The sequence below is a fragment of the Musca autumnalis genome, unplaced genomic scaffold, assembly GCF_047663935.1.
Source record: "Musca autumnalis isolate F117 unplaced genomic scaffold, ASM4766393v1 scaffold_3, whole genome shotgun sequence".
NCBI classification, from domain to species: Eukaryota; Metazoa; Arthropoda; class Insecta; order Diptera; family Muscidae; genus Musca; species Musca autumnalis.
The window spans coordinates 48,256,183-48,475,937 of record NW_027411866.1 but is presented as its reverse complement, the minus strand read 5'-3'; the positions used below and the strand labels follow the sequence as shown (position 1 = coordinate 48,475,937).

At 36.7% G+C, this 219,755-nt stretch overlaps 6 protein-coding genes and 1 long non-coding RNA gene across 40 annotated transcripts; 2 read left to right on the top strand and 5 right to left on the bottom strand.

Annotated features, from left to right (window-relative positions):
• Positions 1-6,589: 6,589 nt before the first annotated feature.
• On the bottom strand, positions 6,590-11,678 carry LOC141397967 (uncharacterized). 4 transcript variants are annotated; one of them, XR_012411577.1, is made up of 3 exons: positions 9,052-11,678; positions 6,683-8,976; positions 6,590-6,624 (listed from the first exon to the last, which is right to left on the bottom strand). XR_012411577.1 is itself a non-coding variant. In XM_073975008.1 (3 exons), the coding sequence occupies exons 1-3, from the start codon at positions 10,664-10,666 to the stop codon at positions 7,219-7,221; spliced, it is 3,198 nt and encodes a 1,065-aa protein (XP_073831109.1). In that variant the 5' UTR covers positions 10,667-11,678; the 3' UTR covers positions 6,590-7,218. The 4 variants fall into 4 exon arrangements, 3 of the variants coding, with proteins under 3 accessions (XP_073831109.1, XP_073831107.1, XP_073831106.1); XM_073975008.1 differs by having other exon boundaries at positions 6,590-7,293; positions 7,469-8,976; XM_073975006.1 differs by having other exon boundaries at positions 6,590-8,976; positions 9,052-11,408; positions 11,467-11,678.
• Positions 11,679-12,334: 656 nt separating this feature from the next.
• Positions 12,335-16,131, bottom strand: LOC141398166 (decapping and exoribonuclease protein Rai1-like). Its single transcript, XM_073975399.1, has 5 exons — positions 14,433-16,131; positions 14,141-14,362; positions 12,812-13,491; positions 12,509-12,740; positions 12,335-12,442 (listed from the first exon to the last, which is right to left on the bottom strand). Exons 2-5 carry the CDS (start codon positions 14,150-14,152, stop codon positions 12,335-12,337), a joined length of 1,032 nt encoding a protein of 343 aa, XP_073831500.1. The 5' UTR covers positions 14,153-14,362; positions 14,433-16,131.
• Positions 16,132-36,029: 19,898 nt separating this feature from the next.
• LOC141396456 (decapping and exoribonuclease protein Rai1-like) lies at positions 36,030-39,702 on the bottom strand. 2 transcript variants are annotated; one of them, XM_073971929.1, is made up of 4 exons: positions 39,610-39,702; positions 36,788-37,470; positions 36,485-36,716; positions 36,030-36,418 (listed from the first exon to the last, which is right to left on the bottom strand). In XM_073971929.1, the coding sequence occupies exons 2-4, from the start codon at positions 37,465-37,467 to the stop codon at positions 36,188-36,190; spliced, it is 1,143 nt and encodes a 380-aa protein (XP_073828030.1). In that variant the 5' UTR covers positions 37,468-37,470; positions 39,610-39,702; the 3' UTR covers positions 36,030-36,187. The 2 variants fall into 2 exon arrangements, with proteins under 2 accessions (XP_073828030.1, XP_073828029.1); XM_073971928.1 differs by having other exon boundaries at positions 38,617-39,613.
• Positions 39,703-64,026: 24,324 nt separating this feature from the next.
• Positions 64,027-107,313, top strand: PhKgamma (phosphorylase kinase gamma). 4 transcript variants are annotated; one of them, XM_073974973.1, is made up of 9 exons: positions 64,027-65,427; positions 89,959-90,137; positions 90,205-90,489; positions 90,555-90,645; positions 90,812-90,948; positions 92,199-92,296; positions 92,955-93,038; positions 106,273-106,431; positions 106,517-107,313. In XM_073974973.1, exons 1-9 carry the CDS (start codon positions 65,336-65,338, stop codon positions 106,649-106,651), a joined length of 1,260 nt encoding a protein of 419 aa, XP_073831074.1. In that variant the 5' UTR covers positions 64,027-65,335; the 3' UTR covers positions 106,652-107,313. The 4 variants fall into 4 exon arrangements, 3 of the variants coding, with proteins under 3 accessions (XP_073831074.1, XP_073831072.1, XP_073831075.1); XM_073974971.1 differs by lacking the exon at positions 92,955-93,038 and adding an exon at positions 93,793-94,338 and having other exon boundaries at positions 64,117-65,427; XR_012411573.1 differs by having other exon boundaries at positions 64,119-65,427; positions 92,955-94,338.
• Positions 69,120-73,399, bottom strand: LOC141397954 (uncharacterized). Its single transcript, XR_012411574.1, has 3 exons — positions 72,354-73,399; positions 69,979-70,203; positions 69,120-69,922 (listed from the first exon to the last, which is right to left on the bottom strand). It is a non-coding gene; the product is annotated as an uncharacterized lncRNA (long non-coding RNA).
• Positions 107,314-114,599: 7,286 nt separating the features above from the next.
• Vlet (COMM domain containing 10 protein valette) lies at positions 114,600-116,024 on the top strand. Its single transcript, XM_073974970.1, has 2 exons — positions 114,600-114,729; positions 115,244-116,024. Exons 1-2 carry the CDS (start codon positions 114,698-114,700, stop codon positions 115,881-115,883), a joined length of 672 nt encoding a protein of 223 aa, XP_073831071.1. The 5' UTR covers positions 114,600-114,697; the 3' UTR covers positions 115,884-116,024.
• Positions 116,025-116,476: 452 nt separating this feature from the next.
• spdi (sperm antigen with calponin homology and coiled-coil domains split discs) lies at positions 116,477-199,912 on the bottom strand. Of its 27 annotated transcripts, none has more exons than XM_073974960.1 (11): positions 199,852-199,912; positions 198,422-198,591; positions 129,093-129,786; positions 128,879-129,022; positions 123,510-123,686; positions 122,141-123,425; positions 121,777-121,925; positions 117,801-117,935; positions 117,512-117,728; positions 117,166-117,440; positions 116,477-117,093 (listed from the first exon to the last, which is right to left on the bottom strand). In XM_073974960.1, the coding sequence occupies exons 3-11, from the start codon at positions 129,318-129,320 to the stop codon at positions 117,004-117,006; spliced, it is 2,700 nt and encodes an 899-aa protein (XP_073831061.1). In that variant the 5' UTR covers positions 129,321-129,786; positions 198,422-198,591; positions 199,852-199,912; the 3' UTR covers positions 116,477-117,003. The 27 variants fall into 27 exon arrangements, with proteins under 27 accessions (XP_073831061.1, XP_073831060.1, XP_073831066.1 ...); XM_073974959.1 differs by having other exon boundaries at positions 198,422-198,586; XM_073974965.1 differs by having other exon boundaries at positions 198,422-198,607; positions 199,852-199,910.
• Positions 199,913-219,755: the final 19,843 nt, after the last annotated feature.

Here is a 219,755-nt window from a genome sequence, read left to right as displayed (position 1 = left end):
CATAAACAAACCCCCAACTTTTATGTATTATAAAAAACCAAAATTTAAATTCACCTAACCCCACTCAATTTGGCATATAATTTTATATTTTACTTTTCGTTTTATTTGCTAAAAGCTTTTATAATTGTAAGGTATGTCGCGTCTATCCTCGAAAATCTCTTTATTTACAAAACATTTCTTAATATTTTAGACATTGTCAACAATTTTTTACACTTAATTTTTCGTTTATTAAATTTATATACCTGTAATATTTATATCTTATATACATACCAAACATACATATATACAATGTCTTCGTCGTATGTAAGTAACTATCATCCTTTTAATATACATACATAAAAAATACACATACTTGCTAAATAACCTTTATATATTATTGACATATTTAAGATTTCTTTCTTACATATATAATTATTAAAAATCTAAGAAAAACAATTCAAAATTCTTATAGTTACTTAAATGAAAAAACAATGAGAACAAATTATATATTAAATATATGCGCTTTTTTATACATATAACAAAAAACTCAATGTGTTTTTTTATTTTTTTATGTGTAAATATTCATTTTAATCCGGCGGCAGCGGGTAAAAAGCAAAGCAAGTAAAGCTTCTCTGCAAGTGGTGTCTTAGAACACGCCGTTCGGACTCGGCGATCCCATATCATTGGGCTAATATGAATCAGGGTGCACTCAATGGTATGGGAGAAGTCTCCCTGGTCCCGCCTGGGATGTTTGTAGACAATGCACTGACTGTATCGTCTCCTTATAAAACCGGAAGTTTATAAATCACCCGAAGGCCAAGATTAGTGCGCTATGCGTATAAGAGCCCTCACAGCCGTGGAGCTACCACCATAATTTACGACGAGTGATGTTGTAAACGTCATCCGAATCGCGAAATCATCTAAAACGTTGGGTTCACACGCAATCTTAATATTAATTCTCAAATGGATTGTATCAGATGCCTGGAAAGTTGGCAGTGCTGTTTCGCTACGAAAGCCAGGCAAGGATACCAGCAGAGTTAAATAGTACAGACACATCTCCCTCTTGTCGCCAGTAGCAAAGATTCTAGAGGCACCACTCCTGCCCAAGATGATAAGCAGTTTTCCAATAGCCGAACACCAGCAGGGATTTCGGAAGATGCACATCACCACAACAGCATTCGAGGACATAGAAAAGACTTCTCTCCTGCCGTGTTAGTTAGTTGCCAGCACGTTTGTTGCTTTGCAAACGTAACTGCTGCAAAGCTATGTATGTTTTTCAAAAGTTCACAGTTACGCATGTATCACACATGCTTCATTTTTATATGTGATGCATTCGCAGTTGCATTTTCGAGGAACAACGAGTTAGTTCGCAACTGAAATATTTTGACGAAATCTAAAAATTGCAATGTGCTGGTACATTTTGGAAGTCAGCCTATATGTGTGGACGCCAGTTTGTGGAATTTGAAAATAAAACGTCTATAACCGTAAATTGAAAAAGGGAGTTCCTCAAGGCGGCGTGATAACTCCGGTGATGTTTAACCTCTACCTTTCGTAAATTCCACAACCTCCAGACGACATAGAATCATAGTGTTGGTACGATCATGGCATCGAATCCTATCGTCAATGTCATATGTAATAGGTTAAAATGTCTACTTAGCCGACTTAGGACAGTTCTTCCATCTAAGAAATATGAAAGTATCTGCCGCTAAATCCACTGCCACACTGTTCATCACCGTGCTCTAAAGGAGCCGCAGTAATGTCCAAAAAGCCCCTATAGATTTCATTGTGAAAAAAGTTATTCATGGTTAAGGTAATTTGTGAGGTTTTAGGCTTTTATACCCTCTACCCTCCGACTGTGGTAATCACTCTAGCATTCAGATTGTTTATATTTTCTTCTTTGCATTTAAATATAAAAAAGATAATAAATTTAATATAATATTAATATATCGTCTGCTCCGTCGGAAAAGGTCGTAAGTCCCTCTCAATAAATTTTTCAGGAGGAAGAAAAAACATTGCAGCGCTTTCTGTATTAAAGATTTTATTATGGTGGTAAAGGCAGTATTTTTCGTTTATTTATTCCGCCTCAATACCTGTACTTTGATAAAATTCCATCGCGTTTGGGAGATAATTGGATGTCTTTGGACTTACGACCTTTTCCTTGTACAGTTTTGTATTTTTATAGGGACTTACGACCTTTTCCTACAATTTACGGAAGTTTTTAAAATAAAATATTTATACTTTACAAAACAATGTGGAAAGGGTATTATAAGTTTGTTTTGTCCAATATCCGTGTAACATCGCGAAGTATTCGTCGTAGACCCCCCCCCCCCTTGCCATTTTTTCATATCTTGACGAGATAAAGCGATCTAGCTATGTGTGTCTGTCCATCCATTAACAATTGTAATAAAACTCCAGGCCTCAATTTTGGACCGATCGTCACGAAATTTTGTGGAGAGATCGGGTTCCGACCAGAAGTAACCCCATTAGATGTTGGTTATGATCGTATGATGTGAAATGGACCAAACCTACAATTTTTACTCGACTTTGTAGCTGTCCTGTAGATCGCAGTAATATTCCGATCTGCGCGAGATTTTAAGAATGATATGAATTTAAGACAAAGAAGAAGCTTGCAATTTAACATGGTGAAGAGATAATTATTAGAGGGTTATATATAATAAAACTTAGTTAAAACTTACGAACGATTCCGTTTCCCCAATCCTGGGTGCATATTTTAGCAATAAGACCCGACCACTCCCACTTTCTTAAATATGTTACAAATCTATGGAAATACCAGATGTTGTGCATATCGAAGCTTTGGTCTTATTGGAAAGCAAGTGTTTAGATTAGAAGGCAACATATCGATAGCTATAGTTTCATCAGGTATATAAGATACATTTTAAGAAGGTGGACACAGTCGGCATGCCTCAAGTCATCAGTTATTTGGTGGTATGTTAAAATTGCATATCGGCACCAACATTTCTGAAGATTTGTATACCATCCACCATAATATGGAGGGTATAATTAAATTTGTCATTCAGTTTGTAACATATCGATATATTCAGCGGAGACCCTATAAATTATATATTCCTGATCAGAGTAAAATTCTAAGTCAGTATAACCATGAGCGTCTGTCCGTCTTTTGAAATTAAAATAAAGCTCGAAATTTTTAAGATAGATCTTCGTGATTTGGTATAGAAGTTTCTATTACTTCTAGGATGTTTGGTATTGAAAAGGGTGTATATCGGTCCACGTTTTGATATAGCCCCCATAGAACGGTACCTCCTGATGTTCGGTATTTTCAAGGTTTTATACTCTATACTCTAGAATGTTGCCTGTATAAGTCCACGCCTTCATATAGTCCCCATAGAACGGTACCTGCCGATTTCCGGTATTTTAAAGGTGTGGCCACAATATTCCACCGAAATGCCTAAAATTTGGTATTTATTCTTCGTTTGGGGTATAAAACTTTCTGGTGGAGGGTATAACATGTTCGGCCTGGCCGAATTTTACGACGTTCTTACATGTTATTGATAGTCACTTGAATATTGCATATTTTTTTTTTTAATTTTTTCAATATATGAGGTATTTGAACACTTACAGCATCCCAATATGTGTCATTGAAAAGGCCAGACGTTGATCTTTCATAATCAGTTCGCTTATAGGGGAAAATAGATTTCAAATGTATATTTTCGTTGCAATATAGAAATTATCACATTTTTGTTCAAAAGTTTGGTCCACAGGCTCCGCCAAATATCACCCGATTATCATCCAAAAGTGTAGGCTAGTTCTTTACATTGTACCCCAACCATGGATGATATTAAACATTATATCTGATCTACATTAGCTGTTGTATTCTTTTAAAGTATACATTTTCCTGTGGACTTACGACCTTTTCGTACTCAAATTTGTACGTTTTGTGGACTTACGACCTTTTCCGACAAGGGCAAAAGAAATAGAAAAACGCCACATACTACCAGTTTCTTTGTATCATACGACGTGTTTTGACTTGTACTCAATGAACGGAAAGAAACAAAACGATTCCCGTACCAATCACACAACGCCACAAACTTTTCAGCTTCTCTGAATCGTTTCATTCTCACAACCAAAACAAAAACACAAACTTTTCAACGTAAAAAGATGGAAACCGTACGATTGGTGAAATGTAACTTCGGCTATGCTTTGCCAAGTTGTTTCATTCACCACCGAAACGACAAGTATTTTTGGGAAACGTTTGCCGTGCGTTATGGTTAATGACACACTCAGACACACACATGTGATTGCTTAACAACCCTATAAGTTAGCATCAGCATACCACAGTGAATTTTATCAACCACCAAACGTTTTTGATTTATTCACATGTGTTAAGTACTATTTAGATTTCTATCTGTTGTTGTGGAGTTGAGTACTTTTCGCTTTTCGTTTTGTTCGTACTCGCGAATGTAAACAAAACGAAACTAAACAGCGAGCTCGGCCAACGAGGGTTTGTTTCGTTTTGTATTGTTCCTATGGAAAATACGAAACGAAACGATTGGAAATTTTATTTAAAGTATTTTTACGTACTCTGCTTGTACTATCATTCTGTAACAAAAACGCGATTTCCGAAAAAAGTGGACTTACGACCTTTTCCGACGGAGCAGACGATATGCTTTTATGTTTGTTTGGAGTAGTTCATGCTTAAAAAAACGTTTAATTAGAAATTTTTAATTATTTTTTAATCATATATTTATTTAGTTTAAAGGATTAATTTCAGAGTAAGTTGTAGTTTAAGCTAACTTTGCTTTTGTAACATAAATGGCCTTATAGATTGGTCACCGGTTTGAAATAAATAAAAAATTGAGATGGGACGCTACAATTTTCACAGAAGCGTTATTTTGTTCGAAACTTAGAAGATGGGCTATATCGGCTCACTTTTTGGAATAGCCCCGATATAACGGTAAGTGGTAAAACAACTTCGAGATATAAAATTGCACACATATATACACGTTTTCGAATAGCCCATATTTAACGACGACCGATTTCTGATATTTTGAAGTTTTTATTGACGTTTTCGGCACAAATTAGATGTAATTTAGCATTTAGAGTTCGAAGTGTTCAAAAAATGTCTGCACAAAAAATTGCTGGCATACGTCGTCGACGTTTTGGAATAGCATCCATATAACGGTACCGCACGTTTTCAGGTATTTGGTTTTCATCGATTTTAGCGGCCCAAATTGCCAAATTGGATGTAATTTGGCATTTAGGGTTCCCAGTGGTCGGAAAAAGTTTCCGTCACAAGTTATGGACATAGGTCCACGTTTTGGAATAGCCCCCATATAACGATACCGCCCGATTTCAGATAATTTGTGAATTTGGATATGATTTGGAATTTACGGTTCCTAGTGGTCAAACGACTTCTCCACCAAAAATTGCAGACATAGGACCACGTTTTGGAATAGCCCCCATATAACGGTACCGCCAGATTTCAAGTTTCTATCAAAAAGGCGAAAGAGAATGCCGTACTTTTTCTCCCGATTAATTATCGATGCAGCCACCTTTAATTGAGCGGACTTGGTATTTAATAGTCACCAAGTGAAATAGCTGTGGTACCAATAACCCCCCGTTTTTGTAACTAATTTTTGTTCGTTCGTGTATATTCGCAATAATTTAGGCATCCATAGCTCAACGCAAGTAAATCGATCTACAAAATTTGACAATTCGTGTGAAAATAATAAAAAATTTTACAAAAACAGTGGTTTAGTCTCAATATACATATGAATCATTCGAATGTATTTACCTTGCGTATTAAAAACTATTATAAGTTTCGTTTTGTTATTAGTTTGATATTTTGGAAGACCTAAAATCAATCGTTACCTTATGCTGGGTCCCGGGTCACTGCAATATCGAAGGCAATGAGATAGCGGATGAGCTGGCACGTAGCGGATCGGAGTCAACCGAAATTGAAATCGACAACTCTATCAAGCCACCCTTGTGTCATTTCATGCGGCAGCTAGAACAAGTTTACCGGGACAAGGCTGGTCAGATTTGGAACAATGAACCCGGTCGCAAGGTATCAAAGGCAATCTGGCCCAACCTATCTCAGCGAAGAACTATATCCCTTCTCTCCATGAAGAAATCCGATCTGAAATTAATGGTTGGAACAATCACAGGACACTGCAGGATAAGATCTCTGACCTGCAGATGGGATAGAGACGACACTACCGACTACTGCAGATTATGCGAAGATGAAGAAGAGACGGAGACGTTCTGCCAAGTCGAGCCGACGAAACTGCTTCTTTTGGCCAAAAGTTTAAAATGGCTTCAACGAGAACCAACCAATGCGCCTTAGCGTGGCAAACTCTCCTCTCTCGCTCTTGTATCTAAAACATCCTTTCAATGACTTCTCTACCATTAATACTCTTTTACTCCATTACCTTGTTTAACTCTTTCTTTGATATTGTCGTGTCTCATCCGGCATCAAATTAAAAGAATGTCATCAAGTAAAATAATGTCGGCTTTGACACTAAAAGGCTCCCTTTTTGCTATAGGCTGACAACCCGAACAAACCATCTAACATCAAACGGCAGTAATACAAACAAAGGCGACGACCAAGTAAAAACAAATCCAATGTTGCTTAAGTTTGATATTAAAATGTGTGGTGTTTATTCGCTATAGAAATAAATTAAGTTTATAAAATTAAAATGACAAGTTGTTAAAATGATCTTACATGTTTTAGTTGTCCAGCAAAAAAGGACAGAATCAACGCCTGAAGGGCCTTTTATAGATTTGAAAAATGTTGCTAACAATTACATTTACATTTTACATTTACATAGACAATAAAAACAAACTGCAATAAAAGTTATTGTTCAGTGCATAAAATATTGTTCACTGGACGTTTTCGAAAATCAGGATGCGTTGCCAATTTTAAGGTGACCATCACCGACATCCCCGCCCCCGTGAACTGACCCAGAGGGGGAGGCTTCACCAGAATCTTCATCAACATCCAAAACGGCAAGTTTGGAAATAGTCCTTTTATAACAGCCAGAGCTAGTATTGCTTCGCGCTGTAACCACATAAATATACTGATGAGCCACTGCACCACATGTCCTGTTATCATATCGAAGTCGTAGTCACTCATGGTTTCTTTCATATTATCTTCCAAGGGCCATTGTGATTCCTGACGAAATTCTGGGCTATTTTTCCACCATCCGTCTACATCATATTTTGCTGAAAATGCGGCTGCTGTTGTCTCATCTGCGGGCTTTAAAATATTCGGCCACCATTTCCAATAACTCCCGTCGCTGCTATCGAGCATCCATCGTACAACCGTGTATGAATCTGTCCAAAAATAAATTATATTAAGATTTTTCACATGATTAAAGGCGATTAAATCATTCATATGAACACTCATAACTGCCATCTGCGGTTCCAGCTTGATTATGGTGCGACAACTAGCAGAAGCACAAGCAGATTTTTCCATTACAATCGAAAATTTAATTCCAACATCACTTACCACACACCAATACGCTACCGTTGCCATTGCCTCTTCGATCGCATATGCGAATATATGTAAATCAACTTTTCTGTTTGAAAAATCCTTAAGATAACGTCTTGAAATACGAAATCCCTCCAACATATTTAATTCAGTTAACCATATCTTCCAGTTATTATATAAATCGCTAGGCAACTCCTCGTCCGACTCTATACCCGACTTCCATACTCTTCGTATCAACATTTTAGAAGCAACCACAAATTTGCAGATAAATCCGAATGTGCCATAAATAAACATTTTCAAAGAGAGCATATTAGCGAAGTCTAAAATGAATTTATCACGAAAGGAGAAAACATCTGGATTTGGCAACCAGTGTATGCCCAAAATCCCTTCAACAACATTTTGGTTCAAAAACTCACCGCTATCGTTGACTCCGCTGGCCGATTCTCCACAAGTTTGAATTACCCTCTTGGAATTTGACATAATATTTCTCAATTCAAAACCTCCAACACTATGAATTCTTATCACATCTTCTATCACCTTTGCGGCTTCTTCTTCATTTTGGAAATAGTCGTCTACGTAATGAGTATTAAAATTTGGTTCATCGGCACGAGTTGAATTTTTCACAAACACATTGGCATTCACAATTGTAACATTAGAATGTGGCAGGTGAAACAACGGGTCTGGATTAGATAGCAATTCGTGCACATTTACTTTTCTGGCATAGCTCATCAAAATAGGGCAACATGTTCTTTCACAATGTGCACTGCAATGTTCCCTATCTCGAACCATTTTATTTTCCACAATATACAAATTTTTCAGGACCATATCATAGGAATCTGGGAATTGAGGCACGTTTTGTTTCCACAAAAGACATTCATAGCGTCCATCAATTTTTCTTGATTGGCTCCTCAATAATTTCACCGCACATTCATCATCATTTGGCAATTTCTTTTTTGTATTCACCTTTGCATCAAGGATTTTCACGTCACAATTATTTTGCATCATACTCATTTGTCGTAGGTTATCTTCTGGACTTTCTGTTGAAGTGGCACACATTCTGACATGAAGGGCACGATTTTTGGTTGAGGCTTTTCCTCCAGGCGTTGGGCCATAAACAACAACACCCAATCTTGTAGTGGTTACAATCGGTCCAGCGGCAGACAACGAGCGGGGCACATCCAGTGGAACTGTCAAAAAACAATGGTGTAAACTGATAATTAATTTTGGTTGCACATTTTTATAATTTACAAATTTTATTTTCGAAACATCGACATTGTTATTTGTTACCAATTTTTTAATATCACACGATTGAATGGGCAAGGACATATTTGAAGTGGTATAAACATTTTTCATGACATATTGTCTGTCGCCTCTTCCAATACCACTTATTGTCACATCCACTACTTCAGAGCTCTCCACTACCGAATGATTATTAAGCCACTGTAGGGATAACTGTGCCGTGTTTCCTCGTAATTTCAGATCACTTGCAATTCCACTGTCTAGCATTGTAACATTCGCACCATCATCTATAAATGCATACGTGGAAATTGTTTTATCTTTTCCGTACAACTTTACGGGCAATATTTGGAAAAGTATGCTACCGGCACTACTCACGGCATGGCAATTTCTTTGTTGTGGCTGCACTCTTCCACTATCGTTTTCATTTTCTTCATCGGCATCCACGTCATAATGCAGTAAAACATTATGGAACTTATTGCAATTATTTTTACCGCAACACACTCTATTTCGACACTGGTTCAATTGGTGGCCTTTTCTAAGGCAGCAAAAACACAATTTTAATTCTTTAATTTTGTTCCACTTTTCGTCCGTCTGCATATCTGCGAATTGTTTACATTCTGTTATTGACGTGCAGACCCCGTCGCACACACTACAATTATTGACGGCGACACATGCAATTTGGCGGCTTGGCTTTGTGGGTTGCTGGCGATTAGTGGACACGTATGGTGCGTATGGGAGGGTATCGTGGACGATGTTAGCAACGCGTCGTAATGTTTGCAACCATGCACTGAAATGTAAAATAGAAGGCGATTCATTTAATGAAAGGCATTTTTCACCCCATTCCATTTGTCGGTTTATTGGTAATTTCGCTACAAGTTCACTCAGTAAAGATGGGTTATGTAAATGATGTTCTCCTTCAGCGTTTTTCAAAAATGTTGCCATATTTGAAGTTTTGGTGGCGAAATTTATTAAGGCATTCAAATCGTCTTTAGCCAATGGGGGAATTTTACGGACTTTCATAATCTGGCTTTTGATGAGTTGCTCTGGTCTTCCGAACATCTCTTTCAGGTTAAGCATTATGGCTTCAACGTTGGCAGAGCTCCCCAATAATGGTTCAACCGTCTCTCTTGCATTACCTCTTAAAGCGTCTCTTAACCTCATAATATTGTGCAGGTCGCTGTACATAAACTCATTTGTGGTGCTGTAAAAAGACTCGGAAAAAGTTGGCCATTCTTCTGGCAACCCTGAAAATATTGGAAGAGGATAAATTTTCTTTTGAGGCATATTGTTGTAATTAGTATTTGCAGTATTAATGGAATTATTTGGTTGTCCCTGTGCTGGCATGTATTGTACGGACATTCCTTGCGTTACGTGCGTCGGTTCTGGTTGGCGTATAATTGACTGTGGCATGTCAGGCAACGGCGGCGGTATTTCCAGTGTTGGCGGCGTTGTGATGTGTTGTGTTGGCTGTGATATTGGTTGTTGTGACGTTAATGGCGGCTCCAAAGGCTGATCAAATATTTGTTGTTGTGATGTTTGTGGCTGAGGGTTTTGGACGGACGTTTTTGGTTGCTGCGATGCAAAAGTTTTTACCATTTCTTCCTTCAATTGTAGCATCTGATTTTGAAGCAATGTTTGCATTTGCAATTGTTGTTGCATTTGCTGCTGCATTTGTAGCTGAATTTGTTTTTGCATTTTCAGCATTTCTTTCCTCATCTCGGCTGTGTCCATTGTGGCTGATTTTTCTGTCTGTTTTTGTTTCGCTGTTTCGGCGGCAGCAGACGTTGTTGGCTTTGCTGTAGACGGCTGACTTGCTGGTGTGCTTACGTCTGTTTGTAAGCGGGCACCACTTGTAGTGTTTGTTGGTGTATTAGGCGGTGAATGTTGGAGACTCATCTCAGTTATGTATGCGTCGAATCGGACTGGGGGTTTTCCTTGCGTCGATCGTTTACTTCTCTGTTGCTTCTCTTGTGACATCAAATGGACATAAGCGAATGTAAACAAATAACATAAACGGCTTAACAACAAACTGATGGGGATTCCTCAAACGATTGTTGTTGTATTTATTGAATATCACATATACGGCTTGACACACACAATTTCACAGATTGTAACTGCAGCTTCTTCGGCTTGTAGTAGATACGAATAGGCACATCAAAAGAAAAGATATTTCATCTAAATTGACTCATTAAACAATTTATTAACACAAATCGGCTTGACAAATGACGAATGTTTGATATCAATGGCTCATCAAACGTCGAATAATATAATTTCTGGGGCTGATGATGCAAATTGGCTCACAAAACAGTTGGTTGACACAAATCGGCTTGACAAAATGACGATTAACAATGTTTGATATCAATGGCTCATCAAACATCGAATAATATAATTTCTGGGGCTGATGATGCAAATTGGCTCACAAAACAGTTGGTTGACACAAATCGGCTTGACAAAATGACGATTAACAATGTTTGATATCAATGGCTCATCAAACATCGAATAAAAATATGTCGTGTCTCATCCGGCATCAAATTAAAAGAATGTCATCAAGTAAAATAATGTCGGCTTTGACACTAAAAGGCTCCCTTTTTGCTATAGGCTGACAACCCGAACAAACCATCTAACATCAAACGGCAGTAATACAAACAAAGGCGACGACCAAGTAAAAACAAATCCAATGTTGCTTAAGTTTGATATTAAAATGTGTGGTGTTTATTCGCTATAGAAATAAATTAAGTTTATAAAATTAAAATGACAAGTTGTTAAAATGATCTTACATGTTTTAGTTGTCCAGCAAAAAAGGACAGAATCAACGCCTGAAGGGCCTTTTATAGATTTGAAAAATGTTGCTAACAATTACATTTACATTTTACATTTACATAGACAATAAAAACAAACTGCAATAAAAGTTATTGTTCAGTGCATAAAATATTGTTCACTGGACGTTTTCGAAAATCAGGATGCGTTGCCAATTTTAAGGTGACCATCACCGACAGATATCTATTCTTCTTTTCCATGTAATATACATTACTTCTCTTTCAAACCCCCTACAGGATGAACACAATAGACCATAAGGTCTCGGGGTGAAGTGGCTGTCCAATATGCCAGCTACGCGTCCTTTAACCTAACCTTGATATTTTGAACAGATTTATTGCTTTCTACATATCGTAAAACTGTATGGGTTCATTAAATTTAAAATATGTATGCTTTTAGGGCCAAACCTATAGCTCTGCGTGTTGCGTGTGAGTACAAAATACAAAAACAAAATACATGTATTTCAAATTTAAATACATGTATTTTGTTTTTGTATTTTTGATATTCCAAATCATTTTAAAATCCAATCAACACCAAAAGACACATTGACAATTAATTGTTAAATATTAAATTTTTATTATTTCTGTATATAATGTAAAATGAAATGTTTTCAAGCCAATAATTTGATCAATCTCATCTAATTAGGTATTTATGTACACTGTACATATCTATATATGTATATGTATTTGTATTTACATTAAAGTTGCAAACCATCGTTACATTGGATTATTTTTATTGAGACGTGAAATAGATTCTACAAACCAGTCGGTTAGAAAGGAATGCTCAGTTTTTCCCGGCAGACAAATGTAATTTATTTGTCCAGTTCTAGCGCTAAACATAAACTGTATATGGGCAGTTAAGATTTGCCGTTATATTTTTTAAGCGACCCAAAAACTGAGAGAGAAAATTTGCACAAACCGAGGGTGACCAATGATTTTGCTAAGTAAAGAAATAAAAAATACTATATTACCAATCATTTATGATAACTAACATCACAAAACATACCGCTCCATTTTTTGGCAATGAACGTGTTTCCACATGTTCCAAACTCCTTACAAAACCCTTATCATTGCGTATTCCTACATAAATATCTTCGACGCCAACCAAAAATGATTGACACCACCAGTTTCGTGTTTTGAATTTAAGGTAGGATGTACGTTGACGTTCATTCGAATGATTTTGCCGAGTTTTAAGCTCAACAAATTTTAAATTTTCAAGCACTGGCATATTATAGTTCCTGAAATGAAGGAAATTTTAGAAAAGTATAACACCTATACACACACATATGTATATCGTTTCAATACTTACAGTTTAACCGGCTGTTCACTGACAATGCCATCCATTTCGGCACCATACAACAAATTCATACCAGCTAAACGTGTATGGAACACAAGTGAAAACTCTTCGGACTCGTTAACAGGCGAGCTTGTATCCGGTTCTCGAAAAGGCGTTTCGGACAAGCAATACTGTTCAAATTTGAAACCCCAAGAGCAACAATTCTTTTGAAATTGACTTTCTTGAGATCGTTCATAACGCTTTTGTTCCGTCTCACGTTCTAGCAAATAGATAGTATTCCTAAACCATGTAACTTGAATACACCAATCGCTTTTATGTTCATAGGGTGTACACATCAAAAGTCTCAGTAGACCACGATATGATACAAATTCTGTAGCTGGTGAATTTACAAATATCCTTTGCTGGTGATCATATAAAAATTTTAACAGGTGATCGAGTAGTTCATTTCTAGCCGATTCAGGTTTATGTATAACTCTATTAAGACCAGCATTCAAGTCCAGAGGAAAGGCATTGGCAGCAGGCGGTTTGTAGTATTTCAATTGGGTATCGCTGGGTTCGAACGTACGATCGCCATCAATACTAAAAAATCCTATAGGTTGTGGTTTCTTTATATCTAGAAATGCTATTTCATTTTCTGGTGGTCTAATCCATGATAAGCCGGCATCTTTTCCTGTATTATATACGTTCATTTTCTGCAAAAATGATTACAAGATTTGAAATGTCATAACATGTGGACAAATTAAAAAAATAAGAGAAAAACTCATTTGAATATTTTTTTTTTTGTGTAATGAGTCTCCTGAAAAAATTACATTATTATCAACACACAAAGGCCTATTACCAAAGGGATCCTAGTCGAACCCATAAACTGGATTTAAGTTTAGTAACATTAGGTCTTAGGTCTAAGATGTGAGGACCTAATCTCTTCTACAGTTTATACAATCCCAGCAAAATAAAATGAAAGGTGCAATGTAGGGTGGGTGCAGTCTACACAGAGTTATGAAAAATGCACTCCGTTCGATACACTTTATTTGTAGTTGCTTTAAAGATAGATCCCTACATAAAAAATCAGTTGGTTCATCTCTACAAGCAGCGACACATTTCAAAAGACAAACAAGAGTGTAAAGGCCTGGGTACATAAGCCGCTCGGCTTTTTGCTTAATTCATTTCTGGTAAAGGAATAAAGAAATGTCAGAACCACATTTCAATTAGGTCGAACTTGGTCTTTGGGGCCATGAATGTGCAGAAAGATGGGTACACCTCAGCGGCAACAACTGATATGGAACTCAGAAAGAAACTAAATTTGGAAGTTTTTGTGAGATAATGATTCTGTATGACGCAGACCATGGATTTCATTGTTGGTGTGGAAGTCGTCAGATGGGAACGTAAGTGCGGTAGCTTTTTCTTCTCAGTATTTGGTGCACTATAAGATTCTGAAAACTGATCGGATAGAGATTCTTGTATTCTTAAAATTGTTAATATACTAGTAAATATTCTGAAGATAGAGTTTTTTAAATTGCACAGTTTTGACCAGGCCAGTCGACGTGATTTTCGCAGGACTTGTTTCTGGAAATCAAATAAATGTTCATTAATACATAATACATGAACAACATCGCTGTTTCACATTTGTACTTACAACATTCTTGCTCCTCCTCCACCATTATATTCTTCATTATTTCATTTGAAAACTCATTGGGATCACTTACAGTTTTAGATTCTTCTGTAGGAACACAGGCTATATTGTTGTTTTTTTTTTCTGCCTTTGCTCTCCCTGGATTTTTTTCCTCTGCCTTCTTATCCTTGCGACGTTTTTTTTTGTTCATGTATGATGGAATTTTTTTTTTTAATTTGAAGTTCAACGTTTCCGGTGGTATCGAATACTTTTCAGCCATTCTTAATGTCGGTATCCCGAAGTAAGTAACCGAATCCCTCACCGCATTTCGCATATCCTCCTCTGCGTAGGGTCTTGGGATTTTGAACCGCCGTAGATTCACAAACATCTCCACCTCCTCTTCCAGCTTTCTCTTCACATTATTTACTTCGGTATTAGAGCTGTGAACAATAGAAGGCTCTGTAATGTGCTCTTCTATTTTCCTTAACAATTCCTCCCTTGGAACATTGAATCTGGCAACCACTTCATCGATGGGTACGTGAAACGCAACACATGCATTTAGAGCTCGCTACATTTGGGTTTTATCGCATGTAATTAGCCTATCAATTAGCATATTTTTGACGCTGCTACCAGCTCCAAGAGGGCTGTGGGTTGCATCGTCAAAAGGGCTGTAAGTAAGTAAGTAACCGAATCCCTCACCGCATTTCGCATATCCTCCTCTGTGTAGGGTCTTGGGATTTTGAACCGCCGTAGATTCACAAACATCTCCACCTCCTCTTCCAGCTTTCTCTTCACATTATTTACTTCGGTATTAGAGCTGTGAACAATAGAAGTCTCTGTATTGTGCTCTTCTATTTTCCTTAACAATTCCTCCCTTGGAACATTGAATCTGGCAACCACTTCATCGATGGGTACGTGAAACGCAACACATGCATTTAGAGCTCGCTCTATTTGGGTTTTATCGCATGTAATTAACCTATCAATTAGCATATTTTTGACGCTGCTACCAGCTCCAAGAGGGCTGTGGGTTGCATCGTCAAAAGGGCTGGTTGCCAGATGAAGAGGGCTATGTTGGATAGGAGGGCTGGTTGCCAGATGAAGATGGCTATGCTGTATAGGAGGGCTGGTTGCCAGATGAAGAGGGCTATGCTGGATAGGAGGGCTGGTTGCCAGATGAAGAAGGCTATGTTGGATAGGAGGGCTGGTTGCCAGATGAAGAGGGCTATGCTGGATAGGAGGGCTGGTTGCCAGATTAAGAGGGCTATGCTGGACTGGAGGGCTGGTTGCCAGATGAAGAAGGCTATGTTGGATAGGAGGGCTGGTTGCCAGATTAAGAGGGCTATGTTGGATAGGAGGGCTGGTTGCCAGATGAAGAAGGCTATGTTGGATAGGAGGGCTGGTTGCCAGATGAAGAGGGCTATGCTGCTGGAAATATATAGTGCAATTTTGAATATTGAACGTGTTGCCATCGCCATCACGAAGCACGTGTTGAAAGGTTTTGCTGAAATTGTTCGTCAATTTTATAAAATCAGACTGAATGGTATGTTGGAAAAGTATTCAAAATGTTGGTGTTTCAAAACCAACACAACACAATAACAAAATATGTAATTGTAGAGCATACAATTACATACATAGCTCATACATATATTTACATCAGAATGGGGCAGAGAAATTTTTGGGATCTCCCTTGTGCTCTCAATGAGCGTAAATTTGTTGTTGCTCACAACGTGTTAGCATCTACACAGGCTGTGAGTGATACCAATTTACGCTCACTTAGAGCACATGGGCTCTCTTCTGAGTCACAATGCCTGATTTACATCAGCCAACAATGGTGCACAAGAAGAGAAAGCTATTTTGGGTTTTTGTATGGGAAAGAGAGTTGTAGTTAATTTTTTCGTAAAGACGTGACGCGGGCATGGCTGAGCCAAGATCATCCATATACGTTAACGTGACTACAACAACAACACACGTTCTCTTTTTTCTCATCTGCCGTGGTTTAGCATAGAAAAGACACTCCCAGAGAGACAAATGAAAAAAATGTATGAGCTTGTTATGTTGCGAAATAAAGAATATTAAGCATTTGATCTCCAACAAGCAAAGCGTTCATAAGTATTCAGTAATGGCGTATCAACGAGTAAATTATCGTTTAACAATGGGAAACAATGGAAATCCACAAGAGCCCCCATTTACCCCCGCCCAAAGTAAGGTCCTGGCACTGGAGGTTTTGGCATCTAGGAGCGGTAACACTATGAGACAAAAAGAGCAACATTTAAATTACAAAACACCCCTAGTCGAAGTAGTTGAACGAGACGTATACCCACAATGCCAAGTGAGATTGCTGCAGTCAACAATTGCAGCAGGGGCGGAGTTCTTCCGTCAAAAGTCCCGAGCGGAAAAAGAGCGCGTCCTTGCATTTGACGCACTTAAGGTAAGAGATGACAATGTGCATGACATGTACGTATTTTTATTGTCAGCATTGCACGACAACTGGCAAATTGTAGCCGGCACTTTGGCCAGAGCCACTTACAGAACCGAAGACATATTCGAACGGAGCCTCGCTTGATACTTGGGCACCTCAGCGAGTAGTTAGCGCCCTAGTCATGGTAGTGGAGGGCTATGCCATGGTTGTCCTCAGTTCCCCCATAAACTCATTTTCTTATGGATAATCATGAATGTGCAGAAAGATGGGTACACCTCAGCGGCAACAACTGATATGGAACTCAGAAAGAAACTAAATTTGGAAGTTTTTGTGAGATAATGATTCTGTATGACGCAGACCATGGATTTCATTGTTGGTGTGGAAGTCGTCAGATGGGAACGTAAGTGCGGTAGCTTTTTCTTCTCAGTATTTGGTGCACTATAAGAATCTGATGACTGATCGGATAGAGATTCTTGTATTCTTAAAATTGTTAATATACTAGTAAATATTCTGAAGATAGAGTTTTTTAAATTGCACAGTTTTGACCAGGCCAGTCGACGTGATTTTCGCAGAACTTGTTTCTGGAAATCAAATAAATGTTCATTAATACATAATACATGAACAACATCGCTGTTTCACATTTGTACTTACAACATTCTTGCTCCTCCTCCACCATTATATTTGTTGTATTTGTTGAAAAATGATCGAGTGGAATAATGCACGCTTTGATTATGTAATATCCATTACTTTATTTAATCCAATTATTTTAATATAAAAACGATGTTGATCTTACGAGTGTTGGTGATAAAAGAGAACGATATTATACATATGTATGTAAATGTCATAAAGAAAGAACAATGATAATGAGAATGATAAATGTCAAACTAATGGCGTTGCCATATGTACAATTATTAGTTACAACAATTCTCCCTAACTTAACTAAAACTTATTTTTAATGTCGAACATAATCGCTAAAATACTGTGGAGCTCTACGCTGTCTTCTTGATGTACGCCGACTTGGTGTTTCTGTTACTTCTGGTTCTTGATTAGCATTTGGTAACTCCTCAGTTTGTTCGTTGTTGCTGTTTCCAGTGGGTGGTGTTGAATAAGATGTAGTGGGTGAATCGTTGTCTAAGATCGGAGAATCATATGTTGCACTTGATGGTATGGACGACTGTAAGCCCGGCTGCTGGAACAGTGGTATATACATTTCATGTTCATTGTTTGAATTCGAATTAGAATGTGAAGTTTCCTCTATCTCTGGAATTGTTGCTCTGCTTGCACGTAGTTGGTTTATGTGGCGTTTGAATATGAATCCATTATCGAGCTTTACAATATAATGAAGATTACCTAATTTCTTGATTACGACTCCGAATTTCCATGTTGATTTATTGGCTGTGTAGTAACGAGCTTGAACTCTGTCTCCCTCACTTAATTGTCTTGCCGGTTTTATGTTTGATTTTGTTTTTGATAATTTCGATGGTTTCAATGCATCCAATTGAATCCTTATTTGTCTTCCTAAATACATTTCTGAAGGAGTTTTTCCATTTCGAAGGGGGGTTGCCCGATATCTAAATAAAATTTCTCGAATTTTTATTGAAATTGATGAAGGATCAGCAGACATTGATGTTAATCGTTGCTTTAACGTTTGTATGTTCCTTTCTGCTAAACCGTTTGTAGCTGGATGGCCAGGGGCAATAAATTTTTGGAAAATTCCGTGGTTTGTACAAAATTTTGTGAATTCTTCACTTTTGAAAATAGTAGCGTTGTCAGAAACGACTACATCTGGAAAACCATTCCTTGAAAATATATTTTGTAGAATATTAATTGTTGATGAAGATGTTGGTGCTGAAGATAATACTCCAACCTCAGCCCATTTTGATTTTGAGTCTATGACGACTAAAAAGTAATATCCATAATACGGTCCCGCATAATCCATATGAATACGCTGCCAATTATGTTCTGGTTCTTCCCATGGGTGTAAAACCACCTTTGGGGGACTCTTTTTAACAGCTGCACACGCAGAACACTTTTGTTCGATATCTTTATCGATTGACGACCAATACACATACCTTCCCAGCAAACACAATGTCGGACGTCCGACACGTCTGCTCAAAGTCGGACGTTTTTTCCGACACGTCTGACCGAATTCGGTCCGAACTCTGTCCGATTAGTCTGACGAACTTTTTCCCTCTCTCTCTCTCTGAAGGGATTTTTCTTATTTTTTCTCTTGTGCTGCTTTGGCTATATTCATTGTAAATAAGCAGAGAGAAAAGAATTGTACATGTTGCGCTCGCACATGTTGGGCAAATTGTGTGTATTTCTTGATGTGCCGATGAAGTGCGAACGAAAAAATGAGTGCTCGGGTTTTAATTTCTGTGACGGAGAACAAATTTGGTTTATTTTTGTTATGCGTGTTGATGCATGATAGTGTTTAAAGATCATTCATAGTGAACCGTTGTATACACATTTGTTTATTTTTATAAAGTTAATGAAAGTAAATATTTTTTCGTCAAACTTCAACGCTATTTCGTGGAAAGTCATATGTTTTATAAATATTGCCAAAGTTAAGTTTCTTTATACTTTCATGTATATCAACTTTTGTATGTGAAGACATGTATTTTTTCATATATTAATAAAATGGTTTTACATATTTCACAGATCCTGTTGATAAATTTGTTGTTCCCACTGCTGGTGGGGACGTACGGATTTAAGAAAACCACTGGGTTTCGAATATCAATTCCGTTATACCCCGTTTATATATAACCGGATTTAACAAACCGACTGGGTTTTAAATGTCAATTCCAATGCTTATATTTCAAACAAATCCTCATAAAGAAGTTTAACCCTGCAAAAAGCTCTAATATAAACAGCTTGTTAGGTCAAATAAGTCCTCATAGAGAAGGTTAACCTTGCAAAAATCTATAATATAAACAGGCTATAAGATGATATTAAAACCCTTCATATGTTTATAGTAGGTGAACAAACATTTAAATTTAAGGATTTTAAGTTTTCATGAATTATCTGTGTACATTTTACACTTTTAAATAATAAAAACAAATTCTGTGCGAACGGCGGTAAATAAATCAGAAATTCATACAATAGTTCATCAGACTTCGGACCGTATTCGGTCCGAAAGTCGTCCAAAACTTCCGAATTTCATAAGATTTTTCTTCCGAATTCGGACCGGTATCTGTCCGAACGTCGGTTAATAAATCAGAAATTCATACGACAGTTCATCAGAATTCGGACCGAATTCGGTCCGAAAGTCTGCAAAAACTTCCGATTTTCATCCGAATTTCGGTCAGAGAACACGTCAACCACGCCATATGACTTTCGGTCAGAGTTCGGACCGAATTCGCATCCGAACTCGGATGTTTTTTCCGACTTTCGGATCGAATTCGGTCCGAATTCGGATGTTTATTCCGATTTTGGTTTGCTGGGTTCTTGCTAATTGTTTCATCTTTGTGATGCCAATGTGTGTGTAATGGAGTTCCTCTAAAACGGATGATTGTAGAGTGGTTGGAACGACTACTCTCGATCCTCGAAATAAAATGTTGCAATCAATTGTATATTCAGAATCAATTATATTCGAATTCCGTAGTTCACTAATTAAATTTGAAAGTTTTTGATCCTTCTTTGTTTCTTCACGAATTGTATTGAAATTTAACTTTAAAGAATTGATTTGTCGTACGGTTGATACGCATATTGAATGTACTTCATAATCGATATAATTTGCGATTTGTTTACCTGTTTCCCCTGGCGCTCTGGATAGACAATCGGCATTTATGTTTTCTTCACTCCTCTTTGTTACTACTTCGTAGTTATATCCAGTAAGAAACGCTGCGTACCTTTGAAGTCTCGATGACGTCATTTGAGGTAACTTTGAATTTTGATGAAATATTCTTGACAATGGTTGATTATCCGTAACAAGTTTGAATAGTCTTCCGTAAACGTACTCATGGAAGTATTGTACTGCATACACAATCGCTAGAGCCTCCCTATCTAATTGAGAGTAATTTTTCTCCGCCGCCGTCAAAGACCTTGAAGCAAAAGCAATAGGTTTCTCTTCGCCGTTGATGATGTGAGACAGCACTCCAGCTATCCCGGTCGGACTAGCATCACACGCGAGTTGCAGTGGTAGATCTGGATTGTATGGTGTTAACACACGGTCACTTGCAATCTCCTTTTTTAATTTCTCAAACGATTCATTACATTTGTTTGACCATTTAAAAATTGAATTTTTATGTAAAAGCTGTCGTAACGGCGCTGTAATCGTAGACGTATTTGGTATGAATCTAGCGTAATACGTTACCATTCCAAGAAATCGTCGAACATCATCTACGCACTCTGGTTTTGACATTTTTAAAACAGCTTGCGCTTTTAATAAAGACTTCTGCACCTTATTGTGACGTATGACGTGACCCAAAAACTCGATTTGTTCTTTAAAAAATGTACACTTTGAAATGTTTAAATGCAGATCGTACTTCCGCAACTGAGTTAAACATGCTCTTAAATTGGATTTGCACTCTTCCAACGTTGAACCATGGACAACAATGTCATCAAAATAAGATTCTGTTTTTGGGACTCCACGTAATATTTGATCAATGATTCTATTAAATTCTGCTGGTGCGGTTTTGATACCGAATGATAGACGGTTCATTTTGTACGTACCCTTATGTGTTGAAATCGTCTGTATCTCACTGGACATTTCGTCGACAGGCACGTGTAAGTATGCCTTGTATAAATCTAGACGACAAAAGAATTTAGAGTCTCTAAGACTGTTGAAAATTTGATCTATTTTCCGAATTGGGTAATGCGCGTTTACTAGCCTTTGATTTACGCCCACTTTATAGTCCACGCATAGCCGTACACCGCCATCTGCTTTTGGAATTACGACTAATGGTGATCCCCAGTCACTATTGGACACTTTTGTAATTATTTTTGCTTTTTCCAGCTCATCCAGTTCTTTATTTACGAGCTCTGTTAATGCATATGGTATTTGACGTTCTTTAGTGTATACTGGAGTAGCGTTTTCACGTAATTGTAGCGTAACTTTGTAATTGGGTATACATCCAATGCTTTGTTTAAACACACTTGAAAATTCGTTAACAAATTCCTGCACTTCTGTTGTGTGCTTCACAGAATTAATCACCTGGGGTATAATATCACCATAATCTACTTCATTTAGGCTGATACCTAACCGTCGTATCCACGTTCTTCCTACTAAAGCGGAACACTCATCTGGAACGATATAAATCTCATCGGTTATTGTTTTGTTTTTGTACCTAATATTCACCCGAACTTTCCCATCCGGCATGAATTTGTCCTGTGTATAGGATCGAAATACTATGTTCGTAGAAGTTATTTTGTTGTTCAGGTTTAATTTTGCAAATTGACTTCTGGGTAAAAATGAATAACCAGAACCTGAATCAACTTCGAATCGCACCAATTTACCTTCTATGAAAATATTAGCATAATACCTTTGCGCATCTGTATGGTCATTTTGATAAACATCCACAATTCTGAAAATTCCATATCCTGAATCCACTCGTTGCACTTGATTTGTGGAGGTTGAATACCTGTTGTTAGACTTACATTTTTGTCCGGCATTAGGACTATCCGCCAAAAGAGAAGCAATGCAGACTTTAGCTACATGCCCTTGCTTGTTGCATAATCTACATTTAAGATTTTTGTTTGAACGGCACTCTCTCGCAAAGTGATTGTTTTTGCCACATCGTAAACACAAACCTGAAATTCCTAATTGCTCGTAGTTAACTCTTGCTTTTTGTGCTGAGCGTCGACTATTAAATTTCTGTGGCTTGTTTCTGCCAATTACTTTGTTGATATCCACGGTGCTGTTAAGCTGCGACAATTCTCTTGCATCAACCCTCGCCGCTTCCAATGCTAATGCTTTTGAAACAATGTTTTCAAATTCGGCTGCACTTGATTGCAGAAGTTGCTCCCGAATACTGTTGTCGTGGATGCCTCGTATAAACTGTGCCCTTAGGAAAACATCAGCAATAGACTTCCTGCATTCGCACGGTGATAAAAATTCACACGACTCAATACCTGCGCGTAGTGATGCCACAAAATCAGCTATTGATTGTCCTTCAGTCTGGTACTTCGATAAGAACCTGTGTTGAGCTACCAATACGTTCCTCTTTGGTGCTAGGTGATCTCCCAAAATTTTTAATAATTCATCGTACTCCAATTTTGTTGCAACCTTTGGTGCCGCTAACGCTGTCACCATATTAAAATATTTTGAACCAATTGAGTTAAGGAGTAACATTGCACAGTACGCCTTATTCTCGTGCACGCCTTTCATGGTCACGTAATTGGAAAACCTTTCGATGTAATTTTGGTAAGTTTCCTTTGATGCGTCGAACATTTCAAAATTTGGCACTAACGCTGTATTGATACTGCTGTTGGGACTGGAGCCGGTGCTACTGCTTTGTTGAATTTGCATAGAATTATTCCCATTTGTTAAATTTGCCAATTGCGCAATCAACGCCTCCTGCGTCTTTAAAAAGGCTTGAAATTGTGTTGAATCCATGATTTCGGTAAATAATTAATTTTGCACTTATTAATTATTTGCTCGATTTGCACTCAATGTATTTATTTTTACTCTCGTCGCCAAACTGTTGTATTTGTTGAAAAATGATCGAGTGGAATAATGCACGCTTTGATTATGTAATATCCATTACTTTATTTAATCCAATTATTTTAATATAAAAACGATGTTGATCTTACGAGTGTTGGTGATAAAAGAGAACGATATTATACATATGTATGTAAATGTCATAAAGAAAGAACAATGATAATGAGAATGATAAATGTCAAACTAATGGCGTTGCCATATGTACAATTATTAGTTACCACAATATTCTTCATTATTTCATTTGAAAACTCATTGGGATCACTTACAGTCATGGTAGAACAAATACAAGGTAAAGTTAATACTACAACAAATACAACTCGAACAACAACCACAAAGGAATTTATTTTTGTTTGTAAACCTTAGTGTCAACGTAAATGTAAACAAAACAAGGAAATGTCTATAAATTATTGGAATTTAAAAAACTAATAATTTTTCACATTTGATTGAATATTTTGGAAAACATGAATGAAAACTCGTTAGATTTTCAATTTGAATGTTTCCATATCATTCCACTAAATGCATAATTTCTCGCAGAAAGTAGAATACTTGCAAAAATGTTTCGGGTCGCTGGTAATTCATTGAAAAAAGAGAAGATGTTTCAATCATTTGCTTTTGAAAACAAAAAAGCACATGTTTATTAGGGCTTTATTCTTTTCAAGTTTAAGAACATACCACACATATTAACAAATATTGTACCGCCTCTATAAGCGGTGTTTTAGTGTGCGGCATGTCGTTCGGACCTGGAGGAGGTTACATGTCAATGATATGAAGCCGTCTTTATGGGAAATAGTTTTTTTTCTGATGAATAAATTTGTTCTTCAAAAATATATATCCCTAATATACATCGAACATAGAAATAAATACATAAAATGTCGAATGGAATTTGACACTAACACTACAACCCAGTTCAGTCAGCTGGGTATTGCTGCTACCTTTTCTTGTTCTACCATGACTTACAGTTTTAGATTCTTCTGTAGGAACACAGGCTATATTGTTGTTTTTTTGGCTGCCTTTGCTCTCCCTGGATTTTTTTCCTCTGCCTTCTTATCCTTGCGACGTTTTTTTTTTTTGTTCATGTATGATGGAATTTTTTTTTTTAATTTGAAGTTCAACGTTTCCGGTGGTATCGAATACTTTTCAGCGATTCTTAATGTCGGTATCCCGAAGTAAGTAACCGAATCCCTCACCGCATTTCGCATATCCTCCTCTGCGTAGGGTCTTGGGATTTTGAACCGCCGTAGATTCACAAACATCTCCACCTCCTCTTCCAGCTTTCTCTTCACATTATTTACTTCGGTATTAGAGCTGTGAACAATAGAAGGCTCTGTATTGTGCTCTTCTATTTTCCTTAACAATTCCTCCCTTGGAACATTGAATCTGGCAACCACTTCATCGATGGGTACGTGAAACGCAACACATGCATTTAGAGCTCGCTACATTTGGGTTTTATCGCATGTAATTAGCCTATCAATTAGCATATTTTTGACGCTGCTACCAGCTCCAAGAGGGCTGTGGGTTGCATCGTCAAAAGGGCTGGTTGCCAGATGAAGAGGGCTATGTTGGATAGGAGGGCTGGTTGCCAGATGAAGAGGGCTATGCTGTATAGGAGGGCTGGTTGCCAGATGAAGAGGGCTATGCTGGATAGGAGGGCTGGTTGCCAGATGAAGAAGGCTATGTTGGATAGGAGGGCTGGTTGCCAGATGAAGAGGGCTATGCTGGATAGGAGGGCTGGTTGCCAGATTAAGAGGGCTATGCTGGACTGGAGGGCTGGTTGCCAGATGAAGAAGGCTATGTTGGATAGGAGGGCTGGTTGCCAGATGAAGAGGGCTATGTTGGATAGGAGGGCTGGTTGCCAGATTAAGAGGGCTATGCTGGATAGGAGGGCTGGTTGCCAGATGAAGAAGGCTATGTTGGATAGGAGGGCTGGTTGCCAGATGAAGAGGGCTATGCTGCTGGAAATATATGGTGCAATTTTGAATATTGAACGTGTTGCCATCGCCATCACGAAGCACGTGTTGAAAGGTTTTGCTGAAATTGTTCGTCAATTTTATAAAATCAGACTGAATGGTATGTTGGAAAAGTATTCAAAATGTTGGTGTTTCAAAACCAACACAACACAATAACAAAATATGTAATTGTAGAGCATACAATTACAAACAATTACATACATAGCTCATACATATATTTACATCAGAATGGGGCAGAGAAATTTTTGGGATCTCCCTTGTGCTCTCAATGAGCGTAAATTTGTTGTTGCTCACAACGTGTTAGCATCTACACAGGCTGTGAGTGATACCAATTTACGCTCACTTAGAGCACATGGGCTCTCTTCTGAGTCACAATGCCTGATTTACATCAGCCAACAATGGTGCACAAGAAGAGAAAGCTATTTTGGGTTTTTGTATGGGAAAGAGAGTTGTAGTTAATTTTTTCGTAAAGACGTGACGCGGGCATGGCTGAGCCAAGATCATCCATATACGTTAACGTGACTACAACAACAACACACGTTCTCTTTTTTCTCATCTGCCGTGGTTTAGCAAAGAAAAGACACTCCCAGAGAGACAAATGAAAAAAATTTTTGAGCACCAAACCATACATACATTTACATACATTATGAGCTTGTTATGTTGCGAAATAAAGAATATTAAGCATTTGATCTCCAACAAGCAAAGCGTTCATAAGTATTCAGTAATGGCGTATCAACGAGTAAATTATCGTTTAACAATGGGAAACAATGGAATCCACAAGAGCCCCCATTTACCCCCGCCCAAAGTAAGGTCCTGGCACTGGAGGTTTTGGCATCTAGGAGCGGGTACACTATGAGACAAAAAGAGCAACATTTAAATTACAAAACACCCCTAGTCGAAGTAGTTGAACGAGACGTATACCCACAATGCCAAATGGGATTGCTGCAGTCAACAATTGCAGCAGAGGCGGAGTTCTTCCGTCAAAAGTCCCGAGCGGAAAAAGAGTGCGTCCTTGCATTTGACGCACTTAAGGTAAGAGATGACAATGTGCATGACATGTACGTATTTTTATTGTCAGCATTGCACGACAACTGGCAAATTGTAGCCGGCACTTTGGCCAGAGCCACTTACAGAACCGAAGACATATTCGAACGGAGCCTCGCTTGATACTTGGGCACCTCAGCGAGTAGTTAGCGCCCTAGTCATGGTAGTGGAGGGCTATGCCATGGTTGTCCTCAGTTCCCCCATAAACTCATTTTCCTATGGATAATCAATTAAATAAATAAAAAAACCAATTCCGATTCACCCTCATCATCGACCATTGCTATGTACCCGGACAATGTTGCACCTAGTGCGAATTCCCAATCCCTGGGCGGGGACGTCAAGAGAACGACACTGGACAGTGTTAGCGACGCCATTAATAAGCAGAGCAGGGAATTGCTCGAGCTCCTGAGATGGATATTACAATTATCCCATCTCAATCATCCACCGCTACTCCCTCTTGTGCCCTGGAGAGATCCAACCTTACGGTCTTGGATCCTGCTCCCTCAGGGGCTGAAGTGTTCCGACAAACCTCCCCTAAACAGACAGGATGCCTTGGTGAAGGATGATGTGGAGGAGGAAACGACGACGGCCTCTTCCATGTCTATTTTCTACTGTCAGAGGTTTATTGGCAAAGACCCCTCCGAGGTTACCCAGTCGGAATTTAGAGAAATTGGCCTGAAGATCCGATTTGTGAGGCGCTTCGAGCGAAAATACCCTCATATTAAAATGATTTTCTTGCCAATTGACAAAATTCGTCTTTGACGACCGCGGTAGGATCGAACAGGTTGGCTCCACTGGCCCGAAGACGACGGAAAGTAAGGGAAACACTGGTGTGATCCCTTCCGTTTCGAAGTTGGCGCAGGGAAAGTTGCAGTCACAAGATAGACAGCCGCCAAAGGTACCACCTATGTCGACTGTCTCGTCGGTAGCTGCCATCGAACGTGCCGGGGTAAAGAAAGGTACAGATATAGTAGGGGCGACTGTGCAGAGGACTGGGCAACAGACCACTGTAAAGCCATCGTCACCTACTGGACCTCACTCTTCTGATGTCAAGGGCAGTGCTAGCACTGTGAAGGGCCATGGGGTGGTGGCGGGAGATGGACCATCGACCTCTAAACAGAGCGGATAATCAAGGACATCTGCGCAGGAATGCGTTAAGAGGGTCAGGTCTTCTGAGGATCCGCATCCTGTTACCAAGAGGGTGGTGGACCGTCGACCGATTAACCAAATGGACCCGCACTCACAGGGGACCGGTCATAGGAAGACAGTAGGGGCTCAACCGGGGAAGGCCAGTAAAGGTCTGATACCCCCACGGTCTTCAAATGACAGGACACCGAAGCCAGCGAGCCTAGAAGAGGGTGATCGCCCCGGAGAATCTCCGAGTGGCGGTCATCGATAAGGCTGATCTAGATGGGAGGATCAGCGACACGCACTGGATCGCAGTGGAACGCCTTCTTTGGAAGGCCATCACCTCCGATTAGGTAGACGCCAGGAAGACTGGCTTCGGCAGGGCGGTTGTCCAAAGGGGAATCAGAATCCTCTATTGTCAGGATGAGGAGTCGAGAGACTTCCTCATTCAGTTAATAGAGGGTGCTGGTCACCTCTGGGACGGCTGCGGGCTGGCTGCTGTCCCTGTTGATGATATACCCAGGAGGATCGTAGCCACAACGTGGGTGCCTCCTCCTGACTCTGATGCAGGGGAAGTAGTCAAGATGCTGAGGAAGCAGAACAGGGGCCTTTCTGTTGATGGCTGGAGGCTTCTCAAGCATTTTAAGGAGAGAGAGACGGCATGGTGATGCAATTCACCATTGATAGTGAGAGTGCGGATGTCCCGGAAAGTGCTCTCAGCTACCCGAGGATCTGAGAGAATGGGCAGCTCTCTGAAGCGACGATTGGTAAATTCTCTGAACCCTTTCCAGTCATCTTTTCAGGAAAACACGGCGTTCAGAGGTTGTGAAATCGGGTGGTCTATCTACGGAGACGACGATAGGAAGGTGGTCTCCGCCAAGTGAAATGACGGGTTGCCAGGATACGTCATTTATCAGAGCAGTGGCAATCCCCTCTTATCCAGGCATGTTGTATTTCCGGGCGGTTGAACAAGAACTTGTGGTGTTAGATGCTGCGTTGATGAAGAGTAGGACGACGAAGTTAAAGACACACTGGGCGATGTTTTGGCGCTGCAAGCTGCAACATACCTATCGCTGTGTGTTTGCAAATACAGCAACGCGACTAATTATGAGGTCGGTTAATTAATTTAGGCAGAGCTTTTATTTTCTTTATGTTAATGTTTGGTCTGTCCTTCTTTAGCAAGTTTTGAATTTTACAACTGTTTGAGTAAAAAGGGAACATCCAGTAAAATTTTGCAAAAACTGTTACAAATTAACTTATAATAATTGAACGCTTTCCGAATAAATTCAATATTTAAACTCGCTATACATTCACAGAACATTTAACAAATTGCTTTTCATTGTTAACATCTCATTTTGCAGTACCCACATGCAAGACCTTCAAGAGGTTACACAGGAAGTACACTATGAAAATTATCGTTCCGATCGTTTGGCCAAGGGCATTAAAAACAAAGAAAATGGCATAATTAAACCTGAACGTGATTCCATGGTGCCCACACAAATTGTTTTAACTGATAAAGACCGGATACTACAAGAAAAGGAAGCTGAACTCAGGCGTATGCAGGAAATGTTGGCCCAAATGCAAGCCAAGATGCAAGCTCAACAATAAGTCTTTGGGTAGTATTATTAGTCCACTAACTAAATCAAGTGGAGAAAAAAAAACAAATACACTGAAATATAGACAAACAGATCCACTCACACACAAACACATTTCATCTGTTAGGCATAGACATTTTTTATAATTTAACACAAAAAATAATGGTGCCGAATTTCAAATGATTTTTTCTTCTTCTATTTTTTAACGTGTATGTATTTATGTATGTAGAATATCTCAATTTTTTTGTGTACTAATTTTAAAATGTGGTTTGTGTGAATGTTACACAAAACATAAGAAAAATTATTTGAAATTCCAAAACGTTACAAATCTCTCCCTAATTATTATTAAAACAAAATAAACATTATTTATATAAGTATTACTGAAAACAAATATCAAAACTACAATATACATTGAACACTTTAAAGTGTGAAACTAGTAAAACTACATAACTTTCAATTGAAATCGGGGAGAGTTGCATACCAAAAGAATTGGTGTTACACAAATGCAGCAGATGGTGAGAGAGACCAAGTGGCAAATATGTTCGCAATTTATAGCAATTGTCCTTAACGGACAAAGATTTTATATTTATATCCAAGCAACAATAGACCTGTGAGGAGTTTATATATAAAAATTGTATAAAAATTCTGATTAAGGCTAAGTGTGTTAAGGTCGAGTAAATTTGAGATTCGTTTTCCTTACTCTCTGCTGTATAAAATGTTCTCAATTTCAATTGAAAGTTACATAGCTGTTGTGTTTTATTACAGATTTTCCATTTTATTGACAAACACCGACTCCAGTTCAGGCCTTCCGACAAACAAATACATACCACACTCTCATACACATCTACACAAATGACAAACATTTATAGTGCATATTTTTAGGCGTAACTAGGTGACGCATATAAAGAATCACCTAACCCTACAAAACAAAACAAATCGAACTTCTTGTTTGTTAAACAATTGTTAAACTAGACTAAACACAAAAAACACACAACAACACTTATTGAAACGTAGAGAAAACACATGATGATGATTTGTTTTGAATCATTTCTCATTCTCACCTCAATATCTTCTGTAACGTCCTAAACCTAATTCCTATCAAAGTTAAACAAATTAAAATATGCTCAACCTACAATCAAAGTAATAAAAAATTAAAGGAAAATATAAACAATTTTATGTGTTTTACAAATAGATTAAGTCTTGAATTGACAACAAAAGTAATTCTTTGGGCTTTACCTTATTATATAAGTATTACCATTATTATTTCAATAGTTTTCAGTAGCAATAGCATAATTTTATAAGAATTTTTTTGAATGCAATGCGAAATACAAGATGAATTTTCAAAACTCATTTCAAAGAATTAAAGAACATCTTAGTCGGAGAAGTAGAAAGTGTATTGTCTCTTTCTCTCCTGAAACTGAATAATCTTCCAACAAAATTTTCAGTGTTTGCCACAAGAGCAACTTAAAATTTTCCACAAAATTCTTGATTTTCAATTCTAATGCATCATAAACAAAACCCCAACTTTTATGTATTATAAAAAACCAAAATTTAAATTCACCTAACCCCACTCAATTTGGCATATAATTTTATATTTTACTTTTCGTTTTATTTGCTAAAAGCTTTTATAATTGTAAGGTATGTCGCGTCTATCCTCGAAAATCTCTTTATTTACAAAACATTTCTTAATATTTTAGACATTGTCAACAATTTTTTACACTTAATTTTTCGTTTATTAAATTTATATACCTGTAATATTTATATCTTATATACATACCAAACATACATATATACAATGTCTTCGTCGTATGTAAGTAACTATCATCCTTTTAATATACATACATAAAAAATACACATACTTGCTAAATAACCTTTATATATTATTGACATATTTAAGATTTCTTTCTTACATATATAATTATTAAAAATCTAAGAAAAACAATTCAAAATTCTTATAGTTACTTAAATGAAAAAACAATGAGAACAAATTATATATTAAATATATGCGCTTTTTTATACATATAACAAAAAACTCAATGTGTTTTTTTATTTTTTTATGTGTAAATATTCATTTTAATCCGGCGGCAGCGGGTAAAAAGCAAAGCAAGTAAAGCTTCTCTGCAAGTGGTGTCTTAGGACACGCCGTTCGGACTCGGCGATAAACTGTAGGTTCCATATCATTGGGCTAATATGAATCAGGGTGCACTCAATGGTATGAGAGAAGTATCCCTTGTCCCGCCTGGGATGTTTGTGGACAATGCACTGACTGTATCGTCTCCATATAAAACCGGAAGTTTAAAAATCACCCGAAGGCCAAGATTAGTGCGCTACGCGTATAAGAGCCCCCCTCAGCCGTGGAGATACCACCATAATTTACGATGAGTGATGTTGTAGACGTCATCCGAATCGCGAAATCATCCAAAGCGTTGGGTCCACACGGAATCTTAATATTAATGCTCAACTGGATGAAACCGGTGTTGAGTATTTAACAAGTGTCCTTAATCTATCGTTAACCACCCATATTGTAGCAGAAGCCTGGATACCAGCAGAGTTAAATAGTACAGACACATCTCCCTCTTGTCGCCAGTGGCAAAGATTCTAGAGGCACCACTCCTGCCCAAGATGATAAGAAGTTTTCCAATATCCGAACACTAGCATGGATTCCGGAAGATGCTTATCACCACAACAGCAGCATTCGACGACATAGAAAAGACTTCTGTCCTGCTGCAAAGCTATGTATGTTTTTCAAAAGTTCACAGTTACGCATGTTTACGCAGTAAAAAGGCAAACACGCATCATTTTTATATCTGATGCATTCGCAGTTGCATTTTCGAGGAACAACGAATTAGTTCACAACTGAAATATTTTGACGAAATCTAAAAATTGCAATGTGCTGGTACATTTCGGAAGTCTGCCTATATGTGTGGACGCCAGCAGTTTGTGGAATTTGGAAATAAAAAGTCTATATCCGTAAATTGAAAAAGGGAGTTCCTCAAGGCGGCGTGATAACTCCGGTGATGTTTAACCTCTACCTTTCTTAAATTCCACAACCTCCAGACGACATAGGACCGTAGTGTTGGTACGATCATGGCATCGAATCCTATCGTCAATGACATATGTAATAGGTTAAAATGTCTACTCAGCCGACTTAGGACAGTTCTTCCATCTAATGTGTACTTTACACGATATGTTTTTTACATATGGGTTGTCACTTCGCATATACATTTTGTATTTAAAAAGTGACAACCCATATGTTAAAAAGAAATATGAAAGTATTTGCCGCTAAATCCACTGCCACACTGTTCATCACCGTGTTCTAAAGGAGCCGCAGTAATGTCCAAAAAGCCCCTATAGATTTCATTGTGAAAAAAGTTATTCATGGTCAAGGTAATTTTTGAGGTTTTAGGTTTTTATAGCCTCTACCATAGTATGGAGGGTATATTATTTTTGTTTTCCCGTCCGTCCGTCCCTCCGACTGTGGTAATCACTATAGCATTCAGATTGTTTATATTTTCTTCTTAGCATTTAAATATAAAAAGATAATAAATTTAATATAAAATATGCTTTTATGTTTCGTTGGAGTAGTTCATGCTTAAAAAACGTTTAATTAGAAATTTTTAATTATTTTTTAATCATATATTTATTTAGTTTAAAGGATTAATTTCAGAGTAAGTTGTAGTTTAAGCTAACTTTGCTTTTGTAATGGCCTTATAGATTGGCCACCGGTTTGAAATAAATAAAAAATTGAGATGGGACGCTACAATTTTCACAGAAGCGTTATTTTGTTCGAAACTTAGAAGATGGGCTATATCTACGGTGACCAACCGTACTCTATTATAGAGGACAGTACTCTATTTTAGGTGTCCGTACTCTATTTTTTCAACGTACTCTATTTGTCCTCTATTTTCATCATATCGAGCCCTTCCCGCGAAAAAGGTGTAAGCGACAAAAAGCTAATTTTACAGGAGACGGTTTTTATTGAATAACTTTTGATATAACCAAAATTGTTTATTCAAATTTGGTATAGATCTGTTATTAAATCCTATTTACTGAAAAAATAAAAAAATTGTGGAATATCTTCAATATAACGGTAGTTTGTGTCGCTTACATCTTTTTCGCTGTCACGCAATCAGGCTTTTACTTTGAGAAGTGGCGGTTACATCAAAAAAAATTATTTGAAACAAATCATTTTTAGAGTAATTCTTATCTACAATTTAAAAACAAAGCACACTAATTTTATAGCAAGTATTTATTCGAAGAATTATAAGATTAAAACGTATTTCTAGTAATATAGTTGAATAACGACATGGTATGTAAATGTGCAATTTGATGTAAGCGACAATTCGCTGTCACAACCAAATGTACACAAAAAGCAAAAATGGCGCTTACATCAAAATTGTTTTTGCTCTAATTTCGTAACGGTACATGGCTGAGTTCTAAAAATTTGGGAGATGGTGTGTGGGAATATTCTTCATAGATTTCCGTAAAAAAACGAAAATCGAAAAAATGTCGCTTACATCATTTTCGCGGGAAGGGCTCGATATGTACTCTATGTCCTCTATTTTTGATTTGTTTTACAAATACATGTGAATACAAAGGTAATACAATGAAATCTGAGAAACCTAGGCAGAAATTTAACCAAATATTGTCGCTGTTGAAATGAAATCAGCCTTTTCATACGCATCGTATAAGGCTTATTCAGCGATCGTATTTTTTTGAAATTTCTTGCACCAATCCATCGATAAAAATCCTTTTTTCGGCCAGGTTTTCATGCAGTGTCACAGACATAACCATCGTGTCACCTGGTCTGACAAATGATGTCGTTTCTCTTGGAAGTACAAAGTTTAAATATATTGATTGTAAAATATATTGATTGTTTGATAGAGGGCGGGAAGGATAGAGATCCTCTAAAATCAATTTCATAAAAACACAATTTACTTTAAGGCAAACCTTTTACGTGTCTACCAACGTTTCGGAGTCTGAAGTGTACAGAATTTTGCTCGGGAATATGAAACTCTAATTCGATTGTCATTGAATTTTAAGTTTGATTTAGAGTATTAATTGGACCAAAAAAGTTCTTGAAATTCATTTCTGATAAATGTAGAAAAAAATTGTTGCCCGAGGTTGGAGCCAAGTTATTTTTTCGACTCAGTCTCCGACTACAGCATAATTTCTAGACTCCAACTGAGACTACGTAACGCTATTGACTACTGACTATAGGATGTTGCTTCATCGCGTCGTCATCGCGTAGAAAATTGTGAAAAATGGTTGGGCGAAAATGTTCACAAGTAAATTCCATATTTTTTATGGAAATTAATTCTTTAAGTCCTGTAAAAAACGCATAACGTGGTATGTCAAACCGTATTGAGTACGCTTATGCTAGAAAATATTAAGCTTTTCAATGGAAATGGTAAATGACGCCTGGCATTGTTGTCTAGCCCCGAAACATATGTAGTAGCCTTAGTATGTGTACTCTATTTTCATCCAAAAATATTGGTCACCGTAGCTATATCGGCTCACTTTTTGGAATAGCCCCGATATAACGGTAAGTGGTAAAACAACTTCGAGATATAAAATTGCACACATATATACACGTTTTGGAATAGCCCCCATTTAACGACGACCGATTTCTGATATTTTGAAGTTTTTATTGACGTTTTCGGCACAAATTAGATGTAATTTGGCATTTAGAGTTCGAAGTGTTCAAAAAATGTCTGCACAAAAAATTGCTGGCATACGTCGTCGACGTTTTGGAATAGCATCCATATAACGGTACCGCACGTTTTCAGGTATTTGGTTTTCATCGATTTTAGCGGCCCAAATTGCCAAATTGGATGTAATTTGGCATTTAGGGTTCCCAGTGGTTATGGTTATGGACATGGGTCCACGTTTTGGAATAGCCCCCATATAAAGACGTTTTCGGTATTCCGGACATTTTTGGTGAATTTGGATGTGATTTGGAATTTACGGTTCCTAGTGGTCGAACGACTTCTCCACCAAAAATTGCACACATAGGACCACGTTTTGGAATAGCCCCATATAACAGTACCGCCCGATTTCAAGTACTTTAAAGTTTTTATCAAAAAGGCGAAAGCGAATGCCGTACTTTTCTCCCGATTAATTATCGATGCAGCCACTTTTAATTGAGCGGACTTGGTATTTAATAGTCACCAAGTGAAATAGCTGTGGTACCAATAAGCCCCCGTTTTTTGTAACTAATTTTTGTTCGTTCGTCTATATTCGCAATAATTTAGGCATCCATAGCTCAACGCAAGTAACCCCCTGTTTTTGTAACTATTTTTTGTTCGTTCGTCTATATTCGTAATAATTTAGGCATCCATAGCTCAGTCCCTAGATGGCATACGGACCTAATTTTTCCTAGACGCGTTCCATATATAGTTAAGAATTCCTCTTTTAAAAATCAGAGCTCTACATTTGCCCTGACGCGAGTAAATCGATCTACAAAATTTGACAATTCGTGTGAGAAGAATAAAAACTTTTACAAAAATAGGGGGTAAATCGATCTACAAAATTTGACAATTTGTGTGAAAATAATAAAAAAAATTACAAAAACAGTGGTTTAGTCTCAATATACATATGAATCATTCGAATGTATTTACCTTGCGTACTAAAAACTATGTTATAAGTTTCGTTTTGTTATTAGTTTGATATTTTGAACAAATTTATTGCTTTTTAAATATCGTAAAACTGTATGGGTTCATTAAATTTAAAATATGTATGCTTTTAGATATTCCAAATCCATTTTGACTTTTAAAATCCAATCAACACCAAAAGACACATTGACAATTAATTGTTAAATATTAAATTTTTATTATTTCCGTATATAAAGTAAAATGAAATGTTTTCAAGTCAATAATTTGATCAATCTCATCTAATTAGGTATTTATGTACACTGTACATATCTATATATGTATTTGTATTTACATTAAAGTTGCAAACCATCATTACATTGGATTATTTTTATTGAGACGTGAAATAGATTCTACAAACCAGTCGGGTAGAAAGGAATGCTCAGTTTTACCCGGCAGACAAATGTAATTTATTTGTCCAGTTCTAGCGCTAAAGTAAAACTCATAAACTGTATATGGGCAGTTAAGATTTGCCGTTATATTTTTTAAGCGGCCCAAAAACTGAGAGAGAAAATTTGCACAAACCGAGGGTGACCAATGATTTTGCTAAGTAAAGAAATAATAAATAGTGTATTACGAATCATTTATGATAACTAACATCAAATAACATACCGCTCCATTTTTTGGCAATGAACGTGTTTCCACATGTTCCAAACTCCTTACAAAACCCTTATCATTTCGTATTCCCACATAAATATCTTCGACGCCAACCAAAAATGATTGACACCACCAGTTTCGTGTTTTGAATTTAAGGTAGGATGTACGTTGACGTTCATTCGAATGATTTTGCCGAGTTTTAAGCTCAACAAATTTTAAATTTTCAAGCACTGGCATATTATAGTTCCTGAAATGAAGGAAATTTTAGAAAAGTATAACACCTATACACACACATATGTATATCGTTTCAATACTTACAGTTGAACCGGCTGTTCACTGACAATGCCATCCATTTCGGCACCATACAACAAATTCATACCAGCTAAACGTGTATGGAACACAAGTGAAAACTCTTCGGACTCGTTGACAGGCGAGCTTGTATCCGGTTCTCGAAATGGCGTTTCGGACAAGCAATACTGTTCAAATTTGAAACCCCAAGAGCAACAATTCTTTTGAAATTGACTTTCTTGAGATCGTTCATAACGCTTTTGTTCCGTCTCACGTTCTAGCAAATAGATAGTATTCCTAAACCGTGTAACTTGAATACACCAATCGCTTTTATGTTCATAGGGTGTACACATCAAAAGTCTCAGTAGACCACGATATGACACAAATTCTGGAGCTGGTGAATTTACAAATATCCTTTGCTGGTGATCATATAAAAATTTTAACAGGTGATCGAGTAGTTCATTTCTAGCCGATTCAGGTTTATGTATAACTCTATTAAGACCAGCATTCAAGTCCAGAGGGAAGGCATTGGCAGCAGGCGGTTTGTAGTATTTCAATTGGGTATCGCTGGGTTCGAACGTACGATCGCCATCAATACTAAAAAATCCTATAGGTTGTGGTTTCTTTATATCTGGAAATGCTATTTCATTTTCTGGTGGTCTAATCCATGATAAGCCGGCATCTTTTCCTGTATTATTATATACGTTCATTTTCTGCAAAAATGATTACAAGATTTGAAATGTCATAACATGTGGACAAATTAAAAAAATAAGAGAAAAACTCATTTAAATAATTTTTTTTTTTTTTTTTGTGTAATGAGTCTCCTGAAAACTTTACATTATTATCAACACACAAAGGCCTACTACCAAAGGGATCCTAGTCTCGAACCCATAAACTGGATTTAAGTTTAGTAACATTAGGTCTTAGGTCTAAGATGTGAGGACCTAATCTCTTCTACAGTTTATACAATCCAAGCAAAATAAAATGAAAGGTGCAATGTAGGGTGCAGTCTACACAGAGTCATGAAAAATGCACTCCGTTCGATACACTTTATTTGTAGTTGCTTTAAAGATAGATCCCTACATAAAAAATCAGTTGGTTCATCTCTATAAGCAGCGACCCATTTCAAAAGACAAACAAGAGTGTAAAGGCCTGGGTACATAAGCCGCTCGGCTTTCTTGCTTAATTCATTTCTGGTAAAAGACCAAAGGCCAAGTTTGACCTAATTGAAATGTATTTCTTTATTCCTTTACCAGAAATGAATTAAGTAAGAAAGCCGAGCGGCTTATGTGTCGAGGCCTTAAGCATTTCAAAGAATTTGTTATAAAATAAAGAAATAACAACTTAAGTTGCGAACATTTTTGCGGTAATTCACGAGACGGAAATTTTTAATGGAGTGGAGTTGGAGTCCATGTCGAAAGCTGAACTAGTGATGGGAAGGCAACATAAAAAATTTAGGAATATGAAAGAAAATCAGATGCGCTTGGATTAAAAGAAAACTCAATCAAACGTGATTGAATTGAGTGGAAACTTTTTTTTAATTTGTGTTTTTTATATCATAAAGTTCTTTGTGTTCTTGTTTTACATAAATAATAAATGCATTTTATTTATTCTGGGATATTTCACAATGGCTTGCATTTTTATTGCATCTTTGGATTCAAAATGGAGTGTTTTCTAGCTGCGTGCTAGGAAGCAAAATGGAAAGCCTTTTTCTATGCGCTCTCTTTTAAAATTCATTGAGGAATATATAGAAAAACATACTGTACACTTGTACTTTACACTTGGATGGAAACTGTTTGCTGGAGGAACTCATACAACCCCACACCATAAAAGACCCATCCTGAGTCCCTACGCCATACCTTACTTGGTCCATCCGACCCAGACAGGTTCAATTTACTTTCATCTGCAACAATTACAGACTGCTCAAAATCCTCTTTATCCTGTTCCTGAACGAACTCTATTCGAATTTGGCGGTTTTTAGCATTTACGAATGGCTCTTTCAGCTCTTCCAGTGCAACTCTGCCATGAAGACCATGACCATGCTTACGCAAAATTCTCCTAATGGTTTCTGGGTTGCATTTTTTGTTAAGATATTTCTCCGCGTTCTCGGCAAGTTTAGGTGCACTAAGCTTCGGGTTTTCGGCCACCTGTCGAAGGAACCACTTTTCGTCTCTTTCTGTGAAAATTTTTTTCTCGCTCTTTTTTGACTTGTTGCAGATCCTATTTTCGGTTTTATGCCTCAATATGATTTTTTGAACTGCAGATCGTGTAATATTGAGTGTTTCTGCTATTTTCCGTTGAGACTTTCCCAATTCTGCATGACTAATAACTAATTTTCTTTCGGCAATCGTTGTATGGCGTCCCATGGCTTTAATTCGAAAACAATTGATCTCTCAACTGGCAAACTTGTGAATGGGTACATCGACTATTGTAATAATTTGCTTGTAATTTCAACACAAGGAAAAAGCTGTAAACACATCTAACGTTTCAGTAAAGTTGGCGTCATTTCTGATAAAAGAATAAAAAAGCAAGGGCAACATAGATCGAATTTTCCTTTAGTTTTTTGTTTTATCAGAAATGATGCCCTTATTCTTGTGTTGAAATTACAAGCACAATATTACAATATATTCATCCGAATTCAAACTTTTTGCTGGGATGGTACGCATATTGGGTTAGGGGCTTCTTGGTGGGCCAACATCTCGAAAGTATCGACTTCCGCAACAAAAAACATTACTACGAAAAGAGCACATGAGATGCTGGACTTGTTTCCAAACTGGGCTAGACTGACACTTGCTCTGAATTCAGAGAAGTTCTCTGAATATTTTCTGGACATGCTTTCAAAATCCACTTACCACAAGCAAATCCTGTTGAATCCCGTCCAATGTTTAGAATATAGGACCAAAAAGAATTCAAAAATTTTTAGAGATCTATAGTGTGAAATGTAAACTATGAAGTGATATGGCAACATGTCCAATTCGTTGATCAAATTTTTAGAGTTGTTAAATCTAGTGAACTAGTTCAGTACCATAGTTCGTTTGCGTATGATTCATTTTATTAAAACAAAGAGATAATATAACTCATTCGCAGTTCGTTCATGGAAACAACCGGTGTCCACTGAACTATATTTTGAACTAGGTCGTTCAAACGAACTAGATTTTAACAACTCTACAAATTTTACGTTTTCACTAATACTTGGTTTACATTTACCAAATCCACTCGATTTCAACTGCCAATTCCATTGCTTAAACGTCAAATGAAATCCAAATATTTTCAGATGAGATTACATTTGACGTATGTACAAAGTAATTGACAGTCGAAATCCACTCGATTTCGTAAATGTACTATGTATGTACTATAAAAGTAACATGATGCAATTAATAAAATGAAACAGAAACTACAACAATAATACACAGATTACACTTAACCCGGTGATTACATATGTAAGTAGGTTAGGTTAGGTTCAGGATGTGCAGCTGCCATGTTGACAGCTACTCCACTCGGAGACCTTGAGGTCCATTGTGATCATCCAAACTATTAAATTATGTGTGTTGTAGAGGTGGAAGATGTTGTATTGATGTGTGATGTGTGTTGTGTGGTTTGGGCTATTTGATTGTAGATGCTGGATATGGCTGTGTGTGTTGATGTTGGTTGAGTTGTAGGTGGTGATGATATGTAACTGATGTGAAAATAAAGGTGGTGTTGAGGGCAAGTGATGGGGTGCCTGTTGTGGATAGAGCTATGTGATGCTGTGTGACTGTGGGTGATGATATAAGTCTGTTGATGTGCTGTGCTCATAGATGGTGGTGATGTGTAGCTGCTGGTTATATGGTGATTTTGTGCATTCAGGTGATGACAAGGAGATGTGTTAGGTATTGGTGATGTGGATGACAAGTGATGAGGTGCCTGTTGTGGATAGAGCTGTGGATGATGATGTGTGTCTGTTGGTGTGATGTGCTGTGTGGGAGGAAAGTGATTAGGTTGGAAAGGTTGGACAGGAAGGGAAGCGGAAGAGAGAGAGAAGAGTAAGAATAATTAGAATGATTAGTGACTGTATTGGAGAAGTCAGGTTATTTAAAGAGGGAAGATGGTTTAGTAGCTAACTACGATTTAGTTACTAACGGTTTTAGGTCTGTGTTGGCCTGCCCCAGAGCATCTTAAGGCTCTTGCAGTAAACCACCAACACTGTGGGGTCAATAGAGGCGAAGTAGGAAAGAGATTCAATCACATGTTCACCAAATAGTCTATGTCTTTTGACCATCAGTCTAGGACATCTGCATAGAAGGTGCTCGATTGTCTCCGTTTCCTCCTCATCCTCACATAACCTACAGTACTCAATGTTGTTGCCATCCCACTTGCAAGTCATGGATCTTATTCCGCAGTGACCGGTTATTACCCCCACAGCGGTTCTGATTTCTGATTTGCACAGCGAGAGGAGGGACGAAGTTCTACGCCATGAGATAACCGGCCAGATTGACTTAGATACCTTACAACCAGGCACATCCTGCCAAACTTTAACGGTTTCCTCTGCGTAGAGCTTACTGAGTTTGTCGAGGAAGAAGCAGAGAGGTGGCTTGACACTATCCTCTACCGTGAGGTCCGAGGATTGGGATCCTCTTCTAGCCAGTTCATCAACTATCTCGTTTCCCTCAACATTGCAATGCCCTGGAACCCAACAAAACCTAACAACTATGTTACATGTTTTTAAGAGAGACCTGCATCTTTGAACAATCCTGGATTTAATACTGTATGACCCTAACGCTTTTAGGGCAGCCTGACTGTCCACGTAAACAGTGACTGCCTTATCTATAAGGTCCGTCATTCCCACTATTAATTCCAAGGCTTTCAAAACCGCAAAAACTTCTGCCTGAAAAACACTACAGTTGTCATTAAGCTTATATGAGTTCCTGATGTCTAATTCTTCACAGAACACACCAGATCCCGTGCCTTCCTCCATCTTCGATCCATCGGTGAAGATCGACAGGCTATCTGGAAGTGGTCTGCCTCGTGTCCACTCACTCCTGTCGGGGATTAGTACGTCAGCTGTGTCAAAGTCCAGGCTTGATGAGATGTAGTCAGTCTCATCTCCCCTGGCTCTTAGTCCAATCTGGCTACAAGTCCGCTGTAGAACACTAGCATGTCCAAGATGTGAACCACGCCACAGATTTAGCTCTTTAAGCCTCAAGGCAGATCGTGAAGCTCGATACTGTACAAGTATGTCCAAAGGTTGGACGTTCAGTATGGCATTCAATGCGGCCTGAGGGGTGCTTCTTGCTGCTCCAGTAATGAGTACTGACGCAGCTCTTTGCACAGTAGCTAGTTTGGACAGATTGGAATTATTACCTAGGGCATGCCACCAAACGAGACAACCATAGGTCAGAATGGGACTGACCACTGTCCTATACAGCCAGTGTATTACATATGGTCTGAGGCCCCAGCTCTTGCCTATGGAGTTCTTGCAGGAATAAAGCGCGATTAAACCCCTCTTGGTGCGCTCCTCCGTGTTCCTATTCCATCTTAGCCGATGGTCCAGGATCACTCCCAGGTATTTCGCCTCCGTAGAGAGGTCCAATCGCACTCCATCCAGCGTTGGCGGCACAAATTCGGCAATATTTCTTTTTCTGGTGAATAGTACCAGCTCAGTCTTCGCAGGGTTCACCCCAAGACCATTGTGGTGAGCCCAGCGAGAGAGCTTAACCAGCGCACCCTGCATCAGTTCCGACAGCGTCGACAAGAATTTTCCACTGATTAGAAGGACAACGTCGTCAGCGTATGCTACAGCTTTTGTCCCTAGTCTCTCAAACTCCTTGAGTATCCCATTCACCACTAGAAGCCACAGCAATGGAGATAAGACTCCACCTTGTGGGGTGCCCCTAGTGACTGACTTCCTTACGGAACTCTCTCCAATACTGGAATTGATCAGTCTGCTTTCCAGCATTCTGTCAATCCAGTTGATTAAGATAGAGGGGACACTCAGAAGCTCTAGAGAAGAATGAATGGATTCAAGCTTCACATTATTGAACGCTCCCTCTATGTCTAGAAAAGCGGCCAATGTGTGATCCAAGTTATCCATGTTCTTCTCTATATAACTCACTACCTCATGTAGCGCTGTTTCCGTCGATTTCCCTTTCATATAAGCATGCTGGGAGCTGCTTATAAGGTCACAATTTATGTACGATCTGATCTCCAAGTCGAGCAGCCTTTCTAAGGTTTTTAATAGAAAGGAGGAAAGACTTATCGGTCTGTAGTCCTTCGGCAACGCGTGGCTTGGCTTCCCAGCCTTGGGGATATAAGTCACTGTTACCTCTTTCCACAGTGCCGGTACGTGCGACAGCAATAAGCAAGCCCTAAAAATAACCTTCAGTATGGTGATCAATACCGGTGGTGCGTTCTGAAGCATCGCCGGAATGACGCCATCTGGACCAGGAGATTTGTAGGGTTGAAAAGTGCTGATCGCCCAAGAGATCCTTGAGTCACTTATCAACCTATTGACGAAGAACCTCTCATCGGGTGTATAGGTTCTGTTCGTTTCCGAGCTCGGATACGAAACAGCGTCCTTGCATCCCGGGAAATGAGTCTCTGCCAATAGATCAAGAGTCTCTAGAGCAGAGTTCGTCCACGTGCCATCATTTCGTTTGATGCTCCCAATAGGTTTGGGGTCCTTTGAGATTACCTTACGAAATCTTGCCGCCTCGTTTACTCCCTCTATCGATTCACTAAAGTTAATCCAGGAGTTTCTCTTAGCTTTCCTGACCTCACTTTTGTACTTATTGAAACTGTTCTTATACAGATCCCAATCCGTACTAAGTTTGGTCCTGTTCGCTTTGTTGTACGCTCTCCTGCTAACCTTCCTAAGGTTAGCTAGATCTTTGTTCCACCAGGCGGGCTGTGTTCTCCTACCTGGGTAAGTTAATGGGCATGTCTTTTCATAGCAATCCCTGAGGACATTTGTGAGATCCTCAACCCGTCTGTCCACTTCCCTCTCTGTGTGAGGTTCAGATATTTCACACAGTCTTGAAGAGGCCATGGAGTTGAACTTCTCCCAATTAGTTCTCCTGGGATTCCTATGAGGTTGTTGCCGTTTACTTCCACTCGGGACTCGAAAGTGTATCGTCCTATGGTCCGAAAAGGAACATTCCTCCGATACTCTCCAGTCCGTTATGGAAGTATCCTCCATATTTGTAAGAGTGAGGTCTATTACCTCCTCCCTTACCCTATTCTGGAAGGTGGCCGTATTTCCCCTATTACACACTCGTAGATTATTAGTTAAAATAAAATCGAATATGGACTCACCTCTCGAATTAGTGTCACTGCTGCCCCAGTGGAAGTGATGGGCATTTGCATCGCAGCCCATTATGAGATTACAAGTGCCCGAGATCTCATCCACTAGCTTACGCACCAATCGACTAGGTGGGTCAGGTACCTCGTACGGCATGTAGACCGAGGCTAGCACCAAGGCCCTTCCGGAGCCTACTTCCAGCCTCACTACCGCCGTGTCGCCATCACTGTAATTATAGAGATGAATGGGATTTAAACATTTCTTCACTATAATACAAGATCTTACCTTCTCCCCATTCGACGAATAGAACAGGGAGTACCGCCCATCGTTTAGTCCAGAAACCCTATTTTTGTGGAGATAGGGTTCCTGGACCAAAGCGATGTCAATCACCGAATTTGTAAGGGAGAGTAGGAGTTCTGCAGCCGCCGCCTTGCAGTGATGCAGATTAATCTGCACCACGTGAAGGCCCTGCTGCCCGAACTCCTTACTGGGGCTGCGAGAAGCGGAACCGAAGCCAACCCAACCCGAAGTCCAGCTCTCCCTTACTATTCTTGATGAACTCCGCGCTTGAACTGTCCATGGTGAACTTCATCACCGTGCCTTCGCCTTCTGGGTAGGACCTCACCAGTTTCCAGCTATCAGTCTGGATGGGCCTGTTTTGCTTCCGGATCAGCTTCAACACCTGTGCCAGGTGTAAGTAACTTGCGGACAGTTGTGTATACATATTATGGTCGAAACATAAATTTTTTCGAACTGAAACTTGCGGAAAAAATTGAAGTTACTTTCAAAGCACTAAAGGCCTGCGTACATAAGCTGCTCTGCCTGATTGCCTTGCTTTCCTGCTTAATTTTTGACATAATAAAAATAAAAGAACAAAGAAGGCCGAGGAAATTTCGAACTGGGTTGCCCTTTTCTTTTATATTTTTTTTATCAGAAGTAACTAGGCGTTTACACACAGACAGTACTGGCAAGACAATAGCAAAGTTACAAACAATTTTAACCAATACATTCATACTTTGCTCTATACATATTTAAAAATTTATAAATGTATTTGTGAAAAAGGTTTGTATTTTTGCTATTGTCTTGCCAATACTGGCATTTGTAAACGCAGGGTTAGCCAGGTAAGCAGGCAAGGCAGCTTATGTACTCACCCCTTTAAGGTCGAAATTTGTTTGGCCCTCTTTATTCTTTTATTTTTATTCCCAGCAAAAAGTTTGCATCCGCGGATGCAGTTAAATCACTAGAACAATTGCCGCTGGAGTACATCTTTTCCTATGAATTCACCTATAAATTTTACAAGAGAGGGCGCAGCTAGGATGCACACCATTTTGCTTCCACGGCACACAGCTAGGATGCACTCCATTTTCGATCCAAATCACAGCCATTGATGTAGTGTTTTGGATTGAATTTAAATGCAGTCTAAAGATGCTATAAAATGCAAGCCATTGCAAATATCCCAAAATAAATAAAATACATTGCTTATTCGTGTAAATAAGAATATTAATACCAAGTTTACACTAGCGCTCCAAAATCCACTGGATTTCACGAAATCCTGAAATACACCCCGGTGTTTACACTCATTTTTTGTTGATTTCAAACATATCACAATGATCAAGGTAGATGCATATGCTCAGCTGATCGAACATGAATTTTCACAAGTTGTAAATTGAATTAATCATCAAAATCATCAAAAATCAACAACTTTATTTGGAAAATTATCGTAAAATTATCTATATATTGTATTAATTCTAACAAATGAAAAATAAAAAAATGATTTTATCGTTGATACATCATAATAATAAATTTTGATAGATAAAAGTTGTGCTCAGAACCAATAAATGGGATTATTCGTGTTCATTATGTTTCCAAATACATTATTCTTGTTCTTATGCAGTAGTTTTCCGGTTTAGTGCTAAAAATGCGTTCCCGTACTCCGAAATCTAGCAAGACTTGCACTTCTCTTTAAACAAAAATAGCGCCGAATAACACCTTCTTCTCCTATTTTCTGCTATACAATTTTGGCCTAGTAGAAACTAGCAGCAAGTATTTTCATTGGCATCTAATATTATAGCTGATACGTTGATTTTGACATTTATGCAGGAGTTTCTGCAATTTCCGTAATTTTTCCGTTCCCGAATTTTTTAAGAAATTTGTATTAGGAAGCAATTTTTGACAATTCGCTCTTTTTTTCTAACATTACCATTAAAAAAGTACGGGAACACAATGAAAAATAGCATTGTAAAGGCCTGGGTACATAAGCTGCCTTGCCTGCTTACCTTGCTTAATTCTGATAAAAGAATAAAAAAGAAAAGGGCAAGCCAGTTCGAAATTTCCTCGGCCCTCTTTATTCTTTTATTTTTATTATGTCAAAAATGAAGCAGGAAAGCAAGGCAATCAGGCAGAGCAGCTTATGTACGCAGGCCTTAACAATGTAATATAATATTTTTTCACATTGTTTACAAATTTTGATACTAAAATATTTTTGTTGTAGCAATTGACCATCTACCTTGTTTATTGTGATACGTGAAAAGTGTTGCAACTTTTGGTACTTTTTTAGACAAAAACAGGGTTGTATATCATGTGAACTGTGATTTCGATGTTGATTTCGCTGAAATCACGAAAAGAGATGATTTCATTTTTGTATGCGAAATCATGATAAATTTTGCTTGATTCCGCGCGAAATCACGAAACGCATTCGAAATCACGAAAAAATGCCGAATGTAAACCAAACATAACTTTATTACACTAATACAAATTATAAAAACTCTCCATTAAATTTGATCATAACTGAGTTTATTTCCTCTGCTCTGCTTTTTGTGACACCGCAACTGATATTGCTTCATCATCCAAATGGTTTTTCATTTTTCCTCCAACTCCAGTTCAGATTTCCAAAAAAAAACTAACTCGACTTCAAAAATAATTTGCGTCTCGTGAATTACAGCAATGTTCGTATCTTTAGTTTGTATTTCTTTATTTTTTTAAACAAATTCTTATAATTTTTGACACTCTTTCTTGTGCTCAGAAAAAAAGACTGCGACTGTAGGGATCAAAAAATTGGCTTGCTTGGCTAGGGATCTATGCGAGTGCTTCTAAAATGTATCGAGGGGAGTGCATTTTTTCATAACTCCGTGTGGACTGCATCGAAAGATGTATTGAAATCATAACTCTGCATTGCACTAATTCCAAACGTTTTTGCTGGGTTATGTCAGAAATGAACCAGGAGAGTAATAGCCCGTTTCCACGGTACGTCGTTCGTTCTCTATCCATTGTTCGACCCATAACTACGAATAAATTACTTATTTCCCCACACAAAATTCTATGAACGAACGACGATTTTTCTACGTTGTTCGATTAGAAATACTCTCTGAACGAGGAAGAAGTACACTAAGACCTCGCTTTGCGTCGTTTCAGTTTGCGTTGTTTTCGAAGTTGCGTCGTTGCCTAGTTAATACCAATTTTTACTCTGCGTCCTTCGATTTTTGATGTTGCGTTGTTTTAAATTTGAGTGTCTAATTTTCTATACCCTCCACCAAAATTTGGAGGGTATATAACATTTGTTTTTTCGATTGTAACGCATTGAAATAACAATTTGTGACCCTATAAAATAGGTATATAAATATATTCTTGGTCAGCGTAAAATTCTAAGTTGATTTAACCATGTCCATCCGTTTTGTGTAATCACGCTATCTTCGAATGATTTGAGATAGAGGAATGTAGTTTTGCCCACATACATATGTATTTGGTCTGAACTTACATCAAATTCAAAGATGAGCTACATCGGTTCACGTCTTAGTAAAGCCCCCATATAACGCATTGTAGAACAAGAAAAGGTAGCAGCAATACCCAGCTGACTGAACTGGGTTGTAGTGTTAGTGTCAAATTTCATATGACATTTTATAAATTTATTTCTATTTCGATGTACATTAGGGACATATATTTTCATTCGGAAAAACCATTTCCCAGAAAGACTTCTTCATTTCAATGATATGTAACCTCTCCAAGTTCGAACGATAAGCCGCGCAGTAAATCACCGCTTGTAGAGGCGATACAACGTTTGTTAATATGTGAGGTATTTTGTTAAAATTTAAAAAAATAAAGCTCTAATAAACATGTGCTTATTTGATTTCTAAAACAAAACATTGAAACAACTTCTCCTTTTTCTATGAATTTCCAGCGACCCCAAACTTTTCTGCAAGAATTCTACTTTCTGCGAGAATTTATGCATTTAGTGGAATGATGTGGAACCATAAAAATTGAAAATGTAACGAATTTTCATTCATGTTTTCCAAAATATTCAACTAAATGTGAAAAATTATTAGTTTTTTAAATTCCAATAATTTATAGATATTTCCTTGTTTTGTTTACAAATACAACTGGCAGTAACGTTACAAACAAAAACAAATTCCTTTGTGGTTGTTGTTCGAGTTGTATTTGTTGTAGTATTAACTTTACCTTATATTTGTTCTACCATGCATATAACGGTACCCCCAATGTCAGTTGTTTTTACCTTTTTAGCGACATTTTCAGAGCGAATTAGCTTAATTTGCAATTTAGTGTTCCCAGTAGAGCTGGCAAACCATCGATATTCCCAACATTAGATATTTTCGATATAATAGTTTTAAATATCGATTACTATCGATATTATCGGTAAGCTGTCAACACCATTAATTTGGAGATGAAAATGGCGGAAATGTCAATGCTTTTCTTGACATTTTGCACAAATAGTTCACAGAAATGCAAAGGAGAATAACAAATTGCTTTTATCTTACAAAAATATTAAAAAAATACATTTTACCTTTCCGAAAAATATGTACGTGTGAGGGTGACGTAGGGTGACGTAGGGGATGGAAGATACCAAGGAACGGTCCTGACCGGTTTTAACATGGCAAAGCCCAGGATTTATCTTGGTCCCTCTTTCATCCCAAGTGGACACTGACCTCCCCGTGGTGTCACCTGGGGAACTGCCTTTAACACCCGTTAAAGGTAGTGAGCTAACATGTGCCGCGCGTTCACCCATAAGAACGTTAAAAACTTGGGTTTGGGCGTCGGGTTAGTAACCCTCCCCTAGAAAAAACAGCCTACTATGAAAAAACGAAAGAAAAAAGTTTTAAATATCGATTACTATCGATATTATCGGTAAGCTGTCAACACCATTAATTTGGAGATGAAAATGGCGGAAATGTCAATGCTTTTCTTGACATTTTGCACAAATAGTTCACAGAAATGCAAAGGAGAATAACAAATTGCTTTTATCTTACAAAAATATTAAAAAAATACATTTTACCTTTCCGAAAAATATGTACGTGTGACTACGGGCTTATTTTCTCACACACACAAAACCGAAAAGCAGCGAAATTTCTATTTATTTTAATGAGTTTTGGGTTGGGGATTTTTGTTCCGATAATATCGATAGGCAAAACTATCTATCGATATTTAATTTTTAAAAAACAATCGATTTTATCGATAGTGCCATCGATTTTTTGCCAGCTCTAGTTCCCAGTGATGTAGAAACTTGACATTGGTCCACGTTTTGTTATAGCCCTCACAAAGCGATACCGCTCGAGCATTTTGACTGTTTTAGCTACATTTTCTGGCCGAATTAGACCAAAATAGCTATCATTTGACGTTTAGGGGTTCATAGTGTTTAAGTAATTTCTCCACCTAAATTTGTGGGCATAAGAAAAAATCGTGTTGTTCTAGCCTGGAACCTATCTCCGAACTTAACATGGTTTTCCATAGAAAATCTTAATTCGCTTTGCGTCGTTTCACTTTGAGTCGTGTTTTTTTTTTTTTTGGAACGTATCTACGACGCAAAGCGAGGTCTTGGTGTATGTCCCATCCCTAACAAATGAGAGAATTTATCGAAAAAATTAATTATGACATGTCTAAATTCCAAATTGAAAAATTTGTTGAAAACACAAAAATTTTTAGAAAAAAGGAAAATGATGAATGAAAGCTAATGAATTAAACATTTCATATAGATGCAGAAGGAAGATAGTTGTGTTTCCTTCTTAATTCCACACATATTTCATGTCCATTAGTTCAAAATCGCGTAAAAAATCAGAAACAAATAACTGAAAGTCTGTATACACAAACATCGTTTTGACACGTCTCTCTCTCTCTCTTTAATTTTGAAAATAGAAACATATAAAAATATATTGAAAATACAAAATTATTCAGAATTTATGGAAAAAGTGAATGAAATGTGTTAGTTAAATATAGAAGATACATTTGAAGGAAAGTCTATTGCTTTTCCTATTAATTCATTAAGGAAATTTTGTTTACGTTTCTGTTAATTACGAATGGTGTTGTGGAAACGGGTTAATTCGTGTACGTCGTTCGACAGGCGAACAACGTAATTGAAACGCTCGTGTGAACATGACATAAGGCAATCAGGCAAGGCAGCTTATGTACGCAGCCCTTTAAGCCGAATACGCAGTATAGGTTTAAGAAATCGGTGTCGTATATTGATGATTGCACGATCGTGTTCGTCTTATAGTACATTGGAGTTTTTTGCCGGGTTAACCCACTTTAGTCCATGTTTAGACATACGGGAAAGTAAATTCAGTTTTTAGGCAATAGGGGGTAGGAAAGAGTATTGAGGAGCTATTTCCTCTCCGCTCTCTCCCAAAAACTCAATTTACTTTCCCGAGAAATTTGTGTGTCTAAACACAGACTTATGAGGATTTATCTGACATTAGAGTTTTTTGCCGGGTTATACCCCGGTTACACTTAACCGGATTAACCCAGTGGGTTTGGATTTCAAATGTCAATTCCGTAGCGCAAACGTCAAATAAATCCTCATGAAGTGGGTTAACCCGGCAAAAAACTCTAATGTAACCGTACTATAAGACGAACACGATCGTGTAATCATCAATCAAATTTGCTCCTTCTTTATTCTTTTATTTTTATTATGTCAGAAATGAAGCAGGAAAGCAAGGCAATCCGGCAAAGCAGCTTATTTGACGTTTGCGCTATGGAATTGACATTTGAAATCCAAACCCACCGTGTTAATCCGGTTAAGTGTAACCGGGGTATTAGTATACACAGGTAATAAAATGAAACAGTTTATACCTGGTCAATAAAAAGAACAGAAATCTATCTCAAAATTTCCCATTTACTCATTTGGCTAAATGTGGTAGCAGAATAATATTCAATACGCCATGCCTCATATCACGTAGACCATGATGAAATTATAAGGTGGCATAAAACGCCAGCGTCGTGGTTTCAATCTGCCAATTTTTGGTTGTTGGGAATAAATTGTATGACAACGCAAACAAACATTATGACATCTTGTGCTACTTACGTGGTAAATATATCTTGACGTAGACTAAATGTAAATTACGTCAGAACAATACAGTTAAGGCCAAAACGCATTCGCTTACCTTTTCTGCTTTCAAAATTTTTTGAGTTATGGCCTGTAATCCGGACAGTGAACGCATATTTAAATGGCCCATTATTTCTTGGCCTCGACACATATGTGGCTGGCTTTCTGGCTGAAGTCATTTCTGGCAAAAAACTAAAGACCAAGTTCGGCGTAATTTCAAATGTGGGTCTGACATTTCTTTATCCCTTTCCCAAAAATGACTTCAGCCAGAAAGCTTACGTGTCAAAGCCTTTATACCACGATGTTTTAGGACTTCATATATTTCTAGGATTTTTTAAAACGAAATTATATAAAGTACGTATGCCCTCATGGTGAAATAAATTTCATGAAATGATACGCCCTTAATGCCTGCGTACATAAGCTGCTCGTCCTGATTGCCTTGCTTTCCTGCTTCATTTTTGGCATAATAAAAATAAAAGAATAAAGAAGGCCGAGTAAATTTCGAACTGGGTTGCCCTTTTCTTTCCCAGCAAAATTTGAAGAAAGGGGTTCCATGCGATGACGTGATTTCATGGCATCTTTTGCATTGGTTCAAACGAAGTCGTGAGTGATCCGATCTTGTCATTAGCATTTGAACCAATGCAAAGGAAGTCGTGAAAGATCCGATCTTTTCATCAGCATTTGAACCCATGCCAAGGATGTCGTGAAAGAGCCGATCTTTTCATCAGCATTTGAATCCATTCCATCGATCCAATAGATATGAGTTTCGTGTTTTTATTTATGCACATTTATAAGATTAATTATTTACAAAAGGCTTGATGTTGTCGGAGACTCGAAACCACAACCAACGTTGTTCAAACTCTCGTCGTAATGATGTCATCGCAAAGGGTTGGTGAAAATGACATGACAAAGCATTAGCGTAAATGACATGCTTTGGATCCAAAAATGAACAGCATCTTTTGGGGTCCACGCTCATATAAAATTCATCGATGAAGATGCTAAAACATGACATGCCAGATCACTTGCACCCATGATTGAATGGCACCTTTGGCATCGAACATTTTGCAAGCAAGGTAAGCTGGCAAGACAGCTTATGTACTCACCCCTTTAGTTCCGGACCACTCGAGAATCTCTTCTTCTTTTCCGATGGATTTCATTTGACGTTTGAGCAATGGAATCGACAGTTGTAATCGAGTGGATTTCGTAAATGTAAACCTAGCCTAAGACTTCTTCTAGTTTTTAGGTCTTCCTTTTTTCCTGTTACCTTGAGGATTCCAATCTAGGGCTTGGCGGCATAGTTCATCGTTATTTTTCGCAACGTGTACCCTATCCATTTGCATTTTCTTCTTTTTATGATTGTTGTTATTGGATCGGTATTGCACATTTGGTAGAGATCGAAATTGCTTATAACACTTAGCCACCATATTTTCATTATGTATCGAAGACATCGGTTCGTAAATGACTGTAGCTTTGAGTTTAATGCTGCTGTTGTCAGCCAAGTTTCGCATCCGTAGAGTAGTACGGATAAAACGTTCGATTTGAAAATATTTATTTTTGTATTTGTCGATATTATTGTAGAGTTTCAGATGGATCGCAGTTGGTTGAAAGCTCCGTTTGCTTTCAAGATAATGCTTCCAAGATAAACGAATTTCTCTACGAATTCGATCGGTTCGTCGCCAATAAAGAAAGGATCTGAGTTAGTGGTTTTTGTCTTTATTGCTTTGGTTTTATTTATATTGATCTTAAAGGCCTGAGTACATAAGTTGCTTTGCCTGGTTGCCTTGCTTTCCTCCTTCATTTTTGACATAATAAAAAATATAGGAGGCCGAGCAAACTTCGAACTGGGTTGCCCTTTTCTTTTTTATTCTTTTATCAGAAGCAAGCAAGGCAACCAGACGAGGCAGCTTATGTACGTAGGCCTTAAAGGCCTGCGTACATAAGCTGCTTTGCCTGATTGCCTTGCTTTGCTGCTTCAATAAAAAATAAAAGAACAAAGAAGGCCGACCCAATTTCCAACTGATGGCAACCCAGTTCGAAATTTCGTCTTTATTCTATTATTTTTATTACGTCAGAAATGAAGCAGGTAAGCAAGGCAATCAGGCAAAGCAGCTTATGTACGCAGGCCTTAAGTCCTGCACTAGCTGACTGAGTTATTAAGTCATTAATCTTCGACTGCATGTCGCAATGCTTTGTGGACAAAAGACATATATCGTCTGCGTTATTCAAGTCATCTAGATTTTCCGTTAGTGTCCATTGAATTCCTCGATTTTTGTTTTTGATTGTGTCAGTGAGGACCTTGTCAATGACCAGCAGAAAAAGAATATGCCAAAGTAGGCAGCCTTGTTACACCCGACATAGGAGTGAACGGTTCTGAGAGGCGTCCATTGTGTAGAACTCTGCACTTATAGCACGGTTACACTACAGCTTTTTGCCGGGTTAACCCACTTCATGAGGATTTATTGCTTAATCTGGTCAAATCTGACCAGATTTGCCATACAAAAATTAAATTCTCTCACGACTGGGTTTATTTAAAATCCGGCACAAATCCCCTAGTGTTGTGTTGTTCCGGAACGAACTAGTTCCAAGGAACTATTGCGGACACGGAACTATTGGAACTATATCCGTCACTTGGATTTATATAGTTCCTTTAGTTCATATAGTACTAGTCGAGCAATAATTCTTTTCATTTGCGTAGTTCATTTTTTTCCTTTAATTCCACACTCACTTCAATCTTTCTCGTTCGGTTTGTTTATCATTCAGATGTGGCCACATTGTGAAATAAACGTAAATAACATCGTCATTACATCGCTGCAAATTTTTATTTGTATGTCTATTCATCCACCATAAGATGAAAACAATAAGAAGGGAAAAGATTCGTTCAACTACTTCACTCTTAGATTTATTTGGCACTTAAGAAAATAAAAAGAACAACTGAAGAGAAAGATTCATTGAACTATATCGGTCTCGGTACTATTTGAAACGAAGGAAACAGAAAGAACGATGAAAGAGAAAGATTCATTGAACTATATCGCTCTTGGAACTATTTGGAACTATGGAACTATATTAAGGAACTAGTTCCTTTTGAGAAAAGGAACTAGAAAGATCGATCCGCTCCAGGAACTAGATTACCCAACTCTAAAATCCACCAAAAATACAGTGTTGTATTCGGTATTAGTGCAAAAAATACCAACTCTACTCAAAAAGTACCAAAAGTTGCAACTGTTTTTGCAACAGAGTTATGCCAAGTTTACACTTACGCTCCAAAATCCACTGGATTTCACTAAATCCTGAAATACACCCCGGTGTTTATACTTATTTTTTTGTTGATTTCAAACATATCACAATTATCAAGGTAGATGCATATGAGCAGCTGATCGAACATGAATTTTCAAAACAACTTGTTGTAAATAGAATTAGTCATCAAAAAAATACGACAATATAGAACTTTACTGCTTTATTTCGAAAATTATCGTAAAATTATCTATATATCGTATTAATTGAGTATTATGCTTGGTTTACATTTACGAAATCCACTCGATTTCAACTGTCAAATCCATAGGTTAAACGTTAAATGAAATCCAATGGATTTCAGATGAGATTTCATTTGACGTTTGAGCTATGGAATTGACAGTTGAAATCTAGTGGATTTCGTAAATGTAAACTTAGCAATAAACTAACAAATGGAAAAATAAAAAATGATTTTATGGTTGGGACATCATAATAATAAATTTTTATAGATAAAAGTTGTGTTCAGAACCTGCAAAATATTACTACTACAAATGCGTTCCCGTACTCCGAAATCAAGCAAGACTTGCACTTCTCTTTAAACGAAAATAGCGCTGAATAACAAACACCTAGCAGCAAACAAACAAACACCTAGAAACTAGCAGCATGTTTATTAGCAACTGAATATGAAAGCTGATACGTTGATTTTGACATTTCTGGAGTTATTGCAATTTCCGTCATATTTCCTTTTCTGCATTTTTAAGAAATTTGTATGGAAAGCAATTTTTGACAATTTGCTCTTTTTTCTAACATTACCGTCAAAAAAGTACTGGGACACAATGGAGAATATCATTGTAACAAAGTAACTTAATATTTTTTCACATTGTTTACACATTTTGATAATAAAATTGTTTGTTGCAGCAATTGACCATCTACATTGTTTATTGTGATACGTGAAAAGTGTTGCAACTATTGGTACTTTTTTAAGCAAAGACAGGGTTGTATATCATGAGTACTGTGATTTCGATGTTGATTTCGCTGAAATCACGAAATGAGATGATTTCATTTTTGTATGCGAAATCATGATAAATTTTGCTTGATTCCGCGCGAAATCACGAAACGCCTTCGAAACCAAGCATTAGTCGTGTTTTACACGTTTACGATTGATCGCATGAGATTTTATGGAGCTAATAAATCTAAAGTTATTTGAAAATCATAAAATTATTTATTTTTTTACATTAGACACTTTTTTTAACAAAAAGTACGCTTGATACCATGATAAAAAATGTTTCTCTGTGTGTAAAATATACCAATATGAGCAAAGAGGGGACGATATCTCATACGAGAAATTGTAAAAGTGTAAAACACGACTTTATTAGTTATTTTGTATGTATACGTAAACAAACATCAGCTGACAGTTTATATCCTCGAAAAGCTAAGTGTAATACCCCGGTTACACTATTGAAGGTTAACCCACTGGGTTTAATAGATCCAGTGAGTTAATCTTTGCTGGTTACACTTAGCTTTTCGTGTTTTACACTTTTAAAATTTTTCGTATGAGATATCGTCCCCTCTTTGCTCATATTGGTATATTTTACACACAGGGATACATTTTTGTATCATGGTATCAAGCGTACTTTTTGTTAAAAAAGTGTCTAATGTAAAAAAATAAATAATTTTATGATTTTCAAATAACTTTAGATTTATTAACTCCATAAAATCTCATGCGACCAATCGTAAACGTGTAAAACACGACAAACTCTGTTGCAAAAACAGTTGCAACTTTTGGTACTTTTTGAGTAGAGTTGGATTTTTTTGCACAAATACCGAATACAACACTGTATTTTTGGTGGATTTGTGCCGGATTTAAAATAAACCCAGTCGTGAGATGATTTAGTTTTTGTATGGCAAATCTGGTCAGATTTGACCAGATTAAGCAATAAATCCTCAGGAAGTGGGTTAACCCGGCAAAAAGCTGTAGTGTAACCGTGTTATAACCAGCAAAGATTAACCCACTGGATCTATTAAACCCAGTGGGTTAACCTTCAATAGTGTAACCGGGGTATTAAAGTCTTCGTATTGCGATTTTATGAGATTAATCAATTTCTTATGGATGGCATAATACTCCATATTTTTTGGCGGTAAACGCTGTCGAAAGCAGTATTGTAGTCGACGAAGTTTAGATATACATATGTGGGTTTGCCATTCTTTTGTTTGCTCCATTATTATTCGGAGTGTATTTATATGATCAATGCACGGTTTGTTTGCCCGAAATCCTGCCTGATGCTTACGGAACTTAGATTCGATTGTTGCACTTATCCTATTCAGGAGAATTTGTGTTAGAATCTTTGATGGTATTGATAACTCTGTAGTTCTTACACTGAGAAAGATCTCCCTTTTTTGGAATTTTAATTATTATTCCCTCTAACCAGTCTTCTGACAGTTTTTCTTCTTCCCATATTTTATTTATGAGTGGATGGAATATTTTAGCCATAATGTCCTTTTTTTGGAATTTTAATTATTATTCCCTCTAACCAGTCTTCTGGCAATTTTTCTTCTTCCCATATTTTATTTATGAGTGGATGGAATATTTTAGCCATAATGTCGGGGCAGCATTTTAATATTTCGGGAGGTAAGCGATCTAGCCTGGTGATTTATTATTTTTTAGTTTCCTAATAGCATTTTCAATTTCAGATACATCAGGGGCTGGATTCTTCTTGTATGAAAATTTGAAATGAAAAATATTTTCTTTATAAAATTTTTCATTTGACATTTATTTCCTTTATAAAAGTTTTCATTTCAAATTTTCATAGAACAAGAATTAAGCCCCTGGACAATTGGTGTTTATATCGAGAGGTGGTACAGTCATTTCTGTTGGTTCGAGAATAGGAGAGATATATGGATAGTTGTTTAGAGTTTGCATGAAGTGGTCTCGCCATCTTATTATTTGATCATCAGTATTTGAAAGGAGAGTTCCTTCTTTAGATTTTATTGGCCGGTCTGAGGTAAGATTCTTTCCAATAAGTTTCATTGTAAGTCCCGGTCCACACCAGCGAGAATTTCATGAAATTAGGCGTTGTCCTTAGGTCGAATTCAACACTACAGCAATTTCATGATTTAACCCTACTATGGAACTCGATCTAGAAACGCCTAATATCATGAAACTTTTTAATGAAATTCACGCTAGTGTGGACCGGGACTATGTTTGTAAACAGTTTTGGTATCATTTTAATTTGCTGCGTCATTAGCTAACGTCGCAAGCTCGTCTATGTACATACGTTTGTCCTTTCTACAAGCTTTCCTCACTTCTTTGTTCTTTATTTTTCCAGTTCTATGCGCCGAGTAGGGCATGGATCCATGTAGAGGTAGTTATCCATTCTCTTTTTTCTTTAGGATATTGTCCTATTTTTTCCTCACATATGCACAAAAGATTTTCTTTTATCTGTTTCCAGATTTCTTCGATTCCATCCGACTCATAGTATTGATGATTCGCAAATTTAATTATTTCATTATCTACCACTTGTTGATGATGAGACACTGAGAGTTTTGCAACGTCGATTTTTTTTATGGACATGTTTGGTGGGTTTTTTTGCAGGCATTTACTTTCATTTGTAGTACGGCTAGTACAAGGTGATGATCGGAGCCAATATCTGCACTACGTTTAACTCGAACATCGCAGAGATTGCGCTTCCATACTCATAAAGAAATGATCTATTTGGTTTTCTGTTTTGCCATCGGGAGAGACCCATGTGGTTTTGTGGCATCGTTTGTGTTTATATAGGGTTCCTAACAAAAGTTCGCCATTTTCGTTTCTCTGGCCGATTTAGTAACTTCCTATAACATGCTCGAAGCCCGTATTGTCCTTTCCCACTTTAGCGTTTAGGTCTCCCATGCAAATCAGTATATCCTTTTTGGGTCCAATTCGCTATAGAGAATAATTTCACTGAAATTTTGACATGAAATTAAAAGAAAATGCAAAGTAAAACGGTCTGTTTACATCGTACGAATATTGCAACGAAGCAAAATTGACGAACACATGAAATAATGTGTTTTTTTCCAAAAAACGAAAAATTTCATGTCAAAATTACAGTAAAATTACTCAAGTGTGTCCCGGGACTTAGATCAACTTCCGTGCTAGAGTAATTTTGTGAAATTGCTGTATTGGTGAACTCGATTGGATTGCTGTATATCAGAGACATGTTAAGAGAAAAAGCAGAAAATAAATATAACAAAAGAAGAACATGATGAACAAAACATTCAAAAGTAAATAATTTGAAATCATAATTGTATTCCATACCAATTCCCAGTCCTTTGCTTTATGCATGGTTCATACTGAAGGTAATTCGCTCTCTATTCGTTGTTTGGGCCCAATTATGTATTAATTACATAATTTTCCATACAAAATTCTGAGAGTGAAGAACGATTTATGCACATTGTTCAATTTAAATTACTCTCCGGACGACGATAAAATATTGGTCTGTTCCTTTACTTTTAAAAATGGTAACAGTGGCAGAAAATGGTAAAAGTGGTAAACTGCTATCATATAAATTGTATGCTATTAAAAGTAAGGGAACACTTTACAGGTTAAAAATGGTAAGAAATGGTAACCTCAGACACGTAAAGGAACAGAGCATATGTCCCATCTCTACAACAGCATTTTTAGAAAAACTCCAAAACCTGAATGAAAAGTAAACGGTGGAACGATTTGTAGACATTCAAATCTTAGTAAATTTTGTGTTCTCTTTCGTTGCAGTTACATATCTTGTCTAGTCCCGGGCCACACTAAGTCGAAGGTCACAGTAGAGAGTTTCATTGAAACAATTTCATGAAAACAAGGATTCCTAGGTCGAGTTTCACAGTAGAGTGATATCATAAAAGCTGTGTTCCAGAACTAAAAAGTTTTTACAATTTTTACGACTTTTACAAATTTTACTCGAAAAAGCGTTCCCGTACACAAAAAAAGTTGTAAAATGTTCACTTCTGTTTAAACAAAAATGGCGCTGAATGACGCTCTCTTTAAAAACTTTTTACACGACAAATTTGGGCGAGTAAAAAAATAGTAACATGGTTGCCGGCGTCTGATTGGCTGATACGCCGACTTTGACATTTGTTCATTTTTTTTTTGACGTATTTTCCATTTTTCCGTTCCCGAACTATTTCAGAAAACTTGTGTGTAAGAATAAATTTTTTGAAGTTCTCTCTTTTACGAGTTTTACCATTAAAAAGTACGGGAACGAAGCTAAAGTTGCTGTAGTGGGGAGCTCGATCTATAAATACCTAAAAGTTTCAATAAAACCACTCTAGTGTGACCTTCGACTAAGAGTAATTTCACTGAAATTTTGACATGAAAGTAAAAGAAAATGTAAAATAAAGCTCTGTTCCAGAACTAAAAAGTTTTTACAATTTTTACCACTTTTACACATTTTGCGTTCCCGTACACAAAATTTATATGAAAATCGTTTACGACTTTTACAACTTTTACGACTTTTACCACTTTATAAAGTACGGGAATAGGCCATAAAACGGTCTGTTTGTTTCATACGAATACTGCAACAAAGCAAAATTGCAGAACACATGAAACCGTGTACACTAGTTTCTTGAAATTATGTATTTTTCCGAAAAAATGCAAAGTTTCGTATCAAAATTTCACTGAAATTTCTCTAGTGTGGTCCGGGACCTATAGTTCAAAATTCGCGTACAAATCTAAAAACTAAAATCAAATACCCGCCTGAAAGTCTATATACCAAGAAGTTATTTTGGCAGGTCTCTCTCTCTAGTTAATTTTGAAAAAAGAAAATTTGAAAAATTTGTTGAAAACATCACAATTTTAAGAAGGATTGGAAAAAATGAATAAAAAGAATAGAATTAAACTTGCCTGTGTGACATAGGCGTCCAGACAACTGCAAGAACAGTTGTAGAATTATGAATGAAAATCGTCGATTTCTTTTTGTTTTCCTTTCACATATTTTGTTATTCTTCATGTTCTTTTGTTTCAACACATTTCAAGCATTATCTGAATTATGGTTACAAAAAATGTGAAAAATATGTTAACCCGGCTGTCTTTGAAAAAAATGATGGACAGTGGGAGGCAGCCGACAAATGTATGTATGTGTTAGTAAATCAGAGTTGTATTTGCAGACAGACTGTCTTGTGTAAACGCCTAGTTATAAACGTTGTCCTTGTCCCACTAGAGTGGTTTTAGTGATACAATTTCATGATATCAAGGTTTCATAGGTCGAGTTGAAATAAATAATTTCATGAAATTAGTCGTTCTTAGATCGAGTTCCATACTAAAGTAATTTTATGAAATATCTGTAGTAGGGAACTCGATCTAAAACTCCATAATATCATGAAATTATTTCATTGAAAATACTCTAGTGTGGACCAGGACATACTAGAGTAATATAATGAAGTTGCTTTAGTGGGGAACTCGATCAAAGAATACCTAAAGGTTTGGGTACACAAGCTACCTAGCCTGCTTGCTTCTGATAAAATAACAGCTTTGTTCCTTTACTTTTTTAATGGTAAAAGTGGTAAAAGAGAAAACTGTCAAAATTGCTCTCTCATGAACAATTTTACCAGAAAAGTAAAGGAACGGAAAAATGGTAGATCTGCTAGCAACATGTGTGTTCGTTTACTCAAAATTTGTACAAATTGTTACTGGATGTTGTTCGTTTACTCTACAGTACAATGCAAAAGACCTCAGTCGATTACAAGAAGTTACTGAACTTGTACAAATTTGTACAAATTGTTGAGTAAACGAACACACCTAATGTCAAAAAGAAACATAAAAAATCAATTTTCGTCTTTTATTTCACAGTTTTTAATTTAGTTTTGTCAGCGTTCGACTTTTTCTTCTGTTTTTCGTCAAATTTTTTCTTTATTGTGAAATAATCGTCAAACAAAAGTCGAAAAATCAGTTCTACCATTTTTTACCTGCAGAAATTTGTCCGGTAGCCTGTGGTAGAAGAGAAAGGCATATGTGCTCTCTCTCACTCTCTTAAAAACTTCTGCCAGTTTTACCACTTTTTGGTGTTAAGGAACGCTTTGCAGGTTAAAAATGCAAATGGTAAAAATGGTAACCTCAGGCAAGTAAGGGGTAGTTTACACTATATGTAAATGTCATATGACACGAAATAAAAACATTCCATATCTACCCACGCAGGCAATGTGGAGACGTAATTTTATTACATTTTTGCTGGTGTGGACGCACAAAGTAAATGGCGTAAGGAAAATACCCAATATTGCACATATTAGCGACTATATAATGACGGAAAATTCCATGTCATACATTTACATATAAGCTGTGTTCCAGAACTAAAAAGTTTTTACAATTTTTACGACTTTTACACATTTTACTCGAAAAAGCGTTCCCGTACACAAAAAAGTTGTAAAATGTTCACTTCTCTTTAAACAAAAATGGCGCTGAATGACGCTCTCTTTAAAAACTTTTTACACGACAAATTTGGGCGAGTAAAAAAATTGTAACATGGATGCCGGCGTCTGATTGGCTGATACGCCGACTTTGACATTTGTTCCAGTTTTTTTGACGTATTTTCCATTTTTCCGTTCCCGAACTTTTTGAAAAAACTTTTTTGTGACAACAATTTTTCTCTCTTTCTCTCTTTCTCTCTTTTACGAGTTTTACTATTAAAAAGTACGGGAACGATGCTATAGTGTAAACTATCCCTAAGTCTGTGTTTAGACACACAAATTTCTCGGGAAAGTAAATTGAGTTTTTGGGAGAGAGCGGAGAGGAAAGAGCTCCTCAATACTCTTTCCTACCCCCTATTGCCTAAAAACTGAATTTACTTTCCCGTGTGTCTAAACACGGGCTAAAGGAACACAGCTAATACGAAATCCACTCGATTTCATCAGTTAATTACTTTGTGTATACGTCAAATGAAAACTCATCTGAAATCGATTGGATTTCATTTGACGTTTGAGCAATGGAATTGACAGTTGAAATCGAGTGGATTTCGTAAATGTAAACATAGTATTACTTGGAGTTTACACAAGACATACTGTCTGAAAATACAACTCTGATTTACTAATACATACAAACATTTGTCTAGTTACCTTGGCACTGTCTAGTAATTTTCGCAGACAGTAAACATGGACATTTTTGAACAAATGAAAACAAAACTATTTCAAATAACAAAAAAGAAAACGGGACTGGTATGCAAAAAACAAAAACAAAATATGTGAACGGAAAACAAAAAGAAATCGACGATTTTCATTCAAAATGTTATAACTGTTTTTGAAGTTGTCTGGACGCCTACGTCACACAGGCAAGTTTTGGGTTTTTGACAATCAATACATGTAAGCTTCGTTCCAGAACTAAAAAGTTTTTACACATTTTGAACATTTTTCCCCGAAATGCGTTCCCGCACACCAAAAAAGTTGCAAAATGTTCACTTCTCTTTGAACAAAAATGGCGCTGAATGGCTCTCTCTTTAGAAACTTTTTACACGACAAATTTGAGCGAGCAAAAATGTGCAACGTGTTTGCCGGCATCCGATTGGCTGACACGCCGACTTTGACATTTGTTCCAGTTTTTTGACGTTTCTGCCATTTTTCCGTTCCCGTACATTTTGGAAAAATGTGCGCGTTTTAGCACATTTTACCATTAAAAAAGTACTGGAACGGAGTTGTACTTAACTGTCCTGTCATATTTAAAGACAGAGTTTTGTATGTCTTTAAAGTTTTAATGAAACTGCTCTAGTGTGATGATAAGTCCCGGGCCACACTAGAGTAATTTTAATGAAATTTTGAAACTTTGCATTTTATGGGAAAAATGCTGTGTTCCTTTATTGTGTTCCTTTACTTACCTGAGGTTACCATTTTTAACCTGCAAAGCGTTCCTTAACCCCGAAAAGTGGCAAAACTGGAAGCAATTTTTAAGAGAGTGAGAGTGGAGAGAGAGCGAAAATGGCTTTCTCTTCTACCACAGGCTACCAGCAAAATTTCTGCAGGTAAAAAATGGCAGAACTGATTTTTCGACTTTTGTTTGACGTTTATTTCAAAAGGAAAAAGAAAATGGGCGAAAAACAGAAGAAAAAGTCGAACGCTGACAAAACTAAATTAAAAACTGTGAAATAAAAGACGATTGATTGATTTTTTTATGTTTCTTTTTGACATTGCTGCCAGATCTACCATTTTTCCGTTCCTTTACTTTTCTGGTAAAAATGTTCATGAGAGAGCAATTTTGACACTTTTCTCTTTTACCACCCTTACCATTAAAAAAGTAAAGGAACAAAGCTATAGTGTACACGGTTTCATGTGTTCTGCAATTTTGCTTTGTTGCAATATTCGTATGAAACAAACAGACCGTTTTTTTTACATTTTCTTTTACTTTCATGTCAAAATTTCAGTGAAATTACTCTTAGTGTGGCCCTTTATGTTATCGAAAAAATAGAAAATTTTAGTAGATTCTTGCCAACATTCAGCCCACCATTTTTTTGCTGGGTATGAATAGGTAGAGCCGCCATGAACACTTTTTGCTTTGGTAGGCAAAACGATGGGTACCAAGTAGTCGGTGCCATGCTAAGAAGGAGAGCGAATAGCAAATAAATAAAATACGGAGAACAAATAAGTAAATAATAGATTTTGATTTTAGATTTTGTTCGCGACGGTTCATTCTTCACGGAAAATTGAAATTAGCAGTTCATTAAAGAATTAGGGAATGTGTTAAATAGATTGACATACATTAATAAATATGAAATTAGTTTTCATATAGTAAATATTTCTGAATCGGAGAGTATCATTAGCGCAAAAATTGCAAAAGAAAAAGTATTGGGAATATTGTGGTCTGAGAAAGAAGTGCAGAAGAAAACTTGTAACCTTTTTTGACATTGACGACTCTGCCATGCAACACCACCAATCAGTATCATCATCATTCAAACAATCAACGCGCTGGGCAGTTCATTCGTCGTCTACAATAGATCCATTGACAAAGAATAATTAATGAAAAAGAAAAAAAAAATATTAAAAGAAAATTGTTTAAAAAAACATAAATCTGTGAACTACTACAAGTGAACCAAACCAAAGTGAAAGACTATAATACCAAAAGAAGAAGATAATTGCAGTGCATAAAGAAAAAATTATAATGTAAAAGAGAATGATATGCAATAAGAATATTGTGTTGTGTAATCAAACTATTTTGCAATTGAAAAGAAGAAAAAAATAAAAGAAATACACAATACCACCATAAAATAGTTGCAAAGGAAAACATTAAAACATAGTCTTCAATAACAACAAACGACGATAACAGATATACACGGCACGCGATTTCATTTGTTTACAAGAAGGGCGGCGTGCGTGTAAATCCTCACGCATATTCCAATCAACCATCAGTTGACGAAAAAACACGCACGCAGATACCAAGTTTTCATTGAAAACTAAAAAACAACAAATCTCGTTGGAAATTTCCATTCTCTTGTGCGCTCTCATCCCCACCAAATTCCAAATTACAACAACATTAAATAGCAGCATCATCCAGTGTAAAGATAAACAAGCACAACGCCAGCCCGCTAGCCAATCCAACAAAATATAGGACTTTAAAAAATCGATTTGACCTTCGTTATTTGGTAGCGGTTAGAATATTTGTTTTTGAATTCCTTCTAACGACCAGTCACCAGCAAATTTTATTAAAAGGCCCATCCACATAAACTGTGATCTAAGCGACAGCTGCTGAACAATAATTGTGCTTTTTGTTGATCTATAAAAAACCATCAAAATACCTGGCAAAATGGCTAAGGATGAAGAGGATGATTTGTTGCCCGATAAGGATGCCGCCAAAGGATTCTATGCCAAATATGAACCCAAGGAAATATTGGGAAGGTAAGTAAATAAAGAATTTGAAATTATTAAATAATTTTAAGATTTTTGTAGGAAAATTCTTCTTCGAATGAAAATGTTTTTAGGCATTTCTTTAGTTTGTAGAAGGTCTCACTCCGTGTGTGTTTGCATTTTTCACACAGTAGTGTGAGGTTGTTAAAGCGCACCCCATTGTCTATATGCGCAAATGGTGCTAAACAAAGGAGTCGACCGGCTCGTATTGACTGTAGTCTGAATTTAGGCACTATCATTGGTGAATACATGTATGGAATAACATATCTATTTGCATCTATTTGTTTAGATACCTATATGCTCAAGAGTCATAAATGTTCGAAATTCAATTTCATACCAGAAATGTTATTAGGGATATTTAAAAAACCTAGAGCATCTGGAATTATTCTGGATTTTACACGGCAGTGGGTTCTTGCATACCGGGGATTGACCCGAAACCATAGTGTCAGAAGCTGACAACCAGCATCAAACATATACTTTAGAGAGTGTTTCGTGCTGCTACAACAACCTTAATCTTAAAAAACCGCACTACACCTTTAATCTTTGTCATGACATGACCTGTTTAATCTAACTATTTTAACTCACAGCGATTAGCATGTCCATTTCGGTATATGGTTGATACAGCTGGTGGTCCAATTGAAGACGGTTTCCACGTTAACGCATACTGGGCATACTGGTTCTTTGCACAAACATTAATGCTTTAGATCCCTATTTTCATCTTAGAAATTTTTCTCATGTCAGATAATTCTCTATTTCGACTCCTTAACACTCCCGTCTTAAAACCCTCCTCCATAGGATGAAGGAGATTATTGTTAACTTTTAACGTCAGAGACCCTTTAAAGTATATACCTACATGTACTATTTGGATCAGCAAAAAATTCTATCGCGATATAACGATGTCAATCTGTCCGTCCGTCTGTCTATTGAAATCAGGATACAGTTTGCAATATTTCACAAAGAGCTTTATAATTTGGTACATACTTACTCCAAGGCTGCTTGGTATTTAAAATGGGTTATATCGTTCCACGTTTTGATATAGCCACCATGGAACGGTACTTTACGATTTTTTGAACAGCTGAAATTTGGTATTTAATCGTCATTGGGGCAACAAAACTTTCTCCCAGAAATTTGTCGGTGTAGGTCCACATTTTGATATAACGACCATAGAACGGCAATTCCCGGGTTTGGGAATTTGTAAGCTTTTAACCACATTATCCAGCCGAAATCGCTGAAATTTATCATTTAGCCTTCGTTGAGGGATTTTAATATTCCCGCAAAGATTGGTAGGTGGACAATGGGCAATATAGGTTAGAACAATACCTCCTATTTTTCGGTATTTTAAAGGCTTTATCTGCATTATACAATCGAAGTAGCTGACATTTGGTATTAAGTCTTCTTTCATGGCGGATAAAAAATATTTCTGCAGAGAATTGTACATATAAGTCCATGTTTTGGTATAGCCCCCATTAAATAGTATCTTTGGATTCTTGGAATTTTTAAGGTTTAAGCTACATTACCCATCCGAAATAGCTGAAATTTGTTATTAAGTCTTCGTTGGTGGATTAACATTTTCCCGCAGAGAATGGTCGGTACAGGTCCATGTTCTCATATAGCCCCATAGAACGGTACCTCCCGATTTTCGGTATTTTGAAAGTTTTAGCCACAACCATTATTTATTTCCCATTAGAGCTATAAAATAGTCCGATCAAAATTACCGGTAACGGTCCACGTTTTGATATATCGCCAATAGAACGGTACCGCTTGATTTGCGGGGTATTTTTTAAGTTTTGGCTATGCATATAGTCCAACCGAAATAGCTGAAATCTGGTTTCAATATTATTTGTTATTATTAACATCGGACCCACGTCATTATAATCTCTGCCATTAAGCTAACGTGCTTCAAATAAAACTGGCCTCATCGAACTAATGTTTTTTTAGACCCCAAATTTCAGATAATTTGTAGTCGATTAAGCCACGTCCGTCCATTTGTCTGTTGTTTGGTTTGAGCGCAGATTAACTCTCGAATGGAATAACCGATTCGGCCTTCGTAAAATTTTGTCCAAATTTAGTTTAAGTTCGAAGATGGGCCATATGCACTTTCTAATATTTCTACCAGACATAAATCAAATTCGAAAATGGACTATATATATCCACTTCTTCAGGTACCTCCCACACAAAATTTCGGAAAAGTGCAGTTTAAGGCCAACTCTCGAATCGCTTTGATTTTGTTTGCAACGACTTGTATTCGCTACCCCCATTACGACCCTACAAGTTTTTTAAGGGGCAAGTCCATACATATGTTGTGATTGGTGCGCAGGAAAACTTTTTGAACTGTATACTGGGTTGTTCCAAACTTCGTATATCGTAATATTTCTGTAAGTCTTAGATAAAGTTCAAAGATGGTACTTATCGGTCCACTCCTTCCAGTACATTCCCCTAATAAAGTTAAAAAATATTCGATAACATGGTAAGCAGAATATCTCATAATTTAGTACAAACTTTGGATCTCGTAATATTTTGTCCAAACTATCGAAAGGAATGGATCCCAAAATAAGACCCATTTCCAAAATGGCAGGTTCATACTTCCAGAGAAGGCCACAAAATTCTGAAAATTACCATAAGTACAGATACTTTTTACTAGCTTTCCCTAATTTTCTTTATACTTTTCAAAATATAACAATATATTTCAAGACGGTGTTTTATACACCCGTTATGTACTTCAAAGGCCGGATATGATAACTTCCGTCTGACTGCAGTCTAATTATTGTAACTAGAATTGATAATGGCAGTTTACGATTTTTTCAAGGTCCCACGCCTAACAATGAACAATAACCATATTAGAGAGTTCATAAACCATTTTGTTTTTGGAGCTTCATCATATTAAATCTAATCTATTGTAATTATTTGGTAGCAAAAGATTATTACTTTGTATACCATTATTTGTATTCACTTAACGTTTTGCCCCAAAAATAGCTACGTTGTAAACATCAACAATGTAAAACAGAATAAAAATCCTCAAAGTGTGAACATAAAAACAATTAATAAAATTTACGTCACGTGTCATATCTGCTGGTTAGGGGAATGGGTCAATGTCTCATTAGGCAAATGTTTACAATGGTGGTACAAAAACAGATTAACGACATAATATTAAACGCGATAAGATTTATTCTACATGCAAATATGAATTTATGTAGTTGAATGGTGGTCGTAGGTATGTACAGTATGAATATGTTATTGTTTTATTTTCACACGAACGTTACAAAGTCCAAACAAATAAAAATTTGTTAGGACAGAAAGAAACTGGGGGAAAACATCTTCATCATTGTGTCTAGGTATTGATTGGAAAACATTTTGCAATAGAAAAAATGCAGTGACGCAAAGAAAATGATAAAAAATGACAATAGAATCAAAAGGCGATGACAAACACTACAAATCGAAAAAAACAAAAAGTTTTTTAACAAGGGTGGCAGCAACATGCATTTGGATTACATCCAATCCACTTGATTTCGAATACACTAATTTTTATACATGCCATCGATTGACATTTTAAGGATTATTTTTAACGAAAACCCAAGAAATTGTATATATTTAGATGTCCGTGTTTTACTAAAGTATGACTCAATGTTGATAAAAAAGGATGAATTCAAAAGTTTGCAAATTCGTCAAGAAATCATGAAAATATGTTATTTTAATAATATTTCTTTATTCTGTTTTTGCAACATTATAAAAATTGTTTGCCTTAAATAAATGCCTTTTAAAAAACAACCTATTAACCTTCCATAACAAAATCTTAAATGATATCCTTTACATTTACATTTTTTTAACAATTTCACGATATCCATATGGCAAATTAAATCTTATTTTTTCTTTTGCCATTAATTGATTTATTTACCTTTTTGCAATATCACAAATATACATATATACAATACTGCTTGCATGTAAGTAAACCATCCCATCTATAAATACGAATGTGGCCCCACAAGCGTGCCTCCGATACCAAATGAAACTTAGAATGCTTAAAATGACAAATAACAATTCTATTCATTTATATAGATTTTATGACTGGGCTAGCTGTCTGTCTGTTCCGCTAAAAGTTTTTCTAATGTTTAACGCAGCAAAATGACATTCGCATTGCAAAAATTTGATTTTGGAATAGTTGAGTTGAGAATGCTATTATTTTGCTATAAATAGCTTTAGATTAGTTTAATGTCATATATAATCTAATTACCTATTAACTTTTGAATTACATTTAATGTTTATATTTTGAATATATGCAAACGCAGGTTGTATTATAGGGTGACACGGTGTGAAATGGGTTCGATTCCCCGGTCAGGCAACATCAACAAATTTTCAACGGTGGCAAAATACCCCTCAGTAGTGTTGGCGACATTTCCTGAGTATTTCAGCCATGTAAAACTTCTCCACAAGTGGTGTCGTAAGATACGACGCAGTAGGTCCCATATCATTTAATATGAATCGGGTTGTCCTGATTGATATGAGACAATTATATAAGTTGTATTATTTATGGGTACATGTACTTACCCTATCATATAATAAATTTAAAATGATGCGATCGAAATGTCCCTCATCGAAATAATTGTGTGATCTAGCCATATTGGTTCTCGGCCCATCTTTTCTAGGACCTCCACAACATAAGATTAGGGGATGTGTAGTGACTGAGTCACTCGGAGACCTTTCGGTCATTGTGATCATCCATCGAAGTATAGAAAGTATAGAATTGATGTTTAGTACCTTTAACAATAGAAACTGAAAGAAAAACAAAGGGAGCAGAAAGAGATAGTATAAAGTATTTATATAAATAGGCTGAAAGTTAATGATAATTGGTTCTATCGATGAGTAGAAGGCTAGACTTGTTGGCAGACCCCTTCACCAATTTATCCCCCTTAGGGATGGCGTTTAGTTTAGCAGTGAGCTCATTGGCCTTCTTCACTCCTTTCTGGCTCGGGTTCGGCTTCGGAACAGATTTGACTCCACCGCTTTGCCTGAGGTAATGGGTTTCTCCGTCTCCACTCTTTTGCCTGTCGCCGGAGTCTCGTTAGAGTCTCTAGCTTGAGCAATTACAGTGTTTTGGATCCTCTCCACCTGAAGTTCGCGTCGACGCTCATGAGGATAAATTCTCTCAAATTTTCTTTTGAATCTCAGCTTACTTCTGACGAAGAGGACCTCCCCCTCAGAATGCAGGTTCGCGTCTCGTTCCACGAACTTGCGAAGATACGCGACAGTGACTCTGTGTATTATCGGCATGTGCCGATATGCGACCAGTCGTCAAGGTCTTCGTTAATTAACGAATTAATCGTGTCGTTAGGATTAGTGTCGCGTCTTCCGGGGTTGTGTCGCGTCTCTGCTCATCAGGGAACCGACCTTTCCAGCTGATCGAGGAGTTCTCTACTTTGTTTCTCTAGACTATCATAGATAGCTCTAATGGTGCATTTTAATCGTCCCGGCCATTACTGCGGCCCTGTCAGCCGTATATCGGGTTTCATCAGTACTGGTTAAATCGAATTCCTTAGAAATTGCCGAGTCACCATCTTTTTTAATTAGGTGCCTTGGCATCCCCACCTAAGACAGCCGAATCACAAAAGCTTGATCTCGACTATGCAGTTGCGCCAAAGATTCTGTTCATGCAGCCTTAGAGCACCACGTGCTGCCTGAAATTTATTGTTGACCCGCAAAGGCCGCTGCTTGTGGAGTATTTCTAAAGTCTGCCGTTATTAGAGTCTTGGCTGCTCTTTGCACCTTGTATAATTTGCTGGATGCCAATTTCTGGCGATTTCTGCCCACCGGACAAGAGATCCATAGGATAGAATTGACCTTAGTTATACATCCAGTGTATAATCGAATTCTTGCACGAATAGAGTGCTATTAATCCTCTCTTCGTCCGCTCCTCAACGTTCCTTTTCCATCGCAATCGACTGTCCAGAATTGTACCTAAGTACTTAGCTTCGGGGGGAGAGATGTAGTTCCACTCCATTGCACATTGCACTCCATTAATACTGGTAGCACAACATCACTTACTCCAAGGCCGTTTGCCGTAGCCCATCGAGACGGCTTTTATAAGTCTTCTTGCTTAAGATCCGGAATTGTAGACAGACCGCGTAGGTAGCAACTTTAGTGCCCTGATCATGCTATTCCGTTAGTATGTTGTTGCGAGTAGTCACAGCAACGGCGAGAGTACCCCACCCAGAGCAGTACATCTACACCATTTTCAACTGTTATTCAGAAAATAGCTGTTGTGATTCAGAAATTCCATTTCCATGAATTTATAATTCCTTTTTGTGTGATAATCATATTATATTTTTTTGTGTTTCTCTTTCGAGATGAGCTGAGCTCAATGGTCAGAAAAATAATATCCGAGAAATTATCATCACAAACCACTACACGACATGGTTCGCACTTAAAATTAAGAATTCAATACAACGATTTTTTTAAGACAAATAATGGCTTTGCCGCTTATGTACATTCTCCTTACGAGGGCTTAGACTAGTAATAGTCCAGCCAGATGTGAGGAGGTCTGGATTTTGGATCTCCAACATTTTCCGTCCGCATAAGTAAGAAAACAAATAGTCTCCTATAAGAAGACAATAAGATCTTCTATAGAGAGGAGCCTTCAAAGTCTTCAGTAAGTGGAGTATCAGCTTTTAAATTAAACGACAGTTTTTTTTACCGATGTATTGCTTAAAGGACAACATGGCGACTTTTGTAAACAAATCGACAGCTTTTTTTTACCGATGTTTGGTTGTCCAACAACCTCGTGGTTGACTGATGACTGAAAAACGGGAACGGTCACACTGCTAAGTAACCGATATATGGCCAAGATGGTGTTTTGTATTCGACTTAAAGAACGACATGGCGACTTTTTTAGATAAAAATAAAAAATACTTTGAAGTTCTATTTACCTATCATGAATCATTTAGCAAGAGTAATATGAAATTGCATCATGGTCTTCCTTATACAAAAAACTGAGAGGGAACATAAATATCCTTTTCTCGGCTCTCACGATCTTAATATTTATTTAACTAAAAAGTTAAAAGTTTCCAACAGTCTGAGCTGCGTCTGATGACGTGTTTACCGAATTTGCGTCATTATTGTCTTATAGTTGCATTTCCCGTTCATTTCTTGAAGCATTATGACAGTTGGTGGAGTTTCCACTTCATCGGGGAATTCCCAAATCTTTGCACAGGTAAATTTGAGATGAAGTTTTTATGGGATTTTTCATCCAACATACTTTTGTTGTTGTGCCTCATGGGGTAACATACATAGCTTTTCTCCTGTTTTGTAAAATGACTTATTTATGGATGTTGATGCCAATCACACCATAGCATACATGGGTTCACATCTTTCCTCTTTCTACGTCAAGCACGAGTCATGCATTCAGTAAAAAATGTCGTCTATAGATGCTACAAGAAAATAATATTTAATTAATAGGTAAAGAAACAATAAAAATATTGTCAATGAAGCCAAGCAAAAAAATAAACAAAAAAAAAAAAAAACAGAAAACAACAGCTGCTCTGCGCATTGCTTTCGTTTTAAGACCTCATGTTGATTCAGACGACTTCTACTCTCCTTCTTTCAAATGCCCTTCAATAACGGCGACGTTGTAACAATTTATAACATTATTATTCCCATTAAATTGAAAACCAAAAATAGCCCAGATTTTTGTGTCACAATCATTAACTTTCTTCGTTATTTGAATGGGCGGGGGACACGAGCCCTTTTTTCATCTTCTTCTTCCTCGTTTTGATTACTTGGCTATTTCGTTGACCTGTAAACCATTTCGATATCCGTAGACTGTCTCCGTATAGCTTGTTTTTTTAGAGATTTTCGTTTGCCATTTAATTAAACGATTTCGTAAGTTGTTGTCATACAACTTTACGTGCCAAAAGCCGCGCAAATCATTTAAAACAGAATACACTAACGCTTGGACGTCCCTCTTCAGTATCATGAGACGCTGCTATTTCACGACAACAACGACGACGAGCCCCACAATTTAAAACAAGCAGAAGAGACAGGCCCCTCTAATTAAAAAACCTCTTCAACAAAACGATGGGAGGCAAAGCAAAGTAAAATTTACACACATATGTACACACATTCATTTATTGGCTATATTTACACAGATAGCCAATATCAATGAACGATACATTGGTTAGCAAAATTCAGCAACAGTAGTTTTCATTTCTCTTTCAAACACATTCTTATAAGTTGGATACACATATGTATGTAGCCACTATATAGTTAGCTTGCCAATGAATTTCTATTGTTTACATTAGTTGGACTTATACACATACACATAGATATGTATATCTATATGTATATACCAGACATACCACTACATCCACCAAATAATACCGGCATCGACCAAACCGCCTAACAACCCTACATCGACACAAATCAATGGAAATTTACCACAAAATGCTCGCAGTTGTTGTCGTTCCACACATCACGTGTCCCACGTGTTTTGATGTTGTTTTTCATCTTCTACTTCTTCAGCATCATGATCATCATTTTTTAGACTTTGACTTTTGTTTAGTCGTTAAATGTCATAAACCAAAAATAAAACAGCATCTTCACATTTTAAATGAACACTTAACGTCAAATGTGTGTTAATAAAGCGTTTTTGCATCGCTAAACTGGTTATTAGTTATGACTGTTATAAACCTCAGCTTTGCCGGGGTATTGTTGTCACCATTAAAGGGGAAGGAACAGTAACAGCAAGTGGGGCAAGGCATTTCTCATAACCTGTTGAATATAGAGTTGTTAATGTTACTGCTACGCCAATGTAAAGGGTTCGGCAAATGTGTGAATCAACTTTTTTGCACTCCAAGGTCGGAAGGAGGGGTCTTGCAGAAAAGTCCGTATAACATTCTGGACAAATGTAAAGTCCGCATAAAAGCCTAGAAAAATGTAAATCCTTTTGAATTTGTTACGGTACTCATATTCAGCCTTGGACTGTCCAGGTTTTACCGGCACCATAGTGGTCAAGGGCATTGAAGGTCAAATTTTTCAAGTCAATGACTATTAGCTGTGGCCTAAACAAACATTTTACTTATTTTCATGGTCGTCCCCTTAGGCATGGATAATTCCAGCAGCAATGTGAAACTCCACTTATCACAATGGGAGATTAGAGGTCATAAAAAAGGATTATCTTGGAAAATTGAAGTATTTTCCTTACATAATGTGAGGCAGATGACCTGAAACAAGGAAACACCTTGTCATACAGCTGGCAGTAAACCTAACTTGTTTGTTTGCACACCTTTTTATTCAATTCTTATTCCATTATGGGTGAGTGTGTGTGTTTGTGCCGCTTAGCCCTGACACACTGACTGCTGATACCTGTAGAGTGTGAATTGGTTTCCGGTTTCATGAAAGAGTGGAAAGTGGTGCTGTTACCAAACGTTTTATTTTCCTCAACAACACTTTACGCTATAGAGAATGACAGCAACAGGGGCATTGCATTGTCAAATGAGAGAGAAACAATATCAAGCTATGCTAAGGTACAATACAACACAATGACCTCCACGGTCAATGCCTTTATGGCCTGGTCTTGTTTTTGTCCGCGTTGTAAAGACGTTGCGCTTTTTTCTTTTTTTTTTGTAAAGAAGTGTGCCTAAGTACTCTCGTGTCCATTTTGAATGGATGTGTGTATGTATGAGAATTCAAAGAATTTTCATATATAAAAAATTTGGCAACTGAATTTTATTTGAAACTAGCTGAACCCGGTGCGCTGTGCTACACCGACGAAAATAAAATATAATTGAATGCTATATTTATATTAACTTATTTTAATATTTTAACGTATAAATATAGGAGGTATGAAGGCGTTCTCTACCCACTTAGGGCTGTTATTGAGCTACTATGGTATTTTTTTATGTTTCAGGAGGTAACATGGACTTAAGTTTTAAGGAAATTCCGACATTTATGTCTAGATCACATTCAGCGAAATTGGACATATATAGTCAAACAAACAAACGTACAAACAAACATTTTTCTATTTTATACATATAGATACCAAAAAATGAAGCAAAATGTGCAATAACAAAGAAGAGAAACACGCAACCTTACCTTAATACAGCAAAAACAACAGAGGAAACGGAGTAACAACAAATAACAATGGCATGTAAACAAAAACAAATTAATGATAAAAAGTTGTGGTATTTTGTGTTGTAATATTCGAGTGTTGAAAGAATGAATTCTTACGTTTCAATATTACACTAAGGGATACAGTTTTAATTGTTAGTCACACAACTAGATCAGCAGAAATTTCGAGAACTACAAAAACGCTCGCGGATGTTTCAATATTTAAACATGTGGACATGAAACGAAAAAGCCGAAAACGATTTGCTTTTGGCGGAGTGTTCGGTGCCTGAAAGGAATCTGTTTTCTGAGCATGCATAACGTTGTCCACATCATAGGACAACCATTTCACACCGCATCATAGGCAACCATATATCAGGGATAGAGAGGAGGTCATTGATCTAACTTTCATCTACATAAATGAATCTATCAACAGAAACTGTGAGGTATAGATAGATGTTCTTTCTCGGAATATATGAAATATACTTTTCGAAATCTCTTTTGATGGAGTCTTGCAAAATGCTTGTAGAAAACCAAGAAGAATAAATTGGGATAGGTAAGCAGAACTAAAAAACTCTCAGCCTGGCGTCATTGGAAACATAGAAACAGCTGAACAGCTTAATAGAACTGTGGACAAACTAACTGACCTTCTTCGCTGTCTTAAAACATCGAGTTAGGCCTTATTTATATAAAGGGATCGATATGCTGTGCATCCGACAATGGTATATGCACGTAAAGTTACCAAATTATCTAAAACCTTGTTATATCCACGGTATACATAAAATATACATTCCTATCTCTCTGAAGTCAAAGATAATTAAACACCCAAAGATATCGAACAAAGAAAGAGAATATGTGCCGGCAAACCTAAATACAATTAATAAAATCTTAAAGAGTGCCGCAAAGAAGGACAGATGGCATTGCACATCTGGTGCCGACATATTTATACAGAAGTCAATAAATTAGATAAACAGGTGTTTCACGAATGAATAACATCGGTATCGATAGTTTTACATAATAATACCAATACATGAATTATGATCGACATTTATGTATTTAGCAACATACTAATGCCCAATTGGACAACCAGATATACGAAATGTTAACAACATGGAAGCGGAATTTTTATTTTGTCCATTATGGATATTGGAATCGGGACATATAATCTACCTGCTTATGCGTATTATGAGTTACATGTTATTCTATCTTATGTGGCTGTTAAATTTTAACAGTATTATATTTTACATAAGTATGTATGTTAAATGTTAACGTTTCCATGTTAAAAATTTAGTTAAACCGTACAATTTTAACATTGATCAATACCATAGAATGTTATCCACGACGATTAGGTAACTAAAATATGATATGAATAAATAGATTAATGAAAATTCTAACATAAAACTCTCTGTTCTGTTAACATTTCAGAAACTGTTAAATAACAGTAATGTTTGATTTGTGATAAAACTCTACTAACGTTTATCATCCCTCCTGACGTTCCCATTATCTAGGTATTTTAATACGAAGATCAATGAGAACAAAATAGTTCGAAAGCGATTGGCAAGGATTAAAGATCGTCATCGGCCGTTTAAAATAGTGTAGTGTAATAGACGAAAAACAGTTTTTCTTATCATGGATTTAAGTTTCTTAGAAGTAACAAGTAGCTTAATGAATTTATCTACAAGGTAAATATAAGTTCAAACATTCTAATTACAAAATTTAAATAGGTATGGAAAATCCTTAAAATAACTGAAAATCAGTCATGTTATCAAAAGAGTTGTATGTAGACCCATTGAAATTTCACCGAAGAGGTTTTATGAGATGCCATGATTTCATTGGATCTTTTTCATTGGTTCCAATGAAATGATGATAGGTCCAATCTTTTCTACAACATTAGAATCAATTCCATGAATGCTAAGTACAATTCGTGAAACATCTGATTTTTTCTTTAACATTTGAACCAATTCGATGAATGCTAAATACAATTTTTCTTTTTATTTGTTGTTATTATTATATTTAAATTTATTTGATAAATATCGAATTGTTATTCCATACTTTATATTTAAAAGTTAAAGATAAGGGAAAGTAATGATGTGATGACATACCAAAGTGTTAGTGAAAATAATATTCTAGGGAATTGGTGAAGATGTCACACCAAATGGTTGGTGAAGTTACCATTCCACGGGGCTAGTGAAGATGACATGCTTAGGATATGAAAATGAATTGCATCTTTTGGGGGTCACGCTCTTGTAAAATAAAAGAATGAAGATATTAAAAAAAGGCATTCCACATCACTTGCACCCATGCTTCAATAGCATCTTTGGCATCGAACATTTTGCTGGGAATTTATTAATGTATACTTAATAAAGACTAAAATTGCTTTCATTATCGATTATAGGACTTTTTCTACTTTTAGAATTTTTAACACAAAATGACTAACTAATTAATCTAAAGTGAAAGAGGAATGGAATGGAATGTTTGTCAGAGTTTAACTTATTATAGTCATCGAGGAGTCTTCAAAACAAATTATTATCAATATTTAATATGTATAAAATTAAATTCTATCCTACATTTATATTTTCTGTTAAATTAACAACGTACAGAATTCCAAAGTATTCTGGACCAATTGTTGCTGCTCTCTACACTCATATCTATCAGTAACATATTATTTCCTTGATAATTTGTGTCACAATTTCTTTTCTTTTTGGCAAACGACCGACCTTGACTGAGAATTAAATACAAATGGGAAAATAAACAATTTATGTCACAATGTGTATCATCTGTACGTTATGCGTTGGAATAGTCGTCAATAGACAAATTATAATAAAAGAAATTTAAAACTATTAACTAAATAGAATATCAAAAAGAACTAGATACGAGTACGTCCATCACTGACCTTGGAAGAAAAGCAAACATCATGAATTTCAACAGTAAGGCATGTATAAATTGGACTATAGTAATAATAATAATAAAATCTTTTCTAATTCATGAAAAAAGGTTTCTAAATTATTTTTTTTATAATTTTAAAAACTTAAGCTCTGTCCTGTCACAAATATCTAGGGCTGACTGTTTCTATAATGTGCGTAAATTGTTTGGCCAATGAAAAATCTTCAATACAAATGAAGAAAAAACAAAAATACTAAGAAGGAAAGAAAAAATGTTTGCGTCTTAGGACAACAAACTTTGTTTTATGTATTAATATTTATCTATTTATTTATGTACATATGCTTGCTTCGTATAAATTATTAAAAATAAATTAAATTTAATGTTCAAGTTAAAATTAATATTTTTTAAAGATGAGTCATAAAGACACAATTTATATATTTTGCTGTCTAATAAATTAATATTAAAAATATACATATATTTTTCCATGCCTAGTAAATAAAACATATTTTCTTATATAAAAAAGAACTTGTTTTGAAAGCGTGTTGTTTTATAAGGAAATAAAATAGTATAGCATAAATACGATTTTTTCCTAACCAATATATTTTTTAAAAGATATGTCCCTATAATTAGAAAAAATAATGGCACCTAATATACAGGGACCGCTCCCGAAATGCCTATTAAGGCCATTTTGGAGTGCGCCTAATGAGTATAATATACAAAAAGGTCTAAAGCTTGACCATTTCTTTAGTGCTACCATAGATTAGGTTAGGGAGACCTTTCGGTCCATTGTGATCATCCAAAGAATATAGGATTGGAGTATAGTACCTGTAAGAATAGAAGGTGAAGAAAAACAAAAGAAGCATAAAGAGATATTATAAAGTATTAATACAAATAGGTCGAACATCCGTTGGATATTTCAGATATTTTATTAAAGAAACGTATGTGCGAATTTTTTAAATTTCTCTCTTTCTGTGTAACAGTTGATTATTTCAGTTTGTTGTTGATCACAAGTAGCACCCCATCCTGATGTTGTGTACCTTTAGTTACTGTTTTCCTAATGTTCGTCTCCCCAATACTTGAATTTTATTTATCCACAAACATATCAGGGGTTCCGGCGTACTGACATTTCCAAATGAGAGGTGAATCGATTCAAGTTTTACATTATTGAAAGCTCCTTCTATATAAAGAAAGCCGCCAGCGTAAAATTCTCCATGTTACGGTGTCTTAAGGAAAGGGGGAGCATAAGCTAATGGGTCTGTAGTCTTTCGGGTTAGGTTTCCCTGCTTTAGGAGTTTAAGTGATTTTCACATCTTTCCACAGGCCGGGTAACTACGTTAAGTCACACTCCGTGTAAGCGGTACCAACATTCTCGCAGCCTGGAAAATGGGTCCCTGCTAGGAGGCATAGATAGAGTCTCTCTATTGATTAAGTATAAGTAGCATAGAATATTTGACAGTCAAGTCGTTGAAAGAGGAAAGTTTATTGTATTTTTATGTGAAATCGAAATTTTAGAAGTGTTTTTCTCGAACATTTTTGGTTCGAATATAAATGAACTGATCTTCATATATGTATTTCTGTGGGTTTTTTTATCTTTTAATAATTTTACATGAAAAGAAATCATATTTTAAGTAATTTTAATAACATCTGTTAAAATGCCTTTTTTTCCAATAATTTTTAAAAATATTGCAATTCTGTTATTGTTCAATAAATGTCAATAACCCAAACAACTAAATTTAAATCAATAATAACAAATGGTTAAAATTACCAACTAAACATGAATGAAATTTTTGCTGATTTCGATTAAGTTCAACGAAATACAAGAACCCCCAATGCGGTGGGTAGGAGGGGTAGGCGGCAAGCAGGCCTAGCAAGTCAATCGGGAGTCATACCTATGTTAACAATAATTGTAAACTGAAGCTAAATTTGTTAATGTTTTTCACTTGAATATTTTTGTTCATGAATACCTTTTTTCCGGTACGCGGTGCCTCTTTCAGGCATAGCGTGAGAGAGTTTGGGTTATTGAACTCTAGAGGAGTTTAAAGAAAATAAATATTGTTGGCTAAAAGACCAAGACCACCACCAAGTAATGGCAAATACTTTCGCGCTATTATTTTGTTGACCAAAAGCAAAAAAGGTTATTGTCCTTAATTGGCTGATTGTTATTGGACAGTTTATTTTGTTTGTTTTTTATTTGCTGTTGTAATAAATGGCTAAAATACAATGACCTAAGTTCTTAAAAGAAAGCCAAGAAAGGGTGGCAGTGGGAGGGGGCGGGGGTCGGTTTGGTGTCTGTGTCATACATTTGAATTGCGCCTTTAGGTATTGCCTCATAGTTCTGTAGGCATTTCCGTGTAACTGTTGAATTGCAAATTTATTTTTGTTTGTAAAAATAGTGAAAACAAAACAACAACATTTGCCATCATGTCTTTGACATAGGTTTTTTGGCAATAAATCCTCAAAAGTTACTAAGTCGCTTTAAAACAAAATTTAAATGTTATATATTCTTTAGAACTAACTTTTTTAGACTTAGTCTAGTTTTAAAAATACCCTCTTGTCTTTGACATAGGATTTTGGTTCATAAATCCTCACAATTTACAAAATCCTTTTAAATTATAAAAATGGTGGCAGTAGTTCTGTATCTTTTTCAATTATTATAATTTTTTTAACTTTTATTTTTTTTATTTATATATTATGGACTTAGTCTATTTTCAAAAATATTGCCCGTTGCATTTGTGTGCCTCTTGTTCGGTGTTTTGTTACAACAGAAGTTTTTCAACTTTTAATTCCTGGAATTGGTTATATTGCTTCCCTTTTAATGCTTAACTATCATAAAAGTTTCAATTGCTTCATGTTGTATAATTGGTCAGAATTTTGCCGAGTATTCTGAGGAAAGAAACAACGTTTTCAAATGCACGTAAACAATTTTTGCTTGCATATTATATCGAAACTATTTCTTGAAATGGTGAAATAGTTGGGCGTCTACATTTACAAAATCCCTTTGATGATGAAATCAAATCTTGCAGATATATAGTGTATTTGGTGGAACAAAGATCTATCTGGTGAATCTCAGGAAAGTCAGAATGAGTACAGACCTTTACAGGAATAGTTACAATTAGTATAAAAGTTGGTTGAACGCACTGCCTGCCTTGATTATCCCATTGAAGGTTATTTTAAGGGCATGTATGTTATTGATGCACATACTGGTGCTATGGAAAGATGGAACAGTGACATATATCCCAAAGGCTGGGAATCCAAGCCACACGCTATCAAAGGACCAAAAACCAATTAGTGTCTATTCTTTTGTTACTAAAAACTATAGAAAGGTTGTTTGCCTTAGACATAAATCGTGACCTTATAAGCAACTAGCCAAACTGCTTATGTTAATGGGAAATCTACAGAATCAGCGTAACACCAAGTTGTGGGTTATATAGAAAAGAACATGGGTGTCACGAATCACAACTTGGCCGTCTTTCTCGACATAATAATATGAACCACGAATCTTTACATTCGGCTTTAGAGCTATTAAGTGTCCCCGCTATTTTAACTAGTTGGATCGATAGAATTCTGAAAAGCACTCTAATTAATTCAAACATTGGAGAGAGTTCCTTACAGAAGTCAGTACCTAGAGGCACCCCACAGGGAGCTACTTTGATATTGATTCTAGTGTTGAATAGAATACTCAAGGAATTATATAGACTAGGGACCAGGATAGTTGCCTGTGCAAGTGACGTTGTCATTCTAATCATAGAGACATTTCTACGCTCTCTGAATTGATGAAGTCTGCAGTAGGACTCTCTCGGCCTTCGGGTCGTGGACTGCGTCAAGCCACCGTTTTGCTTTTTCCTCAGTAAACTCTAAGCAGAGAAACCCGTTAGGTTTTCGAAGTCAATCGTTAGGATATCGAAGTCGATCTGGCCGGCTATCTCAGGGCGAAGAACTGCCCTTTTACTCAGTATACTGGTCATTGCCGTATTAGATCTATGACAAATAAGCACCTCCTCTTTCGATGTCCTAGACTGGCCTTCAAAATAACCAGGCTGTTTGGTTTTACTCCATAGACCCCACAACCCTCTTAACCTACTGCAGGAGCCTTAAGTGGCTATGAGCAGAACATTCTAGACGCAGTAAGTTCAATTAATCCCCTTTTCTCTTACCAATCTCTATGTTATATATACTCTCCTCATACCACTTTCCTGTCCTTCTCCCCTCCTTGCTGCTACCTAAATCTTTTTATCTATTTTACGGATGAGCATAATGGAAGTGGTTGTCAACCATCGACGGCAGCTACGCATCCTATAACCTAACTACAAATTTGTACATAGTATTCCACCATAACGCTGTTAAACTCAAGAGGATTCCCATTTGTTAGCCAACTATTTTCTAATTGCCTATATTTTTATACAGAGCCCTAACAGATTCGCCATGATGTCTAATCTACGATTTTTATCATTACGAGGGCGGTTCGGAAACTTCTTAGCCGATCAATGAAAGAGAATAGTTAGTTTTTCAAAAATATTTTTATTTTTCAATATAATCTCCTGAAACTTCAATACACTTACTCCAACGCTTTTCTAGCAATTCTATCCCTTGATTAAAATAGTTTTCCTCAAGGTATTCAAAATAGTGGTTTACAACTGTAATTGCATCTTCATTTGAGGTAAAACGCTTGCCAGCATGGAATTTTTTTAATTTTGGAACAAGTAAAAGTCACTGGGAACTAAATCAGGAGAATAAGGTGGGTAGTCAAGCAACTCGTACTTTAATTCGTTGATTTTAGCCATTGTTAAAACACACTTGTGCGCTGGTGCGTTGTCTTGATGAAAAATTTTTTGTGTTGTAAGCCAGGAAGTTTTTCTCGAATTTGTACATTTAATTGATCCAAAAGGTTGCAATAGTACTCTGAATTTATTGTTTTACCCTTTTGCAGATAGTCAATCAATAAAATACCTTTGAAGTCCCAAAAAACCATTGCCATAACCTTACCAGCCGATTGAATTGTTTTTGCCTTCTTTGGGGCACTTCCTCCAGCTTCAGTCCATTGTTTGGATTGTTCTTTTGTCTCTGGAGTATAGTGGTGGATCCATGTCTCATCAGCAGTTATGAAACGACGCTTAAAATCCATTTTATTTTGCTTAAAACGATCCAAACAAGCTTGAGAAATGCTCATTCTTATGCGTTTTGGATCGACTGTTAACAAATGCGGCACCCATCTTGCAGAAAGCTTTTTCATCTGTAGATCTTCATGCAAAATTAAATGGACTCGATCATTTGAGATGCCCATGATATTAGCAATTTCACGCACTTTTATTCGTCGATCATTTAATACCATATCATGCACTTTGGCTACAATTTCTGTTGTTGTGTTGCTGTTTTTGGACGTCCACTACGTGGTTCATCTTCAATACTTGTACGACCACGTTTAAATTCAGCAACCCAATTTTTTACTGTTGCATATGAAGGAGCACTTACCGCGCTTTTTGTGCTAGGCTAAGAAGTTTCCGAACTGCCCTCGTATTCTTATTAAGAACACAATTTATTGCTGATTATTAGTTCTTGATATATATGGACCGCGAGATTTATAATCTACTCATGTTAACAGTTTTGATTTCAATTCCGTAGAATCAATCAATTACGTCTTTAAATCGATAATTTTATTAAGTAACTGACTGGATTTAATATATTGGATTTTTTCTTACATATTTTTTTTTGCGTTTCTTAGTTAATTTTGTTTTTGTCTCCGTCAAATGTTGTTTCTTTTTTTTTGTAGTCGATTTTGTTATTATTTATTGTAACAGATAAACATGGGTCAACGTGAAATGTATGTACGAGGTTTCCACAAGTCCACATACATATGTATGTATGTAGATTCAGTACATACAATAACATCTGCAGAGTCAAGAAAATTACGATGACGATGGTGATAACAATGCGATGATTATGATTACAATTTCTTTTGTTTTCATTGTAAATAATCCCAACAAACAGCTATGTAGCTGGTCGGTCGCACACTTCAATCAAATTTTTATTATCATATTTTGACAAAATGTTTATAATTTCTTTATCCAGAAGGTTGATTGGATTATTGACTAAATGAACAATAATAAACAATAGGAATTAAAGAAATTAAACATTTTGTTTTGCTTTTTTAATTTCTAAAGGCGAGGAGGTTGGAGAGTAGGTCCAAAATTAACTAGGAAAAAAGATTTCGGTGTTTCCCACAAAATTTCACAACAAATTCGAAAGATTCGCCTCAAACCAACTCTAAAACTACAAATTTCAAAATTAATATTAAAACAAAATATTTATTAAACATTCATTTACTTTCGACACTTATATTTATCGATATATCAAGAAAACTTAACACTTAACGCGCAATAACGCGTTGTTTGTAATATATTCTGGAATCTGATAGATTTTTTGCATTTCAAATTACATCAGTTTGTTAATTACAAAGATTTTAATTTATGTGAAAAATAAAAACTTATAAAAAGGGTGATATAATCCCTTGAGCCTCTATATACAAATGTACCTACTTGAACACCTACGCGTTATGCACATTTAATCTGTTAAAAACAATGCAAAAAATCACACACCCTTTTCAGCAACCGTCGCCAGAGCATTTGCATTTCAAATAAACCAAAGACAGAGGAGAACAAGATTCTTATCAGTTGAATTTTGTAAAATTGAACAAAACTAAATATTACACAATAACAGCAACAAAATAATAATACAAAACCTAAGCAAATATAAAAATAAATTATTAATTACTTTGAAATTAATCACCCTTAAATTGATTTCAATTTCTAAATCTAAATCAATGTTTAATATTCTCAGCCTTTAGAGAAGAATTATTATCAGCGAAAAAATAAAAACAAATAAACATTGAAACAATGTTTGGTATTCAATATCAATCTCTTTGAGGATTAAAAACGTGTTGTCATTTCATTCACACGCGACATGTTGAACAAATTTGTTTGTGTAATCCCATAGATCAGACACCAGGCAGCCTTTGATTTAACTCAAAATTGTCGTAAAAATAAATATTTCACTATTTTCTTAGGAACATTTGTCATTGCCCTTTTGAAAACACAAAATATAATCAACAACATAAACACTAAAGATGAAAACACTTTACAGCGCCCGCCATTGATTTATTTAACGAGACTGGCATTGTACTTATTCCTCAGTACGTCGTGTTCTACATTTATTTTTCAATATTTTTTCAATATTTTCCCAGCTATTTTTTGTTGTTTCTAAACGTTTCTCTGAAAAACGTGTGCCTGATGGTGACAGTGGCGGGCGGCATCTATCGCTGTCACTTCGAGTGTGTCTATTGATATTCAAATAAAGATTTAAAATCACTATTGACATCTAACAAATAAGTGAAAAAATGCACCTGCACACAAATAACAGAAATATTTCTCTTTTGCATATTTATTGTAAAAAAATATTGCGTTTTAGAAGAAAAAGGGTCATGTAATTTTTGTAACTGTTGTTAAAGTCGTTTGTATTTTTATACCCTCAGCCTTTAGGCTAAAGAGGGTATTTACACTTTGATACGACCAAAAATGTGCCTCATCGAAATAATGGTTTTAGACCCCAAGTATATTTGTACGATATCCGTTTCAGACAATTTTGAGTAGATCTAGCAATGTCCGTCCGTCTGTCTGTCTGTCTGGCAGGCTGGTGCGCACGATAACTCTCGAACGGATGGGCCATATAGGTCCACTCCTTCAGGTACCTCCCCCACAAATGTTCAAAAATTGTCGCAAAACTTTTGCGCACGATAACTCTCGAAGGGAATAACCGATTTGGTCCATACTTTGCACATCGTGTAATTTCTACCAAACTTAGATGAGGTTTCAATATGGATTTAATCGGTCTACTCCTTCGAGTACCTCCCACACAAAATTTCGGAAAAGTTCAGTTTAGGACCTGCTCTCGAATCGCCTTGGTTTTTGTTGTAACATCTTGTATTCACTGTCCCCTATATGAAGGTACAAGTTTCCTCAGGGGCAAGTCCATACTTCCTGAGAAAACAGCCTGAAAGGTATGTACAAAAAAGCCCTATGACACAGTGTGTAGTGGTTGGAGCGCAAGATAACTCTCGACCGAATCTGCCGATTCAGTCCAAAATGTGACCTTCGTAATATTTTGTGCAAACTTAGTTTAAGTTTGAAAATAAGCCCTACCGGTCCACTCCTTCAGGTACCTCCCCCACAAAAGTTCAAAAATGTTCGGAAAAATTTTTCGCACTATAACTCTTGATAGGAGTGACCGATATGGTCCATACTTTACACATTCTCATAATATCTACCAGATATAGATCATGTTCGAATATGGACTATATTTGTCCACTCCATCCCGTACCTCCCACACAAAATTTTGGATAAGTTCACTTTAAGACGTGCTATTGAATCACTTTGATTTTTGTTGAAGCAACTTACATTCGCTGCCATAATAACGATGGTAAAAGTTGTTTCAGGGGCAAGTCCATACTTCTTGAGAAAACAGCCCGAAGGGTGTAAAAATCCCCTATGGCACCCCCATGGTCTATGTCGGTCCATTCCTTTAAGTACCTTTTCCGCAAAATTTTTGAACTTTAATCCTAATCAACATTTTTGTCGGTTCATACGACCAAAATTTTGAAACCCCCTAAATACATAAGATTTTTGTGAAAAAAAAATGTTTCAATTTGCACAGGCTGATGGTATATCTCTGTCGGCAAAGCCGACTGATACTTTTTTACTTGTTTATATGTAGTCTGATTCTGCTTCTAGCTTTAAGGAAGGATAGATGGTGTCCATAATGAAATAGGAGTTAGTCGACATGGATTGGATGAAATGCAGCATGACATGTGAACAAATATCACAAGACGGCCACACCAATAAAAATGGGCGGATCTCAATTGTGACAAAATTACTCTGTTCGTCGTGTCAGCTATCGTTCTTCTGTTGCTATAAAGGGTTTGTCGAGGAAGATCCAAAGAGGTGGCATGTGACACAATCTTCCACTCGAAGGTCAGAGGACTGGGAGCCTCGTCTTTCTAGTTCATTAACTGCATCGCTTCCCCCACATTGCAGTGCCCTGGTACCCAACAGCTTAACAGTCATACTAAAAGTTCTTAAGATAGGCCTACAATTTTGAACAGTCTTAGATTTAATAGGGAAGGATCCTAACGCATTTAGAACACTGATTTTTTTTTAATATAGAGAGGTTATAACATTCCATCTAAAAAATCTTCAAACAATTTAAAAAAGTGTCAGTTTTAACATGGAGTTTTCATTAAAAATACTACCATTAATTGCGTTTACAAATTAACTGCGAGTGCTATGACTAATTTTAGTTGCAACAAAATATAAATCACAAAAAACACATCAAGACAAAAAAGATGATAAGAATTTTATTGTCGCGGCGGATTTCTTTCTGACTAAAACCTATGGGCAAAAAAAATAAATTCAGTGAAAGACAATTAAAACAAAAGTCATTCACATTGTTAGTGTTCATGTCATGTAAAATGCATGTGATTTCACACACTATTTCACATTTGTTTTTTTTTTTTGAAATTGTTACCGGTATTACTTCTTCTTCTACTGCTAGCAACAGACAATTCTAATATCAACAATAAATGGCTTATATGGGTCTTAACGCTAATTGTTGTCACAAATATTTACTTTAAGATTATAAAATATTTTTTTTTATGCCATAACAATTTTATTTGATAAACCATAACGCCAACCAAGTTATCTGATAAAGGCAAAAATGCTTCGAAGTGGTAATAACAATAGCGTGTGAAGTGCATGGACAACACAACATTGACATTGGTAGAGTTGAGGAAACAAATAGAGAAAAACAACAATAAGGAAATTAATTTCTTTCTATAAGTTTTTTTTTTTTTTTTTTAATAAGGAATTGACCATAATTTAAAGAGGGCATACATATTTAATTTCAAGCCCTATATAATTTGTTTATATACCCAGCAAAATGTTTGTAGCCAAAGAAGTAGTTAAATCATGAGTGCAAGTGATTCCGGACTACATCTTTTTATGTGAAAGAAGTCATGATTTTTACAAGGGCATGGTGCAGTGAGGATACTGTCTAATTTACTTCTTAAGCACACATTTTGCATTAATTCTTTGTAGTGAATAAATCACAACAACATATGATTCAACTACTTCTTTGGCTACAAACAAAGATGTAGTTCGAAATCACTTTTATTATTTTTTGTATACAAATTACTTTTTATGGATGCAAACATATTGCTGTTATTATAATTAACAAGAAACAAATTATGTTCTTTGCCTTTTTAAGTTTTTTTTTTTTTTTGCAAAATTTTGAAATTTCTAAAATGTGAAAAATTTATGAAATGGATTCAAATCGGACATTGTCAAAATGTGAAGAACGGACTGCATTTTTCATGACTCTGCGTGGACTGCTTCAAAAAAAGCTATTCAATCACTACTTCACAAGAAACAACTTCAAATAAATTTTGCTGGGTAGTTTTTTGTTATCTTTTGTATATAATCAGGTATGTGATGAAAACCGAATCGACTCGATTTGCAGATCGAAATGGTATATAATCGGAGTGCCGTTGATGATATATACATAGTTTTGCTTCGCAAAAGCCCCTTATTTGAATATTTTTTAAATCTTTTTATCAATTTCATTAAAATATTCACCAAATTTAAAGATATACGATTTCGATTTATGGCAAAAGGAGTCGAATCATTTTCCATCACATACCCGAATGTGTCCTTAATTTGTTTCTACTATTTTTTGTATTAGGAAGTTCATTTTAAATTTGAACTTAAGGATAATTGTATTTCACCAACACAATTTTAATAACTGCATGTTGTCTTTTATACGCCTCTAACTTATTCCCACGATAATATGTCATCTCTTTTAATTCCCAAGATATTATCTCTGTTGTACATAAATTATGTTATAATCCATTAACAGACCATTGTCGTATATTTCAATCCAATTAATATTTTAAAGACATAAACGATTATAACAGATTACTTTTATTATTGTTGATGATAATCATTTGTTTAAACAAACCGCCAAATACTTCAAGTACTCTCTTTCGAACAGTTCATCATAGCTTATCTTTCTAATTAGACCAATAAACTTGTCTTATTGATTATCTAAATCATTTTCTAACTGTCAACACAAAACTGCTGTTATATAAATATTTAGAAAATATGCCGGCACAGTTTTCTCTTTGTGTGGTTGTCATACTAATAAAGTAGATAATTACTTTCTTATTTGTGTTATCTATTTGTATAACTAAAAACAAATACATACCGATGCAAATTGTTATTACCATACAAAATTGAAAAAAAAAACTATTATAAAATGTTGCTGCTAATTAACCTTGAAAATATAAATGGATGCATTTTTTGGAAAGGGATGGAGGTAAAAGTAATAAAACCAGAGTTAATAGGCTGTGATAAATATCTCTAATTTTTTATATCCATTCTATTTTCTTCTTAATTCGTTGAATTATATTAATTAATGTTCTCATCTTTGATTCTCTTATTTCAGAGGCATAAGTTCAACTGTACGACGATGCATCGAAAAAGAAACTGGCAAAGAATTTGCAGCAAAAATCATTGATTTAGGTGCAGGCACAGAAACCGGCGATACAAATCCATATCATATGTTAGAAGCTACTAGACAAGAAATCTCAATACTCCGACAAGTTATGGGTCATCCCTATATAAGTAAGTCCTTTATTAGACTGCAATAACGTGTTAGTTAATTCAATTTTTCTAAATCACTCTCTTTCAGTTGATTTACAAGATGTTTTTGAATCCGATGCTTTTGTCTTTTTGGTATTTGAATTGTGTCCCAAAGGTGAACTATTCGATTATTTAACATCAGTGGTAACACTGTCCGAGAAAAAGACCCGCACCATAATGAGGCAAATATTTGAGGGTGTTGAATATATACACTCAAAAAATATTGTACATAGAGACTTAAAACCAGAAAATATTCTATTAGATGAAAATCATAATGTTAAAATAACCGATTTTGGTTTTGCGAGGCAACTAAAAGATGGAGAAAAATTAACAGGTAAATAATGCATTTATAAATTAATTTTTTTTTTTTCAAAAATATAATCTAAAATCTTATTTCAGATCTTTGTGGTACACCTGGTTATTTAGCACCCGAAACTCTAAAATGTAACATGTTTGAGGGTTCACCGGGTTATGGAAGAGAAGTAGATATGTAAGTATTTTAAAGATTGAAAATCTAAACAGAAACAAAACAAACTCTAGAGTTAACTTCACTCCTTTCCATTCTAAAATCATCATTAAGAAATTTGATACTACATTTCTTTGATTTAGTTTTGATTTTATTTCTAAGAAATAATTATTATTTTCTATTTCTTTAGCTGGGCCTGCGGTGTTATTATGTTTACCTTACTGGTAGGCTGTCCGCCTTTTTGGCATCGCAAACAAATGGTTATGTTGCGTAATATCATGGAAGGCAAATATAGTTTTACATCACCGGAATGGGCGGATATATCAGGTATGTATTAAAATTAAGGGAAATATTTATACCCTCAGCCATGTCTGTCTGGCTAGCTGGTGCGCACGATAACTCTCGAACGGATCAGCCGATTCGAACCAAATTTTGGGTATCGTAATATTTTGGCTAAACTTAGTTCAAGTTCGAAGATGGGCCATATCGGTCCATCCCTTTGGGTACCTCCCCCACAAAAGATCGAAAATGTTCGGAAAATTTGTGCGTACGATAACTTTTGAAGGGAGTAACCGATTTAGTCCATACTTTGCACATCCTGAAATTTCTACCTGGCTTAGGTGAGGTTCCAATAGGAACTCAATCGTTCTACTCCTTCGGGTACCTAACACAAAATTTCAGACAAGTTCCGCTTAGGATTAACTCTCGAATCGCTTTGATTTTTGTTGTAACAACTTGTATTTACTGCCCTTCATACGACGATATAAGTTTCATCAGGGGCAAACCCATACTTCCTGACAAAATAGCCTAAAAGTTGCAAAAACCCCTATGACAAAGTGTGTAGTGGTTGGCGCGCAAGATCACTCTCGAACGGATCTGCCGATCCGGTCCAAAATTGTACCTTCGTTATATTTTGTCCAAACTTAGTTTAAGTTCGAAGATGGGCCATTTCGGTCCACTCGTTCAGGTATGTCCCCCACAAAAGTTCAAAAATGTTCGGAAAAATTGTTCGTACGGTAACTCTTGAAGGGAGTGGCAGATTTGGTCCATACTTTACACATCCAGATATAGATCAGGTTCAAATATGGACTGTATTTGTCCACTCCATTCGGTACCTCCACACAAAATTTCGGATAAGTTCACTATAAGACCTGCTATCGAATCACTTTGATTTTTGTTGAACCAACTTTCATTCGCCGTCTCAATTACCATGGTAAAAGTTTTTTCAGGTACAAGTCCATACTTCTTGAGAAAACAGGCCGAAGGGTGTAAAACCTCCTATGACACCATATGTAGTGGCTGGACATCCACTTCCATAATGGTCTTTGTCGATCCATTCCTTTAAGTATCTCCTCCGCAAAACTTTTGATCTTTAATTCTAATCAAAATTTTTACATACGTTTTTTGGGAAATATTGTTTCAATATACACAGGCTGAGGGTATATCTCTGTCGGCAAGGCCGACTGATACCTTTTTAATTGTTTTGTTTAATTTTTGTGCAAAAAAAACAACTGTTTATAATCATGTTTACAACGATCTTTAATTATGTACATCTTTTTTATCTCTCTCTTCCACAGAGGATCCTAAGGATCTGATACGAAAATGTCTAGTCGTTGATCCAGCCCAAAGGATCACAGTACATGAAGTATTACAACATCCATTCTTTAATCAAATGGTAAGTTTATGTTTCGTTTTTGTGGCTTGTCTATGAAAAGAAAAACAATACTAGGTAATTGTTTAAGTATAAAAAAAGTAAGCTCCTTTTACACCTAATCACAAGATTTTTGTACTTTCGGTCAGTAAAAAGCGTTTTCATTTCAATAAAATATTCTTCTTCATTATATTACTATAACAAAAGCTCATTCTTATATCATGCTGTAGTCTAATAACTCATCAATCACATTCATTCATAATTAAAAAGTCTTTAAATATTAATTTTCAATTTCGAACTTTTTTTAATGTAACTACTGTTTCCAAATTTTATTAACTACACCCTTTAAAAATTGGCATTCGTTTAAATCAAATTTTCATATTCATATGTCCCCTTCTTAATCTTAGTCACAAACCTAGTATTGCTTTTGTTTTGTTTTAAATTTTTTCTTTTTTTAATAAACAAAATCTTTGTTTAGTTTATGTTTTTGTTTATATTTGATTCTCTGTTCCTTTTTCTACTTTTTTATTGAATTATTCATTATTTTTTATTTTTTTTTTTTCAATTCTTTCTCCTCAATTGTCGATGATGTTATTTTTTATAAAAAAAAAATAATTTTATTAAAATTTCACAACAAAAAATATTTTAAAACAATATTGAAATCAACAATTATAATTTAAAGTTGTTCGAGCAAAACATCGACGGTCTCAAGCGCAGTCTCTCACTCAAATCTAGGAGAATGAGTCGCATCACTGAAATTGCAATGGTAACGATTTGTTCTTGGATTTATCAAAAATGTCAACACTGTCTCAATAACCTAATGAAACGAGTGATTGTGCTTTAATTTAATATATAAGTTTTTTCGACTTAGTGTTTTGTTTCGTTTTGTTTTCTATTGAAATTTTCATTTGTCCTTGTTTGATATCCCCCATTACCTTTCTGTTGTTGTGTTTCCTTTTCATTTGTTATTGTGTTATGTTGTCCCTTTATTATTTTATCAAAAGTCCTAGCCATGTTTGTGCATGCTTTCTTTTCCCTTAGCAAAACTAAAAGAGATTTATTTATATTACAACAAAGGTGCATATATGGGAAAACAAAATTTTGTAAAATTTCCATATTAAAATGAAATTATGAAAAAATTGTCCCAGATTTATTTTTAAGCAAGTTTATAAAATATGCCATCACAGCGTCATCATCGTCACTGAGGATAACTAAAGCCATAGTGATACTGTAAAATTTGCAAAATAGTATCAGTAGGCCCCATTCACCGACAGCATCATTGACATCTAAATACTTTTGATTTGTACATTCATTGATCATGTAGTGCTCTTTCGGCTTTTCACACTTCCAATCGATGTCTTTTCTTTCATTTCTAAATCATTAATTTTTTTATTTACAAAACTTTCTTTCCTTTCTTTAGTTTTAATTTTACATATGTATGATTTATTTCTAAACCGAAACCATTTTCTTTCTTTCAAAACGACATTATCCTACAACCAAATTTACCAAAAATTTTTTAGGTTTTATTGCCCGAACCCTCTTTTGATGGTCAAAAAACTACTTATCATCTGCGCCAAAAAAGCATTCATTCTATTCGACAATATTCCAAATTGTATCAAAATAATTCCACTAACCCCAACAATTATCCTGGACAAAGTACATATTCCATCAATAATGCCGCCAACAGCAACCATGTCACAGGCGGCCCCATCGACAATGTTGCAAACACTACAACAACAAGCAATAATGCTCCATACATAATACCCGCTGGTACGGGACAACACCAACAACACAACAATACTCAAAGTGATAAACAGAACATCTTTCGGCAACATCATAACAGCAATACCACTGAATGTGGACCTGAAATTGAAGGTGGTTATATAATGGATTATTCCCAAAATCCCAATGCAGCTGCTGGTTATTTTGCAATGCCACATCCACCGCCAGTTCACCAACAACAACAACAGTTGCCACATCAACCAACCCTATATCATCAGTTTTCATCTCAGTTGTCTAATTGTCCTCCGCCTACTCCCACTACAGAATATTTCTATACACCCCAGGCAGGTTTTTTCTTTAATTTTTATTATTTGATAATTATTTTTTAGTTTTTTTAAATTGAAAAAAATTTGGCTGCACTACTTTATTTGGTTTATTTTATATCAAATATTAATAGTACTTTATATGCACCTTTAAAAAACCAAAATATTATAGCAAAATTGTGTGTGTACATTTGTATGTATTTGGTGTGTGTGCTTGTTTTTTATATATATTATTTATCATTATAATTTTATAAGTTGTATGCAAAGATCGTGGTAAAGTAGTTTTTTTAAGTAAAGACAAATATGTCCATACCACTTCGTTTGTTGGGAAGTTGATGCTTCTTACAAAAAATATGGTAAACTTTTTTATGTTAAGACAATGCCATATCAACAATTTGATTTATTCTTTATTCATAAGGAGTGCATTTTAAAACATTTCACTTCTGCAAATGCTTCTATTGTAGAACTCCTGATATGGCTGCTAGAAATACAAGAACTAGAATAAACTCATGACAAATTGTCTCAGGATAACCTTGCATAAGCATGAAACAGTAGCATCAAATTCTTATCTTACAAGACCATAAAGTTTTATCTTAGTTTCCACATAAGTTGAAAAATTCCTTCTTTCATGATGCCAAAAATGCATAGTAGTCTGCTATTTCCATGCTTTTAATGATTTCATTTTAATTTTGGAATACACAATAAATAAAATAATAGGTAATGGAAGAAGTGGAAATTGAATTTAAATTGTTTAAAGCAAATTCGTTTTAGTAATTACTTAAACCTCTAGAGCATACAAAGTGCAAACATTTCCTTACAACCCGAAACGTTCGGTATATTTACGGACACTCCTAGATCAAGGTTTATGCCATCAAATGATATAAAATGCTTCACAGGAATTTTCTAAAAGGCCTGCGACTTTATTAGTTTTTTAAGTAGCACTTTGTCAGTAGAATTTGTTTCCTATTCAAGAGTTCTGCTCCACTTCTATCCAACTCAACCAATATACGGGGAACTTTTAGAAATGGATTTTATCTAAAAAATAACGTTTCCTTAAAGATGCCAGAATGGAGCGAGCTGGAGAAACTTCTCCCATATCTATTTAACTCAATGGCACACTGCGACAATTCTTATAGAAAAATGTTACGCGGTGCAAATTCTCAGCAAGCCAGCTCTACGTTGTGAGTTTAAATATGTCAAGAATGCTAACTATTTATGATTTCAGCTTGGTGGGATTTGTGAAAAAAAAAACAAACGATTCAATGAACTAAAATGTAAGGTTTTAGTGGCAATTTGCCTCCTTTTTCCAATTTTAGAACTATTTCTCTCAAAGAAAGCTTGATATAAAAATAGCAGTGTCGGTCATCATTGAGAATTGTATAATTAGATAAACAAACTGCAAATGGAAAAATTAAAATTAACATCAACCAGAGTCTACCGTATTTGATGGTATGGTATGTACAGTTAGCGCTGCTGGGTTGACAATCCTTGGCGAGTAGGACTCGGTCGTTCCGGAGAGTAACGAATCTTGTCATCTAATTTCTGTCTAATACTCACAGAGATTTCTGTATAAAGTCTCTGAGCAAATGATCTGACAATATGCACACTTTAACCCAGTCTAAAAAATCCTTCATTGTTTATAACTTAAAAGTTTAAAATTAACATTTTGAGACCTTCTTGTCCATCGTGTTCATCCTAATGGAGTGCTAAATATGAACTTAAAATAGATAATTGTGGGCAGAAAGAAGAAATTACAGAATTTATATAGTAAAAAGACAATGCAGATGTTTATCGTTAAGACGTTAACGGCTTCCGGCTATGCTGGGTACCAGGACACCGCGACTATCTGGGTAATGAAAGAGCAGACGAATTAGCTAGGCGAGGATCGCAGTCCACAGACCTAGCTATCGCTGACTCTATCAAACCACCCATTTGTCATTTCTTTCAAAATTTTAAAACGTTCTCTGACGAAAGAGCCAGTGAATTGTGGCATAATGAACCTAGGTGCATTGTGGCAAGATCCATATGGCCGACTCTGTCAGTCAAAAGAACGAACTCTCTGCTGAACCTGAGTAAAGCTGAAGTTAGAGTAACGACGGGAGTCATTACTGGACACTGCTACATCAGGGCCCATACCAACAAATGGGATGAGGATGTTACTGACTACTGCAGACTCTGTGAGGACGAGGAGGAGTTAGAGACGATCGAACACATCTTGTGTCGTTGCCCAGCAATGGCTGGTAGACGGCATAGGTTAGTAGGTGCTCACTTCCCACCGTGTCTAACTTTCTACTCAACTGTGGAGCCTGCTATTATCTACAACATCATCAAAAATCTGAAGTGGCTGGGACAGCGCAACCTGAACGCGTAAATAAATTCAACTATTCTGCCTACCATTAAAAATAAATTTTTCTCCTACTCTAAAACTTTCACTCCACTCTTAAACTTTCTTGTAAGCAACTCGTTCTTTCACCTTTTTCACCTCCTTTTCTCCTGTAGCTCTTTTCTAATGTATGATCACAATGGACCGGAAGGTCTCCGAGTGACGCAGTCACAATTAGTGACTGCACATCCCCTAACCTAACCTATCGTTAAGAAGAGAGAGAAAGAGAGAGTCTTGTTTATGGCGCTGTAGTAGTTCCTTTTCGCTGCAGCCACTTCAGACTCTTGGCAAGAAGAAGTAGACTTGTTGCCTCTGTTTGGCAGAAGGTTGTCAGAGGTTAGATCGTGAGTTTACTCACTGATTCGGGTCGTGAGAATTGTCTCTGTTTCTTCATTTTCGCATGGCCTGCACTAGTCAACAGTATCGTCTCTTTCCCATTCGCAGGACATTGACCTTATCCCTACCTTTAATTTTAGTTCGGATTTTTTCATGGAGAGTAGGGAAGTAGTTCTTCGATATCTACCTTACCTTGGATACCTTATAGCTAGGTTTGTGGTGTTAAAATTTGGCTAGCATTGTCTCGATATATTTGTTCCAACTGCCGCATGAAATGACACCAGGGTGGCTTAATTGAGTTGTCGACTTTCATATCAGTTGACTCCGATCTGCAATTGTTAGAAGACACTACAATTTTCGTGCAACACGTATGAGAGCCGAAAGTTGAGGGTACGAGAGTTCATAGACGCCTGCTCCTGTTCGCGATTCCATCTTGGAGTCATCGGTATACACTAATATACCGTGTAGATGTGGAGAGTTGTGGGTGTAGGCCTTGAAGTGGAAATTGAATTTAGATTGTTTAAAGCAAATTCGTTTTAGTAATTACTTAAATCTCTAGAGCATACAAAGTGCAAAGATTTCCTTACAACCCGAAACTTTCGGTGTATTTACGGACACTCCTAGATCAAGGTTTATGCCATTTGGCAGTGATGGATATTGCAAAATATAGATCAAATGATATAAAATGCTTCACAGGAATTTTCTAAAAGACCTGCGACTTTATTAATTTTTCAAGTAGCACTTTGTCAGTAGAATTTGTTTCTGCTTCACTTCTATCCAACTCAACCAATATACCGGGAACTTTTAGAAATGGTTTTTATCTAAAAAATAACGTTTCCTTAAAGATGCCAGAATGGAGCGAGCTGGAGAAACTTCTCCCATATCTATTTAACTCAATGGCACACTGCGACAATTCTTATAGAAAAATGTTACGTGATGCAAACTCTCAGCCAGCCAGCACTACGTTGAGAGTTTAAATATGTCAAGTATGCTAACTATTTAGGATTTCAGCTTGGCGGGATTTGTGAAAAATAAACAACAAACGATTCAATGAACTAAAATGTAAGTTTTAGTGGCAATTTGCCTCCTTTTTTCCAATTTTAGAACTATTTCTCTGAAAAAAAAGCTTGATATTGGGAATTGTATAATTAGATAAACAAACTGCAAATGGAAAAATTAACATCAACCAGAGTCGACCTTATTTGATGGTATCGTATGTACAGTTAGCGCTGCTGGGTTGACAATCCTTGGCGAGTAGGACTCGGTCGTTCCGGAGAGTAACGAATCTTGTCATATAATTTATGTCTAATCACAGGGATTTCTGTATAAAGTCTCTGAACGAAGGATCTGACAATATGCACACTTTAACCCAGTCTAAAAAAATCCTTCATTGTTTATAACTTAAAAGTTTAAAATGAACATTCTGAGACCTTCTTGTCCATCGTGTTCATCCTAATAGAGTGCTATATGTGAACTTAAAATAGATAATTGTGGGCAGAAAGAAGAAATTACAGAATTTTTAAGATAGATAGTAAAAAGATAATGCAGATGTTCATCGTTAAGAAGAGAGAGAAAGAGAGTCTTGTTTATGGTGCTGTAGTAGTTCCTTCTCGCTGCAGCCACTTCAGACTCTTGGCAAGAATAAGTAGACTTGTTGCCTCTATTTGGCAGAAGGTTGTCAGAGGTTGGATCGTGTGTTTACCCATGATTCGGGTCGTGAGAATTGTCTCTGTTTCTTCATTTTCGCATTTTATGCACTAGTCAACAGTATCGTCTCTTTTCCCCTTTGCAGGACATTGGCTTTATCTCTATCTTTAATTTCAGTTCGGATTTTTTCATGGAGAGTAGGGAAGTAGTTCTTCGATACCTACCTTACCTTGGATACCTTACAGCTAGGTTCGTGGTGCCACAATTTAGCTAGCATTGTCTCTATATATTTGTTCCAACTGCCGCATGAAATGACACAAGTGTGGCTTAATTGAGTTATCGACTTTCATATCAGTTGACTCCGATCCGCAATTGTTAGAAGACACTACAATTTTCGTGCAACACGTATGAGAGCCGAAAGTTGAGGGTACGAGAGTTCATAGACGCCTGCTCCTGTTCGCGATTCCATCTTGGAGTCATCGGTATACACTAATATACCGTGTAGATGTGGAGAGTTGTGGGTGTAGGCCTTCCTGTGGGGAAATTTTTTTCTTTATCCAATATCAATACATTGATGTATTTATACATTCTTCTGTTCGATTAATCAATTCAGTTTATTTTGAAAATGAGAGCCTAACCCATAAGGCCAAGAGCGCACAATGGTTCCAGCCATTGGCCAAAAATAAAAAACTGAATGTCAAAATTTTGGTATAACATCTGGATACTCTGAAAGCTATGATATCGACCTTTTTCAAAATATATTCGTTATTATTCATTCGAACGCGTTCTTCTAAAGAAGAGTCGAAACATTTGATTACTATTTTTTGTAATGAATAAAACTTACAATTTACGTGTAAGTAAATATATTTAAAATATCGCGAAACTAATACCTTTTGCAAAATATTATATTGGATTTTGAAGGAGGAGGTAATAGCTTATTTTTTTTAATAAATAAAGTTTTAGCGTGTTGTGGAATTCCAGTTAGCTGTACGTTTTCTTAGTGTATTTTGTAATGCCAATTCAAGCATGTACTTAAATTTTACCTAAGGTTTTAGTCATGATGCCTACCTGGGCAATAATTTTCCAATGTAGGTCATGGATTTAAGATTATCCAGTATTAACATGAGCTGCCATCTAGTGCCAGACTTTAAATGGTAGTTCGCAGACTAAAGCTGCCCTAGAATATAGTTTCTACTGATATATTAGACCACGTACGTCAATATAATTGACATCAATGGAAAGGTCAAAAAGTTTTCTTCCATATACGTTTTACGTGGGCTGTACGTGTCTTCCAGGAAGGACGCTATAAGATTTATATTCAAAATTTTTACAAATTTTCAGACAAAAATTGGTTGGTTTTTATGTTGTTTTGTAGATTGATGTGATTCCCCATGCACATTTTTGCATCATTAGATAATCGGTACTTAGGTTCATGACATTTTGTATTAACAGCATAAAACAATTCATACCGTATACCCCCACCAGAGGGGAAAGAGGGGATAATGCTACGCTCATGGTTTCTTAAAACAATTTTAGCAGCACCACAAAGCTGTAACCTGCGTATTAACTTGATATTTGCGCTAGAAATGTTTTTGGCCACTTTCTCTATACAAGTGGATCCACTGTGGAGCGGTAACAAAAACAACAAAACATACCAGATTTTTCCCCCAAACACAATTAATTATTGTTGATTGCCATTTGGAAATTATTCTTGTAAGTCTGTTATGAATATTGCATTCCAATCCCCTGGTCTATGACCTCCCTTCAATTTTTAGCCGTAGCTTTTATAGCTATAAACCTATTTTCTGTAGAGGTGCTATATTTCCACAACTGATTAGTGTGCAGCTATTTTGTACAATAGTTTTCCTTTTTCTATTTTATTTCCTTTATAAAACTATTTTTTATTTGCAAATTATTGAATTTTCACTATTTAGTCATTGTCCAAATTCGTAGTTTTTAATATGTTACTTCATATAGCTACTTGTTCACTGACTTCAGTTAAAAAATATGATTCTTTCCATTAACATCGCCAGTTGGTTTCTAAGTTAAAATGACTTTGCTAGCAGAAGGCTTCTTCGTTAAGTCGCCTTGACCGAAAGATTCAATTTTTTCTAAACATTTGTAGGCATTGTATAGCCTCTCCCTACCCTTAATTTGATTAACCCACTTAAAGCCACTGGTCGTTTAAACGCAGCAAAAAATTTGCACAAAAATACAGATAAAAAAGAAGTAGATACGTGTTTTATTACGTTTTTTTTTTGTATTTTCTAATTGTTTGCTCATATGTCTGTTCTAAAACTGAAGTTTACTTAAAAAAAATTTTAATTTTCCAAAAAAAAAAAAAATGTTCTGGCACTAAGTGGGTTAAGGGGTCACTATTTGGATAACCCATAGTTTTAGGTGTTACTTTCCTCATGAGCAACCTTCCAATAGAATTGCATAAATATAGATATTTCTGCTGGCGAAAACAGGTCATTAATCTATATGCCCTCTGTATATAAATTGTTTAAATATTTGTTTACTTTCCACGATAAAAAGAAAAAATATTTTTTTACGCCTACATTTGTCACTGGATTGTGCACGCGAAAAAATTATTAAAAATATAGGATATCAGTTGCTAGGTTCAAAATATTATGGTTGGACTTTGTGTGTGTCATAAATTTGATAATGTTTTTTTTTACACAAATGCGAAATATATAGACAATTTCTTATTGCAAAGTTTATAGATATGAATGAACCAGAGAAAAACGAAAACATACTTAAGGTGATTTACTTTTTTATTTCGACATTAAATCTGTAGACTTTTGGCAAAGCAACGTAAATCGAAATAAACCGATTTGTAACTAAACTAATTGCTTGTTTCTCTAAGACGATTCTAATTCAAATTAGTTCGAATTAACCCCCAGTTTTTGTAACTTATTTTTGTTCGTTCGTCTATATTCGTAATAATTTGGGCATTCATAGCTCAGCCCCCCGATGACATACACATCTAATTTTTCGTATACCCGTTCCATATATCATTAAGGATTCCTCATTTAAAAATCAGCGCTCTACATTTGCGCTATGCGAGTAAATCGATCTACAAAATTTGACAATTCGTGTGAGAAAAATAAAAATTTTTACAAAAACTGGGGGTAATACCAAACTCCTGTTGTTGTATGACATATTTGTTTGATTGAAAATAAAAACAATTCAAATATCTTTAAAAAAAAAAGAAACAGAAGTTTGGTAGTAGTTCGAGCGTATTTTTATTCGAATCGTCTTAGTGAAACAGGCAATAAGGTCTAGAAATTGATTTACAACCTTTGTATTTATATACATTAAATTGGGAAGTATGATGAGGCACAAAACTAATTACATAATTACGACACTTTTGAGTTATTTTGAATATTTATTTGTTTGTTTTGTCAAAAATCCAAATACGTAACAGTTTCTTTGGAATAGTCATGCTTGTACATGCGGCATCCTAAGAAGGTAAGAGCATGCATGTGAAACTATGCAGATTGCTCTAAACTGGATCCATTAAAGTCCTGTACTATTCACTAATTTCATTTGGAAATTGATCAGAATATTACAAAAATACAGCTTTCTCTGGCCATGTTACCATGTCGAAAAATATCAAACAATTTTAGAAAAATTTGTATCACAACAAACGACAGTTTTAGCTTTTCACTTGCATTTCTTTAAAACGCAATACCCCAAATTGTAGCGCATAGTTTTAGAATAAGAAATTGCAACATATTTACTAATATATTTATTTATAACATTATAAAATTTGTATATAAATTTAACTAATTTTTACCCACCAACAACCACTGAAAAACTAAATTACCACAAACACCACACCCACACTGTATAACTTGAACTATCTGTCTATCTCTGACTGAATCTAATTCTGTGCATTGCTACATTCTTCCCTTCTTATATATGTACATATATGTATAAACAAAATATAACGTCTGTTATAATTACATACTAAAAAAATATTAAAATAGTAGAGCCTTAATTCAAGAAAAAAGAAGAAGATTTAAGAAAAATTATGGAATTCTATAATTTTGTTAAGTGGCTATAAACTTAAGTGTTTAAAACTTAGGCATTTTATAACAAAGATCAGATTAAACAAATACCGAGAATATGTAATATCTGAAAGGGGTCATTTAGTCAGGACTATATCTTCCAAGCCGTTATATCTTCCGACTATATCTTCCGAGCTCTTGTCTTAAGGAACAAAAATTGAGAACACATATAATCTGCAAGGTCAAATTTCTTTTAAAATTTTTTCTCGGGTTTTGGTCTACAGCTATCAAACCGATCAAATTTGAAGCAAACAAGCAACTACAAAAATGTACCTCAGATCCAATAAACATCTTTCTAGAACATACGAACTATGTATAGACGATTCTTAAAGGTCAAAATCGCCTTTAAAATCGAATTTTTTTCCTGTTTTCTCTGGTTCTGGTCCACAGATATTAAACCGTTCAATATTCAAGAAAATAACCAACTACAATAATGCAGCATAGACATCAATAAACAACTTTCTGGAACATGCGAAATGTCTATGAACGGTTCTTAATGGTAAAAATAGCAAAACACTTTTGAAAATATTCAATTTTTACACTTTTTCTCCGATTCTGGTTCACAGATACCGAATCGCCCAAAAATTAAGGATACCGTTAACCACAAAAATGTATCTAAGATTTCAATAAACAACTTTCTAGAACATATGAAGATTCTAGGAACGATTCTTCAAGCTCAAAATTCGATTATTTTAGATAATTTTTTTTCCTGTTCAGGTCCGTAAATAACAAGCCATTCAAATTTCCTTGAGTTTTAACAGTTTGTTATTTCCAGACCTGAGCAGGGAGAAACATTAAAAATAATTTAATTGTTCGTGAATTCCAGCCCTGAGAATCATTCATAGAATCTTCATATGTTCTAGAAAGTTGTTTATTGAAATCTTAGGTACTTTTTTGTGGTTGACGGTATCCTTAATTTTTGGGCGATTCGGTATCTGTTGACCAGAATCGGAAAAAAGTGTAAAAATTGCATATTTTCAGAAGCGTTTTGCTATTTTTACCATTAAGAACCGTTCATAGACATTTGCATGTTCCAGAAAGTTGTTTATTGATGTCTATGCTGCATTATTGTAGTTGGTTGTTTTCTTGAATATTGAACGGTTTAGTATCTGTGGACCATTGTGTTGTTTAAACTTCGTCAAAATATTTCAGTTGCACACTCATGCATTGTAACTCGAAAATGCAAATAAAAATGATACATGTTAACTGCGTTCAAAATGCGTATTACTTCGCAGATTTGCAGTCATTTGTAAAGCAACTGACGATACGGAAGTCAGCCACATTTAAGGCTCCTGCAGTATCTTAACAGGGCCACAGGATCTATGGAAGAGTAGTTAGAGAGATATGCAAGGATCTATTATGGAAAGCTACCCAACTGTAATTGAAACGACAGAAATTTTTGTCAAATTCATTCAATATTCAATAACTATTAATATAATTGCAAAAAATGTGAATGTCAATCCGGATTTGTTTCACATCTTTACATAGCCTGCAGTAGTCAATGTTATGTCCCGGTCCACACTAGTATGAATTTCATTAAAAAAATTCATGAAATTAGGCGTTCTTAGCTCGAATTCCCCACTACTATGGAACTCGATCTAGAGACGCATAATTTCGTGTCAAAATTTCAGTGAAATTACTGTAGTGTGGCCCGGGACTATTTTCCCAATTACTTGTCATAGATCTTATGCAACAGTGGCCACTAATGACGCCTACAGCAATTCTAATCTCTGACTTGCAAAGTAAGAGTATGGGCGGAATTCTACGTCCTGAGATTAGCGGGCCTCCATCCTGCCAGATCTTTACGGCTTTCTCAAGGTAGAAATGATTGAGTTTGTCGAGGAAGGAACAAAGCGGTCACAGTTATCTATCTGAAGGTCATATAGATTGCTAACCTCGTATTGCTAGTTCATCAACGGCCTCATTTCCCTCAATATTGCAGTTCCCATAAAAAATTAAGATATACATACCATTTCAATTTTAAATTTAATAGACTGCAAAAACTTCTGCATCAATGAAATTGCAGTTGCCGCTTACTTTATACGATCGTATGATGTTCAATTCTTCACAATATACACTAGCTCCCGCTCTTGTTTTCCATCTTCGACCTATCAATGAAAATGGATAGGCTATTAGGAAGTGGCCTGCCCTGCGGCTTTCCATTCCTGTAAGGAATTAATCAAGTATGTTCTGAGACACACTTCACCTCTTACTTCACGTCTCGAGCATTTTGTTCATCCAATTAACTCCTATTTTTTTTACAAATTTCTTGGCGCTAAGATTCATTAGGGTATTTAAAAAGAAAAGTACACTCTAGTCCGTCCACAAAATACTTGAAAAATAAGCGTAAATGGGGTGAACAATATGCTTGAGCGTGAAGTGTGTCTCAGAACATGACCGATTATGTCAGTTGCGTCAAAGTCCAGAACTGGCAAAGTGAAGTCGGTTTTACCCTATCACTTAGCCCAATCTTAACCGAATCTTGAATTGATTAGTCTGCTTTCCACCATTCTATCAATCGAATGGATGGATTAGAGTTACACATTATTGGTATCGAACACAGTGGGCCTAAATATTCCTCTGCAGATTCAATAAACTCATCAATCATGGGGGTTTTTGGAAATTTCGGTTCATTATTCAGAAATAAATTAATCCGCTGTTAGACCCTGGGCTAAACTGCATCTATGGCCAGAAATTAAATGTAGCAACTGAACTGACATATACATATAACAGGGACTATGCGAATAAAATTCAATTTCCCTAATTTTTTACAAAACGCACAGGGTTTTTGGAACATTTCGGCCATATATCTCGTGAAATATGGACTCTACCAAGTCATGATCACTATCAGCCATTGAAATTTCGAAACGACCCAAAAAGTGTGCATAAACTGGTTTTAAAGGCAAAAGTATTTATCTTATGTGAAGGAGATACCCGAAGAAGTTGTCAATCCAATATAGTCCATCTTTGACCTTGATTTCAAACTTAGATAAGTATTGCATGTGCATAGTTTACTTATTTCGATAGTTATCGTGTTCAGTTGTAGTTAGTTTTAGATCCATCGGGCAATTATGTCAGGATGTATTGATTTCCCCACGAAAACATATATCGTTGTAATTAGGACCACAAGGATCACTTCAGATAAAAAATTCAAAACTATACTCTAACAATCCTAAAATGTACTCAAGCATAAATATTAAACCTGCATTTTCGAGTTTTAAATACCTTAATACTATTTTCCAATTTCTCTGAAATTCGGAACGCTAATAGTGTCCAATAAAAGTATACTTAGGGTAGACTAAATAGACCAAACTCAATGCTATTCCATCGTAGTAAATTGTCATTTGTATAACTTTTGCAAAATATTTGTTATAGAATTTAAAAAGTCCTATTTCCATATTTTTTCTTAAAATCTTCTTGGCTTTAAGTGTTATTTGTGTTTATTCTACTAAACCAATAATAATTTATAATGTTTTTTATAATGTTTTTCATATTTTCTTTTTTAATAAACAGCTTCGTAAGCAGAGTCGTTTTAATGCCCGTAAGAAATTCCAATTTGCCATATTGGTGATCAGAGCAGTTATACGCATTAGGAGATTGCGATACACTGCTGAACCACTGCATGTTGAAGAGGCTATACGTGATCCTTATAGAGTTAAGGTTTTGCGTAAGGTAAGAACAATTTTTTATCAAATAACTTCTGCATTATGGATTTTATTTACATCTCCCGCATTTATTTTTTTTTCTGTTTCACTAGGTTATTGATGGCTGTGCCTTCAGAGTATATGGTCATTGGGTTAAGAAGGGTGAAGGTCAAAATCGTGCCGCCCTCTTTGAAAATACACCACGCACTGAACTACACGCCCTGTATATTAACAATTTGAGTCGATAGTTTATTACCAGATTTGCTAATCTCCTTGTTTTGTCTTTACTATCACCACGTCGCCCCCCAAAATTATATAATTGTTTGTTTCATAATCTATTTTTAACTGTTTTGTTTCTATGAAAAAAGACCTGACTTTGTTTTGTTTTCAAAAAAAAAAATTACAAAGCCGCTTTTTGAAAAGTTGGCCTCGATTTGAAAATCTAAATAATAATATTTTACAGAAATTGCGCTTAACCCCCTTAATCATTGAACAAAAACATCCTAATACTGTTGTTAAGTTATTTTTTTAGAATTTAAGTTACACTTCAAGCTCCCATTAATTAGTTTTATATATTTCAATTGTAATTTACTTCAGTTTACTTTTAGTTGCTTAGTTTAGTGCAGTTGCTTTTTGTTTTATTTGTTTTTGTTGTCTTCTAGAAACATATCAAAAGTTGAATCTTTTGAGCCGATAAATTGAGTCCTTTTTACAAAAAAGAAATTGTACATTTAAGTTATTTTTTAGAATTGTTTGTTAACAAGAAAAACACATATTAATTGTAATTATAATAAAAAAACACAGAAAACAAAAACAAATAATTAAAGAAATATTATTAAAAAAATCATCCAAACTCCTATTGCATATTTCTCTATTTATTTATAAATAAAGATTTTTTGTTTATATCACATTTATCTGTGTACCTTTTTATTGTGACATAAAGTAAAAAAACAACCTCAAAACCAAGGAATACCAAAAAAACGGAAAACAGGAATGGAGATCTTCTCTTAGTTCGGCTTATAAGACTATTCCTACAACTCTGGTACCGATTTTACTCGAGTAAATTTAATTCAAGACTTGGGTGTATTTTTCGATCCAATTCTCTCCTTTAAGCATCATATGGAGTATATCATTTCGAAATCTAATTCCCAATTTGGTTTCCTTAAACGGAATATTTATCCATAATTTGGAATCCTTATTACAAGAAGGAATAAACAGAATTGAAAGAATTCAGAAACTTTTCACAAGATTTGCTTTAAGAACGACTTATAACATTGATAATATGCCTCACTATATTGAACGATGCCGAATCCTTGATATTCAGCAACTATATCAAAGGAGGAAGCTGCAAGGTATTGTTTTTATAAAAGATCTATTTGATTCAAATATTGATTGCTCTGAGCTTTTGTCTTTGTTACCCTTGCACGTTCCAAATCGATTTTTAAGAGAACCTCAATTATTTAATATATCTTTTCATAGAACTAATTATGGGAACTCCAGCTTTGTTCCTTTACTTTTTTAATGATAAGAGTGGTAAAAGAGAAAAGTGTCAAAATTGCTCTCTCATGAACATTTTTACCAGAAAAGTAAAGGAACGGAAAAATGGTAGGTCTGGCAGCAATGTCAGAAAAAAACATAAAAAAATCAATTTTCGTCTTTTATTTCACAGTTTTTAATTTAAAGTCTGTCTGGTTACTTTCCCAGCAAGAATTGTCCAGCAAGAACTTTCTCAGAGAGTAAGGGGTTTTTATTCTCTTTTGCTAGAAAATTTAAAAAAGTAAACAGACACCTTCCCAGCTAAAACCAGCAAGCAATCAGCTGACTTGCCAAAACAGAACAATTTGTCCGCCAACAAAGGAAGCAAACACGTTGTATTTTATTAAAAATAAAAAAGAAAATGAAACAAAAAAGTATTTTTCCACTTTACAAATTTGTTCTCCATAAAACAATACAATTAGACTATGTTATTTCCACAATAAAATTGTTTTTATTTAATGTTCACAAACATAAATCAACAAAAAACTAAAAACAGCTGATTGATTGTTTTCAGGAAGAAGAAGAGCTTGCAAGTGCTTGCTAGAAGAAATTTGTCCAGCAAGAATTTGCAAACTCTCAGTGAAAGAACTGTCAAAATGTCTCTCTCGAATCGCTCTCTTTTGCTGGCTTTTTGTGTTAACAGACGACTTCCAGCAACAATTGGTACAAATTGTTACAAATTTTAGGGTAACCAGACACAGCTTTAGTGTTGTCAGTGTTCGACTTTTTCTTCGGTTTTTCGTCCATTTTGTGAAATAATCGTCAAACAAAAGTCGAAAAATCAGTTCTGCCATTTTCTACCTGCAGAAATTTTGCTGGTAGCCTGAGGTAGAAGAGAAAGCCATTTTCGCTCTCTCTCCCCTCTCACTCTCTTAAAAATTGCTTCCAGTTTTGCCACTTTTCGGGGTTAAGGAACGCTTTGCAGGTTAAAAATGGTAACAAATGGTAACCTCAGGTAAGTAAAGGAACACAGCTTCCATTGCAAACCATATAGATTACCACATAGAACGTCATGTTTTCAAGAGATTAGTTAGATCTTTGCTTGAAAATGAACCTTAAATATATATCTAATGTTTGCCAATTTATTAAAATTCTAGTTTTAAGTCCAATCCAATGTAATCTTTGAGAGTATAGCTCGGTAGATGAAATAAATAAATGTTCTGTAGAGAGCCAAACTAAGTAAGATGTGGTAAAAGCAACCCGGCCTAAGGGAGGCTAATAGCTTATAGTGCGGTTACACTACAGTTTTTTGCCGGGTTAACCCACTTTATGAGGATTTATTGCTTAATCTGGTCAAATCTGACCAGATTTGCCATACAAAAATTAAATCCTCTCACGACTGGGTTTATTTTAAATCCGGCATAAATCCACCAAAAATACAGTGTTGTATTCGGTATTTGTGCAAAAAAATCCAACTCTACTCAAAAAGTACCAAAAGTTGCAACTGTTTTTGCAACAGAGTTTGTCGTGTTTTACACGTTTACGATTGGTCGCATGAGATTTTATGGAGTTAACAAATCTAAAGTTATTTAAAAATCATAAAATTATTTATTTTTTTACATTAAACACTTTTTTAACAAAAAGTACGCTTGATACCTTGATACAAAAATGTATCCCTGTGTGTAAAATATACCAATATGAGCAAAGAGGGGACGATATCTCATGCGAGAAATTGTAAAAGTGTTAAACACGACTTTATTAGTTATTTTGTATGTATACGTAAACAAACATCAGCTGACAGTTTATATCCTCGAAAAGCTAAGTGTAACCAGCAAAGATTAACCCACTGGATCTATTAAACCCAGTGGGTTAACCTTCAATAGTGTAACCGGGGTATGAGAATGTGTACCCAGCTTTAGATATACATTTTGGAGGATTTAAATGGCAGTCATCTGATTTTTGTTCATAGCACAATTACCAAGGTAGATGCATCAGCCCATCTGATCGAATTTGAAACGTCAAAAGATTTTTTTGTAAACTGAATTCGTCTCAAAAAGCATACGTCAAATTACAAATTTATTGTTTAATACTGAAAATGTTAGCACATTATGCTACTAATGCTAACTAAAGAGCAAATAAAGAATTATTTTATTGCAGTTTGCCCATCTAAAATAAATAAACGAATTTTTTATCGTTTAGACATCATAAATATTAGTGTTGGTTTTAAAATCAACTTTGTACATCAAAACAAATTTAATTTTAGGTGTGTCTTTTTACTTACTAAATGTTGTTGAAACATTTTTTCTGCAACTTTTGCTTTATACAGCTGTCAAAATCTGCAACATTAGCAATAATTATTACTAATTATCACGTAAAAAGACACAGCTAATGTTGTAATAAATATAAATAATAAATGTTGTAATAACAATTTTCATTTTGACTGAGTTTTAATATGTATAAAATATGCCTGTTCGATAACTTCGCAAGTAAAAAGTATTTGCAAGTACTTCTCATTTCTCTTTTACTGAACAAGTTTGGTATCAAACAACATTTTGTAATGTCATGTTCACAAGAGCGTTTGAAGTACGTTGTTCGCCTCTCGAAACACGTACACGAATTAACCCGTTTCCACGACACCATTTGTAATTAAGAGAAACATAATTAATTTTTCCTTACTTTTTGCTTCCTCGTTTTCATGAGAATTTGAACAAATAACACGTGTAACATATAATAAATGAGCAGGAAAAATACTAACCTTCCCTGCGAATGTATATTTTACATTTAATTGCACACTTTTCATTCATATTTTCCATTAATTCTGAAAATTTTGGTATTTCCTGTACATTTTTATATGTTTCTATTTTCAAAATTAATGAGAGAGAGACATGTTAAAACAATATTTGTGTATACAGACTTTCAGGCCGGTATTTGACTTTTGTTTCTAGATTTGTACGCGAATTTGAAACAATGGCCAAATACTGAAACTGCAATGAAAAAATTTGCTATGCTTTGAATGTATACTAATCGTTGAACCGTTTACTTTTCATTCATGTTTTGCAGTTTTTCTAAAAAAGCTCTACATTTTTAAATTTTGTATTTTGTCTGTCATAATTAATTTATTTCATTTTTTAGAGATGGGACATATTTTATCGTTGTTTGGAGAGTATTTCTACTCGAACAACGTAGAAAAATCGTCGTTCGTTCTGAGAATTTTATATGGGGAATCAAGTAATTTATTCATATTTGAGTGTCGAACAACGAATAGAGAACGAACGACGTACCGTGGAAACGGGCTATAAAAGTTAGTCCCAATTTACATTAGGCGAGTTTACTTGCGGCAATTGTCAGTTTGTGGGTGATAGAGGGTGCTGAGAGGCAAAGGGTTACCATATGCTTCGCCTCTCTCTCCAACAAAATGACAATTGCCGCAAGTAAACTCGCTCAATGTAAATTGGGACTTAATAAAATTTTTACAACTTTTTAATAGTAAAACTCGTAAAAAGAGAGCTGTAAAAAACTGTTCTCACACAAAAGTTTTTTGAAATATTTCAGCCAATCAGACGCCGGTAAGCATGTTACTGTTTTTTACTCGCTCAAATTTGTCGAGTAAACAGCTTTTGAAGAGAGCATAATTCCGCGCCATTTTTGTTTAAAGGGAAGTGAACATTTTACAAATTTTTAGCTTTGTTCCTTTACTTTTTTAATGCTAAAAGTGGTAAAAGAGAAAAGTGTAAAAGTCGTAAACGATTTTCATATAAATTTTGTGTACGGGAACGCAAAATGTGTAAAAGTGGTAAAAATTGTAAAAACTAGTTCTGGAACAGAGCTATAAAAAAATAAAATTTCGTCTTTTATTTCACAGTTTTTAATTTAGTTTTGTCAGCGTTCGACTTTTTCTTCTGTTTTTTCGGCCATTTTTTTTTTTTCATTGTGAAATAATCGTCAGACAAAAGTCGAAAAATCAGTTCTACCATTTTTTACCTGCAGCATGGCCCAATTATAGGTCCTCAGGCAAAATCAGATGATTTCGATTTGAGCTGTCAAAATTCATATTTGTCATTTGAATTCGCTGTGAGGTATTGAAATGTCGAACTGTATAGAAACAGGTAGCTGTATCGCGAAAAAAGAAAACAAATAAACCTAATGTTGTACTCGTAAAATGTCAACATTTGTTGTGTTTTTATGATAATTTAATTTACATAAACTTATTTTAGCAGTTCAAGTTCGATCAGCTGGTATTTTCTGTTTCGTCAAACAAAAATAACTACGATAACAACTTTTTCTCGGAAAATGTTTTGTATGTATCTACCTGAATTGAAAGAAAAGAAATTCTCCTCAAAATTTTTTCGCCTCTGTTTATGAATTTTGACATTAAAAATCTTTGTTTTTCTTTGAATTCGCTTGGAGGACCAATGATTGGGCCATGACCTGCAGAAATTTGTCTGGTAGCCTGTGGTAGAAGAGAAAGGCATATGTGCTTTCTCTGTTCTCTCTCACTCTCTTAAAAATTGCTGCCAGTTTTACCACTTTTTGGGGTTAAGGAACGCTTTGCAGGTTAAAAATGGTAACAAATGGTAAATATTTGTTTATAACTTCTGTTCGGATTGTCCGATCATTACCAAAATTTGACAGAATTTAAGTTAAAGGACGTTAAATATACAAATGTAAAGAACTTGAAAACATGCTAAGTCGACTTAGCATACTATTGTTTGGATGCGTCGATTTGTGTATACTGATTTGAAAGAATAAGCAAACCAATAGAAAAAAATTGTTATCAGCCGTTTGTTATGTCCTACCTTGTAATGATTCTACCATGGGTAGTACCTAGCGACAACTTTATTTTGGTGTGGCCGTGTGATAGAACGGTGATGGTGGCGCTTGACTTATCAAAAGCCTTTGATACTGTGAGGCACACCACGCTGTTTGAGGACATTGGGCAGACAACCCTCCGGCCAAGTCTGAAATGTTGGATAATCAATTATATGTAAGGACGCCAGTCGTACGTGAAATTCAGGAACAAGAAGTCCAAACCTCGTAGAGGGAAACAGGGATTTCCTCAAGGTGGGGTGATATCTCCGGAACTGTTTAACCGCTATCCCCCTCCAGACGGCATTGAGATCGTAGCATATGCGGATGATTGTACGATCCTGGCGTCAGGAACCTACCCAGCAAACCAATCGTACCGACATCTTAACGAAATCGGAACAAAATTCGGACGATACGTCCGATGTCTGATCCGAAATCGTAACGATATCTTAACGAAAGTTGTATGAAGTGGTTGACATAATTTCTGAACGAAATGTCGCAGCGACATCGTATCGATTTCGATCCGATTTCGTAACGAAATCTGAAGAAAATCCTTGGGAAAATCGGAAAGGAAATTTCTTTCCGACATTTGTTCCGATATCGGAACGAAATCGGCACAAAATCTGAACTATTTCCGCTCCGAAAAATCGTTTAGAAATCGGAACGAAATCTGAACGACGTTGCTTCCGAAATAGTTCAGACGTGTCGGACATCCGACATTTGGTTTGCTGGGTACCCTGATAACATCTGTTAGGGACTGAATTCCTATTTAGCCGATTTTACCACCTTTTTCAACGCGAGGAATATGCAGATACCCGCCACTATATCTACGGCCACTCTGTTCACCACATGGACGGCGCAGTATAAAAGAGAGTTTAATGTCGTGGTCGATGGTAGCAGAATTCCGACCACAAACTGCCACACAATTCTAGGGGTCACATTCGACACTACGTTCACGTTGTCCGCTCATGCCGCAGCTATCTGGGACAAACTGAAATGTAGAAACAAGGTTCCATAGACGGCAGCACTAGGGGCGCAGAAAAAAAAACCTTAAAACCGGCGCCAGTTTGATCCCCGAATTTAGTGGTTGCACATTGGATAGAGATTCATTCTTGTCTGAGTGCCGCCTTAAGAACAGCAACAGTGTGCCTTTTCAAGTCTTCAGTGGACCATCTATATGAGGAGTCAAAGATTCTTCCAGTACAGCACAACGCAATGAGATGCTTTCGTTGTAGTACTTGCCTGGGTGTTGCAGTGAGAGCGATCCGAATCACCATCTGCTGGCTAGTCCCTTTTTAACTGCCCTGCCAAATCTACTCATCAAACTCCAGTGGATCTGTGGTTACATCCCATCGGAGCAGACACTTTCCTGGAACTGGAGATATACCCAGAGCCATATTGAGCAGAAGAACGAATACGCAAACATACATACAATTGGTCTGTTCCTTTACTTTTGAAAATGGTAAAACCGGCAAAAGTAGTTAAAGTTGAAAACTGTCCCCATATGAATTGTATGGTGTCAGAAGTAAAGGAACGCTTTTCGAGTAAAAAGTAGCAAAACTTTAAGATTCTTGAACGTAAAGGAACAGTGCTAATAATAAACTCTGTTACAACAACAACTTTAATTTCGTTAATTACCGAAATTGTAAACATTTTAATTTTACAGATTTTTGTCGGTAACCAAAAAAAAAAACGTTAGAGAATCCCACTTCAGACACCTCTTGCAGAAAGGTTTTACCTGCTGAAATACTCCAATAATGTCGTCAAAAGTGCTCCCCTTGTCTGACCTGGGAATCGATCTCAGGCATTCACAGCTCAAATATTAATTTAAATGTGTTTTTGCCGTTATTCTATTATTTGTTTTTCTTTGTTTCGTGCAGTCATTTCGAGGTGCATTTTTGTGTAATGGGCATCAGTTCATTGTGAATGTTCAAAGTTTGAAGAAGAAGATATTTTTCTTTTTTGTACTTCCATTCTAAACATTACCGTCAATCCTTCGCTCCTTGAAAAAAATGAGTATTAACTGGATAAAAATAACGGATAGGTAAGCTATTCCTTCATATAACTTCATAAAAAGGACCTGGATGAGTTCGCGAACTATCCTCGGAAAGTGATGAAATTTTTATAGCTGGTAAAAGGGAAGTATAAACTTGCACGTAAACAAGTTATGTATTGTCGTGTTCAGGGAGATGCAAATTTCATCACGGGGGCAAGTTTGAATGTTTGGAATGGTTTCGAATCAATCATACAAATATTTTCGATATAAACGAAAAATTTTTTCGCGTTATGTGAGATTTGTTCCTGTCCATAGGAGGAAGTGTTAATCCCCGGTCGAAGGCCGGCTATATGTAAAAATATCGATTTAATCAAAACCAAGGTATTTTTTAACCTCGGGAAATATGGACTTCCAGCATTCCAAGACCAAACTGTGGACAAAATTTCAAAATTTTCTAAATCCAACCACTACATTCATCTTATGCCTCATCACGATCCGAGAATAGTGGGTGAACGTATATGTCCATAAAAATTACACATTTCAACAAATATTTCTTTCCCAGGGCTCGAGAAGGCATTAAAATTATCAATTCCTTGCCCTATAACACCTTCAGCACTGTACTCCAATATGTCCATCGACAAATGCTTACTACTTGTGACTCCAAAGGTGAAACCGCCTCGTCCACAGCTGAAAATGAAAACGCTCTAGAGGAATTGGAACGTTTGGTGGGAGTTCCACGTCCCGATTTCTTGTTATTGATTAAAACATTTTCCTACATACTGCGTCGCACCAGCACTTACATCATTAAACCTTCATTGCTACAAGCTGAATTAAGGGATAAACTACAGCTACAGGATGAAGCAAAAATTGATGCCATAGTTCGCTTATGGGTTCGACAGACTACACCAATTATGAATAATTTGGCAAGAGATTGTTACGAGTCAAATGAAATTGCCGATGTGGCATGGAAACTGAATGTAGAAATTAGTTCACATTGCCAGCAACGAGAGAAGACTGCTTTGGCAGTGCTCCAATTGAAAACGGGTGCCGGTGAAGACATTAATCTAGAAATGAATCATGATGAACTTTTGCAATTGTACCAACAATTTGAGTGTATACAAAATGAATTGGATGCCATGAGTGCTCAACCAAAAACTACAACTAAAGCTACAGTGACAGTGACCAAACCAGCACAAGTTTAAAGATTTAGGATTTGGCATTCCAGTATTACTTAGCTACTTAGATTAGATTATGTATGTATATTAAGTTGTTTGCTATACAAATTTGTTACATGTTTTAAATGAAAGGCGCAATAAAAGACGTTAAATGTTTTAAGCTTAAAATGAAGTTTCACAAAATTGAACGAGGAATATTAAATATGCAAGTCTTCTACATTGCACTATGTGGTGACTTCCGTATTGTCAGTTGCTTTGTATTCGTGCATGAAACTAGGGGTTCTTAAATCGATTTCCATACTAGAGTAATTTTATGAGATTGCAGTAGTGGGGAAATCGATTTAAGAACCCCTAGTTTCACGCACGAATACAAAGCAACTGACAATAAGGAAGTCGGCCTATGCGTTGATTTGTGTAACTTTAAACCATTACCATATAGAATTCATGTTGTTTGATGGAGCGTCCGCGGTGGTTAGCTTGGCCACATAGTCCAATACTCATAGTCATAGTCCAATACTCCGACAAGACATTATCAGCACACCATTCATTGGGATGTTCGTGGAATATGAATATTCTAATTTTGGAATTTAGCAAGAAAAAAAATAAAACCACAAAGTAAATTTCATATTATTCATATTTATTATTTTTTGTTTATTTTTTCTTCGTGTTTTTTTTCTTTACTTTTTTGTTTTATCAAAAATAAATAATAGTTTTGTTTAGTAGCTAATAATAATGGTTGTTTTGCAAAATATTTACACTGCTTCTTTAATTAAATATTTATTATAATTATTGTTTTTGTTTGTTGTTGTTGTAAATAATAAAAGAATACACAATAAAATAAATAATAAATTTAATGAAATAAAAAATAATGATGTTAAAATAACAAAAGAAAAAAATATAAAAAAAATTTGGCTTTCTTTGCATAAAAAACATAAAAATGTAAGATTCAATATGATCGATTATTTGGAGAGAATGAGAGGAGGAAGATAGTTCTTATAAAATAATAACATTTAAAGAGTTCGTTAACAATATAAAACATATAAGCCAACAGTTGTTTAAAGTAAAATAATAATTATTAAAAAAAAAACTAAAAATTAAATAAAATTATATTAAAGAAAGGCTAAGGGGAGAGGGTGGCGGTACTTTCTTAAGTTTCAAAATACTTATAAATAGCTGTAACGTAAGACATTACTTGGGTCCAATCGGGACGTTCAATTTGACACATATCGTTGATATTCTGCAAAATAATGAATGGTTTGTTAAGTTAATAAAATAATTTATCACTAAAATATTTATGATTTCTACGTACCAAAGTTGTGGTTATGCCCACCGATTCAGCGGCGGCAAATGCCAATGAGAAGTTACGTCTTTTGTTGGCTGGACTTAAAGTATCGTAAGGAATGCGATCCGGTAAATAGGAATGTAAAATTGCACAAAATGCCAAGCCATCATTCCAGGATGAACTGAAATTTGTGATGTCTATATTGCGATAACCAACAGTTTTGTTTTGACACCATTTCAACAAAGCATTACGCTTTGAACCACCGTTTTTGGCCAACATGTTCAAAGGATCTTTGCGTTCACCTGTTCAAATAGCAATGAGGGTACATTATTTCCTAATTTATATATGTATGTATGTCTCTTGTTTAACTTACCACTTAAAAGAGATTTGGAAACATTGTTGAGACTACTTATGTGTAGATTTGATACTACAGATTGCTGTTGTTGTTGTTCCCTTAGAGGACCCTTGGTTGTTGTTGTTGTTATCGTCGTCAAAGATGAGACAATGGATGGTGTAGTATTATTGGGTGTACATGTAGTTGCCGTTGTTGTTGTATTTAAGCTGCCAATAATGGGAGTAAGTCTGGAAACCTATTTCAAAAGGAGGAGCATAAAATAATTTAGGGTTAATTCTGGTAGAAAACAAAGAATATTAATACTCACATTCTCAGACCAATCTGGATTGTTGGTTGTAGTACTGACTAAGGGCATAGTACTGGGTGTAATTTCGGGAGTACTGCTGCTATTCAAGCTTGACGATGAGCTATAGCGAGACTCGGGTTCTTCGGCTTTGGCGGTCTGTAAATAAAGTATGATACGAAATTTATCAATGTTAAAATATGCTCTGTATTGGCAGTGGCCACTGATGGCAGTAGATTATAAATCGACCTTAAAATATTAAACTATTGTGGCCCTAAACTTTTGGAAGTGAAGCCTACGCGAATAAAATATTTCCATTATTTTATAAAAAAAGGTGTTATGTGCTTGGTGACGGGTTTTCGGAAATTTCCGGCCTAGTCTTTTCAATACAGAGCTATCTCGCTTGAGCCTGGCTCTAATGACCCGGAATGTATGGTAGTGGCAGTCAGGAACGGCCGATGAATAGATATGGCTTGCGTTCTATGTTCAAAATTGGTTCGCTTTTGAGTGGCAATAATCTTCTGGTGCTAGTGGACATCTATGCTCATATTCCAAACATCGTATTAGTTAAGAGACTACCCGAATTCATAACCTCTGACCGCCGTGTTTTTCTGAACCATGGAAAAGCTGATTGGAAAGGGTTCAGAGAATTCACCAATCATCGTCCGTTACGCACCAGCTGGTCGAATATCTAAAATTAGGCCAAATTTCCCAGCAGAGGCGACGGGACCAGCAAATGAGCTTCGTCGTATGAATCCGGAAGACTCAAGAGTTAGGGAAGATACTCTTGAAGTCAACAGGTAGTAAGCGACACATGCAGGAAAAATGGACACCTGAAGCAATGCAAAATTGGTATAGAATTAAATAAATTGTGGGCAAGGGTTAAATCACTCTCGAATCCGGAAAAGAAGGACGAGAGAACGGCTGTCACTTTTAACGACGTGACATTGCACACCGAGAGTGATACGGCGAAGATGATTGTGCCACGCCGAATAAGAGCCCTCCCAGCCGAGGAGGTACCACCACAATTTACGATGAGCGATGTTGCCGACGTTACACGGAACCATCCAAAGAAGAGAAATCTCAATGGTAATGCTTAAGGATGCCGGGGTTGGGTATTTAAAAACTGTCCTACTCTATCGTTAGTCATCCATATTGCACCAGAAGCCTGTATAGTTGGCTGGGTGGTCCCGCTACTGACAGCTGAGGTCGATCTCCTTCTTGTCGTCAGTAGCAAAGATCCTGGATGCATTACTTATCCCCATGATGAGAAGCAGTTTCCCAGATGCCCATCATCAGCATCGATTCCGGAAAATGTACAGCACCACAACAGCATTACACGCCACATTCACACATATCAGTCGAGGACTGAACCAGAACGGACCGTGCGGCCGAACTGTTATGGTGGCTCTTGACCTATCGTAGGCTTTCGATACCGTCAACCATGACGAGCTGTTCGAAGACATAGATAAGACTTCCCTCCAGCTGTGTTTGAAGCGTTGAATAATCAAATATATGTGTGTACGCCGCCAGTCGTTTGTAAAATTCAGAAATAAGAAGTCTAAGATCCGAAGAGGGAATTCCCCAAGGCGGAGTGATATCTCCGACATAGAGATCGTAATGTAAGCGAATAATTGCATGATGTTGGCGTCCGGTCCTATGTCATATGTGCTAAGTTAAATGTCTACATAGCTAACTTAGTGTAGTTCTCTAATCTGAGAAATACGAAAAAATCCGCCGCTAAATCCATTACCACACTGTCCACCAACTGGACGACTGAAGTGAGCGTCCCACTGAACAGAATGTCCTTATCCCGACCACTAACTACCCCAAGATATTGTGTGCAACGTTCTACAGCATGTTCACGTCGTCTGCGCAAGCCACATTTATTTCCGACAAGATTAGAAGTAGGAACAAGATTCTCAAGTTGCTGACCAGCAGCACTTAGGATGCTGACAAAGAAACCATGTTCACTTCTTATAAAGCAATATGATGGTTTGTGGTAAGCTATGCGGCGCCAGTGTGGTATGCAAATGTTAGCGCTACGCAGTGGAGGAATGTTCAAACCTGCCAGAATGCCGCCCTTAGAACAGCAACAAGGTATCTCCTCGTCATGTCATCAGTGAACCATCTGCATGGATGAAACGAAGATTTTACAGGTGAATCAGTACAACAAGATTTTGTATATATAGTTCCTTGCTTGGGTGTTACCGCCGTGAGCATCCCTGCCACAATCTATTGGACAGGCTTCCCCACCCAAGAGTGTCAGAAGAGATCTTCATGGTCTGGAGAGATGTCCAAATGTATAAGAGAGAACTTCTAGATCAACATGCCTATCAGGCACTCTTGAATAGCATACATAGTGATGCAGTTGTGCAGGCAATACACAAAGTTACAGTGTGAATTCCGTACTCGGAGACGACCGCCATCCATCACAGCAGACACGAGTGGTTTTAGTCCGCCGATTTTGCCTTGCCACTAAACTTGAGTTGCGTTGTTAATTGTCAGCACAACTGAGATGAAATGTTGTATTATTGTTGTTGTCGATAAACGTGTTATCGATCAGTGTTTTTTCAAACTTGTGAACTCTAAAATCCAAAAAGCATTATTCGCCAAAAAAAACGATTTTAAAATGATAAGCTCAGTGGAATTATTTTTTGATGATGAATAAAATGTATAGGACATGACATCTATTAGAAGAAATATGAGGGACAAGTCGAATCCATTCCATTGGAATTGCCGTCTGCACTGTAAGTTGAAGCTCAAGCTGGAAAGATCTGTATAATCAGTAAATTATTTTAGGTTTAAGGCGTATTTTCGATTGAAAAAGATGCCGTAGTTTACATTGTGGTAACGTTAAATGATGACTTCAAAGTAAGTTACAAATCAACAGTGTGCGCTGCGTTGAGATTTTTTGCGGAGGGAAGTTTCCTAAAGTCCCATGGCAATGATTACAACAATTGCATGGCTCAGTCTACATTATCGAACGTATTGAAGAAAGTTGTCCACTTGATAGAGGACAAGTTGTGCCAAAATTGGATCGTTTCGAAGTTGATGGAGGAGGAAAAAAGACAAAGCAAAAATCATTTTTATTCAAAAACGAAATTCCTGGTGTTGTCGGCTGTATAGATGGACCCATGTGCACATTGGATTTGCACTCAATTTATCAATATTTCAAACTGTTGTTTTATTGTTATTTTCACCATATTTTTGATACACAAAATTAATTAATCATGCAAATTATCAACAATTGTTAAAAAATGTTTTTTCTTTCACTTTTACTTCTTGTTTCTTCGAAAATATTCACTGCAACTGAAAAAATGGTTGCTGAAAATAGCCGGTTCGTTAACTGAGATTCGCAACTTCAATTGAAGGTTGCCATACATAACGATAATTGCTATCGATAATCGACCCCTTAATTCATATTGGGCACGAATTTATGGCACGCAGTCCTAATCCATTTGACCTGCATGTGGAATGGGACTGCAGGACAAGTTGCATTTGTTTAGCTGTCCAGCTAACTCCACTCACATGTCTCCTGATTGCTTATGGACTCAGCATGCCCAGGTTGAAGAATTTTTGAATCTGGATTCAGAGGAACCAGAAGAATTATAGGAACGAACATATTTGCATTGTAACAACAACAAGAACTACGTATTAGGTTTTACGGGAACCGTCATCAAAGTCAATATTTCATTTTTTGTTTTAAGAAACGGATGATTTTAAGCCATAAAATGACCAAAAAGATTAAAAAATCGACCGATGAATGCCTAGATTTTTATATTATTTGGGAAATATTTATGTCTACAAAAATATAAGATGATCGGTGCATACAATAATTTTTCCCATCCAACAGTATATTCAGACAAAGCTGTTTCGATCAGAATATGTTTTATGCTACTAATGTTTAGAAATTAGGCAAAAAATGGATATTTGAAGATTTACAAGTGAGGGTCTCCCCTTAAGAAAACAATGTAAGAAGCTAATAAATATAGCTTACCTGTTTGTTATTTTCTATACTTTCGATTAAGGTCTTGACAGACAGGCGGGAATCCTGTCTGGAAAAGCTGCCTACTTTACTGCGTCTAGAGGCCATTTCTTGTTGTACAGTCGATAATACGGATTGTTGGGTTTCGGTTTGTTGTTGCTCTATAAAAAAAGAAAGGAGAGACAATAAAAATTAGGATAAACAAAATCTTCATTGGAATTGTGGGGATTATTCTGAATAAAAACCCCGCCGTGAGTCTTGTTTCTCTAACGTTTCAACTTAAAAGGAGAGAGTGAGAAAACTCACGGGTTGTTTTCATTCAGAATAACCCCCAGTAATTTTAATTGCTTGCATTTTATTTTCCTTTTGAACTTACGTTGTTTAGTTAATTTTTCAATTTGCTGTTCCAGCATTCGTATCTTTTCTTTTTGCGTCTTATTATCCAATACTAATTGTTCTCTAGCACTTAAGGCTTCAGTCTTAAAATCATTGGCCACCCTAACGGTCATTAGTAGATCCGCTTGGAATTGTTGCCATTCTTCGGCTTCTTGTTTACGTAGCTGCTGTAGATCTTCCAATTGCTGTTGTGTTTCCTTCAGTTTACGTTCCATTTCGTTAAGTTGTTGCTGACTTTCACCCAACAGCGATTGCAGTTGATTTTTGTCCTCCAGGTGACATTTACATTGCACTTGTAACTCGTTGGTACTTTCGCACAGTTGTTGATGTTCGGCTGACAGCTTGTCTTTTTCCTGTTGCATTTGATCCAAACGGAATTCGAGATGCGAAAGGGCACACTTGGAGTTGTTTTTCGATACTTTGAGCTCTTCCGTAAGATCGGCCAGTTGATCTTTAAGGCGACGCACCTCGGCTTGGCTGCGTGACCATTGATCTTGTATTTCAGCAACCTTCTCTTCGAGAAGATCTTTTTCTTTGCGTGCAGCATCCAAAAGTTCACTGAGATCGGTCTTGTCACCCCGTGCCAAATCTTGTTCTAATTCTTCGATTTTTGATTTGGCATTTTCCAGCAGGGTTGTCAGGCGATTAATTTCAATAAGTCCATGTGATATTTCCTCTTTGGCTGCTTGTAACTGTAGTTCCATTTGTTTACGCTGGGCATGTTCTGCATCTATGGACGATTCGAGTAGAGCAATGCGTTCTCTTAAGCGTGTCTGATCAGCAATGTGATTCTCATTGGCTTGCCGTAGTTCCTGTAATTCGGCATTGAGTTCTTCTTGCTTTACTAAAACAGCTTCACGTTCATCCTGGGCCGTTTTGATAAGATCCATTAATTTCTTTTCTCTTTCAGAGGAATTAGCCTCCTCGGCATTATTTTTGTTAGCATCTCTCAGCAAAAGTTCTTGCAAATTGTTGATTTGTGTGCGAGAGTCATTTAGTTTTTCGGTTTGTCGACACAACGATTGGAATAGGACATCCTTTTCTTCGGCTAAACGTTCATTTTCCGTTTGGGCATCGCTTAATTGTGCTTGCAAATCGGAAAGTTCTTGCAGTGTGGCTTGTAATTCTTCATTGGTTGAGTAATGGGTCTCTTCCATTTGTATGATCTTGTCCTGCAGGCAAGCTACAGAAATTTCGCTGGACGAGGAATGTTTATCCCAGTCCGGTGTGAGGCAAGGAGTACCACCATTGTCGTGTTCTGCAGACTAAAAAGAAGAAACAAGATGTCGATTAGATTGATATAATTCAACATTTCAGTGATATGTTGTATTCAATTGGGTGGAACTTACTGTTGGTAGAGCAATGGAAGCTGGTGCGGAACTATGTAAACGTTGAGAATCTTGTATAATTTGATGTTTTTCCGCATCGGATAAAGGTGAATTGACAACGTCTCTTAAACGATTTCTCAACGACTCATTTTCATATTTTAAATTTGCAATTTCCAGTTGATTTTTCTCTTGGGCACTCTAGAAATTTACAAAAAAATAAAACAACAATAATAAGAACATGACAAATTGAAAACGCCATCAAGTAGTAATTGAACACCCCGACAAAGGGAACGTTGCCGAATCAAATACCATTAACATGTACAAGTTATAAACAATTGAATCATAATATGCCAATGGGGGAAACTTCCCAACCTTTAGGCCGACAGTTGCGGCAAAAACAAAAATTATAACTGTTTGCTTTGTTCTGTTTTGCTTTTACTAGAACTCATTTGTAAGTCGTCGTCGTTGGTCGAAAGCTTTGTTTTTTTTCCTCCCGCCTGAAAGAGAATTTTGATAGATTTGTGGTCAAGTGGATGATTTGTTATTGAGCTGCTTAACCGAACAGATAGATGGATAGATAGATAGGTGGATAGACAGCTAGACAGATATAGATCTATATTTTCGCTGATCTCAAATGAAATGTTTTAGTTTTGTGGTTTTATGATTGGATGAACATAACAAATGTGTCGCTGTTGGCTGAAGGGGGAGATGGAGATGGAGGAAGAGGAGGTGATAGAGCCAAATTATACAAAACAAATCAACAACACATCATATCGTCCATAGTCTTATTAGCATGTGCAATGGCATATCACATTTTGATTTGATATAAAGTGGAAAATGATTTTCAATATACATACATACATATGTATATATAAACAAAGTAGAAGATTCAAAGTGTTAACAATAACATATTATTGCGGTAAAGGGAGGGGGAATACTGACTATATGCTTTTCTTCATTGCCAATTTCACGGCCATCTGGTAAATGGATTAATAAGTGTATGTACCCACATGTAAGTTCTTAGATGTGGCTTTTGATATTTGTTATTTTTGTGGTAAGTGATTAGAAATCCTAGAACTAAGCTTATTTATAGCAAAAAAAAAAAAAAACTTGATAATAGGGAAGGGTGTTTTTATGCAACAATGAGTTTAAAGCTTAGATGGGGGAAAACGATATTTGTTTTGGTTTTTTTATTTTTTAATAAAAATAAGGGTATAAATGTTAAGCTTTTTATATGAAAATGAAATTAGTTTCAAATTGGAGGGCTTGTACGATCCCTGTATTCGTTCAATCTTCTGAATCACAACTGGACACCAGAGCGACCATGAAAATTTGTACACAGAGGCAGACGCGTTTAATTACATTCTACAACAACTGCGACAAAGAGTTTACTTTTTACTGGAATCCAGGCTAAATAAACGTCCCAAGGAGATAAAATGCTCGCGTGGAAGTAAGATAGTAGGTAATAAGGATTCTGTACCTCGGCACAGAAATCACGGAAAGGGATATGGGATGGATCATCGACCTCAAGAAAATCCAGCACCAGTAACTAGACTAGAACACCAAATGGGATTGAAGAGCGAGCGGTCCTCGGAAGACGCACGACCATACATTTGATGGTTTTTCAACTATCTCCTTCACCTTCCTTAGCTCGGTAAAACTGTAGCCGAGACCTCTTGGTGCAAAGGAAAGAACACATTGAAAGTGGCTATGCCGCCCTTCCTTTTTCTCACTCAACTTCTTCTTCCTTTTTCTCACTCAATTGTGGAGAATTCTGCAAAAGTCCCAAACTAATACACTCCAGTCTGTGGAGAGAAGTAAAGATAACTTATAGCCCCAGAGCTGAAAATACTAAATACTCAACACCGAAAGAATACAGATCAAGAAGCCCGTCTTTCTAGTCTCCAAAAGACTCTCAAAGTAAGTTTAGTTTAGTTGGAGATAAGTTACATTGTTACCATTTAGCTAAGCAAATCACAACATTCTGATATCGAGGACAAATCTGTGGAAAAGTTGGTTGGCTACATTAAGAGGAATATGGAGAATTCAAACTTTACCCTAGTCGCCTTCTTGGATATCTTCAGTAATGTAGGACCCACTCAATAAGCAAATAAATACGCTGGAAGCTCTGACAATCCCACGGCCGCGGGTTCTTCGATACCGGGTTAACCCGGAACCACGCAACAACTGTGTTCCGGCCAGCGACTGCCACCTTGGTGTACACATGTTTGTATTCGTGTCGTTTTTCTGTGTTAGGAGCATTCTTTTGAACGGTGTCGGGACGGAGGACACGCAGGACCAATTTGAATGTGCTAAGTTTGTCAAATCCGCATTTACCACGAGGTAGGGCTGATTAAGGTATACAACCCTCGCCAGGGGTAACAATCTTGACGCGATGCGAGGGCTTAAGGCCACAATCTCCCCCACCCAGTTCTGGAAACTCGGGCCGATGATATTGTGGCCGACCAAAGGTTACCCACGTAGTGATCTCCTACGTAACAGAGATCCCCTAACGCCGGGGTGTCAAGCGAACGCGTGCCAATCGGTGTTCAAGGTTTGCAGTTAGAGTACCAACTGTAGTGGAACGGAGCCTCATTGAAAAACCTGGGCGTCTCAATTTAGTATAGACTCAGTTGTCAAGTCCTTGCCATGGTACAGGAGGGCTGTGCCATGGTTGACCTCCATTCCCCATCAATTCAATGATGTATTGGATCATAAAAATAAATCAAAACCACCAAAAACTAAAGATGCCAACAAAACCGCAACGCCCATGGACTATGATATGAATACCACACCAGACAGAACATTATCTTCGGGAGGGGACGGACTAGAGCCACCAAGCATAGGACTGGTTGAGGACAGTCTTGCCGAGCAGAGTAGGCAGCTCCTGGCCATGCTGGAGCGGATGGTTTCCCCAGGCACTAGTCGGAGTTGTGTTTCTGAAGAGACCGAGGACAGTTTATCTGACGACGAACTAAACAACACAGTTGTTCCAGCAGCTGCAGTCACAGATAAAATGTCCTCGGGCTCAACGGAAACTACAATTCTTGCGGACATGGAACCATCACTGACCCGGGATATTTATGCATCGGCCGAAGCCGATAAGCCAACCTTACACAGACAGAACGCCACTGAGGAGGGTACCACGACCAAGGCTTCGAGCGACAAAGTTCCGACAACGACCAAGGCTTTGGACGACGAGAAGTCCTGAGATTGATAGGCTCTCCCTTATCCATATGGTCGACAAGATACTACCACTACCTGTAAAGGTCTAATCAAGAGTGATGGTGGCTTGACTCAGCCTCCAGGAAAGCCTGCATCCCTAAGTAGGAAGCCCCAAACCTAAGAGGAGGAGGGAACTGGGATGCCTGTCCCGACGACGGACTCTACACCTGCGAATGTGGCACCTTCCAACCCCTCTTCATCGAGAAATCCGGTGAAGAGGGTTAGATCTACGGAGGAACCACACCCTAAGGCCAAAAGACCCATCCCGAGACGGGACTCCAAGCCATCCACCTCCTCTGCCCGTTACCAAAGGAACGAGAAGTCCACTAATACTAAGGCAACCTCTAAGGCCAACTTATGTCACAAGGTGACTCCTAGCTCTCCTCCCAAGAGTAGCGGGACGGGGAAAAGAAGGACTGTCAGACCGCTTGTGCCAGATGAATTGCGTGTAGCGGTCATCGACAGAGCGGATCCTGAATGTAGGATTAACGACAAGCACTGGCGGCTGATTGAAAATCAGCTGCGTGAGATAGTGTTCGCTGGCGAAGGGGAGCCTCTGTTGTGAGAACAAGGAATCCTTAAACTCCCTTGTTAACACAATAGACGGCCTTGTTGAACTCTGGGAGGGCTGCCAATTGGCGGTTGTGGGTGTAGACGAGATTCCCAGCAGAAAGGTATTGTCGGCGTGGGTACCGCCGCCTGCGGTGGACCCAACAAGGATTCTGTCAATACTTGCCAGACAGAATCCTAACCTCCATACCAGCTCATGGAAGCTCATCATCCGGTTAAGTGACTCTCGAACCCTGTAAAGAAGGAAAATAGGACCTCGGTCACGTTTGCCGACGTTACACTGACTGATCCGAAGAGATGCGCAAGTTATTTTAATAGACAGTTTGTCGAATACACCTGAAGTGATAAGATGAAGAGAAGAGTACTACGTCGCATTAGGTCTCATCCTGTTGAGGATGAAGCAACACAATTTACAATGGATGATGTTGCAAATGTCATCAGGGACGCAAAATCAACCAAAACGTTGGGCCCTGATGGAATCTCCATGGTAATGTTGAAACAGCTGGATATGACGGGAGTCGAGTATCTCACTAAAGTTCTCAATTTGTCGCTAGCCACCCACATAGTTCCTGAAGTCTGGAAAATGGAGAGGGCGGTCCCGCTACTGAAGCCAGGTAAGGATGTCATCAAAAGTGAATCAAACAGACCGATTTCGCTTTTGTTGCCCGCAGCAAAGACCATTGAGGTTTTAATCCTCCCCAGCCTGAGAAATAACAAACAAGAAGTCCAAGACCCGTAGAGTGAAAAAGGGAGTTCCCCAAGGTGCGGTGATATCTCCGGAACTGTTTAAACTCTACCTCTCCTCTATTCCGCCCCTCCAGACGACATCGAGATCGTAACATATGCGGATGATTGCACGATCCTGGCGTCAGTTACCTTCCCTGGTGACATCTGTGAGAGACTGAACTCCTATTTAAGCGATCTTAGCTATTTTTTTCCACGCGAGGAATATGCAGATTTCCGCCACTAAATCTACGGCCACTCTGTTCACTACATAGACCACATATGGCTTGATAGGTCGGTCTGTGGTAAACTATGCGGCTCCAGTTTGGTCTCCGAGATTATGTGATACGAATTGGGGAAAGATTGAAACCTGTCAGAATGTCGCCCTGAGAACAGCAACAGGATGCCTCCTTATGTCTTCAGTGGACCATCTACATGAGGAGGCAAAGATTCTTCCAGTACAGCAACACAATGACATGCTTTCACTGCAGTACTCGGGTGTTACCGTGAGAATCATCCCAATCACCAACTTGTGGGTAGACCCGACACACCCAGGCATATCAGGAAGGATATTCATGCTCCAGAGAGGGAGTTTCAACAATATAGGAGAGATCCCCTAGATCAACCATGCATATCAAACAGGTTTAAATGGTATTCATACGGACGCAGTTGCTAAGGCCATAAGTGTGAATAAAGTCCTCGGAGTACATCCCCATCTAGCACCTCTTTTTAGTACGAAGATCTTCTTCATATTATGTCAATTTATGAGCTTGAGAGAACCTACATGTTGAGACTTAGCATCATGTAGGTTCTCTTCCCTTTTCTCTTCGGGGATGTTCATGGGAAATACATAGTTGTTTCTTGATTCTTACCTGCATCTTGATTATATCATTTTTAAGTTTATTAACTTCACTTTGATACGGTAACAATTCAGTTACACGAGATTCTGCCAACATTTTATCACGTGCCAAACGATCCAATTGAGATTGCAATTCTTGCATTTTGATATTTGAAGCCTGTCGAGACAAAGGAAACAAGTAATTAGAAATTAGAAAGAATTTATAAAACTAGTTTTCAAAAATTTACCTCTAATATCTGCTGTTGTTCGTTGTTGAGAAATTGATAGCTAGCTGCCGCTGCCGCCATAAATGCCGGATTTAGGGCATACAAATCATTAGCGGAAGTAGCAGCTGCATTTCCGGTAGTTGCTGATAGAGCAGGATTTGAATGAGATGTTGATAAAGATGATGCCGAACCTGGTGGCTTAACGGTAGAACTTTGAGTTCCTGGTGCTATAGCTGCCATTGAAGTCATTACATCGCCTGCTGGTTGCCCACCTGGTAGAGGAGCAACAACTGTGGGTGCAGTGGTTGTGTTGGTGCTTTTGGGTGCAACTGGCAAAGGTTTTGGTTGTTTTTGACCTTTCTTGGGTGTTGTGCCTTTGTTCTTCTTATGTGGCAAGGTATTGGCGTGTTGTCCTGATGATGCACCACCAACTGCTGTAGTTGTTGGTAATTTATTGGGTTCCAAACTGTGATAGCTGGTATTCAAATGATCATCACCCACATCTACACCACGTTCACTTGAGGAACCTTCAATTTGTATAATGGGTGCAGGATTCTCAGCATTTGGATAGAACTTTGAAGATGCTGCAGCTGCTGCTTGTTGTTTCTTGTCTTCGTTTTCAATGGCAGTGTTCAGCGATTGCGTCGATTGGGATTTGTTGCGATTATTATTGCTGTTGGAATGTTTAGATGAGGACTGTGAGGGTGTTTGTCCTCTGCGGAAAAGTGATTTTAATTTAATCATGTTGGGGCAGCAAATTTGATTTATTCGTTGTTATGGAATTCGTTGTTTTGTTGTTTCAAAAGAAAGAAATTTTTATACAATTTCCCCCTTTGGATGGATGATTGGATGGTTTGATCAACACAAAAAAATATAACTTCAAGGCTTGAATTTTATCGGAACAAGTCCATGTCCAATTGTTTAAAACATTTTGTTCTTATTTTTGTTTTGTTTTAATTTATAGAGTTTATCTACTTATATTTGTTTAAAAAAGAAAAACACAATTTTAATTATTTTTTTGTCCACTGACTAGTTGGTTGTGACGTCGTCGAATGGTTGGTGCCTAAACAAATAGCCTGCATTAAAATAGTAAATGTCGAATTGTGAAGAAAAAATCAAATTGATGGGCTGGCGGGCGGCAGAGAGAGTGTACGTGAAATCCATTTCAAAATCATGATTTCATTAATTCTGTTGACAAATTTATTAGAATATTGTTGCTTGACTTCGTACCATACCGGCTAGAGTCATTCGTGTCAGTAAGACAGTACAGGAAGAAAGAGAAATCCCCCCTCTTCTTTCCGACAAAAGTAATAATAGCTGGCTGTCGTGTAATGCTGTACGATATGTGGAATAAAAAGAAGACTGACTGTTAGTCAGTTACAAAAACTACGACGAGGAAAAAAAAAAAGACGACAAAGAAGACGTGCAATGCATTTTCAAAAACTACAATATCCGTTCCCTTCACCAATTGGCTGCAATGTTTGCACTTTGTGGAGAGAAATGATGTGTGAAGAGAGTCATTTAGTTCAAGGAGAATTTACATAATGAGAAGAAAATTTCCTTTTATTTTACTATTTATTTGACAGCAAAGACAAAATACTTATACAACAACAAGAAGTAAACATTGAAGATCATTGTTATCAGGGCAAATATAAGATACAGAACAAGATTTTAGTGTTACCAGATTATTAGGAACGACGCGAGCGCATTAAAACAAGTTTAGGGGACAATAATAGAAGTAAATATGTACGTATTTTTAAAAAGAAAGCCTTCCACAGCGGTATAACTGTTAAGAAGAAATATAGGTTATATCGAAATAAACATAACGTCTGGATCATCCGGATACAATCGAAATGATTTAATCTACGTGAATAAGTTCGATTCTTTCCACTTTGCAGTATACCTATATACACTGTCTCTCAAAAACAAAATGAAGCCAAAATTGTAGCAAAATATTTGAGTTATTTGAGTATGTTTTCCACAACATCCCCGAAAAGACATATCAATGAATGCACGCAGATTCATATTGGCTCAATGATATTGGACATTATTTTTATCGCCGAAGAAATTGTGGTGGAGGTGCAGATCAAACCTAGTACAGATTGGGACCTATACAAGAGTAGTTTCAATAGCTATACAAGCGAGATCAGGAAAACTAAGAGGAATTCTTGGATTAACTCGTTTAGTGAGGCGATAGAGGGAGAGGAGAACCTACACTCCTGGGTCAGAGAGTCTTTGTTGATAGGTTGATAATTCAAGAATTTCTTGGGCGATCAATACTTTCCAAACCTATAAATCTCCAGAACGCAACGCTTGTCTTTTTCTTGACTTATATTCCAAAGGCTGAGAAGCCAAGCCACTCGTTACCGAAGGACTACAGACTAATTTTAATCTTTCTTCTTTTCTACTTAAAACTTTAGAAAGGTAGCTAGACTTGCAAATTAGATCTTACATAGGCCGTGATCTCATAAACAACTTGCAAAGTGTTACATGAGATTGTGAGTTATATAGAAAAGAATATGGATGACATGAATCATACCTTGTAAAGTTGGAATCCATTAATTCTGCTGTAGAATTACTGTGTGTCGCATCTATTCTAACTAGTTGGATTGATAGAACGCTGGAAAGCGGACTTATCAATTCAAAAATTGGAGAGAGCTCCGTAAGGAAGTCACCCACTAGAGACACCTCACAGGAAGGAGATTTAGCTCCTTCATTATGACTTCTGGTGGTGAACGGGATAGTCAAGGAATTCGATAGACTAAGAACAAGGGTAGTTGTCCATGCAGATGAAGTAATCATTCTAATCAGTGACAAATTTTGTCTACGCTGAGCTCTATCTGAACTCTCGCTAGGCTTATCATAATGAGTCAGCATCATAATGCCGCACATACTAGATGAAATGCAATTAACGAAAGCGAAATACCTGGGAGGTTATTGACCAGCTGCTAAGATGGAACAGGAAAACTGAGGAGCGCACCGTAGGTAAGACCTGGGGCCTCTGACCGCATATAAACAGTTGTCCTATCATGACCCATGGCTGTGTCGTCTGGTGGTAAGCCCTAAGTAATACTTCGAAGTAAAAGCCTCGATACATATGCACTTTGGCTTTGGCTAGCTTAGTAGAAGATCTTACATCGACATGTAGCTTAGTTCGAATATGGCATTGATATTTCCTTATTCATATATATTCATGCCTGCCTATGACTTAATCCAAACAGCCATGTATCTTATCTACCGTGGCCTTTAGCTACTGTGCAACGAGCTGCATCAGTTCTCATTACTGGAGCAGTTAAAATCACCCCTCAGACAGTATTGAATGCTATATTGGATATCCAACCCCTTGACAATTAAGCAGCCCTATATGCTTTGAGGCTCAAGGAGATTAAGATGTGACACAGCTAAGGTAATAATCCCTGATTGGAGTGATACCCTATCTATCTTCACTGAAAAATCGAAAATGGAAGAACCCACGTAGCTGATGTGTATTGTGAAGAACTGAACATCGGACGCTCGCACAACAAACTTAACAACTACAGTGTTTTTCAGGCAGAAGTTTTTGCAGTACTGTAAGCCCTACAACTACTACTTCTACTTATCTGCAATTTTACAGATAGGATAGTCACGGTGTACGTTGACAGACAGGCTGCTCTAAAGACGTTTGAGTCCTTCATTATTATATCTATGACTGTTCAAAGTTTGCTAGGTACCAGCGCACTGCAATGTAGAGAGATGAGATAGTTGATGAACTGGTAAGCCATGGCTCCCAGTCTTCAGGACTTCAGGTGGAGGACTGTGTAAACCCACCGCTTTGCTTCTTCCTCAGCAAGCTTGGCAAGCTCTAGGCAGAGAAAACCGTAAGGATTTGGAAAAACGTAGCTGTAGTGCGATTCTCCAGCTCGATTTTTTGAGTTACCGACAAAAATTTGTTAAAAAAAAGAATTATTATCCGATGGTGACTATGTAATACGTTAGATTGAAGTTTGCTAATTTTATTCTACTTAGGTACTACATTTGAGAAGCGAGATATCATTTAGAACAATGTTGTAAAGATAGCAGTTAGTAAAATATTTTGCATTGTTGCATTTGGTCTGTTAAATTTCAAATTCAATTCATAGTTTTACCCCACGGATAAAACTAGGTTTACATTGAGGATACATTAAGTAATAAAAATCAGTTAGGTATATCTACTCTCCATCTACATTCTTCCTATCTTTCAGCTTTTTTGCCCCTGCTACCCAATGCCCTCACTTTTCAGGATTAGCACAATGAATAACTGATATCCGTGTAAAATGACTGTCATCAATCAACGGCAGCTGCGCATCCTATAACTTAACCTACCGTAGCCTTTAGAGTACTTTTGAACTGGCGCTTATTATGTCGAACAAAGCCACAATAGCAGCATTGTCATGTTAATAAACGTCAATATAAGCGTACTTTTGGCTAGAATTCGTGGTTAAAACCTTAATAATTGAGTTAGATAGGTATTTTCTCTATTTTGTTTCGCAGTTCATTTCAGGCGATATAATTTTGATATGTCTAGAATTGAAAAACGCTGCATCTGTTTCTAGAAACTGTAATTATAACTTCTAATTTAGAATAAATTTTTGTTCTTTAAGATCCTCTGAATTCCACTTCGATTTTGATCATTTCCACTCTACTGAGATAACAAAGAATCCCTTCCTTTTCCTCAAAATACCAATCCCAAAACATTGTGGTAACACTGTATAAGCAACAATTCTCCTCTCAAAGTTCTTTATCACTTTCCCTATCTCACTCACTCACTTGATAATGAAGACAACAACAGTTCCTCCAATTTCTCTCCAAACAACATTCCTTAAAAATCAAATCATTTTCATTAATAAACAAAACAACGTAGTTAAAATTAAACAAAAAATGCATTTGTTTACTATTCTCAAAACTGCTTAGAGCTGTTTTGCAGTCAAAGCAGGTCTTTAATTCCCGCCCGAAAAGGAAGAAACCAGAAAAATAAACTGAGACAAAAATGTCCATAAAGTAGCCTAACTCGTTCGAGAGGGGTTTTTTGGATAGATAAACGATAAAAACCATAAAAACAAAACCAACAGCAACAACAACACCACAGTCAACAAATGTAATGACATTTCTTCTTCTGTTGAATGTTGTTGTTATTTGTTGCGTGTTATTTTATTTGTTATGTTGTGTTGGCGCTCGCTTATCTCCTATCTGTGTTTCTTAAAAATGCATAATACCAATTCCATACATGTACACGCCGCCGCCGCGGACAATGAACATGAAATTGTAGAGCGGGTAATTGTATCACATACTTAAATAGAGGGATAGATTTATTTATGTAAAGTGTAATTACTCATTGCATTGTGTGGTAAATGGACAGACATATGAGCAAAGCTGACTGCTGTTTTTTTCTTAGAAGAGAGTAGTGAATAAGAAAAAGGAGAAATGCGGCAACAGTTATTAATACAGAGCCAGAGATGGGAAACTCAATGCATTTACAAGGCTTTCACAGAGTTATGAATTTAGCCTTACTAAGGGGTAGTTTACACTATATGTAAATGTCATATGACATGATATTTTCCATTGTTATATATTCGCTAATATGTGCAATATTGGAGATTTTCCTTACGCCATTTACTCTGTGGGCCCACACCAGCAAAAATGTAAAAAAAACTACGTCTCCACATTGCCTCCGTGGGTAGATATGGAATGGTTTTTTTTCGTGTCATATGACATTGATAGATAGTGTAAACTACCTCTAAGATAAGTTAAGAGGGAATGCCAAAGTCGAAGTTATTAACGTCCAAAGAGCAGAATCAATACTAATCACCGGTGCCATAAAGACTACTTTACAGGTGGACCTCAATATAATACTAAAAAAGCTAGAGAACTGCTAAGCAATATGAAAAGGGGCAGGACCCATTCTATCAAGGCTGCGGCAGTTTTGGACTGCTAGAAAAACTCCTTTGAGATCCTAAAATTAAGTGTTACTTTATTTTGGGTCCCGGGCCATTGCAGGAAATGAAATAGCGGATGAAAAGGCGCATCGCGGATAGATATCTACCGATGTTGCAATCGACAACTCAATCAAACCATCTCTGTTACTTCATACGGCAGCTAGGACAAATATATCGGGATGAAGCAACTTCTTAGTTTAATGAATTCCATCTGAGCAGCGCTCGATCAAAGACGAAGGTCCTCCAACACGGCCGTTGTGCCAGAGAACATTGATGCTGTGCGTGAACTGCACCATATTTAAGCATCTCGACATTCATAAGTCGATGGTCAGACTAGCACGATTTCAACATGGCGACGTCAAGTTTATAGGCGAGGGGTATGAAGTAGTGAAATCCATGTACATGGTTTTCTGTGTTTGTTGTGTTGCCTCTTCTTGTCGTTCGTTGCAAGATTTTTTCTTCCATTTTCTTTCATTGTGATTTTCTCAAGCCAACGTTAACAACGAAACAAGCATAAAAAGATTTAACAAAAACATTTTATTAACCCAGATATGCCCATTGCTTGATCGTGATCATTTTAAAAGTATTTTTATATTATTTTAGAAGCAAATGTGAAATAATAACAGTATGTTTATATGTTTTTTAAAAATTTTTTGAAAGAAGTGGTTTTTGAGGCCACTTTTGGACACAGGGTTTTATCATATAACTGGGAGTTATGGAGTTAGTCCAAAGACACCTTTCGGCATCTAGTAAACGTTTTTTCGTAGTAGGCTTCACATCGTGTATGTTTTCGTTATAAAACTACCCAATAATTAATCGGTCATAACGCAAATCATTGTAAAAACTAAGCGATAGGTGGAAACTTCGATGAACTAGACCTCAAAACTCAAAAATAGTAGCTCAAAATAATGGAATCACATAATATCCCAAGAGCTACAGATGTGTACTGAGTATATCACCAAAATAAACGGTACTTTGATAAACATAACATATCAAATTAGCAAGAATTTTGTGTGTCCTATATATAGGACGCTGGGCATATCTGGGTTAATGAAATAGACAAGATTAAGCTATTACTATTAATTTAATTATTAATGTTAATTATTTTGTGTTGTTGTTTAGTTTATTTATATATGTTTTCTTTGTTTTTTGGTATGAGAAACACAACAAATGCGAATAGTAAAATAAAGGGACACGAAAAAATCTTAAATTTCACGTTAACGTGTGTGGACACTAACGAAACTTGAAAAGAAACTTTAACGAAATTGGTTTCAAGAAACCTTGCTAGTCTGACCATCGACTAAGGACTCCTAATCAGTAAACAAGAAATCAAATTGTTCACGTTGTGATAGATGGAAGACATTTATGGAGCGTGTTGGATGCACGTTCCTTCCGAGGAGCAAATATAGACTCGGACCACCACCTTGTTGCAGCAAAGGTACGCACCCGGTTAAACGTAGCAAATAAATTACGAACAGACACAACCCGAAAGTTAGACATCGGTAAGGTGTAGTTTACACTATATGTAAATGTCATATGACATGAAATTTTCCATCATTATATAGTCGCTAATATGTGAAATTTTGGCGATTTTCCTTACGCCATTTACTTTGCGCGTCCACACCTGCAAAAATGTAATAAAATTACGTCTCCACATTGCCTGCGTGGGTAGATATGGAATGTTTTTATTTCGTGTCATATGACATTGATAGATAGTGTAAACTACCTCTAAGCTGCAATCACAACATATAGCCACAGTATATTCCACTCAACTTGCCCAATTGCTTAATCAAAGCACTCCTCGTCCCGATAACATCTCAGCACAATGGTAAAGTATTGCCCACTCCATGCAAACAGCCGCAAAATCCATACTTCTGGTATCCAAGTATGGATTTTACGACCTTCACCAAGGAATGCGTGGTATGACCAGAAGAGTCTTGCTGCTACCGAAGAGAAAAATGCGACATATAGGGCTGCTCTACAATCAGTAGCAACGCGTAGCCGACGAGAGAGGTATCGGGGGAAAAGGAGAGAAGAGAAACGTCATTTCCGCAGAAAGAAGAGAGAAATAGAAATGCGGGTGTTTGAAGAAATCGAGATGTACAGAAGCCAGAATGAAGTCCGAAAGTTCTACCAAAGAGTGAACCGTCAAACTGATGGTTTTGGCACAGACACATCCTCCTGTAGAGACCAGCAAGGTAATTTGGTAACTGATACAGATAGTGTGCTCAGGATATGGAAAAAGCTTTTTCCAAACTGTTGGTATCCAATAGTAGCGAAGACGGCAAAGATACCACAGATCCAATCCAAGAAGATAGTATTGAAGGTATACTGCCCAGCCAAGATGAGGTAAAGACAGCAATAAACCGGCTGAAGAATAATAAGGCAGCAGGAGCCGATGGCTTACCAGCCGAGCTGTTCAAAACCGGAGACGACACGCTGATAAGGTGTATTCATCAGGGATATTGTGCGAACGACTGAAGCCTATGGTCAACGAGATAATTGGACCATACCAATGTGGCTTTAGACCTGGCAAGTCCACCATTGACCAGAGAAGACCCAAGAGATGCAGATCGACACATACCACCCTTTTGTCGACTAAGGCAGCCGAGCTGTTCAAAACCCGAGGCATCAGATAGTTAGCACCATCTGGCAGGAAGAACGAGTGCCCACGAGAAAGGAGATAATACTGTATGCTCTTACTATAGGGGAATGAGTCTTCTCCCTACTGCCTACAAGATATTGTCAGGGATATTATGTGAACGACTAAAGCCTATGGTCAATGAAATAATTGGATCATACCAATGCGGCTTTAGGCGCGGCAAGTCCACCATTGACCAGATATTTACTCTGCGGCAAATCCCAAGAGATGCAAATCGACACATACCATCTTTTTGTCGATTATAAAGAAGCCTTCGACAGCCCCTACGTTCAAAGGTATTCCAAGCCATGCCTGAATTTGTTATCCCCGCAAAGCTCATTCGGCTTTACTGACACTCGATACTCAGTTGAAATAGGAAAGAACCTTTCCGAACAGTTTTGTACCAAAAGAGGTTTCAGACAAGGAGACATCCTTTTGTGTGATCTCTTTAATATCCTACTGGAAAAAATTATACGAGATGCGGCAAACGTTAAAAGAAATGACACAATTTTCACCAATGGCCACATGTTACATGCTTATGCTGATGATATAGACATCATTGGACGATCAGTAAAAGAAGTAACTGATACCTTTATGAAGGTCGAAGGAGAATCTGCAAAAGTGGGTCAGGAAGTAAACGGCGAGAAGACCCAGTTGATGGTGTCGACGCGCAATGGGTCCAGTGAGCTCGGACCAACTGTTGAAGTTGGTTCCTATAATTTTGAGGTAGTAAATGATCAGTTAGCATCCACCATTATCCGGATTTTGGTGTGTACGCGATCCCTACGTTCAAAGGGAGGTCGCCCCCTCGGTTCGGTGGGGTGGGAATGAGTGGCGTTGGGAACGATCGAAAAAAAAACTTCGTCTACCTCGGCACCACCGTAAACACAACAAACATAAGTTGTGAAATAAGAATTGTATTGGCCAACAGATGCTACTTTGGCTTAAGTAAGCAGTTTAAAAACAAAGCCAAGCGGTATACCAAAAAGCGAAGCAATAAATAAAGAGAAAGGGGGATCTTTTCTTAGTTCGGCTTATGGAACAAATGTTAACAGGCCAGCTAAGTAAAATATTACGTATTCGTAGTCTGTTCATACAATTGATGTGAGCCATTGGAACTGCGCTGTGAACTAGATAGTCCCATATAGTTCATTTGGCACTACTTTAAATCTAACGAGGTAATATGATTATCGTTTTAAAGCTTATTGAGAATACTTTTGTGAGTGTAACAGGAGAAGTATATGTATATCTTTGTCGTGAGGAAAACATGGACTATCTGATCCAAAGGCGCCCCTAAACAACGTAATGATGATAAAAGTAAAACATTTCCCAAAATGTCAAGACCTTTAATTCGGAAAAGTATGGATTTACCCCCGGAATGCAATGATTTATTGTGATCAGGGTCCCAAAGAATCATATCGGTCCAGAGGATAATGGTTTTAAAGTAAGATATTTCCGAAATGTCAAGACCCATATGTCGGAAAGTATGTACTGCCCCCTGGAAAACTATATATCGTTGTGGTTAGGGTCCGCAGGAACTACCTACGGTAAAATGTCAGCCCGATCTGAAAGATGCCCCTAAACGACACTTGTTCCACTATATTTAAGTCGAAAATAGAACTAACACTGAGAAAGTCTACTGCGAAATCAAAAAGAGAAAACAAACATTCATGGAATTTACGTGAAAATCCCTCCCTACTCTTCTACAATGATCCATCGATATTGTTGTACAATCAATGATTGTACTTATTGTAAACTGTTTTTTTTTTACAATTCACATTTTCCATCTCTGGTACATCAATTAGAAAGGGAGAGAGGGATTTGGTTGAACGAAGAATTTCACTAAATATGGTTGTCATCTGTTGAATGCTTTCTCATGTAATGGAAATTTTATGAAATAAAATGAAAATAATTTCAAAATTTGAATGGAACATAGGCGTTTTTATGTTTTTTTATTTGCTTACTAAATGGATACATAACATCGTTCTTTCCGATTAAGCAAAATAGTAAAATAGTTATTTTTATATATTCCTTGAACTTCGTCATCAAGTAGCAACAACTTCATAAAAATATTATTTATTTCCCATTTTTAAATTCGTTTTCATTGCCATTTTAGGATATTTGTGTAGTAGGCGCGCGCTATTATTGATTTCGCTTTCAATCAAACGAGAGTATCGACGAATGAATGTGGGTTGTATAATTTTGCATATCATTTCATTGAACTTTTATTGAGTGACTAAAAAATGATTTTAATAAAATGACCTTTATTAATTATGCAGTGATTTCTTGTTATTGTTGTTGGCCATTGTTATTTTGAGTTTTTATCATTCATTTTTGGGCATTGTTGAAGTTAATTTGATGTGTTGTAGCATTAAATTTGAACATCACTGTTGTATTTTTGTTTAATTTACTTCAATCTAGTACGCAAACACACACACACGTACAAACATAAAAGAAGTAGATGACAAGCAGTGAGAGAGATGGCGGCCTTACAACAGCAGCAACAGACATTCTTCTTCATCTCTCACACGCAGGCAAGTAAACACACACAACCGCCCGCCCAGCAATATAAAAAACCAAAGTAAAACTGATCGTATTCTCGTTGTTGTTGTTTTTGTCATGTACTGTGCAATAGTTGCCACTACTCTAGACTTGTAGACTGAAATCGAAGAAGAAAACCTATGAAAATCAACATGCCATGCCAGCCAGCCAGCATCCATAAATTAATGATTGACATTTAAATGACACTTAAAACGATTTAGAAACGTATTTTTCTTTGGCTGCACTATTTGCTCTCTTTTCATATTATTATTAAGAAATTTCGCTTAAGAAAATTCCATTACAAACTTCACAAAATCATTAAAAAAAGAGAAAATCTTTTCATCAATTCACACACAAATGCAGCAACAAATGAACTCCGATCGTATTGTAAAAGTTGCGAGAAACGGCAAAAAACCAACAAAATATTACACACAACTCAAATTACACACAGAGAAAAAAAAATTAGGAAAAAAATAAAACACACAACAACAAAAAAGTCAACCGATCGACGACGACGACACCGTGCCAAAACACCAAAATACATCCGAACGACCAACAACTTCGCACGAATTGAATAGACGTACTGATGAACTGAACTAAAATGCTTACTAGAGTTCAAGCGCACACACAACACAAATACTAACAGCAACAACAATAACAACAGGCGACAGAGAATTAAGACACAACAACAACAAAAACACGTTAACTCCACACAAAAGCAACAACTACAAAGTACTTCTCTCTCACGTGAGACTTGAGCCCATAGCACAGCGTAATTGAAATAAAAATGGAAATGAAATAAGATAAAAAACAGCAACAACACAAAAAATAAGAAACAAGAAAAACATGTCATGTAATTTTTACACGAAAAAATCAAAGTGGATAGCAGAGAATAGGCAACAAACAAAAAGAAAACAAATCAAAATCAAAAACTAGGGACAACACCCCTAGCATCAACCTCCTAGCAAATGGAAAAACAACACCAAACAATGCTTAGAATCAAAGTCAACCACACAAAGAACCAACAATTATGGCCAAGTGAAAAAAGATGACTAATAATGTCAACAGCATTAAGCAAAATAACAATGTTTTGTATAACCGAATAATAAATAAATAATAAGCAAAAAATAAAATACACCCTACGAGGCCGAGCCATAGACGAGACGACAACAGGCATCACATGGAATGAAGCAGAAAATAAAAATAATAACCAAAGTAAACAACCAAAAACAGAACACAATCACTCATAAGAAAACGAAAACATGGAAGAACAAGAGACCGGTATTTATTGACAGGAGAGGAGAGAGCGCATCAGCAAATGTGAGAGAAACACCCAATTGAAAACAAAACAAACGCCTTTAAAATATAACAGTATAATAGTGTATAACACAAAAGGTATAACATAATAGTCCACATGGCAAAATACAACACTGTTACTGTTGTGTTAAATTGACGATCATGTTAATATAACATAAGCTGTGTTCCAGAACTAAAAAGTTTTTACAATTTTTACGACTTTTACACATTTTACTCCAAAAACCGTTCCCGTACACAAAAAAGTTGTAAAATGTTCACTTCTCTTTAAACAAACATGGCGCTGAATGACGCTCTCTTTAAAAACTTTTTACACGACAAATTTGGGCGAGTAAAAAAATAGTAACATGGTTGCCGGCGTCTGATTGGCTGATACGCCGACTTTGACATTTGTTCCAGTTTTTTTGACGTATTTTCCATTTTTCCGTTCCCGAACTATTTCAAAAAACTTGTGTGTGACAACAAATTTTTTGCAGTTCTCTCTTTTACGAGTTTTACTATTAAAAAGTACGGGAACGAAGCTATAATGTGAATTATAATACTGTTAACTATAACACTCTCTTAATGTTTTTATTAACAGATTTTATGAGAATTTTCTTAGCATAGACACAAACACCCCGTGTGTTTTGTTTGTTTACACATAACACCTCTAGGTGGCGCTCGGTTATAACAGTACAAGTTTAGATTCTGTTAATGTAAACACATCTGCTGCATGTAGGTATAATGAAATGTATGTATATTGTTACGAATGTAACTGATAGGTTTAAGCAAAGATGTATAACATAACAAGATAAGACATTTCCATTGCTACTATACATCGGCAGATGGTGCTGGTGGTCTAACATAATGCGAAGTTACGATATTGTGACATGAATTATGTTATATTTAACATAGTTCACATTGGTGTACGCTTTTGTTTCTGTTAATTGTATGTTATACATAAACGCCCTCTATGCTTGAATATGAAAATTTAAAAAATTTTGCATGATGTCCAATCTTTAAGATTGTATGTCTTTGGTTTAAGTTAGTTTAATTTCCGTTAATTTAAAAATTTGAATTGTAACGTAAAGTTTTTATTACGCAGTTACTTTATTTAAGCAACAACAACTACCATGTAGAACTCTCTTCATCATTCTAGTCGTTACATTACCTTTTGTTAATGTTCTTTTGTTTGTTTTGTTTTGCAACAATAATGTAATTATCGTTTAGTTCCTACTTCTTGTATTTCGTGTAGTTGTTTGTTGTTGTAGTTACGTCATTACTGTGCTTGTATGTATGTGAGTATGGATGTTCGCTTAGTGCGAATGTGAGTCTGTGTGTTCGCTGCACAGATTCGAGTTGTTGCCATATTTCTAGATATTTCTAGACCAAGGAGATTTTGGGTATAAATAGAGTCACGAATGGCAACATTGAGTAGTTGTGTTTTAAGCGTTGAACTGAACAGATCGGTTAAATAAGAGCTGCGTGCTAACTAGATACAAGCTGTGTGCTAGTAATTAAAGTCGGTTACGAATAAGTGTAATAAAGTAAATAAAGCATTGTAGAAACGTAATCTAAAACGAACCCTGTTTTATTTGGTACAAATCGTACTGGGAAATAAAACAACGTCTACACGGAGATTAGTTAAACCTAATTCCGTAACAATTGGTGTCAGAAGTGGGATTACGATCATCCTACAATGAAGTTTAAGGATCTACGAGTGGAAGACTTGAAGAAGGAGCTAAGTAAGTTGGAGTTGTGTTCTACTGGCAACAAGGCCGAACTACAAAAACGCTTGTTGGAAGAGTTCGAGCGCCGTGGAATGAACATCGATGAATATGAGTTCGACGATAAGGAGGAAGTCGAGTTACCGGCAAAGGGCGAATCCACTGTTGAGGAAGTTTCATCGGTAGCTGCCAGGGGTGACGATTTGAAATCAATGCTGGCTATGATGATGCTGGAAATGAATAAGAAAAATTAAGAAACTTCCAGACTTATGGCGGAAATGAAATCTGACAACTGTAAGATGTTGGAAGAGATGTCCAGAAAGAGCGAAGAAAATTCCAGAAAATTAGCGGAAAAGTTGGAGGAGAACTCTAGAAAAATCACCGAAAACTTAATGGCAGAAAATTCTAGGATGTTTGAAGAAAATTCAAGAAACTTAAAAGAGGAGTTGGAAGAGAATTCTAGAAAAATTAACGAGAAACTCGAGAACATCACGATGGTGATTGAAAAGAGAGTAGAAAACGTGGAGGTACAAATGAAAGAGTTGGATAAAAAGATTTTGTCTGTTGACGAGAAAGTTCTGGCCCATGGTGAGAAATTTGTGAACCTGGAGAAGAAAATGTCGGAACTGGAAATCAAAGGTGGTCCAGTGAGAGCTATCCATAACGCGTTAAAAATTAAGCCTCCAGTGTTCGACGGCTCTACCTCTTTCAATGTGTTCAAATTACAGTTCGAGACAGTGGCTGCTAGAGATTCTTGGAACGACAACGAAAAGGCGGTATCACTCCTTATGGCATTGAAGGGTGATGCTGCTGACGTATTACAGGGTATTCCCGCCGCTTCTAGGAACAACTATGGAGATATAATGGCTGCTCTTGAACGTAGGTACGGTAGTGAACACAAGCAAGAGATCTACCGAATGGAACTGAGGGGAAGAGTCCAGAAGCCAAATGAGACTTTACAAGACTTTGCGGCTGATATAGAGCGGTTGGCGCAGTTGGCATATCCAGGAGAGACACATCCATTGGTGGACCGCATAAAGATTGAGACATTTGCAAGTGGTATTCGCGATCCAGAGATAAAATTTGCGACGTATGCGGCACCGATTGGAACGTTTGCAGAAACCGTGTCATTTGCCCTGGCCCAAGAAACCGCGAGGATGCTGGTGAAACCTAAAGCTTACAACGTGAGGAGGCTGGAAGTTGAGGACAACAATTCCCAGACCGTTGTCGATCCGCTAAAGGATGCACTAATGCGTGTGAAACGAGGGACTGAAAAAACGAGAAAGACTTGCTACAACTGTCGTAAAGCTGGACACATTGCACGAGAATGCATATTACAACGACCAAGGCCCAGATCCACCTCACCGCCTTCAAAAAGCGACGACCAACCGGTGGCCAAGAATCTGGAAAGAGAGACATCAGGTGAATCAAATGAAATGAATTCCGTCAATCACGAGGCGCCGCTGGCAGGGGATGAAAACGATGGTCCCACTATCTCTATAGCCATAGTCCAGCAGGAGAATCACAACTTAACGGTTAAAGGCTTTATCAATGGTGTATTGCGTACCTTGACATTGGACACCGGTGCAACAAAGTCCATTATTAGACCAGATTTGGTGAAAGGGAAGGTATTGCCGTTAAATGGAGTCAAATTGCGGACGGCCACAGGCGAGACTACAACGGTGCATGGAAAGGCCTACCAAAGGCTGAGCATGGGTAGAAAATCTGTAAATTTCGATTTTGTAGTGGCCGATATTGTGGACGAAGTTATACTTGGTGTAGACTTCATGATTGCCTTCGATATAAACCTGGACATAAAGCACCGTGTGATGACTTGGTCCAATGTGGAAATACCGATTAATGTGGGCTACAAAGAGAAGAAAAGCATGTGTCGCCCTAGCGCAGAATCTGACGAAATCGCTGTAGATGTCCGTACGCTGAAGGTGGAAGCCGCCGAAAAATGGCCAGTACGAAAGCGGAAAAATCTCGCAACGAGGAGGAAAAAGCGAAGATGTACGTCGAGGAAACGTCCATCGAAAAGCGGCCGTACAAGAAGGAAGGACAAGCCCGATGACGACCAGGTGGCACTTAGGAGGGTGACCGAGAAGGAAGATATAACGTCACGATTCCTGGAGAGAAAGCAACGTCGTCCAGTAGAGCAAAAGTCCAAAGCTGACGCAGTAGAGGTTACATCTAAATTAGTTGCCACCACTATAGACTAGTCAAGAGGAACAGGCTTAAGCGGGAGGCAGTGTTACCAATGCCCATACCACAGAGAGGGAACTGTGCCTATTCGGGACGAACAGGCTTAAGCGGGAGGCAATGTTACGAATGTAACTGATAGGTTTAAGTTAGTTTAGTTTAATTTCCGTTAATTTAAAAATTTGAATTGTAACGTAAAGTTTTTATTACGCAGTTACTTTATTTAAGCAACAACAACTACCATGTAGAACTCTCTTCATCATTCTAGTCGTTACATTACCTTTTGTTAATGTTCTTTTGTTTGTTTTGTTTTGCAACAATAATGTAATTGTCGTTTAGTTCCTACTTCTTGTATTTCGTGTAGTTGTTTGTTGTTGTAGTTACGTCATTACTGTGCTTGTATGTATGTGAGTATGGATGTTCGCTTAGTGCGAATGTGCGTCTGTGTGTTCGTTGTACAGATTCGAGGTGTTCCCATATGCTCTAGATATTTCTAGACCAAGGAGATTTTGGGTATAAATAGAGTTACGAATGGCAACATTGAGTAGTTGTGTTTTGGGCGTTGAACTGAACAGATCGGTAAAAGAATAGCTGCGTGCTAACTAGAGACAAGCTGCGTGCTTAGTAATTAAAGTCGGTTACGAATAAGTGTAATAAAGTAAATAAAGCATTGTAGAAACGTAATCTAAAACGAACCCTGTTTTATTTGGTACAAATCGTACTGGGAAATAAAACAACGTCTACACGGAGATTAGTTAAACCTAATTCCGTAACAATATATTAGCTGGCGGGGGCATCTTTATCCATTCTATTGACATGACACAACCAACGCAATCGTTGTAACTCGATACGTTTTACTATGTATGTATATTAGGCCTTGGCGATTTGTATGGAAGGAAAAAATTTTAAAGGGGACCTTCACGTTTCTGATTCCTAGGACTGAACTCAGTAAAAAAGTCCGTTAGAGCATAGGTCTACGGTGAAAATCGAGCCTCCCGATTTTGACTTTAAGTTTTTTATCCACGTTTTTAGACAATTTGGCATATAACAGCCAAACTATTGAGATTTTCCATCCAACGCAAAGACAAAAATTGTAGCCAAGACAGTAATTAAGAACTCTCTAACACATCGCAAAAGCATTGGAACGCTCCCTCATGCAGTTTTGGCCTTGAGAAGGTGCAAACTTTTCGAAACATGTCGAAAAATGGCACTGTGCTACAAAAGTTGACCAGAGAAATATTCAAGCGTTCTGATTGATGCAAAATTAGGTCTAAAATTACTTTTGAAATTGTGTGTTTGGGGTCCAAGGCGGTATTTGCCCTATGACATACCTTAATTGGTCCATATGACCAAAACAGGCTGCCAATGAAAGCAATGAAGACAACTTTAACTTTTGGTCATATGGACCAATTAAGGTATGTCATAGGGCAAATACCGCCTTGGACCCCAAACACACAATTTCAAAAGTAAAGCACAGAGGAGACTCTGTTGTGGTATGGCGTTGTATGAGTGCTTCTGGTGTAGGAAATCGTGTCTTTATGGAAGGAATTAAGGATAAGATGTATTATTTAAACATTCTGAAAGGATAATTTGAAATTTAGGCGCTGAAAAAATGGGATTTGGGACAACATTCCAATTTTATCAATGAGCCCGAGCACAAATCACATATTTTTCCAAAATTGATGCTATGTAACTGTCCAAAAGTGATTCAAACACTTCCTCGATCCCCGGATTTGAATCCTATAGATAATTTATGGAGTATTTTGGAGACAAATATAAAAAATCGTAACATCTAAAGTATAGGAACACTGAAATATGCCTTGCAAGAAGAATGGGGAAAAATTCCGATATCTTGCCCCGAAAACTTAGTTAAATCTTTGCCAAAAAGGCTAAAAGCTGTAAAGGATAACAAAGGATGTCATACCAAGGGCTGAAACCCTAAAAAATCCTTTTTGTTTCATGAAACTTTTAGAGTGCATACTTTTTACTGTGAGGTAGAAATCGAAGTAGTTTAACCATTTTTAGTACATATGTGTTCAAATACCTTGCATATTGCAAAATTTGTAAAAATTCCAATTTTTGTTGTTTTTTTTTTCGTATATCTTACTTATATGTAATAAATGTTGATGTTTCCGCTAATTATACACTTCCGCTCACTTGAATAGAACCCCCCCGCAAAATTTTATTCAACCTCCATTTTTTTCCGAATTATACAAGATATGAAGTTTTTAACTTTTACTATATTTTGCGTCATGTGTTTGGAGTAAACTTAGTCATTCATTTGCATTAAAATCCAATTTATATAAGAATTATACAAGAAATACTAAATTAAGTCAAAAATTGGAGTAGAAAATTTGGCTCATTTGAATAGAACCCCCCTTTAAAACTTGGGAATGCAGAAAGATTGTGTTAGAATAGCGATGCATATTCACTCTATATTGAAAACGAAGTACTTTCAGTACTATTCAGTAAAAGGATATCCATCCTGATTAAGGATACATCCGTATATCCTGCTTTGGAAAGGATACTTTAAATAATCAGGTTTAATGCCTAACAAACCGTGCTTATTTCTGTCAACAAGTTTATTTTTGGAAGCGTACTGTCTCCTAGAGTCGTATATTTTACGCATAAGTTATTCCCATACAGTTTAGAGAATATTTACCACTGTTGGATATAGTGGCCCCTCCAGGATATCCGCATTTCTATTCAAATCTTTAAGTTTTGATGACTCGAAGTGTACAAAAGTTTATAAAGTCGTAATGAAATTGCCCTCGGGATATCCGAAAATGTTTCTCTATACTGGAAATGTCTATTTTAGAACTCCTTTATAAGTTGTCGTGCGCATTTAGGGTGAACAAAATTGACGACCAAGTCCTTGATAATTAGTAATGCGATCCAGCACAATAAAAACTCATTCATCGCTACAGAAACAATTTAGAAGATGGTCTTCCATTCAGTAGACGTGAAAATAATAGTTATATTGTTATACAATTGTTTACTTAATGAGGAGAATCCTTAATAGTTATGAAGGACTTGGGCGTTAATTTCTTTCACCCTAAATGCGCACGACAATTTACAAAGGAGTTCTAAAACAGGCATTTTAAGTATTGAGAAACATTTTCAGATATCCCGAATGGCAATTTCAATACGATTTTATAAACTTTTGTACACTTCGAGTCATCGAAACTTAAAGATTTGAATAGAAATGCGGATATCCTGGAGGGGCCACCATATTCTACAGTGGTAAATATTCTCTAAACTGTATGGGAATGACTTATGCGGAAAATATACGACTCTAGGAGACAGTACGCTTCCAAAAATAAACTTGTTGACAGAAATAAGCAAGGTTTGTTAGGCATTACACCTGATTATTTAAAGTATCCTTTCCAAAGCAGGATATACGGATGTATCCTTAATCAGGATGGATATCCTTTTACTGAATAGTACTGAAAGTACTTCGTTTTCAATATAGAGTGAATATGCATCGCTATTCTAACACAATCTTTCTGTATTCCATAGTTTTAAAGGGGGGTTCTATTCAAATGAGCCAAATTTTTTACTCCAATTTTTGACTTAATTTAGTATTTCTTGTATAATTCTTATATAAATTGGATTTTAATGCAAATGAATGACTAAGTTTACTCCAAACACATGACGCAAAATATAAAAAAAGTTAAAAACTTCATATCTTGTATAGTTCGGAAAAAATGGAGGTTGAATAAAATTTTGCAGAGGGGTTCTATTCAAGTGAGCGGCAGTGTATTAGGCATTTGCAAAACAGTCCGACATAATCCCGTGCCGTGTGATCATACATTTGTATGTATTTGAATCATAAATTTTTTAAAGTTTTAAAAACGTTCCATTCTTTAAAAATATTCGATCTGGTCGGTGATGCAAAAGTGACGGATCTGTGCGGTTTTAACTACATGCCAAATTGGGATCAGGGGTTTGAACTGAACTTTTCGCATCAGTGGAAGAGTTAACCTCAAAAAAATAATAATGGAATAACTGCATTGCAGTTCTAATCTACATATGTATATATTTGGCAATTCCGTTATTTACCAGCTACTTTAATTTGCATCAATGGAAAGGTCAAAAGTTCCTTTCCATATATTTTTAAGCAACTTTACCGAAGTATGTCCTGTATAAATTAAAATATGCACTACATATTAAACTTGGCTATTTTTAACACAATGGGAAATGTCGACATATTGAATTATAAATTCGTCCCCTAGCGTGATCATTGTTGCTACACTACAAACAATTAAAACTGTGGATCCCCGTATATATTTGGCTGAAACTCTGTTATCTGTAGACATCGGATTTTGCATATTTGCATATTTTTTATTAATAAAGATACGAAAATTCTGATTGGACCAAAATTCGTTTTGAAGAAAACTGAATGAAATGACAGGCTCATATTTTTTATTTTTTTGCATATTTGCATATTTTGCATATGCACAAAATATGCAAAAAATATGCAAAATATGCAAAAAATATGCAAAATATGCAAAAAATATGCAAAATATGCAAAAAATATGCAAAATATGCAAGTATTTTTTTTGACAAAAATCATGAAATTAAATTTGGAAAGTCATCAAAAAGTGTTCTAAATTAAGTTTATTGCCGTTAAACGTCGATTTCTTAGCAGATTATCATGTTATTAATTATTATTTCACCACAGCAATAAATCTGGACTAAAAGACTTAGACAATTTCCTATAACCCAGCCTTCTTATTACAACATAAGTTGCTTTCTAATACAAATTTGTTCAAAAACTCAATCAGAAATGTCAAAATGTACGTATCCAAATATGTTGATAGTTTCTGCTCGGCCAAAATTGTCTGACAGAATAACAAATGAGCTAGAAATTAAGACTAATAAAATATTGAATATTACATAAAATCTTTCATATTTTACTAAAAACATATAACGTACAAAAAACATATACAGGGCCATCATGAATATTTCCCTCTGAATTTTCAACACGGAAAATAACTTAAAAAAGTGAAATTCTTTTAAAACCAATATTTGTTAAAATTTGAAAACTACTAGATTATGGCGTATTCTAGTCGAATCGACAAAAATATTCCCTTAAATATGGAAATAAATAATTGTTGAAATTGGGGAAAGCAAAAAATTCTGAACGGAATTTTTATTCATGATTGCACTGATAACTATATTTTAATACCCTAAGGGTATTATGTCTTAGTGAATGAGTTTGCAACATGCAAAATGAAACGAAATAGACCCACAGTTCCTTTTGATGATCTGCATAGATTCGCACTTATCCATCTGGCCATTTCTTTTGAAAACAAAGCACAGGTCACATTTATAGACCAATTCGCATAAAAATTAAAGATTTTTTGGACCTAGGGCGATACCTATTTTGGTAAGAATCGATTCAGATTTGGATATTGCGCCCATATATACAGTACATTCGCGATAATCCCTACACCACAGGTTTCGGCGGTGTCCGAATTATCAAATTGTTCGGATTAACGAATTGTAAGGAAAATAAATTATTTTATATGATTAAATCACTCGTGGAAGTTATATAATAATACTTTTTTAAATTGTAATTGCTAATACCGAACACTTAAAGGAAAGTGCTCTACGTGTAAAAAATAGTGAGATTTACTCGACAATCCGGACATTTTTATTGGTATTGCCCGTATTTGTTCCAGAAAAAGCCAATCAGATTGTGAAAGTAGTGCTAGAAATATGACGTTTTTAAAGTTTACATCAGGATGTAAGCAAAGCAAAAGACAGATTTGGAATTGCATCGTTTTGTAAATTAATATTCCTTGAAATATTTGCCATTTAGGTGTATAGTGCATTTGGCAACATTAATGACAATATTGAGGCGAATATTTTTTTAATATATTTATTTATATCCTATACAACAAGACTTATGTGTCATGAAAGGTTTGTCCTTGTACTCGATAATTATTACTAAATGTTGCTGAAACAATTTTTTCATCAACTTCTCCATTAAACAACTGTCAAAATTCGAAGCATTGGTAATAATTAGTACAAATTATAGAGTACACGGACAGGTATAAATTAAACAATTGTGTATACAAAAGGGTTATGACTTTTCGACTGTGTTATCAAAATTGTTTTACTGTAGCAGGAATGAATGAACTATATTTTTTTAGCATTCCAAATGCTTTTCTAGCAGAAATATGTGAGTGGTTTTGCCATGTTAAAGATAATTCCAAGGGTTTGACTTATTTTACCACTACCACGCTATTGTATGTTTTTTCTAAGTGATGTCATTTTGCACTAGTCATTGGGTGTTCTTCATTTTGCTTATTATTCATCGTGGATGGGTATAACAATCTTCTTCTTCTTCTTTATTTGCGGATCCGTTATTCGGATATAAGCGATCATACAATACTATATGTATTACAAATTAATATATTTTAATGTTTTATGTTATGAAATTATTGACAGCTCTCGATTCTTCGCAGCATATATTAGATTCGTTTCATCCCAGTATCCTGTCCATTCTTGGATGTTCCTTAACCAGTACGTCTCTCTTCTGCCTCTTGTTCTGTGTCCTTCTATATTACATTTAATAATGGCTTGTATAAATTTATATTTATGGTTCCTCATCAGGTGTCCCAGGTATGCGATTTTCCTTGATTTTGCGGTGCGTAAAAGTTGCCTATCGAGGTTCATTCGTCTTAGAATTTCTTGATTCGTAATATGCGATGTATAGGGTATCTTCAGTATTCTTCGGTATACCCACATTTCAAATGCTTCAATTTTTTTCTCATCTGCACTTTTTAGGGTCCAGGTTTCTACTGCATATAGTAGTATAGACCAAATGTAGCATTTGACAAATCTTGCCTTCGTTTTGAGACCAATTTCATGGTTTGTAAGTGTTTTTTTGTATTTAAAAAAGGCATTTCTGGCCATCTCCACTCGACGCTTAATTTCGTTTGATGTGTTCCATTGGTCGTTAATTAAAACGCCGAGGTATGTAAAAGATTTTACGCGTTCGATGTTTTCGTTTTTGATATTTAGTATAACAATAATGCATTACTTTTCGCCGAGGAGTGAACATTTCCCAATTCTGCATTAGGCGGTTGTATGCTTACAATATAGATCGATATTATAAAATTATGTATTTTTAGTGTATTCAACTAAAACCATGTCATCAATATTAAAGCGGCAGTTAGAGCATTTTCCAAAGAAGCTTTTTGACCACAAAGAACAAAAATTGCCAATTTATGTCTGTATATACTGAATAAAGGATTAAACACTATAAAATATATTCAAATCTAATATGTGGATATTCAAAACGTATACTTCTAATTATAGTTATATTCCAGAACCTGGAATCGTAAATGGTACTCTAGTACCTTTTTCCCATTTTGCGCTAAAAAACGAACCCTTTTTCCAAAAACTAGAAAAAATTGCGCTTTTATCTGAACAAAAAATAGCGATGACCAACTCTAGCTTCTTTGTTTTCCTGCTAGACAATTTTGGCCGATTAGAAACTATCACCATATTTGGACAAGTTGATTTTGACATTTCTGATTGAGCTTTTGAAATTTTTCCATTATCTACATTTGTATAGGAAGCAACTTATGTTGTAGTAGGAATGCTGGGTTATCTGACATTTTCTCACCTTGTGAAAACTGATTTAAGTCTTGTTAGTCCAGATTTATTGCTGTGGCGGAATATCTGGAGAGTCTCAATAACATAGTAATCTGCAAACAACTATGTTAAACGGCAAAAAACTTAATTTAGAACGCTTTTTTGATGATTTTCCAAATTTAGTTGACGATTTTCATCAAAAAAACACTTGCATATTTAGCATATTTTTTGCATATTTTGCATATTTTTTGCATATATTTTGCATATTTTTTGCATATATTTTGCATATTTTTTGCATATTTTTGCATGTTTTTGATATGACCCCAAATATCGAAAAATTTACCCTCAAAACGCCTAGATCCAAAATTTGAGTCCAATCGGATAAGAAATAAAAAACATGCTAAAATCCGATGTCTAGTTATCTGACCATGAAACGCTGTTATCAACATATTTGGCATTACTCTTCTAAATATAACTTATGGGGATGGAACATATCTTCCAGAAATAAAAATACTAAATATTTTAAAAATTTTCACACAAACGTTTCGGTCAATTAACCCGCTAATTATTATCTGATCGTCATGTTAAATTGTAAGATTCTTCTTTGTCGTAAACTCACACCTTAATTAAAAAATTAACACCTTAATTAAATCATTGCGACTTCTAGAGCCGCTGCAAAATAAGATACAACATTTGTTTGTCGTCTATTTTACATTTTACGATCATCACCAACAAATAATGGGGCCTCTTCAGGTCGAAAATTGAACTCCACACAAAATTTCGTGATGTTCGGTCCAAAATTGAGGCCTGGAGTTGTTATTGCAATTTTTAATGGACAGACGGGCATACATAGGTAAGTTTGCTTTATATGAAATGGCAAGGGGGGACTACGGCGAATATTTAGCGATGTTACAAGAATATTAGACACAAGAAACTTATAATACCCTTTCCACATTGTTGAGTAAAGTATAAATATTTTAAATTAATTCTAGGAAATGTTTAGAATTAAATAACTAACATTAAAATAAATAAATAAATATATAATTCGAATATACAATTTTCGAATGATTTGTGGTATAAATGCTAGTTTACAAGTTTAGCCTTCGTCCACCCACTAAAATAACATTCGAATATGCCTGATGATCGGTCTAACCACCCGTGAAACGTTGCATAATGGTTGAATGTGTGTGGCTTCGGTAGATACCTAATTTGTCAATGCATCTCTTATGTCATAACAGCTCAACTCGAAAGAGAATTAATTCAAATTTCACTCTAAAAATGACCTTCGCCTTAATAAGGCAAAACTAAAAAAGTATAAATATTTTATTTTACAAAATTTGAGGAAAAGGACGCGATGGAATTTGATGAAACAAAATACAGATATTGAAGCGCAAAAAAACAATAAACGAAGAATACTGTTTTTGCCACCATAATAAAATCTTTAATACAGAAAACAGTACAATGTTTTTTTCTTCCTAAAAATTGACCTACGACCTTTTCGTGCGTAGCAGACAATATTCAAAAAATAAAGAGGAGCAAACTATGCACAATTATTTAGTACGCGGAAGGCTTATGGAACCGAAATGGTCCAAAGGTTTTTCGGCATTTTCCACTGTAAGGATCGGAAGCCGGTGCCAAAGCAACCTTCACGGAGTCAAGACATATGTATGTATTCTTATAGAAGATCGATCGAGCACAAAAAGCGCAGTATAAACAGAAAAAAGTTAAGTGTTTTGGAAACTTCCATCTCTGTTATGAACACATGTTAAATTTTGTTTCGATCTGGCAACTCCTTCATATAGAAACAGGTGTTCAAAAAAGACGCATCCGTAATTTTTTTACAATGGAAAAATTAGAAATGCGTGCTGCCATTAAATATTTACATAAAAAAGGTTTATCGGGACAAGAAATTCATAATGATATGGTGAATGTGTTAGGTGAAAGTGCTCCTTCATATGCAACAGTAAAAAATTGGGTTGCTAAATTTAAACGTGGTCGTACAAGCATTTAATGTGAACCACGTAGTGGACGTCCAAAAACAGCAACAACAACAGAAATTGTAGCCAAAGTGCATGATATGGTATTAAATGATCGACGAATAAAAGTGCGTGAAATTGCTAACATCATGGACATCTCAAATGATCGAGTCCATTTAATTTTGCATAAAGAACTACAGATAAAAAAGCTTTCTGCAAGATGGGTGCCGCATTTGTTAACAGTCGATCAAAAACGCATAAGAATGAACATTTCTCAAGCTTGTTTGGATCCTTTTAAGCGAAATAAAATGGATTTTAAGCGTCGTTTCATAACTGTTGATGAGACATGGATCCACCACTATACTCCAGAGACAAAAGAACAATCCAAACAATGGACTGAAGCTGGAGGAAGTGCCCCAAAGAAGGCAAAAACAATTCAATCGGCTGGTAAGGTTATGTCAAAGGTTTTTTGGGACTTCAAAGGTATTTTATTGATTGACTATCTGCAAAAGGGTAAAACAATAAATTCAGAGTACTATTGCAACCTGTATCTGGTAACAGATACAGATATCGTGCTCAGGATATGAAAGGAACATTTCTCCAATCTGCTGGTATCCAATAGTGCTGGTATCCAAAGGTATTTTATTGATTGACTATCTGCAAAAGAGTAAAACAATAAATTCAGAGTACTATTGCAACCTGTATCTGGTAACAGATACAGATAGCGTGCTCAGGATATGGAAGGAACATTTCTCCAATCTGCTGGTATCCAATAGTAGCGAAGACGATGATACCACAGATCCAATCCCAGAAGATGGTATAGAATGTATACCACCCGGCCAAGATGAGGTAAAAACAGCAAGCAACCGGCTGAAGAATAATAAAGCAGCAGGAGCCGATGGCTTACCAGCCGAGCTGTTTAAAACCGGAGGTGACGCGCTGATAAGGTTTATGCATCAGCTAGTTAGCATCATCTGGCAGAAAGAACGCGTACCCGACGATTGGAACCTGAGCATCCTATGTCCCGTCCACAAGAAAGGAGATAAGACTGTATGCTCCAACTATAGGGGCATAAGTCTTCTCCCTATTGCCTATAAGATAGTGTCAGGGATATTGTGCGAACGACTAAAGCCAATGGTCAACGAAATAATTGAACCATACCAATGTGGCTTTAGACCTGGCAAGTCCACCATTGACCAGATATTTACCCTGCGGCAAATTCTAGAGAAGACCCAAGAGATGCAGATCGACACATTTCACCTTTTTGTCGATTATAAAGCAGCATTTGACAGTCCCCTCCGATCAAAGGCATTTCATGCGATGTCTGAATTTGGTATCCCCGCAAAGCTCATCCGGCTTTGTAAGATGACTTTAACTGATACTAGGTCCTCAGTTAAAATTGGAAAGAACCTCTCCGAAGAATTTTGTACCAAAAGAGGTTTCAGACAAGGAGACATCCTTTCGTGTGACCTATTCAACATTTTGCTGGAAAAGGTAATACGAGATGCAAATGTCAAAAGAAATGGCACAATTTACACCAATAGCCACCACATGTTACTTGCCTATGCTGATGACATAGACATCATGGGACGATCAGTAAAGGAAGTAACTGATACCTTTAGGAAGGTCGAAGCATAATCTGCGAAAGTGCGTCTGGCTGTAAACGGCGAAAAGACCAAATTGATGGTGTCGACGCGCAAAGCGTCCATAGAACTCGGACCAACTGTGGAAGTTGGTACCTACAATTTTGAGGTAGTTAAAGACTTCGTCTACCTCGGCACTGCCATAAACACAACAAACAACATCAGTTGTGAAATAAGAAGAAGAATTGTATTGACCAACAGATGCTACTATGATCTAAGTAAGCAATTTAAAAACAAAGCCACATCTCGTCAAACAAAAATAACACTATACAAAACGCTGATACTACCCGTGCTAATGTATGGCTGCGAAGCATGGGTACTTGCGCAAGCAGATAAGGCAGTGCTTGGTGTGTTTGAGAGGAAAATTCTTCGAAAGATCTACGGGCCGATTTGCGTTGACGGCGAATATCGACGTCGTATGAACCACGAGCTATATAAGCTATACAAAGACATGCATATAGTTAAACGAATCGAGATGCAACGATTGCGTTGGCTAGGCCATATCATGAGAATGAGCGATGATGAACCCGCTAAAAAGGTGTATGAATACATGCCACATGGCGGTGCACGCAGAATCGGCAGGCCTAAGCTTCGATGGAGCATACAAGTGGATGAAGAAATGGAAAGGCGCGGTATTCCAAAAAGTCAAGCGAAAAACAGAGAGGAATGGTCTTAGTTCGGTCTATGGAACAAATGTTCTGTAATGGGCCAACTAAGTAAGTAAGTACTATTGCAACATTTTGGATCAATTAAATGTACAAATTCGGGAAAAACGTCCTGGCTTACAACACAAAAAAATAATTTTTCATCAAGACAACGCACCAGCGCACAAGAGTGTTTTAACAATGGCTAAAATCAACGAATTAAAATACGAGTTGCTTGACCACCCACCTTATTCTCCTGATTTAGCTGCCAGTGACTTTTACTTGTTCCCAAATCTAAAAGAAATCCTTGCTGGAAAGCGTTTTACCTCAAATGAAGATGCAATTACAGTTGTAAACCACTATTTTAAAGACCTTGAGGAAAACTATTTTAATCAAGGCATAGAATTGCTAGAAAAGCGTTGGACTAAGTGTATTTAAGTTTCAGGAGATTATATTGAAAAATAAAAATATTTTTGAAAAACTAACTATACTCTTTCATTGATAGGCTAAGAAGTTTCCGAACTGCCCTAGTATATCTTGATATCGGTAAAACCTAAACAAATATTATAAATGTCAATCTTGTAGGAAATGTTCATAGCTAAAACATTTTCTTTTTTCGAAGCACTTGCGGTATCCAAGCAAAATCGTGAAAACCTTAAAAACCCCTAAAAAAGTCAACTTTAATCGCGATTTATTTAAAAAGCGCTTGGGCGATTTTTTGTTCGTTTTTTATTTTTCTCATCTATGAACATTGTAGTTTCAGAATCCGCAAAAACTTCCCAGGTGTAAACACCTTCCATTTAAAGTTGCTTCAAGAGCACCTTGTTATAGAAATCCAGTAGAACTTCGTATTAAATTCAAGTTGTTCCAGTAGGTAGGTCTTCTTTTTTTAGTAGACCAGTAGGTCTTCTTTTAGGAGACCAGTAGAACTTATTATACGAGAGCTGTGAGCCTTCTTATCTGGAACCAGTAGGGTGTGTTATAGAAAATCAGTTGATCTTCTATGTGTCCAGTAGGTTCATCTTTTGAAGGACCTGTAGATCTTCTTAAAAAATATCATTTGAGCTTATTATATAGATGATGATCATGAGGATAACTTTGTGTTTATTAAAGATAAAAAAATCAATTTTTGTACATATGTATCTCTGTATGAATCCACCAAACAAAGTTCTTTTCCAATTCCAAATAGCCACTTAATATAAATTAAAATTCCATGATTATCTTTTAATGCACTGATGGGCAAATTGCGAGAGACTCATGTATTTTTTACACTTTTGTGTGTGAGGGAGAGCATTTCTGCCCATCAATGTTTTAATGTATCAAAATAAAGCTACAATAAAATTCTTTTCCATGGCATTTAAAAGCCCACCCACTTCCCACACATGACGCACTCACACACATTGCATATATACATACACACATTACCATACACGACTTATCTATCTTATGCACTTGACTTTACAACTAATTAGAAATTATTAAAATGCCAAAAACATTCATCAAGAAACTAGAAATTAGAAAAAAAAACAAAAAAAAAAAAAAAGAAAAAAGAAAACCAACTCTGTCAACAAAATAGCAGCAACAACAACATTGGCCAAAGTAGTAACAGTAAGCCGTGCCGTATTATAATAATATCTATAAAATTTGTCGTTTTCTACACTTTGGAATGGGACAACTTTTGAATTTTAATTGGAGGCAATGGAGAAAACAATAACAACAATAACATAAGAAGCAACACAGCACCATCAGCAGCAGCAGCAACAACTTTCATTACATACGGTCACTCTTTTTCATGCACACAACAACGTTGGCCACATATTAATAATGTTGCTGGAGAGGATGAGATATGGATGGAATGGTTGGGTTTGCTGTGGCTTTTTTGTTGGCAACCAACGAAGAACCACAATTACATTTGAAAACAAACATGAAGAAGTGTCGACCTCTAAGTAATGAATGTGGTTAAAAGAGAAGATTTTCTTAAGTTTTCGTTGATTATTTTGTAGAACTTCTTTACTTTTATCTTGGTACACTTGGTAAAGAAGCTAGAATGTTGTTGGTGTTGAAATTGTTGCAACATTTGTGAGATAAGCTTTCTAAATATTTGAATAAAACCAACATCATTATCATCAACATTACACCACACCAACCAACCTTCCTTCTTCAAAGCTGCTGCCTCATAACATGTTGCAATGACAAAAACAAAAACTTTGAATATTTGTTTATAAAAAAAAAAAACTAAACAAAAAAATTAGTACAAACCAAAAATAACAACTACTACAAAGAATACGAAATTATTTGTTATGATAACGAAAATGTTCAGACTAAAATTACAACAAAATGTACAAAACAAGTGTATGTCTTGCATCAAAACATAGGTATAAACATAAATAACACACAAACACGTTGCATATTTATGATTGGGCGAATTCTAATACCCCTACATCAATATAGGCAGTTTGTTTTGTGAGATTAATTTGCCCAGAGTTCGACAACATAGAGTGTGGTAAGTGGACCAGAAGAAGAATTGTAGTAGCAAAGAAACCCCTTAAAACTTTTTATAGCAGGCCGAAGGACTCATGGGTGTTCTTGTAGAAGAACAGTCGGTCTTCTTGCTGAACCTCAACAGGTCTTCTTGCAAAAGACCGGCAAAAGTCTTAAGTCTAAGACCAATAAATCTTCTTAAGGGTGGTCTTCTTATGAAGAACTATTCGGTCTTTTTATAGTAGACAGAAGATCAATAGGTCTTTCTTCCGAATGTCAGTAGGCCCTCTTGTGGTAGAGCAGTATGTTTTCTTATGAAGGGCAATAGCCCTTCTTGCTAAAGACCAATAGAAGACCTTCTTAGAAAATACCAGTAGGATTTGTTATAATAGAAGGTCAGGAGGCCTTCTTGCAGAAGACCTGTAGATCTTCTTATAAAATTCCAGTATAGAATACGAAAGGTAATATGCTACGAGTATCTTGATAAAATCCAGTAGGCCAGTTTTATAGAAAAAATTCTTGTAAAAGACCTTATTGTAGAAGATCTGTAGGTCTTCTTATATAAGACCACCAGTAGGTCTTCTTTTAGATGACCAGTATATAAAACCAGTAGGTCTTCTTATAGGATAACACTAGCTATTTCAATAAAAACAAGTAAAAAAGTGTCAGTCGCCTTTGTCGACAGAGATATACCCTCAGCCAATGTGAAGTGAAACTTTCATCTACGGATAGACCGAATATATGTAAGGTCTTTTTAGAATTTTGCGGCCTTTTTGGACATTTGAACTTGTCGATACAAATGTGGCTTAGGATTAAAGTTCAAAAGTGTTGCGGAGGAGGTACTTGAAGGAATGGACCGACATAGTCCATTATGGAATTGGATTTTATTTTGGATGTCCTATCTTTTGTATAGATACCTCGCCCTCTAGTTATTTTAGTGGATCATCCTGTAACTTTTGGACCAGTATGCCAGGAAGCATGGATTTTTACACGGAAAACATAAAATCGCTGTAAACAGGACCACAACAAACAGCATCGGTATACATTTCCAAAGGGTCTTCGAACAGACCCTAAACTGCACTTACACAAACGTTGAACTTTTGTGGGGGAAGGTACCCTAAGGAGAGGTCCAATAGGAGCCATTATAGAAGTTAAACTAAATTTAGACAAAATATCAGGAGATCCAAAGTTTGGACCAAATTGGTTGCCCCGTTCAAGAGATATCGTGCATGCTATTTTAGTGACATTGTGGACCGGTATTGCACATCTTCGAAATTAAACTAAGTTTGGACAAAATATGACGAAGGCCAAATTTTGGATCAATTCGGCTGATCAGTTCGAGAGTTATATTGCTCTCCAACCATTACATAGGGTTTTTTTTTACACTTTTCGGGCAGTTTTCTCAAGAAGTATGGACTTGCCCCTGTGGAAACTTGTACCTTCGTATAGTGGACAGTGAATATCATATGGGGTTTTTTGCACCTTTCAGGCTATTTTCTGAGGAAGTATAAACTTGCCTCTGAGAAACTTTTGCCGTCGTATAGTGGACAGTGAATACAAGTTGTTAAAACAAAAATCAAAGTGATTAGAGAACAGCTCTTAAAATGAACTCTTTTGAAATTTTGTGTGGTAGGTACCCGAACGAGTGGTCCGATTGTATCCATATTGGAACGCCATCTAAAGCATAGTACACACGGTCCAACAAAACTAACAGTCAACGTACTTTTACGGCAATTTTCTGGCAAATAAAAACTTTTTGTTAGCTAAAAATGATTGAAATACAACATTTAAGGTATAATTTATTGATTAGGAAAGTAATTATTCAGGTAGACTTTGATATTAACGAAATAGACTTCGATGACTGTCGGTTTTGTTGGACCGTGTGTACTATGCTTAAGTCTAATAGAAATTTCACGATGTGCAATGTATGGACCAAATCGGTTACTCCCTTCAAGAGTTATCGTGCGCACAAATTTTCCGAACATTTCCGAACTTTTGTGGGGGGGTACCGGAAGGAGTGGACCGATACAACCCATCTTCGAACTTAAACTAAGTTTGGACAATATATTATGAAAGCCAAATTTTGCAACGAATCGACAGATTCGTTCGAGAGTTATCATGCATACCAACCACTACACACGGTGTCATATGGTGTTTTTTGCACCTTTCAGGCTATTTTCTGAGGAAGTATGGACTTGACCCTGATGAAACTTGTGCCGTCGTATAGTGGACAGTGAATACATGCTGTTACAACAATCAAAGCTATTCGAGAGCAGGCCCTAAACTAAACTTTTCCGAAATTTTGTGTGGGAGGTATCCGAAGGAGTGGACCGATTGTATCCATATTGGAACGTCATCTAACAGAAATTGTACGATGTGCAATGTATGGACCAAATCGGTTATTCCCTTCAAGAGTTATCGTGCGCACAAATTTTCCGAACATTTCCGAACTTTTGTGGGGGAGGTACCGGAAGGAGTGGACCGATACAACCCATCTTTGAACTTAAACTAATTTTGGACAAAATATTACGAAAGCCAAATTTTGGTTGCTCCGTTCGAGAGTTATCGTGCGCTCCACCCAGCCAGACAGACGGACGGACATGGCTGAATCAACTCCATATTGTCTGAAACGGATTTCGTCCAAACACACTTGGGGTCTAAAACCATTATTTCGATAAGGCACATTTTGCCCGTATGAAAGTGTATATATTAGGGTTATGACTTTTTTACAACCTCGTATCCCTGTATGATATTTTGATGAGTTTTTACCTAAGATTGCATAAAATCTTAAATATAAAGTGATTCGATGAAAAAAGCTTCCACACAAAAAGCTTTTAAAGTTTATATTTTTCAAAACTTTACAATTTTTTGAAGTCACTGTAACCAGATATTTAACTGAAAACAAGGTATAGGGGCACACGGCATAACCAAAATTACACGATCGTTTGTTTCTTACTAATTTTATCATCGTATTATTACATACCATTTTACATTATATATAACTTTATTTCATATATCATAAAAATTAAAAGTGGTTTGTGCGCGACCTTTTTTAAAATTTAAATGGAATAAAAGTTACACGCAAAATGCCGTTCATTCGTGCAACAGGAAATTATTTTTTGATAATATATTTTTTTTTCATTTCATAGAATTTTTTCTAAAAACATTTTTTTTCAAATAGGTTTGTGCGGAAACTTTTTTATAATAAAATTTAATGTATGTTATTTTAGGCATTAATAGGCAAAAGTTCATTCATTCTCACTACAGGAAATCATATTTGAGAAAAAATGTCAAAAAGTCATATATATTCTCGTTAGCATAAATGCTGAGGGTATAACCAGTTAATCTTCCTAATTGAACATCGACTAGTAGTACTAGTAAAGAGGTAAGATGAAGAGTTGTAGTAGCAAGGACACAAACGACTCCTAAATGGTTAATTAAAAAGGTTATATCGAATTCAAAAAAGAAAGCTTTTCTGCATAAAAATTTTAATTTTATATAAGATAAAAGTATTTAGAAAAATATTATTATAAAAAAAAAAAAACAAAAAATAGTTGCGGAATTGAGACATGACGTAAATGTGAGTATCGTAGATCTTCCGGAGTGTGTAAGATTTTCCATAGACAGTGGGGAAAGTGCAGTGCATATTAAATAAACATGTGAAAAAGAATACAGAAAAGACTTATATTATAGCGGTGTAGCAAAAACCACAAAAAATTCAGTGCCGGTGGAGTATGAAGCAGTGTAGTAGTCATGACCATAATACAAATTTCAACGCGATCAGAGAAGTGGGTTTAAACTAGATTAAAACACAATACACCAAGACCTCAATTTGCGTCGTTTTCGAAGTTGCGTCGTTTGATCGGTCCACGTTTTAGTATAGCCCCCATATAACGGTAAGGTCTGATTTCAGGTATTTTGACCGTTTAACCTACATATTCAGACCGAATTACCTATAATTTGACATTTAGTGTTCCCAGTGATGTAGAAACTTTTCCGCCGAAAATGATGAACATCGGTCCACGTTTTGCTATAGCTCTCATATAACGGTAACGCCCGATTTCAAGCATTTTGACTGTTTTAGTCACATTTTCTTTCCAACATAGTTATAATTTGTAGAGTTGGGCAATCTCGTTCAATTGAACGATCCGGATCACTGTCCTCGTTCAAAGACAAATAAGTAACGTCATAAAAACCACGTGAGAAATTAAGTATACGCAGTTTTGTCAAAGAAATTACCGGTGTCCATTGAACGAGATAGTGATGCGGATCGTTCAATTGAACGACGACGCCCGCAAACGTTTTAAGGACCATGATCTGCGAATCTTCATCTGGAATGTTCGCACTCTTTATAGAGAAGGTGCAGTTTACGCATTGGCAGATGTACTTGAAAAGTACAGTCCGACATTACTGCCATACAGGAAATACGATGGAATGGGAAAGGCGTCACAGCAACACCTAAAGGTGACGCACTGTATTATAGCTGCCATGACCAGCTTAACATCAGCTGGTCTCCAGCTTAACACCAGTGAATGAAAGACTTGCTACAATTCGAATAAAAGCAAAATTCTTCAACATCAGCTTTATTTGCGCTCATGCTCCCACTGAAGACAAGGACGAACTGACTAAAGATATATTTTATGAGCGCTTAGAAGAAACATATGACCGTTGCCCCGCCAATGACATTAAAATTACTCTAGGCGATTTTAATGCCAAAATTGGAAAGGAAAATATCTTTGGCCCAACAGTCGGAAAATTCAGTCTCCAATGGTATGAGGCTGATAGACTTCGCAGCGGCAAAAAACATGGTAGTTAGCAGCACCAGATTTCAACATCTCGGCATCCATAAGGGCACCTGGCTGTCTCCGGATCAGAAAACAGGAAATCAAATTGATCAGGTTGTGATAGATGGAAGACATTCATCGAACGTGTTGGATGTGCGTTCGTTCCGAGGAGCAGACATACACTACCTTGTTGCAGCAAAGGTACGCACCCGGTTAAACGTAGCAAACAAAGTACCAACAGACACAACAGGAAAGTTAGACATCAGTAAGCTGCAATCACAACAGATAGCCACAGCATATTCCACTCAACTAACCCAATTGCTTATTCAAAGCACTCCTCATCCCGATAACATATCAGCGCAATGTCAAAGTATTGCCCACTCCATGCAAACAGCCGCAAAATCCATACTTGGATACCAGAGACCTCCACCAAGGAATCCATGGTATGATCAGGAGTGTCGTGCTGCTACCGAAGAGAAAAATGCGACATATAGGGCTATTTTACAATCCGTAGCAACGCGTAGCGCACGAGAGAGATATCGGGAGAAAAGGAGAGAGGAGAAACGTCTTTTCCGCAGGAAAAAGAGGGAGATGGAAAATCGGGAGTGTAAAAAGGTCGATATGTACAGGAACCAGAATAAAGTCCGAAAACTCTACCAAAGAGTCAAGCATCAAACTGATGGCTTTGGTACAGCCACATCCTCCTGTAGAGACCAGCAAGGTAATTTGGTAACTGATACAGATAGTGTGCTCAGGATATGGTAAGAACATTTTCAAAACTGTTGGTATCCAATAGCAGCAAAGACGACGAAGATACCACAGACCCAATCCCAGAAGATGGTATTGAATGTATACCGCCCAGCCAAGATGAGGTAAAGACAGCAATAAATCGGCTGAATAATAATAAGGCAGCAGGAGCCGATGGTTTACCAGCCGAGCTGTTCAAAACCGGAGGCGACACGCTGATAAGGTGTATTCATCAGCTAGTTAGCACCATCTGACAGAAAGAACGAGTACCCGCCGATTGGAACCTGAGTATCCTGTGCCCCGTCCACAAGAAGGGAGATAAGACTGTATGCTCTAACTATAGGGGCATAAGTCTACTCCCTATTGCCTTTAAGATCGTGTCAGGGATATTGTGCGAACGACTAAAGCATATGGTCAACGAGATAATTGGACCATACCAATGCGGCTTTAGACCTGGCAATTCCACCATTGACCTGATATTTACCCTGCGGCAAATCCTGGAGAAGACCCAAGAGATGCAGATCGACACATACCACCTTTTTGTCGATTATAAAGCAGCCTTCGACAGCCCGCTGCGTTCAAAGGTATTCCAAGCCATGTCTGAATTTGGTATCCCCGCAAAGCTCATCCGGCTTTGCAAAATGACTTTAACTGACACGAGGTCATCAGTTAAAATAGGAAAGAACCTCTCCGAAGAGTTTGGTACCAAAAGAGGTTTCAGACAATGAGACAGCCTTTCGTGTTATCTCTTTAACATCCTGCTAGAAAAGGTTATACGAGAGGCAAACGTCAAAAGAAGTGGCACAATCTACACCAATAGTCACATGTTACTTGCTTATGCTGATGATATAGACATCATAGACCGATCAGTAAAAGAAGTAACTGATACCTTTATAAAGGTCGAAGGAGAATCTGCTAAGGTGGGTCTGGCGGTAAACGGTGAGAAGACCAAGTTGATGGTGTCGACGCGCAATGCGTCCATTGAGATCGGACCAACTGTTGAAGTTGGTTCCTATAATTTTGAGGTAGTAAAAGACTTCGTATACCTCGGCACCTCCGTAAACACAACAAACAACATCAGTTGTGAAATAAAAAGAAGAATTGTATTGGCCAACAGATGCTACTTTGGTTTAAGTAAGCAGATCAAAAACAAAGCCACATCTCGTCAAACAAAAATAACGCTCTACAAAACACTGATACTACCCGTGCTGATGTATGGCTCCTAAGCCTGGGTACTTGCGCAAGCAGACATGGCAGTGCTTGGTGTGTTTGAGAGAAAAATTCTTCGAAAGATCTACGGACCAATCTGCGTTGACGGTGAATATCGACGTCGCATGAACCACGAGCTGTATCTGCTGCACAACGACATCAATATTCTTAAACGTATCGAGATGCAGCGATTGCGTTGGCTAGGCCATATCATAAGAATGAGCGATGATGACCCCGCTAAAAAGGTGTATAAATACGGCCAAGGCAGGCCAAGGAATAGATGGCGCAAACAAGTGGATGAAGATATGAAAAGGCGCGGTATTCCAGAGTGCGAAGCAACAAATAGAGGGAAATGGAGATCTTTTCTTAGTTCGGCCTATGGAACAAATGTTCTGTAATGGGCCAGCTAAGTAAGTAAGTAACTCCGCTAAAATGTTTAGTTTTGTTAGATTTTAGGATTACCAAAGTTTGAGCACAATTGGAATATATTAACAAGAGCCACTGGGACCTCAAAGTTACCATACCAGTTTGTATGCCAACGGAGAATTATCACGAAATTGCTTTAAAGGACGTAATTATTGTCCAATCGCAGAGAAAATTCTACAATACAAACGACTATGGAAACTTTGAGGCCCCAGTGGCACGTGTTAACATCTTCCAATTGTGCTCAAACATTGGCAATCTTAAAATCTAACAAAACTAAATATTTCATTTCGACATCGATTTTTTAAACAACCCTAATGTCGCATGCTGTTCTTGTCCTATAGGAATTTAGGCGGCTGCACCATCCTGATCTTAGTTGAGCCAATACTACTATGGTTTATCATGGCAGGTGACTGTCCTAGGGACTTGAGGACTTATTTCCTACATCTCAGCTTGACGTAGATAGCTGTGGCATGCGCGTACGACATGGACATGCCGTCGAATGTGCCCCCTAGAATTTCGGGGTAGTTTGTGGCCGGAATTATGCTGCCATCGACCATGACATTTAACTCTGTTCTCACTTCTGCCGTCCATGTGGCGAAAAAGTGGCCTTAGCTTTAGTGGCGGATATTTGCATCGCGTCGAAAAATGTGGTAAGATTGGTCAAATAGGAGTTCAGCCTATCACAAATGACATGAGGAAAGGTGTCTGGCGGCAAGATTGTACAATCATCCGCATACTTTACGATCTCAATGCGGTCAGGAGAGGTTAAACGGTTCCGGAAATATCACTTCCACTTTGGGGAACTCTCTGTTTCACTCTACGGGGCTTGGACTTCTTGTTCCTGAATTCAACGTATGACTGGCGTTCCAACATATAACTGATTATCCAACGTTTCAAACTTCGCCGTAGGGTTGTCTGCTTGATGTCCACAAACAGTGTGGAGTGGTTGCTAGTGTCAAAGACTTTTGATAAGTCAAGCGCCACCATCACTGTTCTATAACACAGCTTTCTCTGATTCAGTCCTCGACTAATATGTGTAGGCAACACTGTTGTCGTGCTGTGCTGTTTACGGAACCCATGCTGATGATCAGCAACTAAAGCTTCAAGGATCTTTGCTACGGGCTACAAAAGCGAAATCGCTCTGTACGATTCACCTTTGCTGACATAATTGCCTGGCTTCTGTAGCGGGACAACTCTGCCCATTACATGAGTTTCATATAGATATTATGGAGAACGAAATAGAAAATTCCTTGGCAGCACAAGCCAGGGAGCAACCTACAGTAAGTCTAGATAAAGTCAAGTCCTTAAAAGCGACGCGTCTACAGCTAAAGGCATGGGCAAAAAATGCACATATATCCCGCTGAAGTATTGAAGAGAAGGGAAAACACACAAAAATCCTATGGGGGAAACCCCAGACGAGGACAAAACAAAGGAACTACTTTTACTAAGTAAAAAAAGACATCAGTAGACTGACAGGCATCCTTACAGGACACCTGGGGCCACAAGCGCACCTGCACAAAAATAGGTTGTGCGGAAAACAGTGAATGCAGAGCATGCGGAGAGGACGACGAAACGTTGGAACACAACCTCTGTCATTGTCAGGCCTTCACAAATCTGAGAACCCAGCTACTAGGGAACGACATAATACAATACAACAATACAATCGAGTTTGAAAATTTAGGCGACTATGTCAATAGGACGAACGCGTCGACACACTGCATCTTTTCAACTGCCCCGCCAAACCTACTCATCTAACTACAGTGGATCTGTGGTTACATCCCATCGAATCAGCCGTAGAAGAACGAACATACAATAATAAACACTGTTACAACAACAACACATAGGACAGAGATCCTAAACTAACGTCAACAAAATAATCAGAAATTACCTAATAAATTCTTACATTCTAAAATACAACCTCATCCTGGCCCCAAATTAGAGCAGACAACAGGCTGCCACACGGACGGCTGTCCACACGGACATGTGGTGATCTTGCATTACCTCTCTTTCAACATAACCTACCTTGTACGAACAACCTTTAGCTCATACCTAAGAGGAATTTTAATCCGCGAAATGTTTATGTACAACGGTGCACAGTGGTTCAGAATCGTTTTTCCTGGTCAAAACTCTGTAACTTTTGAACGGACAGAGATATTTTATTAATTCTTTTTTTTCGACACTTTCACACACATTACATTTTCGGCACATTAAAGGCCACGAAATTCGGTCTAGCGGTTGCAGAGGGACTTAAGGGCAAAGTTAAAATTTTGAGTTTTTCATATTTTGCATCAACATATGAGTCTTTTAGACGTTTTCATACGTTCTAACCATTTAAATAAGGTCAATCCCCAATAAACAAACCATAAAAATACAAAAAATTAAAATAAAATTATTTTCGAAAACAAAAATTTAAAAATTTTTTCAAAAAAATAATAATTTTTTCCAAAATTGAAAAAAACACTCCTTGGGTTTTCACAAAAGCTATATATTATGTGGGAAACGGTATGGAAAAAATTCACATTTTTACCCATGTAATTTCAAAATTTTTAAAAAAAGTGTTAAACGAAAGGAACGGGACGGGTACAAAAATATGTATTGGCTGAAAGAGGATAATCTCGGGCATCATTCTGTTAAAATGGAACTTTGTTCCAAGCTGTTCCCTAAAAGTTCTTGTCCACTAAACTTGGAATTTCACTAAAATTTAGTAACTGAGGAAAAATAAAATAGCTCACTTCGCTACGGTAATTTATTAAATTGACTCTTAAAGGCAACAATCCTACCTACCTAACAAAAGAACAACGAACAACAACAATAACAATATATGTTATAGTTTCTGAGAAATAGCTGTTTCTTTCTCCAGAAATTTGCAAAAATTGCGTATTTTCCAAAATTGGGAAGCACTTTTCGTCATTAGGAGTACGCCACGCCCACACCTTCCAATATTTTGGTCTAATGTTTTGCTTTCCTTAGTTTCAATATGTTTACTATTGAATCCCATATAGAAATAAACAATCGGTGACAACAAAAAATGGGAGTTTTGGCCAGGAAAATCGATTTCTGAACCACTGTGCGGTGTAGGTTATTACATGATCGGTTCCGTCCTTCCTGACTATAGCCATTACATTTTCTATTATCCCAATTATACTAGTACATTTTTATGCAGAAAATTATTTAAAATTTAATTAACCCGATGATTTAAATCATTGCTACTAAATCGTGGGTTACCGTTCAACTATTACGGCTTCAAACCGAACCTTTCCGAAATTCCAATTTTCTGTTAAGTAACTAAAATGTCGAATATGTATGTATGTTCATCAGCCTGATGACTTTTCAATATGTCAGCTTGATAATCATCATTGTTTATTGTGATTTTCCTATAAGCGTTTGCTTGGTTTACTTGTTGTTGTCCTCTGTTTCTTTGCATTCCATAGTTGGAAAATTGTTTTATACAGTTATTCATAGCTTGCTTGTGTGCTTAGCGAGCGCATTGGTTCACTATCGTTTTAATGGGTGATTCTTGGACATCAACAGCTAGCAAATGTTCCGGAACAACAGCTATACAAATACGAGGTGTAATTTGGGCAAGATTTGAAGGAATGGCAAGGGTTACTACAACTACCACATCAAACATTTGAGATTGATTAATGTGTTATAGCCGTGTTAAGACTGAGGCTGAGACGATCGGTGACCAAAGTTCGGCTACAAGAACCAACGGCTATATAATCTACCTTAGCAATTTTCATTTAAGCCACCTAAACTTTCAATTTTAACCTCGCATACTCTCCCGAGCAGGCAGGCAGGTTTATTCAACCTGTCATGGTGGCTGGTTAAAAAAAGTTTGTGGTTTATTTTCACTTGTTTTCTTTTTCTAAAACTAACGGCTGGTGCGCGCTGCTAGCCGCTTGGCTCGCTGGACATGTGTATGAAAATAATTAGAAAAATGTGGCTATGGTCGTGGACAACAACTACGGCCGGGCCGGTAACCGCCAACCGCACATAGTTTTCTTTACCCATTTTTTGCGTGTTAGAACAAGTTGCAATTATTAGCAAACTACACGCATATCAATTACAATGTCCAAGACGACGACGATGACGACAACAACAACAATAACAGCAGGAGCAACAATAACCACAAGCAAGATCTAAAATAATAAAAGTAATAGCAGTAAATTGTAAAAAGATAGAAACCAAAGTCAAGCATTACAACAAAAACATGATATACAACAACATGAAGAAAAAAAGAGAAACAAATCCACTTTTATTTTGTGGCCAAAGGATGGACAAGAAAATGTACAGTTGTTCGCAAGCAAGGAAAATCAAAAAAACAAGTGTTGCAAAAAATATTATTTTTTTATAAATAAAATAGCAACAATAGCCATGGTAACAACAACAACAGTCACTAACTTCGGAAGTAGGAGAACGAGGATGGAAGTAAGGGTTCGGCCCCCGCTCTTTACAACTACAAGAATCATATCATGTCGTTAAACATAAACGTTATCAATTACACCTCGAACATGTAAGGCTTTGTGGTTTGTTTGTTATACCCTACACACCACCACCACGTTGCTGACAATGTTGATGATGATGATGATGACGACAATGACAGCAGACAGACGAACAAACAAACCAATAAAAATGAGTGATTTTTCTTCTTGAGGAAATAACAATAAAAACAACAAAAAAGAAGTCATAGTTCTTGTTATTGTTGATTGAGGAAATAGTAGTGAACTTGCCACAGAGGACAGAGTTTGCAAAAAAAAAACCGAAAAGGTGATTAACCGATTTCCATGGCAAACATTGGGTGGCATTGTGCGAATACTCAAGGAAGGTGTTTGTTTTTATGCATATTCCAAGACATTTGTTTTATCGAATGTGAAGCATAGAAGAAATTGTGCAAAGTTCTTCAGTAAGATAATCTAATCAGTAAGATCTGTAATCAAACTAACTATCCAATGTGGAGGTTTAAGGTCAAGCGAATAGTTTTACAGAAGAGTTTCAAAATAAAATTCAGTCATCTTCACCCTCAACAAGGACAAATTAATCTGCACAAGTCTTGCGTTGGTATGGTCTAAAGAAGAGCAATGCAGGCAATGGGTCTCCGTGAGCGTACATTTATTGACGCTCACAACCTGTGTAAGCTCTAACTGGTGGTGAGGCCCATTGCCTTACTGTGATCTAAAGTACAAACATCTATTAAACTGACCGAACCAAAAATGGTCAGTCTCGTGCATTCTTCACCCCTCTAATGTGTCTACCGCAACCGCAGAGAGCAGAGACCAATACGATCAGAGCAAATATCAAATAGACATTCTCAGCTGTCCTCCTAAACAAAGGACTTTGATGCTGTAAATAGGTTTGTCTGGTTACCCTAAAATTTGTAACAAGTCGCATAAATTGTTGCTGGAAGTCGTCGGTTAATACAAAAATCCAGCAAAATACAGCGATTCGAGAGAGAGGGACATTTTGACAGTTCTTTTACTGAGAGTTTGCAAATTATTGCTGGACAAATTTCTTCTTGCAACCATTTGCAACTCTTCTTCTTCCTGAAAACAATCAATCATCTGTTTTTATGCAATTGAAAACCATTTTATTGTTTTTTTTTTTTTTTTTTTGGAATACAAAGTTGCTAAATGGGAAAATCCTTTTTTTTTTTGGTTCATTTTCTTTTTTATTTTTAATAAAATATAACATTTTCGGTCGCGTTGGTTCCTTTAATGTAGGACAGATTTTGGCAAATCAGCTGACTGCTTGCAAGTTTTTGAAGGAAAGGTGTATGTTTACTTTTTACATTTTTCTTACAAAAGAGAATAAAAACTCGTTACTCTCTGAGAAAGTTCTTGCTGGGAAAGTTACCAGACAGACCTAATATGATGATATTCAGACTGCCATCCCCTTTCGATTTTTGGTTATTGAGAAAAACAATTTTGCAAAAAAAGCTCTAAAATTGTCCATGATGACGATTTTAGTGGTCTTATAATTGGCGGGAGAAAATCGAAAGTAGGTTTTTTTTTATTAATTTATTAATGCGTGAATATATCAAAGCCCGGTTGGGTCGTCCTTGCCACCAGAACCCTTCAAAAAGGCGCTTGTGTATGTGTGTGAGTACAAACGAAGCTCCTCAAATTTTTGTTGTAAAACATTAGGGTCATACCCAAACTCAGATTGGAGTCAATCCATTCTCTATCCACCATATGGTGATAGGGATGGCTCTCACTGTAACATCCGACCAAGTACTGCAACGAAAGCATTCCATTGTGTTGCTGGACTGAAAGAATTTTCGTCTGCTCAAATAAATGGTCCACTAAGGACATGAGAAGTCACCCAGTTGCTGTTCTCAAGCTGAAAACACATACAACGTTTGAATATAGTTTTTTTATTCTTTTACCAGAAATGACACAAAACTTTACTCAAACGTTGGATGTGTTTTCAGCTTCAGGGCGACATTCTAACAAGTTCGAATATTTATCCATAGCGTCGCACTTATATTCGCGCACCATAGTGGTGCCGCACAGCTTACCACATACCGACCTACAGCGTTATATGAGGTCAACAAGGTTTCTTTACCTGCACCCCAAGCGCTACCTGCTTGAGAACCTTATTCCTACATCTCAGCTTGTCGCAGATAGCTGTGGCATGAGCGGACGACATGAACATGCTGTCGAAAGTGACCCCTAGAATTTTGGGGTAGTTTGTGATCGGAATTCTGCAACCATCGACCATGGCATTCAACTTAGTCTAACCTCAGGCAGTGGGTTTAGTGATGAATATTTGCATATACCTCGAGTGGAAAAAGGTGGTAAGATCAGCTAAATAGGAATTCAGCCTTTCGCAAATGACATCAGGGAAGGTACCTGACGCCAAGATTGTACAACCATCAGCATAAGTTATGATCTCAATGCCTCCAGGAGAAGTAGAGGTTAAACAGTTTCGGAAGGTATCACCCCACCTTGGGGAACCCTCTGTTTCACTCTACGGAATGTGGACTTCTTGTTCTTGAATACCACGTACGACTAGCGGTCACACATATAATTGATCATCTGCTCGATGTCCTCAAACACCGTGGAGTGCCTGACAGTATCAAAGGCTTTTGATAAGTCAAACGCCACCTTGCCCTGGTTGATTCCTCGATTAATATGTGTGGAGATGGCGTGCAGCGCTGTTGTCGTGCTGTGCTGGTTACGGAACCCAAGCTGCTGATGATCGACAACTGTAAATCAGACAAGAACTAAAGACGCAAGAAACTTTGCTACGAGCGACAACAGAGAAATCGGGCCGCACGATTCACCTTTACTGGTATCCTCGCCTGGCTCCAGTAGCCGGACCACCTGCCAATTTTCCAGACTGTGGGTGGTAGCGATAGGTTGTCAACTTTTCTGAGATACTCGATTCCCGGCACATCCAGCTGTTTCAGCATTACAATGGAGATTCCATCAGGGCCCAACGCATTGATGACAGTCGCAACATCATCCATTGTAAATTGTGGTGATTCATCGCAGACATGAAGAAATCTAATGCGACGTAGTACTCTACTCATAACCCTGTCAAACTGTCGATTAAAACAACTTGAGCACCTCTTCGGATCGTCGCCAAACGTGACTGAGGTGATATCTTCCTTCTTTCCAACTTTCGAGAGTGACTTGACCGATGCTCACAATTATTCCGACTTTAATGTTGAAAAACTTCTCCACAAGTGGTGGGATGTTGTGGAACAATGTTCTGTGTTTTTGTTTTTGTTTAATGTTGCAACTCTTCAGATGATTTAACCACTTGTTCTGCTTATGCTCACCGACCAACCTGTTAACTTCCAGTGTCAGCTCCCTGACTCTGGGTTCATTAGGGTTGGCACGACGAAGCTCATCACGTTCATTTGTTAATCCCTTTGCCTCTGATGGGAACTTTGGTCTCACTTCAAGTATTCGACCAGAAGGTATATGGCGAGCGATTGCAGCAGTGATGATGTCTCGAAACGTCCTCTCTTCTACCCGGAGAAAGGTTGGGCAGAACTCTGAAGTGGTGATTAGAGAACTCTCTGAAACTAGGCTGATGGAGACAATTATGTGGAGATGATCTGATCCAACAGAAACAACGTCATTTGTCAGACACGATGGTTATGTGAGGCGAACTGCGACACTCTCTTGGATGTTCTCACGGTGGCACATGGGCGGGAACTGCCCAGTCAGCAACACATTATTTTGCTTGTCTGACTGCATCCTGGTCTCATAAAGATGATCCACAATTGGACGCAACAAGTACATAGCTATTCGGAGAGCATATTTTTGGGATGTTTGCAGGATTCTTCATTGTTTGTCGCTCAGGAAGGAAGGTCAGATCCGGGTTGCATAATTGAAGACTGAGCGACCAATGGCTTTACTTGTCGCTATCTTGGAATTCACCTTCTGGTTGATGTGGAAGAGAAGTGAAGAAGATTGTCCAAGACTACCCCAAGGATCTTTGGATTATGAACAGGGATTGAAGATTGTGCTCCCGCAAGAAATTTGTGATAGTAAATTTTACATGCACAGTCATATGCATACGACACCACCGAAATATCTTATGGTGGAGGTGGAAAATTCTGGAAGGTAGTTAGCAATCCAGTGTTTGATATCCTTGGGAAGAGTGTTGTCGTAAATCAATATGCAAGGGGTCGACCGCATCGAACGCCTTGGACAGACGAAGTGCTCGCACAATGGTTCGTTCGGGTGGTTGTCGCTGATTTGAGTCTTCGCAATTTTTGTAGTTACCTCTAACAAAGCCGCAGTTGTAGTCGACTAATGCGGCGATTTTTTCGAATATTATGAAACCCAAGTTGATTGTCTTGTGTCTGAATAAAATTAGAGAAAAATCACAGCGATCCATATTCTACTGCAGTAAGCAGTCAATGACTTTTTGTCACAAACACAATAGGTGCGTCCGATTACGTACATACATAGCTACAAGTACATCTCGATGCAGTTTCGCGGGACCAATAAACAAAATTAGGACTTTTGCGAGTAAAATATATAAAAAATTATCATACTTGTTGGGACGGGACGGCAACCTCTCTGTTCCAGAGTGCCCAAGTTTAACTTATTAGGTTTGTGTATTATTCGTGCTATTATTTTGATCATCACTGTATCTACAAACATTATTTCCCAGTATTAATTCTTTTGCACTTAATGCGTTCTTATTTGTAATTAAGTTTGCATTATGCGTTAAGAGCCTTTTTGTGGTTTTTGGGTTATCAACTTTAACCACAAAGGAAAACATTAAAGTGACCAAGAATCAAATGTGAAGAATAGAAGAGAGAACTCTTAAAAGGTTTCCTTGTATTATAAAAGAAGGAAAACTACTATGATTCATCCACACAATTTAAAATATAATGAAAGGAGAAATCAATTTCAAGTTTAAACAGTACTCTGTGGCTATTGAGTAAAAAAGATAAACCTCCCAAATTAAGTAACAGGACTTTTAGACGTAGAGTAATCTTGAATACAGACCAATGTAACTCGCTTTGAGATAATCTAGTAGGCCAAATAGAAAGGTGGACGAATAACTTCATATGTGGAAATTCCATGGTATGTGTCATAACATGTCAGGGTTATCTGAGCAAAATAAATTTCCCATCAAAAATATAGAAACCACATAAGACGAATAACGGCTATTTCAAACACTTCGCCACAAAAGGAAAAAAATCTATCCAAATCCTCTGAAACGGTTTCGCTTGGCTCCTCATCTGCCTCAACTCAAAAACCCTGCTAAAAGGTGATGGAGGTAAGTCAGTTGATGAACAGAAGGAAACCATCCGACTTAGGCACAAACGAGAGCAGAAGGAACAATTTAGCAGCGTCAATTACTTCAAAGGTCGCTAGTCCTCAGTCGATCAGTTCAAAACACAACCAGTACCTGTGAAGAAGAGAGGTCGTCTGAGGAACATTATCCTGCCGAGAAGAAGTTGACACACTTCCGCTGGCAGTATATTCGACTGCGTCGTATGCCTCTGTGGCGAATAAAGTCGATGTTTAGACGTTCAAAAAAAAAGAAAGAAAATTGAGTTTATGGGCGAGGGAGTAGAGAGGAAAAGAGGGGTACAAACAACCCTGTACTCGCAAATTATGTTTTGTTTCTTTATTCTTTGCCGATTTTTTGCATTTTCCTTCTTCATTTTATTTTCTCCGTCCTTGGTTACTGGTTGAGGGTCATTCTTATCTCAGACGTTTTGTATCAGAACATCGTCCGGCTCGCCCAGGCAGACCTGCACATGGGAGTCAAGGCCATTGGATGCGAGAAAAACGATCCAGCAGATAGAAGACCTTTTAAGGTCTTCTGTAGTAGACAGAAGTTCTTATATATAATCTCTATTAGACAGAACAGTAGTGCGATTCTCTAACACATTTTTTGAGTTACCGACAAAAATCGTTAAAATTAAAACGCAAAATTATGAATGACAAGTTCAAATAAAAGTTGACAATACTCTTGCTATCGGTAGAACTTTACGACTGGTTTTTATTCGTCGCTAACTTACCGAAAAACATCGGTAATTACCGAAATTACAAGCATTTTAATTTTATCGACAATTGTCGGTAACTGAAAAAATGAGTTAGAGAATCGCACTACAGGTTTTAATGTTCTCCTGGTAGACAAAAGGCCTTTTAGGGTATTCTCTAGTAGACACAAGTTCTCTTAGGAAGACCTTTTAAACACTTATCTAGTAGACAGAAGACTTTTTAAGCTCTTATATTTTATACAGAAGACCTTTTAAGGTCTTATATTTTATACAGAAGACCTTTTAAGGTATTCTTTAGTAAACAGAAAACCTTTCAAGTAGAAAGAAACTTTTTTTAAGATCTTCTATAGTAGACAGAAGACCTTTTAGGGTCTTCTCTTGTAGACAGAAGATCTTTTAAGGTCTTCTCTAGTAGAGAGAAGACCTTTTAAGGTGTTCTCTAATAGACAGAAGACTTTTTAGGGTTTTCTCTTGTAGACAGAATACCATTTAAAGTCTTCCCCAGTAGACAGAAGACATTTTAAGGCCTTTTCTAGTAGACAGAATACTTTTTAAGGTCTTTTATAGTATACAGAAGACCGTTTAAGGTCTTCTCTAGTAGACATAAGACCTTTTATGATCTTTCCTAGTAGACAGAAGTTTTCTTCGGATCTTCTCTAGTAGACGGAAGACCTTTTGAAGTCTTCTCTTGTAGACAGAAGTCCTTTAAAGGTCTTCTCTAGTAGACGGAAGACCTTTTGAAGTCTTCTCTTGTAGACAGAAGTCCTTTAAAGGTCTTCTATTGTAGACAGAAGACCTTTTAGGGTCTTCTCTAGTAGACAGAAGACATTTTAAGGTATTCGCAAGTAGGCAGATGACCTTTAAGACCTTCTCTTGTAGACAGAAGACCTTTTCTGATCTTCCCTAGTAGACAGAAGTGGTCTTGGGATCATCACTAATAGACAGAAGTGCTTTTGGGAACTATCCTAGTATACTGAAGACCTTTTTAAGTCTTCTCTTGTAGACAGAAGACCTTTTAAGGTCTTCTCTTGTAGACAGAAGACCTTTTAGGGTTTTCTCTAGTAGACAGGAGACCCTTTAAAGTATTCGCTAGTAGACAAAAGAACTTTTAAGGTCTTCTCTAGTAGACAGAAGACCTTTTAAAGTGTTCTCTAATAGACAGAAGACCTTTTAGTGTCCTCTCTTTTAGACAGAAGACCTTTTCTGATCTTCCATAGTAGACAGAAGTTCTCTTGGGAACTTCTCTAGTAGACGGAAGACCTTTTTAAGTCTTCTCTTGTAGACAGAAGACCTTTTAAGGTCTTCCCTAGTAGACATAAGACTTTTGTTATTGTTGTCGTAGCAGCATGTAACCAACATGGAAGCATAGGTTTGGTGCTAAGACAAGGACAGAAGATCTTTTAAGGTCTTCTCAAGTAGACAGAAGATATTTTAAATTGTTATCTAATAGACAGAAGACCTTTTAGGGTCTTCTTTGGTAGACTGAAGGCCTTTTAAGGTCTTCTCTAATAGACAGAAGACCTTTTAAGGTCTTCTCTATTAGTCAGTAGACTTTTTAAGGTCTTCTCTTGTAGACAGAAGACCTTTTAAGGTGTTCTGCAATTAACAGAAGACCTTTTAGGGTCTTCTCTAGTAGTCAGAAGACATTTTAAGGTCTTCTCTAGTAGGCAGAAGACCTTTTAAGGTCTTCTCTATTAGTCAGTAGACTTTTTAAGGTCTTCTCTTGTAGACGGAAGACTTTTAAGGTGTTCTTTAATAGACAGAAGACCTTTTAGTGTCTTCTCTTGTAGACAGAAGACCTTTTAAGGTCTTCTCTAGTAGACATAAGACCTTTTCTGATCTTTCATAGTAGACAGAAGACCTTTTTAAGTCTTCTCTTGTAGACAGAAGACCTTTTACGGTGTTATCTAATAGACAGAAGACCTTTTAGGGTCTTCTTTTGTAGACTGAAGGCCTTTTAGGGTCTTCTCTAGTAGGCGGAAGACCTTTCAAGACCTTCTCTCGTAAACAGAAGACCCTTCAAGGTATTCTCTTGTAGACAGAACACCTTTTAAGATCTTCTATGGTAGACAGGAGACTTTTAAGGTCTTCTCTACTAGACAGAAGACTTTTTAAGGTCTCCTCTAGTAGAGGAGAAGTTCTCTTAAGATCTTCCCTAGTAGACGTAAGTCCCTTTTAAGTCTTCTCTTGTAGACAGAAGACATTTTAAGGTCTTCTCTAGTAGACAGAAGACCTTTAAGGTCTTCTCTTGTAGACAGAAGACCTTTTAATGTCTTCTCTTATAGACAGAAGACTTTTTAAGGTGTTCTCCACCAGAAGACCTTTTAGGGTCTTCTCTAGTAGTCAGAAGACATTTTAAGGTCTTCTCTATAGACAGAAGACCTTTTAAGGTCTTCTCTAGTGGACGGAAGACCTTTTTAAGTCTTCTCTTGTAGACAGAAGACCTTTTAGGGTCTTCTCAAGTAGACGAAGACCTTTTAAGGTGTTATCTAATAGACAGAAGACCTTTTAGGGTCTTCTTTTGTAGATTGAAGGCCTTTTAGGGTCTTCTCTAGTAAGCAGAAGACCTTTCAAGACCTTCTAGTGTAAACAGAAGACCCTTTAAGGTATTCTCTTGTAGACAGAACACCTTTTAAGATCTTCTATGGTAGACAGGAGACTTTTAAGGTCTTCTCTACTAGACAGAAGACCTTTTAAGGTCTTCTCTAGTGGACGGAAGACCTTTTTAAGTATTCTCTTGTAGACAGAAGACCTTTAAAGTCTTCTCTTGTAGACAGAAGACCTTTTCGGGTCTTCTCTAGTAGACAGAAGACCTTTTAATGTCTTCTCTTATAGACAGAAGACCTTTTAAGGTGTTCTCCAATAGACAGAAGACCTTTTAGGGTCTTCTCTAGTAGACAGAAGACATTTTAATGTCTTCTCTAGTAGGCAGAAGACCTTTTAAGGTCTCCTCTAGTAGACAGAAGACCTTTAAGGTCTTCTTTGGTAGACAGAAGACATTTTAAGGTCTTCTCTAGTGGACGGAAGACCTTTTTAAGTCTTCTCTTGTAGACAGAAGACCTTTTAGGGTCTTCTCAAGTAGACAGAAGACCTTTTACGGAGTTATCTAATAGACAGAAGACCTTTTAGGGTCTTCTTTTGTAGACTGAAGGGCTTTTAGGGTCTGCTCTAGTAGGCAGAAGACCTTTCAAGACCTTCTCTTGTAAACAGAAGACCCTTTAAGGTATTTTCTTGTAGACAGAACACCTTTTAAGATCTTCTATGATAGACAGGAGACTTTTAAGGTCTTCTCTACTAGACAGAAGACCTTTTAAGGTCTCCTCTTGTGGAGGAGAAGTTCTCTTAGGATCTTCCCTAGTAGACGTAAGTCCCTTTTAAGTCTTCTCTTGTAGACAGAAGACCTTTTAAGGTCTTCTCTATTAGACAGAAGACCTTTTAAGGTCTTCTCTAATAGACAGAAGACCTTTTAGGGCCTTCTCTTGTAGACAGAAGACCTTTTAAGGTCTTCTCTAGTAGACAAAATACTTTTTAAGGTCTTCTATAGTAGGCAGAAGAACATTTAATGTTTTCTCTAGCAGACAGACGACCTTTTAAGGTCTAGAGTTAGTAGACAGAATTTCTTATAGGGTAATCTCTAGTTGACAGAACCTTATAACCTCTTGTAAGCCAAGGTTAAGTACTAAATTCAACATAAGTTGCCACATTGCCATTGTATCATCAGAACAAAAAAAAAACAAATGTTTTATTGCTCCATTCTTTTGGGATTTGTATTACCATCAAATAATTACACTTCAAATTACATACGAATTCAGAGGAAGGGCTACAATAAAACATGTGATGCCCCTTCCCAAAAGAAAATTAAGACATTATGACACATCATATTTCCAGATAACACACAAAGAACGACTCTAAGAACAGCTTTGAAACAAATCAAACAAATATGAGAACAAATAGAAGATGATATTCTTGGACCAGCAGTCGGCCATTCAGCCAGCTTGTGGTGTAGCTTCTTATCACAAACTACAAAAAAGAACTAATTTTCGTTATTAAATGAAGAAGTCTATACGTAGTAATGCGATCAAAATGATCTTCGACACAGAAGCAAATAATGTCTGTGTTCGCAGCAGCAGTGATGGCCCCAACGATACGAATCTCAAAGAAGAGGGAGAAGTGAAAAAAGAAAACCTATAGTACGTATCAGCAATATCGTGATGATACCAAATATTTTTTGTATTTTCTTTGGTAACTTCTTTATCGTTTTCCTTCCTACTCCTTCTGTTATTTTTCAAGCGGGAATAGTCAAGTCCTCTCTATAGTTTAAATTGGAATTTTAATCAAACTGCCTACCTACCTACATACATACCTGGATAGCTAGATATGAATCTAGCAACAACAATAACAACACTATCGATTCTAGGACTAAAGATCGATCGATCGATGCTGAACAATATCAAGAACGTTCAATGCGAATTCAATTGTTACAGAAAACAGACGGCCGGACAGACAACAACAACAACAAAACGTGGAAAAAAGGAACAAAAACAAGATCAGTAGAGTTTACAAAACATGAACATTTCTTGTCCATCGACGTCGTTTTTGTGTCTGTCTGTCTGCCTGCTGGTCTATGGGACTCACCATTCTGGCTGGTTAGCTGGCAGACACATCAGTAGCTGAGTATGAGAATCATCATCATTATGAAGATGTCGTTGGCGATAATCATGATGAAGATGGACGGACAAACGGACGATGGATGACAATGAATACCGAGGATGGCTTTGAGTTTCAATAATAACAACAATAATAGAGGAAATGTGTGCTGTCGTTGTTGTTGTATGCGTTAAGAGATGGGAAAGAGGGAGTTACCATTAAGAGTTCAAAACAAAAAAGAAAACAATAACACCACCAACAACAAGAACAACAACAAAAAGTGGAATAAACACAGAAGACAGATCTTTTGTTTATTTTTGATGTCATAGCATTTTGTTGTTGCTCTTGTTCTGCTGCTGTTCTATAATTATCAACAACTCTCAAGAATAGGCGCGACAACAAAAGTCGACTACTTTGGACCAACAACAACAACAATAACAAATAAACTTTAGCAGTAGTTATAGTGGAAAAAGAAGCCACCAGAAGCTCGGACTTTAGTAAAAGAAAATAAATTCAAAAGTAAATCCAAGGAAAACTAGCGGCTATTTTCAGCAAATTATCTTTTGTAGAAAACAAAGTCATTTTCCTCTAACGTATGTTGTAGACGATCTTTTTTGATTTCAGATCACAACTATTATCAAAGTTTTCTATTGGAAAACTTGAATTCAGCCTGGCTGAATTGAGTTTCCGTAAGGAAAACTTGAATTCAGCCTGGCTGAATTGAGTTTCCGTAAGGAAAACTTGAATTCAGCCTGGCTGAATTGAGTTTCCGTAAGGAAAACTTGAATTCAGCCTGGCTGAATTGAGTTTCCGTTAGGAAAACTTGAATTCAGCCTGGCTGAATTGAGTTTCCGTTAGGAAAACTTAAATTCAGCCTGGCTGAATTGAGTTTCCGTTAGGAAAACTTGAATTCAGCCTGGCTGAATTGAGTTTCCGTTAGGAAAACTTGAATTCAGCCTGGCTGAATTGAGTTTCCGTTAGGAAAACTTGAATTCAGCCTGGCTGAATTGAGTTTCCGTTAGGAAAACTTGAATTCAGCCTGGCTGAATTGAGTTTCCGTTAGGAAAACTTGAATTCAGCCTGGCTGAATTGAGTTTCCGTTAGGAAAACTTGAATTCAGCCTGGCTGAATTGAGTTTCCGTTAGGAAAACTTGAATTCAGCCTGGCTGAATTGAGTTTCCGTTAGGAAAACTTGAATTCAGCCTGGCTGAATTGAGTTTCCGTTAGGAAAACTTGAATTCAGCCTGGCTGAATTGAGTTTCCGTTAGGAAAACTTGAATTCAGCCTGGCTGAATTGAGTTTCCGTTAGGAAAACTTGAATTCAGCCTGGCTGAATTGAGTTTCCGTTAGGAAAACTTGAATTCAGCCTGGCTGAATTGAGTTTCCGTTAGGAAAACTTGAATTCAGCCTGGCTGAATTGAGTTTCCGTTAGGAAAACTTGAATTCAGCCTGGCTGAATTGAGTTTCCGTTAGGAAAACTTGAATTCAGCCTGGCTGAATTGAGTTTCCGTTAGGAAAACTTGAATTCAGCCTGGCTGAATTGAGTTTCCGTTAGGAAAACTTGAATTCAGCCTGGCTGAATTGAGTTTCCGTTAGGAAAACTTGAATTCAGCCTGGCTGAATTGAGTTTCCGTTAGGAAAACTTGAATTCAGCCTGGCTGAATTGAGTTTCCGTTAGGAAAACTTGAATTCAGCCTGGCTGAATTGAGTTTCCGTTAGGAAAACTTGAATTCAGCCTGGCTGAATTGAGTTTCCGTTAGGAAAACTTGAATTCAGCCTGGCTGAATTGAGTTTCCGTTAGGAAAACTTGAATTCAGCCTGGCTGAATTGAGTTTCCGTTAGGAAAACTTGAATTCAGCCTGGCTGAATTGAGTTTCCGTTAGGAAAACTTGAATTCAGCCTGGCTGAATTGAGTTTCCGTTAGGAAAACTTGAATTCAGCCTGGCTGAATTGAGTTTCCGTTAGGAAAACTTGAATTCAGCCTGGCTGAATTGAGTTTCCGTTAGGAAAACTTGAATTCAGCCTGGCTGAATTGAGTTTCCGTTAGGAAAACTTGAATTCAGCCTGGCTGAATTGAGTTTCCGTTAGGAAAACTTGAATTCAGCCTGGCTGAATTGAGTTTCCGTTAGGAAAACTTGAATTCAGCCTGGCTGAATTGAGTTTCCTTTAGGAAAACTTGAATTCAGCCTGGCTGAATTGAGTTTCCGTTAGGAAAACTTGAATTCAGCCTGGCTGAATTGAGTTTCCGTTAGGAAAACTTGAATTCAGCCTGGCTGAATTGAGTTTCCGTTAGGAAAACTTGAATTCAGCCTGGCTGAATTGAGTTTCCGTTAGGAAAACTTGAATTCAGCCTGGCTGAATTGAGTTTCCGTTAGGAAAACTTGAATTCAGCCTGGCTGAATTGAGTTTCCGTTAGGAAAACTTGAATTCAGCCTGGCTGAATTGAGTTTCCGTTAGGAAAACTTGAATTCAGCCTGGCTGAATTGAGTTTCCGTTAGGAAAACTTGAATTCAGCCTGGCTGAATTGAGTTTCCGTTAGGAAAACTTGAATTCAGCCTGGCTGAATTGAGTTTCCGTTAGGTAAACTTGAATTCAGCCTGGCTGAATTGAGTTTCCGTTAGGTAAACTTGAATTCAGCCTGGCTGAATTGAGTTTCCGTTAGGAAAACTTGAATTCAGCCTGGCTGAATTGAGTTTCCGTTAGGAAAACTTGAATTCAGCCTGGCTGAATTGAGTTTCCGTTAGGAAAACTTGAATTCAGCCTGGCTGAATTGAGTTTCCGTTAGGAAAACTTGAATTCAGCCTGGCTGAATTGAGTTTCCGTTAGGAAAACTTGAATTCAGCCTGGCTGAATTGAGTTTCCGTTAGGAAAACTTGAATTCAGCCTGGCTGAATTGAGTTTCCGTTAGGAAAACTTGAATTCAGCCTGGCTGAATTGAGTTTCAGTAAGGAAAACTTGAATTCAGCCTGGCTGAATTGAGTTTCCGTTAGGAAAACTTGAATTCAGCCTGGCTGAATTGAGTTTCCGTTAGGAAAACTTGAATTCAGCCTGGCTGAATTGAGTTTCCGTTAGGAAAACTTGAATTCAGCCTGGCTGAATTGAGTTTCCGTTAGGAAAACTTGAATTCAGCCTGGCTGAATTGAGTTTCCGTTAGGAAAACTTGAATTCAGCCTGGCTGAATTGAGTTTCCGTTAGGAAAACTTGAATTCAGCCTGGCTGAATTGAGTTTCCGTTAGGAAAACTTGAATTCAGCCTGGCTGAATTGAGTTTCCGTTAGGAAAACTTGAATTCAGCCTGGCTGAATTGAGTTTCCGTTAGGAAAACTTGAATTCAGCCTGGCTGAATTGAGTTTCCGTTAGGAAAACTTGAATTCAGCCTGGCTGAATTGAGTTTCCGTTAGGAAAACTTGAATTCAGCCTGGCTGAATTGAGTTTCCGTTAGGAAAACTTGAATTCAGCCTGGCTGAATTGAGTTTCCGTTAGGAAAACTTGAATTCAGCCTGGCTGAATTGAGTTTCCGTTAGGAAAACTTGAATTCAGCCTGGCTGAATTGAGTTTCCGTTAGGAAAACTTGAATTCAGCCTGGCTGAATTGAGTTTCCGTTAGGAAAACTTGAATTCAGCCTGGCTGAATTGAGTTTCCGTTAGGAAAACTTGAATTCAGCCTGGCTGAATTGAGTTTCCGTTAGGAAAACTTGAATTCAGCCTGGCTGAATTGAGTTTCCGTTAGGAAAACTTGAATTCAGCCTGGCTGAATTGAGTTTCCGTTAGGAAAACTTGAATTCAGCCTGGCTGAATTGTGTTTCCGTTAGGAAAACTTGAATTCAGCCTGGCTGAATTGAGTTTCCGTTAGGAAAACTTGAATTCAGCCTGGCTGAATTGAGTTTCCGTTAGGAAAACTTGAATTCAGCCTGGCTGAATTGAGTTTCCGTTAGGAAAACTTGAATTCAGCCTGGCTGAATTGAGTTTCCGTTAGGAAAACTTGAATTCAGCCTGGCTGAATTGAGTTTCCGTTAGGAAAACTTGAATTCAGCCTGGCTGAATTGAGTTTCCGTTAGGAAAACTTGAATTCAGCCTGGCTGAATTGAGTTTCCGTTAGGAAAACTTGAATTCAGCCTGGCTGAATTGAGTTTCCGTTAGGAAAACTTGAATTCAGCCTGGCTGAATTGAGTTTCCGTTAGGAAAACTTGAATTCAGCCTGGCTGAATTGAGTTTCCGTTAGGAAAACTTGAATTCAGCCTGGCTGAATTGAGTTTCCGTTAGGAAAACTTGAATTCAGCCTGGCTGAATTGAGTTTCCGTTAGGAAAACTTGAATTCAGCCTGGCTGAATTGAGTTTCCGTTAGGAAAACTTGAATTCAGCCTGGCTGAATTGAGTTTCCGTTAGGAAAACTTGAATTCAGCCTGGCTGAATTGAGTTTCCGTTAGGAAAACTTGAATTCAGCCTGGCTGAATTGAGTTTCCGTTAGGAAAACTTGAATTAAGCCTGGCTGAATTGAGTTTCCATTAGGAAAACTTGAATTCAGCCTGGCTGAATTGAGTTTCCGTTAGGAAAACTTGAATTCAGCCTGGCTGAATTGAGTTTCCGTTAGGAAAACTTGAATTCAGCCTGGCTGAATTGAGTTTCCGTTAGGAAAACTTGAATTCAGCCTGGCTGAATTGAGTTTCCGTTAGGAAAACTTGAATTCAGCCTGGCTGAATTGAGTTTCCGTTAGGAAAACTTGAATTCAGCCTGGCTGAATTGAGTTTCCGTTAGGAAAACTTGAATTCAGCCTGTTAGGAAAACTTGAAATGATTAAAGAACATGATTAATTCTCCTAATAGATGAGTAGGTCCCTTCTTAAATAAAACGAGGGTCTCCTTCATGTAGAAGACTTTACAAACCTTTATAAATTTAATTTTATGTGCGCTTAATAAAATTTAGTTGGAATAATTAATATAATAAATGTGACAAGATATGCGCTATTAAAATTAATAATTTATGTGTTTTTTAACTATTGTTGTTGCTGTTGTTGGCAATGTTATTACTTTTATATTTATTATTGTTATTCTTTTTAAACATTAGTAGAGCAAATGACGTCAATTGTTGTTCATTCAGCATGTCGTTATTGTTGTCATCGTGGTCGTCGTTGATGTTGTTGAAGTCTGTCTGTCCTCCAAACACCATGTTAGTACCATTCCATTTTGTCTGTCCAACCGCAACTAACGCCGCCACAACTGTTAAGTCAATTCATTCAAGCGTTCGTTCGCCCGTTCATTCATTCATTATTTATGTTTCTAAGCTAACGGCACATAACGTGCACACCAACCAAAGCTATGTGCGCATGTGCACCGACTATTTCTAGCATGTCATAGAGTAGTTTTTTTTAATACCTATTTGTTGGTAAGCGTCTGTTTATCACGCCAATATACCACCAGCGCTCTCTCCTCCTTGCCATATGTCAATTTTCCTCCTCTTTCCATCATCAAGTGTGTTGCTGGTGCTGTTGTTGTTGTTTGTGGTGTATAGTTTTAAAACGCCAAATAACCAGAAATCAACAACAATAACATTAAACAACAATTGTTATAAATGTATGAAAATATGGTATAAAAATAGAAATAAAACAAGACTCTAGGTATGTAAATAAATTTTCATAGTTTTGTCTAGCTACTGCATCAACGATTACATACAAGCATGGCGTGAAAATTATACGTAATAGGTATATTAAAAAAATAACAACAAAAAGTAAAGAGCTGCATGCATAGATGAAAGAAGAATATGAAATTATATTTGCAGAAATTAAGCTGCTGCTTCTGTGATTGTTTTATGATTTGGGCGAGCAAACGGCTGAAGACCTCAGCAATCAAACGGGATTAAGTTTGATTGCTTAGGTCTTCAGCTCGCTCAACTCATAAAACAATCGCACCGGCAGTAGCTTAATTTTTTCCACAAAAAGTTCAACGAAGCTTAACATTTCTAAACAAGTGAAAATTTACGCTTCGCTATTATAAAGTTTCACCTGAAATGCTCAACCAACGAATGAAAACCATTCTCATCTCTGCCCGACTGCAAGTAATTAACCCAATACCATCAACAACAGCACACAAACAAAGGCCGCCGCCGTTGTCCGACCGACCACCCGTTGAGAGGAGGAAGAGTCAAAGTGTAATGATGGTAATTATGCGAGAAGAAATAGGTGAAAAGTATACATAACTTATTTCGTTTTTTTTTTTCTGTTATTTCTTCTTTTTTATTGGTTAATTAAACATTGGTTTTTAGTGTTGTTACAGTTTTTGTTAATGTGATTTCTAATGGCACTGGTGAAAAGGAGTAAACAAAATGAGTAAAAAAAACTTTTTTGTGTTAAATTATTAAATTAACCATAAATGCAGTGTTATTGTGGGATAAATACGTTAATTATAACAAATATTGGGTTGAAGATAATGCAAGGTTATAATGGCATAGCATGAAAAATTAACTGTTGTCCACGTTGGGCGCCAATTTTATACTTTCAGTTTTATGGTTAAAAAAGTTTGTTTCCATATCTTAGACTATGTTTCAATCTTCAAGTCTATGGATGTGGTCATTTTTACTTAGTTCAATAAGTGTTGCAAAGCAGTTGAAAAATGCAGTTGTCCACAGTGGGCGCCAGTTTTATACTGTCGTTGTATGGCTAAAAAAGATTGTTTCCACATCTTAGACTATGCTTCAATCTTCAAATCTAGGACTGTTGTTATTTTTACAAAGTTCAGTAAGTTTGGCAAAGCAGTTTTCCACGTTGGGCGCCAGTTTTATACCCTAAAAATGTATCGATAAAACAGTACGTGCATTACGATAACTTTTAAATTTAAGTCCCAAGACACAAACCACGCAGTTGGCAGAGCGCTAGCAGCGCACAACATTAAAGCTATTGCAAAATTGATTTTGCTACAAAATCGGATTTATTTACTCAATTCAGCCTAAAAAGGATCAAAAAGGACACTTTTTACTAATTTCTATTGTTTACCAAGTAATCCCGGCTCTATGGTTATTTACAACCTGTATGTAATAACAGAAGTATAGCGATCGGTCATTTGCGTACTACGTCCACAAGGACAATGCTGCAAGGACAAAATAGATACCAATGGAAAGCTCTTGAAGAGTAGCATCTACTGAAATAATAAAATATTCGAATAGTTCAGCCATTTTGGGAGGTTACCCTTAGTCAGGACGATTATTCTAACTCCTGCGTCCGCAAGGACAATTCTGCATGGTCAAAGAGGGTACCAATGGAAAGCTATTGATGAGTAGCATCTACTGAAATAATAAAACAGTCGAAAAGTTCAGCTAGTTTCCGAGTTATTTGACCATTTTGGCGGTAACCCTTAGTCAGGACGATTATTCTAACTCCTGCGTCCGCAAGGACAATTCTGCATGGTCAAAGAGGGTACCAATGGAAAGCTCTTGATGAGTAGCATCTACTGAAATAATAAAACAGTCGAAAATTTCAGCTAGTTTTCAAGATATTTGACCATTTTGGGAGGTTACCCTTAGTCAGGACGATTATTCTAACTCCTGCGTCCGCAAGGACAATTCTGCATGGTCAAAGAGGGTACCAATGGAAAGCTATTGATGAATAGCATCTACTGAAATAATAAAACAGTCGAAAAGTTCAGCTAGTTTTCAAGATATTTGACCATTTTGGCGGTAACCCTTAGTCCTGACGATTATTCTGACTCCTGCGTCCGCAAGGACAATTTTGCATGGTCAAAGAGGGTACCAATGGAAAGCTATTGATGAGTAGCATCTACTGAAATAATAAAACAGTCGAAAAGTTCAGCTAGTTTTCAAGATATTTGACCATTTTGGGAGGTTACCCTTAGTCAGGACGATTATTCTAACTCCTGCGTCCGCAAGGACAATTCTGCATGGTCAAAGAGGGTACCAATGGAAAGCTCTTGAAGAGTAGCATCTACTGAAATAATAAAACAGTCGAAAAGTTCAGCTAGTTTTCAAGATATTTGACCATTTTGGGAGGTTACCCTTAGTCAGGACGATTATTTTAACTCCTGCGTCCGCAAGGACAATTCTGCATGGTCAAAGAGGGTACCAATGGAAAGCTATTGATGAGTAGCATCTACTGAAATAATAAAACAGTCGAAAAGTTCAGCTAGTTTTCAAGATATTTGACCATTTTGGCGGTAACCCTTAGTCCTGACGATTATTCTGACTCCTACGTCCGCAAGGACAATTCTGCATGGTCAAAGAGGGTATCAATGGAAAGCTATTGATGAGTAGCATCTACTGAAATAATAAAACAGTCGAAAATTTCAGCTAGTTTTCAAGATATTTGACCATTTTGGCGGTAACCCTTAGTCAGGACGATTATTCTAACTCCTGCGTCCGCAAGGACAATTCTGCATGGTCAAAGAGGGTACCAATGGAAAGCTCTTGAAGAGTAGCATCTACTGAAATAATAAAACAGTCGAAAAGATCAGCTAGTTTTCAAGATATTTGACCATTTTGGCGGTAACCCTTAGTCAGGACGATTATTCTAACTCCTGCGTCCGCAAGGACAATTCTGCATGGTCAAAGAGGGTACCAATGGAAAGCTATTGATGAATAGCATCTACTGAAATAATAAAACAGTCGAAAAGTTCAGCTAGTTTTCAAGATATTTGACCATTTTGGCGGTAACCCTTAGTCCTGACGATTATTCTGACTCCTGCGTCCGCAAGGACAATTCTGCATGGTCAAAGAGGGTACCAATGGAAAGCTATTGATGAGTAGCATCTACTGAAATAATAAAACAGTCGAAAAGTTCAGCTAGTTTTCAAGATATTTGACCATTTTGGCGGTAACCCTTAGTCCTGACGATTACCGCCAAAATGGTCAAATATCTTGAAAACTAGCTGAACTTTTCGACTGTTTTATTATTTCAGTAGATGCTAATCATCAATAGCTTTCCATTGGTACCCTCTTTGACCATGCAGAATTGTCCTTGCGGACGCAGGAGTTAGAATAATCGTCCTGACTAAGAGTAACCTCCCAAAATGGTCAAATATCTTGAAAACTAGCTGAACTTTTCGACTGTTTTATTATTTCAGTAGATGCTACTCTTCAAGAGCTTTCCATTGGTACCCTCTTTGACCATGCAGAATTGTCCTTGCGGACGCAGGAGTTAGAATAATCGTCCTGACTAAGGGTAACCTCCCAAAATGGTCAAATATCTTGAAAACTAACTGAAATTTTCGACTGTCTTATTATTTCAGTAGATGCTACTCATCAATAGCTTTCCATTGGTACCCTCTTTGACCATGCAGAATTGTCCTTGCGGACGCAGGAGTCAGAATAATCGTCAGGACTAAGGGTTACCGCCAAAATGGTCAAATATCTTGAAAACTAGCTGAACTTTTCGACTGTTTTATTATTTCAGTAGATGCTACTCATCAATAGCTTTCCATTGGTACCCTCTTTGACCATGCAGAATTGTCCTTGCGGACGCAGGAGTTAAAATAATCGTCCTGACTAAGGGTAACCTCCCAAAATGGTCAAATATCTTGAAAACTAGCTGAACTTTTCGACTGTTTTATTATTTCAGTAGATGCTACTCTTCAAGAGCTTTCCATTGGTACCCTCTTTGACCATGCAGAATTGTCCTTGCGGACGCAGGAGTTAGAATAATCGTCCTGACTAAGGGTAACCTCCCAAAATGGTCAAATATCTTGAAAACTAGCTGAAATTTTCGACTGTTTTATTATTTCAGTAGATGCTACTCATCAATAGCTTTCCATTGATACCCTCTTTGACCATGCAGAATTGTCCTTGCGGACGCAGGAGTCAGAATAATAGTCAGGACTAAGGGTTACCGCCAAAATGGTCAAATATCTTGAAAACTAGCTGAACTTTTCGACTGTTTTATTATTTCAGTAGATGCTACTCTTCAAGAGCTTTCCATTGGTACCCTCTTTGACCATGCAGAATTGTCCTTGCGGACGCAGGAGTTAGAATAATCGTCCTGACTAAGGGTAACCTCCCAAAATGGTCAAATATCTTGAAAACTAGCTGAAATTTTCGACTGTTTTATTATTTCAGTAGATGCTACTCATCAATAGCTTTCCATTGATACCCTCTTTGACCATGCAGAATTGTCCTTGCGGACGCAGGAGTCAGAATAATCGTCAGGACTAAGGGTTACCGCCAAAATGGTCAAATATCTTGAAAACTAGCTGAACTTTTCGACTGTTTTATTATTTCAGTAGATGCTATTCATCAATAGCTTTCCATTGGTACCCTCTTTGACCATGCAGAATTGTCCTTGCGGACGCAGGAGTTAGAATAATCGTCCTGACTAAGGGTTACCGCCAAAATGGTCAAATATCTTGAAAACTAGCTGAACTTTTCGACTGTTTTATTATTTCAGTAGATGCTACTCTTCAAGAGCTTTCCATTGGTACCCTCTTTGACCATGCAGAATTGTCCTTGCGGACGCAGGAGTTAGAATAATCGTCCTGACTAAGGGTAACCTCCCAAAATGGCTGAACTATTCGAATATTTTATTATTTCAGTAGATGCTACTCTTCAAGAGCTTTCCATTGGTATCTATTTTGTCCTTGCAGCATTGTCCTTGTGGACGTAGTACGCAAATGACCGATCGCTATACTTCTGTTATTACATACAGGTTGTAAATAACCATAGAGCCGGGATTACTTGGTAAACAATAGAAATTAGTAAAAAGTGTCCTTTTTGATCCTTTTTAGGCTGAATTGAGTAAATAAATCCGATTTTGTAGCAAAATCAATTTTGCAATAGCTTTAATGTTGTGCGCTGCTAGCGCTCTGCCAACTGCGTGGTTTGTGTCTTGGGACTTAAATTTAAAAGTTATCGTAATGCACCTTAAAACAGTACGTTTCATATGTTGGACTATGTTTCACTCTTCAAGACTAGGTATGTGGTTATTTTTACTTAGTTCAATAAGTTTGCCAAAGCAGTTGAAAAATGCTGTTGTCCACGTTGGGCGCCAGTTTTGTACTTTCATTGTATGGCTAAAAAATGTTGTTTTTATATCTTAGACTATGTTTCAATATTCAAGTCTGTGGATGTGGCCATTTTATACTCTTAATTGTATAGCTAAAAATATTTTGTTTTCATATCCTAGACTATGTTTCAATCTTCAAATCTAGGGTTGTTGTTATTTTTACAAAGTTCAGTAAGTTTGACAAGGCAGCTGTCCACGTTGTATGGCTAAAACAGTATGTTTCCATATGTTAGACTAAGTTTCAATCTTCAAGCCTAGGGTGTGGTTAGTTTTAGTTAGTTCAATAAGTGTGGCAAAGCAGTTGAAAATGCAGTGGTCCACGTTGGGCGCCAGTTTTATACTCTCAATTGTATGGCTAAAACAGTTTGTTTCCATATCTTAAACTATGTTTCAATCTTCAGGTAGGTAGGTAGGTACATATTAAGTTCAGTAAGTTTGACAAAGCAGTTGAAAAATGCAGTTGTCTACGTTGGGCGCCAGTTTTATATTCTAATTGTATGGTTAAAACAGTATATTTTTACATAATTCAGTAAGTTTGGCAAAGCAGCTGAAAATGCAGGAAGCTGTGCCGGGCTATATCAAATACTAGACGGATGTTTGCACACTTTTGGAGTTAAGGCGACTGTGTCATATGGAACAAGATTGAATAAACCCACCGGGTTTCAAATGTTAATTCCATTGTGTATACGTAAAAATAAATTCACATCGCAACATTTCCGTACCCACAACTCAATAAGCCAGAGTTGTTGTTGTAATTGTGTTTATTATTGTGTATTTGCGTATTCGTTCTTCTGCTCAATCTGGCTCTGGGCCTACCTCCAGTTCCAGAAAAGTGGCTGCTTCGATGGGATGTAACCATAGATCCACTGGAGTTAGATTAGTAGGTTTGGCAGGGCAGTTGAATAGGTGCAGTGTGTCGTGCAGGCCCATGCCGCATACTGGGCAGATGTTTTGCTCGGCGCGACCAATATCCCGAGTGTAGTTGAGCCAAAACTACTCTGGTTTGTCGTGGCAGCTGACGCTCCTCAGCTGCGATAGATGGGGATGTACTCCGAGGACTTTATTCACACTGTGTTTGCTTATGTCCTTAACAACTGCGTCCGTGTGAATGCTATTCAGACCTGCCTGATATGCCCGTTGATCTAGGGGTTCTCTCCTATATTGTTGGACCTCCCTCTCTAGAGCATTAATATCTTTCCTGATATACCTGGATGTGTCGGACCTAGCCTGCAGATGGTGATTGGTAACACCCGAGCAAATACTGCAACGAAAGCATCTCATTGTGTTGCTGTGCTGGAAGAATTTTTGCCTCCTCATGTAGATGGTCCACTGAAGACTTGAGTAGGCATCCTGTTGCTGTTCTCAGGGCGGAATTCTGACAAGTTTGAATGTCTTTCGAATGCGTATCAACTAAATTCGGGGACCAAACTGGCGCCACATAGCTTACCACAGACCGACCTATCGCGTTATAGGTGATCAAAAGTGTTTCTTTATCTGCACCCCAAGTGCTGCCGGAGAGGCACTTGAGGACCTTGTTCCTACATTTCAGTTTATCGCAGATAGCTGTGGCATGCGAGGACGACGTGAAAGTGGTGTCGAATATGACCCCTAGAATTTTGGGGCAGTTTGTGGTCGGAATTCTGCTACCATCGACCCTGATCTTCTATTCTCTTCTCACCTGCGCTGTCCATGTGGCGAACAAAGTTTCCACAGATTTAGTGGCGGATATCTGCATATTCCTCGCATGGCAAAAGGCGGTAAGATCGTTTAAATAGGGGTTCTGTCTATCACATATGTCATCAGGGAAGGTACCTGGCACCAGGATCGTGCAATCATCCACATATGATACGATCTCAATGCCGTCTGGAGGTGGCGGAATATAGGAGAGGTAGAGGTTAAACAGTTCCGGAGATATCAGCCCATCTTGGGGAACTCCCTTTAGACAAGTTAAATATATGTGGAGATGGCGTGCAGCGCTGTTGTCGTGCTGTGCTGCTTACGGAATCAACGCTGCTGATCGGCAACTAGATAGCTATTTCTGACGCTGGGGAAGCCTAAGGCCTCAAGGATCTTTGCTACGGGCGACAAAAACGAAATGGGCCTGAACGATTCACGTTTGCTGGCACCTTGCCTGGTTTCAGTAGCGAGACCATCCTGTCCATTTTCCAAACTTCGGGAACAATGAGAGTGGCTAGCGACAGGTTGAGAACTTTAGTAAGATACTCCACTCCCGGCTCATCCAGCTGTTTCAGCATTACCACGGAGATTCCATCAGGCGCCAATGCTTTGGATGATTTAACGTTCCAGATGGCATTCGCAACATCATCCATTGGAAACTGTCGTGGTACATCCTCGACAGGAAGAGATCTGATGCGACGTAGTACTCTTCTCTTCGTCCTGTCACTCCCGAGGTTCTCGACAAACTGCCGATTGAAATAAGTTGCGCACTTCTTCGGGTCAGTCAACGTAACTTCGCCAAACATGACTGAGGTCCTATCTTGCTCACAATTCACTTATACCGGCACCAATGTTGCAACTCTTCAGATGATTTAACCTTTTGTTTCGTTTATGGTCCCCAACCAACCTGCTATCTTCCAGTGTCAGCTCTCTGACCCTGAGGTCAGTGTGGATCAGCTATGAACAAATCAGTACTCTAGCGTCGATTCATGGCACAAATACTACAGTCACACATATTATTTTGTGCATCATTGGTGTGGATGGCTCGACGAAGCTTATCACGCTCATTTGCTAATCCCGTCGCCTCTGCTGGGAAGTTTGGTCTTACTTCGGGTATTCGACCAGATGGTATATGAGGATCGGCTGCAGCAGTGATGATGCCTCGCAAAGTCCTTTCCGCTACCGGAACATGAGAAGGATTGGGTAGATGTCCGAAACGGTGATTGGTGAACTCTCTGAAACTCGGTCAATCAGCTTTCCCATGATTGACGAATGTGCGGAGTTCAGGTAATTATGGGTATATAGTCTGATCCAAGAGAAATGACGGGTCGCCAGGCTACGTCATTTGTCAAATCAGGTGACACGATGGTTATGTCTGGCGAACTGTGACACTTTCCTCTAATCCTGGTAGTGGCGTTCTCATTGACCGAGCAAAACGTAGAGCTATCAATATGCTCAGCCAGCGCTGTACCCCTCAGGTCACATTAAAATCCCCCAAGACCAGACGAGTATGACCTTCCAAAAACGGGCTAATGTCAAGCTCGAGATCTGAGATACAACTATTGCTCGGCGGTATGTATACGTTCAGCAACTCTACCTCGGTAGTTCCACAACTGACTGCTACCCCCATACATTCCATGTACGGGTCATTAGAGTCAGGCTCAAGTGAGATAGGTCTGTATTAAACAGACTGGTGCAATAGGAAATCTAATCCCCCACCTCAACTTCTGGTGAGATCCTTCTTCAGTGCGTTGTAAACATCACAAGGCTGTAAGCTGCAGTTGTTTTTGAGCATATGTACACTGAGGTGGCAGCCGCTGGCCGGAACACGGATGTTGTGTGGTTCCGGGTCAATCTGGGATTGTTGAAGTTTTTGTGGATAGATAACCTAAGGAGAAGACCGAAAGACTGAAAATGGTCCATTTTCAAAGTTAAACTAGGTTTCGACAAAGTATTAGAAGATTCAAAGCAAATCGGTTGCTCCGTTCAACGTACATAGCGCGTGTCATTAAAAACATCCCTGATTAAGTCTGTTATGTGCAACAAATGCAATGTAGTGCTGCGTCCTCGCCGAAAACCATACTGAAAGCTACTCAAACATTTACTATCATCCAAGAACTAAACAAAATGACATCCTTGATTATAAGTTCTATAATACATCTCGTTTAGGGCACCTATCGGAACGGGACCTATCCTATTGGAATGGGACCCTGATCACAACAATGTATAATATTCCCGGGTGAAGTCCATATTTACCGAGACATGGGTCTAGACATTTCGGAAATGTCATACTTTAACACCATTACCTTGTTTATGGACACCTTTCGGATCGGGCTGACATTTTTACCATAGGTAGCTCTTCGGACCTTCACCTGGATTTTATTTTACTATGGACTTCCCCCGGAAAAACAATATATCGCTGTGATCAGGGTCCCAAGGACTACCTATGGTATAAATTTCAGCCCGATCCAAGAGGTGTCCCTAAACTAGACTTGTTCCCGTGGATCGACTGGTTATGTGGCTTGCACCTTGCTGAGTGTAATTGTTTATTTTGTATTTCAACAGAGTGGCAACTCTTATTCCTCAAAGAACAACAAACATCCTTTTTTTCATTGCACCAATAAAAAAGGGTAATGATGCATTTTATGCACTTCAAACACACACTCACGCACAAACAATGAAATGTGACACACAAAAACAACAAGCCAGACATATAACAGCAACAACAACTGTCGTGGGAAATAAGAACATTGGGTTGGGGATAAAAAAGAAAGTAAAATATAAAAGGCCGACTCTTATGAAAAAAAAAAAACAAATCGAAAAGGTGTTTACATTTATTGTGAAGCTACCTAAAATGCTGCTGCTTCTGGTTGGTGGTGTTCAATGTTCTATTTTAAGGCCAAAAAGGTGGTTAATTCAGTAAAATAGGAAAATATGCCTTTTTATAGGCAGCTGTTGTCACAAGGAGTAAAAAACCTTTGTAAAAAAAACAGAGAGGAAATTTCATTGTGGGGAGAGAAGAAATGCATGCGAGACCTAAGACTTTGACAACGCAATGCAACAACAACAAAAATAATAATAATGATACAAAAGAACTGCAAAATATTGTTGTAATATACTGTTGGGTGTCACAGTACAGTTGTGGATGAGAAATGTTGTTATTTTTTGCCTCAAATGGTTATGGTTATATCTCAGCCTTCTTAAGTGGTGGGTTGAATGTACAAATGACGTTTGTTTTGTTTTCGTTATTGGAATTTCTTGGTTACTTTTTTTCTCAGACCTTGCATTTGAAATGTCTTTTTGTGTTTTAATTCGTATGCAGCAGAAAACAATAGAAATTGTTTTGTTATTGTTTTATTTCTTCTTGTTGTTTCTCCGGTTTATTTACGACGATATTCATTTAAATGCAAAATTATGCTGATTTGTTTTGGTTTTTTTTTTGTATTTTGCTGTTGTCGTTATGTGAATAAATTGATCAATACACCAAACATCCATCCATCCATTAACGTAGAAGACGGGAATCTTTTTGTATAAAAATTTCTTTTTGTTTGTAGATATTGAAAATGAAAGTTATTGCAAAATAGAAAATATTCAAAAAAATTATTGTATCCGATGATTTCACACGCAAAACAAAGAATTCCGTAATAAAGGCAAATGTTAAAATAAAACTTACCCAATAATCGTTTGATTGCCGTTAAGTCCAAAATGATTGCTTAATTTAATCAATTATAGCTAATTTTTCAGTTATGTCAAAGTTGTTTGGTATTATTGTTATTAATTTTTCTTTTTATTAAGTTTTAATTGTTTCGTTGATAGATAAATAAAATCGAATTCGCAGCTAAACTAACAAAATTATGAACTTTTAATTATTAATATTTTTACATAAGATTTTTTCACTTTTGACACACTTTATTTTGCAAAAGAAATGCCTGCATTATGTTGATCATCACTGTTGTAATGTGACATAAAAATGATACTGCACTGCACAATCTCTAATTGACATTTGACACAAAACTTTTGGAGACTTTTCCTCTTGACACACTCTCTTTGATTGGAGACCATACAATTTTCTTATGGAGAAAATAAAACAGTTAGTTTTTCCTCTCTCTCTCCCTCTCTTGCGCTTTATTTTTCACAAATACACTCTGTGTCTCCAAGTTTTAATTAAATTAAAGGCGGTATGCAACACAACAAACACAACACAAAAACAACAAAACACATCAAGAGGAAAAGCTAATTACGTTAGAAACCGTTGCAACAATACAAATGATGTTTTTGTTGTTGTTATTATTATTTTTCTTGTTTCTTTTTTGTTTTATAAAGCCCACAAATCCACAAATACAAGACAAAACACGTTAAGTTGTTTTGCGCTGTAGTTGTTTGGTGGTTGGTGGGAAAATGGCAGGAACGAAGGCAAAATACTGCAGACTTGCATGCATATAGGACGTTTAAAGGCTTCACTAAAACTTAATACCTATTTTCAATTTGCTTTACACTTATATTTTTCTTCCACTAGAAAGTGAATTTTATTCCGTCAGATTGTAATTTTTAAAACAATTCGCACAAAAATCTCTAAGAAATACAAACATTTTTTAACGACCACAAATCGCTCAATTTTTCATCTAATGATTTTTCCCAATTCACTTCATGGTCCAATAGAGCCAGCCAGCCCAGCTGTCATTCGTCGTTTTTCTTTTCAATTGTAGCACATACAAAACACTGCACACTCATTCACACACACAACCATCAAACAATTTGCAACAAAAATTATTGCATTCAGCAACATTCGTCTGCTTGCATTATTTATTTGTATTTAAAACATATTTTTAGCTCTTAATAAATTCATGTTTTTTCGTATGGAGCGCATTAATTAATTTCAATTGTTTTTAATTAAAGTTTAATTAAAACAACAACAAGAAAAAACAACGAACCGAACGCCGTACCGCAACATGCGACGATAACTTTTTCTTAAGATTTTCTTCTTTTATTCACTTTTATTTTTCCAAGCTTCCAATTATTCAAAATAATATAATATATATATTATTATTTTTTATATATTAATATTTTTTATATATTAATTAAATTTATCAATATATATATTACTATTTTTTGTGTGTTTAAACGATACGATACAACCACCCGCTTTGAAATTTTCTAAAATAATGCCAAGAAAACGTCAGTTAGTTGGTTTTTTACGTGTTGTTGTTTGTTGTTTTGATTCCTCATTCGCAAGAGAGAGTGGAATCGGTGGGAGAGTGAGAGTAAAAAAATGGAATCGGTGGGCAGTGTTGCCGTTTTGGGCATTTCGGCCGAAATTTGGGCCGAATAAAAAATAATTTTTAATTTTGGGCCGATGCTAATAATTTTAAATAATATTTTATAAAATATCAAATATTAGTCTTTAGACTATTATTACATGCGTACTTTTACTATTGGATGGATTTGAAAACGTAAAATAAAGAAATTTGGTGGCATTAAAAATATAATTTATATAGTTTAATTGTCACTTTTAACTTTTAGTTACCCGGGGTTTGAAATATATTTTTCGCGATACTTAAGTATGTGGTAAAGATTCATGCATTGTGCTCATAAATAAAAAAAGTTCATAGTAAATTGGTGGCAACGGAATCATGCCAAGCTAGAGGTTTTTTTCTATTTTTGGCATATATTTTACCTATAAATAAGTCCCGGGCCACACTACAGTAATTTCATTGAAATTTTGATATGAAATTATGCGTATCTAGATCGACGTCCATATTAGAGTAAAATCATAAAATTGCTGTAGTGGGGAATTCGATTTAAGAACACCTAATTTCATGAAATTTTTTAATGAAATTCACGCTAGTGTGGACCGGGGGGACTAACAACCTTAAGAATGAATTTCAAGCAGATAGTTCAGGTTTATCCTATTTATATCCATGTGTCAACTAAAATTGTCTTTTTTTATAAAAAATAAATAAAAAAGAGCATAAATTTATTGACATTGACTACAAACAAAATCGTACCAGCTCGTAACTTCATAAATATTTGTAGGCACAAAGCAGGCAATTACATTTATGCACTCTTACTTAACAGAAAATGAAAAGTTTGAAATAAAATTTGCTGTTTTGGAGTTTTATATTAAATTACTAGATCAAAATAATAAGAGAATAGTCTATAAAAGTGACCCAAATACCCCCCTCTATTACAACTCTTCTTTTGTTATAGTTTGGATTTTGCGTACAGATCTATAGCGTTTCGGCTAACTTAAAGTTGAAAGTACTGATTAAAATTGAAGGAGGACCTTCTTTGTATTAACGTTAAGTGTGAAAATTACACTTTTAATGCATGCAAATTGTTTTTTTTGCGTTTTCAAATCCATCCATAATGGCCCTTAAACTACTAAATACAATAACTCCATATAAGGTAACCTCAAACGAAGTTTTGCCTATTATGAACCAGGTATTACATTTTCCCAGACTTGCAGAATGTGACCCCGATTTAATAGTAACAGATTGGAATTTGCTAAGACTCGGTGAAACTATACTTTCTTTCATCTCAAAGAGCACATCTTAAAATACCTTTGGAATTTTTGTTGTTGAAAAATAGTGAATATTCTTGAGGTAAATGGCTATCGGCGAAACCATCCTTTTGTAACAGCGTTTTGCGGTGCCAACGATAGCTCGAAAACGGATGGGCCGATCATAGTATATTTTTGTAAGCGTTTTAGGAACCTAATAAAACAGATTTAAAAAATATTTTTAAAAAATGTTTAGCTGTCAAAGTCAAAATTTCGATTTTAACGAAAAAAATTGTGGGCGTTTTAAGAAACTAATAAACTTGTCTTTAAGCGAAACAGAATTTTAAAAAATCGATTTAAAAGACAATTGTGAGCTGTCAAAATTAAAATTTCTATTTTAAAGAAAAAAATTGACCGTTTTTTGTTCACAAATAGGGCAAAACAATTTAAAAAAAATCTATCTCGCTTAAAGACAAGCTTTTTATGTATTTTATAAGCTCACCAAACCATATGAAGATCGGTCAATCGGTTCAATTCAAAATAAACCAATAACATTTTTTGCGATTTTTTGAAAGTTACAAGTAGATGTAACCCCTTAAAGGCAATCGTTTTATGTATTATTTGGTCTGTTCCTTTACTTTTGAAAATGGTAAAACCGGCAAAAGTAGTAAAAGTTTTAAACTGCTCCCATATGAATTGCATGGTGTCTGAAGTAAAGGAACGCTTTTCGAGTAAAAAGTGGTAAAACTTGAGGATTCTTGCACGTAAAGGAACAGGGCTATTATTATTCATGTGAGCTTATTAACATGAATAATAAAGTCATATGAAGATCGGTCAATTCGTTTTAGAGCTATCGTTGGCACCGACTTCAAAAACGCCGTTTCGAGAAACACGCACATTCAAATCACAATAAACTGTTGCCTTCCAATCATTATATCCATGGTAGAACAAGAAAAGGTAGCAGCAATACCCAGCTGACTGAACTGGGTTGTAGTGTTAGTGTCAAATTCCATTCGACATTTTATGTATTTATTTCTATGTTCGATGTATATTAGGGATATATATTTTTGAAGAACAAATTTATTCATCAGAAAAAAAACTATTTCCCATAAAGACGGCTTCATATCATTGACATGTAACCTCCTCCAGGTCCGAACGACATGCCGCACACTAAAACACCGCTTATAGAGGCGGTACAATATTTGTTAATATGTGTGGTATTTTCTTAAACTTGAAAAGAATAAAGCCCTAATAAACATGTGCTTTTTTGTTTTCAAAAGCAAATGATTGAAACATCTTCTCTTTTTTCAATGAATTACCAGCGACCCGAAACATTTTTGCAAGTATTCTACTTTCTGCGAGAAATTATGCATTTAGTGGAATGATATGGAAACATTCAAATTGAAAATCTAACGAGTTTTCATTCATGTTTTCCAAAATATTCAATCAAATGTGAAAAATTATTAGTTTTTTAAATTCCAATAATTTATAGACATTTCCTTGTTTTGTTTACATTTACGTTGACACTAAGGTTTACAAACAAAAACAAATTCCTATGTGGTTGTTGTTCGAGTTGTATTTGTTGTAGTATTAACTTTACCTTGTATTTGTTCTACCATGCATTATATCTCAGACAATTTTTTGCGACATAGGTTGTAGTAAAAGACAATATTTTTTCGATTTTTCTAAAAGTAATAGAAGGTATCTATGAGAAATATACATACTTTTGTTTTAATTTTTAATGTTGGGCCGTTTTAGGTCGTTTTGGGCCGTTTTTAGGAATCGGTAACACTGTCGGTGGGAGAGTGAGAGTAAAAAAATGGAATCGGTGGGAGAATAAATGCTAGCCATCAAATGCTCAAAAGGTAGGGATCTTTAGTTATGAATTTGATTATTTTTCTCTCGGATTTTCTTTGCTGGTTCCGCCATTCTCTCTCTCTCTCTTTGTTGTTCGAACCAGTTCTATAGCCGCACGACGACACATCAAACATTTGTATTAAAAAATCATGCAAATATGGTAGAGTAATATTATAGCTCTGTTCCAAAATTAAAAAAGTTTTTACAATTTCTACAACTTTTACACATTTTGCGTTCCCGTACACAAAATTTATATGAAAATCGTTTATGACTTTTCCAACTTTTACCACTTTATAAAGTACATGAAAAGGCCATATGTTAACATATACATACTGGTATGTGATGGAAATCGATTTCGATCTCAAAACGAGCCAAAAACGACTGTAGGTGTGATGCATGTACCTTTTCCGACATCGAATTGTTTTCGATATCGGTTTCATATTCCATTTTGTTCTATGGAAAAAATTATCAAAAAGACGTGTGATGCAATTCGATAATCGTTTATTTTTCTCGTTTTGAAAACGGTCATATTTTTGTGGTCGATTTATAAACGATGTAATGAATTTTGATACTTTTTTTAGGAAAAAAAGCTTGAGATTTAAACACGGATATAGAATAGATAAATCTACATTTATTTGCACTATATTTAGTATATTTTGTTAAAAAAATATTTGATATTTCGATAAAAAGACACGGATCAAAAAATCTACTTTGAACATGTTTCTTTCCTCTAGATTGTTTGCATTGTTTATAAACTTCTCCTCATGTAATTGGACAAGAATTTCCATTCTAAACTTCCATATAGGCCAATTTAAACAAGAACAAATTTATTTTATTTGTTATTAATTTTTTTCGGCTTTTGCCATCGCCAAGACTAAAAAATTGTTTTTATTTCTATTTTTCTTCTTTAAACTGCAGATTAGGGATCACCAGGCCATTTTTTGTTTGTGGGAATTTAATGAAATTGAAACAACGTGGAATTGAAATTCGATGCGGATCCCATCATATCTAAAAACAATTCAGTCGTTTTGGACAAATCGTTTTCATTGCAAATCGATTCGAAATTCATCACATACCTGATAATTGCATTTCGTTCATTGCGAATGCGTTAATTCAATTTAGGCAATGCCTAAATAATGCCCGTAATTTCTAGCCCTAGGTAACCGGGTAGGTAGCTACCTATTAGTTATCTTTACCTACGCGTTTGGTAATTTCTACGTGCCATTTACTGAGGCTGTAAATTTTGAAACCATGTGGTAACATTGGTGATTTTCATTCATGATTTCGTAAAAACATTGCCACATATAAGTGTTTTACAATTTTTAACACATTGGCAACGATCAACCTGGAAAATCCTTGGTGTAAGTAACACGGCCGTTGTCGACCCGGTAACGTTACCTATGTCCCGGGCCACACTAGAATAATTTCACTGAAATTTGAACATGAAATTATGAGTCTCTAGATTGAATTCCATTGTAGAGTAAAATCATGAAATTGCTGTAATGGGGAATTCGGCCTAAGAACACCTAATTTCATGAAATTTTTTAATGAAATTTACTCTAGTGTGGACCGGGACTATGGATTGAAATCATGAAACTTTGCTTACACGGGGGATAGCTATGAACTCATAGATAACTACGCGTAGAAATTACGGGCATAAATAAATTATATAAAGGCCAGAACAGAATCAATCGACTTGCTTCCATATGTCAAATTACAAAGGAATGCCAGAGCCTCCTAAAGGGGAACGCAGGCGGATTTGCAAAGAGGCTCTGGCATTCCCTTATAATTTGACATTTGGGGAAACAAGCAAAGCGAGCGACGATTGATTCTGTTCTGGCCTTCAGCTCGTTGTTTGCTTGGCTTGCTTTCCAAATGTCAAATTATATGGGGGAACGGCGGCGGAATTGCAAAGAGGCTCTGGCATTAATTTACAATTTAACATTTGGAAAGCAACTCTAAAGCCACACGCTGAAACTTTTATACGAAACTTTCCGATTATTTTGGCGTTCTTAGGGCGAGTTTCCCAATATAGTAATTTCATAAAATCACATTAGTATGGAACTCGATCTATAAACGCCAAAATAATGGGAAAGTTTCGTATGAAAGTTTCAGCGTGTATCTTTAGAGCAAGCAACGAGCTGATTCTGTTTCTACCTTACTTGGCGTTTACACTAGACAATTTGTCTTGAAATACAACTCTGATTTACTAACACATAAAAACATTTGTCGTTTGTCTCCCAGCTGTCCATTATTTTTTCACAGACAGTGGGGATAACAAATGTTTGACATTTTTTTAAAAAGAAGGTGAGATAATGATTGAAATGTGTTGAAAACAAAAGAACATGAAGAAACACAAAATATTTGAATGGAAGGCAAAAAGAAATCGATGATTTATTTCATAATTTTACAACTGTTTTGCAGTTGTCGGGACGCCTACATCACACAAGCAAGTTTCGGGTTTTTGACAACCAATAGATGAACTCAACTGTCCTGATAAGTGTAAACGCAGGGCATGGCACAATTACCCAGGTAGTGGCGTCGTAAAATTTTGAATATGTTATGTCAAAAATTTCTTTATGTTGTTGGGGAAATTACAACAAACATAATTTTTTATAAAGGGATTTGGCTTTTCATATTCGATCAGCTGGTGTGATACCACTACCTGGTAGTTCTGCCATGACGCAGGGTAAAAAGGAAAATGACAACCTAGTTACAATTTGTGGGCGAAACCTATAACTCTGCGTGTTGCGTGTGCGTTCAAAAATACAAAAACAAAATACATGTATTTCAAATTGAGATACATGTATTTTGTTTTTTTTTTTTAACGCACACGCAAGACGCAGAGATATAGGTTTTGCCCTGGCTCGGCCGTTTTTTATTTTTTTATGCGAAATGACTTCAACTGCGTTTGCACTAGAGCTTTTTGCCGGGTTAACCTTCTATATGGGGATTTATTTGATGATGGAATTGGCATTTGAAACCCAACGAACTGGGTTAATCCGGTTAAGTGCAAACCGGGTATTAATACCCCGGTTACACTTAACCGGATTAACCCAGTAGGTTCGGATTTCAAATGTCAATTCCATAGCACTAACGTCAAACAAATCCTCTCAAAGTGGGTTAACCTCGCAAAAAACTCCAGTGTAACCGTACTATAAGCCATAATAACATCTAATGCTTGGTTTACATTTACGAAATCCACTCGATTTCAACTGTCAATTCCTTTGCGTATACGTCAAATAAAAACTCATCTGAAATCCATTGGATTTCATTTGACGTTTAAGCAATGGAATTGACAGTTGAAATCGAGTGGATTTCGTAAATGTAAACTTGCTATAAGTCGATGATCAACATGGCGAAGTCAAGTTTCTAGGCGAGGGGTATGAAGTAGTGAAACCCATGTACATGGTTTTCTATGTTTGTTGTGTTGCCTCTTTTTGTTATTCGCTGCAAGTTTTTTCTTCCATTTCCTTTCATTTTTATTTTCTCAAGCAAATATTAATAACAAAACAAGCACAAAAAGATCCCAGCAAAAAATGTTGGAAGTTGTGCATGTGGAGTTATGATTTCAAAACATCCTTCGATGCAGTCAAAACGAGTTATGAAAAATGCACTCCGTTGGATACAATTTATAAGCAGTTGCTTCAGAGATCCCTACAAAAAAACAGTTGGTTGATCCCTACCCACCGCTGGGGAAGTCATTTATTTTAAAAATAAGAGAGAGTGTGTACATTTCTAAGAATTTGTTATAAAATAAACAAATAAAAACTTAAGTTGCGAACATTTTTGCGGTAATTCACGAGACGGAAATTTTTAATGGAGTGGAGTCCAGTTGGATTCCATGTCGAAAGCTGAAATAGTGATGGGAAGACAACATAAAAAACCTTTAGGATTATGAAGCAAAATCAGATGCGCTTGGATTAATTGGAGAACGGAGAAAGTAAACTCAAATGTGATTGAATTTAATGAAAACCTTTTTTATCCAGAAAACCTTCTTTAATTTGTGTTTATATAATAAAGTTCTTTGTATTATTGTTTTACACAAATAATAAATGCATTATTTATTCTGGGATATTTCGCAATGGCTTGCATTTTTATTGCATCCTTAGACTGACTAAAAATGCAATCCGAAGAGTGCCTTTAAATTCAATCCAAAACACTGCATCTTAAGTTGTGATTTGGATCGAAAATGGAGTGCATCCTAGCTGTGTGCTGTGGAAGCAAAATTAAGTGCATCCCGGTCCACACTAACGTGAATTTCATTAAAAAGTTTCATGAAATTAGGTGTTCTTAAATCGAATTCCCCACTACAGCAATTTTATGATTTTAATCTACTATGAGGTCGATCTAGAGACACATAATTTCATGCAATTTTTTCAATGAAATCACTCTAGTGTGGACCGGGACTAATGTAAACTGTCAAAATTTTTTTATCGCTTGTGTTTGTCTACTTATCGAATCATGTTTTGATTTTTCATGTCGAATTCCTAGTTTTTGACGTTTTAGATTCGATCAGCTGGGCTGACGCATTTACCTATACCCAGCAAAAAGTTTGCATCCGCGGATGCAGTTGAATCACTACAAGTGTACAGTACATTTTCCGTTGGAGTACATCCCCAGCAAAAAAGTTTGGAAGAAGTGCAATGCAGAGTTATGATTTCAATACATCTTTCGATGCAGTCCACAAGGAGTTATGAAAATGCACTGCGCTCCATACATTTTGGAAGCACTCGTTTAAAGTTCCTTAGCCAAGCAAGCCAATTTTTTGATCCCTACAGTCTCAGTCTTTTTTTCTAAACACAAGAAAGAGTGTTAGACTATATTTACATTAACGAAATCCACTCGATTTAATCTGTCAATTCCTTTGTGTATACGTCAAATGAAAACTCATCTGATCACATTAGGCTGTAAAAATGTGGATAATGCACGAATTAATTTGAATTAAGGCAGTTAATGCAAATTAACGCTGCCGTCTGTCTAGGGTATAATACTATGTTTACATTTACGAAATCCACTCGATTTCATCTGTCAATTCCTTTGTGTATACGTCAAATGAAAACTCATATGAAATCGATTGGATTACATTTGACGTTTGAGCAATGGAATTGATAGTTGAAATCGAGTGGATTTCGTAAATGTAAACATAGTATAAATTTCAATAATTGCGAACAGTAATTTGTTCCTGTGTGCAAAAATATTATATTGCATAGCAAATTATTAAAATTTAGGGCTAAGGAAAAACGCTATCCTAGAAAAGAGAAAACTGTTCATATTTCTTTATAAAAACGGCATGAATAAAGGGAATTTTTGCTTATTTTTGAATATTTAGTCGAATATAGTTGATATAATGTGCAAAAGTCATGAAAATACAGAAATAATCGACAACGTGAAACACATAAGCCAGCCAAACCAAGGACTGGGAGGGAAGATAGAGGAATCTCCTGAAATATTACGGCTAAACCGCCCTTAATTTCCTTGAAATTGACCCAGCAAAAAGGTTTGGAAGTAGTGCAATGCAGAGTTATGATTTCAATACATCTTTCGATGCAGTCCACACGGAGTTATGAAAATTGCACTCGGCTCGATACATTTTAGAAGCACTCGCTTATAGATCCCTAACCAAGCAAGCCAATTTTTTGATCCCTACAGTTGCAATCTTTTTTTCTGAACACAAGAAAGCGTGTCTAAAATTATAAGAATTTGTTAAAAAAAAATAAAGAAATACAAACTAAAGTTATGATCATTGCTGTAATTCACGAGACGCAAATTATTTTTGAAGTGGAGTTGGAGTTTTTTTGGAAATCTGAACTGAAGCAGTAAGAAAAATGAAAAACCATTTGGATGATGAAGCAATATCAATTTCGATGTCATAAAAATAGAGTAGAGGAAGTAAACTTAGTTACGATCAAATTTAATGGAGAGTTTTTATAATTTGTGTTAATGTAATAAAGTTAATATTCTTGTTTTACACGAATAAGCAATGTATTTTATTTATTTTCGGATATTTGCAATGGCTTGCATTTTATAACATCCTTAGACTGCATTTAAATTCAATCCAAAACACTACATCAAAGGCTGTGATTTGGATCAAAAATGGAGTGCATCCTAGCTGTGTGCCGTGGAAGCAAAATGGAGTGCATCCTAGCTGTAAAATACATAAGTGAATTCATAGGAAAAGATGTACTCCAGCGGCAATTGTTCTACTGGTTTAACTGCATCCGCGGAAGCAAACTTTTTGCTAGGTCTTTTCCTACCCAGCAAAAAGTTTGCATCCGCGGATGCAGTTGAATCACTACAAGTGTACGGTACATTTGCCGTTGGAGTACATCTTTTCCTATGAATTCACTTATGAATTTTACAAGAGAGCGCGCAGCTAGGATGCACTCCATTTTGCTTCCACAGCACACAGCTGGGATGCACTCCATTTTCAATCCAAATCACAGCTTTTGATGTAGTGTTTTGGATTGAATTTAAAGGCACCCTTCGGATTGCGCTTTTAATCAGTCTAAAGATGCAATTAAAATGCAAGCCATTGCGAAATATTTCGAAATAAATAAAACGCATTTATTATTTGTGTAAAACAAGAACACAAAGAACTTTATTATATAAACACAAATTAAAAGAAAGTCTCAATTTAATTCAATCACATTTGAGTTTACTTCCTCCGTAAGTTGTTATTTCATTATTTTATAACAAATTCTTCGAAATGTATACACTCTTGTTTATCTTTTGAAGAAATGTGTAGGGATCAAACAACTGTTTTTTTCTGTAGGGATCTCTACAGCAACTGCTTATAAAATGTATCGAACGGAGTACATTTTTCATAACTCTGTTGGACTACATCGAAAGATGTTGTGAAATCATAACTCCAATTGCACAACTTCCAAAATGTTTTGCTGGGTATGAATTCACTTATGAATTTTACAAGAGAACGCGCAGTTATGGGTACTTTACACGGTATGTTTTTACATATGAGTTGTCACTTTGCATATACATTTTGTATGGGAAAAGTGACAACTCATATGTAAAAAACATACCGTGTAAAGTACCCATTAGGATGCACTCTGTTTTGCTTCCACAGCACACAGCTAGGATGCACTCCGTTTTCAATCCAAATCACAGCTTTCGATGTAGTCGTTTGGATTGAATTTAAAGGCACTCTTTCGGATTGTGTTTCTAATCAAACTAAAGGCCTGCGTAAATAAGCTGCCTCGCCTGCTTACCTTGCTTGCTTCTGATAAAAGAATAAAACAGAAAAGGGCAACCCAGTCCGAAATTTGCTCGGCCTTCTTTATTCTTTTATCTTTATTATGTCAGAAATGAAGCAGGAAAGCAAGGCAATCAGGCGAGGCAGCTTATGTACGCAGGCCTTAAAGATGCAGTGAAAATGCAAGCTATTGCGAAATATCCCAGAATAAATAAAATGCATTTATTATTTATGTAAAACAAGAACACAAAGAACTTTATGATATAAAAACAAATTAAAAAAAGTTTATATTCAATCACATTTGATTGAGTTTTCTTCCTCCGTTCCCGGTTTAATCCAAGCGCATCTGATTTTCTTTCATCATACTAAATTTTTTATGTTGCCTTCCCATCACTAGTTCAGCTTTCGACATGGACTCCAACTCCACTCCATTAAAAATTTCCGTCTCGTGAATTACCGCAAAAATGTTCGCAACTTAAGTTGTTATTTCTTTATTTTATAACAAATTCTTCGAAATGTATAGACTCTTGTTTATCTTTTGAAGAAATGTGTAGGGATCAACCAACTGTTTTTTCTGTAGGGATCTCTACAGCAACTGCTTATAAAATGTATCGAACGGAGTGCATTTTTCGTAACTCTGTTGGACTACATCGAAAGATGTTGTGAAATCATAAAGGTAGAAACACAATGAAATACGCCGCTTTGTCACGCTCAGTTTCATGTAAAAGACTAAAGGCCAAGTACTACCTAATTCAAATGAATTAGGCAGCATTTGAATTAGGTAGTACTGGCCTTTAATCTTTTACATGAAACTGAGCGTGAAAAAGGCGGCGTTTTTTGTTCTGTTCACACCTTAACTCCAATTGCACAACTTCCAATTTTTTCTGCTGGGATTGTACCATGAAAAATATGTACTCCTACGGCACTTGTACTGTACACTTGTAGTGATTCAACTGCATCCACGGACGCAAACTTTTTGCTGGGAAGCTGCGATTTGGATCGAAAACGGAGTGCATCCTAGCTGTGTGCTGTGGAAACAAAATGGAGTGCATCCTAGCTGCGCGCTCTCTTGTAAAATTCATAGGTGAATTCATAGGAAAACATGTACTCCAACAGCAAATGTACTGTACACTTGTAGTGATTCAACTGCATCCGCGGATGCAATCTTTTTGCTGGGCTAAAGCTGAAAACACATCCAACGTTTGAGTAAAGTTTTGTGTCATTTCTGGTAGATGAATAAAGACAAAGTGCTGCCAAGTTTCAATATTTTCTTTATTCTTTTACCAGAAACGACACAAAACTTTACTCAAACGTTGGATGTGTTTTCAGCTTAACGAAACTTGAAAAGAAACTTTATCTAAAGGCCTTTGCACATACCACGCGTTGAGTGTCGCGTTACAACAACCACATGTAAACTTTAACAACAAACTTGGCATCACTTACACTTTTTTCATATGGTTGTTGTATTTAACGCGTGACGCGACGCACAACGGACCTTATGTGCCGGGGCCAAATACAATCGGTCAGTTTGAGTCGCGTCACACGTTGAAGATAACAACCACATGAAAACATTAAAATAGAACTTGGCATCACTGACTGTATTTGGCCTCTTTTTTCGCATGTATGACATCAGCTGGTCTGTATAGTGCAATGCTGAATTATGATTTCAATACATCTTTTGATGTAGTCCACACGGAGTTATGAAAAATGCACTGCGCTCGATACATTTTAGAAGCACTCGCTTATAGATCCCTAGCCAAGCAAGCCAATTTTTTGATCCCCACAGTCGCAGTTTTTTTTCTGAACACAAGAAAGAGTGTTTAAAATTTTAAGAATTTGTTAAAAAAAAAATAAAGAAATACAAACTAAAGATACGAACATTGCTGTAATTCACGAGACGCAAATTTTTTTTGAAGTGGAGTTAAGCGCTCGACACATACGGTGTATAACAACCACATGAAAAATGTGTAAGTGATGCCAAGTTTTTTGAAAAACAACAACTTGGCTGGCGCATTAAAGTTAAACATAATTTAAAGCCCTCGGCACATACGATGCGTTAAGCATCGCGGTACAACAATCACAGGAAAAAAGTGTAAGTGATGCCAAGTTTTTTGAAAAACAACAATGTGGCTGACGCATTAAAGTTAAACATAATTTAACTTTTTTGGGACAACGGGTGTCCAAACGTGTCACTAAACGGACCGTATGTGCCGATCGCTTTAGTGTTTTTTGGAAATCTGAACTGGAGTTGGAGGAAAAATGAAAAACCATTTGGATGATGAAGCAATAGGTCTGTACGATAACTCAAAAGTTTGTACAAATTTGCACAAACTTTTACAAAATGCTGTTCTATAACAAACTTGTTCAGTGAAAGAGAACTTGGAGGTGTTGCAAGTACTTGCAAATACTTTTTACTTGCAAAGTTATCGAACAGGCCTAATATCAGTTGCGGTGTCACAAAAAGCAGAGCAGACGAAGTAAACTCAGTTATGATCAAATTTAATAGCCCGTTTCCACGGTACGTTGTTCGTTCTCTATTCGTTGTTCGACCCATAACTACGAATAAATTACTTATTTCCCCATGGTATTAGTAAAGAGGTAGATTTATATGAAAAAAATCTATAGAACACTTGTTTTTCTTGAATTCCTAAAACTTCAAAATAAAAGCAACAAGTGGGTTTGTTTATAATGCATTTTTTGAGCATTTTATAAAAAACGCGAAAAATGAATGAAGAGTTAAGTTTTCTCCACATAATCGAGTTGTGAATATGATAAACTGATTGTTTCAATACAAATCTCACCAATTTCTTCCATACAAATGGTCTAAAAACAATTTTAAAAATCATTGAATTCGATTGTTTGGCATATTATTCAAACACCACACACACATACACAGTTTGTTTATATTGTTTTGAAGTTTTAGGCATACTCGAATGAAAAAAATTAAATTGACATAAAGCTTTGGCTAACCTTTCTTATTAAACCATGTATTTCCCCACACAAAATTCTATGAACGAACGACGAGTTTTCTACGTTGTTCGATTAGAAATACTCTCTGAACGACGAATAAGTATGTCCCATCCCTAACAAATGAGAGAATTTATCGAAAAAATTAATTATGACATGTCTAAATTCAAAATTGAAAAATTTGTTGAAAACACAAAAATTTTTAGAAAAAAGGAAAAAGATGAATGAAAATTAATGTACTAAACCTTTTATATAGATGCAGAAGGAAGATGGTTGTGTTTCCTTCTTAATTCCACACACATTTCTTGTCCATTAGTTAAAAATCGGAAACAAAAAGGAAACAAATAACAGAAAGTCTGTATACACAAACATTGTTTTGACATGTCTCTCACTCTTTAATTTTGAAAATAGAAACATATAAAAATATATTAAAAATACAAAATTATTCAGAATTGATGGAAAAAGTGAATGAAATGTGCGTAGTTAAATATAGAAGATACATTTGAAGGAAAGTCTATTGCTTTTCCTATTTACAACGTGTTTTTGTAAAAATGCTTGCCTGTCACACGAACCGTTCGTACTAAAACGTATACGTTCAAAATTTGGTTCTTGTAAAATTTTACGAACCATTCGTTTTTATCTAAAAGCTTTCGTCTATTTCAGAAAAGCTTTTATATTTCAGGGTTTCCATGAATTTTGCATTGGCATCTGCACGTAAAATGTGTTACTTGATGGCAACCCCGATAAACAGATGACAAACAAAAACTAAGAAAAAAATGTAATCAAATTTGCCCAAAAATAATTGTGATAAATAATTGAGTGGCTTGCATTTTATAGCATCTTTAGACTGCATTTAAATTCAATCCAAAACACTGCATCAAAGGCTGTGATTTGGATCGAAAATGGAGTGCATCCTAGCTGTGTGCCGTGGAAGCAAAATGGAGTGCATACTATCTGAGCGCTCTCCTGTAAAATTCATAGGTGAATTCATAGGAAAAGATGTACTGATAGAACATGAATTTTTACAAGTTGTTGTAAATTGAATCATTTACATTTACGAAATCCACTCGATTTCATCTGTCAATTCCATAGCTCGAACGTCAAATGAAATCTCATCTGAAATCGATTGGATTTCATTTGACGTTTAACCTATGGATTTGACAGATGAAATCGAGTGGATTTCGTAAATGTAAACATAGCACAATCATGAATATTCTTGCGGAATGCAGGTCTCGCGGAATAGATTTTTCTCGAGAAAACATTCCTCCTATCATGAATAATGTGAGAAAAATAATCATTGAATTTGGCAGCACTGAAGAGTCTTTCTCATACCTTGTGTGTCCTAAAGCCCTCGGCGCATACGATCCGTTGTGCGACGCGTTGCGCGTTGAAAACAACAACCACATGAAAATGTGTAAGTGATGCAAGTTTGGTTATGCTTTTTTCATGTGGTTGTTGTAACGCGACGCTCCACGCGCCGTATGTGCCGGGCCCATAATTGTTGTGAAAACAAAGAGGAAATGTTAAGTATTTGTGTTTTTAGACAAAATAAACAAATTTAATCAAATAAATTACACTTTTACACATCAAAGATATTCAGAAGATGTTAAGACCTGCGTACATAAGCTGCCTTGTCTGCTTACTTCTGATAAAAGAATAAAAAAGAAAAGGGCAACCCAGTTCGAAATTTCCTCGGCATTCTTTATTCTTTTATTTTTATTATGTCAAAAATGAAGCAGAAAAGCAAGGCAATCAGGCAGAGCAGCTTAGGTACGCAGGCCTTTACTTATTACGAAAAACATCAAATAAGATTGGAAAATTCCAAGGAAACAGTGCATTGTGCTATGGAACTGCTACTATCACGGATGTATTAAAACGAGTGTTTTTAATAAAAAGATGGCAAAAATTGAAAAAATATGAATTTTGAAATAAAAATAATTGAAAATATGCATTTATCCAGTGTTTTCAACAATAACGAATCGGTATTTTGTATGTGCAAAATTCTGCCATCCCATCGTTGATCGGTACAAAAAGTTGAGAGTGGCTGAGTTTGCAAACTAATGTTATTTTGTATAAAATATGTTCTGTTTTTAATAAATTTCCAACCGCGAATTGAAGATTTTAGTATAAAAGCCCAACAAAACTGTTTATTTTGCATGTTTTTGTTGCGTGGTATTATTTTCCAATTATAACTCAATCACGTTTATACTTTACATGTCGGCCGGCAAAAGAAAATTGATGCGGAAAGGAACGAATGGAATATGTGATACCACTACCTATTGAATATACCTTGCCGATGATGGACGTACATTAAAATGCAACTCTGTATATATCCATAGGGTTTCGTAGATCAAGGTAAATAAAGAAAGATAAATAAATGTCAGAAAGTCAAGAAAAGACGGAAAAGTGGGAAAATCAGCGTCCTTTATCCGCTTATAAAAGAAAAAAAAGATGAAAATTCGGCCTTTTTCAATTACAAAGTGGTGCCGGCCAAATAAAACCCGCTAATTATCCGCAACACAAATAATCACAAAACAAAAAAATAAAACAAGAAAAGAGAACAAAATTTTCTTTAAATATAAATTTATTTTTAGTTATTAGTTCCGAAAGACTCGAAACTCTACTTTTGCTTATGCTGCGGCCGTTATCAAAAGTCGTAAGTTTCTAATGGATTATATGTATGTGGTATCTGTGTTTATATAGACGTACTTTGTGTTTTTATTTTATTTAAAGTATACGCCAATAGCCAAGAGCAGACTGTCACTGACCTCCTCAGCCGTTGCCAGGGAGGAGGTCAGCTATATTTGAATAGGAAGGCTACGAATTTGTTGTCCAATAGGTGTTTATTGGAGGCAGAAGAATTCATAATTTGTTGTTGCTCTAACCACTAAAAGGGTGTAAAGCCGATATCGAGGAAGCTAATGTTTCTGTTGGCACCAACACGACTCCCAATATTTTCACTGTTTGACAACTAATCAAGGCCCATAACATTAAAGGATACATCTAGTCGGCAACCGTCATCCATCTGAAATGAAAATATAAAAGGAGAACACACTATGATTAAAGATTTTGTTAAGTACTAAAAAAAACGTATTATCTTAGGCAGGCCACAAATACCGTAGTGAATGCCAATATTTGGCCAAAAATGATCGTACTAGACGTAAGAGAAAGGAAAGTAATCTGAGGTTGGCTCAAGAAAAATGTTATTATGATCGGTGTTAGTTTTTCATAACGAGATGTCTATTTTTACCACTATTATGTATGCATAACTATATAATAAATTTGTATTTGTTATGTAGAATAATGATGTTTTAGAGATTTCTTCTTACGGAGAGGGTGAGTGACATTGTGGTGAGGTAAGTGGAGTTTGGGGCCCCTATAACAATTTTTATAGGATCTAGGGGTCAAGGTTGGGTGGGCCGAGTGCGGGAGCATGATCACCAAGCTCCCTTGTCTACGATGTGCTCTGTGTTATTGTATCTTTTTTTTGCTTGTTATAGATTCAGTCTGTTTTTTGTGATTAATTGTTATTCCCCATGGGCTGTCAGTGGCAGGGTTGGGATTCCCCCCTGGAGAGAAGTGTGCCACCCTGAGCAAGCCGATGGACCACTACAGCGCCGCATAAGCCGGAATGTAACATTTTGTACAAAATGTTTGGGAAATACCAACTTTTTTTGTAATCTCCCTTCAGTTTTGCAAGGGAGATTTTTTGGAGGAAAACACAATTTTGAGAGCGTTCATGATACCTTCTTTTTCTCCATCGGAATGTTTTTCCGTGCGGATTTTTTGTTTGTGATAGGAGAGAAGAGAAAAGAGAGAAATTTGGCACGGAATTTTCATTCATGATTGGGCTGATTATGTGTGTTCGTTTACTCAAAATTTGTACAAATTGTTGAGTAAAAACTTCCAAAAAATTTTGGAAGTTGTGCAATTGGAGTTGTGATTTCACAACATCTTTCGATGTACTCCAATAGATTTATGAAAAATGCACTCCGTTCGATACATTTTATGAGCAGTTGCTGTAGAGATCCCTACAGAAAAAAACAGTTGGTTGATCCCTATACATTTCTTCAAAAGATAAACGAGAGTGTATACATTTCGAAGAATTTTTATAAAATAAAACAACTTAAGTTGCGAACATTTTTGCGGTAATTCACGAGACGGAAATTTTTAATGGAGTGGAGTTGGAGTCCATGTCAAAAGATGAACTAGCGATGGGAAGGCAACATAAAAAAAATTTAGGATGATGAATGATAAAAGAAAATCAGATGCGCTTGGATTAAATCGAGAACGGAGGAAATAAGCTCAAATGTGATTGAATTTAATGGAAACTTTTTTTTTTAATTTGTGTTTATATAATAAAGTTTTTTGTGTTCTTGTTTTACACAAAAAATAAATGGGTTTTATTATTTTGGGATATTTCGCAATGGCTTGCATTTGAATTGCGTCTTTAGACTGACTAAAAATGCTATCCGTAGAGTGCCTTTAAATTCAATTCAAAACAATACATCTAAAGCTGTGATTTGGATCGAAAATGGAGTGCATCCTAGATGTGTGCTGTGGAACATGGTACAAATACACAGGTAGCCGCATCGGCAATTGTTGGTAACATAAGGTGTCAAAATTTGACATCAATTCAATGCAGTTGACACATTATGTTACCATCAGCTGGCATGATAATGCTACCTGTATTATTGTACCATGCTGTGGAAGCAAATGGAGTACATCCTAGCTGCGCGCTCCCTTGTAAAATTCATAAGTGAACCCAGCAAAAAAAAAATTGGAAGTTGTGCAATTGGAGTTATGAATTCACAACATCTTTCGATGTACTCCAACAGAGTTATGAAATATGCACTCCTTTCGATACATTTTATAAGCAGTTGCTTTAGAGATCCCTAGAGAACAAAAACAGTTGGTTGATCCCTACCCGTCGATGCGGACATAATTTCTTCAAAAGAGAAACAAGTGTGAATATATTTCGAAGAATTTGTTTGTAAAAAAATACAAACTAAAGTTGAGAACATTTTTGTGGTAATTTACGAGACTGAAATTTTTAATGGAGTGCAGTTTGAGTCGAAAGCTGAACTAGTGATGGGAAGACAACATAAAAAACCTTTAGGACGACAAAGCAAAATCAGTTGCGCTTGGAATAAAATGGAGAATAGAGGAAGTACACTCAATTGTGATTGAATTTAATGGAAACTCATTTTAATTTGTGTTTATATAATAAAGTTGTTTGTATTCTTGTTTTACACAAATAATAAATGCATTTTATTTATACTGGGATATTTCGCAATAGCTTGCATTTTTACTGCATCTTTGGATAGATTAAAAACAATCCGAAGAGTGCCTTTAAATTCAATCCAAAACACTACATCAAAAGCTGTGATTTGGATCGAAAATGGAGTGCATCCTAGATGTGTGCTGTGGAAGCAAAATGGAGTGCATCCTAGCTACGCGCTCCCTTGTAAAATTCATAAATGAACCCAGCAAAAAAAAAATGGAAGTTGTGCAATTGGAGTTATGATTTCACAACATCTTTCGATGTACTCCAACAGAGTTATGAAAAATGCACTCCTTTCGATACATTTTATAAGCAGTTGCTTTAGAGATCCCTAGAGAACAAAAACAGTTGGTTTATCCCTACCCATCGATGCGGACATAATTTCTTCAAAAGAGAAACAAGTGTGAATATATTTCGAAGAATTTGTTTTTAAAAAAAATACAAACTTAAGTTGAGAACATTTTTGTGGTAATTTAAGAGACTGAAATTTTTAATGAAGTGGAGTTTGAGTCGAAAGCTGAACTAGTGAAGGGAAGACAACATAAAAGACCTTTAGGACGACAAAGCAAAATCAGTTGCGCTTGGAATAAAATGGAGAATAGAGGAAGTACACTCAATTGTGATTGAATTTAATGGAAACTCATTTTAATTTGTGTTTATATAATAAAGTTCTTTGTATTCTTGTTTTACACAAATAATAAATGCATTTTATTTATACTGGGATATTTCGCAATAGCTTGTATTTTTACTGCATCTTTGGATTGATTAAAAACAATCCGAAGAGTGCATTTAAATTCATTCCAAAAGACTACATAAAAAGTTGTGATTTGGATGGAAACGGAGTGCATCCTAGCTGTGTGCTGTGGAAGCAAAATGGAGAGCATCCTAGCTGCGCGCTCTCTTGTAAAATTCATAAGTGAATTCATAGGAAAAGATGTACTCCAACGGCAAATGTACTGTACACTTGAGTGATTCAACTGCATCCGCCGATGCAAACTTTTTGCTGGGAATTCATAGCTCTAAAGCTACACGCTGAAACTTTCATACGAAACTATCCCATTATTTTGGCGTTTATAGATCGAGTTCCATACTAAAGTTATTTTATGAAATTGCTGTATTGGGAAACTCGACCTAAGAACGCCAAAATAATGGGAAAGTTTCGTATGAAAGTTTCAGCGTGTGGCTTTAGA

Coding starts and splice junctions, on each gene's coding strand:
- LOC141397967 (XM_073975005.1), bottom strand. CDS start 10,666: ATGTCACAAGAGAAGCAACAGAGAAGTAAACGATCGACGCAAGGAAAA. Junction 8,977..9,051: donor CCATGCCGTGAGTAGTGCCG/GTAGCATACTTT, acceptor ATGCATTTATAG/ATGATGGTGCGAATGTTACA.
- LOC141398166 (XM_073975399.1), bottom strand. Junction 12,741..12,811: donor AGTGAACAGCCGGTTAAACT/GTAAGTATTGAA, acceptor CCTTCATTTCAG/GAACTATAATATGCCAGTGC. Junction 12,443..12,508: donor CATTGCCAAAAAATGGAGCG/GTATGTTTTGTG, acceptor TTCTTTACTTAG/CAAAATCATTGGTCACCCTC.
- LOC141396456 (XM_073971928.1), bottom strand. CDS start 39,123: ATGGGACGCCATACAACGATTGCCGAAAGAAAATTAGTTATTAGTCAT. Junction 36,717..36,787: donor AGTGAACAGCCGGTTCAACT/GTAAGTATTGAA, acceptor CCTTCATTTCAG/GAACTATAATATGCCAGTGC. Junction 36,419..36,484: donor CATTGCCAAAAAATGGAGCG/GTATGTTATTTG, acceptor TTCTTTACTTAG/CAAAATCATTGGTCACCCTC.
- PhKgamma (XM_073974971.1), top strand. CDS start 65,336: ATGGCTAAGGATGAAGAGGATGATTTGTTGCCCGATAAGGATGCCGCC. Junction 90,949..92,198: donor GGAATGGGCGGATATATCAG/GTATGTATTAAA, acceptor TCTCTTCCACAG/AGGATCCTAAGGATCTGATA. Junction 106,432..106,516: donor GAGTTAAGGTTTTGCGTAAG/GTAAGAACAATT, acceptor CTGTTTCACTAG/GTTATTGATGGCTGTGCCTT.
- Vlet (XM_073974970.1), top strand. CDS start 114,698: ATGAGTATTAACTGGATAAAAATAACGGATAG. Junction 114,730..115,243: donor TGGATAAAAATAACGGATAG/GTAAGCTATTCC, acceptor TTTCTTTCCCAG/GGCTCGAGAAGGCATTAAAA.
- spdi (XM_073974954.1), bottom strand. CDS start 129,815: ATGATTAAATTAAAATCACTTTTCCGCAGAGGACAAACACCCTCACAG. Junction 123,687..128,878: donor ATGATATAATCAAGATGCAG/GTAAGAATCAAG, acceptor GTAAATTTCTAG/AGTGCCCAAGAGAAAAATCA. Junction 117,729..117,800: donor ATCCAGATTGGTCTGAGAAT/GTGAGTATTAAT, acceptor CTTTTGAAATAG/GTTTCCAGACTTACTCCCAT.